Genomic DNA, 246,035 nt, shown 5'->3' with positions numbered 1-246,035 from the left:
AAAAATGGGGAGAAGACCTAAATAGACATTTCTCCAAAGCAGACATACAGATGGCCAAGAAGCACGTGAAAAGATGCTCAACATCACTAATTATTAGAGAAATGCAAATCAAAACTACAATGAGGGATCACCTCACACCAGTTAGAATGGGCATCATCAGAAAATCTACAAACAACAAATGCTGGAGAGGGTGTGGAGAAAAGGGAACCCTCTTGCACTGTTGGTGGGAATGTAAATTGATACAGCCACTATGGAGAATAGTATGGAGGTTCCTTAAAAAACTAAAAATAGAATTACCATAAGACCCAGCAATCCCACTACTGGGCATATACCCAGATAAAACCATAATTCAAAAAGACACATGTACCACAATGTTCATTGCAGCACTATTTACAATAGCCAGGTCATGGAAGCAACCTAAATGCCCATCGACAGACAAATGGATAAAGCAGATGTGGTACATATATACAGTGGAATATTACTCCGTCATAAAAAGCAATGAAATTGGGTCATTTGTAGAGACGTGGCTGGATCTAGAGACTGTCATACAGAGTGAAGTCAGTCAGAAAGAGAAAAACAAATATCGTATATTAACACATATATGTGGAACCTGGAAAAATGGTACAGATGAACCAGTTTGAAGGGCAGAAATAGAGACACAGATGTAGAGAGCAAACGTATGGACACCAAGGGGGGAAAGTGGCAGGGGTGGGGTGGTGGTGGTGGGATGAATTGGGAGATTGGGATTGACATATTTACACTAATATGACATATATACACTAATATGTATAAAATGGATAACTAATAAGAACATGCTGTATAAAAAATAAATAAAATAAATTTCAAAAATTCAAAAAGAGAAAAAATAGATGCAGGGCCTCATGTGGCTTTGGCTTCCCATCTTAGGGAGAAGGGGAGTGACTTAGGTTAGGCAGATAGTCTGTTATTCAGAAATTTAAATCTGAGCAAGTTCAGAGGTTGAGTAGCTACAGTTGTGGACTCCTGCAGATACTGACTCTCCACACCCATTCCAACCACCTGCTGGTCTGGCTGTCTGCACCATATCACCCGAGAAACTACACTCCCAGAACCCTTTGCAGTTAGGCTCCAGATATATTTCAGGCTTCCCTGATTGGATGCACAACTGAAATGTTGACTCGGAATGAAGACTATGGAGAGAGAATCAGGCTCTGAGTCATCTCTTGGCTGTTTTGGGTGATGACAGATGTTGCATCGTCAGACGACAGCTGTGCTTGTGGCTTCCCGAGTGGACAGCTTCCTAGTAGTGGCAGGGGCAGCAGCCATCTTGGCAGACTCGGCAGTTCTTCAGTGAGTATGGTTTTGGTTTGTGAGTCTACGTTTTTGAGTTTTTAAAATTTTTATTTGGTTTTTGTCAACAGTTTTGTGAGTTCTTTGTCCCCCTCAATAAATCTGGTTGTACTTAAAGTAGCCAGAGAGGATTCTATTCTCAACTATTTTGGAAGTTGAGAGTTCACTTTTTGTCTTGCGATATGATAAGCCCTTTACCTACATTATCTAATTTAATCATCACATGAACAAGAGATAAGTACTATTATTTATTTCTATTAGCAGATGAGGAAGCAACTTTTCCAATCTCTTCTGAAGGTAAAGAAGGGATACTACGGGGACTTTTTTTTTTTTTTGCGGTATGCGGGCCTCTCATTGTTGTGGCCTCTCCCGTTGTGGAGCACAGGCTCCGGACTCGCAGGCTCAGCGGCCATGGCTCACGGGTCCAGCCGCTCCGCAGCATGTGGGATCTTCCCGGACCGGGGCACGAACCCGTGTCCCCTGCATCGGCAGGCAGACTCTCAACCACTGTGCCACCAGGGAAGCCCTTACGGGAACTTTTAATTATGGAAAGTTGCAAGAATTGTACAAAGAACTCTTGTTTACTTTTCAGATTCCCCACTTGTTAACATTTTACCACATTTGCTTTATCTTCTCTTTTTCTCTCCATACACACACAAACACACACACACGCACAAACACTATTTTTTTTTCCTTCTGAACCATTTAAGAGTACGTTTCAGACATGATAACCCTCAGTATATATTTTCTAACAAGAACATTCACTTACATAACTACAGTACAATAATCAAAATCTGGAACTTAACATTGATAACATTCTATCCTCTAGTCTACAGACTTTATGCTTTGCCTACTGTTCCAATAATGTTATTTATAGAAAAAATAAAAATAATATCTTTTTTTCTGGTCCAAGATGCAATTCAGACTCAAAAATTGCATTTAGTTCTCAAAGCCAATTTAGTCTCCCTTAACTGGAACAGTTTTTCAGGTTTTGTCTTATCCTTAATAATATATATATATATATAATATATATATATATATTTTTTTTGTGTGTGTGGTACGCGGGCCTCTCACTGTTGTGGCCTCTCCCGTTGCGGAGCACAGGCTCCGGACGCGCAGGCTCAGCGGCCATGGCTCAAGGGCCCAGCCGCCCCGCAGCATGTGGGATCCTCCCGGACTGGGGCACGAACCCGTGTCCCCTGCATCGGCAGGCGGACTCTCAACCACTTCGCCACCAGGGAAGCCCTATCCTTAATATTTTTGACGTATACAAGCCAGTTATTTTTATTTTATTTTAGTTTTTATTATTATTTTTTGCGGTACGCAGGTCTCTCACTGCTGTGGCCTCTCCCGTTGCGGAGCACAGGCTCTGGACGCGCAGGCTCAGCGGCCATGGCTCACGGGCCCAGCCGCTCCGCGGCATGTGGGATCCTCCGGGACCGGGGCACAAACCCGTGTCCCCTGCATCGGCAGGCGGACTCAACCACTGCGGCACCAGGGAAGCCCTATCCTTAATATTTTTGACGTACACAAGCCAGTTATTTTTTAAATGTCTCTCAATTTTGGATTTATCTGTGTGTTTCTTGATGGAATAGTTTTAAATATACATATTACATGTGCATTGCAAAGAATTCAGAGAAGTCTTTCAAGTAGAAATAAAAATTGCCTCTTTTCCAACCCCTTCACCGTAAATAATTGTTGTTAACAATTTGATTCTTCGAACTTTCTAGTTCAAAATGTTGCTTAAAAATAATTGCTTTATTTGAGTATGCATTGCTAAAAGTTTAAAAACATTTACTTTCATAGGTGGCTGAAGTAACATCAGCATGTTAAAATTAATAATAGTTCCTTAATATTATCTAACACCCAGTCCATATTCAGTTTCCCATAATTGTTCCAGAAATGCCCTTGAGGGTTCATTTGTCCATACCAAGATTCAGTCCAGAATCAGACATTTGTAACTGGTTGCTATGTCCTCTAACTCTCTTTCATCCTGAAGATTCCATAAGGTTGAATGGTAAGAAACAGTATGGTAAGAAAGCACTAACCTTTAATGTTGAGCTTGGGGGTCTGTCAAGAAGAAATATTTGGCTGAAGTTCCAAGGGATCAGAGGTCATTCCTATGGCAGCAGTGAGAGAGTCCTCACCGCTGTGGACCAGGACAGGTGACTCAGGACCTGGCTTTTCAGGTACATCACCTCTCTATGCTTTGATTTTCTCTTTTGCAAAGCAAATAAGAGAGTACCTAGTCCCAGGGTTTTGTGAAAAGAAAAAAAAAAACAACTAATCATTGATCAAATAGAAAGTATTAAATACAAATATATTTGCTATAAGAAATTACATCTAAAGCAGACAAGGGGAAAACTCAAGCCACAAGGAATTAGATAATGAATATTCAACTCACACAAAGGAAGAAAAGTCTATAGTCTGAAGATATTTCTTTTGACTTATTTTTCAATTTTTTTCTTCCAGCGTTTTCTTTTTCATATCATAGTGGCAGTAGGTGAGACCAGATAAGTTAATGGAACACAATGGAGCAACATTATATTTATGGACCTGGTGTAGTGGGAGTGAACTGACAGCTATGACACGGGAGAACAAACACTGAACAATGTTTCACAAACCTTCTTTCATGTCAGCAAATGCTGTGGCTATTACTTTTAAAGGAGACTTCAGTTTGCTTTGAGATTTATTCTATGACTTTATTACCTAGAGAAAGGAATCGTTTGTTTACTACTCCTTTGGTTGTAAGCATGTTAAAAAGTCGAAAAATGAGACATAATTAATGATAACTTATGGATATTTGTACTAGGTTGAATAGTGTCCCCCCAAATTTATATTCACCCAGAACATCGGAAGGTGACCTTATTTGGAAGTAAGGTCTTTGCAGATGTAATTAATCAGATTAAAGTGAGGTCTTTCTGGATTAGGGTGGGCCCTAATCCAATGACTGATATCATTACTGGAAGAGGAAATTTGGATGCAGACACACTGAGCAAAAGCCATGTGATGATGGAGGCAGAGATTGTTGTGATGTGTCTTCAAGCCAAGGAGTACCAAGGACGGCTGGCAGATCTCCCAGAAGTTAGGAAGCAGCAAGGAAGGATCCTCCCTTAGAGCCTACAGAAAAAGCATGCCCTGGGGACACCTTGATTTTGGACTTCTGGTCTCCCAGAACTGTGAGAGAATAAATTTCTGTTGTTCTAAGTTTTCCAAGTTTGTCGCCATTTGCCACAATGGCCCCAGAAAACTAAGACAGCCCTGAGGTGTCATGCTGCTGGGCTTTGGAGAGCTGATTCATTATAACCAAAATTCGCCAACTGCTTTATAAACTCAAATTTCAACTTATTAATCTCCAGTGGGAAATAGCTGGCAGGATAACAAGCATTCTCTTGGGGAACACCAACCTGGTATATGGGCCTAAATTATAAATCAGGAAGGAGAAGGAGAAATTAATATTTATCCAGCATCTGATATGGTTCAGGCACCGTATGTGTCACAAATAAAGTTACAACTGTGATACGTGTCATAAATAGTTACAACTGTGCTTTGAAGAGAGGTATACTGTGGACATGAAGGAGATCAAAGAAAGTGAAGCTGAGGAAAGGATCTGGAGGAAGAATAGGAATTAACAAGGGGAAGGGGATACAGGAGGACGGCAGGTACAAAAGGCTTCTGTGTTCAAGGAACTGAAAGAAGGGCCAGGGGTGGGGGGTTGGCTTGTACAGTGTGAGGCGGGGGGGGGAAAGTAAGGCGTGATACGTGCAAGGGCTCCCAGATGGGCTTCAGGCTCATGTCTTTCTCCTAAGGACGATGAGGAGGTGTTAAGGTTTGCTATACAAAGGAGTGACCTGATGAGATTTGCATTCTCAAAAAGATGACTCTGACAGCAGTTGGGGTACAGGTTGGAGGGAAGGGGAGAGCGTGATGCCAGCAAAGGGTCCAGGGATTAGGACTGGATAAACCACACTCAGCAGACGCTCTGTGAGACCCTATGAGAGTGAGCAAGAGGCCAGGCCCCTTTTCCCCCAGTATGGTTTTCCCCCCAAACCATACTCCTCCCCGTAGACCCAGACCTCCTCTTGGACAGAACTAGGCCAGCGCGTTTGCCTAAGTTATCCAAGCAGAGAGGAGGTAACTCAAGTGGTTATTGAGATCATGGGACTGGATTAAGATTGTGGTGCTGGACTAACTTTTTACCCTTGCTACCCCAAATGATGTGAGTTCGTAAGGTCAGATTTGTTATGGGATACGACGGCCTAACACTCTATTCATACATCTGAGTGCTGTGTGAGCGAATTCACAACCCTGACACAGGTGAAGAATAAACATTTATCAATGTACCATAAACATCCTTTCAGGTCAGGATATATACATCCTAGGCATTCTTGTGTGAATGTACTGCCATTTATTTAACTATCTTCTTATTTATCCATAATCAATCTCTCTCTGGTGTTTGTTATTACACCAGCCCCTTGAATGTATATCTAGATACTCTTCTGAGAGATTCTTCTATGGCATAGACCCTCGGGGGGAGGATTTCCAGATATAAGAGGAAGCATATTCAACCACTGACAGATCCTGGCAAACTTCCTAAAAGATTTCCTGATACCATAATTCTATCAATAGTCAGGGCACGCCTTCACAACTATTTCAGCCTGGGTATGATATACACTACAGTTGCACACATGTTATCTAATTTTTGCGTAAAGTTTTTTTCTGATTATAAAAGTTATATGTGTTTCAGAAGATGGACAGAATTTCTTTCACTTGACCTATCAAGGAAAGCACTGTGTATGCTGGGATGAGATGCACGATGCACTGCATGGGGTGAGGGATAATTCTCCCCCTGGGATGTTCAGGTGAGAAACTCCCTCAGGAGGATGGGCTTCTGACTTTGCTGAGCTTGCATTTCAGAGTAAGCCCTGAGCCAGAACGGAACCTTCTATGTTCCAGAGGGGAGAATTTGAAGGTGGCAGGTGGGATGGGGATTCTGAGAGGAAGGCCCCCGAAGCCAGTGACAAGAAAGCCTGCGCAGGGGAAGGACGAAGAGGTAAACCCCGGACGCAGGGTAAGTAGAAAGGATTTTGGAAGTGAATGTACCATTTCCTAGAGTTCATAAATTCCCTTCCTTTTTGTGTTAGTTGTGCCTCAGAATATGTATTTAACCTCTTTATTAGAGATTTTGTGAGTTGATGAGTTCTGGCCTTTGTCCCAGGAAGGCAGCTGCACAGCTTTCATGAGTTGTTTCTACACAGCGAAGAGAAGCCAGGAGAGCCAATCTCTGATGGCAAGAGTGGAAGAAGGTGAGGAAAGGTTGCCACCGATGGATAAGAAACCTATCTGCAGGCTTGCTCTTGGTACTGTTCTAGGGAACACATCTAAATCTGCTTTGCCCTCCCTTCAAAACCCATGTGAGCAAGTGAAGGGGCAGGGGATCACTTAAATGTAAGACTGAGTCCCAAGGTTTTAGTCACACCTCTGGAAAGGGGTCTGGGAATCCTTGTAGACGGTCCCAGAAGGGTTTAGGTGTTGTGCACCTGTGCAGAAGAGATGGCCAGGGACAGCTGGGCATCACCAGAAAATGCAACAAGGAGCAATGGGAGGAACAACCTGGGAAGTGTGAGAGCCACTGGGGAAGTAGGGGCCACCTGAGAGCAGGGAGGGCCTGCCTCTACCTGGGCTGGTCAGGGGAGTCTTTCCAGAGAGCACAGCACCTGAGCTGAGTTTGAAAGATGGACAGCAGATCTCCATAAAGACCAGGGTGTGGAAGGGTGAATCTGATCCCTAGGGCTACAGTCACAGAAATGTATTCTGCCACAATTCTGGAGGCCAGATGACCGAAATCAAGACGTTGGCAGGTTGAACGCTTCCCCGGAGGTTCTGGGGGAGACTCCCTTCCTTGCCTCTTCCACCTTCTGGTGATTACTGGCTTCCTTGGCTTGGGGTCACGTTACACCAGTCTCTGCCTCCATCTTCACGCTGGCCTTCTCTTCTGTCCCTTTTAAGCACGCTTGTCATTGAATTTAGGGCCCACTTGGATGACCCAGCATGACCTCATCTCAAGATACTTAAATCAATTACATCAGCAAATAAGGTAACATTCACAGATTCCAGGGGTTAGGACGTAGACAAGTCTTTTGGGGGTGGGACACCATTCAACCATCAGAGGGCACTCCATTCAGAGCATCTCTGGGAAGAACACAAACTCCTTAACAGAAGGTCCTGACTATAGGTCCCGGCTATCTTTCAAGTCCTAACACCCACTATTTCCCCTGACCTCAAGGTGTGATTAACTGCTTTTATTTCCACCAATGAAAGGTTCTCCCATGTCTCCATGTTTTGTACATGCTGTTCCCTCTTTCCATTTCAATGAATCAAGTTGGATGGTGGAAGGAGAATCAATAGGATGGAATACTCATAGGGAGCAGGTTTAGGGGGTGAGGCAAACAGGCTTTGTGGTTCCAAATGTTCATATCTCCTCAGTAAAATCTTCCTTTGGACAATCTAGCTACGTTCGGGAGGTCCCTTTACCATTTTGTCTGACTTTAAGAAAGTCACAATTAAAAGGTTTATTTGGGTGAAATGTAAAGAGTTCCTCTCTGAAATTTGATTTCATGTTTACTCATGAATAGCAACTGCTCTCAAAAGAGGTTCACTTTTGAGTAAATTAGAAGTCTGTCTCTGAGCACATAAATACCCTAAAGGTTTGTTTTGTTTTGTGTCTCAGGAGAAGTAGGGCAGAATGAGCTGGATATTCATAAGGCTGCAGGTAACTTGTTTTGGACGCTCTCAGCAGACTGGAGAACAGCAGCTGAAGTGCAGAGAGATGCTTGAATTTCACTGGGAATTGTCAACATGAAGCGAATGACGAAGATGCCAGCCACAAGATCAATGTCTTCATATCTTTCTTTTATTGCCTCATTGAAATTAAAGCCTAAAGTGAATTATGAAAATATACAAACAAACGTCTTCTGCCTTGGATTTATGCCTGGCGTGCTGTGAAATTGTGGTGGGATGATTGCTTATGTATTATGCATGTTATACTACAAAGGAGGGACTTTAATATGTAATATGGAGTTTCCATGTGATAAAAATGGGTCTATCAACACAAAGGCAGATGAAGAGTGCATTGCTGATAAAAGATCATAAATAGATGAGGAGAAGTAAAGAGGCAGGGAAGAAAAAGAAGCTAATGTGGGCCAGACACAGAAACGGTATAGAATATCTGGTGCACAATCAAAGGCACATATTTTGGGGGGATGTGGTACACAGAATTCTAAGATGACCACCCAATGGCCTTGTATAATCCCTCCTTTTGAAGGTGGGCAGGATCTGTGAATATGACGTGTGTCACTCCTGTGATGAGGTTGTGTACTTATGGCGAAGGTTAAGGGATTTTGCCCATCAGTTGATTTTGAGTTAATCAAAAGGGAAATTACCTGGGTGGATCTGAATCAGATGAAACTCTTGAGAGTGTAAGGTTCTCCTGCTGGCCTTGAAGCAGCCATCATGAGTTCTATAACTGCAAGGAGAATTTTGCCAGCAACCAGGTAAGGCTGGAAGAGCACTTGGAGCCTCAGGTGAGACTCCATCTCCTGGCACTGACACCTGATCGCAGCTTTGCGAAACCCGGAGCAGAGGACCCAGCTATGCCACATCAGGTCTCCCAAGGTACAGAAACTGTGATCTAATAAGTATGTGTTATTTTAGGGGGCTCCATCCCAGGTGATTTGTTACACAGCACCATGCTAGGTGCTGGGGATACAATGGTCCCCAAGGCAAACACAACCCTGCCCTGCAAGGGACACAGCAAGGAAAGAGATGACCATTGGCTGATGTGTGAGGAAAGGGAGGTACTTTTCAATTAACTCCTCCTATTGCCCCTGTAGTGATTCTTTCACTACAGCCCCTCTGCCATTATGCCCGCAGGGAAGCGGAACAGGGAATTTGGAAAGGAAGGGAATATGACATGGGCGAAATCCCTGCCGGGCAGGCAGGGAAGGAAAAACAAATCCTGTTGGGTTCTGAGAGGTGAGGCAGAGGAGAAAGAAGGCAGGGGAGGCAACCACGTGGGCTGGTCCCCCCTCTCATTCATCCTCCCCAAAGTTGGGGGAGGGGAGAGGTTTTAAATAACCGGAAAAGTTCTGGGGAGATTTCAGAGTAAGGGGTATTGTTCCTCTCTTTTCTGGATAAATATTGGCACATTATTAAGTGCCCTGAGGTAAGTGCTGAATCCATCACGCACCTGCTTAGGTGGTAAGCTGGAAATAGATCTAGGCAGGGGGACGGCCAGAAACAGGGCCCGTTCCCTCCTCTCAGGTCTGCGACCTGATCAACAGTCAGCTCATTCAGTCCCACTTGCTTCTCTTGAGACACAAGATAAAATAAACCTTTAGGACGTTTATGTGCTCAGAGGCAAACTTATAATTTATTTAAAAGTGAACAACTTTTGTGAGTAGCTGCTATTCATGAGTAAACATGAAATCAAATTTCAGAGAAGAACTTTCCACATTTCACACAAGAAAGAGATGGTTTTCAACCAGAAGAGAACAGGGTACCTTTAACTAGCAAGCGGAAGTGTTTTCTCTCATTAGTGTGATGGTGGCTTGAAGGCAAGATCAGACCACTATTAGCAAATAATGGGATCTTTTTCTTCTTCTTTTTTCCCTTAGCATCTGAAAGTATCTGGGGTATAATTGGCCCCAATATAAGCAGTAGCAGGGGTTTTCAGTGGGTGCAATTCTGCTCCCCAGCAGACATTTGGTAGTGTCTGGAGACATTTTTGGTTGTCAGAACGGGGGCGGAGGGATGGTTGTGCTAGTGGCATCTAGTTGATAGAGGTCATCGATGCTGCTAAACACCCTACAGTGCACAGGACAGGCTTCCTCACTAAAAACTATCCAGTCCCAAACGTCAGTGATGCCACTGAGAAACGCTGCCCTGGGGAAAGCACGAGTTGCTAAGGAAGCACTGATGAGGATCCCCCACTCAGATGAGGGTGAAAGGGAGGAGAAGGGAAGGAAGGTTACAGACAGGGACTGGCCTGAGCAAAGGTGGTGGGGTACCTAGAGTTGGAGTGGCTGAGAGACAGGAGACCTCTGCAGAGATGAGCCGTGCACAGACTCTGGACTTCATTCCAAGGACCTGGGGGAGACGTCGGGGGGTTTTAGGCACAGAGCAAGTTTGCCCTTTACAGCTTACAAAGGAATTTCAACTGCTTATCATTGGATCTTCATAATAACTCGGTGAGGAAGGAATTGAAGCTGTTATTATTTCCATTTAAAAAGATACCTGTATTTCTTGACTTTCCTCACACAAACTGCCCTCCTGCCTGTGGCAGGAGGAAATGCCGACGGAAAGAAGAAGGGAGAGATGCTTTCCTGCCTTTACGTGTGGAAGTGGCAAAGCTGGTAACTGCCTGATTCTCCCACGGACCATCAGTGTGTTGATTTTGCTCTGCTCTTCAGCCCTTTGGTGAACCACGACTAGGCAACAGCTACTCAGAACCACACAGTTAAATCAAGTTCAAGTTCTGCTCTGGCAACTGCCTGCACAAGAATTGTGGGATTAGTGGAAATAAAGACGGACCATGAGTTCATATAGACATAAGTAGAATTATCACTATGGCAGCATGATTAGCTTGTCAGAAGTCAATGGGCTGTGCACTACGGAGAACAGCATGGAGGTTCCTTAAACAACTAAAAATAGAGTTACCATATGATCCAGCAATCCCACTCCTGGGCATGTATATGGAAAAGATGAAAACACTAATTCGAAAAGATACATGCACCCCAATGTTCATAGCAGCACTGTTTACAATAGCCAAGACATGGAAGCAAACCAAGTGCCCATCAACAGAGGAATGGATAAAGAAGATGTGGTACATATATACAAGGGACTATTACTCAGCCATAAAAAAGAATGAAATAATGCCATTTGCAGCAACATGGATGGACCTAGAGATGATCATACTAAGTGAAGTAGGCCAAAGACAAATATCGTATGATATCACTTATATGTGGAATCTTAAAAAATGATACAAATGAACTTACTTACAAAATAGAAACAGACCCACAGACATAGAAAACAAACTTATGGTTACCAAAGTGGGAAGGGGAGGATAAATTAGGAGTTTGAGATTAACAGAAACATACTACTATATATAAAATAGATAAGCAGTAAGGTCATACCTTATAGCATGGGGAACTATATTCAATATCTTATAATAAACTATAATGGAAAAGAATATGGAAAAGAATCTGTATATTTATATATATGTAAAACTGAATCACTTTGCTGTACACCTGAAACTAACACAACATTGTAAATCAACTATACTTCAATAAAAAGAAAGTCAATGGGCTGTGAAACCTTATTGAACCAGATGTTAATTAATCAGTGTGGAAAGATAAGCTGCACAGAAGGACAGGTTACCTTATAAGTGGGGTGAAATACTGGTATTCAGGTAGAAGAAGGGCAGCACATTTAGAGCAACGTGCTTAAAGTATGGCTCGTTCATATCACTGACTTTCAGAGCATCTCCTACTCTTTGTCTGCAACTGGACTGCCCTGAATTTGCAATGTGCTGGCTTTTCCTGGGAGGCACAATGCAATGAGCCTTCTCCACAGACTCTATGTATAAAGTCCTCCAACCGCGCAGCAGGTGAAGGTGTAGTGTTTTGCCTTCTGTTCTGCAGGTGGTGAAGAGGAGGATTCTGTGTATTCACTGTCCAGGGCAACGACTGCCTAACAACTTCTCTGATATATCTGAGAGATATTTGCCAATAAATATAAATTAAGTGAAAACCAGAATAAATTCAAGAAATAATTTCCATCAGGAACCATGATTGTTTTTCATCGTTTAAGTTTGGGGACTATGCTAAGTCCTCTGAACTTATTTGCCTTAATTGTAAAGGACACACACAACACCCCTGTGCTCTAGAACCTTCAGGGGCTCCCTCTGTTGTCAAAATTAAATTCAAATGCCAGGCACACAAAATATTTTACAATCTGACTCCACCTACTCTGCCTTCCTTCCTCCCCATTTGGGACCCCAATATGGAAGCAGTGCAGAGGTCACATCAGGGGCCCTGCCACTCCTCCCTTGGGATGCCCATTTAATGCCTCCTTCTTTCTTTTTCTTTCTTTTTTTTTTTTGCGGTACGTGGGCCTCTCACTGCTGTGGCCTCTCCCACTGCGGAGCACAGCTCCGGACGCGCAGGCTCAGTGGCCATGGCTCACAGGCCTAGCCGCTCTGCGGCATGTGGGATCTTCCCGGAGCGGGGCACGAACCCGTGTCCCCTGCATCGGCAGGCGGACTCTCAACCACTGCGCCACCAGGGAAGCCCTAATGCCTCCTTCTTTCTGACAATGTTAGACAATGTTAGAAACTGCCCTTCCAGACATCTATCTGGAAGATGTCTCTGGATCACTTCAAATGATGAATTGGTTGAGGGTGTAGGCAAAATGACTGTGCTTGCAAACCCAGATTTTGGGCACCAGAGCCAAGCTCCTTGTCCTTTGACCTATACATGAATATCAGTTTGATTCTTTTTTTTTTTTTTAACATCTTTATTGGAGTATAATTGCTTTACAATGCTGTGTTAGTTTCTGCTGTATAACAAAGCGAATCAGCTCTACGTATACATATATCCCCATATCCCCTCCCTCTTGAGCTCCCACCCTCCCTATCCCACCGCTCTAGGTGGTCACAAAGCACCGAGCTGATCTCCCTGTGCTATGCAGCTGTTTCCTACTAGCTATCTATTTTACATTTGGTAGTGTATATATGTCAATGCTACTCTCTCACTTCATCTCAGCTTCCCCATCCCGTCAGTTTGATTCTGACATTGGTCATTTGCAAGTACTGTTCAGCTCACAAGGATCCCCTGCTCTGGGGAACTGCCATCCCGATCCACAGGTCTCTGGAGTGGACCTCTGGCAGCTGTATTTGTATCATAGGATCCATAGTTTTTAGAGCTAGCACTTGACCCTGTAAAGGAATCTCTTCTCTGGAAATTTTTAATTGAGATCCAGGAAGAATTAGGTGGTACACATTAGGTGGCTGGAGCTGCAACTTACAAATTTAACAGCCATGAAGCAGCCACCTTCACTGTGAACCTGCAGAGGATGCAGAGGAAATAAGTCCTCAGAGAGAGAAGTGTAACAAATCCATATGGAGAAGCAGAGATGAGAGATGGAGAAAGAGACCTAGAAGCTTTGCAGACCTTAATTTCAGTAGCTTTCTGAAGCCCAGCCCAGCCACATTCCTGTGCTTGTGGACCAGGAAGTAACATCGTTATCTTTACGACAAATCCTTGCCTTTTCATTTCTGTCTTACTCAGTTGCAGATTACAGCACACTAGGCTCATTTAATGGTGCAAATCCCCCCTCCCTTTCCTCTTTCATCTTCAACCTCCATTTTCTTACCTCAATCCCACTGTTTAATACGCAATCCATTGTGACTATAACACAAGTTGTTTATCCATTTTCCAATGGTTGAACACTTAGGTTGCTTCCTTTTTATTTTTTTTATTTTTTAAAATTTTGGCTGCGACATGTGACTTGCAGGATCTCAGGTCCCCGACCAGGGACTGAACCCGGGCCACAGCAGTGAAAGCACCAAATCCTAACCACTAGACCACCAGGGAACTAGGCTGCTTCCTTTTTAAAAAAAATTTAAAATTTCCTTTTTTGCTATTTCAAAGAAAGCTGCTAACAATATTCTTGCATATGTCTACAAGTGCCCATAATTAAGAATCTTTAGGGTATATTTCTAGGAGTGGAATTGCTGAGTTGGAAGTTACATATGTTTAACATTACAAGATAATGTCAGATTGTTTTCTAAAGCATTGTACTAGCTTGTGCTCCCACCATCATTACCAATCAATAAATGACCGATAATATTTACTGAGCATTTATCATACACCATGCAGTCACACACTGGTTGAGGTTTAATGTTGCCCACTCTTGCATTCCTAGGAAAAACACTGCTTGATCATGATGTATCTTATTTGTAATATACTGCTGGATTTAGATGGTTAATATTTTATTTAGATTTTTGCATCCATGCTCAGAAGTACAAAGGGCCCAGATTTCCTTTTCTTGTCCCAATACTGCCTGGGTTTGAAATCAGGGTTATACCAGCCTCAAGAAAAGAGGTTATCCCTCTTTTTCTATTTTCTGGGATGATTTGTATAAATGGTTATTTTCTGTTCCTTGAAAATCATCAAAACTCAACAGTAAAACCATTTAGAGCAGGCCTCTTTATTGAGGGTAAGATTGGGGATGTCCTTGATAACAATGTCAATTTCTTTAACTATTATCAGTCTCTTCAAATTTCTTTTCCCTCTTGTATCAATTTTGACATTTTTGGGTTTTTTTCTGAACAAATCTCTTTTATCTAGGTTGTCAAATAGTTACTCATTTTATTATTACTTTAAACTGCGGTGTTTGCAGTTACTTTTCTATTTTGTGATTTAGTTGCTTCTTGTCTGCTGTTTTCTTGATCAGTTAAAAAAAAACCCAGCTTTTAGTTTTCTAAAAGCTGATGTCCTCTGCTTTTATTTTTATTGATTTCTTTCTTCTGGTTTCTTTGGGTGTGACCTGTTGCTTATTTTCTGACTTCTTAAGCTCATGTGATTTTAGTATTTTGGTTTTTGATTGTCTGTTTTCTTATTTTTCTGCTTAGAACATCACCCCCCCTCCACCCAGAGCTCCACAAAGCTCTCTCCCCTCCTTCCAATTGTCATTTAAATGTCACCTTCTCAGCGGTCTTCCTTGCCCACTCTATTCAAACTTGCAATTCTTCCTCCCTCTCCATTCCCCTTCCCTGCTTTATTTTTCTCTGCAGCACTTATTACCGTCAAACATAGCATATATTTTCCTTCTTTATTACTTATCATCTATTTCCCCACATTAAAATGTGAGTTCTTTTTAATGCCATTTGTAGCAACATGGATGGACCTAGAGATTATCATACTAAGTGAAGTAAGTCAGAGAAAGACAAATATATGATATCGCTTACATGTGGAACCTAAAAATATGATACAAATGAACTTATTTACAAAACAGAAATAGACTCACAGACATAGAAAACAAACTTATGGTTACCGAAAGGAAAAGGGGAGAGGGATAAATTAGGAGTTTGGGATTGAAACATACATACTACTATATATAAAATAGATAAACAACAAGGACCTACTGTATAGCACAGAGAACTATATTCAATACCTTGTAATAACCTATAAGGGAAAAGAGTCTAAAAAAAAGAATACATACGTGTATATATATGTGTGTGTGTGTATAACCGAATCACTTTACTGTACACCTGAAACTAACACAACATTGTAAATCAACTATATTTCAATAAAAATTTTTTTTAAATGTGAGTTCTTTTAATTTGGTAAATTTATGGATCAATCATCATCATATCTAGAACATTTTCTTCACCCCAGAAAGTTTCCTTGTGCCCCTTTACAGTTAATTTCCCCTCCATCCCAGTCCCAGACAACCACTGATCTCCTTCTGTCTTTATAAATTTGGAAGATAGGGTTTTGACTGTTTTGCTCACTGCTACAGCTCTAGTATCTAAAGCATTTGGCACATAACAGGCGCTCAATAAATAATTGTTATATAAGTTTTTCAAATAATCTTACCCCTCCCCCCATACGCTCTGTCAGTTTCTGGAGGTGTTGTGTTTAAAATCTCCAAAAATACTTGTTGATATATTTGTTTCTCTCTGGGATTCTGTCCATTGATGCTGTATAAATTTTGGAGTTATTGTTGATCTACGATCTATTGTTCCTTTTTTCAATATGTGACATTCCCTTTATTGTCTATGACGTTTAAACTTTGAATCCTATTTTTTCTAATATTAAAATTGGTATCTTGGTTATCTTTCAGTTCCCATACCTTAATCTTTTCCCATCTCTTTATGTTTTATCTGTCTAGATCCTTTTTAAGTGTGTCTCTTCGTGTGGTTAAAATGTTACTAGATCTTATTAATTTTTTTAAGACTCTACCTTCTAAATGGTGAGTTCAACATTTTCATTTATTTCTGGCTTTTTTTTTGACATTTTATCTTATATTCTCTACACTTTAATTTTCTGGATTCATCTCTCCTTTCCAGATTTCTACTGGGTAAACTGAATTAAGACCTTTAATTATATTTACTTTTCCCTAGCACTTTCTTGCACACAAAAAAATCTGTCTTTCCCCCACATAAGACAAGTATGATACCACATTCTCGCTTTCCTCTGGTTGGTCTCCAGCCAACGCTGCTTCCTTCTCCAACACACTGGGGATCACCTGGCTTTAGTTCTAGACTGCAATCATCAGAAGAAAGAGACGATCCCTCCTTCTTTCTGAGTGTCCTGCAGCACCAGATCACAAGCACTTTTTCTCTCTCCCGAAGAGGGAGGTGAGAAGAGCTCTCAACTGTCTTTGTAGGTCTCTAGGTCCATACACTTTTTCTCTATAGCATTTATTAGCATCAAAATTCTATATATTTACTTATTTATTATCTGTCTCCTCCTATTAAAATGTTAAGCTCTTTTTGTAAAATGTTATTTTATTTATTTATTTTAAAATTTATTTATTTATTGGCTGTGTTGGGTCTTCATTGCTGCGTGCGGGCTATCTCTAGTTGCGGTGAGATTGTGGCGGCTTCTCTTGTTGCAGAGAACGGGCTCTAGGCACGTGGGCTTCAGTAGCTGTGGCGCACAGGTTTAGTTGCTTCGCGGCACGTGGGATCTTCCCGGACCAGGGATCAAACCCATGTCCCCTGCACTGGCAGGAGGATCTTAACCACTGAGCCACCAGGGAAGTCCCCAAGCTCTTTTAATTTTAATAAATTTACAGAATTGTTCCGTCATTATTGTAATCCAGTTTATCAGGGCAGGGGTGGACTGGGAGAGGGAGCTAGCAGCCTTTGCGAGTTTGCCACCTTCTGAAGTTCCATCTTTTTGCTTAGGCCAGCTTGAATTGGTTCTTGTTATTTGTAGCCACAGAGTCCTAAGAGCAGCATCTATCAATTTGCATGTCATAGCATTCAGCTGTAGACACCAGGTTTTGTGGACAGAAAGTTATCATGGAACTACGTAATGCACTCTTCTTTCTAATTTGCACATATTCACGGATTTAAGAAATTTGTAATGCAAGCATGCAAGGTTACTAGCACACCCCTTCTCTGACATTTTTACTCTAAAATAGCCAAGGGAAGAAATTACTGAATTTTCTAGATCTTGGTCCACAGCTCTGCTCTGAAAGAGTCATCAAGTTTTGAAACTCTCCTCCCCATTTTCTATAGTATTGACATCAAAGTTCTGAGTAATTACTGAAAAGGGTTGAATTTGGATCTTATAACTTAACTTTTCTAGTCATTATTTTGAAAAGCATCACTTATAGCAAAATAAATCAATGAAAACTTAAGGACAAAATATTTACAAGGAGGATCCTGTGCATGATGGTGATAACTAAGCATCAAGAAGTGTCAAGTGAGCACCTTCTCTATGATAAGTGCTGACATTAAAGATACAATGAGAATAAAATATGGTCCCTGCTTTTGGATGGCTTACGATCCAGTGAAGAAAGCATGCATGCATTGTGGTAGGCATAAATCTAAGACAGTCTCCAAGATACCAGTCCCTGGTGTGCAAACACCTTCTCCCGTCTAGTAAATTAAACAATAATCTAGGTACTGCTGTGAAGAGATTTTGATGATGTAATTAACATCCCAAATCAGTTGACTTTAAAATAGGGAGATTTTATCCAGATTGGCCTGACCTCATTATATGATCCCTTCAAGTCAGTGTCTAGAGGTCAGAGACGGGGAAGTCAGAGACTTAAGGTGTGAGGGGAATTCAGAGTGAAGAAGGTTCTTCATTGAAGATGGAAGGGACCATGTAGCAAGGAATGTGGGTGGCCTCTAGGAGATGGGAGCAACCCCTGAGAGGAAAGAGGGACCTCAGTCCTACAACCACAAAGAACTAAATTTGGCCAAGAACCTGAATGAGCTTGGAAGTGAAATTTTTTGCCTCTAGAAAGGAACACAGGTGGGCCAGCACCTTGATATACACCATGTAAGACCCTGATCAGAGAATCCAATCAAGCCTGTCCAGAGTTTTGATCTGCAGAACTGTGAGCTCATAAATGAGGGCTGTTTTAAGCTGCTAAATGTGTGGCAATTTGTTATACAGAAATAGAAAACTACTACATGCACAAAAAAGAGAATAATAATGCAAGAAAGCTTCTGTGCAAGACATGCTGCTCTATTACATGTGGAGCTGTAACCGTCTCCATGTCAGGGGACTATGCGTGCAGATAACGTGGAAGATTCTGGAGGATATTTTGAGAGTCTGTGTTGTTGCATAGTTAAGAGCTTAGGCTTTGCAGTCTACGTGACCAGATTTAAATCCTGACTCCATCTCTTATAAGCTGTTTGATGTTCCATAAATTACATACTATCAAGGAATGTTCTGAAAAGTAAATGAAATATAAACACCTACTTGAATGGCCAAAGTCTGGAAGAGTGACAACACCAAATGCTGGTGAGGAGGTGGGGCAACAGGAATTCTCATTCATTGCTGGAGGGAATGTAAAATGGTACAGCCACTTTGGGAGTAGCTTGACGGTTTCTTACAAAACTAAACATACTTTTACCATATAATCTGGCAATTGCATTCCTTGGTATCTACCCAAAGGAGTTGAAAACTTATGTCCAGACAAAAACCTGCACATGGATATTTATAGAAGCTTTATTCATAATTGCCAAAACTTGGAAACAATCAACATGTCCTTTAATAGGTAAATGGGTAAATAAACTATAGTACTTCCAGACAATGGAATATTATTGAGCACTAAAAAGAAATGAGCTAACAAGTCATGCAAAGAAATGGAGGAACCTTAAATGCACACATGTCATTATACATTTATCCAAACCCATAAAATGTACAACACCAAGAGTGAACAATAAGGTTAGCTAAGGACTTTGGGTGATCATGATGTGTCAATGTAGGTTCATCTTTGGTTAAAAAATACACTATTCTGGTGAGTGATGTTGATAACGGGGAGGGTATACACATGCAGGGTATATGGGAAATCTCTGTATCTTCCTCTCAATTTTGTTGTAAACCTAAAACTGTTCTAAAACAATAAAGTCTCAAAAAAGTAAATGAAATAATGCTTACAGAAGACTTAGTGACCACAGAATGGAGATATTTTATATACAGATATATTTCTAAAAGGAGTATTTATTAAGTTAAATGCTAAATAATTACTGTTTGCTAGAATTTTCCCTAAGAGCTATAGAATGTCTCGAAAGGCACTCTGTGATATAAAGGTTCTACAGTTCATTTCCCCTCTCCTGCACTGTATTCACAGTGCTCCTGGACAAATTATAGGTTCTGAGAAATCCTGCAGTACAGAGACCTGTTTAACTTTGTTTAACTCAGTTATTCTTCAAACTTACTTGACTGCAGAACCCTTCAGTCGGGAAAAATATATCATCATCCGTGAGAGCAATTTCTGTGGAGCTTACAGATATAGACAATTCACTCATTCATCCAAAAACACTGAGCACTGGGCAGCAGGCACTCTGCTGGGGGCTCACAGGAAGAGTCGGGTCTCCTGTTTCTTCACACTTAACACACCAGCAGGGGAGCCAGACACTACCAAATAATCATCAAACACATTATTTAAAACTGCAATAAGTGCGATGAAGAAGTGAAGGAAACTTGAGAGAATAGCATTTAGACTGAGAGAGCATCGAGGAAGATCTTTTTTGACAAAGTGATGTTTAAGCTGAAGTCTGAAAGATGGGGGAGAAGCATTCTGGGCAGGAAGGGAAGATGGTCTGTGTAAATGCCTTCCAGAATCTGGAAATGGCACATGCGGGATATCAACAATATTAATTTGCGGAAAAAGATCAAGGTTTCAGGTTTGGACATGATTATCTTGAGATGCTGTGACATAATAAGAAACATACATTTGTTCTTAGCTCCTGGTTCCTGGCACAGAGCTTCTAAAATCCTTGTAACTTCCTTATTCACTTATTCACAATAAGTCCTTCCGCTACACCTGCGTTTAAGCTAATGCAGTGACTCTTGGAGGTTGGGAGTGGTTGTCAGAAGAACTAACTCTGTGACCAGGGAGTAGGAACTTTCAGCTCCCCACCCTGCCTCTGGGGAGGGGTGTGGGGCTGGAGATTGACTTAATCACCAGTGGCCAATTAATTAATCAATCATGCCTATGTAATGAAGCCTTAATAAAAACCCTAAACAACAGGGTTTAGAGAGCTTCTGAGTTGGTGAATACAAGGAGGTGCTGCTGAGACAGGAGGGAAGGGGGCAGGGCACAACCATTAAAAGAATGACAGAGCTGTTGAGGATACAACATAAACTGGTTAGAACCAACTAGGCCCAAGATGGAGGAAGACTGGACTTCCAGTAGACCTTAAGCCTCATGGTACGCTCATTATAACACATTAGCATCTGCTGAATAACGCACTCACAGGTGCCATGACAGTTCCGAGGCCAACCGTAAAAGGCCAAAAAGTGGGCGATGGCCCAATTCTGGGATAGCCCCGCCCCTTCCCCAAAATATTATAGTAGAATAATCCTCCCACTCCTTAGCCTGTGAAACTAGCCAGCCTGTAAAAACTGACCACCCACGCACTCCGGGGCCTCTTTTGCCTTCGGAGATGGCCCACACTCTGTCTGTGGAGTGTGCATCTATCTCTCAGGGCTGCTCTCACTTTCTGATATGGACCACATTCTGCTTATAGGATGTGTATCTCTCTAAATAAATCCACTTCTTACCTATCGCTTTGTCTCTCACTGAATTCTTTCTGCGCTGAGATATAAAGAACCTGAGCTTCATTAAGTACTGAGATGAATTGTGTGGTTTCAGCTGGAAGACTGGGTTTGCATCTCATCTGAGGTGCGACTGGGTTTGGGTCCCATCTGGGGTGTGGTTCTGTTAAGGAACCGTTGACAGAAACCACCTGCCTTGAAATAGAGACACAGATGTAGAGAACAAACGTATGGACACCAAGGTGGCAAAGTGGCGGGGTTGGTGGTGGTGGGATGAATTGGGAGATTGGGATTGATATATATACACTAATATGTATAAAATACACAACTAATAAGAACCTGCTGTATTAAAAAATAAATTAAATAAAATTCAAATATGCAAAAAAAAAAAAGAAAGAAACCACCTGCCTTGGCCAGGCACGCTATAACAGCTTGCATGAGTTGTCTCACAATAGGAAGGAGAATTCGGGAGGGGCCAAAAGGAGGGAGGAGACGCCAGCCCATAATATGTCCTGCTAACCTCCCAGAAACGCACACACGGGAATCCATCTTGGCTGAGAGATGCACGCACCACCAGGAAGGACCTGAGTCAGACCACATACAGGCAACAAGCAAGATGACTGGCCAGAGATGACCCAGAAAGCCAACTCCATTACCATAAAACCTGAAGCTGCGAGCCATGTGGCAGAGCAGTTCTCCTGGGTTCCCTTACCCTGCTGCCCTCTGCCCAGGCGCCCCTTCCCAGTAAAGTCTTTTGCTTTGTCAGTGTGTGTGTCTCCTCGGACAATTCAGTTCCTAGTGTTAGACAGGAGCCCACTCTCGGGCCCTGGAAGGGGTCCCCCTCTGGTAACAGTTTCACCGGGAGGGTGGCACACCCAGAGAGGGCACACATCCACCCCTCCCCCCTTACTTCGCCTTATGCATCTCTTCCACTTGGTTCTTCCTCAGTTGTATCCTTTATAAAAACCCAGTAATAGTAAGTAAAATGTTTCCCTGAGTTCTGTGAGCCATTCTCCCGAGTTATGCACCTCAGAAGGGGGTCCTGAGAACCCTAACTTCTAGCTGGTTGGTCAGAAGAACAGGTAGCGACCTGGGACTTGTGACTGGTGTGTGAAGTGAGGCCCCTTGTGGAACCGAACCCTTAACTTGTGGCATCTGATGCTAACTCCAGGTAGAGTGTCAGAACTGAAATGAGTTGTAAGACACCTAGTTGGCGTCCACAGAGAACTGGAAAATTGTTTGGTGTGGGGAAAAGAACTTACACATTTGGCATCAGAAGCAATGTGAGTCTAGAAAAATTTCCCTTCAGATACTCATGAGATAGTTAAGGGGAGATGTTTTAGGTAACTGGAAATGAGTTTGAAGCTCAGAAAACAGATTTAGTCTAAATAGTTAAATTATAATTTGCTTATATTTTAATAAAAATTTATTAAAATTATAGTAACTGAAAAAAAAGTCACTGATGGGTATATGAGAAATTAATCACCAAATTTTGTGCCTATTCTAACCAGGAAGAAAATGTCTGAGTGTGCCTTTAATTTAGTCTTATTTTCCTTAAAAAGAACAAAGCTTATTCTAGTGATTAAGGCTCTTAAAGCCCCCGGGAGTCCCAGCTGGCAGCCATAGTAGCTGTTCCAAAGCCAAAGAGGAAAAGTGTTTGTGTCTGCTTAAAAATGGAGTAATTAATGACGTGGGAAAAATATGTTTTCTTTATTTACTTTTCAACATGATGGCTTTGCATGATAAAGGATAGAGTGTTAAGATTGAATATGAATGCCACAAGGGAAAAAATATGTCAGCTGGTATGTCTGTGTTGTATAAAGAATGCTCAGATGTTTAACAGATATGCTGCAAAGACCAAGATGGCATCTTGAAACATCTAGAGAATTCTCAAATTAAAATTCCTAGAAAATGATAACATCCACAAGGAGCTTTGGGCATCTCAACAATACTAACAAAAATTGGGAAACTAGGGCTATTGCAAGGGGATGTGCTGGACAAATTTTCCTGGTAACAAAGCAATGGTGGGGGTTTTTTTTTTTCTTCCAGGAAGAGGACATGGGAATATGCAATCTAGCAGCATTGGAGATACGAAGTGCTTGGCCCACATCCTTTTTATTTTTTTTAATTTATTTTTTCACATCCTCTTTAAGGGCTTCCTATTCATCCTTGAGCTCTCAGCTAAACTGCAAGAAAATCTAACTTGATCTCCAGCCATCCCCTTCCTCTCATCCAGATGAGGCCCCTGTCATAGGCTCTCAAAGAACCCAGTCCTTCTTTCACAGCATGTGATACCATTGTAATAAATCATTCATTATGTATAGGCATAGAGATAATCCACAGCTCAGGTGAGCAAGAAATATAACTTAATTTATACTTCAAGATCCCATTCAACCACAGTGGTAGAAATATAGTTTCAGTCAACTTGGGGGTCCCCAAAGTTTCTCTAGTTCTGCAGGACTAAAGTTCTATAGTTGGAGAGAGGAAGGGGAGGACAAGAAGCGTTGAGGGTGATCATTTTGTCTTTAGTGTCATCTGTCCCTGAAGCTGTCTGCTGAGATTCCCAGAGTCCTCTCTGGTTCTATTTCCTTAGGCACCTCGGCTGTTGAACAACAGCAGTCAGAGAGATGCTTGGAAAACTCTGTGCCCTGCCACACCTCCTCTGGGGCAATGCACACAACCTCACTATTTCAAAGGGAGAAAGCAAGGAGAGGCAAGGAAATCACTAGAGAGAGAAAACATTGGTTAATATTTTAAAAATAGTAGTTCAAACATATGTTTGCTCTCTGGGAATGTGTAGTGAAAGTTGTGTGGGAGATATAATTTGCCAGTCTTTACCTGCTCTGTAAGTCTAGTGTGGGAGCTTAAATCCCTTTAAAAAAATAAAAAATAAAATAACGGGAAAAAAGTTTAAAAATACTATCCAAAAGGTGGAAGCAACCCAAGGGTCCACTGGTGAATAAATAAACAAAGTATCTACACATACAATAAGATCTTGTTTGGCCTTCAAAGGGAAGGAAATTCTGAGACATCTCTGGCGGTCCAGTGGTTGGGACTCTGTGCTTCCACTGCAGGGGGCGTGGGTTCTACCCCTGGTTGGGGAACTAAGATCCCGCATGCCGTGTGGAGCAACCGTTAAAAAAAAAACCTGGGGCTTCCCTGGTGGCGCAGTGGTTGAGAGTCTGCCGATGCAGGGGACACGCGTTTGTGCCCCGGTCCGGGAGGATCCCACATGCCGCGGAGAGGCTAGGCCCGTGAGCCATGGCCGCTGAGCCTGCGTGTCCGGAGCCTGTGCTCCGCAATGGGAGAGGCCACAACAGTGAGAGGCCCGCTTACCGCAAAAACAAAACAAAACAAAAAAAACCTGAATAGTTACTTGACTCTGGATCTCAATGTATAATGATAAATAAAGATGCTTTAAAAAAAAAAAAGGAAGGAAATTCTATCACATGCTACAACATGGATGAACCCTGAGGACATTATGATCAGTGAAATAAGCCAGTCATAAAAAGACATACTGTGTGATTTCACTTACATGAGTGTAGTCAAATTCATAGAAACAGAAAACAGAATGGTGGTTGCCAGGGGCTGGGGGAGAAGGGAGTGGGGAGCTGTTTAATGGGTATAGATTTTCAGTTCTGCAAGGTAAAAGAGTTATGGAAATGGATGTCATTGATGGTTCACAACAATGTGGATGTACTTAATGCCACTGAACTGTATACTCAGAAATGGTTAACTGTGCACTCCTGGATACAGGCTGCTTTACTAAGAGACACGGTATAGTGGCTTAAATAAGTCTCATGTTACATGTATATTAATCACAATAAAAAAATTATCCAAACACATGTGTAATTAGTCGTTTAACATCTTTCCCTGGAGCTAGAGTGGGATCTTGTCCCTCTTATTCAGTGCTATGTGTTCACCATCTAGTACAGTGTTTAGCGGATAGGAGTAACTCTGTAAATATTTGTCAAGTGAATACATGGTCCTGGGAGCAGGACTTGGGGGCAGATTATGACTCAGGAAAGCAGTACTCCATATAATGACCGACCTACGAAACGTTGGCAGGGGATCACAAAATTTGCTACTGCTAATATTCAGTTGCCATACCATAGTGCCTGGATGTTTGTGAACACGTATCTTGATTAAATACAGAAAGAGGGAAAATAGGTATTGTGTTACATATCTCTGGTCACATTATTAATCACTTGGCTCCCTGTAGAAGAGGGCTTCTCTCTTTCTGAGAGAGCCTTTTAAAACAACGATGATTTTTTTTCCAATTTTATAATATTCATTGTATTTTCACAGATTAGCACAAACAAATGACATTTTAGCCTATAAGATTAGACCTAAAATGAACATGTCAGCCTTTTAATTATAGAAAATGAAAGAGAGAAAGGATGTAGCAGAAAGTGGGGAAAGAGGAGAGTTATAGGGAGCAAAGGGAAAAAAAGGTTGGCTCTGGGAATTCCCTGGCAGTCTAGTGGTCAGGACTCTGCACTCTCACTGCCAAGGGCCCAGGTTCGATCCCTGCTCAGGGAACTAAGACCTCACAAGCTGTGAGGTGCTGGCTGTAAGGAAGCTATCAATTGCCACTGAAGATAATATTTATTAAAATTAAAAATTCATATGCCTTTTGACCCAGCAAGCCCACACCTGGGAATCAATCCTACAGAGACAAAACCACCATAAAAACACATGTATGTGGATAGCTATTGTAGCATTATTTGTTGTGACAAAAAGCAAGAAACAAAGCCCAGGGCTGAATAATTTATGGCACACCAACACCATGAATTATTATTCAGCCATTAGAAAGACTGAGTTAAATCTAAACCAATTGACTTAGAGAGATTTTTATGAGATTATTGTTGAATGAGAAGAGAAAGATGCAGAAAAGTGTGTATAATATGATCTCACTTTTGTAAAGCTCCCCCCTCCCCGCTGCCCATGACAAAAACCCTCCAAATCTCTGTATGTGCTTCTGTGAGCATGGAGAAAAATGTGGGAGAATGCATACTTGGTTGGTGACCTGGTTTGTGTGTTTGTTAGTGTGGGAATGGCTGGTGTTGGAGGGGAGGAAGAAAAAGAGGAAAGGAAGGAGGAAACCAAGTAGAAAAGGAAAAGCACTGTACCAAAATAATAATAGCACATGATACATATTTATGTAAAATTATACGTGATATGGAAAGAACTAAGTTAAAAAATTATGCAGGTCTTTCCTTAGGTCAAGGGCTGCTTTTTAGCTTTGATTCCATCATCTCTGAAATATTCATGTTACTAGCAGAGGGAGTGACAGCCTTAAGCAATATTGACCTCTAAGAGAGGTTAAGATTCTTGATCATGGCTGGCTTGCCCTCGCCTGGCTGTGATGGGGGAAGGGCCTGCTGCTTGGCATGTGGGAGCCAAATTACTTATTTATAATAATAGACATTAAGGTGGTCCTTAGGACCTTACAAGGAGCTCCCACAGGTAAAACATGAAAATGGAGTGAGAAGGAAGAAATATGGAAAAAACTCCTGGAGGGTACCATCTTTTATTCACTCTGAGATCTAATGTAGATCCAGGGTGTGAGAACCACCTTCATCAAAGTGTTCTACTATATGATCTGTGATATATGATGTAAAGTATATACAGAGAAGAGGTAGATGGTGTGGAAAAACATCATGTGGTGGTTTGGGGGGCTTGCAACCCCCAAAAGCTTGCTTTGGGGTCAAGTATCCTTGGGTTCAAATCTGCATTTGCTGGCTATAGGCTGCTTTATCTTTTGTTATTTTTTTATTTTTGCGGTACGCGGGCCTCTCACTGCTGTGGCCTCTCCTGCCGCGGAGCACAGGCTCCGGATGCGCAGGCCCAGCGGCCACAGCTCATGGGCCCAGCCGCTCCGCGGGCATGTGGGATCTTCCCGGACCGGGGCATGAACCCGTGTTCCCTGCATCGGCAGGCGGACTCCCAACCACTGTGCCACCAGGGAAGCCCAGGCTGCTTTAATAAGAGACACAATACAGTGGCTTAAACAAGAAAATAGTTTTAAGTGTTTCTCATGTAATAATCCTGACCATTAGTTGAGGGCTGATCTGGTGGTTATGGCGATGCTCACCACTTTCATCCTGCTGTTCTTCCATCCCTTCATCCCTGCATCAGTAAAGACCATTCATCATTACATTTGCCTTCCAGGCTGCTAGCAGGAGGAAAAAGAATAGGGAGGGTGTGCTCCATACCTTCTAAGGGCTACACTCAGAAGCTGAACACAACCCATTCGCCAGACTCTAGTCATATGATCATATCTAGCTGCAAGGGAGGCTGGGAAATGTGGTCTCTGGCTGGCATGCATGCAGTTAAAACTTCCATTGCTAAAGCATACAGGGAGACAGACATTAAGCCAAAAACCACACAGCTATAGATTTATAAATCCTACCAAGTGTGCTCGCTTAGGCAGCACCTATACTAATAAATAAATAAATAAATAAAACCTATGAAGGAATGGTAGGGTGAACTCTGAAAGCATAAAAAGGAAGCTCTGTTCTAGTCTGGGGAGTGAGGGAATTGACTTGTTTCAGCAGAGATCTACAGGACTTGATTAGATGGAGCAAGGAAGAGGGTTCCAGGAGGAGAGAACAGCATGTACAAGGAAGAGGCACAAGGCATATTTGAGGAATTGGAAAAAGGTGTAATTGAAGCAAATACATAAATCTGTTTTCTTCCCAAGGATCTGAGGCTGGTTTGTGAAATATATTCTAATGTGCATACCTAATGGTCTAAAAGAAACCATTTATTTTCTGTGGCTTGGAAATATCTCACTGCGGTTCATCTGGCAGCCCAGAGAAAGCTGACACTGGTTTGGGAAGGTCTAACTATTCCTCATATAAGACCTGGGTAAATGAGTGAAATGTTTGAGTATGTTCCTTAGAAGAATTTGACAAAGTTGTGTGCCTGGTTTGTGTTATTTATGATTTTAAGTAACATTAGGACGTGGTTCTAGAATTTCTGTCTATAATATATTGAAATTCGGTGTTTTGAAAATCATTTGCCTTTTTGCATGAAAGGGGCAAATTGGCATTTGGGTAATGAATCCACCTTGCTATGTGGGAGGTGAGAGCAACAATAATCGTTGACTCACGGAGGCTCATTGCCATACGCTGCACAGGAAAATTGGTTTCATTTACTTTATAATTTCACCTCCTATTAAAACCTTGTTAAGTGTGAGTCATAGTAAACTTGAGGTCCTAGAATTTGAGAGAGCCCAGTATAAAAAATTCATGAAATCTTTCTGCACTGTTTACTCCACTTTTCCTTACTGCAACTGGGTAATCGTTTTTGTTTTCGTTTTTGAGTTTTAATGTGCTTCTCTCCTTTGCTTTCCCAAGGAGATAACTTTCATCTTAGTAAAGGTATGTATCTGATTTGGAGGAGATGAAAATCTTTTATGGGAGGAAAGCTGAGAGAAAGACAGGGTAGTTTCCAATTTTTGGAATTCAAAACCAGGATTTGGCAGCTAAGCTATTGTCTTTTTTTTTTTTAAAGATTTAATTTTTATTTATTTTTGGCTGCGTTGGGTCTTTGTTGCTGCATGTGGGCTTTCTCTAGTTGCGGCGAGCGGGGGCTACTCTTCGTTGCGGTGCGCGGGCTTTTCATTGCGGTGGCTTCTCTTGTTGCGGAGCACGGGCTCTAGGCTTGCGGGCGTCGGTAGCTGTGGCACGTGGGCTCAGTAGTTGTGGCTCACGGGCTCTAGAGCACAGGTTCAGTATTTGTGGCACACGGGTTTAGTTGCTCCAAGGCATGTGGGATCTTCCTGGACTGGGGATCAAACCCATGTACCCTGCATTGGCAGGCAGATTCTTTTCCACTGTGCCATCAGGGAAGTCCCTAAGTTATTGTCTTGAATACGGATTTTGTACGTTAGTAGTTTAGCAAACCCAGGAAGCAGGCCCTGGTATAGTGTAGAAAAGTATAGTGAAATATAAAAAAGATATCCCTAGGGGGGATCACCAGATAAAATACAGGATGCCCCATTAAATTTGAATTTCAGATAAACAAGGAATACTTTTTTTAGTATAAGTCTGTTCCAAATATTGTATGGGACATATTTATACCAAAAAAATTATTCACTGTTAATGTGAAATTCAAATTTAACTGGGCATCTTGTATTTTTATTTGTTAAACTTGACAGTCGTACCCCTAAGATCTAGGACAGCAAGGCAAGTACTACTTATACAGTAATAGGATAATAAGATGTGAGGGAAGTCTAGGGCATGCTAATCATACTGACCATCCAAACTTTGAAGCCCTTTTCTCTATTTGAACAGAGTCTGTACGCAGTGTAGAATCAGAAAGTACCAGATACTTGCTTTCCCAGCCTTCCTGAGATATACATGAGGGCACCACTTGCCAGGCAGATACATCTACCCCAACTTTGATTTGAAAGCTGGTATTTGGAAGAAGCAGGTGAGGTGCAGAGTCAGTTACAGTGATGGCTGATGACAGTGACCTTGGCAGCATCCAGTGTCCAGTGTTGTCAGTGGAGTAAGCTGTGGGGTCCAGGGTCCATAGCAACAGCAGTGTCTCTAAGGCCTTATCCTGAGCATTCCTGGCTGCAGAGCCTCGGTGCCTAGGTTTGGTACTCCCTGGAACCCTGCAAGTTACCAATGTCCTTCTGATGAGTTCCTTTGCCCCTTAACTATGTCAGAGTCAGTTCTGTTCCTTGAATGTAAAAACTGTGCATGCATAGTACTTGAAGTATGAAATATAAGCCTCCTCAGGCTTGAGAAATTGTGGCGAGGAGAATAAGAGGAGTAAGAGGAGAACACAGTGGGCAGAACTGTGCCTGGTGAGGAGATGGAATATAGATCAGCTGGGGAGGACAGAGGCCTTAGAGGACGCTCCCGTGCCGGTCTTCACCCATGGAGCGGTCCTGGGAGTTTGCAGCCAGTTCTGACTGCCTGATGGGGCTTGTTAAGGACCAGTGTCCATTCGGACTGCACAGTGTTTGTGCTCGCTGGGCTTTTAAATATTTTCGTTTTGTTTTTCGTTTTCTAAAATTGTGTTTAAAAAACACATGACATACAATTTACCTTCTTGGGACTTCCCTGGTGGTCCAGTGGATAAGACTCCATGCCCCCAAGGCACAGGGCATGGGTTCGATCCCTGGTCGGGGAACTAATATCCTGCACACCGTACAGTGTGGCCTAAAAAAAAAATTTGCCATCTTAACCATTATTAAGTTGAGTTCAGCAGTACTCAGTATATTCACATTGTTGTAAAGCAGATCTCTAGAACTTATTAGTTTTGGAAATCTGAAACTCTCTCCCCATTAGACAAAACTCCCCTTTCCCTCCCTCCCTCCAGCCCCTTTCTGTTTCTATGAATTCAACTCCTCTAGGTCCCTCATATAAGTGGATTCGTACAGTATTTGTCCTTTTGTGTCTGGCTTATTTCACTCAACATAATCTCCTTAAGGTTCATCCACGATGTTAGCATGTGACAGGATTTCCTTCCTTTGAAGGCTGAATAATATTCCATTGTATGTATAGATCACATTTTCTTCCTTCATTCACCCATCATTGGACACTTGGGTTGCTTCTACCTCTTGGCTATAGTGTATGAACATGACAGTGCAGATACCTCTTCAAGGGCTCTTAAATATTTTGAATTGCTCGTGGGTGCAACCATTTCATCTTGGTGAGACGGAGGGAGTCGCCGAGGTTTAGCTGTCCAAAGCCTCCCTCAACTCCAGTACGGCACGCACGGATAAAATCCGAGTGTGGCTGAGGAGCCTGATTGGCAGAGGAGCGGTAGTTCTACAGCTAAGACCTGTGCAGGGAAGAACACCCAAGCCTGGGTTGATGGCGAGTCACAGACAGACCTCAGAGCAACGGGGGCCCATTGAGGGCTCAGAGTTCAGGGAACGCTGCTGGGCTGGGTCCAGCTGAGTTAGACCAGAGTTGCCATGGATTTTCAGTCTCAGATACCAGCACGGCAGGCAGTACCCCAGGGAAAAGAGATGCCTTCCCAGGTTCTTGAAGTCTCCAGCTCTTTCCGGCCATGATAAGGTTGTAAAAACCATGGAACTCAATACTCCTTCAGGAAGAGAAGCAGGGGGCAAGGTGAGCTATCTGAGAACCACAGGTTACCTACGCAGATTGTCAAATTACTGTATTAGATATAGAGTTACTTCTTTACCTGGCAAAGGTGTGGATAAGGCAGAGAAGGAAGGCTAGATCAGTGGTAGATTAAACAGTTAACTTTCGGTGACCCTGCTCTATTTCCCCACCTCCCCACTGCCCATCACTCCCCCCAGAACTACCCATGCATCATCACTCGGGCTCTGGAACTCCCTATGGAGTTCTGAGCAAGCAGCTCGGCTGTTGCTGTATGTGTCCTGGAGAAAAATCAATGGTTTCCAAGGTGCCTCAGCTTCGAACCCTGTGGGTTTCTGTTCATTCAGTTCCCGCGGTGTAGAACTCTCTCTTCTCCACTTGAGAAACCACATTCGCCCCTCAAAAGCCAGACCAAATGCCACGTCTGGAAAATTCACTGAGACCTGTGCTCCCTTCTGCGTTCCCTCTTCAGGCAGAATCAATCACAGCAGTTTCCCCTGCCTTTTGTATTTGACGGTCATGTGTCTGTCTGCCTGGCTGGGCCATGAGCACGCTGACGACAGAACACATGGTTTTCTTTGTTATACCCCAGCTTCTGACATGAAACTGAACAGGGCACTGTGGGGCTTTCCTGGGAACAGACTCCCTCCATGTCCCCCATCTCTTGTTTGTAGAAAACCTTTAGCTTCCTAGGCCTTCCCCGAGTTCCAAAGAGCAAATTTAATCAGAGAAGTAAGAAAATGAAGAAACAAAGGAAAACAGCCTAGCAAGACAAAATAATAATAGTTTAGCCATAAAACAAAGTCAAGGACCTTTAATTCCTCCTCAAGGGATATAGATAATATCCTGAGCCATACTCGAGTTGTTTTGCAGAGATTAAAACCCGCACCAGGTGGAAGAAGTTAACTGCCTGCTGACCGCAAGCAAGCAGGCCCCAGACCAGCTGGAATCAGAAGGTTGATGATGTTAACCCCCGAAACACCACCGTGTCACCTCACCACCAACCAGTCAGAAGCATGTCCACGAGGTGATCATGTATCCCACAACCCTCTCTCTCATCTATTTTTAATTTATTTATTTTAATTATCTTTTTTTTTTTTTTTTGGCTGCATTGGGTCTTCATTGCTGTGCACGGGCTTCTCATTGCAGTGGCTTCTCTTGTTGTGGAGCATGGGCTCGAGGAGCACGGGCTTAGTTGCTCCGTGGTGTGCGGGATCTTCCCGGACCAGGGATCAAACCGTTTCCCCTGCATTGGCAGGTGGATTTTTAACCACTGCAGCACCAGGGAAGTCCCCCTCTCCCTCATCTTGCCTTTAAAAACCCTTCCCTGAAAGCCATTGGGGAGTTCGGGTCTTTTAAGCATGAGTTGTCCATTTTTCTTGCTTGGCCTTGCAATAAATGCTATACTTCCCTTCATCACAAGCCAGTGTCAGTAGATTGGCTTTGCTTCGTGTCCGGTGAGTGGACCCGAATTTGGTTCAGTAACAGACTGAACAGTGTCCCTAATGTTGAACAAATTGAATGAATGCTTTCCTTTGTCTCCCCCTATTTAACTCTTCCAATCTCACATCTAAATGGTCTTTAATTATATTTATCTTTGATTTAAATGCTGGTGACATTCTATTCTATTCATTACAGCACTTAGGGAAATAGTTTGCACATAATGGCACTGATTGATTGGATGTCTTGGTTTGATACCTGCATTCACAGAATATCAGTTTGAAGAGACCTGAGAAGTCATCTGGTGTAGCCCTTACCTGGTATGTGAATTTATGATGTCTGTATGCCAATGATTTTATGTCATCCACGTGGGTATCTATACTAATACATCCTACACTATTTCATGGTCAATGCTCTTTGTTCAGTTATCAACAGCATTTTAAAAAAAATTAATATTTATTGGAGTATAGTTGCTTTACAATGTTGTGTTAGTTTCTGCTGTACAGCAAAGTGAATCAGCTATACGTATAAATATATCCCCTCTTTTTTTGATTTCCTTCCCATTTAGGTCACCACAGAGCATTGAGTAGAGCTCCCTGTTCTATACAGTAGGTTCTCATCAGTTATCTATTTTATACACAGTAGTGTATATATGTCAGCCCCATTCTCCCAATTCATCCCACCCTCTTTTTCCCCCCTTGGTATCCACATGTTTGCTCTCTACGTCTGTGTCTCTATTTCTGCTTGAAGATAAGTTCATCTGCATCATTTTTCCAGATTCCACATATAAGTGGTATTATACGATATTTGCTTTTCTCTTTCTGACTTTCTTCACTCTGTATGACAGTGTCTAGGTCCATCCACATCTCTGCAAGTGGCATGATTTTGTTCCTCTTTGTGGCTGAGTAATATTCCTACCAACAGCACTCAGTGTGTGTTGATGATTATGATCATCATGAAAAGTGTTAGCTGCCAAGGGAATTTCTCTGTCATCCTCTTGATAACAATATTAATTTCTAATATTTAATAAATGTCGGCTATTTTGAGGACATTTTGCTGGACACTGAAGGGACAAAAATACCAGGAAAAAAAAATAGTACTTGCCTTTAAGGAACTAGTAAGTCTAGAAAAGGAGATAGACCAGTCAAATAATTACAGTACAATAAGATAAACTGTTGGATGGGAGTGCGTGGAAAGCACAAGGGAAGCCAGGCCGGTGAGAGGATGGGGAGGGGATGGGTGGTGGCACAGAGCGGGTAGAGAATAGGGATGAGGGCTTTGCCTGATGGACAAACTGGGGATGCAGTTCTAGAAAGAAGGGATGGAATGTGCCAAGTGAGGAAGTGGGAGTGAAATGCTCGTGGTCATTACGTCCAATCCTGTTTTGCAGCCGTAGCACGAGAGAGGCAGTGGTTACGGAGGCAGTGGTTACGGAGGCAGAGACGCAAGTGATGAGGCGCGAGAGAAAGGCAGGAGTCAGGTCATGAAGGGCCTTTCTTGTTATGCAAAGGCACTGGTTTTCATTATGCTAGCATTAGTGAATTTTGAGGACTGGACTGATATGCATATTAGAGACAGCTTGCTGGTATCATTATTGTTGACAGAGGTTGAGGCTTAAGGTAGAGGGAGACCAGTGAGGAGGTGATCTGAATATTTTGAGAGAGAAGGGATGAGAGCCTGGTGGAGGGGCTGGATGAAGAGCAGAGAGGCATTTTAAGATGTACATGTAAGAGGTCCTGGTGGCGTGGGGGATAGAGCAGGACTGGAGGATGACTTCTGGTTTGGTGACTAGGTGTCCTCGGTGGATGGTGGTAATGAGTTAAGGATGAGGAGTCCACGATCCTCCAGCCAAGATGGTTAATGGCATTTTTATATACTGCTCTGAAACTCAGAAGAAAGTTCTGGTTAGAGTACAGCCTTGGGACTTCCCTGGTGGTCCAGTGGGTAAGACTCGGTGCTCCCAGTGCAAGGGGCCCGGGTTCGATCCCTGGTCCGGGAACTAGATCCCGCATGCATGCCTCAACCAAGAGTTTGCATGCCACAACTAAGAAATCCGCGTGCCACACCTAAGAATTCTGTGTGCCGCAACTAAGAAACCCACATGCCGCGGCGAGGATCCCGTGTGCCGAAACTAAGACCTGGCGCAGCCAAAATAAATAAATATTAAAAAAATAAAGAAATAAAGATACAGGCTCAACACTGACAGTCCCCAGGGAGAGGTGATGCAGGTTAAAGATCTCCAGGGACACACAGACATAAGAGTAGGCAGTGCGGGAGGAGCCAGCAAAAGAGACGGAGGAAGAACCGGAGAAGGTCATGGCCAGGTGAAAGTTTTAAGGGGAAAAAGTGATGGATAAAGTTAAATGCTCCAGAGAGGAGCAGGACCTTTAAAAAAGTCACATATTTTAGCAACTTTGGGGGGCCGCTGGAAGAGCAACCGCAGTGGAGTGGGAGTCAGGAAGCCTAAAGACAAAGGTAGAAAGCTTTTTCTGGGAATTGGGTTGTGAAAAGGAAAGAGAAGATGATGAGAAGAGACAGTCGAAAAAAATTTTTTGTAATAAGAGACAACAGACTGGACCTACTTACGTGTTGAGAGGAAAGTGCCAAATGAGAGATGGACTGAGGATCAGGAAGGAAGGGGATACTCAAGGCATCGAGGGATTTGACGGGACTGCGGGGTTGGAGGAAGGCTGATCCTTTCCTCTGAAACGTCGAGGAAGGGCGTGGGGACAGGTGCTGATGAACATGTCTGCTAGTAGTGGCGAGAGTAGGGGTTGACCAAAAGGTGTTTGAGGGAGACTGTGCCCGTGGACTCTACACTCAGTGAGCTAAGAAACACCACCATTGGAGGGAGGGTGACCATCCCATAGTGGTGCAGACTCCGGGGGCACCGCTGGGGTTCACATTCTTTCTGCCATTCACTAGCTTATGACCTTGAGAAATTGACCCAAACACCGTGTGCCTCAGTTTCCTCATCTGTACAACGGAGGTCATAATAATCCTCAATGGATCATTGTAAGAATTAAATGGGTTAAAATATGTGAAGGGCTTAGAACAGTCTGGGCATATAATCAGCACCGTATAACATTTATTGTTATTATCAGCTTCTGCACCATGATTATCTGCGGAGCCAGAGGGTTTCGGGTGCAAGCTGGAGGTTGTAAAGATTTGGACCAGCTGTTGAGTAAAATAGGAGAAGAACATGAAAGAACATGAAAGAGTGCTGAGTGATGCTGGGGGATACAGACAAGACCAGAAGATAAGACTTGCTAACAGTGTAAATCTTCAGAGGTGTGCAAAGTTATTACTCAATAACCTATAATAATGAGACATGGGTCTTACTTCCCTTTTCTAGATGGGGAAACTTTAGAAAGGTCCAGTCACTTGCCTAGGGTCACACACTGGTGAGTGGCAGACACAAGGGATCTGACTCCAGTGCTCTGCCTTTTAACACCCTGGTGTACAAAACACGCCACAGAGCAGCTCGCAGAGCAAACTGTCATCAGGCCTTTGAAGCTGTGGTTGCAGGGGCGATAATGGAATTGTAACACACACAGGGAAAGAACAAAAGAAACGGATAAACAGAATGCTCGTGAACTTTGTGAAGTACTGCTAAGACACTGGCTAGTGAAAGTTTCCTTCAAAATGAAAATAGGCTAGTTCACATCTCACGTACTGGAAATACAAAGCCAAATTCCGATGGGTTCTGGTAAAGAAGCCTTTTTTTTTTTTCTTTTTTGGCCACACCGCACGGCATGTGGGATCTTAGTCCCCAACCAGGGATTGAACCCAGGCCCCCTGCAGTGGAAGCCCAGAGTTCTAACCACTGGACTGCCAGGGAAGTCCCAAGAAGCCTTTTGATAAGTACATCCTTTATTCAAGGACTTGCCTCAACATTAAAGCTGATGGGACAGAGAATGTATATTATCTGGGATACATAGATGGTGGGATCCAGCAGAGTGCCCCGCACACCAAGGTGATTAACGTGTGTTTGCTGATAAAGCGATGGCTCTGGAGGGTGAGGGAGAAAGACCTGGGAGATCGTTTAGAAATTAGTCTAACAGAGGAAGTCCTATCAAAAGGCTTTCTCTCTAACATTTTACAGTATTGGCAGTACCCAGAAATTACTTAATTGTCTGTAAAACACTCGCCTAAACTGAAATCATTCAACCATATTAACTGGCCTCCTAACAGCCAAAGCCTTACCAGCTTCTAGATGATAATGGCCCAGCTGGTTTAAATGGGTCTCCATGGTTACAGGCATACTCTGGTTTCCATGGTTACATTTCTCAGTCCCTCACAGGAGTTAGAGACATATATTTGAGATTTAAAAGGATTTTTTCTTTTCTTTGCCAGCCTACACAGAAAGCCAGGGTTCCAAGGTCTGGGATGAAAGTTTCAGTGACCTCTTGGGAAGAAAAAGGGGAAATGGTAATAGTATTTGTGACAGTTCTATTTTCCTCATTCTCATTGAATGAGGAAGAGAGGATTCAGTGGGGAAATATCGTGGCCGTAGAATGAAATCGCTGTAGTATGAGCCTGAGTATTTTGCTTCATTAGTGGAGGAGGAAAATGAGAGAGGCAACAACATGACATGGCTTCCCAGGGCGGTGGGATGTTTCCAAAGGTGGAGGGGGTCCTTCTGTGTTAGAGTCCCTTTAAAGTGATCATTCCTCTTTGCCGTAGCTGCGCCGTAATCGCCTTGCATTAATTTTCCCCTCAGTCCCCTTTTCAAATCATCCCTCTTGGCCCATTCGGGCTCAGCCAGGCATCTGTCACAAGGCATCAGCCCAGGTCAAGACACTTGGATCTGCCTTTTCTTGGCAGAGGGAACCCATGTGGAATTCTAGTGCCTCCTTGTGGTACCTCTAACATTTCCAGCTCTGCTGCACTCTGGAAAAACCTGAAGTTTTTACTGCTAGTATTTAGGAAGCGAAAATAGTTTTTCTCCGTGTATTAATGTATCCATCCATCCATCCATCCTTCCACCCAACACTCTCTCTCCCACAAACTTTACTGTGTATCTATTATATTTCAGCTAGGCCCTGGAAATGATACTAATAAGAAATATAGCCTCTTTTCTTCACAGAATTCACAATCTAATGGGGTATAGGGAGGGGACAAAATAAGCGAACAGCTCCTAACAGTACAAAGAGCTATGGGAGAATGGCAGAAGGAGGGACCCACTGGCTGGGGAAGCTGCGTAAGTTATCGAGATAGAAGATGTTGTAAGCTGGATGTTCAAGGATGCTGTCCCTCAAGGTTGCAAGATTTTAAAAAATGACAATATTTCATCAAATAGGGGTTTCTGTTATCAAAATAGAGTATAAAATGTAGCAACATTTGTCTCTATCTGGGTTCATATGTTGCTACCTTCAAAGCAGCTCTGCAGTCAGAAGCAACTACAAAGACCCAAACCTGAGAAGAAGCTGTCAATAACAGACAACACAGCACCATCAGCTGACAGTTACGGGGCATCTGGTGCAGAGGCGACAGGCACCTCCTGGGAAGTCCAGGCTGTTCACTGGGCAGAGGGTGGTGTGTGTGTGTGTGTGTGTGGGCACGCGCGCACGCAGAGTGGCACAAATACAGGTGAGGAGGAAGGCACAGACACCGCTCGCCCTCCCCCTAGTGCCAAGGGCTTTGGGAGCCCATTAGAAGAGATGGCACCTTAATCTGAAGGCTATGGAGTCATTGAAAGATTTAAGTAGGGCAGTGATATAATCAAGCTTGTATGTTACAAAAGTCATTTGTTTTGTTTTGTTTTTTTGTGGTATGCGGGCCTCTCACTGTTGTGGCCTCTCCCGTTGCGGAGCACAGGCTCCGGACGCGCAGGCTCAGCGGCCATGGCTCACGGGCTCAGTCGCTCCACGGCATGTGGGATCCTCCCGGACCGGGGCACGAACCCGTGTCCCCTGCATCGGCAGGCGGACTCTCAACCACTGCGCCACCAGGGAAGCCCTACTATTATTATTTTTAAATTTATTTATTTATTTACTTAATTTTGGCTGCGTTGGGTCTTCGTTGCTGCGCGCGGAGGCTACTCTTCACTGTGGTGCACGGGCTTCTCATTGCGGTGGCTTCTCTTGTTGTGGAGCACAGGCTCTAGAGCGCAGGCTCAGTAGTTGTGGCGCACAGGATTAGTTGCTCCGCGGCACGTGGGATCTTCCTGGACCAGGGCTCGAACCTGTGTCTCCTGCATTGGCAGGTGGATTCTAAACCACTGTGCCACCAGGGAAGCCCCCAACTGATTCTTTTAAACAGCAGTGTTATGTTTCATAGAATGAAGGCAACAATTTATTTACAACCAGTCCCCTATTGATGAGCATTAATTTCGTGCTATTACAAAGAATGCTCAATTAAAAATGACATGTCATTCTACACTTATGTGAGTATATTTGTAGAATAAATTCCTAGCAGTGGAATTAAGGTTCTGTTGTATGTAATTTTTATGAATATCAACAAATTGCCAAAGAGGCCACATCAAATTCCATTCCTCCCAACAATGTATGAGAGAATGAATTTCCCACCAGCTTTGCCGACACAGGGTGTTTTAACATTTTTTGACTTCTGCTAATCTATTAGTTGAAAAGTGATTTCTCATTGTAGCTTGAATTTGCATTTCGTTTTTATGAGTAAGGTTGTTTCTTTTCATATATTTAAGAACTGTTTTGTTTCTGTGACTCATGAGTTCATATCCTTTGCCCAATAGGCTTGCTGATTTTTTTTTTTCTTGTTCGAATTTTTCTTATTGACTTTTATCAGATATTCAAATGCTAAGGAAATCAGGCTTTTGTCTGTGATGTGAGTTGCAAAAATTCATTTGTCTTTTTTTTTTTTTTCAGTACGCGGGCCTCTCACTGTTGTGGCCTCTCCTGTTGCGGACCACAGTCTCCGGGCGTGCAGGCTCAGCGGTCATGGCTCACGGGCCCAGCCGCTCCGCGGCACGTGGGATCCTCCCGGACCGGGGCACGAACTCGCGTCGCCTGCACCGGCAGGCGGACTCTAAACCACTGCGCCACCAGGGAAGCCCCATTTGTCTTTTGACTGTGTTTTCTATGCAGAATTTTTCTTTAATATAGTCCAATTTATCAGTCTTTTATTTTAGGGCTTCTGGATGTTATGTTATCCTTAAGCAGTCCTTGCCCATTCTGAGATTATTAAAATAAATTCTCTTACATTTCCTTCCAGTATTTTTAGGGTTTCATTTTTTACATATACATATTTAATATTTCTGGAATTCGTTTTGATCTACAGTGTGAGAGATCCAACTTATCTCTTCCCCCACGTGTCTACACAAGAGTCTCAACATCATTTATTGAGTAATGTATGCCACCCTCTGCCACAGCTGATTTGAGATTTTTTTAAAAAATATTTATTTATTTAGCTGCGCTGGGTCTTAGGTGAGGCACGTGGGATCTTTGTTGCCGCGTGCAGGATCTTTAGCTGCAGACTCTTAGTTGCAGCATGCGGGCTCTAGTCCTCTGACCAGGGATCGAACCCGGGGTCCGCATTGGGAGAGCGAAGTCTTAACCACTGGACGGCCAGGGAAGTCCCTCAACCAGCTGATTTGAAATGCCTTCTTTATATTTGTGTCTCTTTCAAAACTTTCTATGACATGTGAGCTTTAATCCCATTTGTGACCTTGTCCTTTTTTTTTTTTCATTTTTCAAAGTATTTTATTTAAATAAGTTTTTCTCTTGGTGTGTTTGAATTTTCCAGAAAAAAAAATACTGACAAATACTATACAACTGGGACCATTTATATTCTTCCTGAAGAGGTAACTGCCCTTTTTCTACATCTTCCCCTGCTCCCAAGAAACCCAAAGTGAATCCATTAAGCAGTGGGAGAAAGACCTCTTCTGACCATTCAGAAGTCCTGGCCCTGGGGGCTCCTCCCCAAGCCTGGGCTGGTTTAGGAGGCCTCTTCTTTACCATCCTTTTTGCCCTCTGTTAGCTTAACCTCCCCAAGATGGGCCAAGCAGCCTCCAGTCCTGAGGCACCCCTGGCTGCCAGTGGCAGTTCTGGGACAGAGGCTGGGAAGGAGTAAAATTGGAGAGGGACAGAGGAATGGAGCCGGGGTGGTGCCCAGAGAGGGGAATGAGAGAAGAAAACAGGGGAGAGAAAGATGAGAATGAAGTGGGAATAAAAGGTAGTGGACTCCAATTATTGCTTTGAGCGCCTTTCACGCGCCCACGTATTCAACAAAAATTTGCGGGCGTATCACACACAGGGATTGTTTTGGGCGACCTTGTCCTTGAAGGAAGGTTCATTGTTGCTGTTTTGTTTTTAAGTAGGGGAGAGACTTGAGCAAGTTTGTATGTGGAGGGAGAAGCAGGTGGTGCAGATGTGCAGAGGAGGCATAAATGGGCCATGAGGGGAAAACAGGGCAATTTACGGCAGCTCCAAAGCACTGATCGCGTGCCCACCTCCGGCAGGGGAGTGCGTGCTGGGAATTTCCCCAGTAAGTTTTTTGCATGACGTGAGGCATCTTCCCTTCCAGCTCACAGAGCCCCCTCCCAGTTTGTCCGTCTCCTCGAGGCCTCTTTTCCTCCCCATTCAGTCTGGAATGTGTGTTAATCGCTTGCGTTCCCACCTGGGATTCCACTTCTCTTAACATCCCAACATGGATCAACGCCATGACTCATCTTTCACTGGTCTCTGTGTAGGAGCATATCCTTTGCCCTCAGGGTTTATACCAAACCTGCCAGCCCCTGACCCCTTCCTCTGAGCAAATGACCTGTCTCTTCTGGGTGGAATGCAGGTTTTCTATCCAGAGTCCATGGTTGGGACTCAAAGGTTGGGAAACTGAAATTATATGTAAGAATCTGTGTAATGTGCATTTTTAAGAGGTGAAACATCCAGAGTGTTCATCATATTCTCAACACACCCAAAGGTTAGAAAAACCTTGATTTCAGCAAATTGAGGATGCCAGGAATAATCTCCCTTATTCTTCTGAACTTTACCTAAAACCTATTGATACCCGTAACTGCCCTCATTTCCTTCTCTCTACTTTCAGAGGATGTGGACCTCTCTTCCTGTTTCTCTAAGGCCAATCACTATTCATCATCCTTTAACTCCCCCCTTTCAGCGAGATTATTTTCTCTTAGCTCCCCATTTCTCCCTTCCACCGTCTTTCCTTTCAAACTGGTCGCTCTCAATCCCAAACACACATAACAGCACCACCACCCAAGCCCCTGTGTTGCTGTCTGTTTTGCTCTCAGCTCAACCTTGGTAGATCCTGCTGTCTCCTTTGTGATCTCCTGGTGTCCTGTGTGCATGTCTGTCCTGAACTTGCTGAGCTGCATTATCACAGCTATTTCTCTGTATCTGTCTCTCCCTTTAGGCTGTGAAGTTGAGGACCACATCTTAATCATTTCTGCATCCCTAGACCAGGGGCTCAAACATTGTGGGAGCTCAATAAATATTTGTACACAGGACTTAATTTAGTTCTCCTTCTGTAGACTTCCTTCTTCTCTATTGAGTTCTTTCCTTGAGGTATAGAAACTAGAACAGGAAGCAGTACAACTTTTTCTTGTATTTCTTTTCTCTCTTATATTATCCAACACTCTACTAGCTTTTGGGGGCTACAGCTACACATTGAGTTGGTCTGAATGACTCCTGAACCCTTTTCTGCCTTGTAACTAAGAACTCAAAGCTCATTAGTAAGTATAATTTGTATTATCATCGCCTAAATTAATGGCATTACTACCCACACTGAACCTTAACTGCTTGTGAGGCAGTACAAACAAAGCTCATTTAGAAATAGTTACCTATGTGAGGAAAAATATTCTACCTTTTTTCTCTTTAGAAAGATACATTTACACATGATCTAATTGCCATGTATAGGAGGCCAGCAGTACTATGGCAACATATCTGATTGCTAATTTTAAACAACAATTTATTAATGAACTACCTTCACTTGACAACACTTCTCTTTTAAAAAATCCATTTCTAAGTACTCCATATCAGGCCTTTTACTGATTGTAGTGTTTTTTTGTTTTTTCAAATTTTTGCCTGCCCAGAATATATTTTCTTTTGGTAACGATCCCTCCAGTTTCTCCTAGGGAACCATTATGCATGGAGGCCAGAACCCTCAGAGCATCTGACAAATCTACTGGCCACCATGTCCTCAACCAATGACGAGTGCTGATGAGAAGTTGCTAACACTAGGCCTCATCTTTGGCTTGATGAAGCGAAGGCGAATTTGCTTCCTGTCTTGTTACATTAGTTTCCTAGGGTTGCCGCAAAAAAAAACTACCACAAACTTGGTAACTTAGAATTTATCTCTCACAGTTGTGGAGGCTGGAAGTATGAAATCGAAGTGTCAGAAGGCTCTAGGGGAGAATCCTTCTTTGTCTCTTCCAGCTTCTACTAGCTTGTAGAGTGCCTTGGCTTGTGGCAACAAAACTTCAATCTCTGTCTCCATCTTCCCGTGGCCTTCTTCTCGGTGTGTCTTTGTGTCTTAAATCTCCCTTTCCTTTCTCTTGTAGGGATACCAGTCACTGGATGTAGGGTCCAACTCAAATCCAGGATGGTCTCATCCTGAGATCCTTCATTTAGTTATATCTGCAAAGATCCTTCTTCCAAATAAGGTCACATTCTGAGGTTCCGGGTGGACATGCCTTTTGGGGCCACTATCCAGCCCATGACACTTGCCTCTGGCACTCCTCCAGATCCAGCTCTGCAGATGCTCAAGAGGTAAATCTGAGAATCTCCTACTCCCCTTCCTGTTTCCTCCTACTTTCGTGATTTGGGAATGTGTGGCCCCAACTTTGGCTAACACCTCTCGAGGGCTGCCTCAGATATTGGACGCCTTCTATCAAGATACATGATAAACTGGCAATGGCAGGTAGGCTTCCTCGCTATTGCTTGGGTTGAAGCTGGCAATCCTTTATGTATTTTTTCATTTCCTTCTCTTCTTTTTTCTTGTCTTGTTTGTAAATGGAAAGGCTAAGTAAACCATCTTGAGTTGTGTTGTGATTTATACATGGCAGCAGAACGTGGTGAATAAACTATGACAGCCTCATTTCTTTTTTTTTTTTTTTTTGCAGTACGCGGGCCTCTCACCGCCGTGGCCTCTCCCGCCATGGAGCACAGGCTCCGGACGCGCAGGCTCAGCGGCCATGGCTCACGGGCCTAGCCGCTCCGCAGCATGTGGGATCCTCCCGACCAGGGCACGAACCCGCGTCCCCTGCATCGGCTGGCGGACGCCCAACCACTGTGCCACCAGGGAAGCCCCTCATTTCTTACCTACTTTGTGCTAAATGTACTTCTTGATGTCAGAGGATTTCACGGAACCAAATAAGCAGGGGACAAGCAGTGCTGTCTTACTGGGCAGAACCTACCGACACTAAGTCATCTCTAAAGCAGGTCAATGTGTGCTTGTTCCCTCCCCAAACCTCCCACACAAAGATTCATAACCAGGAGAACTGGTAGAAGCTACCTAATGAAAAGGAGATTCACAAAAAAGAAAAAAAAAACAAGCCAAAAAGGGAATTTCCTGGTGGTCCAGTGGTTAGGACTTTGCACCCTCACTGCCGAGGGCCTGGGTTTGATCCCTGGTTGGGGAACAAAGATTCCACAAGCCGTGCAGCATGGCCAAAAACAAAGGGGGCGGGGTGTTCACAAAGGTGAACCTGGGGTGAATAGACAGGTAGATGGGTTATATCCCATTTTTGTAAACAAAACACTGGTATTCTCATTAACAAATTGGTGGGAATAAAACATGAGATGGGGGCTATTGCAAGCATCAGATGTTTTGTCCTTTGTAGCACGTTACCTTGTTTCCAGTTACAGCACTTTCACTTTCTTTTAGGGAGCTACCCTCCCAAGTTCTCAGCCTGTGTGGTTTAGATCAGGTTTAACCCACGCTTTGGCTTCAAAGGTAGAGATGTGAACCAGCCTGGGCTATTGGGTGACCTCCTGACCATATGATTGATTCAGGGGCAAACAAGTGACCAAAGCTGGTCCCTAGAGCCAGTTAGCCTTAGTCCTTGGGCATTATTGGCTGGAACTAGTGGGAAAGAGAGGCCTTCTTTTCAGTGGTTGCTAAGCTGGTAGGATGTCAGTTTAGAGGGGCTGCTATCTTTGCCTGTCGCCACCTGGGAAGCCCACCTAAAGATGAAGTCCACACAAAGGAAGCAGGCTGGGGGACAGGGACAGAATCCTGGTGACATGAACTGGGCATCCACATCCATTTGTACCTCAAGCCAGGGTTATCTTTTTTTGCTTAAGCCAGTTTGAGTTAGGTTTCTACCACTTGCTGCCAAGAGTCCTGATAAATAGAGGAATTTTCTGAGGTCGTAAGAAATGAGTGGGTCTGTTATCCACGGGTCTACAATAATGATAACCAGCATTTATTGCTGGATTTTGTGCTAATTGCTTAAGTGTGTCATCTCATGTAAACCTCATAACACCCTATGAGGTATCAGTGCCCCCATTTTAAGACAAATTACAGCAGAGATAGGTTAAGAAACTTTCTCAAGTTTACACAGCTAGTGGCAGTGCCAGGATTTGATCCCAAGATGCTGTCTCCAAAATTTCCGCTCTTAACTAGCAGAGTATAACTCCCTGATGTTACTCAGAGCTCTTAGTTGTAAACAAAATAATATACCTGGCCAGTTTAAGCAGGTCTGGAAGCTATATAACCAGGGATATGTCCAACCTCACTGCAATGCTCCAGTGTTACCACCGTTCCATACCACATCACAGGCCTCCAACATGGTGGATCACAACAGTGATGCTTGGGACTGGGTACCAGAAATGCCACCTCTGCTGCTGTTGAAAATCTAGCCACCTCCACCACAAGATGATTCTGGGAATGTCTGCTTCTTTACTTTTCTCTCCTTGGAATCCCAGTCCTATGTGGGTACATCTGATTGGCTGAGCCCATGTCACATACTTGTGCTCTATCAGCAAGGGAAGCTGGGAAATGAGTTTTCCCTTCTGTTCTTTGAATCAAGAGGCTCAGTGGCCACAGCATAACAGCAATCTGACTTTTTTGATTCTAGAAATCTTAATATGCCACGTTTGGACCAAACCAAGTTTGGTTCTTACACTTCGGAGTGCATCAGAATTACCTGGGGAGCTCGCCAAAAACAGATGCCTGAGCCCACACCAAAACCTACAGACAGAATCAAAATCTCTGATAATGAGGCGAGGGCATCTATATTTTTAATAAGCTCTCAGGGGATTCTGATGAACACTGAAGTTTCAAAAACATTGACCTAGAGGGTTTTGTTGTCTAAATTGGTCCATACCATGTCTGTTCAACTATCACCCTCATCCCTCTAAACCTAGGGATTACTCAGTTCTGATAAATGCTGAACTAAAGATGCAGTCCTTCTGCGTATTGATATGCACTAATTAGAAAGAATATAAGGACTTCCCTCGTGGCGCAGTGGTTAAGAATCTGCCTGCCAATGCAGGGGACACGGGTTAGATCCCTAGTCCAGGAAGATCCCACATGCCACAGAGCAACTAAGCCCATGTGCCACAACTACTGAGCCTGCACTCTAGAGCCCGCGAGCTACAACTACTGAGCCTGTGTGCCACAACTACTGAAGCCCACATGCCTAGAGCTCACGCACCGCAACGAAGAGTAGCCCCTGCTCGCCACAACTAGAGAAAGCCTGCACGCAGCCATAAAGGCCCAACGCAGCCAAAAATTTAAAAATAAATAAATTTATTTTAGAAAAAGAATATAAATGTGATTTTTTTAAAAGCTCTTTATGATTAGATGGTAAACGGAAATGCTCTGAATCCATCTTTTCATGTTTTCTTAGAAGGACCACAGTATTATGAATGGGTCAACTGACATCTTATACGTTGATAGGGTGAGTCCTAATCTTGTCTTTATTGACAAACCAGTTTGACTGGCAAACATTTTTAACTCTAAGAGTCTCAGTTTCCAAGTATGACAATTTTATTAACCAGTGCACAAGGCTGTTGGGAAAAAAAGACATTTAAAAGACCATAACGTGTCCAGTTAAAATGAAGACTGAAAATTGGGTACAATTTCTAGATTGATTTTTCTGGCCAGTGTCAAATTAATTATGTCTGTACCTGTTGTAAAAAGTAGCAACCTCAGGTTAATAAACTGCTTTCTTTAAATGTATAGTGCGGATGAGGTATTACAGTATTATGTATTCTTAGGGGAGCAAGATGTGTTGCTTTCAGCATTACTCAAAAAGATAAAAATCATCCTAAGTTATATTCATAGGCAACTCCATTTCTTCCTTTCTGTCCAGTGATAAAAGGAGCAAGTTTATTTTTACCTCAGAGCACTGATTATGTAAAGAGAAAACTTTAGGACAAAATACCTGATCATAGGTCTGTTCAGCCAACATTAACCCATCCTAAGGAAACCAAATGGAAGTTCTATAAAGGGCTGCACAGTGGAAAGGAGGTGATCAGAGAGACTTGAAAATGAGCTTCGAAATGCTTTTCAATATTCTAGCGTAGGTTCTGGACATTTTTCAGTCTTAATACAATCACGTACCTTTGCTGTTTGCCATTATCTATAGTCATCTTTTATTAGCAAATGCAGAAACTGATATCTAAAAGTGTATTTGCTAGCTTAGTTCAAATAATACCTTAGCTGCCAAAGCAGTTACCTAAGACTTTAAAATACTTCAGTAACATTCACTGATTAATTCCCCCAAGGAAAACAGTCACAAGGCACCCACTATGAAGTTCATCTTTAGCATCCCATTGAGCCCCCTAACCCTTACAATGTTCTGTATTTCCAGGGCATTCAGTGATATCACAGGGACCCAGGCAGCCAGGGACAAGGATCTTATAACCTAACTATTGCTCCCAGGGACTCTCCCATTTTAAAAGGCGCCCAAGAGAAGGCAAAGTCTAATGAAATTAGACTGAATTACCACTGACAGTATAATCTTAAACCCTGTAGCACCTGGCTGGTAAAAAATGTTTCAAGAATGAAAACTTTTAAGCATCAATTCACTCAAGAGAAATGATAATCCACTCCTCATAATGCAAGTATTATCAGTACTGGTGATTATAGCCATGTAACATAAAATGACTATGTATTTAAGAATATTTAATATAGGAAAGTGGAACACATCAACAAGGGAGAGGGGAGTGTTTAGAGGAACATATATGATAGGTGCGGTGATTCTCAAACTTGAGCTGACAAACAATAACAGGGGATAATTGTTAAAAATGGAGATTTCCTGACTGTAACCTCAAAGATCCCCATTCAACAGGGGTGGGTTTGGGAATCTGCATCTAAACAAGCTCCCCAGGTGATTCTGATGGAGGTGGTTCAAGGCTCTCAAATTAAGAAACAGGTCTACTGTATTCTCCAGTTCCCAAATGAAAAGGTTCTGCCATGTCCTGGAATTCTAAAGATTAATTGCTATCAATTAATTAATTAACTGATTGATATCAATCGATATCTATTGAATTCATCTGGTGTTATTTAGCTCTTAAAAAGGCTGTATATAATCCTCAATAATTAGGCCTAAGAGGAGGAAATGAACAATCATTTATAACAAATTCTGAAAAAAAAAAAAACGCTAACAGCTCTACTTAAATAATTGCAGGTTTGGTGATAAAGTATAGGCAGGAGTTCAATGTACTAATATTCTGATAACTGATGACCGTTATTAGTGAGGATTCATACAGGTTTTCAGAGCAAGGCCCTAAGGTATGAATTCAGATATGTTTAGGAAATTCTGGCAGGCCAGTAAGGTAGATCTTTGATGTTAGGATGCATCAGGCCAACTCCTGTGTGATGTTTATGATTGACCAAGAGCCAGTCTCCTCTGGGAGGCTCCTTTTACCTTATAAAGCTGGGTTAATTGCAGTTACATGGGCTTCCTCGTATCTGCTGGCACAGGGACCAACCCTACGCGTATTTCTCACTGTACACCGCCCACACTGGTGCGATTCTTCAACCACCAAAGAACGAATGCTTCAGGGTTTTTGCATACGTGGTCTGCAAGCACCTTTTGGCAGGAAAGGGCTGGTTGCAGGAAAGGGGTCTCTGCAGGAGGCCCCTTTTGTCTTATCACTTACCTTAAACCCAGCAGCCCCATGCTCTACTCAACTCGGGTCCCAGCACACCTTTCAATTTTTTGATCACACAATACCTTGCCTAACCTGTTCTTTCCATGGATCAAAGTAGAAATGAAGAAAACATAATTAACAGATGATCAGATCTCTTCCCTAGCTTCCCCTTTAGTAATCTCACGAACAAACCGTGTGAAGCCAACTGTGCGAACAAGACAGCATCTATAAGCCTGCACGATGAGCCTGCACAGAGCGGGATAGGGACGACTCTGATCCCCCCATCTCAATGATTGAGGTTACTTCCCTTTCTCCGTTTAAAAACTTTCCTGAGCAGAATCTTTGGAGGTGGTTTTAGGGGGACACTGAGTCCACAATCTCCCCAGATCGCCAGCGTTCTGATTAAAAAAGCAGCTTTCCTTTCTCGCGACATTTGCCTCTCTCTCGAGTTATTGACTGAGCAGCGAGCAGCCAGACCTGACTTGGTAACAAGTCATTTTTCAAACTGCTAGTTTGTCATTTTTTTAGGTTTCAGCTTAAATAACATCTCTTCAGATAGATTTTCCTTATCACCTTACTCAGGTAGGATTTCCATCCTCAATTACCTGTTGGATTGTCCCATTACCCTGTTTTCTTTATAACACTAACCACAGTTTGTGGCGTCCCCCCCAGTTTTACGGAGAATTGACATACATCACTGTATGAGTTTACGGTGGACAGCACAATGGTTTGATTTGAGCTAACATCCATCTTCTCATATAGACACAAAAAGAAAAAAAAATTTCTCCTTGTGATGCGCATTCTTAGGATTTACTCTCTTAACTTCCCTATACACCATACAGCAGTATTAGCTATAGTCATCATGATATACACTTACTTGATCTTTTTTACTGAGATCTTCTGCTCTCCCACGTCTCACGAGGCAGGGAATCTGCGTTACTTACCTGTGAACACTCTGTAGTGACTAGCACAGAACCTCCTCTCATGGACGAGGGCTACGAATGTCTGGTTCACCACTGTGTTCTTAGCACCTAGGACACACCCGGGTATTTAACAAATGTTTACTGAATGAACAAACATATTATCTCCTTAAGAAATACTTATTATAGGGAACTGATCTGAAAACTCAAGGGCTTTCTTTCCTTGGATCCTGTATGTCCAGATTCCTATCATTTAATGCTTAGCTTTTGTATTGCAAAGTATCTCTTTGGTCACTTCCCCAGTTAAGGAAGAGAGAAATATTCTGTAATAACCTAAATGGGAAAAGAATTTGAAAAAGAACAGATATATGTATATGTATAACTGAATCACTTTGCTGTACACCTGAAACTAACACAACATTGTTACTCAACTATACTCTAATATAAAATAAAAATTTTTAAAAAATAAAGAGAGAAATCCCAAGTCCTGTCTCCTTAGTAATTCGGTTTCTAACTCTGATCCTATATAACACAAAATTGGGACTTAAAAAAAAAAAGAGGTTCATTTCCCCTGGAATTATAAAAGAATACATGCTTCCTGAAAGAATTCGAGAAGTAGAAAAACGGAAAAAAAACAAACAAACCCAAAACAAAAAAACGTAAAATCTCACAATCAACCAATCCAGAAAAAACCCACCAACTGTCAAATAAAAATGGAATATTGGTTACAAATCCAGTGCCAGCCCCTCTTGTGCCACGGTGCTCTTAAGAGCATTTCCAATTTGTCTGTCTTGTGTTTCTAAATAGTTTATATTTGTAGTTATACTGGGGTAATGAAAATCTGGCAAGTGAGTTGGAGTGAAAGGCTTTTTTTTAACCCACAACAGCCCACAATGATCTGGTTGGTTAGAATAAATCTTTACAGGATATTCTCTTTATGCACATTGCCTGCTTCAGATAAGCTAATAATATTAAAAGAAACAAAACAAAAATAAAAGACGACAACTTCTCAGATACAGATGCAACTTTATTCATACATAAAAAAAAATCACACCTCAGGAATTCTTTTCTAAAAACAGTCTTTTAATTATAAAGTTCAAAATGAAAAGATTGAAAGGGGCAGTGTATAACTTTTAAATTTTGTACATACTCTAGTCACGGTTAAATATTTAAGCTGCAAAAAAATATACCTCTCCTATAATAGGAAATGCACGACCTTTTGTAACTGCAGACTAAAATGACATGATGGTGTCAAAAGCCAAAGTAAAAAAATTTAACAGTCTGAAGTAGAAGACTTGGTACTGATGTTACACGGGTACTATCCTAGCTACTTCCCCCATGTTGGCTATTCCTCTTAGGTACACAACTCAACAGAGACTTTTTTGTGAACAATACTTGTCATTGCCATGGAAAAAGTGAAGAGAAGTGATAAGGGCTCCTGTAAATAGTCTAAAAACTATCTCCCACGATCATACGTTTCTAAGTAATATATAATGTTAACATTATCCACCCTATATAAGAAACAAAAAGTGCCAAGATGTTTCAGGATCAAATAATTTATATGATAACTGTTAATCTATTCTGGAGCATGTAGGCCTCAGTACCATCTAAAGCCCAACCTTACTTCTAAAAAAAATCATTAATTCAAAGAACCATAAAATGTTCAAGTGATAAATGTCAAGTAGCTGCTACATCTGAACAAGATAAAAAATTCTTAGAAAACTGTAGCTTTTCTTTTCTTTCTCTTTTTTGGCATAGGGCTTAATTTATGATATTTTTCCCAATACAAAAAAATTTATTGGATGAGACAAGCCTTATTATGGGGGTAGCTACCACCTCTCACCTTTTGTCTCCCCTCCCAATTCCCCCACTCGCTAAAGCCATTTATTTACCAGTAATGATGTTATTGTTTGAAGCATCAAAATCTACCTGAGATGACAATTTAGACAGCTGAACACAATCATATAATTTCAGGGACAATGAACTTAAATGTCACCTTCACCAAACAGTAAAGAATGTTAAAATGTCTGCTCCCTTCTTTGAACTTAGTGTTGTTCTTTTTTCTTCTTCATTTTTAAGTTTCAAAAGAGGTCACAGCTCTACAAAATTTGGCCAAGAAGTACAGAAAATTAAAAAGTTCTTAGCAGAAAATGTCAACAATCCCAATTTTCTGCCAAATGGAGAGGAGAATTGATTTACCAGGCCTTTTGCGGCTTTGGAAGAGGGAAGGGAATAAAATGAAGACCACCTGTCCATCCTGTTCAGATAGCTGCTTTCTGCTTTTATTGTCAATGTTGTTATATTGGGTTTGGTCTCTCCATGGGGCAAAAACCTCTGGCTTGGCCTCACATTTCGTTAAAACTGTCCTCAGGGTGGCATGAGAGAGCATTAGACCTGAGGTACCATGTGAGGTGGCCACTCATGGAAAGTATTAATATTTTCTCCCTTTTGTTAAGGTCACAGACATTCCAAGGGTGATGGAAGAAATAGTAAATACATACTAGAGAAATATCCCTATCTACCTTCAGGTAAGGAAAGCAAAGCAAAAGTAAGTATCCAAATATGATACTTTTACATTAAAGATACCAAAACTTCTCAAAAATATATATTAGGAATTTACATAAGGATGAGGAATTAGAAAACATTTATTCCTTTCGTCAGGGAAAAAAATCATAACAAAATTAATGAAAGTAATAGATGCTCCTGTACAAAGTTTTGTGTTCAGAAAATACCATCCACTAAAAATGACATCTTTGATCAAAAGGTAGCTCTGTTCAATCTGCTTAGACTAGACTTTTCCAATTTGCTGAGGAGAAAAATTCATCTTACAAATAGTAACACTCTGAGTAGGTTACGGTTATGGAAGATCGTTGTACTTCTATGATCAGGAGAAAAATCTGTCACATAATTTGATTGAACAGTTTATTCAGTTTTCATGGAGCCTAGATGAGCTAGGACTCAGAATCTTTTTTCATTAAAACCGTGTGCTTCATCAAAACTAGAGCACAGAACTAGCAGAACGATTGGGACTAATCTGTAAGAAAATATAACTTCCAGAATTTGAATTTAAGCTTTAACTATTAAGAGTTTTGTTTAATATCTTAAGAGGCAGTGCTTAAAGCATCACAAACTTACAATACTACAATACTCCATCGGTGTTTTTTTTTTTTTAACATCTTTATTGGAGTATAATTGCTTTACAATGGTGTGTCAGTTTCTGCTGTATAACAAAGTGAATCAGCTATACATATACATATATCCCCATATCTCCTCCCTCTTGCGTCTCCCTCCCACCCTCCCTATCCCACCCCTCTGGGTGGTCACAGAGCACCGAGCTGATCTCCCTGTGCTATGCAGCTGCTTCCCACTAGCTATCTATTTTACATTTGGTAGTGTATATATGTCAATGCTACTCTCTCACTTCGTCCCAGCTTACATCAGGGTGGTTTTGATTAGTTTCCATTTCCATTTTTGTATTCAGGGATTATGAGTTTGATTTTTTTTTAAAGTTACTTATGAGTGATATAAAAGATCTGTCCCCAGTAAATTAGCTAAAGCATGTTAAATATAAATGAATCAAGTCAGATCATCCCAAAGCAGGTTAAAGACTTAGAAAGCTTTGGTGGAGATCACAGAGACCAGGTCTCAGACTTCACACTGGGAACGGTTAATGGTGTTCTCTTGTCCCTCAGATTGCCTTCCCTAGAAATACTTACTGAAGTTGGAAAAATCAAAATAGTTTTTCCTTAGCACATGAAATAATGCAGACGTCCCTCTTTCTGACTTAGAAACAAACAAACCAAAAAATCCAAACCACAAATAAAAAGCCCTGATTGCCGCAACAAGCAAACTGATAACAAAATGGACAAAACCTCCATACCCTCTATTTTCAAGTAAGTGTTTTGTATTCACTGGCTGCAGTTTAGAGGGAAACCCAAACAATTTCAAATTCATGGATTCACCGTGAGGACCTGACACACTCACTCAGGGCAAGTTCATAATATCTGATGAGGGGGTCTTGAGCTGTGGGAGAGACTCAGTGGATGGTCCTAACCAGATCTTAACTGGGCACTTGTGAGACAGCACAAAAATTAGGGAGTGGCGGGGAGGGGGGGAATCCTCAAAAAAGTTATTTGAAGAAAAGCCCACATTTCCTCAGAAGCCAAAGACACATAAAATTCTACTCTACGTAAGACACACTGATTTCATGTTTCCACGTGACTTTAAAGGACGTGTGGTTTGTAAGACTAAAGCAATCCTCTAATCTTAAGAAACTCAAAATAAAGGAAGAAAGATGGACAGACAGAAAAAAAGAGTATTCTTCAACTCTTCTTCATTGCACAGGGAAATCCCCCTGAAGTAAGAATAAGAAAATTCAGTAAGTTGGAAAATATTTCTCACTTTAACCGTATCTTCCCTGAAAGTCACATTTTAATATTGATGTAGGTTTCATACAATTAAAAATCACAAAGATTTTAAGAAGCAACCTTAGCTTTTATGTAATCACCATTACGAACCCTTGTCAGTTCGGGCTATGTATGAGTGATGTAACGGTTTTGAACCTTAACTTACAGAGAACATTTCAAAAGCAATGAACATCTTTTGTGATCTTGTTTAACATAAAAAGACTGCTAGCAAAACTCATTCTTTTTTTTTTTTTTTTTAAACTCATTCTTTAATAAAGCATGCATATTTACCCAAGCGTCACACCACACTTTCCTTTGCCATGTCTCACAAATGAAAAGCTTTTATTTTAGCATTTTGAATAGTAATGCCCTGTTAGGTTATTATGAGGACAAGTCTACTTTCCCAGTATACAACATTTTTTATTCCACAAGGCTGAATTTTCAAACCTCACAGTTTACTTAGAAAATAAAGATCTGCAGGTTTATAATCTACTTTATTATAAAAGGAAATACATTTTTACACAGTTATATATAACAGTATTTAGAAAAGTTCAAATTTATCAGTATGAAAATATACCTCACTGAAATATACTTACTTATAAAAACATATTGCCTTTGCCATGTGAAAACCTGGTGTTTAGTTCCCTAGATTTCTTTATCAGGGCTTTTTTCTGAGCTTCATCAAACCGATGAACTTTGAGATCCGTATCACGGTTAAATGGTATTCTTTCTTGGGGCTTATTTTTATCTTCAGCAGCCTTATTCTTTAGTTTTTTCTGATGAATGTCCATAAGAGATTCTGGCCTTTTTGATTCCTGGGGAGAGCAAGAGAGTAGAAAGAAAAATCTTATATAGATCATTGACAGAATATAATCATGAAACAAAAGAATGAAGTAGTAATGGTAAACATGAAGGAGGGCTATTTACAAACCCAATAGGTTTTTCCAAATCTAAGACAGCATCTCTGAAGAAAATGTGTTATCAGAGGCAAATTCAATTAGACCAAAATGACGGTATCTACCAACTATATGCCACACGATAAAAAAAGAGCAAGACGGAGAGTAAACTAATGTTTAAATAACCATCATGAAAATCATTGTGTGATTAGTCAACATGAGTCTGAACCAAGAACACAGGTGAGAAAGAAGAGCAATTACTTTCTCATGTGGGAGCCCGGTTAAAGCTTCATGGATGGGCTGGTCCGTGAACCCTGAACGGGTGGAACTGAAGAGACGGGCACTGCCAGGCTGAAGCTAAAGCAAGTGCAAAGCAGAACAACCACGGCGCAGAGATGACAAGATCCAAGGCCGGTGCAGGAAAAGCTGGCATAGTCTGTGTGCCAAGAGAATTTTTGTCCTTTCAGCTTTATCTCCTTCATTTTCTTTCTTTTCAGCTGGGGTATGTGCTCACATTTTCTTTTTCTTTTCCTTTTTCTTAAATTGAAGTATAGCTGATTTACAACATATTAGTTTCACATTTTCAAATATATCTAGTAGGATGAGGTCTGAACAAAGTCAGCTGGTTTCGTAAATTGGAGATTCTTTACAGACCTTTCGGTTTTGGTTAAACTAAAAGACAGAACAGCCCTGGATTGAAGAAGCAGGGAGTGGGATGCAGGAGTAGATGCAGGTAGTACAGACCAGCAGCCATCAAACTGTGATATATGTATCCCTGGGGGCCACACGGAGTGGATTCCATGGGGTATGAAGGCATAGAGAATTTCAACGTTACCTACTCATGATTCTCAACTTCTTAGCCTCACTTAAAGCTGACTTGCCTGGTAATGCATCTCGTGAGGATGTCTCCCCTTTCATTATAGCCCTTTCCCATTTAACAAAGGAGAGGCCTTTCAGAATCTTATTACGGAATGTTGTCTTGGACAGCAAGTCTCCAGAGCAACAAATAAAAAACCTGAAATACTGTATGAATGATCTTCTAATCAAGGAACTGTAAACCCAGGAGGCTTTGTGTCCTTTTGTGTCTCAAACATATTTCTCTTAAGAGCGTAATGTCCTTTCGGAATGGGTAGTTTGGCTCTTGTTGGAATGTTCTGAATTCAGATATACTGCAGAATGGGGCAATGAAAGAAAAGACAACTTTTGCTTAACAACCACATCTCTTCCAGGCCCTGCCTCCTGTCAGAGAATATATTTGAGAGCAAAGACATGAGGAGAGCTCAGTAAAAGCAAAATAACTGGTAAGAAACGATGAAGGTGGCAGCTTCTTATTTTATCAGAAGACAAACTCATGGCACCTACCCACCTACGTTACAATTCAGAAGTGTCATAGGAATGATCATAATCACATCTATTTGAACAGAGAAATGGAGTCAGACTTTCTCACAGAAAGTCAGTCTCAATCACCTGTCTGATTTGACAATGAGATCTGACTTTATCAGTTAAGTTATGTGGTTGCTATTTCCTATACGTTGAGCTCTATCTGGATGCTGAATTAGTAAATATTTATTTGAATTAGCACTATTTCCATGTTCTCAATCCCTCTCATTTCATAAATTGGTCATTTCATAAATCTTGGTGAAGTCTTTAGGAAACAAATTGATTTGCAAGTTAAGTGCTTTCGAATTCTTTATTTTTAATGAAAACTGGAGGTGAAAAAAAATCAAATGTTGCTAAGAAAAAATAACCTATCAATACACATAGCAGGGAGAAACAGTTTAGAACTAAATTTCTGCATTTGGAAGAATCTGGTTAGCAATGATGGTGCTGACATTTTCAACACTGGTGACCTTAGGCAAGTTATTTAAGCCTCAATTTCTCAGCTGTAAGATAATAAATCATAATAGTAATAATGTCTAAATAGTTGGATGAGGTAGGAGTTAAGTAATCTAATGAATACAAAGGATTTAGTAGTGTGGTGGGGTTCATAAGAATCAGTCAAGGGACTTCCCTGGTGGAGCAGTGGTTAAGAATCCGCCTGCCAATGCAGGGGACATGGGTTTGAGCCCTGGTCCGGGAAGATCCCACATGCCGTGGAGCAACTAAACACGTGAGCCACAACTATTGAGCCTGCGCTCCAGAGCCCGCAAGCTACAACTACTAAGCCTGTGCACCTAAAGCCCGTGCTCCGCAACAAGAGAAGCCACCTCAATGAGGAGCCTGCGCACTGCTTTGAAGAGTAGCCCCCACTCACTGCAACTAGAGAAAGCCTGCGCGCAGCAACAAAGACCCAACGCAGCCAAAAAAAAAAAAGAATCAGTCAAGACATGTTAAGTATTCAATTTACTTAGCACATACTATATTGTAATCTTCACAGTATCTCTATAAATTAAATGTTATTATTCCCATTATACAGATTTGGAAAGTGAGAATGAGAAAATAAGCCCTGTTCAGGAGGGCTGGAGAGTCAGGGCACTATAGCCCTTCCTCACTCTCTTTACTCTGTCCCTCAGTATCCAGTAGGGTGGCAATGCTGCCAGCTTGTGACCTTTGGAGAAAAGATGGAAAACGGTCCTCAGCTGAGGAGTTATTAAATGTCTAGCCGTTCTGAATGCAAAAAAAAAAAAGACCAATGTGAAAAAAAATCAAAGTTGAGAGAGAGTTGACAGTTGAGAGATCATTAATAATAATTTTTTGTTAATAGATCATTATAAGGTTTAAGTAAGTAACAAAAATCACACCAAAAGCCAATTCATGTAGAGATCAATTTGCTAAATGACTGGTTTGCTGATTCACCAAATTTAATCATTTAACAAAAATGTGTAGGTTTTATATTAATTTGCAAAAAGCCAGGGCAATTTATTTTGAATGGGCGAGTTTTTCAGCAGTTTTTGAAAATTCATGCTAAGATTCTAGTTGTTTGGTTTTTATTTTGCCTTCATGGTAATATTTTAAAGAGTGTTCAATTTATCAATACTAAGAGTTATAAGGTGGTTTAGTCTTAAGACTATATTAATATTTTGAAAACTATATCTCATAAGTAACCAAAATTTCAGCATAAGATTAGAACGCTAATTTTTTGGATGTGTTTTAAAATAAATTGCAGACACTGTTACATGTATCCCTAGTATTTCAGCATGATTTCACTAACCAGAGTTCAATATTTGTTTACAATTTTTTCTTTTAAAGTAAACTTACGTACAATGAAATGCACAAATCTTAATACTACATTCACTGAGTTTTACAATTCAAACTCCTAGCAATTTCTGGAACATATTTCTATCACCTCAGAAAGCTCTGTATGCCCCTCCCTAGTCCGTCTCCACAACCCCACTCCAACAACAAGTATTCTGGTTTTTTTCCAACCATAGATTCATTTTGCTTATTGTAGAGCTTCATATAAATGGAATCATACAGTAGTACTTGGGTAGGAAGTCTTGTGTAAGACTCCCTTCGCTCAGCATAATGTCTTTGAGATTAATCCACGTTGTTGCATTTATTTGTAATTTGTTCCTTTTTACTGCCGAGTAGTATTTTACTATGAACACAGTTTGGCTTTTTCTTTCTCTTACTGATGGACAGCTGGGTTGCTTGAAGTATTTAGCTATTATGAATAAAGCTTCTGTGAACATTCCTGTATAAGTCTTTTTGAACTATTATGAGTGAAGCACGCTCGAGTCTGCGAAAACATGTTTTCATCTGTCTTACATAAACACCCAGGGGTGGAGTTGCAGGGTCATAGGGTAGGTGTTCGTTTAGTTTTATAAGAAATGCCTGTTTGGAAAAAGGCCCAGCTTGTTAATTTTCAGCTATTCTTCCTTTCTAACATAACTCATTACAGCTATAAATTTTGCCTCTAAGTGCCACTTTATATTACATCTCACACATTTTGATATGTTGTACTGAATATTTTTTTATCATTCAGGTTTAGGTATTCCATCATCATGTCTTCTTTGATGTAAAGTTTAAATTTTGAATTTTCTAATTTCCAGTTGTGTAGGGCTTTTAAGTTATTCTGAAGTTTAATTTAAATTCTTTGTGGTGCCTGAATGATGGTGATTCTTTCAATTTTGTTGAGACTTGACTTTGGGCTGGTCAGTTTTCAAAGATGTTCCATTTGGGTTGGGTTTCTGGTCAGTTTCCAACTATGCTTCATGTATGCTTCACTGTTTGTGGTACTGGTCTATATATGCCCAATGAATCATGCTAACTATATTTTTAATGCTCATGGAAATTTTCATGAACTAATACACTAGGAACAGAAGGTAATTTTCCTGAATACCTTTCAGGGACCAAAGGGTTCAATGGTTTACATTTATTCTTTGAGCTGGAACACTAGTGGTTTTTTTGTTTTTGTTTTTTTTATGAGTAAGAGACTATTACAAAATAATAATATGCCCAATGAATACTGACTGTTTAGTTTACAAATTTAAATTGAACCATATTTAAATTTTTATATTTATATAGATTTATATTTTTCTCCCATATTTAAATCATTACATCAAACATTCCAAATCAGCTTACAATTTAAAATGTATGAATTGGGCTCTCTAGGAGTTAGTAGGGCTCTTACTTTATAATCATGTGCTACCCATCTTTAGGAATTGAATTTCTGACATATGACTTAAGTAAAAAGTGAACTGAAAATGTTATGAGATGCATTAAAAAAGCCTATACTAAAGGACTACACACACACACACATATACACATACACACAAGAGTATTTTTCAGAACAGATGTATAGAAAAAGACTGAGATGAAAAGGAAGACTAAGAAAGAGAAACAAGAAAAAGAGAAAAAATGAGAAGAGCATTAAAAGATGGGAAAAAATGAAAGGCCATATATTTTATCCCCTAACTTACATTGTATGCGGATACCTGCTCGGCCAATCTCTTTTCCATTCCTGTCAATATATGTTCTTCATCCTTCTTATTGAATGACTTTCTTGCTTCTGGTGTCTCCTGAGGAACGAACACAGAAAACACATTACTAAACCATATAATTAAGAGAAAATAAAAAAGAAATACTATTATTTTAACTCAGATTGAATAATAGGAGACTAAACGAAGCCAGGCCCATTGAATCCCTTCCCACTAGAAATGTCAATATACTTGATAAGGGATCTGTTAGTGTCCTACTCTAACATTTACCTGAAAACAAGAAAAAACCCCCAAAAACCTCTAACCAATCAACTAAATGGATTTTATCAAACTCAGAGATGAGAATGACAAACAATAATGAAATGTAGAAGAGAAAATAAGGCTTAAAAAGAAATCTTATATTATCTGTTTTCAAAGCTAGGAAAAGCACTCTTGAGGGAAAAAAAATAAAAAGAAATAAATGGGGTACAGAAAAAATAAAAATAAAACTATCTTTATTCACAGAGGACATGACTGGCAATGTAGAAAATGCCAAAGAATCTATTAAAAAACTCTTGGCATTAGTAAGCATAAGTGTAGCAAAGCTGCAGGATGCTAGGTCAACATACAAAATATACCAGCAATGAACAATTGCAATTTGAAATTTAAAAAGAAATACCATTTACCATAGCACACACACACACAAGTGAAATACTTAGGTAAATTTCTAATAAATTTTAGTTAGGAAAAAAAAAGTATTCTGGAGAATATAGTCCCAGCCAGGAAAGAAGAAGGCCCATATAAAATCAACTGAAAACCACTTTCCACAAAGCATGTTTTTATACTGTTGCTGTTTGCTTAAGAAAGCCAAGGAGGTCCCCACACCATTTTTACCTTAATGATGGACTAAAACAACATTGTACTTAATAAATAAAGTATGTTAAAAAACATACGAGTAGCTCATTTCTTCTTTTTTCATAAAAATTTCCCCAGAAAGATTCTTTTACTTGTAAATATTAGGAGAAAAAAATGATGTTCTGGTAAGACGGAGGTGAAAACCTGACCAGTTAAGAGTTAGTAAATCTAGTCAAGACTGGGAAAAGAGAACATAACAGATCTTATTCAATTAATTTATGCATAACACTGCCATTTCTTTCTAAAAAGCAATCTTACTTCATTTGGGCATGTTGGTTAAGTGAATGTGCAAACATTAGTGGTATGAGAGATGAATGCTGGGGAATCAAATATAAAAAAGTAAGATGAAGTGGTGGAGAAAATCTACAGAAAGGTAATTTGGAGAGAGATAAAAAAGGAAGCTTGACTAAGATCTGTTACAGAAATCAAAAATTAGTCATGACCTGTATATAGGACAGCTCTGTGACACTATATAATTTGTGCCACAAATATAAGTCTGTGGTATTATATGCTGTAATACAGTGTCACATAAAATTTAAGGGGTATTAGTCATCCCTTTGGGAGCCTGTTGTAAACACAGAACAAAACACTTTCAGCCCTGAAAAGAATGACTAGATCTAAAGAACTCAGTCATAGGGCCTAAAATCACCTGAGTTCAAACTGGCTAGTTTCTGTTTGTTCCGTTTTTCTGTGGTATTTTTCTTTGAGGAAGACTCCCTGCATATCTGGCTGTAGGCTAGACATCTACTCACATACAATGAGGAACACAAGGACTGAAAAAAGCACAAATAAAAAGTCCACGTAAGCAAGGGGATTAAATGTCTTTTTGGAGACAATCTTAAAGGCTAAATTATAAAAAACGTCAGTATGTTATTTTTATAGAAGACCAGTTAAGAAAGAGCAGACAGGCGTTCCAACACTAGTCATTCACGGTGTGTGGCTCGCTTCTATACCGTATCTTCTGTTGTCTCTTCTGCCCTCAGGTGTGTTGGTTCACCTCACCTTTCTGTTACAACTCTCAGATTTCCTTGAATCCTCCGGGCAAAGGAGAACTTATGATTTTGCCGCATATTCTGCTAAAATGTGGAGATTGCCACATATCATCCACATGTTAAGAATGACACTATTTCACAACCAATTCTCCACTAAAATGAAAGCGCCATAAGGAGCTTTTTCTATTACCTGTGACCAAACAGAATACCTGGCAGAGGAGATATTCAATTTACAGTTATAGAATGAAGATGGAAATCCTCATAATTCTAGGTACTGATGAACAAGATAAACAGAGTTAGGGGCGTGAATTTAAGTCAGAACTGATAAAGCTGTAATCATAAGGTGCCAATTAGTCAAGCATTTAAGATTGGAATGGGACATCTCAAGGAAACTGAAACTTTGGGATGGAGTGAATTTAAGGAGTTAGTGCTGAGGACACTGGTTGGACCCCTAACTTACAATGGAATATTTCATAATAAATGGAGAGGTCCAAGAAAAGAAAATCCGACAATAATATTTTATGCATACTTTTGCGGGTATTTTTAAATTAAATTATTCAATATATTAATGAAAGGGCTCTTTGCCTATCTTTACAGTAATATGAAGTTTACTGCACTTGAGCTACTGTTATTTTCAGAGGTAGTCCCTGTGTATCACTTAACTTGCTAGGTTAATCTGTGCCTTGGCTTGTTCAAGACATTTTAAAAGAAATTTTCATGGATAGTATGATGTATAAAGACCAGGGGATCTGGAGTCAGAAAGGTCTAGAAGGGAATTACTGTTCATGACTTACCAGCATTTAATTCCAGAAAAGGTGACCTCATAGAGGATAGTGTCTCCCTTCATAGAATGAGGTCAGTAAACCTATGTCTCCAGGTTCTCTTGAGATTTAGATGAGACAATTTATTGGGAAATAGTAAGTAAATACACAGGAAGCAACTGGCCTCACTTTCTTTTAACTTTCCTTCAGGGGAAATCTTTTCCCTTTGGAATCATAATTTTAAAAACAGTACTCTTAAATAATTCTGCCTCCTATTTTTTCAAAATAGAGTCAACAAGGACAAAAATACAGGAACAAACAAACCCTCTTACCTTAGCTTTCCTTTCCCTGTCAGCTGGCATATCTGTCCAGACTGATCGATCTCCAGATTTGTCATCAGCTCTTCTCTTGAAAGTTCTAGGCCCAAGACCAAAGTTTTTCAGCTCCGGAGGAAGCTCAGTCATCCAAGAGTCTCTTATAACTGTTTTAGATGAATCCTTTAAGAGAAATAAAAAGTAAAATAAAAAAAAGTAGCCTTGGAAAATGTGTATATGTGTGCGTGTGTGCACACGTATGTGTGTATATGTGTAGAATACTGTATAAGTGACTATGTGTCTCAACTGAGGCTTGAAAGTTATTTAACAGACTTTAAGAGAAAGGATTTAATAGACTATTTTTTTTGGTCATATATGTTATGAATACTTTTATCTAATTTATTGTTCCTTTGACTTAATGTTATCTTTTGTCATACAGAAATTTTTAAGTAGGCAAAATTTCTACTCTTTTCCTTTTATAGCTTCTGAATTACCTAGAGCCTAAATTTTTATACACTTACATATGTACATATACATTTTTTTAATGTTCATTTTTAAAATTGAGATTTTTTAATATATTTGGTCAATTTCTCAGAGAAAAGTGTACTATGTATTTAAAACTTACATCGTCTCCTTTAGTCAGTTTTTCTTTCATTCTCTGGGCCCTTTTTTCAAACTCTGTCGTAACACTAGAGTTAACTGGTCCTTTGGCAGGCATTGGCCCAATAATGTCCTCCTCTTCACTGCTACCTGTCTTCTTCTGAAATAAGAAAATGATCCTAAATTACTTAAAATTTAACTGTGACTGATAACCTAGAAACAGAACAAAAAGCAAACACTGTGTTGCTGGCTAATCACTGAGCACCTTTCCTGTGCCTTCCTCAAGTGCACCATACAAAAATGACAAATCCAGGGGCTGTGGACTGTCTCACCTCTTCCCTATGTCCACGGCAGAGCTCATTAACTCATCTCAGTCCTCTTCCTGATGGACATAGATGTGGCCTCACAATTTCTCTGTAATATTCCAGAGAATTATTAATGATTCATCAGAGATGACACAAGTTGAAACCATTTTCTTTCCTGGTACAGAAAGAGCTCTTTGGAATAAGATGCACACAAATAAGACATTCTTGGAAGCTGTATCAGCCTTCATGATTTAGTACAGTCCACTGAAACAGAAATGCTGTGCAAAGCCTTACAAAATACTGGCCCGAACGAGTTAATTTGGTTCCCAAAGTATTTCTCTCATTACCCCAAAGACACAATAGTAATCCAATAATTGAATTCAAGTAGTTCTTAGTAAATCATTTTTTTAAGTTAACTTTCTTAAAGAACAGTGATTTTAATTTTTTTTTTTGGCTGTGTTGGGTCTTCAATGCTGTGTGTGGGCTTTCTCTAGTTGTAGCTAGTGGGGGCTACTCCTCGTTGCGGTGTGTGGGCTTCTCATGGAGGTGGATTCTCCTGTTGCGAAACACGGGCTCTAGGCGTGTGGGCTTCAGTAGTTGCAGCACATGGGCTCAGTAGTTGCGGTGCACACGGGTTCTAGAATGCAGGCGCAGTAGTTGTGGCATATGGGCTTAGCTGCTCTGTGGCATGTGGGATCTTCCTGGACCAGGGCTCGAACCCACGTCCCCTGCATTGGCAGGCGGATTCTTAACCACTGAGCCACCAGGGAAGTCCCATTAGTAAATCATTTTATTAAAGGGTTTTCATGTAAGACTGTGTTAGATGCTATATGCACTTGGGTTTAAAACAGTCCTTGTCAGACACAAAAGGCCCCTAATAGCCAAAGCAGTCTTGAGGGAAAAAAACGGAGCTGGAGGAATCAGACTCCCTGACTTCAGACTATACAAAAAAGCTACAGTAATCAAGACAATATGGTACTGGCACAGAAACAGAAACATAGAACAAGATAGAAAGCCCAGAGATAAACCCACACACCTATGGTCAACTAATCTATGACAAAGGAGGCAAGGATATACAATGGAGAAAAGACAGCCTCTTCAATAAGTGGTGCTGGGAAAACTGGACAGCTACATGTAAAAGAATGAAATTAGAACACTCTCTAACACCATACACAAAAATAAACTCAAAATGGATTAGAGACCTAAATGAAAGACTGGACACTATAAAACTCATAGAGGAAAACACAGGAAGAACACTCTTTGATACAAATCACAGCAAGATCTTTTTTGAGCCACCTCCTAGAGTCATGGAAATAAAAACAAAAATAAACAAATGGGACCTAATGAAACTTCAAAGCTTTTGCGCAGCAAAGGAAACCATAAACAAGACGAAAAGACAACCCTCAGAATGGGGGAAAATATTTGCAAATGAATCAACGGACAAAGGATTAATCTCCAAAATATATAAACAGCTCATGCAGCTCATATTTAAAAAACAAACGACCCAATCCAAAAATGGGGAGAAGACCTAAATAGAAGAAGACCTAAATAGCCCCTTCTTTCTCCAAAGAAGACATACAGATGGCCAAGAAGCACACGAAAAGCTGCTCAGCATCACTAATTATTAGAGAAATGCAAATCAAAACTACAATGAGGGATCACCTCATACCAGTTAGAATGGGCATCATCAGAAAATCTACAAACAACAAATGCTGGAGAGGGTGTGGAGAAAAGGGAACCCTCTTGCACTGTTGGTGGGAATGTAAATTGATACAGCCACTATGGAGAACAGTATGGAGGTTCCTTAAAAAACTAAAAATAGAATTACCATATGACCCAGCAATCCCACTACCGGGCATATACCCAGAGACAACCATAATTCAAAAAGACACATGCATCCCAATGTCCATTGCAGCACTATTTACAATAGCCAGGTCATGGAAGCAACCTAAATGCCCATCGACAGACGAATGGATAAAGAAGATGTGGTACATATATACAATGGAATATTACTCAGCCATAAAAAGGAACGAAATTGGGTCATTTGTAGAGACGTGGCTGGATCTAAAGACTGTCATACAGAGTGAAGTAAGTCAGAAAGAGAAAAACAAATACCATATGCTAACACATATATATGGAATCTTAAAAAAAAAAAAAGGTTCTGAAGAACCTAGGGGCAGGACAGGAATAAAGATGGAGACGTAAAGAATGGACTTGAGGACACAGGGACGGGGAAGGGTAAGCTGGGACGAAGTGAGAGAGTGGCATGGACATATATATACTACCAACTGTAAAACAGATGGTGGGAAGCAGCCGCATAGCACAGGGAGACGAGCTCGGTGCTTTGTGACCACCTAGAGGGGTGGGATAGGGAGGGTGGGAGGGAGACGCAAGAGGGAGGAGATATGGGGATATATGTATATGTATAGCTGATTCACTTTGTTATAAAGCAGAAACTAACACACCACTGTAAAGCAATTATACTCCAATAAAGGTGTTAAAAATACAAATAACTCAATTTCATTTCCTCACTACAAATAACTCAATTTCATTTCTTTTTATGGCTGAGTAATATTCCATTGTATATATGTGCCACACTCACTACAAATAACTCACTACACCTCACTACAAATAACTCAAATTCATTTCTTTTTATGGCTGAGTAATATTCCATTGTATATATGTGCCACATCTTCTTTATCCATTCATCTGTCGATGGACACGTAGGTTGCTTCCATGTCCTGGCTATTGTAAATAGAGCTGCAATGAACATTGTGGTACGCGACTCTTTCTGAATTATGGTTTTCTCAGGGTATATGCCCAGTAGTGGGATTGCTGGGTCATATGGTAGTTCTATTTTTAGTTTTTTAAGGAACCTCCATACTGTTCTCCATAATGGCTGTATCAATTTACATTCCCACCAGCAGTGCAAGAAGTTTCCCTTTTCTCCACACCCTCTCCAGCATTTATTGTTTGTAGATTTTTTGATGATGGCCATTCTGACTGTTGTGAGGTAATACCTCTTTGCAGTTTTGATTTGCATTTCTCAAATGATTAGTGATGTTGAACATTCTTTCATGTGTTTGCTGGCAATCTGTATATCTTCTTTGGAGAAATGTCTATTTAGGTCTCCTGCTCATTTTTGGATTGGGTTGTTTGTTTTTTTGATACTGAGCTGCATGCATGAACTGCTTGTAAATTTTGGAGATTAATCCTTTGTCAGTTGCTTCGTTTGCAAATATTTTCTCCCATTCTGAGGGTTGTCTTTTTGTCTTCTTTATGGTTTCCTTTGCTGTGCAAAAGCTTTGAAGTTTCATTAGGTCCCATTTGTTTATTTTTGTCTTCATTTCCATTCCTCTAAGAGGTGGGTCAAAAAGGATCTTGCTGTGATTTATATCACAGAGTGTTCTGCCTATGTTTTCCTCTAAGAATTTTATACTGTCTGGCCTTACATTTAGGTCTTTAACCCATTTTGAGTTTGTTTTTGCATATGGTGTTAGGGAGTGTTCTAATTTCATTCTTTTACATGTAGCTGTCCAGTTTTCCCAACAGCACTTATTGAAGAGGGTGTCTTTTCTCCACTGTATATCCTTGCCTCCTGTATCAGAAATAAGGTGACCATATGTGTGTGGGTTTATCTCTGGGTTTTCTCTCCTGTTCCATTGATCTATATGTCTGTTTTTGTGCCAGTACCATACTGTCTTGATTACTGTAGCTTTGTAGTATAGTCTGAAGTCTAGAGCCTGATTCCTCCAGCTCTGTTTTTCTTTCTCAAGATTGTCAAGCATATTATTTAATCTTTCCAGGCCTTGGTCTGTCTTTCAGACAGGGATTGTAACAGCTCCAACCAATAACTACTCTATTGCTAAGAGAAGCCTGTGTTTTGTTTTGTTCATTTTCTTTGGAACCATGTGCTTCTCAGGAAACTGGAACCTTCTCTAATTCCTGGGTAAAAATGCTGATAATTCTAAGCCAATCACTTTGGTCTCATTCCTCTTGGCCAACTGATTGGCTTGAGCATGGCATATGATTCAATTTTGGCCAAAGAAATGTGAGGAGAGGTCTACAGGACACCTGGAAAGGTTTTCCTCTCTCTAAAAAGGGGGCACAGGATAGGGACCGTATATCTGGACACTGCCATCTGCATGTTAATCTCAGCACTTGGTCAGCCTAAGAGGAATTAACATACTGTAAATGATAGAGAAGACATAAAAAACTGGGCCCTGGATGATCTCATTAGTCTGTTGAATTTACCAACCCTGGAATGACCCTTCCTCTAGACCTCTTCTTAGGTATGAAACACATTTTTCTTATTCGGGGAATACAGATTACAGACCACCCAGGAAATTATATAAACAACCAATTTGTTAACTAACAAGGTTAAGACTACATTTCATTGCGAGTTGGATTTTTTGTTATTAGCAGCTAAAAGCACTCTAGCTGATGGTAAGCAAGCCAACTTAAGTATCTAGGGGAAAACCATTTTGGAGAGACTTGGATAGCAAGTATCAAGGCTCAGGAGTAGGAGCCTGTCTGTCATATTTAAGGAGCAAGGAGCTCAGTGTGGTCAGATCAAAATTAGAGAGAAAATCAGGGAGCTAATGGAGGCCAGATTATAGAGGGCCCTGTAAGGACTTTGGCTTGAATGCAGACAGAGGAGGAGCAAATTGATGGTTTTGAGCGTCAATGACATGATCTGACTTTGTTTTATCTGGGCCACTCCAGCTGCTGTGTTGAGAAGAGGTAGTGGAGGAACAAAGGCTAAGACACGAAGACCAATGAAAGAGGTGAAATATGATATTGACTGGGATCAGGGTAGCAGCAGAAGTGGCTGGATTCTGGACGTTTTTGAAGGTGGGAACAACAGAATTTGTTGTCAGACTGATTTCTCTAAGGGCCTGACACACTGTAGGTGTTTTATAAACATCTGCTGAAAGAATGAGTAAATGACTCTGGAGTTCATGAGCTTAACCACTGCATTATATATTTCCTTTAGTAACAACTTCAGTGGAATTGCTGGATTCTCAGTGGAGATGCACAGGAGTATTTGAATTTATTACCACCTGTTCGGTCTGCTAATCTTCAGCATGAATTAATCACTGCAGATTAGCAGACTGAACAGGTGATATAAAACCCTAAGAACTGGGTTTGAGCTTTGACTTTTGATAAGTAGAAATTGTGATTTGGAGTTAAGTTACCCAATTTCTCTGGCTTTTATCATCTCTAAGATACAGATCATGATTATTTTCATAAGGCTTTGGAGAAGCTGCAAATACATATATGGGAAAAATGCATTACAAGTTATAAAGTATTCTGCAAATCTCAGCTTTTGTTAAGGACTGGCCCTCTGTAAGAATATAGGCTTCCTCCTTGACTCCAAAATTACTTGTTCTTTCTTTTCAAAACATCATGTATCCACTAGTGCCCTTGTTATACAATGGTATGAGAGCTGGGTAGGAGAAAGTTAATTTCAATATTTTATAATAATTATTTCACTATTAAAAATTTTCTTAGCTTGTTCTCTTCTGGATCAAATCACAGTGATTCTTTAAACTTTGCATCATGTTCTAGTTTCTAGTACTTTAAAGCTTCCCTTCAAGGATGAGAAGCATGAATAGGTAACACCCTGTCACATGTAATTTGCCTTGTTATTTTTCTAACAGAATCTCAGGTCTATGACAGCTTTTGATTTCATCTACCTAGCTACAATCCTAAATTAGTTTGAATATGATTGAGTCAAATGATTGTAGTTATTCCCATGTAAAGTCTTGAGTTTCTTACATCTTATTCTTTAATAGAAAAAGTTCCAAACCTCAGAGTTGAAATACGATGATACTTGTCTTGGATCATCTCTGCCTTTGTCACTTTTCTGTGCAGATTTAAGAAAACCAGGTGGTAATGCAGGACCTATTATAGGCCTGAAAAATAAAATGTACCTTTATCATTCTCCCTGACTTTAAAAAGTCAGCTTTCAGAATAAAAGCTCACACAAATAATAAAAGGCCAGATAATAACAAATGTTGAAAATGAGAATCTTATTCAACATATTATTTTTACTCTATAACCTAGTATTTTTTCACCGAGTATCATAAAAATAAACATCTAATTTTTGGTATTTTAACTTTCTATTTGTTAGTCAACGATTAGATGCTAAACCAGTAATTCTCAATCTTTGTGGCAATGGTGTATACCCACTTCCTAAAAGAACTATGTTAAATAAAAATAATAACTTAAAAAAAAAAAGTCCTTATTATGTGGACTTTTATGTGGACTAAAGCCTGTGAAGATCTTTTTCATTTTGTGCCTTGGCTTTCAGTTTTGATATTCACCATCCACTGAAAAATACCTTAGTGGCATTATATTTATAGTCAGAACTACTTAAGTATAAATTGGGTTCTAAGGACATACGTAGCAAGTGCATACAACAGATGTTAGTGATTTATGGTTATGTGTGCCGAGGCAGTATAAAAACCTAAACACCATTCTAACAATCCAATAATGATGTGGAAGCATATAAGAAGGAAAAAAGTTCATTTAAGACCTGTATATAAAGGAAAAGGTAGTATGCTAACCACATTTCAACCAGTGTACTTTTCTGTTTCCTTCAAAAAACCCTGGTTGGTATAAGTCACTCCATTTTCTATCTGAGCAAAATAACACCCAAGGACAACATGAACTAGTAGGTGGCAGAGCTGGAGGTTGAACCCTGGTCTATCGGATGCCAAAGTTCATTTTCTTTCTAGCTGCCCTACTGCCACATTCTGAGGGAACAGACATCCATTCAAAAGAGAAAACTGCCTAAATTCTAGGCCTTAAAAAGAAAAAGTCCTACTTTATGTATGGAAAAAACAAAAGAAGAACGATATTTTCTACTCTCTTTCATACTGTTAATTTTCTCCATTCTTTGTTTTTTTCCAGAGATGTCCCTGTGCAAGTGTTACCAACCAAGATGGCACTGATGCCCTAAGCTGAATTTTCCAGATTGCACTATGTTCAATTAGAGTCTTACAGACAGGTTTCCCGGTAGGACAAAAATAGTACTAGAGTCACAAGGTCTGGGGTCTGATCCTGGCCACTTATTTACCTCTTGCCTTGGTTCATAAAACTGCTATGAACCAAAACAATTTTGCAAATGAAAAATGCGGAAGTGTGGCATTGTTAGATCAAATTAGTTATCATTTATAAAGTATAAGGAAGTGCTGTATGGGTTTTTTTCTGAGTACAGTTTTTAGCAGATCTCCAAATGCAATTACAGCTCAATTCTCTGGCTTCAGGGAATTTGTGAGGATAAAACCACTAACACATAAAATCTTAAAATATAGTAAAGGAACATAACCACGGCACATGCTGTGGACGTGTATGAGGTTTTGCCTCCAATATATGCTTCCACCTGTTTATTTCAAACATATATTTTACTATTGTCAAAATAGAAAGAAATCGCTATGTATCTAATAATCTATTTTCTTGAAAGGAATGTTATTTCCCAGCAGTCAGCAAATTTCCCATAAAAACCCAGACAGGAAATTTTAGGCTCTAAGGGCCACATTTGGTCTTTGTTGCATATTCATCTTTGTATTTTAATGACCCCCTAAAGATCATTCTTAGCTCGGGGCCATACAAAAACAGGCAGTGGACTGCCTATTCCTCTTATTTCTTCTTTCTTTTCTTCAATAAGCATCCCTTTACTTGCTGACGCCATTACAGAAACTGACTACATTCGCAACAAAAAGTGTTTTTTGAGTTGAAGTCAGAGGCAGTTACTCCCCAAAAGTTATATAAAAATTAGAAGCTGACAAGTGTGATTATAACTTCTGAATATAAAATGTACAACAGCCTTTTCTACTTGTTCTTGCATACTGGGATACAATGTTATGAATTATAAACAATATGGTGTGCAATTTCATATTCAGCAGTTAAATATTTTATAATTCCGGGAAGATAGGAATCAGTATTTACTATCTGTTTATTCTGTGCCAGGCACTATATAAGAATCACACATGTATATATATGCATATAAATATGAAATCTCAATCACCACGACAATTCTGTAAGGTACGTGTTGCTATCTTATTCCACAGATGACAAATTTGAGGTTCAGTGAAGTTAACTGTGTAACTTGGTACTTAGGGATTTGTCTATTCTTTCAATAAATAATTAAGAAGACGTCTGAATTAGAAGTCAAACACCAGGATTCCAGCCCCAGGTGTACCACTGACTATGTGTGCAACCTTACTTGTTTAAAAAAAAAATAGGGAAGAAGGGTCATGTTTCACCCAGCCTGCCACAGAACGCTCTTGTGAGTATCAAATAAGAGATGTGGAAGTTTTTTATGAATTATAAAAGTGTCATAAACGTGTAAATAATTATTTTCCTTATATAAATTTTAAAATTAGTTATTTTTACTTCAAATTTATTTCAAATGTTATATAAACACATATGTTAAAAAACAATTTCAGACAACTCTTTAATGAATTAATGGACACTAGAAAAGACTGGCAGGAAGTAGTACACATTACCACCTTGGAGGAGAATCATCCTGCTTTTTAAATCCAGGAGGAAGGGCTGGTCCAAAAAACCCTTCATCACCATCATCATCATCGTCATCCTGATTTCTCCTCTGTTTTCTGAAAACACAGTAGTGTAATTTTATGCATGTATGTCAAAATTTTCTTCATAGAGAAATTTCCATTTTTAAAAGAACATTAACTTCAACTAGTTGTACAAACACTGAAACAATAAAATAATCTTGCCAAATAAGAAAAAAAATCTACCACAGATCTTATACTAATCTTTTCTTGAAATTCACTTATGGTCTAAAAATAGAGATTGGTTACTTCTTTACAGCAGTAATATATCAATTTTCTATATTTTCTGTGTTGTTTAAGAGTCCATTCAATGAAGTTTCAAATACTCTACTTGCTAGATATTTTTGAGCAAAAAGTTTATGGCACTGGTTTTCAAATTCACCTAAGTAAAGGCTTTAAGTTGCTACTTCTGTCTCTTACTCATTAAAATGCTTTAAAAAAGACCTTGCTATCCAATAATAAACAAAGATTTGACTTCTTATTTACATCGACCTGTGGTGAGTAAGGCTAGGTCAGAGGGAATCATTCATTTACTTAAACAAAAAGCACATACTGCATACATAATTTTTTTTTAAAGCATATTCTTTTTTTTGGTTGTGCGGCTTGTGGGATCTTAGTTGCCCAACCAGGGATCGAACCTGTGCCCCCTGCATTGGAAGCACGGAGTCCTAAGCACTGGACCACCAGGGAGTTCCCTGCATACATAATTTTAAAAAGAAGATGTATGGTTTATTTAGAATATTTAATCACTTCAATAATACCTTAGGAAAATTCCTTTATATAAGACTTTTATTGAAATTCTAGATATCTCCAGAGCTATATACTACTAAAATAAATTTCTTTCTGAAAGGCAGTTCATGAGGAAATGCCATATGAAGTAATTTCTTCCTGTGCTATATAAATGCAGGTTATGATATCCCCTTACCAGCTCTCTGTTCTAGCCAGCGTACACCAGATTGGAAGATTGGTTTACCATTTAATGTAATAAGTGACTCACCTTGCAGTTGGACCAGTGTCATCTTCTTCAGATTCCTGATTTCCTTCTTCAGACAAAGAACTACTGTCCTCGTCGCTGTCTGATGACTTTGAACTACTGCTTTTATAATTAGGGGGCAGAGCTGGTCCTGCAACTAAAGAAGATGTCTTGTGTATGTCATAAGTAGCCACAACTGTTTCAATGAACTCCCTAGCTGACATTTCACACTTTCTTTTCTGAAATTCTTAGCACTGGCTGGCTATCATTTATTATGGACTTTAATCTCATTTGTTCCTGTTGTGTACAGTGGGCTTGTCTTTCCAACTCCAGGAAGGCAGAAATCATGTCTTACACAGTGTTAACTACCAGATTCACAAAAGCTTTAACACCCAAACTTATAAATATAGCAATAGAACATAATTTGCCTGACATCTTGCAATTTTTGCATTGGTTGCAATTTTGGTTGGTGCAACTGCCAAAATGGTTTCATAATTTTGTTTTTTCCTTATGGACAGCGTATGGTAGACAATATTTATATCACGGAGCTAACCAAACAACAAATTTGCCATTCCACAGTCTAACATGGTAAAAATCAAAATTATCCATTCTGGTTTCTGACTAAGAATCACCACTTAAAAATACCTTTATTGGTATTACCATACTTCTCAGTTAGCTTTCTGTTTGAGATGATTTTCCAAGCAGAAACAAAAGTAGAGGCACTCTAAATTCTCCTGCTTACTAGTAGAGATTCAGAGAAGAGAATGAGGTCACATTGGGATGCAGATGCCAAGGAAGAGGTACGGTGTTCTGTGTCCACTCACCATAGTGAACTGCTTTCACTTCATGACTTAGCGAAATTATAAATTATTGCATGATGTCATTGTATGATGTCACACAGACACAACTGTCTATGTCGATCCTCAGCAGTGATGCTAAAACTCTACTGACATAGTTCCCAAGCCTGGGTGTTTATCAGACTTGCCAAAATATTTTTAAAAAAGAGATTCCTGGGCCCTTGCCCCAGAGATTCTGACTTAGTTGGCCTGGAGTAGGGCCTGGAAATATGATTTTCCAAAGAGCTTCCCAGGTATGCTATTCCTTCAGTATTAATAACAACAAAAACTTAAAAGAGATTTACACACATTTCCCTATTTAATTCTGACTACAACCTTATTAGGAAAGCAGTATTACTTCTAGCTTACAGATGAGGAAACTGAGGCAGAGAGACAGTAACTTGCCCAATTTTACACAACTAAATAGTGGAGCTAGGATATGAACCTCTTAACCGTTATATTAAACAACATTCAACAAAGTCAACATCCATCCATTCAACAAATATTTATTGAGTAAGTACTTCTAGAGAAACAACTTAAAAAAGAAACAAATAAAAAAAGGTGACTGTGAATACGTGGGAGGGTAATTTTAAAGACAGAGGTCAGGGAAGGTTCCCCTGAGAAGACATTTGTAGGGAGACTTAAATGATGACAGTGGTCATGCAACAATCTGAGGGAAGAACATTCTAGATAGAGGAATCACTAGTGTGAAAGTCCTATGGAGAGAACAAGCTTGATGTGCTTGAGGGACAAAAAGGCCTGTGTGGCTAGAGCAAAGTAAGCAAATTGACAAGACAAAACTGGATGGTTCAAAGGGGCCACACTATATGCTTTGGGGCCAGGCTCCAGCTGTGAATTCCAGCTCAGCCACTTCCTAGCTGTGTGATCTGGATATTATTTAACCTTCCTGTGTTAATCTCTTAATCTGTAAAGTGAGGTTAACAGTAGTTCCAATCTCATAGGGCTGTTGTGAAGAATACATATTATACCTGAAAAGCATATAACACTATATCTGGCACACAGCAGGCACTCCATAAATGTGAGCATAGGCTGTGGTAATTGAGTTTGGATTTTAGTTATAACAGGCAGTCACTGCAAGGTTTTGAGTCTGGAGAGATATAATCTGAATTAGCTTTTTTATTAAAACAAAAACGAAAACAAAAAACTCAGCTTGTGGTCAATAGGGAATCAGGAGTAGGGGAGATGAGTTAGAAAGCTGATATGAAATGGTTTGATTTGCAACTGCTTTGAAGAAGCAGGATTTGCTAATGGTGTGGATGTGAGAAGTGAGAGCCAAAAAGGAATTGAGGATGTCTTGGTTTCTGGCCTGATTAGCTAGCCAGGAGGATGGTAATGCTATTCTCTAATATGGAGAAGACAAGGAGGGAAGCATGTCTGGGGGAAGAGCTAAGAGCTTGTTTTTCACACCTTCAGTTTAACATGCCCATTAGAAATTTCAGTGGTATGATCAGTGGTACTTGGGTATATTAATATAAAACTCAGGGGAGAAAGCAGGCTCAGTGTTGGAACCACTGGTCTATTTCTGAAATTTTTTCCCTATTGCTCCTTGTTGTATTACCATAGAACAAGTACTCAATACACAACAAATTGACTTCAAAAATCCGAACTTTGACCTTAAAAAACTGGATGCATTTTTCTACATTCTCCCATGTATCATTAAATAAAGGAAGGAATTATAGAAAATAAATGCTAAACTGGGGCTTCCCTGGTGGCGCAGTGGTTAAGAATCTGCCTGCCAATGTAGGGGACACGGGTTCGAGTCCTGGTCCGGGAAGATCCCACATGCCGCGGAGCAACTAAGCCCATGTGCCACAACTACTGAACCTGCGCTCTAGAGCCCGTGCGTCACAACTGCTGAGCCTGTGCTCTGGAGCCCACATGCCTAGAGCCCATGCTCCTCAACAAGAGAGGCCACAGCAATGAGAGGCCTGCGCACCGCAGCGAAGAGCAGCCCCCGCTCGCCGCACTAGAGAAAGCCCACGCCCAGCGACGAAGACCCGAAGCAGACAAAAATAAATAAATTTATATATTTTTTAAAAAGCTAAACTGGTAGGCATGCCTAGAAAAGAACAATCAATGAGCAAAAAGAGGAAAACAATAAGAATTAAAAGATAAAATTCATATCTCCAACTGCTGTTTAAGACTGAAGAACAGTTATGTCTTCGTTTGTAAATGTTCCCCAACTATAAGTGGAGATTATACCTGACTTCTGACCGTAATGAATAACGCCTTTACTGATTTCTGGTTTATCTTTGTATGTACTACTAATTCCTAGAGAAAGCACCTTTTAGAATATAGCAAGGGAGCATACAACCTTCCATAAATATCCCTTTCTTCAAAATTCTAGGTGGTTATAGTTTAACATGAAAGAGCCTAGGGGATTACATTTCACTCTTGGCTCTCTCCATCTTCCTCTTGCTCCTAAGTATTAAAGAGAGAAGTATTTTTTCCTTTTTAGCTCCTTTCTTTTCTTTTTTTTTTCTTTTTTTTTTTGCTGCGTTGGTGTCTTTGTTGCTGCGCGCGGGCTTTTCTCTAGTTGTGGCGAGCGGGGGCTACTCCTCGTTGCAGTGGCTTCTCTTGTTGCGGAGTACGGGCTCTAGGCATGCAGGCTTAAGCAGTTGTGGCACGTGGGCTCAGCAGTTGTGGCTCACGGGCTCTAGAGCGCAGGCTCAGTCATTGTGGCACACGGGCTTAGTTGCTCCGCGGCACGTGGGATCTTCCCGGACCAGGGCTTGAACCCGTGTCCCCTGCATTGGCAGGCGGACCCTCAACCACTGCACCAACAGGGAAGCCCCCTAGCTTCACTTTTTTTTTTATAGGTATCACTCTTCAGAACTATATAAAATGTCTCAAAAAATTGTTTTAGGCATTTATAATGAACTATTCCATCTCTCTCCTAAAGCAGTGATGCGCATCATTAAGGTAGCTCTTCTACTGCAATGGTAATTTTACAAGTAGATTACAACTTCCATGAAAATAGAGATTATGTCATATATTCCATTATATTTCCCTTGTAATATCTATCACACAGAATTATGCATACAAAAAGAAGTACTAAGTATAAAGCACATTAAATCTCATTATAGATCAGCAATTGATTATAATAGGAAACACTGACTCTGAACCCCAATTAAACAAAACGTTATTCCCTCCAAAGCAGCTCCATTCTTCTCATTAGTAGACTTAAACTGCAAAAAAATTATACTGTTATGTTATATTTTGAATTTCAACAATAAAGATTTGCGGAAATTTGTTTTGCTCTCTTGTTATATACATATTTTTATAATAATCTTGATTTTGCCTGTTGACTGGCAAAGTCTAAAATATTTACTATCTGGTTCAGGAAAAGCTTGCTGATCCTGTGACAGGATTAAGTCATGGAAATGTCAATAAGGAGCATCCAACTGTCTTTTTTTGTGCGTGTGTGTGTGGTATATGGGCCTCTCACTGTTGTGGCCTCTCCTGTTGCAGAGCACAGGCTCCAGACGCGCAGGCTCAGCGGCCATGGCTCACGGGCCCAGCTGCTCCGTGGCATGTGGGATCTTCCCGGACGGGGGCACGAACCCGTGTTCGCTGCATCGGCAGGCGGACTATCAACCACTGCGCCACCAGTGAAGCCCCAACTGTCTTTTGATGGGAGTAGGTAGTGACGTCAGTGGCGCAGTGGTTAAGAATCTGCCTGCCGATGCAGGGGACAAGGGTTCGAGTCTTGGTCCTGGAAGATCCCACATGCCGTGGAGCAACTAAGCCCGTGCGCCACAACTAGTGAGCCTGTGCTCTAGAGCCTGTGCACCACAACTACTGAGCCTGTGCTCTAGAGCCCGTGTGCCGCAAATACAAAACCCGTGTGCCACAACTACTGAAACCCGTGGGCCTAGAGACCATGCTCCGCAACAAGAGAAGTCACTGCAATGAGAAGCCCGCGCACCGCAACGAAGAGTAGCCCCCCCGGCTCAGCAACGAGGACCCAACACAGCCAAAAATAAATAAATAAATAAATTAAAAACAAACAAACAAACGTGATGGTTGGGCTGAGGCTAAAAGATGAGATTGAGTTAGCTGGGCAAAGGGAGTGTGGATTGGAGGAAGAGTGGTCCAGGCAGAGGTAAAAGCATCTGCAAAGAATTGAAAGCCTAAGGGCCTGGCACATCTAGAAATGTGTTCAGAGTGGCTGGAACCAAGAGAAGAGAGAAGGAGGGATCACCAGGGGGAAATGTGGCTGTGAGGTCAAACGAGGTCAGGACTGAAAAGGGTGCCTTGAATTTAGCAAAAAGGTGCTGAGACGATTGGTGGGTGGTCTTCATTTATTTCCAGTGAAATTGGTGAGTGGTCTCCGTGGATTGGCAAGAACAGAAGCCAGAATGCAGTGGGTTAAGGAGAAAATGGGGAGGATCCAGAGTTGGTCAGAGAGAAAGAAGAGTAGCTACTGGGGGATGTGGAGTAGTCTTCATGAAGATGGGAACGATTTGAATGTTCTGGTTAAATGCTAAGGGCAAGGAGCGCCCAGGACTAGTGAGGGAAGGGGTTCTGAGTAAAAATGGAAGGATTAGCCTTGGAAGGAGGTAGTTCCCCTCTTGCATTATAATCAAAGGGAAGACAAAAGAGTTGGGCAGAGGTTTGGGAAAGTTTTTAGGTACTGTGCCAGAAAAGTGAGGAAGTTCTCTTAAGATGGCATCTACTTTTTCTGTGAAGTAGATGGAGAGAGAGTGTAAAGAAGAAAGAGAAGGTTTTAAAAAGCCATGGTTGATCATGGGGGAGGAGACCTGCGTGGGGAAACGTCTGAGGATGGCTGGGCGGAACTGTGGACCCAGCCAGGGAGGAGACTATAGTTTTTAGCAGCATTAGCCTGTGGAGGGGTGAGGTCTCTTCTAGCAGCACTTGGAAGCCTGGGTGTGGGCTCATCAGGGGTGAACGACTGGACTGATCCAGGGCTGAGTTTTTGCTAGATGGGTTTAACAGAATACTAAATGGGATAAGGCAGCTGAAAACACTGGCAAGAGAAGGCATGAATGGACGGACCATGGAGGCTAAGTTGAGCAGGGACAGAAGTAATTAAAGGAAATTTAAGGCCAAAACAGACTGAGGCAGAGATCACATGGCTCAATGAGACTAAAAACAAAAATAAAAAATAAAAAAAATGTAATGAGAGTAACTGAGTAAGAATGATGGATGAATAAGGGGTTCTGGCTGAGAATAAGATCTGAATTTAAATTTTCAGAGATGGGGGAATTCTCTGGCGGTCCAGTGGTTAGGACTCCATGAGCTCACTGCCAAGGGCCCGGGTTCAATCCCTGGTCAGGGGACTAAGATCCTATAAGCTGCACAGTACGCCCCCCCCCAAAAAAAAAAAAAAAGTTTTCAGAGGTGGAATAGGATCCAGTGTGTGACTGCAAATGTGGCTGGGATGAGTGGTGTGAAGGTTGCCGCAGATGAGGAGAATAAAGTCAGAGTCAAAAGAGCCCAGGCTCCACTCAGCTTACACAAAGCAGTGTCTGGAGTATGCAGACTGGTCTTGAGAAAACATCTGCACCCCCGAGTTTTTAACAGGATCTCAGGGGACATTTCCTAGCACTCAATTTTCCAGAGTATTCAAATAAAATTAAATTGGTCCATCTCAGGCCTGTGTGCTAAATAAAAAGTTTGGTTAACCCCACTTTTCTTCAACCTTAGTTGAATGGAACCTTCCTTGCTAAAATAAAAGCCTAACTTTTTAACAGCTATAGCAGAAACAAGACCTGGAAAGAAACCTCTAGGTGGAAACACGGCCTCTGGGTAGTCAAAGAATGCAAATTAGATTCGGAAATGGAAGAGTTATTCTTCCAGCTTTGCTCTTTGCCAACTTCAGTCAGTCCCAGGCTACAAATTAGTACAAACGTGAAAGGAGATGGATACTCATCACGGAGGAGTCTGAGAAGCATTTATTTGGCAAATACGAGGTGCCTGCTATGTGTTAAGGCTAGAAGACTATAGTGCAGTGGTGGAGACAGATATGTCAGCAAGTTATTTGAAAACAGTGTATTAAATATGTGACGTAAATAAGTAGGCAAAAAACCCGTGGGTAAAGAGGAGGGCGTGACAATGCTTGGGAGAGTGTGGAAAGCCTTCCACACTGAGGTGACACTGAAGTTAGGGCTTGAAGGATGAGGTGAGAGTTTGTCAGGTACGTCAAGAAGAGCAGGGCGAGGGCCAAAGAAGCCTAGAGAATTGAAGAACTGCGCAGAAACTCAGATTTGTTTGAGCTCTGAGCCGTGTGTGTCAGGACAGGACGAGAGGCTAGGAAGGCAGGTCGGGGGCTAGGGCGCAGAGCATCTTCTGCAAGAGCCAAGGGCATTCGTTGCACGTTAGAAGGCAAGAAGGCACAGAGGTTCGGAGTACGGGTTTCGCTCTAAGTCGGGCTCCAGCACTTAACTAACTGTATGGTATGCGCAACAGCCTGGGCCTCAGTGTCCCCATTTGCAACACGAAATAATAATCTTTACCTTATACAGTGGCCTAGAGTATTAAATCACTGAATGTGCATTGATCGTTTAGCACAGCGTCCAGCCCATCGAGAACTAAATGCGAATACTTCTTGGTGATAATGATTACCAGGCCAAAGCTCGTTTCTACAGCCCCCACGGCCACGCTTAGGAAGGAAAGTTAGCTCGGGTGGGGCCGCGCCCACTCGCCACTCCTCCGCCCTCCCGGGCCTCGGGACCAGTACTCTGAGAACTGGGCCGGGCCAGAGACGGGGTGGGAGGGCCTGGCGGGCAGGGGACATGCCGCCGCTTACCGGGGCTGGGGTCCCGCTCCTCGTCCTCCGCTGACCCGCTGGCCTTGAAGCCGGGCGGCAGTGCCGGCCCGATAAGATCCCTCGCCATCCGCGGTGGCAGACACTGGTCCCGCACACAGGTGTATCCACGCAGAGTCAAATCCCCGTGAGGTAGCCCGCCATACGCAGAAAATGAGGGAAGCTTTTCCGGCCCCTACCAATGACGTGGCAGCCTGTGATTGGCTGACCTGTCTCATTAGCGATAACGGAAGTGACGCCTAAGGCTTGCTCCACATTCGCACGCTGGCTTCCCTACTAGGTGGATGGCATGGGTGAGCAGGCAAGTGGTTGCGTGACTCGCACGGGGTGGTTTTCAGCTCCCGAGGTGAGCCCCTCTTTGGAGCCTCTGAGGGACGGTGCCTCGCTGCCGGACAACTGGATGTTCTGGGCGATGCTGCCGGCGCCGCCACCACCGCCTTCGTCGCTTCCCGCAGGAGGGTCCGAACCTTCCTCAGACGCGCAGCCCCCCGCGGAGGCCCAGAGCCTCCCCGAGGCGCCTCCCCCCTTTGACGCCCAGATTCTTCCCGGGGCACAGCCCCCTTTCGACGCCCAGTCCCCCCTTGATTCTCAGCGTCAACTCAATGGCCAGCCTTCCTGGAATTTCCAGGCTTCAACATCATGGTACTGGACACAGTCTCCTGGTGTTTTTCCTTGGCATCGGCAGCCCCACAACACTCCGGGTAGGTTGTTACTCCTCTCTGTACCACCCCTTACCTTTCCTTTTCCCTTCTTCCCTCTCCTTTTCCACCCTTGTTGCTCTCTCCCCTTCTGATACTGCCTTGCACTCTTGGAGTCTGGTCATTAATGTCTCACAGTTCGTTCCAGTTATGTTTTTCCTGCCTGTTCATTCAGTTTAACAATTATTTATTGAATTCCAACTATGAACCAGGAAGGGGAGATATAGCAGTGAACAAAACATACAAATATCCTTATTTTGAGCTTAAATCTCCTGGTGTAGGAAGACAGACAATAAACAAAAGAAAGCAGTGTGTATTAGAAGGCAGTGAGTGCTATGGAGAGAGAGCAGAGTGACAGGCAGTGCAGTTTTAAATGTCAGTGTCAGTCGTACGTAAGGTGACATGGGAGCAAAGACTTCAGGGAGGTGAGGGATCAGAGCAGAGCATGTATCTGGGGGATAGCGGTACAGGCAGAGGGACCTGCAAGTGCAAAGACCTGGAGGCAGAAGCTATAGATCAGAATGGAACCCCGTGAGGCAAGAAAGGACTGAGCCTGGGGTGGAGTCATAGGCAATAGAGGAAGAGGGCCTTGTAGATCGTGGGACTTCTACTGTTATGATATGTTTAGTTCAGGGGAGTGGCATGCTTTGATTTATGTTTTCAAAGGGTTAATATGGCTACTGATTGGAAATGACGGAAAGGGAGATGAGTTAAGAAGGTATTGCAGTTAACCTGGTGAGAGATACTGGGGACTTGGACCAAGGTGGAGCTCAGGAGGTGATGAGAAGTAGTTGGATTCTAGATATATCTTGAAGGTAGGGTAGGGTCAGCATAATTTGTTGAGGAATTGGATGTGGGATGGGATGTAAAGAGGAGACGAGAATAACTTAAAGTTTTTTGCCAAGCAAGTGGAAGGATGAGGGAGTAGATTTAGAAAGGAGACCAGGAGTTGAGTTTGGAATATGATTTGTGTCAAGTAGAGATACTGAACTGGCTGTTAGCTATTAGTTTGTACTTTCAGGGGAGGTTTGTGGCTAGAGCTGTAAATCGGGGTGTCATTAGCATAGAGATCATATTTAAAGCCATGCAATTGTTCGCTTAGAACAATTCAATTTACATTAAGTTGAATCCAAATCAGTGTTTACTGTATGCCTAATGCTGGGGATATGAATGTGCCTAAGACAGTCCCAAGCGAGGTGAGATGCGTTCATAAATATAAATCACAATGCAGTGTGACTGGTGATAGAGGCATATAAAAGGAGATTTCAGAGTATGGAGAAAGTTGGGGAAAACTTTTGGAAGAAGTGTATTGGGAGATGTTTAATATTCTGGAAGAGATACTTTTTAGGTGGAAGCAAAGAGGTGTCAGTGCAAGGTGAGTTCTGAAGGTTGCAGTGTTCTCGTGTGACTGAAGCATAGTATGTGGAAGGTACAGGGAAGAGCAGGGTGAAAAAATAAAGTGGGATCTCATCGAAGGACTCTTCGATGAGTCCTGAGTAGCTACTTGCTTCCAGGGTCTTGAGCAGGGTTGTGATGACTGGAGGATTATTTTTGTGGTGTCAGTGTGCAGGGTCTGTTGGAAGAGAGGACTTAGGAACTGGAAGCCAGTCTGGAAGGCTGTCACAGTGATCTGGGTGAAAGATCGAGGTTTCAGAGTTGGGTCATGGCAATAAGAAAGGAAAAATATTTGAGAAGAAATGTATTTCACAAGGGTCTGTTTTCCTGATGTAAAATTGATGCTGAAAGAGCTCCATTCGGCTCCAGCACCGTTTACATTTCTTTTTTCTTTTTGAAAATATTTTTATTTATTTATTTATTTGGCTGCGCTGGGCCTTAGTTGCGGCACATGGGATCTTCATTGCGGCCTGTGGGATCTTTAGTTGCAGCATGTGGGCTCTTAGTTGCAGCACGTGGGATCTAGTTCCCTGACCAGGGATTGAACCCAGGCCCCCTGCATTGGGAGCACAGAGTCAACTACTAGACCACCAGGGAGGTCCCCGGTTTACATTTCTAATGTTTGAAATAACTACAAGGAATTTTACCAGGTTAGCTTGTCCATTCCTTTACTCAGAGGAAAAAGCATCTATGGACATGTAATCTTACCAATATGTATTAATTTGAAAAATGTTTATTTGGTAAACTAGTCTTAATCTTTGTTAATTTGTTTGAATTACTGTTCTGCCTAGAAGTAGTTTACCACTGTTTTTCTCAAGTATTTATGACATTCTGTAGCAAAATTTTAAATAATTGTATAGTTGCAAACATTTCTGGATCTCATTTTGTTTTTCAGTTAAACATTCTTATCTTCCACGAAAACATGATGCAAAGGTCAATGACTTCAACATGTCTCCCAGGAGAAAACAGAAAAAAAGGGTATTTTTTAAGATGTTCTTGGATGTGACACTTTGGTCCCTATGTCACTGTTTCATATCTTGTGTTTCAATCATAACTGTCTCAGTGTTTTGCATTCATTATTGACACAGCAGAGCCTTGCATAAAAGGATCTTTAAGGGTCTTGGCTGTAAGTAAAAACTTCAAGCAAAATCTTTTTGAGAAATAAATGGAGAAATTGTAGAAAAAGAAAACATTTAATCCATTTCAGTATAGTATCAGGAGTAAATATAATGGGGAATTATGATTACAGATAAATGTAAATGTTATTAAACTTCAATGAAGTAAACAAAAGTATAATATATATGTTATACATAATATATATTATATATTTAATTTATTTATTTTACTAGCATATTGGGAGGAGAAGGATGAAAGTAAAAGTTTTTGTTTTTTTTAATGAGGAACAGCCCTTCATTATGTTCAGAAACTGAGTCTTAAAATAGGCTTTTTTTATTCTGACGTAGCTTATAATCTGGTCTTTCAACTTTTAAGATGTGTAAATAATTTTATTAGTTTAGAATAAATTGAGTAAATCTACAGCATGAGATTAGTACCCTTCATTTTGGCATCAAAACTATGTAACTAATATTAACAAAATATTGTGAAAGTATGTTTATTAACATAATCTCAACATTGAACAATTGGGGCCCTATATAGCCTATCATTGTAATAATCATTTTTATTTTATGTTTAAACATAAAAATAGTAAATTGGGAATTTAAAAAAACTAATATTTACCTAAATAGTTCTTTTTTTTTCATTCTGTAGTTAAAATATACACACACGCACGCACGCACTTGTTTTTCCTAAAAGAAGAAATACTGTTTTTACCCTGAATATTTATTTTTAGGTCATTTTGACATATGCTCTATTAAGTTTTAATTAGATTACCAATTTTAAATCTACTCACAATTTATATTAGCTTTACTCAGATTTAAAATTTTTTAACAAGCCTGGCTTTTCCTAATGTATTTGTTAAAAATAAGAACAGAATCATCCCTTCATTAAAAATGTATTCAGAAGTTTTTGCCACCTGCAAGGGTTGTGTGAAAAATCAAAATATGTACTGTACTTTTACTGATAATTAGAATTCTAACCAATAGCCTAATGCCTCTTCATTTTTGTTTGCAGAAAAGAAAGGAACCAGTTTTTCACTATTTTTGTGATACCTGTGATCGTGGTTTTAAAAATCAAGAGAAGTATGATAAACACATGTCCGAACATATGAAAGTAGGTTTTCTTAGTTGTCCTGATATTTATTTAGCAAAATGGGTGTATTTGGTAGAAATTCTGAGCTTCCTTCCCTTAAAAGTTTATAGTTTCCATAGAAATGTTGTTAGATGACTTGCCAAATTGGGACAGTGACTCTGGGATTTGCAGTTTGAGGGTGGGAAGCCCACTGCTTCAGGAAGTGTGAGATGACAGTAAAAGAGAAGGGAGGTCTGGCAGCTGTTTGTATGTATGCTCCTCGTCTGCTCTGTGAGAGGCTGGGCCTCTCCTCCGGTTGCTCCGTGCGCCTTTGTGAGTTCTTTCTCCTTTAAGGCTGCCCTTGACTAACCACACAGTGTAATTTGCCTTGGCCCAGCACCGTCTACGGATGGTTTACACCTTATTAAGTACTTTTAACCAGGATATTTGAGAAGTAAAAAAGTTAAAAGGAAAGTTCTTAGTTTGGAAAAGTTCTCTTTCAGTTTGTAGGCGTGCCCCTTAACTTTAGGAATTAAGAACATTTTACAACCTTGCTGATGTCGTGCATTCACTCAAGTGGAGAAGTAAATGATATGCATTACTGTACTATATACTTAGAGAGTGCAACTCTGTTTGGAGTGATTTTTGTTTTAGGTATTCAGTGATAACACCACATAGATGGGATACTATGTAATATGACCAGAATATGTCTGTATATATAGTAGTAAGGTAAATTTTTTATGGAAAACATTGAGTAGCCTTTCTTAAAAATTCTTACAGTGCCCTGAGGCAGATTGCTCTTTTAGTGCACATGAGAAGATTGTCCAATTCCATTGGAGAAATGTAAGTTCTTTTTTTGTTTGTTTGTTACATGCTCTTTTTATTTCATTGATTTATTATCTTCATAGCTCTCTATGTACATAGCCTACTAATGAGTAACATTCACAGAACACTGTACACAGAACACTGTAAGGCATTTTTACATCTACTATTCAATTTTATCCTTGTAAGCCACTGTGTAAAGTAAATAAATCTTGGCCCTATTTAACAGATTGGTAAAATGATTTGCCCAGGGTCTCAGAACTGACCCCTGCACTTGAATTTCATGATGGCAAATTCTGTTTTACTATACCATGCTGTTTCAAATGGTTTTGTATATTCATTATTTCTCTAGCTAACTTTCTTAACTTTGGTTGGCAGGTAATTCATTTGGGTATTTAATATCAATCAAGTATTCGGTGACATTTACTTTGTAACCAAAATGATATTATGACTTTTTTCTTATCAGTAGTACTAATCTAAAGACAAGAGAAAATTTCTTTCTCCTTTAAAGGAAAAGTCATAATAAGGATAGATAAAGCTTGCTTACTTAGTTTTAAAATTGTCTCTGCTAGTAAATTTACTTTTGGGTACACAGTCTCCATTATCCCCCATAATACTTGAGATTTAGTCAAAAGCATACAATACGCTTCTTGATATTCAGCAGACATTTTCCCCTTAGACGCATGCTCCTGGTATGAAGAAAATCAAGTTAGACACTCCAGAGGAGATTGCAAGATGGAGGGAAGAAAGAAGAAAGTGAGTAAAGAGTTAAGAACTAGTGAAACAATTTTCTTTTACTGTGGCAAGGCTGAGGACTTGAAAATAATGACCGTTCTGGCCCTACGGAACAATTTGAAAAAGGAAATTTCGTCTTTTGTTATTTAAATTTTTGAATTTTATTTTATTTTATTTATTTATTTTTAAAAATATTTAATTTATTTTTTTATACAGCAGGTTCTTATTAGTCATCAATTTTATGCACATCAGTGTATACATGTCAATCCCAGTCACCCAATTCATCACACCACCACCACCACCCCCCCCGTGGCTTTCCCCCCTGGTGTCTATATGTTTGTTCTCTACATCTGTGTCTCAACTTCTGCCCTGCAAACCAGTTCATCTGTACCACTTTTCTAGGTTCCACATACATGCGTTAACATACGGTATTTGTTTTTCTCTTTCTGACTGACTTCACTCTGTATGACAGTCTCTAGATCCATCCACGTCTCAACAAATGACCCGGTTTCGTTCCTTTTTATGGCTGAGTAATATTCCATTGTATATATGTACCACATCTTCTTTATCCATTCCTCTGTCGATGGGCATTTAGGTTGCTTCCATGACCTGGCTATTGTAAATAGTGCTGCAGTAAACATTGGGGTACATGTGTCTTTTTGAATTATGGTTTTCTCTGGGTATATGCCCAGTAGTGGGATTGCTGGATCATATGGTAATTCTATTTTTAGTTTTTTAAGGAGCCTCCATACTGTTCTCCATAGTGGCTGTATCAATTTACATTCCCACCAACAATGCAGGAGGGTTCCCTTTTCTCCACACCCTCTCCAGCATTTGTTGTTTGTGGATTTTCTGATGATGCCCATTCTAACTGGTGTGAGGTGATCCCTCATTGTGGTTTTGATTTGCATTTCTCTAATAATTAGTGATGTTGAGCAACTTTTCATGTGCTTCTTGGCCATCTGTATGTCTTCTTTGGAGAAATGTCTATTTAGGTCTACTCCCCATTTTTGAATTGGGTTGTTTGTTTTTTTAATATTGAGCTGCATGAGCTGTTTATATATTTTGGAGATTAATCCATTGTCCATTGATTCATTTGCAGATATTTTCTCCCATTCTGAGGGTTGTCTTTTTGTCTTGTTTATGGTTTCCTTTGCTGTGCAAAAGCTTTTAAGTTTCATTAGGTCCCATTTGTTTATTTTTGTTTTTATTTCCATGACTCTAGGAGGTGGCTCAAAAAAGATCTTGCTGTGATTTATGTCAAAGAGTGTTCTTCCTATGTTTTCCTCTAAGAGTTTTATAGTGTCTGGTCTTGCATTTAGGTCTCTAATCCATTTTGAGTTTATTTTTGTGTGTGGTGTTAGGGAGTGTTCTAATTTCATTCTTTTACATGTAGCTGTCCAGTTTTCCCAGCACCACTTATTGAAGAGGCTGTCTTTTCTCCATTGTATATCCTTGCCTCCTTTGTCATAGATTAGTTGACCATAGGTGCGTGGGTTTATCTCTGGGCTTTCTGTCTTGTTCTATGTTTCTGTTTTTGTGCCAGTACCATATTGTCTTGATTACTGTAGCTTTATAGTATAGTCTGAAGTCAGGGAGTCTGATTCCTCCAGCTCCATTTTTTCCCCTCAACACTTTGGCTATTTGGGGTCTTTTGTGTCTCCATACAAATTTTAAGATTTTTTGTTCTAGTTTTGTAAAAAATACCATTGGTAATTTGATACGGATTGCATTGAATCTGTAGATTGCTTTGGGTAGTACAGTCATTTTCACAATATTGATTCTTCCAATCCAAGAACATGGTATATCTCTCCATCTGTTGGTATAATCTTTAATTTCTTTCATCAGTGTCTTATAGTTTTCTGCATACACGTCTTTTGTCTCCCTAGGTAGGTTTATTCCTAGGTATTTTATCCATTTTGTTGCAGTGGTAAATGGGAGTGTTTCCTTAATTTCTCTTTCAGATTTTTCATCATTAGTGTATAGGAATGGAAGACATTTCTGTGCATTAATTTTGTATCCTGCAACTTTACCAAATTCATTGATTAGCTCTAGTAGTTTTCTGGTGGCATATTTACGATTCTCTATGTATAGTATCATGTCATCTGCAAACAGTGAGTTTTACTTCTTCTTTTCCAATTTGTATTCCTTTTATTTCTTTTTCTTCTCTGATTGCCATGGCTAGGACTTCCAAAACTATGTTGAATAATAGTGGTGAGAGTGGACATCCTTGTCTTGTTCCTGATCTTGTTCCTGAGGAAATGCTTTCAGTTTTTCACCATTGAGAATGATGTTTGCTGTGGGTTTGTCACATATGGCCTTTATTATGTTGAGGTAGGTTCCCTCTATGCCCACTTTCTGGAGAGTTTTTATCATAAATGGGTGTTGAATTTTTTCAAAAGCTTTTTCTGCATCTATTGAGATGATCATATGGTTTTTCTTCTTCAATTTTGTTAATATGGTGTAACACATGGATTGATTTGCGTATACTGAAGAATCCTTGCATCCCTGGGGTAAATCCCACTTGATGATGGTGTATGATCCCTTTAATGTGTTGTTGGATTCTGTCTGCTAGTATTTTGTTGAGTATTTTTGCATCTATATTCATCAGTGATATTGGTCTGTAATTTTCTTTTTTTGGAGTATCTTTGTCTGGTTTTTGTATCAGGGTGATGGTGGCCTAATCGAGTGAGTTTGGGAGTGTTCCTCCCTCTGCTATATTTTGGAAGAGTTTGAGAAGGGTGGGGGATAGCTCTTCTCTAAATGTCTGATAGAATTTGCCTGTGAAGCCATCTGGTCCTGGACTTTTGTTTGTTGGAAGATTTTTAATCACAGTTTCAATTTCATTACTTGTGATTGTTCTGTTCATATTTTCTATTTCTTCCTGGTTCAGTCTTGGAAGGTTATACCTTTCTAAGAATTTGTCCATTTCTTCCAGGTTGTCCGTTTATTGGCATAGAGTTGCTTGTAGTGGTCTCTTAGGATGCTTTGTATTTCTGCAGTGTCTGTTGTAACTTCTCCTTTTTCATTTCTAATTTTAATGAGTCCTCTCCCTCTTTTTCTTGATGAGTCTGGCTAATGGTTTATCAATTTCGTTTATCTTCTCAAAGAACCAACTTTTAGTTTTATTGATCTTTGCTACTGTTTTCTTTGTTTCTATTTCATTTGTTTCTGCTCTGATCTTTATGACTTCTTTCCTTCTGCTAACTTTGGGTTTTGTTTGTTCTTCTTTCTCTAGTTCCTTTAGGTGTAAGGTTAGATTGTTTATTTGAGATTTTTCTTGTTTCTGGAGGTAGGCTTGTATTGCTATAAACTTTCCTCTTAGAACTGCTTTTGCTGCATCCCATAGGTTTTGGATTGTCGTGTTTTCATTGTCATTTGTCTCTAGGTATTTTTTGATTTCCTCTTTGATTTCTTCAGTGATCTCTTGGTTATTAAGTAGTGTATTGTTTAGCCTCCATGTGTTTGTAATTTTTACATTTTTTTCCCTGTAATTGATTTCTAATCTCATAGCGTTGTGGTCTGAAAAGATGCTTGATATGATTTCAATTTTCTTAAATTTACTGAGGCTTGATTTGTGACCCAAGATGTGATCTATCCTGGAGAATGTTCTGTGTGCACTTGAGAAGAAAGTGTAATCTGCTGTTTTTGGAAGGCATGTCCTATAAATATCAATTAAATCTCTCTGGTCTGTTGTGTCATCTAACGCTTGTGTTTCCTTATTAATTTTCTGACTGGATTATCTGTCCATTCGTGTAAGTGAGGTGTTAAAGTCCCCCACTATTACTGTGTTACTCTCGATTTTCTCTTTTATAGCTGTTAGCAGTTGCCTTACGTATTGAGATGCTCCTATGTTGGGTGCATGTATATTTATAATTGTTATATCTTCTTCTTGGAATGATCCCTTGATCATTATGTAGTGTCCTTCCTTGTTTCTTATAACATTCTTTATTTTAAAATCTATTTTATGTGGTATGAGTATTGCTACTCCAGCTTTCTTTTGATTTCCATTTGCATGGAATATCTTTTTCCATCCCCTCACTTTCAGTCTGTGTGTCCCTAGGTCTGAAGTGGGTCTCTTGTAGACAGCATATATATGGGTCTTATTTTTGTATCCAGCCTGTGTCTTTTGGTTGGAGCCTGTGTCTTTTTGTTGGAGCATTTAGTCCATTCACGCTTAAGGTAATTATCGATATGTATGTTCCTATGACCATTTTCTTAATTGTTTTGGGTTTGTTTTTGTAGGTCCCTTTTCTTCTCTTGTGTTTCCTGCCTAGAGAAGTTCTTTAGCATTTGTTTTAAAGCTGGTTTGGTGGTCCTGAATTCTCTGAGCTTTTGCTTGTCTGTAAAGGTTTTAATATCTCTGCTGAATCTGAATGAGATCCTTGCTGGGTAGAGTAATCTTGGTTGTAGGTTCTTCCCTTTCATCACTTTAAATGTATCACACCACTCCTTTCTGGCTTGTAGAGTTTCTGCTAAGTCAGCTGTTAACGTTATGCGAGTTCCCTTGTATGTTATTTGTTGTTTTTCCCTTGCCGCTTTCAATAATTTTTCTTTGTCTTTAATTTTTGCCAATTTGATTACTTTGTGTCTTGGCGTGTTTCTTCTTTGATTTATCCTGTATGGGACTCACTGTGCTTCCTGGTCTTGGGTGGCTATTTCCTTTCCCATGTTAGGGAGGTTTTCGACTCTAATTTCTTCAAATATTTCCTCTGGTCCTTTCTCTCTCTCTTCTCCTTCTGGGACCCCTATAATTCGAATGTTGTTGAGTTTAATGTTGTCCCAGTAGTCTCTTAGGCTGTCTTCATTTCTTTTCATTCTTTATTCTGTTCCACAACAGTGAATTACACCATTCTGTCTTCCAGGTCATTTATCCGTTCTTCTGCCTCAGTTATTCTGCTATTGATTCCTTCTAGTGTAGTTTTCATTTCAGTTATTGTAATGTTCATCTCTGTTTGTTTCTTCTTTAATTCTTGGTCTTTGTGAAACATTTCTTGCATCTTCTCAATCTTTGCCTCCATTCTTTTTCCGAGGTCCTGGATCATCTTCACTATCATTATTCTGAATTCCTTTTCTGGAAGGTTGCCTATCTCCACTTCACTTAGTTGTTTTTCTGGGGTTTTATCTTGTTCCTTCATCTGGTCCATAGCCCTCTGCCCTTTCATCTTGTCTGTCTTTCTGTGAATGTGGTTTTTGTTCCACAGGCTGCAGGATTGTAGTTCTTCTTGCTTCTGCTATCTGCCCTCTGGTGGATGAGGCTGTCTGAGAGGCTTGTGCAGGTTCCCCGATTGGAGGGACTGGTGGTGGGTTGGGCTGGTTGTTGCTCTGGTGGGCAGAGCTCAGTAAAACTTTAATCTGCTTGACTGCTGATGGGTGGGGCTGGGTTCCCTCCCTGTTGGTTGTTTGGCCTGAGGCAACCCAACACTGGAGCCTACCTGGGCTCTTTGGTGGGGCTAATGGCAGACTCTGGGAGGGCTCATGCCAAGGAGTACTTCCCGGAACTTCTGCTGCCAGTGTCCTTGTCCCCACGGTGAGCCACAGCCACCCCCCGCCTCTGCAGGAGACTCTCCAACACTAGCAGGTAGGTCTAGTTCAGTCTCCTATGGGGTCACTGCTCCTTCCCCTGGGTCCCGATGCTCACACTACCGTGTGTGTTCCCTCCAAGAGTAGAGTCTCTGTTTCCCCCAGTCCTGTCGAAGTCCTGCTATCATATCCCACTAGCCTTCGAAGTCTGATTCTCTAGGAATTCCTCCTCCTGTTGCTGGACCCCGAGGTTGGGAAGCCTCACGTGGGGCTCAGAACCTTCACTGCAGTGGGTGGACTTCTGTGGTATAAGTGTTCTACAGTTTGTGAGTCACCCACCCAGCAGTTATGAGAATTGATTTTATTGTGATTGCACCCCTCCTGCCGTCTCATTGAGGCTTCTCCTTTGTCTTTGGATGTGGGGTATTTTTTTGGTGAGTTCCAGTGTCCTCCTGTCAGTGATTGTCCAGCAGCTAGTTGTGATTCTGGTGTTCTCGCAAGAGGGAGTGAGAGCACGTCCTTCTACTGCACCATCTTGGTTCAGGCCCACCCATGGAAATTTGGTCTTTTATAATGTTGCAAATATTCAATGGAAAATGACCAGTCCTAATTTTGTCATTCTTCAGAATTGGTATATAGTGACTTAGGGAGTATCATTACTTGACGTATAATAAACACACAGCATTTATTATTGCAGTTTTGATTCATTGCATTCCCTTATAACGTTGGTAGTAGGGAATAGGACTGTAAACTATATTATATGAGGCTATTTGAATGTAGCTTTTGGTAGACCTAACAGGAACCCTTCATAAATAACTGATGTCATAATGGGACCTTGCTCTTTGAGGGGAGCCACTACATGCCCCCTCTGTTAAATATTCAATACTGAGGCGTGATGGGTGAGTGCTATTTTTTTAAAAAATGTATAATACTTTGTTATGTTTATTGTTTTGATTACTTTTAAAAAGTTGTTGAATGATTGGAGTGTGCTAGGCAGAGGGAGTACAGCAGTGACAAGATACACACGTGCCTGTCCTTACCCATAAAAAGATGAGAAATGTTTTCCTGTAATTAAAGTCTAAGAAATTTGAGTCTTACCATGTGACTTGTAGCTTTATACTTATAAGGGAAGAAAGCTTAAAAGATGTCTAGCTAGAATCTACCAATGAAAAATCCCATGAGGATGCTGTTGTCTCAGGCTAGGACCAGGATACCTCATCCTGAAACAGAAGACCAAGTCAGAGCTATTACGATGGTCAGCAGCAGTTTTAAGTCAATAGCTGTTTTTCTGGAATTGAAAAATGAGGAGAGCCTCAGATAGGAAGAGTTACCTTCAAAGGTCAAGAAGGATACTTAAAAACTTTTAACCAGCAGGGTAAAGTTGTACTTTGTTCAACTTAAAGTTTTCAGCTTAAAGCCCCTGTATGTGTGTATATGAAGAGCTGTGTGAAATGATGCAGTGTTACGTGAGAGAGTTAGCTACTGCCCTTTAAAGCTTGAAAGGTAATTCTGAGGAAAACCAGCATAAACGTAAAGATTTAGAACCAACCGAGAACAAATAGAATTCAGCAAATGTGTATGCAGCTATCCATTATTAATACTGTGTAAAGAGTTAGATGAGGGTGAAGGACAATCAGAGGAAATTAATTCTTAAGAAAGTAAACCTGGGTCCAGCCAGTCAGCAGCCAACATGGACTCAATGGATTTAATAGAATTTTAAGAGCATCCTTGGCTAACAAATGTAATAATCTAGGGTAAGAATCTAGGCCACCAGGAGGAGTAGGGTATACTAGAATGCCGTTTCCTCTTTATCTCCCGGCAGAATCTTATTTATCTTGTAAGACCTGTTGGGTTTTGTTTGTTTTGCGGTACGCGGGCCTCTCACTGTTGTGGCCTCTCCCATTGCGGAGCACAGGCTCCGGACGCGCAGGCTCAGCGGCCATGGCTCACAGGCCCAGCTGCTCCGCGGCATGTGGGATCTTCCCGGAACAGGGCACGAACCCGCGTCCCCTGCATCGGCAGGCGGACTCTGTACCACTGCGCCACCAGGGAAGCCCCCTGTTTTGTTTTGTTTTGTTTTGTTTTGTTTAACATGTTATTTATTTATTTTGGCTGCGCTGGATCTTAGTCACGGCATGCGGACTTCTTCTTACTTGCTGCATGCATGCGGGATCTAGTTCCCCGACCAGGGATTGAACCCAGGTCCCCAGCATTGGGAATGCAGAGTCTTACCCACTGGACCACCAGGGAAGTCCTAAGACCTGTCTTAAGTGTCACCTGATTTGTCATTTTCTTCTTCATTTCCTCTATCTCAATGCTGTCAGAATGCTAGTCTGTAACAAGATAAGGAACTTGTACCAGAATATAAATCTATACCTTACTTTCTTCATTGAGAAAGTCTTGGTAAGAAGAAAATGTCAGCTGAACTAAATATATTTTGTTTAGGGACATAGCTGATTTATACCCTGACATAAGTGTGTGGATTGGCTGCCAGTCCATGGACCAACCTCCCCTAAAGCATTATTCACTACTTCCTGTGTGAATACATAGCTTATTAATACAAACACAATAGCGTTTGTTGCATTATATTATAGGTGGCCCTAGTCTTAGACATCTTTGATTCTGCTGCACTTTGCATAGTACCTGGGATTTAGTATGTGGAGAATAAATATTTGTGGACTGAATTACCATTAAATGGTGCAGTATGGGAAGAACCAGTCTTGGCATTGATAAGAAGCCTTAGCCAATTGCATGGTCAAACTTAGAAGTCAAAGGAGTTGGGACCATGACGTGATTTGGCTTAGTGAAGAATTCGAAGAAGTTCATATAAAGCTCCTTGCCTCCTCTAGGTGGCTTCTTTACAGGTACAATTTTTTTCTTCTCATGATTCCACTTCACTCTAGTTTTTTGTTTTCTGTTTGTTTTGCTTATTTGTTTTTTATCTGTTGGGTGTATCTTTTTCTTACTATTTTGCACAGAGGAATAATCAAACAAGAAGAGTTAGCTCCCCTTCCTGATACTTAGTTTTTAAAGAGCTGGTGATGACAGTATTGAAGATTATATCCTGCTAGATGGACTGGAAATTGCCTACCTGCAAAGGTTTTTCCCTGGTACTTTGCCCTGACTTTGGTCAGTTGGAAGTTGTTGCAGCTCAGTGGTGCCAGCCCCTGTTGTATATGTTTAATTCTTTTGAGGAGAATGATGATGGCTATTAGTCAGCAATGATTATAAAGCAACTGAGAAGTTAACTAAGTAAGGTGTTTAATCTCTCAAGTTTTGAGTTCACTTAAGGCAATAGGGAAGTTCTGAAATGAGTTCCTGATTAACCAACTTTGGTTCTTTTATATCTAACGAGTGTTTAAATTAAGTCATTATATAAACTGGGAAAATTGGACCCACTATTAAATTAATGGTAGCCAGCTTCAGTGATTCTGTTCTACTATGTCTCTAGCTGTTTTACTCTCCCACAGTCCTCCACTCTACCCTCCTTCTCAGCATATAAGAGGAAGGACCTCATCTAGTCTGGAGGAGTGGGGTGTTCCTTGACAAAGGGCAGTTGAGCTGAACTTAGACCTAATTAGGAAGAAATAAGGGGAGGTAGGGGCTAGTGCACAGACAGATTGGCATGAGTATAGGAACTTGAATATAGGTAAGAGATGATAGAAGCTTTTGAAAGATGGCAGTTGTGGGGACAGAACTAGGTGGATATAGAACATAAAAATGGGCACTGTTTGGTAGTTGGACAGTTGTGAGGTTGAGGAGGAAAGAGGTTTTGAGGAGATGTCCAAGTTCCTCTGTGAAAGCACCTTTGTGAAAGCACCTTTGTGAAAGGTGGTGCCTGTTCCTCAGACAGGGAATCCCGGAAGAGAATCACATTTGGAGGTGTTGATTTAGGACATCGTTGAGTATGAGGAGATTCTGAGATGTCTATTTGAAGATGTTGTGTAAGCATTGGGACTCAGACCAGACTGGCTGGAGATAGATATTTTAAAATCATGAAACCATGAATGCAGAAGATATACCCCACAGAGAGAGGGTAGAGTGGAAAGGGAAGATAGCCTAAAAGGGAGTTAAAACCAACAAGCCTGCTGAGCAAGAGCCCGAGAAGTAGAAGAAAACTCAGAATATGACCTGTCGTGGAAGCCAGTAGAAGGGAGGATTTCAAGAAGGAAGATGTGATTATCAGTGCAGATTGCTGTGGAAAGGTCAAATAAAACAAGAACAAAAAGTGACTGGTTTTGTGACTTGTAGGGCCCCCTTGACGTGAATTCCAGATGATTGCTCCTTGGCCCTTCTTCTTGGAGTTTCCTGCCATCTGTCTCCACAGCCCTCTGCAGCTCTGACAGCCTCCCCCATGGTGCTTTTTTTTTTTTAAAAAAATATTTATTTGGCTGTGTTGGGTCTTAGTTGCGGCAGTGGGATCTTCGTTGCGGCACATGGGATCTTTTGTTGTGGAGTGCAGGCTCTTTGTTGCTGCATGCGGGCTTCTCTCTAGTTGTGGTGCACGGGCTTTAGAGCGCACAGCCTCAGTAGTTGCGGCGTGTGGGCTCTCTAGTTGTGGCTTGTGGGCTCTAAAGTGCTCAGGCTCAGTAGTTGCGGTGTGCAGGCTTAGTTGCCCCGCGGCATGCGGAATCTTAGTTCCCCAACCAGGAATCGAACCCACATCCCCTGCATTGGAAGGCGGACTCTTAACCCCTGGACCACCAGGGAAGTCCCTCCCCCGTGATTCTTAACAAGGCGGATTGCAGTTGCCTTTACCACCCTGCCCTTGGCATATATATAGATGGTCCAACAGAAGTGTGTATCCTTTGAATTCCGCTGACTTTTTGAGACTCAAAGCTTACAGTAAAGAGTTTCATCTGGCACCTTTTTACCTTCCAATTTCCAGTGCCCTTTACCTCCATGCAGTTTCTGCCACTTACTTTCACGGCCACCCTGTGGATCTTCTGGACTTTCTGCCCCAGAAATCTTGAAGTTGGGCTTACTCCTCTTTGGTCATGACTTGCATTTCATCCAACTGTCTCACTGTCACCTGTACCTGGTCCCGGACTAGTTGAAGCCTCCCACCTCTTACCCCCTTTACCTTCTTTTTCTCTCATCCCCCTTCTGTCTTTGCTTCTCTGCCAAGTTTAAGTCACTTCCACCACTCTCAGAAGCTCAGCTCCCTCATTCCGTTGCCCTTCATTACACCCACCTGGCAAAATCTCAGCCCTGGCTCAGTTGCTAAGTCAAGAAAACCACACAGCTGAAGTACCCTCTGCAGAGGAGCGCTCAGCAGTGTTGATCACACTGAAGGAATTGACTTTGACCAACGAGGTTAGGCTATTCTCTTTGTGTTTGTTCTTTTTTCATGCAAATTGAGATGCTAGTATGCATGTATTTCTTAGTTACATAGATGACTATGTAGAATAAAATTTAAAAATAAATTTGTTAAACTGATTTTATTTTAGCCAGGTAAAATGCCAGTGAAAACAACACCTTAGAACTGACAGTCAGGGTACTGTAATGTGGGCTTAACATACCTTTCCTGATTAATCCCACGTTACTTATAGGAGTTCTTTGTCCCAGCCAGACTTGGTTTTTTTCTTTTTCATATCCCAAACAAGTTTTTTGAACTTTTAACCTCTGTTTTCATCATGCTGCTTCCAGAAAATCCTCCCTTCTCTATCCTTGAAGTTCTGCTCACTGCTTTTAGTCCAGCTGAAATCCTGCCAGACGAAAATTTTGGGAGTATTTTTCCTTATCTGCCTAGAGGGGTATCTTGTTCCTCTTTGAATGTGGTATCCCCTCTACCTCCTTAGTGTATGTGCCCCTCATTATGGTACTATTGATGAACTTTTTTGCTTATGTGTCTTTTTTAAAAAAATAAATTACAAGCTTTAGAAATGTAAGAACCATGGTTTGTGTGAATGTTTATATCCCACGGTGCCATAGGTAGAAGGGATGTTTATAAATGTTGATATATGTAAATGGGGCTTGAAAATATTTTTATTATGGGTGTTATTCTATTTTGGTATATACAAGTAAGTGGCTGGAGAAATCTTGCTGAGATTCATATTTTTAATTTATGTTTTAAACTATACTTTTGTCATTGTTAAAGAAATTGGGCAGTGTTGATCAGATTAATAACTGTAGTTGGAATTCAGTAATATAACTAATGGTACTTAAACTGCTGTGGTTTTGAACAATAAATTCTCACCACGTAGGACAGATCATCACCAAGACAAACCAAATTGATCTGTATGTGAATGCATTACTTTCTACAGTAGCTTTCCCCATTTGAACGTGAACTCTGCCACCTTGTGGTTTTGTGCAACAAGTGCTTTAAAGGAAAAAAATTCCACTGGCTAGAGAAACTTAAGGAATACTAACATTTGAAGATGCAAACTAGCTTAGGTAGCACGTGTTTCTATAAAGTCCCTGGTAGAAGACTAGTTTGGTTTTGTAATGTAATCGAGAACTCTCAGCCACCTTTGAATTTATGTTGATGTACATTATAGCTTTAAATAACTTCCTGACAAGAGTTTAGCTTGAAATTAGAGGTAAACTTTACATTCAGTATTTGAAAAGGCAAAGATTGTTTTATATATGGCCAAGGTTACTGAAAAGAGATAGGAGTAGACTCTTGCCTTTAAGACCCTCACTCTAATGGGAGATGTGGGAAGAATATCCGTAGGTGGCCGTGAGAGCACAGGCAACTGAAGCATTAAATTTTGCTGTGTGGGGATAACAGTGTCTGGTCAAGGGATAGCTGGCGTCTTTGGAAGGCAGGGCAATCAGTTCGTTTTGCAGGACTTCTTGTGAGAGGGGTCGTGCCACCCCTTCCCTCCCCCTCCAATTTATTTGAAGGTGAAGTTTATTCTTTTTTAATGCATAGTTCTGACAAACATCCATAGTTGTGTTTAATTAAAAACTTTAAGGCTTTCCACTAATAACCTGCAAAAAAAGAAATCCTAGCCAAAAAAAACCGGTAGTTATTTTTTCTTAATTCCTGTCGGGTACAAATGCTGTATGATTTGGCATTAGGAAAAATGAGTGGTAGAGGTTCGTTTCCCAAACCTCTTATTTTAGAGATGTTGAAACATACTTCACGGCAGATTTGGAGTCCACTAGGTGGAGTAGTTGTGTTATTTATTTTAATACTGCAGTTACTGTGGCTCTGAGGAGACGCTTTACAGCTGTGTCCCCAGTTCTTTCAGAATTCCAGCAGAGGGGCTGTGCTCCTAAAGAATGCTACATCTTTTTGAAGTTTGGAAAGACTTTGAAATAAAAATGCAGTAATGTTGAAGTAGCCGTGATTCAGGGAGAATAAAGAGGGATTGTGTTTTTCTACAGAAGAGGCTTAAGGGAAAAGCCAAGGAGTGGGTGGTGATTTGAGTATAAGGAAAGAGAAGGGTAACCAGAATGAGATGTGCTAAGATAATGGTTGGTTCCATGTTGCTAATTTATTGACTCTGGGGCTTAAGGATTGTCACTGGAGGCTTAAAGGCTTAGGCAAGGGGAAGACAAAGAGGGGGTAAGAAATGAAAGAGGGAGAAGAGAGCAAGATAGAGAGCATACGGTTTCAGGGCCACGTCCTTTTGGGGTGTTGGGAAAAGATGGAAGTAGGGAGAAAAGTGATTTTAGCAGATAAAAATAGAGAAACCAACTGTGAAAATACCACTTGTCACAGTCTTTATAGCTTTATAACATCCATTCTCTACCAGGAGATATTGGACTAAATTTTATTGGTATGTAATTGTACAGTGTAACACAATTTGTGATTTTTCTCAACAGTTTTCTTTGGATTTGTGTAATTTAGAAACCTGAGCTGTGTCCTTTATCAAAGACCCAGACTTTCCCTTATTCCTGTATCTCCCTAGTATGTTGCTGGAAGGGACTTCTGATTACTGTTGTATGTATAACTAGGTCTTGTGTTTCTGGTTTCCCATTTGGGGGGATAATTTGCTCTCTGGTACCCTTGTTTTCCCTAGTTTTTAGTCTCTAGGTTCTATGTAAATAAGAATGGTATAACTTTTGCAAGAAAATTTTATTCATTTAAGCACTGAAAAATAGAATCTTATAACTTTGGAAGGGATATAAAAATCCCCTACCTTTAGGAAAGTGACACTTTAGTCAGCCAGAAAGAAGAAGTGAGCTGTTTTAAAAGACTTCCACCAAAGGAGTTTCCACAACATTCTTGATGTCTCATTCAAGGAATTCTTTATTATATCTCACCTAAAATCCACTTCCTGTAACAAACTGTTTGTATTCCTTACCACTGAGAAGCATTTACATAGCTCCTCGCTTATACATGAAACACTGTAGGACCAAGTCTTTATGTTTAGCATATGACCCAACATGTTAAGGGTTGCTCTGTAACACTCGGAAGAAAAACGTTAAAGAAACACATTTTGTGTTTCTTTAACATTTTTAAGAATAAGTGAATTTCAGAGGTGTGAAGAGTGTTGATTAGCTGTGAGCTACACGTCTAGACACTGTGGTGCCTGTGAAAGTCATCACCTTTTCCTCCTCATTTCTGCTTCGGTGTAGTTTGTCTTCAGGTTGAGAACAGCTGGCTGCCATCTTCTCTGTAAGATCATTTTTTGTCACTTCTCTCCCGCTTTTAAAGGCTGCAAGTAGTTCTAGTTCCTTTCATCTTTCTTCAGAGGTTTTATTTTTTCATCCTGTTAATCATCTTTGAGCCTCTTTTGAATCCCCTCCAAGTTTTATTTTTCCTTAACATTCCTTTTCAGTTTAGAAGTACAAAGCTGGATGCAGTGCCCTGAGAGTTTCTGATCACCTTTGAGTGTCATGAGAGGATGATTTCACACTTGTACCTGTGCCAGAGTCCATTTCATATCGCCTTAGATTATGTTTGCTTTCCAAAACTGTACTCATGTGGTGCTGACTGCCTGTCAGATTTTTATCTCCTGTGACCTTGATCTTTTCCTCTTATGTTTATTTATAACTTGTACATTAATCATCTTTTACTTGTGGAGTTTATTTTTCTTGGCTGGATAGATTGCTTTGCACTGTCCTCACTGAAATTCATTGCCTTTCCTTTTCTGATTACTTCACCACTTACTCAATGTCATTTCTATTCTTATCTTCCAGTGCGCCCAGCCCATGGGCTTCTATTGTCTGTGCTATCCCAGTCAGTGATGCAGATGTTAAAAAAAGAAGGGGGTAGAGACAGTGTCCTCGAAATGATGGCAGAACATGATGTGTTGATGTTTCTCAAAATTTACTCTAATGAGCAGCCAGGCTGAGTGGTAGAGGGCTGTCTGTGTTCCCCTCCTTTCGTGCTTTTTATGCTCCTAGTATCTGTTCCTCTCACCACCAAAGTTTGGTGCCTCCATCACCACACAACTGTGCTAAGGAACAAAGAAAGCTTTGTCAGAGCAATTCATCTTGCACGCTGCTGTCAGATTTAATTTTTTTCACTGCCTTGTTCATATCTTTCCCTGTTCATAACTTTCAGTGGCCCCCCAACACCACTGAATTAAAAATAGCTTTCTCGTCTGGCATTCGAGGCACATTTTGGCCCCAGCCTCCCTTTCTGGTCTGATTGCCTGTAACTGTTTCTTTAACAATGAACCACTTGCCATTCTCTCACACTTTCTCTGAGGCCTTGGTTTGTCTGCATTGTTTGCTTAGAACACTCTGACCAAAAAAGAGAAAAAAAAGGTCCCTGGCAGTCCAGTGGTTAAGACTCTGTGCTTCCACTGCATGGGGCATGGGTTCGATCCCTGGTTGATCCCACAGGCCATGTGGCACGGCCAAAAAAAAAAAGGCACATGCTGACGCTTTTCCATCAGATTTTTGTCTCTTAACACCATTTAAGACCAGTGTCTTTCATGTTCCTTTGTGGATTTCTCCATCTAGATAGGATCTTTCCTTCCCAACCTCCCTTATACTCCTTAGGATGCTTAATATTTTGTCTTTTGTTATAACTAGTCTTTAGAAATAACCATGCTTTTCTTAACCTTCCTGGTAGACTGTAGCTTTTTTTTTTAAGAACTGTCTCTTCCTCATCTTGGTAACTTTGGATATACCTCCTAGTATGTATTTGCATAAGTAGATGCATAAGAAAATACATTTTTGTTTATAGTATTTATGGGTATGTGCCAAATAAGTGAACTCTGTATATGAGTTTCAGCACATTATATGATATATTTGATCTAAATTCTATTGTAAGCTTCTTACTTGGTAACAGACTGGTAGCAGAGTTTGGACTGGCAGCTGGTATACACTTTGAGTAGCATTGTTACAGTCTACTTTTTCACCCTTAAAAAAATTCCAGAAGGAATTAAAAGTTTATATCAATTTACTGCATTAGTCATTAAACAAAAGTTGTTAAATGCAACAATTGCTTGATTGCATAATTAAAATTTACTCTAAAAGCCCTTTTATAATGGACTTTTATTGTTCTCTAGAAATTACCCAACTCTGGCTAATATCGAAAGGAAGAAAAAGTTAAAAATTGAAAAGGAAAAGAGAGGAGCAGTGTTGACAACGACACAGTATGGGTAAGTTCCTTAAAATTGCTTGCACCCTCAATGCTTATTTTAAATGAATGTATGTACTTATAAATAATAAAAAAGCATACACCCAAATCCTAAAACCTCTATACTTTCAATTCTGAAATATTTGCTTTTGTAACTTTTTTATTTAAAAATTTTAAAATTATATTTAAAAATACGTAGTACCCTACATTTATGTGGTTTTCAAAACGATGTACAGTAACAAGTCTCTTCTGTCTTTGTATCCTAGCTAAACAGTTCTCCTTCCCAGAGGCAACCCATTTTATCTTTCTAGAGATATTTCATCTTTATATAGCACATAGATAATAGTCTTTTTTTTCCTTTTTTTTTTTTTTTGCGGTACGCGGGCCTCTCACTGCTGTGGCCTCTCCCGTTGCGGAGCACAGGCTCCAGACACGCAGGCTCAGCAACCATGGCTCACGGGCCCAGCCGCTCCGCGGCACGTGGGATCCTCCCGGACCGGGGCATGAACCCACGTCCCCTGCATTGGCAGGTGGACTCTCAACCACTGCGCCACCAGGGAAGCCCTTCCTTTTTTGATACTATTGTACATCTTGCTTTTTTTAGCCAAATAATATACTTGGAGATTGTCCTATATTGACATATAAACAAGACTCCTCGTTCTCTGAGGGTGTGTAAGAAGCATAAGAATATCCCAAAGGGTCTTTTTTTTTTCTTAAAAAAAAAAATTCTCTATTGACAAGACATTTAAGTTTTCACCAATCTTTTACTAATTAAAAGTTGCCATTATTGCCCTGTACATATATTTCACACATGTGCAGATATTTCTGAGCATGGATTCCTAGAAGTGGTTTTGCTGAGTCAAAAGACATGTGTTTTTATAATATTGATAGGTGACTGCCAAATAGCTGTCATAGAAGCTGTTGTAGTTTACTCTCCCACCAGCAGTATATGAGACATCCCATTTTCCCCAATGCCTCACATTCATAGCATTTTTTCCATTTCGTTTTGTATTGAGTGTACAACTGAATGCATTTATATATGTTCACATACCCATGTAACTTCCACACATTAATAATACATAGAACGTCTTACCTCACAAAGGTTTCTCTCTTAGGCCCTCCTTAGTTCCATGCCTCCCCACAAAGGTAACCTCTTTTCTGATTTCTATCATCATAAATTTATTTTACCTGTTCTTAGAACCTTGTATAAGTGGAATTATATAGTATTGATGTGTCTTCTTTAGCATATAGTTTCTGTGGCTCAAAATTATCTTGTGAGATTCATCCATATTGTTGTGTATAGCTGTAAATCCATTCTTGTTGCTATATAGAACTTAGTTTTGAGAATATATATTCATTCTACTCTTGGTCATTTGGGTTGTTTCCAATTTGGGCTATTATGAATAAAGCTACTATGAACATTCTTTTAAGTGTCTTTTGTGGACATAAGTACTTGTTTCTTGTTTACATTGGCCATATACACACACACACACACACACACACACACACACACTAGGTCATACTAGATATTTAGTTATAATAGATGTAGTCAAACAGTTTTCCAAAACACTTGTACTAATTTATACTCCTACTGACTCTGCATCTAATTGCTGTGTGTCCTGGTCAATGCATAGTATTATTATACGTTTTCTTCATGTTATACCATTTCCCTCGTGACTAACGATGTTGGACATCTTTTTATATGCTTATCCGTCATGTCGATGTTCTCTTGTGAAGTGCCAGTTCAAGTCTTTGACCATTTTTTTTAAAGCGTTTTTTTAAATTATGTGTAACATAGACAAAATTATTTGTCAATAAATTTTTAAGGAATTTCACGTGTTCTGATTCTTTCCACTGCCAATCGCCTTAGTTCCTCCAAACTCATAATCTTCAAGATAAAATAGCCCTTTCAAAAAGAAGTTGTTATGTTAGCCCACAATTCTTTTAGTTGGGCTTCTTTGATCTCCAGGGGAGTATGGACACACTTCAAAATTCCACACCTGTAATCTTTGGGATCCAATTTCCTCAAGCGATTTACTTTAGGACCATGTTTAGGGTCAGGAGATGGATCTGCTTGTTTCTGAATTTGACATCCTCTAAAAATGTGTTAGGTTCAAATCGTATTCACTCCTAAGCCATCACACCCTAGAACAGTACAGATCATTGGGATATGCCAATACCTTTTTAAACTCCAGACACTGTGTTCAAGATACAAGCTTAAAAAAAGAAGCCATCTTTGTTTCACGTCAACATTAAAATTAGAGTACTAAATCAATACAGCTGATAATTTAAAAGCTTAAGATATGAGGGAAATTATCAGCTCTATAGTCCTGGAAGCAATCTTTATGTTTATCAGTACACCCCTATCACTTGATTCTCTTTTAGGTATCATGTTCCTTCTTACCTGTATCAAAACTCATACTGAACAGTGAGTTCTGGGTTGCAAAAGAGGATTTATTTTTGCCCCTGTCTAGAAGTCTTTGTCGAGAAATCAAACAAACACAAGTGCTATTGACCACCTTTTAATTGGGTTGCTTTTTTTGATTAGTAGCGGTTATTTATTTAGATACAAATCCTTTTTTGCGTAGAGTATAGGTAGTGCAGATATATATAGTCTTGCAATTTGTGGCTTGTCTTTTTACCCTTAATAGGTGTCTTTTTTTTTTTTTTTTTCTCCATATGATAGTCTTAACTGCTCAGATATCTGGGGTCAGCTGGGGGTTATCTGGTGATCTTGACAAGCCTTAGTCACAGCTGGTGGTTTGTTAGCTGATGGTTGGGGTGCCTATATAGTTACTATTTGTGGTACTCCTCATTCTTTTTTTTTTTTTTTTGCGGTACGCGGGCCTCTCACTGCTGTGGCCTCTCCCGTTGCGGAGCACAGGCTCCGGACGTGCGGGCTCAGCGGCCATGGCTCACAGGCCCAGCCGCTCTGCGGCACGTGGGATCTTCCCGGACTGGGGCACGAACCCGTGTCCCCTGCATCGGCAGGCAGACTCTCAACCACTGCGCCACCAGGGAAGCCCGGTACTCCTCATTCTTTAGCGTAGATCCATCTTTCCATCTGATACCATTTTCCTTTTGCCTGAAAGACTTACTATAACATTTCTCGTAGTGAGGGTCTGCTGGAGATGACTTCTTTCAGCTCTGTGTGTCTGAAAAGATCTTTATTTTACCTTCCTATTGGAAAGATATTTTTGCTAGATAAGTAATTCTAGGTTAACAGTTTTCTAAAAATTTTATAGTATTTTAAAGATGTTGCCCCATTGTTTTCTTATTTGCATTGTTTCCAAGAGAAATCTGCAGTCATTTTGTTCCTCTATATAAAATACCTTTTATCTCTGACTGCTTTTAAGATTTTCTCTTTTTCACTAGCTTTGAGCAATTTGATCATTATGTGCCTTGGTATTATTTTCTTACTTTGTTTTATTGTCCATTGAGAGTATATGTAATGAACCTTTTTTTTAAAATGGTCTTTGTTTTCCTGTGCATCGTTTACATAAGTAGGTGCTCACATAAGTATTTGTTTTCCTCCTAAGAGTAGTAATTGCTATGGTTTGAGAGGGCGCTTGATTTGAGCTAGCCGTGAAATTGTGCTTGGTCTATGATCTTTAAGTTTATCCTCCTGTAATGTGAAGAGAATAATACCTGTCTAATCTATTTTAAGGAGTTACCATGAAGTTTAAACAAGAACCATGAAGTTTAAACAAGAAACAAGGTAGCATATTTGTAAAAGTGTCAGAAACTTTAAGGCTACTTACAATTAAGGAGATAAGAGTTAATGCACTTTGTAAAGTCTAAGGAGCATTTTATCTTAATGTATAATAGGAATGAAAGAATGCTGCCAATTAAATTCACATGCTCTTGATTGTACAACATAGCCCAATTTCAGAGGGATTACATTATGGGAGGAAATGTGCAACTTGGAATTGATAAAGTATGGTATATTGTGGTATGTTATCCTTTTAAAGTTCTACTTTGGAAGCCATTGAATTTATTTTATTCTGGTCTCTTTAATGTACTAGGTGACAGGTGATTGACAGCTAAATTTCTTTTGCATTCAGTAATCTTTTTCAAATTTTTCTTGGAAGGTCAGTGCCTTTTATATTAAGAATTGCATTTTTCTTACTCCAGCAAGATGAAGGGGATGGCCGGACATTCACAGATGGCAAAAATCAGAAGTCCTGGCAAACGTCACAAATGGAAAAATGGTCGTGCTGGGTCAGGCAATCCCTTGTGTGGTTCGAAGCCTGAAAGTACACCCGAGGCAAATTCAGACCCTCTGGGTGTTTTGGTAAACACCGATTCCGGTAAGCTAAATAAGAAAACCCCATGTTTTTAAGAGTATAGCCAGTGATGCAGAAATTGATTCTTCACATCCTTGTTTGGGGAGAGTTTAATGGCAAAAAATGTAAAAAGGTAGAATGATGCTTTTGTTCTTAATAGGAGTGTTTTGTCAAAAATCTTGTTAAAGACATTTTTTCTGAATCTTGGGAATGAATGCATGAGGCAGGTAGAATGTGGGAGAAAGATTATATTTATTGGATAATTTCCTTAGTATCATATAATCTTGGAAATTTTCTTAAGATTATTTTGAATGTATAGATGTTGTGGATTCAGATTTGCATCATTATGTGAATTTTCCCACCTAGAAAGCAGGAATTCCAATGGAAGCCAGTATTTATGCTGCTCAGCATGAACATGGTCTCTTTGGGTAAATAATATGAATTCCATATATTTAAATAATACTGTTCTTCCTCAGAGCATAGAATATATTTATGTGTGTTTATTGTTTTTTCTTAAATTCCTTCTAGAATTTAGGAGATAAGTTTACTCTTGCTTATAAGTTGAGAAATTAAAGGACCAAAATGTTGCTGTCACAGAAAGATACCGCTAAGGCTTCATTTCTCTCCTGAAAAATAAAAATGTTTATGTAAATATTTTACCACCTTTCCTTCTAGTAACGATGTGAGGCTTTATCCAGTTGCTAGTGCTTCTTCTTTTGCAAAGGGGTGTTGCTGATGTTACATTGCAGGTTTGCTAGCAGGCTTGGGGGAAAGCGGCTTCTACGACAATCACAGATTATGTTATAAATTTATTTATTTTTGGCTGTGTTGAGTCTTCGTTGCTGCCTGCAGGCTTTCTCTAGTTGCAGCGAGTGGGGGCTACTCTTCATTGCGGTGTGCGGGCTTCTCATTACAGTGGCTTCTCTTTGTTGCAGAGCACGGGCTCTAGGTGTGCGGGCTTCAGTAGTTGTGGCTTGTGGGCTCTAGAGCGCAGGCTCAGTAGTTGTGGCGCACGGGCTTAGTTGCTCCGCGGCATGTGGAATCTTCCCAGACCAGGGATCAAACCCATGTCCCCTGCACTGGCAGGCGATTCTTAACCACTGCCACCAGGGAAGTCCGGTGGCAGATTACTGAATTTATGGATGGGAAGAAACAGCGGTATAACTACTTCATCGACTAAATCAGGATGGAAAAAGATCTTGGCATAAGGGAATGTTGGGCTAAGAGTGACAAGATAAAATTTAGTAGGAATAATAATAATAAATTATTTTAGCACCAACTAACACTTACTGAGTAAGGTATTGGGTTGGCCAAAAAGTTCGTTTGGGTTTTTCCGTAACATCTTACAGAAAAACCCAAACAAACTTTTTGGCCAACCCAATACTTACTGTGCTCTAAATGCTTTGTGTATATTAGCTCTTTTCCTCCTGACAGCGTTTTACGTATGTACAGATGCTACTTCCATTTTCGAACCAAGGAACTTAGAGTGAGTAATTTACCTTCGTCATGCTGCTAATTAATGGCAGAGCCAGAATTAGAATTAGGTGTCTGACTCCTAGCATACTATACTACCTCTACACGTGAAGTCTGAATTTGGCCAAAAAAAATATTGTAGGAGTCTAGGATAGTTGAGATGTGGGAGAGAGGTTTAAAAAGGCATCTTATCCTTGCTGCTAGCAAGGCAAAGACAGAAGACATTGGGCCAGGGCTGAATTTACTCTTGGGCACTGATATTTTTTTCCTTCAAAAAATGTTGGAGAGAGCCCACATGCTTCTTCAGACTTACAGTTTGTGACCTTGATGATGAAATACAATCTATACCTAAATATAAACTTCCATGTCATTAAAATACTTGAAACACAAATGTGAAGACTACTGTTACAAGCAGTGTTACTGATTTGAAAATTACATAATTCTTCCCTTTATGCAATTTTCTAAATGAACATTTGAAGGATTCTGTAGCACTGAATACTCTGTTTTTGCATTGTTAGCTTTGGTTGGGTGATTCTGTTTTCTCATTTTTAAAGAAGTGTTTCAGTGTATCAATCTGGTGAAACACTAACAAAAAGATGAGTATATCTTGCCTCTATTTGTATGTAGGTCTTCAAGAGACACCTTAGACCTGAGAAACAATAGTTAAATGCCTTTCATCCTCATGGTAGAAAGCATTCGGGCAGATCTATGAGCAGTTGAATGAGAGATAGCAAGTAATTTTGTTTTGGCTTAATGTTGAAACTCTTAGCTATTCTGAGGGTCAGAGATGAAAATGTAAGTCTTGAACATAAAAATCCTAAAAGTAAGCTGTAAATTTATAATATTGTTCTTTGAGGAAATCAGAATACCAACAATCAAATTATGGTAGCTTAATTTTGTAGGAAAGATTCCATTTCAATTTATGTTATTCTTTACCTGGGATTTCTTCTGGACTTTCACATTTTCCAAATCAATGTTTCAGAGTGTTGGTTTTTCAACTTTCCACTCCAGGTATAGCTACAGAAAACCGTATGTACCATTTTTTCACATGCCCTAGGTATATATCTCAGATTCTCGACTTTCCAATTTATCAGTTTTACCTTGTTTGGAAGCAGCTTCCTTCACATGGGCCAGAGCCAGTCAACCTTCATTAAGATCTAGTTGTGCTTGTTATTCAGGTTGTCGGTGGCAGGGCAGCATTGTGACAGCGTGGCCCTATTCATGCTCAAATGTCGCAGTTGACACTTTTCAGCACTAAGCTCACTTTAAAAATGAAGATCCCAATTTCTTTTATTTTTTGCCTTTTTTGGGCTTAGAACCTTATCTAGACAGCAGCATTCACATTTAGACGAGATAGTAGCTCTTGAGAATCTCTATAAACCTCATGTCACGTTTAGAAAATCACTGCCTGAGCCCACCTTTTTTTGATGGTAGTTGGTAGTATGTGAACCCTCATTAATTGTGCAGATGCTTTGTTTATTTATTTTTAAAGATGGAGAATTTTTAAATTAAATTAATTAATTTATTTTTGGCTGCATTGGGTCCCCGCTGCTGCGCGTGGGCTTTCTCTAGTTGTGGTGAGCAGAGGCTACTCTTCGTTGCGGTGCGCAGGCTTCTTTCTCATTGCGGTGGCTTCTCTTGTTGCGGAGCACAGGCTCCAGGTGCACGGGCTCAGTAGTTGTGGCTAGCGGGCTCTAGAGCACAGGCTCAGTAGTTGTGGCACACGGGCCCAGCTGCTCCACGGCATGTGGGATCCTCCCGGACCAGGGATTGAACCCATGTCCCTTGCATTGGCAGGTGGCCTCTTAACCACTGTGCCACCAGGGAAGTCCCTGTGCAGATGCTTTAAATTGGGAATTGACATTGTTTCAGAAGGAAAGCCTGTCATTTGGAGTCTCTCAGCTTATGAGTTTTGAGTATGGCCTGTTGTCACTAGATTTCCTTGGTGGTGCTCTGCTCTTGTTTAAATACAGCATGTTCTGTGGCTTTCCTGGCCCGTGGTTTTAACAAGTATTGTCTGGGCTAGAAGGAAAGGAGCTGGTCAGTAATGTGTCCTGAGCATCACTGACTAAAGTGCCTCAGTGTCCACAAAACAGGAAGGATCCAGTTTGTTAGTCATTCATTATAACAAATATAGCTATTGTCATAGAACACTGGGACATCAGTCTAATAACTATGCATCGAGGTAAGCTAGATGGCTTCTGTTGTTAAAAAGGTAGACATTCAAGTAAGAAAGTAAGCTGGCCTAGCACATCAGAAATCATGAATGCCCATTGTTAAATACCTGGTTTTGAGGTTTGGAAACTATAAACCAAAGTTCCCATTTTTTTAGAGTGACTTTTTCAATATATAGCTTTTTCTTTGTGAGAATTTATAAATCTTCTTGGGGTTACAGCATATAATTGTGCTTTGTTCCATAAAGGCAATAGGAAATAGTGGGGGGAGAGGAGGGTGGCACAAATAGAGAAATAAGTTGTAGAAAGAAGCCAGATGAGAAGCTTTTTCTAATGTTTAGAGTTGGGTAAGACATTCAAAGGGCAGTTTGTTTTTTGTTATTTTCATTTCAATAGGGATTTACTGAGGTCCTACATTTTGCTTGCCCAGCCCTATAATTCAGTGAAGTCTTTCCCTGCCTTCAAGAAACTCATAGTCTAGTGATAATTTTTAGATTAAAAAATTTTTTTTTGGTCATTGGGAACATGATGTGTATGTATGAGAGAGAGAGGAGATTTCCCCTAAGAAAAGTGTCACTATTTTCTTTTTTTAACAGTAAAAGAAACTATTGGAGTTGGTATTTATAATGCTTTTAAAGTTTGATTTTATAATCTTCATTGCTATTATTTTTGTACTGGTGTTTTTATTATTTTAAGTTTTAAAATTTTTTCTTAATTTTTATTCAATTATAGAAACATTATCCTAAATTAGGCCCATCAAAATTTTTAACACACGTTAATATTAAATTGTATAAGACCTTAAAATATTACTCAGGGATCTTTTTCGTTATTTTATTTTTTATGGTTTCTGTTTTTTTTTTAATTTTTATTGGAATATAGTTGACTTACAGTGTTGTGTTAGTTTCAAGTAGACAGCAAAGTGAATCAGTTATACATATACATACATCCACTCTTTTTTAGATTCTTTTCCCATATGGATCATTACAGAGTATTGAGTAGGCTTCCCTGTGCTATACAGTAGGTCCTTATTAGTTATCTATTTTATATATAGTAGTGTGCATATGTCAATCCCAATCTCCCAATTTATCCCTCCCCCCTTTACCCCCCTGTAACCATAAGTTTGTTTTCTACATCTGAAACTCTATTTCTGTTTTGTAAATAAGCTCATTTGTACTCTTTAAAAATTCCACATATAAGCGATACCATATGATATTTGTCTTTCTCTGTCTGACTTACTTCACTCAGTATGACAATCTCTAGGTCCATCCATGTTGCTGTACATATACTGGTATTTTTAGTTTAGACAGATGTTTTGGCTGCTTTTATTAAAATGTGGGTGAAGTTTCTTGAGTATTATTTTATCAGCTCTGCCTATGGTATAGTCATTCCAAGATGGCTGCTAGAAATGCCTACATTAGAACTGCCAAGTAGATCTGAGCGTCTGTGTGAACAGCCTTCTGTTTTTGAGATGAAGAGTCGCCATAGAGGATGTTTTGATAGTGCCAAAAGGGTCATTACATGTGGTGGGTCCCCAAAACATAGCTGAGGGGGACGAAATAGGAAAAGAGGTGTTCATTTGTATGAACTCCTAGCTCTTACACTTGGGAAGGCAGTTAAGTGTAGTGAGCTTTGTGACGCTCCTCGTAATGAGTACACCAAGTACTCATGCTGTGGTTTTAATGTATGTCTAAAATTCTTTGCTTCAAGAGGTGGAGATTAATTTCCCTCCCCTTGAATGTGGGCTGGACCTAGTGACTTGTTTCTAGGAATAGAATAATTAAAGAGCAGAATAGTAACGTGGTGGAGACTACCGAGTGATCATGGTTAATATCACCAGTAATAGGTTGAGATGTACCCCCTGATATATGATGAGAAGGTCACTGCCTAAAATCCACAACCTCAGTCTAATCATTAGAAAACATCGGACAGACCCAGCTGAGGGGTATTCTACAATAACTGACCTGTAGTCTTTAAAACAGTCAAGTTCATGAAAGGCAAGGAAATACTGAGAAATTGTCACAGGTTTGGAGAAGACACAGATCAAGGTGTCATGGTGATTGAACGTGATGTGATATGGTGGATTGAATCCTAGAACAGAAGAAGGACATTAGTGGAAAAACTGATGAAATTACATTACAGTCTGTAGTTTAGGTAGTAGTACTATTCCAATGTTAATTTGTTAGCTATGGTAAATGTACTGTGGTTTGTAAGATGTTAATATTAGGGGAAGCTAGGTGAAGGGTATATGGAAATTCTTGGTACTATCTTTGCAACATTTGTGTAAATCTAAAATTGTTTCAAAATATAAAGTTTAGAAAAAAAGGGAGGCAGGAAAGGGGTGATATGTAGGCCAGTTAAAGCTGTGTGGTCCACTTCTTGAATTGAATTGTGAGGAAACACTTTCTTCCAGGTTTTATTTTCCTATGTTTTCTTCTTCTATTCATTTCTGATTACAAAAATAATGCAGAAAATGTGAGGAAAAAACTGAAAAGCATAAAATAAAAAACAACCTACTTTCTTAACTTACAGACAGCCACTGCTCACGTTTTGTTTTATATCCATCAGTATTTTTCTTATACACATGTATGTGATTTTTTAAGAAAAATGGAATCATTTTATTGAAAAGAAAAAAGAATAAGCTCTGAATCCAGACAAAATCAGGTTTCTTTTGTGGTACCACCTCGGCATAGCTCTGTCATTCTGTATCAGTTAGCCTTTTTGAACTTGTCCTTAACTCATTCATGCAAGTTTGTTCTTCAAATATTTCTTGAGCACTTATGTACTGTTCTAGGCTCTGAGGATACAGTACTGAACAAAGCCAAACCCCTTCTCTCCTGTACCTTATGTTCTGCTTGGGGCAGCTGCAGTAAGTAGGGGTTGATATCCTTCATAACGATGAGTAAAGCTAAGGAAAAGGATGGAGAATGGCAATTGGAGAAAGGGGTGTGCTATTTTATATAATCAGCAATGGCACCTGTATGATAAGGCGACATTAAGAAATCTGAGTAAAATTAGGGGCTGAGACCTGAGGGGAGAGTTTTCCAAGCAGAGAAAGCAACAAGTGCGAACACCCCATGGTGAGAGCATGCTTTGTGTATTCAGGGAACAGCAAGATTGGAGTGGAGTAAGCCAGGAAGAAAGTGGTGAAGGATCAGATCAAGTAGGGTCTTGTAGGCAGCAAAGGACTTGGGACTTTACTCCGAGGCTGAGCAGAGAGGTGATGTGATGTGTTAAGGTGGAGAATGGACTGCAGAGGTGGGCGGGTCATATCAGGGTGTCCTTTTAGGAGGCTGCTAGAACTGTCCAGGTAAGAAATGTTGACTGGGACTGGGGTTATAGAAGTGAAGTAATGAGGAGGAGTATGATTCTGGATATATCTTCAAAATAGAGCTGACCGTATTTGTGGCTAGATTGGATATGGTATGTGAAAAAGAGAAGAGTCAAGGGTGATTGCTAGGTTTTGGCGTAACCATGAAGAAGAGCTGGCGTTTGCCGAGACGGAGACTACTGGCAGGCATGTTTGGAGGAGAAATCAAGTGCTTGTTTTTGGACATGTTAACCTTTGAGGTGCCTGTTTGATACCCAAGTAGAGATGTTGAATAGCAGTTAGGTTATTCTGGAGTTTAGGGGATAATTGAAGGCTGGAGGTATACATTTGTGATTTACCAGGATCTAGATAGTACTTTGAGATAAAATGAGATCATAAGAGGAGGAGGAGGCATAAAGAGAAAGGTTGCTGAGGATCGGACCCAGGGACGTTCAAGAATTTTGAAGTTGGTCAATGAAGAGAATTTAGTAGGGAGACTGGGAAAGGAGAGCCAAGTGAAAGGGTTCTGGAAGCCAAGTGAAGGAAATGTTTTTAAAAGTAAAACATGACTACAGTTGGCCCTTGAACAATTTGGGAGGTTAGGGGCACCAGCCCTCCACGTGGTCGAAAATTCAAGTGTAACCTGTAGTCTGCCTTCCATGTAATGCAGTTCTTCTGTATCCACAGTTGCGAATCCACGGATTCAACCAACTGCAGATCAGTTTCAATAATATTTACTATCGAAAGATATCTGTGCATAAGTGGACCCATGAACTTCAAGCCCGTGTTGTTCAAGGGTCACTTGGACTGTCAGATGTCATCACTAAGTTAAATAAGATGAGCACCAACAAGTATTCCTCTTTGGCAACACAGAGGAATCCAGTGAACTTGGAAGCAAAAGGTTCACTGGTGTGGTGAGCCTGAAAGGCAGATTGGAGTAGATTCTGGAGCGTGTCAGATAGCTGTAGGAAATTTCAGGCCCAGGTGTTCCCTGGTGAATTATATAAATAGTTATTTGGGGTTTTGCTCTGAAAGGGAACAGAGAAATGGGCTATAGCTGGAAGACATTTATTAACATTCTAGACCAGAGAGACATTTTGGTAGGATGACTTAATTTTAAGAAGAGGACTTTATATATCTATAGGAGATACTCTAGCCCACTAGTTAAGAAGTGGGATTTGGAATCAGATAGCTAGAATTTAAATTTGACCCATGTGTTCTATAGATTTGTTACCTAAAGGATCATCCAGTTCAGATTCTCTGAATTTTGGTTTCATCACCTGTAATTAATAATGAAGGCAGGGCTTCCCTGGTGGCGTACTGGTTAAAAATATGCCTGCCAAGGCAGGGGACACGGGTTCGAGCCCTGGTCCGGGAAGATCCCACATGCCGCGGAGCGACTAAGCCCGTGCGCCACAACTACTGAGCCTACGCTCTGGAGCCTACAAGCCACAACTACTGAAGCTCACGCTCCGAGAGCCCATGCTCTGCAACAAGAGAAGCCACCGTGATGAGAAGCCCACGCACTGCAACAAAGAGTAGCCCCAGCTCGCCACAACTAAAGAAAGCTCACGTGCAGCAACAAAGACCCAATGCAACCAAAAAAAAAAAAAAAAATAGTGAAGGTGATACTTCATAGGGATTAAATGAGCTCATGCTTTTAAAGAGCATTATATAGTCAACTGTATTGTACTTTTTGGTGCCTCTCTTTGGGTCTTAGAAGGAAACACTACACTTTGGTACGTCATCATTCAAACAATGAGATGACCAGTGTCTGTACTAATATTGTTGCAGATTCTGTTTTATCCACTAGTAACTTATTTTTATATATATATATATATATATATATATATAACTGCATATTTTCCTTTCCCTTTATTAATTCAGGAGAAAAGGTAATAAGTTAGCTAAAAATCGACAAGGAGCAGTGTTTGGAGGGGCTGCTGCTGGGCAGTGTGGATTGGGGGAGGAGAGAGGATTTAACTTCATCCACCAGAAGGTGGTAATTCCATACTCACATAAAAGTTTCCTCCTGTTTCCTACTGGCATGTTTTGGTTTCCCTTAGACTAACTTGGTAAACGTTAAGTACTGTCTTGAAACATTTCATATTGGTTGTGGGTTGAGTTGGTTCACTACACAGACAGGTTACTTACTGTCTTCATTCTTCAGTCAGGCATTACTGACTTGTTTAGAATAGATGTAATACATTTTGAGAGCTGCCAAAAATAAATGTAATAGGTTGTGTCCGGGGGCTATAGCTAGGCTTACTGGGCTCTGATCAAACACTTTACCTTTGGCAGGCTCTTAGTACTTGGTAATTCTCATAGTTGGCTTGTTTACTTAAGTTCTTAGAAGTTCTAAATAATAAAAATTTTGGGCAGATTCAGTTCAGCGGAACTCTTTGTGCCTTCAGCTATAGAATGGTTGAAATGTTATATGTGCCCTCTGACCCAGTCTTAAAAACAACAAAGAGTGGATATTTTATATTTTATTTATTATAAATCTAATTTTCAGAGTCTGTGATCCTAATCCAGTGAAGTCAAATAAGTTTATGGCCTTCCTGCTACCTTAATAAAATTAATTAATAGCCTAAATAAAATAAAATAATAACAAAGACTGTCTGGTTAATTTAGAGAAGGCCCAAGTTCCATAACCTGTGAAGCATGGTAAGAAACTGAGTCGTGTATAGCTTCCATTTGCCCCTCTGTTTTCTCTTTGGGGTAGATAGCTTATCTGACCATAAAGATTTAAACCAAGGGGAAATTTTTCGAGTCTCCTGGATTTCATTTTTGGGAAGATTGAGGAAATGATCAGAAATTACTTTCTTTTCACTAACACATGAGGGAGTGGGGGGCTGTCAGCTTTCCTTCTTATGGTTGTAGATATTTTTGGTATACAGTTTTACTCTTAGGTCTTTCTATTCCAGAGTCCGATAAAGAGGAGAAACCACAAAGTGCTGTCATACCTAAGGAAGTGACACCAGCCCTGTGCTCCCTAATGAGCAGCTATGGCAGCCTCTCGGGGTCGGAGAGTGAGCCGGAAGGTAAGTTATGGCCTCAGTTGTTACAGTTAGGTTTGTTTCGTTGCTTTTTGCCTTTGATGTACACTACGCATCAGTAGCATCCTTTCGTGTGTATGTATCTGAGGACAAGATGTGTCATGCACATTCTTTGATCCTCAAGTTCCTTCTTCATTTGATTCAGAAGTTAACATGGGATGAAATGAAGTGGGAGAAATGTGGAAATGTATTGCTCCCCTAGGAGAAAAGGGCAAACAATAATAAAAGAATAGGAAGGGGAAGAGATAATATCCATAGTGAAATCAAAGAATATTCTAAAAGATATAGTGAAGAAGGTTAATTACTTCTCTCTACTCTCAAGAACCCTTGTCTTAACATGTTTTGCACCTTTAGCAGGTGGAGCGAGGTCCTTTGTGACAAAGAGGATAATAACATTCCTTACATGTATATGGGGCATTGCTCTTTATAGAGCTCATTTACCTAAATTATCTCATTTGGAGAACACAGTAACCCTGTACTTGCGTTGCATTCGCCTGTGTATGTACTTTAAAGGTTGAGAGACAGGGAACCCTTTAGATAGTCTTTCTGAGAAGTTAACGTTGTTCAGGATACATGTCTTAACCTTTAAAGATGATAATAAACCAGCTCAATCACTAGCGTCTCTTTTAGGGCCACCTAAAAGAGCTGCAAGTAGGCTTGGCAGTATGGCAGTTCTTAACCCAAGGTTCATATCAGTAATCCAGCATTTGTTTAGTGAATAAGCATGTGTCCTATTGTGCCTGTGTACCTGGCTCTGCATGGTTATTTTATCTAGGCTTCACCAACCAACCATGAGAGAATTCATGAGTGTGTGTCTCAGATATGTAATCACAGTAGGGGCTGTACTCAAGAATAGAGGGTCTTAAAAGTGAATATGTAGGATGAAGGGAAGGTTTGAATGTAATTGGATGTAATTGGATGAAGATGGCAGGACTTTTAATGTTGGCTAGGCTAGAGAAAATCAATGTTTGTGTAGTTGAGATGTTGAAGGAAGAGTTGGGCTTTAATACGAAAGTTAAGGTTTAGATCTATCTATAACAGGAATTTTTTTTCCTTTTTTCCTTTTACTATGGTAGCTAGTTGAATTTTGAAACATAAACTACTTTGGCTTTATCAGAGTATTCCTTAGCAGATGGTTGCCTCTTCTTATTTTTTTTTTTAATCTTAAGAAAAACAGTATTTATTTCTTTACTCTTGTTTCCATTATACTGATACGAAGATGAAGTTATTCTTTAAACACGTATTACATTTCCTGCTTATCATCTGTATTTATGACAGGTGATAGCAAAGAAAGCTATTACCAGATTACTGAACCCCATAAAAACAAGCTGTACTAATGCTTTCTTCTCTCATTCCTAAGATAAAACATTTTATACTCATGTCTTCATTTTGAGGCTGCCACTATTTTTTAAATTAGAAGGAAGAAAGGAAACTGGAAGGGATCTTTGAGGTTTCAACCCTCCATTTTATAGACCCTTAAGCTTCGAGAGGGTAGGTTTGCAAAGCTAGTATATGGCAAAGCTGATGTAAAGCTTAGGTTTAGGGACTTAAATGTCTAAAGAAGCCAACTGTATTGCCTTCCATTACAGTCTTTCTTTGTGTGGCATTTGCTATCTTCCTGCACAGTAATGCATAGCTTTTCTTTTCTAGTACATAACAGAAGATGTTCTCTGTTAAAAGATATATTTGATTTTGTATGAATTCATTTTGACTAATTATTTAAAATGTCCTGCCTTAAGGAAAAAGTCCTTGCTTCACATTCCTAAGCCTTAAGAATTATTTTATGTAATTTGAATTCAGCTTTATTAAGCCATCCAGGTCACTAGCAAATTTCTAGCTTTCAGTGTTAATTCTGGGCTATAGGATAGGATAGGATATTGACACAGAGGGACTTCAGAGTAAATAAACCAAGGAAATAAAGTGAGCCTTCTCTGAACCATGAAATAACGTCTAGAAGGCTTCTTATTTAAGTGGGTTCTAAATGGAGAGAAGCAGTCTGATTCTCACAGATTTTAATGACCGTATTTTCATATTTAAGACCTGTCTTAACTTAGGAATTAACATAGAAGTGTGTAGAGGATCTTAAACATGAATAGTGCTTTTCCAGAATGAATTTTAAACAAGGAAAGGGTCCTTCCAGAAAGACTGAGCAAAAGAAGAGGCTATATACTTGGTTCTGGGGCTTTCAGAATCATTAAGATATAGATAGGAAAGAAAATTTCAGTGAGCAGTATTTCCAAACGTTTTATCTGTCCTGGGTCTTGCATGTTAGATTTTGTTTTTGTTTGTGCCATATGAGAAGTTAAGCACAGTTTTGCAACTCCCCAAAATTGCTATGTTTCTTCAAACAGGTTTGGCTATGATTGAGGGACATAAGAGAAAATAGTGCCCTAGTTTTTCTTTTTTGCCTTTAATTATTATTCCCATAGTTTTGAACTCTGCAAACCACTTGTGAATTCTTAGCTCCGTTGTTTTATGGTTATATTTCTCTTCTTTTCCTCTTTTCCCCATTAGTTTGAAGGCACATTAAAATCACTATCAGGGCAAATTCTTATATAGTGCTTACTCTGTTTCGGGCACTGTTTAATGTGCTTTACTCATTTAATTATTGCAGTAACCTCATGAAGTAGGTGCCATTACTTATGAGGAAATTTAGGCAGAGATAAGTAGCTGCTCCAAGGTCACACAGCTAGGAAGTCTTGGATCTAGAATTTGAACCTAACAGTTTGTAACAGAGTCTGTGCTTCTGACACTTACCCTGTACTTCCTTTCAAATGTAATTTCCACATTCAGTCCTATGTAATGCTTGAATATTGAGGGTTTTGAGGCATATGATTAGCCTGTTACACTCTTGTCCAGGCAATTGAACTCAGTTCCCGACGTCTAGGATAGAACTATTTATATCACATTAGCCTATAATTCATGGTAATCAAAAATATAGAAAAACCATTTGGGGCTGAGAGGAGGGAATTCCTATCTTAATACTTGTGAATTTTCAACTGATTATATGGTGGTGGTTGTTTTTTTTCTCAGTATGGTGAAATACACCGATTGATTTTCAAATGTCAAACCAACCCTGTATTCCTGGGATAAAGTCTACTCGGAATTGGTGTATTACCTGTTTAATACATTACTGGATTTGATTTGCCAATATTTTATTAAGGATTTTTGCATCTGTGTTCTTGAGGAATATTAGTCTGTGTTTTTCTTCTCTTATAGGCTTTGTCTGGATTTGGGATGAGTTGGGATCTGTTTCCTCCTCCTCTTTTAAGGGTTTGTGTAGAATTGCAGCAATTTTTTCTTGTTTGTAGGATTCAGTAGTGAAGCCATCTGTACCTGGCATTTTCTCTGGGGGAAGATTCTAAATTAATCAAATTTCCTTAATAGGTATAGCACTATTCAGATTTTCTACTTTTTCCTTGAGCCAATTTTGGTAATTTATATTTTTCAAAAGAATTTGTTTCAATTTGACCAATTGTCAAGTTTATTGGCATAAAGTTGTTTGTGATATTTTCTTGTGCTATATGTAGGATTTATAGTGATGTTCCTTCTTTGATTCCTTATACTATTAATTGGGGTTTTTTTTCCCCCTTTTTTCTTGATCAGATCATCTTGCTAGGTGTTTATTAATTTTATAAATCTTTTCAAGGAACTGCCTTCTGGCTTTGTTGATTTTTTTCTGTTGTCTATTTCTAATTGATTTTCACACTTTCACTCTTTCTTTCCTCCTCACTTTCTACCTCGTTACAGTAGAAACTTAGATAAGTGATTTTAAATTTTTTTCATTTCTAATGTAAGCATTCAGAGCTATACATTTGCCTCCATGCATTGCTTTAGCTGCATCCTGCAAATTTGACACATTTTGTTTTCATTTTTATTTATATCAAAATATTTTTTAATTTCTCTCGTGATATGTCCTTTAACTCTGGTTATTTAGAAGTCTCTTGTTCAGCTCCAATTTTTTGGAGGGTTTTTAAAGATAGTTTTCTGTTACTGATTTTATTTACTTCTGTTATGGTCAGAGAACATATTCTGTATGCTTTCAGTTTTTCAATTTATTGAGATTCGTTTTATACCCCAACACATATATACCCCAAAACATGTTTATGTGAACTTGACAAGACTGTGTGTTGTGTTAGCAGGCATGAAAACAACATGAATCTCCTGGTACGTCTCCATCAGAGCTCCTAGGTGACCAGGAGTGAGCAGTCATATTTTGAAAGGAATCCCTTTCTGAGCAGTAGGTCTCATCAATAGGCTTGATATAGTCGGTAAACCATGTCATAAACATGTGCTGTGTCATCCAGGCTTCGTTGTTGCATTTATAGAGCACAGGCAGAGTAGATTTAGCGTAATTCTTAAGGACCCTAGGATATTCAGAATGGTAAAGGAGCATTGGCTTCAACTTTAAGTCACCAGCTGCATTAGCCCCTTACAAGAGAGTCAGTTTGTCCTTTGAAGCTTTAAAGGCAAGCATTGTCTTCTCCTCTCTAGCTATGAAAATTCCAGATGGCATCTTCTTCCAATACAAGGCTGTTTCGTCTACATAGAAACTCTGTTGTTTAGTGTAGTCACCTTTGTTAATTGTCTTAGCTAGGTCTTCTGGATAATTTGCTGCAGCTTTACATCAGCACTTGCTGCTTCACCTCGCACTTTTATGTCATGATGACGGCTTCTTTTAAATCTTGTTAGTTTCAGACCTTTCTTCTGCAGCTTCCGCACTTCTCTCAGCCTTCATAGAATTGAAGAGAGTTAGGGCCTTGCTCTGGATTATAGGCCTTTGCCTTAAGGGAATGTTGTGGCTGGTTTGATCTTCTGTCCAGACCACTACAGCTTTCTGCATATCAGCAGTAAGGCTGTTTCCCTTCCTTATCATTTGTGTGTTCACTGGAGTAACACTTTTAATTTCCTTCAAAAACTTTTCCTTTGCTTTCACAACTTGGCTAACTGGTACAAGAGGCCTAGCTTCTGGCCTGTCTCAGCTTTTGACTTAAAGTGAAAAACGCGAGACACTTCCTTTCACTTGAACACTCAGAGGCCATTGTAGCACGGTTATTAACTGGCATAATTTCAGTATCGTGTCTCAGGGAATAGGGAGGCCTGCGGAGAAGGAGAGAGATGAGAGAATGGCAGGTAGGTAAAGCAGTCAGAACATACATATTTATGAATTAAGTTTATTGTCTTTTATGGGCATGGTTTGTGGTGACCCAAAACAATTACAATAGTAACATCAAAGATCACTGATTACAGATGACTATAACAAATTTAATAACAGTGAAAGTTTGAAGTATTGAATCACCACAATGTGACAGAGAGACATGAAGTTTGAAATATTGAATCACCAAAATGTGACAGAGACATGAAGTGAGCAATTGATGTTGAAAAAATGGTGCTGATAGACTTGCTCAATGTTGCCACAAACCTGAAATTTGTACAGAACGCTCTATCTGTGAAGAGCATTAAATCGAAGCACAGTAAAGTGAAGTATTCCTGTAATTCAAGAATCTTACAGCAATATACTTAGATTTTCCTCTTCCCTTCCTTTGTGCTATTGTTATCTTAGATTTTAATTCTATAGATGTTATAAACCCTACATACATTGTTATTATTATTTTTGCTTTAAATAGTCAATTCTCTTTAAAATTTTTTTCAAATGAGAAAAAAGGTCTTTTGTATTTATCCACATATTGACTTTCTGGCACTCTTCATTCCTTTGTGTAGATCCAAGTTTCCATCTGGTATTATTTCTTTCATAGGGATCATTTTCTGTAGTTCTTTGTGGTAATCTCAATTATTGGCAGTCATAGCTCACAATTTGAAAAATTTTGTATAATACATTGTACATGCTCAGTTTTAACTAATAAGTAGCCAGTATTATGGCTGGGGAAGGGGAATATTATGGGGTGTTTTTTTTTGTTATCTTTGTAAGTTTTCCCTGTTTTTTAATTTGTTTTTTATTTTTGTGTTTATTTTTCATCACATTAGAAGCTCCCATCAAGACTGAAGCAGACGTTCTGGCAGAAGACCAGGTTCTTCATAGCAGTACTCCTAAGAAACCAAGTCAAGATGTTAAAGCAACTGTTAGAAATTTCTCAGAAGCCAAGTATGAGAGCCAAAAGAAAAGTTTCAAAAACACAAATCCTAAGAGGAAAAAAAATTATCGCAATTATCAGACATTATTTGAACCAAGAACACACCATCCATATCTCCTGGAAATGGTAAGTGATTTTTCTTTATGTTCTGATCTTTGTGTTCTTCTTGTGTCTTGAAGATAGAGCTCCTGGGCTTGTGTGTGTGTATTTTAAGGTTTCCAGAGACATATGCTCCTTGAAGAGTTATCTATGTATCTTAATTCTGAAGCTGCATTTGAAATATAGCTGATATTTGGTAAATGTAGAATAATTACAATTTTCAAAACTGCTTAAAATAGAGGAATCTAGGTTTAAGTGGTTGGTAAAGAAATAGGTATTGAAGTGTACTGACCTTTATAAAGTTTTCCTATTGAGAGCACAGCTAAATACAGTGCAGGCTGAAGGGAGAGAAAGGGTTTTATGTTTATTCTGTGCATTATTGGCTTTATTCTCAGCATGATGTGCTCAAAAATTTATGATCTTTCTTCAAATTGTAAAGAAGCAATGCCTCTTTTGATTCTAAGTGATGGACACGAAGCTGTTCAAAGATCCAAAACTTTCATTTCTAAGAGTGATAGAAATACTCTGAAATTTTCAGTGGAGTTGTAAAACTATCTATTGGCATTCTGTGCGAAGTCTGATTTTGCCTGGTCAGATGTATGCTTCTGCTGGAGCTGAAGTGTTCTGTGACTACACTCTATGACATGTTGTAATACATGTAGACACAGTTGCTTCTTAATAAAAATTGATCTGAAATGTCCTCTGTTTTGTAAATTTTGATGCTATATAAAGTAAATTGCATTTTTTTAATGTTTACCTCATAAGTGGTATATTAAATCATCTTTCTACTGAAAGGTCCTGTGTGGGTGTTTCTGAACTAATTAATGACATCAGAAGTAAAATGAGTAGTTACATTAAATCTTTTTGGCGAATCACATATAATTCCTTGGTTATGTATTCTAGATACCAGGGATTTTCAGCTCTCTTTCAATTACAGTAAACACAAAAATGGGAAGTTCTGAAAGACCAGCAGTGTTAGGATTTTTTACTGCTAGTTTCATTATTACTATATTTACCATATCTCCTTACCACTTTCTGTACTGTTTATAGATTTGGGTTTAGGAGGATCCTGTTTGACATGATTTTTAGATTTAAAGAATTGTAGACTTTTAAACCTATTTTTCCTGTCCTTTGCTTGATAGTCCTAGAGAGGATCTCAAATGTGAACATTTGTGCTTAAGCTAGATAGTTTTGGTTAAAAGGAAATATTCTTGCATTGTGTTTTAGGAAAATAATTAGTAAATATAATACACATCTTTATTGTTCTGTGTTCTTTATATAGAGAAGGCACACATGCTATTTTAGATGGTGTTTCTTGGATATATTTTATTTACCAGCTAATCTTTTTATTTATCATTTTTTAGCTTTTAGCTCCAGACATTCGACATGAAAGAAATGTGATTTTGCAGTGTGTTCGGTACATCATTAAAAAAGACTTTTTTGGACTTAATACTACTTCTGCAAAAACTAAAGATGAATAGGTGTCCGGTGTTTTAGTACACATATCTGAAGCATGTAAAATAGTAACATCTTCAAGTTTGTGGAGGAAAACCTTTTCTTTTTTTTAAACTGGATTAGTAATTAAATTGTAAGCCTCATGGGCTATTATGTAGGATTTTCAAGTCTTTCCTTTGACTCTATACAAATAAATACATAACTGATTTTTAAGACTGTGTCTGTATTGTTGGGATCATGCATAATATTTGCTGGCAGAATTCTACTTTTTATTTGTGTTTATTGCTGTCATGTAAGGAAGTCTGCCCTTGGGCCAGTTAAGAATTGAAGGTACTGGTTTAGGGGTAAAGAAAAAAATTAAAAAAAATTTTAATTCAGCTGAGCAGAGCTATAGGTTGGGGAGAGAAATACAGTCATTTTGTTTTTAATACGGGAGAGGAAGAGTCATTCTTTAACTTCAGCAAAGGGGGATGTTTTAGAAATAAACAAAAAGAGCAAATTAATACAATGAGAAGGTCTTGCAATTTTAATTTTCACTGTTTATTTCAAAGGACATGTTGAAATTCACCTATTGGCATTTAAGTAGCACAAATATTGATCATTTGAAACATTACAGATCTGGCCTCTGTGTGTGTTTCAATTCAGTTGAAGTGCTTCTTTTTGGTATGGTTCAGAATTGGACCTTTTAAAAAACTTTTCCTTTGAAAAAGTATGTAAAGTATAGTACTTGATGAGGTTCAATTAGTTTCTTATAGCATAAACAGTAGTTTGTGAAATCATGGTACCTGAGTTTTAAATAATTAAAATTTGTCCTGTAAAGATAGTAATTGAACCTTCTAAAAATGTTTTTTTTATTTTTTTTATTTTTTTGTGGTACGCGGGCCTCTCTCACTGTCGTGGCCTCTCCTGTTGCGGAGCACAGGCTCCGGACGTGCAGGCACAGCGGCCATGGCTCACGGGCCCAGCCGCTCCGCAGCATGTGGGATCCTCCCGGACCGGGGCACGAACCCGTGTCCCCTGCATCGGCAGGCGGACTCTCAATCACTGTGCCACCAGGGAAGCCCTAAAAATGTTTTAAATAAATAGCTGCTAAGATCTTTTTATCTTTGGTTCTGCTCTTATGTTCTAGTCATTTGTGCTAGCTAGTGCTAGAGCTCTACTCTTTTGACGTACAGCGAAAGGAACTGGATTTTTATAAATTAGTCTCTTGTTGTAGTTGGCAAATTAACTTTATCTGACATTGTTATTATTGAAATCCATGAATCTTGCCTTCAAGAAATAAGGCAAGAAAGCTGGTAAGCAGGTCTCTGCCCTCTTGTTCCTCTGCATCTGTAAGATGCCATCCCAAATCCTGGAACACCAGGCACGAAACACCGTGACATCACAGACCTGAGATTAAGATTCATACTGAAGTCAGTGTTTCCCAACCTGGTAACCACCATACAGACCTTTTTATTCTGCTTTACTCTGTTCCTCCAGTGAGCCCCATATTTTGGAAAATTATCTGTCCAGTTCATTAATTAATTCAGTTCTTATACTACTTCAATGGATTAAAGATAGAAAAATGAATAAGGCCTTGCATTATTCAAAGATGTTACTCTTAACCCAGTTCGTCTCATCAGGATGGATGAAGTAACCAATGTTACAAACTGACTTAATATTCAAATTTTGACTGGTCTGCAGTTTTATCACAGGTTAGCATGCAAATTCCATAGGCTTTAAAATATATAAAGGAATTCACAGACTCCTAGGCTACTTTCAGAGAACCACTCTATCTCCAGGGGTGCTGACAATCACTGCTTTAAGGTATATTGTGCAATGTTTTATTTTCAATCTTTCTTGTTTCCTAATAGATGTACTTAAAACTGAAAATGCTCCTCTGAGTACTGCGTTGGCTGTGTCTGACAGTCTTAAGCTGTGGTGACTGTTGTTTATTTCTAGTGGGTAATTTCAGATTCAGTGGCCTTTATATTTAAACCAGGAATTATTTAATGTGTTTAAAATTTCCAAGCAGATAGAGTGTAACTTGTATGGTTTCTACTTTATGGAATGCATAGTCAATATCTGTAAATATTCTATGAGTTATGGGGGGGAGGGGTGACTTGCCTGTTCTTTTTTGGATTTAACTGGTTAATTGTCAGACCTTCTACATTCTTATTGTCCATTTAATGAATTGATTTCTGAGATGTGAAAGCATTATGTGACTGTTGGTGAGCTGTGCCTTTTATAACTGAGATATTCTCTTTTGTCCTTAATACTTTCTGCATTGGCTCCTATTTTCCCCAATTAATGTAGTCAAAACAGCTTTAGGAAGTTCAATCTAAGAGTCTCTGGGAAGTTTAATCCATTCATGTTAATTGAAATTGTTGAAATGTTTGGACTATTCCTACCATCGTAGTTTGTATTTTCTGAATATCGTGCTTGTTTTTATTTTACCATTTTATTGGCTTGATTGATTGTTGTTTCTTTTCTCCTTGTTTTTCCTCTTAGTGCTTTGGAAATAATTTAACCTGTTGTTGTTCCTTTAAGGGTTACCTCTTTTCTCTATATTTACAGTTAATCGGTAGCCATAGTTTTCACCCATCTCGCAATTAAGTCAGTTACCTTAGCATTCTGTCACTTCCCCACCTGGACCTCTTCTCCTGGTGTAATCGTGTGAGATTTGTTTTAGATTAATCTCTGTTATCTTGGTCTGTGTGTGTGTTTGTGTCTTGATATTATGCATCATTATTTAGACAGCTATAAGTTTCACTGTTTCCTTCTCACTGCTTTTTCTTTCATCCCAGGGTTAGTTTTTTGGTTTACTGCAGCATATCATCAAGTAATTAAATGTTGAATCCTCATTTCAATTTAAAAAAAAGTTTAGGGTGTTAGTTTCAAAATCATTTCCCTTCAGAATTTTGAAGCTATACCATGATTGCTAGCATCCAGTATTGCTTCTTAAAAGTCAGACACCAATCTGATTCTCTCTCTTTATTTATTGGTAAAAACTTATTTTTCCCCCTCATGAAAAACTTTCAGGGTTTTCTTTTTATGCTTGGAGTCCTAAAATTTCACCAGTAATGCACCCAGGTATGTGGGATATAATATATGTCATTCGTTCTGCTTATCTAATGGTCCTTTCACTCTGAAGAATTGTACCATTCTTAGACTAAGGGCAATTTCTAAAATGATTTCTTTATTTTCTTTCCATTTTGTCTTTTTTTTTTCTAGACTTCTTATCAAGTGAATATGGGACCTCCTGACTTGATCCTGTCACTGGATTTATATAATTTGTCTTGGTCTTTTTGCTCTATTCTGAAAGATTTCTTCAAATATTATCCTCCAGATCACTAATTCCCTCTTCAAGCATGTCCATTACATCATTTAGCTTTTCTGTTTAGTTTTTAAGTTTAGTAATTTGTTTTTAAATAGTCAAGATTGCTTTCGTGTTCTAATTGCTTTTTTCAAAGGTGTAGTACCCTTACATTTCTAAAGATATCAATTAGAATTTTCATGTTATTTTCTATGCCTTGAATTATTTGTTTTCCCCATTGATTGTCAGTTGTTCTGTTTGTTCAGTTTACTAATTATCTTTATCACTATTTGTTGTCCTTAAAAGATCACTCTTACATATGAAAGAGATTCACTTGATTAATGGGTTGGTAGTGGGTATGGATTTTTCCCACATTTGTAGAAGCCTTCTTTGCTCCCATAGATGTTTACCTTGACTGAGAAAAGGGAGCTTGTTCCCGCAGAATTTTTAGAATACACGGATGGGGAGTGGGCAAAAGATCTAGGCTGTTGTCTGAGCCTCGCTCCCATCTCTTTGCCAAAATACAAAGGGTTTTAATCTGAGGTTTAATCCCGGGCAGAACTGTCTCCCACTCCCACCAACCACTTGGTTTTGGGGGTGGGCAAGGTTAGCACTTGACTATTGCAGCTAGAGGCCTCCAGCTTTCTGTCACTTGAGGACTCAGCTTAGAGTATCCCTGTAATTGCTTTTACCTTTCCTATTGCTGTCTCTAGGGCTGGTTTGGGCTGAGGCCTTCCTCTCTTGTTTCTTGTCAGCCTGATCAGTTTTACAGTGGTTCTCAAACTTTGGTTCATCAGAATCACTTGGAGGGCTTGTTAAAACCAGATTGCAGGGCTCTGCCCCCAAAGGTTATGAGTAAGGGGAGTTGGGATGTGTCCTGAGAATTTGCATTTCTAACAAGCTTGAGGCGTTGCTGATGAGGTTTGTCTGGGGGGACCACATTTTGAAAACCATTTTATAGGAGTTTCTCAAAACCACTGGTTTCCTGATATCCTCCTTTATCTTGTATTTCTTCCCTGTTGTAAATCTTCAGTTGTTTTTACAAATATCATTTCAAGGAATTTGGAGCATATGGAGAGAGTAGTCAATTGTTTTTTTTGTTTTTAATTAATTAATTTATTTTTGGCTGTGTTGGGTCTTTGTTGCTGTGTGCGGGCGTTCTCTAGTTGCAACGAGGGGGAGTTACTCTTCACTGTGGTGCGCGGACTTCTCATTGTGGTGGCTTCTCTTGTTGCGGAGCACGGGCTCTAGGTGCACAGGCTTCAGTAGTTGTAGCATGCAGGCTCAGTAGTTGTGGTGCACGGGCTTAGATGTGGGATCTTCCCAGACCAGGGCTCGAACCCACGTCCCCTGCATTGGCAGGCGGATTCTTAACCACTGTGCCACCAGGGAAGCCCCGATTGTTTTAATCCAGACTTTTAATTGAATCTCTTTATTCATTATAGTCCTCAGTTTTTTGGGTAAACATCTTTGTTTAATTTTTTTTTCTCCTTTTTGTGGCTTTTTTAAAAAGCATTTTATTTTGGAGAATTTCAAGCACATGTAAGAGCATATGAAGTGTAAAAAGAGAATAATGTAATGATACCCTTCTTCCCAACCATCGTGCAGCTTCAACACTTTATCAGTTTGTTGCCAATCATGTTTTCATTTACACCTCACCCATTCCAACCCACCCTACCCCACCCCACTCCACCTGAGATTATTTTGAAGCAAATGCTAAGGCATCTTATTATTTTATCCCTATATATTTTAGCATACATCTCTAGAAGATAGGAACTTAAAAAAAGATACCTATCATTACAAATTAATTCCTTGAGATCATCAACTGTCCAATCAGAAAAATTAAGTTTTTATAACTTTTTATGATAACATAGTTAAGATCATTCTGTATATTTCATGTTGTGCCTTGTTCTGTATATCAAAAGTGCCATGTTGGAAAACTATATTTTGGACATATTTAAAAGCTCAACCTATTTTTGTATTTACTATCACTAACACCTCCCTCTTTTCCATTAAAAAACAGACATTTAAATTCTCAAGTGGACAATGTATCAATATTTTAATTTAAATGTGGAAATGGTGGTGCTCTGTGCAGTAGAGCTCTCCAGTGCTGCTGGGTGCTAGGTGGTCAGTGAGTCCTGAGGGAGAGGGGAGGAGAGAGCCCCACTGATGGAACAGCCCAGGGAGGTTTTTCTTCTGATGGTTTTCTAACCTCCACAGCCCACACCCTGAATTAGCATTTGAATGTTGCCTTATTCACTTCCTTTGTCCAGTGACTGTTTGCCTCTTTTACAAGGCTGGGAATAAGCCACTTCATCTGTGGTGGAAGCGGAGCTTTGGAGGGCAGGCTTGCTCCAGAGCAGTCTCCTGTTAGCATACCTGGAGGCAGCTTGGGAGTGGCTTAGGGAACAAATTATTATTTCTTCCTCAAAACTGGAAGATCAGCTAGGTGGTTTGTGACCGCCTGGAGGGGAGGCATAGGGAGGGTGGGAGGGAGGGAGACGCAAGAGGGAGGAGATATGGGAACATATATATATGTGTAACTGATTCACTTTGTTATAAAGCAGAAACTAACACACCATTGTAAAGCAACTATACTCCAATAAAGATGTTAAAAAAAAAAAACTGGAAGAGGAGAACATCAGTAAGTGTGAATAAACGGAGTAATAAAGAAGACAGATACTCAGAATGTACAGAGAAAAGACCCCAAATTGAAATTCTGTTCTTAAACAGCTGTTGCCATAGACTGTGCCCTGCAGTGCAGTGCCTCCTGTGAAACACCAGTTGTGGCTCATGCTTGGAACACTTTCTGGGTCTTATAAAGAGAGCAAGTGTCTTCTATCGATCTTCCGTACCCAGCCGACTTAAACAAGTCTTTGTACACACCCTGGAGAAACTATGATGTCTTCGCTTCAGGACCTTCCGCCCATTGTGTGAAGGTTTCCACATTCCAGTTTCCGGCAGCGTCATCTCTGGTTATTAGCAGCGAATGCCATCGTTTCCTGGGTCACGTATTTGCAGTTTAGTGTCTGTATGTTGTTCTGATTATTTTTATGTTTTTATTTAATTTGTGAAGCTGAACTATAGGCTTTATTTGGATTCTGCTCGTTTTCCAAGAATGTCCTTTTTGATGTTCAGTCCAGGATACCACGTTGCATTTAGTCGCTGAGTCTCTTAGTTATCTTGTTTTTAGTTGTTGTTGTTTATCAATGTCAAAAGTAATATGCTCATTGTAAAAATTCAAATAATCCAGTAGTATATAACTATTCCCTTCTCATATTCCCCAGAGAACCACTGTTAACTGTTTGGTGTGTATTTCCAGACATTTAAAACACATATAAGTATCTAAATATGCTTGTATAAACTTTGTGTTTAAATGGAAAAATCATAGATAATGCTTTGCAAATTTTTTCACTTGACAATATGTCACAAACATTTGTGCATGTGTATATAAATATATGCATATATATGCATGCATGTATACATATGCTTTCACTTTTTAAATCATTCCCCAATGGGGAAATATGTTTCCAGTTTTTCTCTGAGGTTAATGATACTACCGTGAACACTACTGAGTTTACAGTGATACACACTCTGTGTGTATGGGTGTGTGTACGCACCTCTGGATACTTCTGTGGAAAAGAACGTTAGGATCAAAAATCAAATGACCTTTAAAAGGCTGTATCGAATTACATTCTTATTAAAAATATGTTTTAAAAAGGATTGAAACTTGAAATAAGAGAAGTGGATTACTTTATGCCCTTTCAGTGTCATACTAGAGCAGTGGTTCTCAAAGTGTTGTCCAGGGACCTCTGGGGGTGTCTAAGACACTTTCGTGGAGGCTATGAAATTGAAACTATTTTCCTAATTCTAAGACATTATTTGCCTTTTTCACTCTCATTTCTTTTATGAAAGTACAGTGGAGATCTCCTAAAGGCTACACAGTGTGTGATGCTGTCATCACCATGTGCTTGGCTATTCTTGTGTTTCCTAGAATTTTCTAAGGTGGTGGGTTGAGGCTATGTATATGAGTTTTTAGAGATTAACTCAGGTGGTTCTCAGGACCTTTACTGTATTTTTACTAGCTATCTGGTTATCCCTGCTATATAGTCTCTGTAACCGCTGTAATTATTGTCATCAATAAGTTGTTATTTTAAATCCCAGAGATTTGCAAAGCTTTAAAATGATGCCACTCAGCTCACTAATATATTTTGTATTGGAAAAATGTTATTTATGTTAATATGTAAATGGTTTATTGTTTTTAAGTGAATTAATATGTTTAAATTTTGTTTTAATTTCGAATGCTATGAATATCAGTAGATACAGCTCACATAAATAAAAGCTCTTGGATAATTTTTAAGAGTGTGACAGAGTCCTGAGACATGTTTGGGAAACCACTGTACTAGAGTATTGTCTAACAAACAATGCTAGATGCTGACGTTTAACTGCCACTTTTTTTTGGCTGCGTTGGGTTTTTGTTGCTGCACGTGGGATTTCTCTAGTTGTGGTGAGCGGGGGCTACTCTTCGTTTTGGTGGCTTCTCTTGTTGCAGAGCATGGGCTCTAGGTGCGCGGGCTTCAGTAGTTGCAGCACACGGGCTCAGTAGTTGTGGTACATGGGCTTAGTTGCTCCGCGGCATGTGGGATCTTCCTGGACCAGGGCTCGAACCCGTGTCCCCTGCATTGGCAGGTGGATTCCTAACCACTGCGCCACCAGGGAAGTCCTAACTGCCACTTTTTGTTTGTGATTGATTATGGCCCAGACTCCGTACAGCCAGATGTTAACTTGCACATTATTGATAAGCTGCAAGTGATCTCTATTTGGTGGAGTGACATGCTATTTTTCTCTAGCAGAAAGGATGTTACAGTTGTTTAGCCTTGTAGGACATTAACCACTTTAGCATCTAACTTTGTGACCTTATTCCCACATTCTTTTCTGGTATCCTCTTTTGTCACCCTTCAGGGCCCTTTGGTAATAAGTTAAACCTTTGTTTTTACCCGTGCTTTACTGTGTTATGTTTCCAACTTTTTGAAATTTTATTCTTTGACACGTACATGGGAATTTACCAGTGTATTACAAACCTTTTTACTAGTTCTGCTGATACGTGAAATGTGCCAGTATGTAAGACTTAAAGACTTCAAAGTTTAAAAAAAAAAGTAAACATTTCGTCCTAGTTCAGTTGGGGCTTACCATTCAGGTGCGTGAGAAGGATGTGAGACTGTAAGAAGGACTGGGTGGTGTGCAGGCTTCTGTCTCCATACCCCTCATGGCACTGGTTGGGGAGGTACGTGTGCCTTTCCTTGGAACCCTCCTACCCCTAGAGGCGGTCCTCTCACTGCGGTAGTGGAGTGGTCCCCAGTGTTGGGCCTTTCAAAGATAACATAGGTTATACTTAGATGACCTTTTTGAGGGACAAGAATATTCAACAAACAGCAGATACAGTAATTTTGTTAGTCTGTCAGGTGAGAGAATGGCTTTCTTTCCCCTGACATTAGTGAAGCTAAGCCTTTTTTTTGGCCATTGTAGTCTGTGAATTACCTGTTCTAGTACTTTATTTTCCTGTTGGTTGCTTGTACATTTTCTTTTTGATTTGTACAGACACTTTGTTATGGATCCTAATCTTTTGTTAATATTTCAATCTCTTGCTAGTATTTTAATTTGGGGAAGTTTGATCTATTGCTTTTTCTTTGATGGCTTTGGGGCTTCGTGTCATACAAAAATATATTTTTTTCTTGTAATATATGTTTGTGATATTATATTTTGGTCTTTATTTTGTGTGTAGTATGAGATAGGAATTTGAAATGGTTTACCTTCTTGATACTGCCTTCTACATTTGGGGCTCTACAGAAGGGTTTCTGTTTTTCTTTTCTTTGAAGATGATACTGTATAATAGGAAACAATCTATTAATATTAACTTTACAGTTAGATATTTCTTTTTAATATCTTCAAAGGCAGAGTTATTTAATCAAGGCTACCTTTTTTCCTTCCTGTGCTCTTTTCTCCATTTTCTTAAAACTACTGAAATTTCTTCCTTTTTGTTTTTTGGCTGCATGGCATGTGGGATCTTAGTTCCCTGACCAGAGGTCAAACCCACGTCCCCTGCAGTGGAAGTGCAGAGTCTTAACCACTGGACTGCCAGGGAAGTCCCACTTCTTTGTTTTATTGGAATGGTAGCAGCAGCCAGTTCACAAATTATGGTTTTACACAATCAAAGATTGCTGACCCTAACCACTAAACTATCTGAAGATAACCAGTACTTGGGGCCTTTTTTTATGTTACAGTAACCACTCATTTTTTTGTCCCTTCTCATGGGACTGTGACCTTCTTATATCTTGAGGGAAGTAAGTCATATATCATTGTCTTGCTTGAGTGTTTCTGAGACATATAAAATTACCTACAGTACACCAGTCAATATTATTTGCAGATGAACTGCATAAATCCCAGGATATGGAAGAATTTTAAGATTCTTGAAAATTCTGTTGCTTGAAAATAAATCCAGGATGACATTTATGGTTTCAGCTCTGGAAATACTTTCTGGTTTTTGTTTTTAGACAATATTGTCTCAATTCTTTCCATATTTATTTTTATGTTTATTTAAAACACTGCCAAATCACTATGATAGAAATCTATTTCCTTGCAGAAGCAGGAAAAAAAAAAAAGCTCTGAATTAGAGGCATATTTGTGTTACAAGGCTGGGCACTCTTCTTTTGAATATTTTGGAACTTGGGGACATATTCAAGAACAGGTATTTTGGCCAAAACTAAAATAACAAGGTTTGAATTTGGTAAGCACTTATTAGATCTCATATGGTTTTTGGTGGATATGATATATGAGACTGTGACAAGGAGACATTCATCAAAATAAGAAATCTCTGAAAGGTACTGTTTTAAAATCAAAGAGCTGAGAAGATAGAAGATTATCAGTCAGATTATGTACTGAGGGACTTCCCTCGTGGCACAGTGGTTAAGAATCCGCCTGCCAGTGGACACGGGTTCAAGCCCTGGTCTGGGAAGATCCCACATGCTGCAGAGCAACTAAGCCCGTGCGCCACAACTACTGAGCCTGCGCTCAAGAGCCTGCGAGCCACAACTACTGAGCCCATGGCCGCAACTACTGAAGCCCGCGTGCCTAGAGCCCGTGCTCCTCAACAAGAGAAGCCACCGCAATGAGAAGCCCCGCACTGCAACGAAGAGTAGCCCCTACTCGCCGCAACTAGAGAAAGCCTGCGCACAGCAACGAAGACCCAGAGCAGCCAAAAATAAATAAATAAAATAAATTTATTAAAGAAAAATATTATGTACTGAGTCTGGCTTGTAGAGCTTGTGGTGCTTATTGTCTTTAATTACCTAGCAAGGAAAAATGGCATTTGAAAATTGATTGCTCACCGTGTCAGATACTGTATTACTTTGATGTAGACCAGTGGCTCCCACACCAGGCTGATCATCTGAATACAGGTTCCCACCCTGAGATTCTGATTTTTGTAGATATGGTGGTATAGCCCAGGAATGTTTTAACAAGTTCCTCAGGTGATTGGTATGGTCTGACAGGTTTGGAAACCTCTGATGTAGACCATTGTGTGTGCATTAGAAGCCCCTGCAGGATGTCTTGCTTGTTCAAATACAGATTGCTGGGTCTACCTCCCAAGTTTCTGACTCATAGGTCTTCGGTGGGTCCTGAGGATTTGCAATTCTATTAAGTTCCCAGGAGCTGCTGCTGTTGCTGCTACTGGCCCAGGGACCACACTTTGAGTATTACTGACATGGACAATCCCCAAGGCTCCCCAGTCCCCGACTGGTCAAGCTCAACAAGGAAATAACAAACTGTATTCTATGGCAAGGTTCTCGGTTTCTGTGGCTCAAGTTTTGCATTTCTTTTTCATGTTCTACTTGGTCATTTTTACCCTTTGTAGTGAGCATTAACCGATGAGCCTCTGTCCCTAAGGAAAGTTTTGAGTGGGAAGAATGTTTGCTGGCTAGGGTGGCTTGGTATTGGAATGGAAATAGCCCAGGCATTGTGTAAAGCTGGGCTAAAGTCCCCATTCTTTGACCCTGGTTTTATTGTGACCTTGGGCAGGTCACCTGATCTCTCTGCTCTCCAGCCATAGAGCTCCAGCCATACTTCCTCCTGCCAGGAGGCCTTTACTCCTCTCCCTGCGTGGAAAGCTCTTCCCTTTCTTCTAACATTTTGTTATTGCTTGTTTCAGCTTGGACCTCTGCTCAGTCCTCACTTCCTCAGGAAAGCCTTCCCTGACCTCCCCAAGTAGGTGAGGTCCTCCTTTTTTACACACTCACACCATGTACCTGCCTTCCTCAGCATTGCCAAAGTTGCAGTTTTATATTTACTTGTGTGATCATTTGATTTGTCTCTCTTCACTAGACTGTAAGCTCTGGGACTTAAACTATAAAAAAAAAATTATCAGTTTGTGTTTCCTATTGTGTTTGAGCTGCAAATACTGTGCCTGGCACATAAGGAGTTGAATGAATGGCAATGAATGGGGTCACGTTATACAGAAAGGCAAAGGCAGGGTAGGCATTCCAAAACTGGCTGCTTTCCTGCCTGTGGATTTCTAGAAGACACCCTGTTATTCTTATAATAAGTTCTTTATTTTGCACAAATGTACTCAGTTTTGGTTATTTGCCAGAGCCCTGACAGTACGACTACTATTTATTGTTTGCTTCCTATATAAGTCAGGCATCAGCTATGATCTCACATTTGACATTGATCTAGGAGGTCAAGAATCTTAGTCTACTAATACCTAGGGCATTACTTTCTCCTAAGATTCTAAGAACCAATGTGTACTGTAAAGATATTTATAGATAGAAGATAGATTTCCTTAGCACTATATTAAGGAAAAACAGCAGAAAGCAATTTTATGCTCAAACTAGATCTCTAAGGTGGTCTTTGAGATTGAGGATGGGTGGTACCAAGGGAGAGTAAGGTAATTTCCAGCTACAGTAGTCCCCTCTTTTCCACTGTTTCACTTTCTGCAGTTTCAGTTACCTGTGGTCAACCACAGTCCAAACATATTAAATGAAAAATTCCAGAAATAAATAATTCATAAGTTTTAAATTGTGCACTGCTCTGAGTAGCACGAAGAAATCTCATGCTGTCTCGCTTTGTCCTGCCCAGGACAAGAATCTCACATCATCACAAGAAGAAGGGTAAGTACGGTACAGTAAGATACTTTGAGAGAAAGACCAAATTCACATAAGTTTTATTACAGTTATTGTTATAATTGTTATGTTTTATTATTCGTTATTGTTGTTAATCTCTTACTGTGCCTAATTCATGAATTAAACTTTATCATAGGTATATGCACATAGAGGAGAAAACATAGTATTTATGGGGTTTTGTACTATCCACGGTTTCAGGTGTCCACTGGGGATCTTGGAACGCATCCCCCGTGCATAAGCGGGGACTACTTTACTTGCAAATATGACTGTCCTCTCTATATAGTTAAATCTCATAATGGGTAACATCCAGACAAGGCATTCACTTTACAGGGACAGGATGGTTTAGTTACTGGCCAGAAGAAGACTTGACTAACAATATTTATATATCCAACTTACTTCTGTGTCAATGAGAAAAGGGATCAGTATCCTGTAATTTAGAGAAATCTAGATTCAGAGAGACGTAATGTCACTAAATAAGAAAGGGGGACACTGGCCCAAAGACTCAACTATTCTAGGTCCTGTAGATAGATCTCTGGTGTGGAAATGTAAGCAATTCAATTATCCAACTAACTGTCTTTGCTCTATGTTTATATGCAAGCTTCAGATAAATGTTGGGAGACAGTTCTCCTAGGGTCTCTTGTGTTTCCTTTTTTCTGGACTGTCTTTTCAAGAATCTTTCTATAGCAATCAGCCTTGAAAATAGATGTTGTCTCTAGAGCATAGGGCCGACATGCTCACTGCACATTATAAAAGATTCAGAGACTGATTTGATTTTATTTGCTGACATAGTCAATTCTGAATCTTTCAAACTGAGGACTAGTCCCTGCCCTTGGAGCATGAATTAATAGAGATAAATAAAGACCTCTTGGAAAATAGCAACCAGCACCTGTGTTCTTTTTTTATAAATTTATTTATTTATTTTTGGCTGCGTTGGGTCTTCGTTGCTGCACGCGGGCTTTCTCTAGCTGCGGCGAGCGGGGGCTACTCTTTGTTACGGTGTGCGGGCTTCTCATTGTGGTGGCCTCTCGTTGCGGGGCACGGGATCTAGGCACATGGGCTTCACTAGTTGTGGTTCATTGGCTCAGTGGTTGTGGCTCAGGAACTTAGTTGCTCCCCGGCATGTGGGATCTTCCCAGGCCAGGGCTCGAACCCGTGTCCCCTGCATCGGCAGGTGGATTCTTAACCACTGAGCCACCAGGGAAGTCCAGCACCTGTGCTCTTAAAGAAGTGTTGATATGAAATCAGGCTGAATGAGTTCCTTTATTGGACTTGTATCAGAGTCCAATCAGGAGACAGAAACCACAGCAGGTGTTTTAATAGGGAACTTAATATAAAGAGTTGTTTATATTAGGGAAGAAAAACAGGTATTAGGGAAGAAAAAAGGCAAAGACGGGACACAGCTGTTGCAGAGGTGAGAATTATAGGAAATAGTGATCACCCCGAGGCTTGGGATAACACAAGTAAGAGGCTGGGATTTTCTGAAACTTAGAACCTTGGAGCAGGGCCCTGACTCAGACCTCTGGGCTGGAGGACATCCTACTTTGTTGGTCCCGGTTCCTCAAAAGCTTAAAGGGGGTGCTTCCCTTCTGTGCTCCGCAGCGGGAGAGGCCACAGCAGTGAGAGGCCCGCGTACCGCAAAAAAAAAAAAAAGCTTAAAGGGGAGACTGTGGAGCTGGCACTCACACCTCTGGTGAGGGGGTGCTGGTGTCCATGCTAGTGTCTCTGAGCAGGGAGCGGAGGAGCTGCTCATGCTGGTTCGGAAGGAACTGCTGCCCCTGGAACCAACAGCTAGGATGAGTTTTGGTGCGGTCATGGTCAGGCTCAGGAACTGGAAGCAAACAGCTTCATGGTCTCCCTCGAGTGCCCCCTATTGACAGAACCAAACGGGGAGCCAGCTGGTGAAGGGAGCGCAGCTACAGAGTGATGGCCCAGCATCATAGAGCACAGGAGAGAAATAACCAGCACAGGATTTTTTGAGGTACGCGGTCCCCTCGGACGCGCAGGCTCAGCGGCCATGGCTCACGGGCCCAGCCGCTCCGCGGCATGTGGGATCTTCCCAGACGGGACACGAACCCGTGTGCCTTGCATCGGCAGGCTGACTCTCAACCACTGCGCCAGCAGGGAAGCCCCAGCGCAGGATTTTTAAAAGCCTGTTTGACTAGAGTTTAGGAGGCAGGAGGAGGGAATTCGTTTCCTGGGGGCAACTGGGCAATTGCCCGAGGAGTCTCCAGCATTATCTTGAACTTAATATCTTTCTTTAGGTCAGGGAAGGGAGTAGCCAAGGACAGCTGACTTGGAAATCCTGTATTATTACTTGGTAGCATGGGCAATTACCTGGCCTATTTTGTGGGCTACATTAGGTGGAGGCAGGAAGAAACATATTCATATGATCCAGGGAGACAGGCTCATTGGCAACTTTATTAGATTACATATGATTTTATGGGCTTGTCATAGAGCTTGTGCAAATTCCCATGTCTGACCCACACCCTGATAATGACTGATATCTTTTAAGAGATAGAACACCGCAGAGGTTCGATTATATCTCACCCATAACTTGTGGTCCACATGACTTCATTTTATATGAGCTGATTTATAAAAGGGGGAAGCGGGACTTCCCTGGTAGCCCAGTGGGTAAGACTCCATGCTTCCAGTGCAGGGGGCCCAGGTTCGATCCCTGGTTGGGGAACTAGATCCCACACACATGCTGCAACTAAGAGTCTGCATGCCGCACCTAAAGATCCCAGGGGCCACAACTAAGACTGGGTGCAACCTAAATAAATAAATATTAAAAAAAAAAAAAACCCAACAACTGTGAAGCATGATGCAAATGAGAAGTGCTATTTATTATTTGTATCCTTTCTGGTCCTTAACTGAGTTCCAGGGAAGTGATGGGTTTCTGTATCCAAGGGAGGATTTCAGAGAAGATAAAGAGAACAGGGAACAAAAGGTCAGAACTTACAAAATTAACAGAGTAGTTTTATACTTTTAAGATTTGGTGTTTACAAATAATGGCTCTCCTGACTGTTCTTTTAGAAGCCAGAATTTAAGTGAGAATTTAATCAGTATCTGGGTAAATATGTATATGTAATAACTTTACTACTCAAACAGTGGGGAAACTTTTTTTTCCAAAAATAGAGGATGCACATGTTTCTGAAATGCCTTTACTATGTTTCTAAATTTAAAAAGAAGGAGGGCCGGGGAGAGAAAGACACCACCTGGGGTCAAGCAGGTTACCTGGAACTCTTCTGACCAGTTGACTGGAATTGCTCTCTGCTTTCCTAAAGCATAGCTTGGGTCACCAAGCATCAGAACCATTTACTAAGCACCTCTCTGCTGTGGCACTATTCTGGGCCCTGGACGGTCTTGGGAGACGAACAAGGTCACTGCTATTTATGTCAATACCGTACAATAAGTATGCGTGCCTGTCAATAAATAAATGACATGTGAACACGGCAGAGAGAGAAGGGGACCTGGTGCATTCTGGGGAGGCCCTTCATCAGAGACTGCCCTGGGGGTGATGGCAAAGTGGTTTGGAGTGCAAAGGAGAGCCTTGGTCAAACAGGCAAGGTAGGAGGGATGTTTCAGAAAGGACGAAGGGAAGAGCCCCTGTTGCTGGGCCACGTGTGGGGAGCCCAGTCCGGCGAGAGGAAGGAAGGAGTGAGGAGAAGCTGGATTATGTGCCTCGGCCTGAAGAGAAGCTTCACAACTATGGGACACGGCTAATCCTCTTGGGAATGAGAGACTCAGTGTGCAAATGGACGGTGGCCAGGCCACAGATAAACACAGAACTCTGACCCGCAGCCTGAAGCAGCCTGCCTGGGAAACCCACCTGTGGTCTACACTTAAACTACCCAGGAAGCCAGCCAGGTTTGTAGGGAGTCAGTCTGCTATCTCTAGTAACAACCCAGGAGGCTAAATAGCTTCTGAAGCAATCAGCCCACATGACCGGGACTTGATTAATAACTGACAGCTGCCCTATTTCGTCTCCACGCCCAACAAAGAACCAATCAGAGAAAGCCAAATATTCACCCCCCCCTCCACAATCACATAGGATCCTCTGCCTCTAGTCAGCCTGACTCCAGCTTCCCCAGGCCAACAGCTTCAATCAGGGCAGACCTCCTGCAGCCGTCCGGTGCCTATGAAACTTTCCCACTTCCCTGCCTGCCTTTGAGTCTCTGCCCAAGTGCTCGTGACAGTGGCTGACTTCTTTGCTATAGCAAGCTCTGAACAAAGAGCTTTTGTTTTTCTCATTTGCTTGGTCTTCATTTATTCCACAGGAGAATTGCTGCTGCTGGTTCTGATTTGTCTGCTGTATAGCTTCCCCCTTGCATTTCTGTTTCTACTTTAACGAGCACTGTTTGGCCTTTGCTCAGAATTTTGCCCAGAGAAATATCAGAAAAAGATAGATTCACAGCAATGCCGATGGGTATCTGCTTTTTGAGGGTCACTAGGAAATGGTGTTGAGTGTTTCCTTTTAGGTAGAGTGGAAAGAACAGGGGCTTCAGTGGAACAGGCAGTGGGTGGGAGAGAGTGCTGTCCTGATGTAGTCTGAATAGCTTTTTAATTTTAAGGGGACATTGCTAAGGGGATATTCAGCTCTTCTTGGATCAGTCATTAGTAGTTGACTTACCCTGCACTCAGGAAGTATTACCGCCTAGTCCTCTTTATAAAAGTTTTATTATCCTGAGAAGGGCTCGGGAAGAAAGATATTATTATTGTTCAACAGTATCTAATTGTTGGGAACTGTCTATCAGCTGCTTGGAAGTTAATGTTCTACCGAATGCCCCCTCCAAAAATCACGTTTTCTTAAAGGTTTGGGACAATACTTAGTTCAGCTGCTTTCTAATTTGCTGAGTCTTGGCCATTACATCTAATGGGAAATCATCATATACTGACTGTAAGATAAATTCCCCAGTTTGTTTTTGATTTTTTTTTTTTACAACTCTAACATGTGCATTGCTAAAAGCTATGGTCCCAGCCTTCAGATGTTTGAGTCAAAGCTGCCTCTCTTCTTGGCAACAGTAAGTTAACTGGCAACACAGGTTCTGTGAACAGCGAGTGGTATTACTCTGAGGCTGATAAGAAATCTTTTTGCCTTCCTTATGCCCTATCATCACAGAAGTATTTTATATGCCGTGGTTGTGGAGCCAGCTATGATTACGGCCTGGACAAATGAAGTGGGAAATTAAAATTCGATGTGGAATCCTGATTTGCAACATCCAAGTTCCCCGGGTTGCATGCGAAGGCTTCTCTGTTGCCCCAGCCTAACCCTCCAGCATTACCTTCCTCTAGGAACCCCCATTCCAGGCACGCTGGTCTGTGCAGTACCCCTACCACATGTCTTGTATGTACTGCTTCCGGAGTTTTGCTCCTGTTACCTCACAACTGGGCTCTCCCCACCACCTACACTTACCAAAGGTTCCTCATTTTTTTTTTTTTTTTTGCAGTACACGGGCTTCTCACTGTTGTGGCCTCTCCCGTCGCGGAGCACAGGCTTCGGATGCGCAGGCTCAGCGGCCATGGCTCACAGGCCCTGACGCTCCGCGGCATGTGGGATCCTCCGGGTCACGAACCCGTGTCCCCTGCATCAGCAGGCAGACTCTCAACCACTGCGCCACCAGGGAATCCCCCGCCTCATTTTTAAAAGCCCAGCTCACACCCTACCTCCTCCTTGACATTTCTGTGATTGCCCTTATCAGAAGTGACCTTTTTCCTCTTAATTCTTACAGCGGTTGCTGTCCATATCACTCAGAGTGCCCTTCAGTGCAGTCCTCTGTCTTCATTCGTTCATTTGGCCGACAGATACTTACTGAATGCCCACACTAAATTCCAAGTTTTGTTCAAGGCAGGGGAGACAGCCGTGAACAAAACAGCAGAAATGTTTTCTGGTAGGAAAGACAGATAACGAGCAAGGCAAATACGTAAAGTACATAGTAGATCAAGTGTCACTAAGTGCTGAGGAGAAAACGTAAATCCGGAAAAGGCAGGTTACTGAAATTTCAGCTGGGTGGACAGAGAAGGTGCCGTTGAGATGATAATTTCTAAAGGACCTGAAGGAGGGGAGGGAGCAAGCCATGAACATGTTCCCTCCATCTGGAAAGCTCTTCCCTCCCCACTCAGTGCAGAGGCCCTGAGGTGGGAGCATATCTAGAGGATTTGAAGAATGGCAGGAAAGTAGTGTGGCTGGAGCCCAGTGCACGGGGGTAGGGGTACAATTAGTGGGATGGGGTAGGGCCTTGTAGATCATCGCTGGGACTTGTGATTCTATTCTGTGTGGTGAGACAGGTGGTGTTGAGGGTTTTGAAGAGTTAAGGGACGTGATCTGATTTGTTTTTAAAGAATCTCTCTAGCTGTAGTGTTGAGAACAAGCTCTGCGGGATGGGAGAGCTTGTCGGCATTTCAGTCATCCAGGTGAGAGATGATAGTGACCAGGGCCAGAGCAATGGGGAGAAGTGATCAAGTTCTTTATGTAGTTTCATGATAGAGCCAGTTGGGTTTCCTGAGGGATTGGGTGTAGAATGAGAGAGAAAATGGAATCAAGGGTGATTCCAGGATTTTTGGTGGGAGCAACCGGAGAATGTTTCGGCCATTAATGGAAATGGGAAGACTGTAGAAGTTGCTGGTTTGGGGGAACGGAAGTGGTGGACTCTCTGGGGCTCAGTTTTAAACACGTTAAGTTTGAGATGCTCAGTAGACATCCGTGTGTAGATGTCAAGTAGGCGGTAGCTTCAGAAGGGCAGAATGTCTTAAGCCTCATGAATCTTCGTGCCTTGTTTGTTGATTCCGTGAACCAGGTAATCAACAGTGAGCAATAATTCTGAATAGAGGTTGGGGGGAAAGTTAGGAGATTTCTAACCCTAGACTGTGACAGAGGGAAAACATTACTTTTGGATAACAATGAAGAAAGCGGTATTTCTGAAAATGGCTAGATGATGAGGAAGAAGGGACCAGGGGTGCATCTCTGTCAGCATCTATGAAGTCTTAAATCGCGAAATGTTTATTTTCATTGGTTTAGGAAGAGCCCCAAACATCTTCACTCTCTGTTGAATATTCCATCTGGCCTCAGAATGCATTGTTGCTGATGGCATTATCATTATTATTATTATCAGTGACCGTCCCCTATTTTATGCAATATGTGTAATAGTAGAGGCAGTTTGATATTAAGAGTTCAGATTCTGGGACAAAATGCCTGCATTTGAATCCTGCTTCTACTATTTATATGTTGTAAGATTTTTAGCAAAAAACTGAAACCTTCCTGTGTTTCAGTTTTCTAATCAGTAAAATGGTAATAATATTAGTACCTATCTCATCGGGTCATTGTGAGAATTGTTAATATATTAAAGTGTTTAGAATTGTATGGCATATAAGGGAATCCTATATGCGATATTATTTTTTTATACCAAGCACTGTCTTATATACTGGGTGCCATGATGAGCACTGAATTTGACATAATCCCTGGCCATAGAGCTATTGATGAAAATTGAGACAGATTATCTCCCAGGTATAGAAGAAAATGAGTTTTGAAAGCTCACTCATCTCAGAACTGCTGGTAGGAAATCCAGAAATGAATCACAAATAGTTTTAACCTTCCATACAAGGTCCAACTTGATTTGCACCTAGCACTTAAGTAGCAAAGCAAGCTAACTGAAAGTCTCAGAGGGCCATACTTTCAATATTTGGGCAACTGCCATGTGGAACAGGAAACTACAATGCTGGGCAAGTTTTCTAGGTGCCAGGCCACGGGGTACCTGGCCTTGCACAAGTCTAGAGTCTGGTCCTCCAGAAAAATGAGGAAAGCTCGTCTCTGCCCCAGGGCTGAGCAGACAGATAGGGGTGAGTATGACTACAGTCTGACAAAGTTCTCCCTGTCTTGTGCCATCAGAGCAGAAGGGAAGGTGTGGGGAGAAAGCAGTGTGTCTGTGAGGGGCGGGGGAGGACACTGGGAGACAGTGATGTGGTTCCATGTTCTATGTTGTAGTTGCTCAGAGACTGAAATTGTGGCCCACTGAGACTCTTAGTCAGTTGCTTTGCCACTTAGGTGCTGGCTGGAAACCAGGACTATTCCCCTGGGATCGACTGATTGATTGATTACTAAATGAATGAATGAATCAAGTAAGCAACCACTTAAACATTTACTGAGCGTGGCTCATGTGTCAGGAAAGATACCACGCTGTGACTATATTTTTACCTGGCTGAGGAAGAGTTTCTTCTTGCCAAGAGCTGTGCCAGAAGCTGGGGAGACAACAGAATGAGACCCAGACTGTACCATCAGGGGCTTACAGTCAACCGTGGAGAGGGAAGCAGGGAAATTCATCCAGCCTGATGACTGATGGGATGGGCCCACAGAACAAGCACCTAACCCAGTTTCAGGAGTTCAAGGGTACTTGTCCTGAGTCATGGGACGAGAAGGTGACACTAGGTTTGGGATAGAGGTGAAGGGCAGAGTTATATAACCTAAAAAGGCCCCGAGGAAGCTCTGTTATCCCAGTGGCCTCCTGAGCTCAGATCCAATTTTAGAAATTGAACCTAGCGTTAGGCCATGAAGATTAACACACCCCAACTGGTCAGCAGGGGCAGATGCTGTTACCCAAAAGAGCTTTGAGGTTAACTTTATGCCGTAGGCTGGGTCTGTGTTGGCCGGAGCTCTCCTTGGGAGAGTGGAATTTAATTGGCACTTATTTTCGATGCCCTTATAAAGGGTGACTCCTGGGCCCACTGAAATGGAAACCATTCGTGCTCCTAAATGACTGACAAGCAGGAGACCTGAATTGCACCCACCGCTTTGGCTAATGTAGATGCCCGGCAAGTAAAATGTATTTGGGGCTTTTTTCCAGGATCAAATGTATCAAATGGTGGATGAAATGGGAGAGCTGCCCAGTGAGAGTCAGCCTTAGATGCATGGGAACAGGAATAGCGGTTCCTTGTGTCAACAAGGAGGCTTTGTGTGTGTGTGTGTGTGTGTGTGTGTGTGTGTAACTAAAGAAATGCAGCTCACTTACTGGTCTGGCTAAACCTCAAAAATTTGTGTTTTTTCCCTCCTCCCAGGAACATTTTGTTCATGCTGCTGGTTAAAAAGGGGGCAGCTTTCACACAGAAGTACAGCAGGAAGTATTTAAGTTAGATAAAAGGAAGGACTACTTGGCAGAATGAGTGAGTGCAGGACTGGGTTCCCAGGGGGATTATGGAATCTGATTTTTATTCATGCACTTTCCTATTAAATAACTTAAATAATAAGGGTGGCAAGGCATAAGCCTACCTCACCATTTTTTTAAAGGCCTGTGCTTTGGTACTCAGAGGAAATGAACCCATAGGGCTTTATGGGGCTGAGCTGGCCTTGGAGTCAGGGTCAGATGTGGGAAGAAGGGTGGGGAGGGTACAGAGAGAGGTGGAACAAAGGGATCAGGGCAGGAAAGCATGAGGGGCCAGTGGGACAGAGACAGTAGAGTGATTGGAATGTAGTCTCTGAAGAGGGAGCACGGGAGGATAATATTAACAGGCTCTCTGCAGGCTCAGGTTATGTGAGGGCTGGATTATGGAAAGCTGGGAGGCCTTGGCCAGGGAATTTAGATTTTACTCAACAGGCAATTAGGAGCCTTTTTTTTTTTTTCAGGTTTTTGAGCAGGAAAGGGAAATGATGGAAATTTTGCTTCAGGGATCATGGTCTTTTAGAGGTTGAAGGGAACTTAGAGTCACGTAGTTCAGTGTTTCTCAGACTCTAGTGGCATCAGAATCATTTGGTGGTGGTGGGTGTGCTTGTTAAAATTCAGACCCTGCTCCTAGAAGTCCTCCTTCAGAAGCTCCAGGTGGAGCTGGGAATCTGCAGTTAAACAAAGGCACTGGTGATCTTGGTGTCACTGGTGTAAGACCTACACTGGGAGGTCACTGCTGGCCTCCTGGGAGACGCTGTCCAAGGGGTCCAAGCAGGGAGGCCTCGGGGGAACTCACAGAGAGCCACGGAGAAAACGAGTCAGCCCTAAAACACATTCAGGCCCAGAAAGCAGGACGCTGACTTTTTTTGTTGTCTTTTTGGCTGCTTTGGGTCTTCGTTGCTGCGTGTGGGTTTTCTCTAGTTGCGGCGAGTGGGGACTACTCTTCGTTGTGGTGCGCGGGCTTCTCATTGCAGTGGCTTTCCTTGTTGTGGAGCACGGGCTCTCGGAGCACGGGGTCTAGGCGCGCAGGCTTCAGTAGTTGCATCACGCAGGCTCAGTAGTCGCGGCACACCGGCCTAGAGCGCACAGGATTCGGTAGTTGTGGCACGTGGGCTCCGTAGTTCAGGTGTGTGGGCTCTAGGGTGCGCGGGCTTCAGTAACTGTGGCACACGGGCTTATCTGCTCTACGGCATGTGGGATCTTCCCGGACCAGGGCTTGAACCCGTGTCCCCTGCATTGGCAGGCAGATTCTCAACCACTGCGCCGCCACCGGGGAAGCCCCAGAAAGCTGACTTTGGACAGTACCGATCCAGCAGCAAGATTTGGTCCCCCTTTCCCTTGCCCTCCCTGCGCTCCAATCTTGGAGGGCCTTGGAGCCTGGAAGGGAGGAAGGCCAAAGAAAGAAGTGAGAAGTGGGTCACACCCTCATTCCTGGACAGCAGACCCTGGCCCCGGGTCTGTTGGTAAATACTGAACCAGCACACCGCTATTCTTTAAGCAGCACACCAGCTCTCTAAGGTAAAAAGCCCTGCCTTGGAGTATCTGCCTATTTCCGTGGTGTAAATACTCTCCAGCACGGCCATCTCAGGCTACCCATGTGATGCCACGGAATGCAGAGTTAGAAAGAGAAGCTAAAATTCGACCTGGTGAGCTGCTAGGAGCCTGACCCAGCTCCCCACCGTTCCTAGCCTGAAGTCATGCCCAAGATGGGTGGTGGGGGAGAACTATCTATCCAGAATGAAGATTGAGTTGCTGAACGGTATATTGTCCTGGACTGTGCTTTGTTATTTAAAGTGACCATAGAGCTCTGTGTTACCGCTCAAGTTCTCATCCAGTGGCAGGGGAAAAACGGAACCAATTTCAGTTCGGGGATAGTAAGAGACCAAGGAAAGCTGCATTCTGGTTATATCCTAAGGATGGTGCCTGTCCAATGTATGGGTTACATGGGGAACTTTTATCTTTAAAACTGGGAAGGTACTTTTAAAAGAGAATTATCACGTGGACATACAAAACTGAAAGGTATACGTGAAATCTCTGCCCTCAGATTGAGAAGCACAGATGTAGGACAGTCTGTAGTTGTTTTGGAGAGTTTTCTTTACTGTTCCAAAACAGATGCCCCCCGAAGGAAGGCAGCAGCTGTCTCACTGACTGAAAAACAAGTGAAACTGTTCGAGGATGCAAAGATCGTACAGGAAGGACCCCCCACCCCCAAAGACGCGCATAAGACCTACCTCACACGTATACTACTAAGATTAACTGTGCAAACATACTGGCACGTGTCTGACACACAGAGCAGGTTTTCAGTCGGTAGGTTGTGGTTTTCCTTCAGCGACTTCATGAAGTTCCAGTGGTGCTGGATGATGTCGACTCCCTCTTCGGGAGCTTCATCCGTGTTCATATGTAAGAACCGTTTCTGTTTCCACTCTTGCTGATGAATGTCACAATGGAAGCCTTAGAGAGCCTCGGTTAGGGGAAGAGCGGGAACCTTCTAAGACCCTTTGGCCGGTGGGGAGAGAGGAGGGAGTAAACGGGAACCAGAACCAGCTTTTAAGCGGGCTCCCACGCGTTCGGCGCTCGCGAAAACAACTTCTGTGTAGTTTAAGCCGCCACGAGGCAACCGGGACCGCAGCTCTCCCACCCCGGCTGCCCGAATAACTGGCCCTTTGTGCTTCCTCATCCACGGGGCCGACTGTAAGGCAGAAACTGTGCCCGGAAAGATGCTGCTTCCAGCCGAGACCGGGCTGGGAAACCGCGGGGACCTTCCCTCTATCACGCCTGCTGGCAATGAGGGACTTTCTCCGGTTTTTTAAAGTATGTTCACAGACCACCATCGCCTACTTTCAGTGACACGAATCCTGCCTTTTACCGTTCGGTCAACAGAACCTGGACTGTTCCAGGCTTCCAGGCAGCCCTGCCTCCTGTTTCTTGAGAGGAAAGGGAAAGTTTCTGGGGACTGGACGGGGCCTGCGTACGGCCCCGCACAGTGCGGAGGGGAGAGGGACACACCCCGGGCGCTGGGGACACCCGGGCTTGGCGGCCCAGGGGACGCGGCCCGTACGTTTCCTCAGGCGTGCGGGTCTGCCCGGCTGCACCGAGACGGGTCTGCTGCGCTGCGAGCGGCTACCCCGCGGCTGGTCAGTGGCCGCCAGGGACCCGGCGCCCAGCCCACTCCGGCCTCTGTGGAGGCGCTTTTACGTCCTTCCAAAGGAATGTCAGTCCTTTGGTGGTCTGCCCATTTCTTGTGAGAAATTATGAATAATGACTCATCAATCTAGAATCTACACCGGTGTATACGTGGTGTCTAAAAATCAGGAGACTAGATGAGGTCATAAAAGACGCGAACGTGGAAGAAAAAGATATTCGAGCGCCCTCCTCATAGCGCGGAAGAATAGAGGGCGGGCCGGAAGGCATCTCCGCATGCGCAGAAGCAGGTCTAACGAAGGTTGACGGAAGAGGCGGGGCGGGAGGAAGCTGAGGCTAAAGACATAATTTGTCTAGATTTGGCCTGGTTATCGTCGTTTCCCACATGGTCTAGCGGTTAGGATTCCTGGTTTTCACCCAGGCGGCCCGGGTTCGACTCCCGGTGTGGGAACCTCTGACCTTTTAGGACAAAAGAAAAGCAATTCAAACCCCCCTTAACTAGGGGGTGGGGGGACTAGATTAGTGCTTTTAGAAAACGCTGTAACCCCATTTCAGAGCAGCCAGGAGAGAATGAAGCTGGAGGGAATCAAGGTCTGCCCTAGAGCGGGCGTCGGCACACAGCCGACGCAAACCTGGTCCGCTGGCAGAAGCAGGAGGAAAGGAAGTAACTCGGAACAGTGGCAAGTTAGCTTTTGAAATAAGACTTTAAATCTGAGGAGCAGGGAGCCAGTCGGTCCCGTGCTAAGATATATGTTTCAGCTGGTTTTTCTGCGTAATTTCTCCTTGTACTGTGAATATGGAACTAATGACCAAAAAGTGCTCTTCTGTGAAAGAAAAAGAAAAGCCATAGTGTAGGACATTATAGGGCTTTTAATTTGCCTAAAGCCATTCCTTTGAGAAGGACAGCAAGATTTCCGGAAAAGACATACTATTAAGGGCAGAGTAGTTCAGGGTACAATAGATTGTGTTTGTGATTCAAAGAGCTCACTAAACCAGTTATTGCGGGAGGAAGGGGGGGGGCTGTGAGGGAGGAAAAAAGAAAATTAGGTTATTACACATATTGAGGAGTGAGGCAATGGCAAAAACAGCACTTTCTTCTCATGCCCTAACATATTTATTTGACACATTCTGTTGAAAAAACTTCAAGAATTCATGATAGGCTCAATAAGCTCTCTAGAGTTAGAAATCTTAGTACTGATGTGTGACGAGACAGTTTCCAACTGTTACCCAAATAAGTGCATCCTCTGCTGTAATCGTTTAGCTTGCTTACCTCGCCAACCATTTGCCATTAGGAAAAGTCTCCAGGCATTTAGAAGCCACACTTCTTTCCCACTGGTGTTGAACGCTTTGAAGCTTCCCCAATTTGTTCCCAGACTGCCTTTAACCCTGAGAAACGGCTGTGAAAAAGACTTGGCATCCACATGACTTCGTTTGAAATTTGCTCTCTTTTTAAAGTCCTTTGGGATTTTAAGGGACACAAAAATGCCATCCTTCATGAGAAAAATACTAGGCTAAATATATGCTTATTCAAAATTCCTAAATAAAGAGCTTGGAGGAGAAATTGATCATCAGCAGGTGATCTGCATTTATTGAATCGAGTAGGACAGAATTGATAGGAAAATAAAAAACATAATAAGAAGTAATATTTATTGAGCATGTACTATGAACTAGGATAAATATTTTACACGCCTTTTTCAATTTAATCCTTATTTTGTTATCAGATATTATTATTATGTCTGTATCAGCCAGGGGCCCAGTAGGAAACTGATGACATTCTTAACAGAGTTTAATAAAGGGACTATTTAGAGTTTATTTAGGGTCTAGGAAAACAACAAGGAACAATGCAGTCCTCAGGGCTCCTGGGCCTAAAATGAGTAAGGGGGGGGGAAGTTGGCTGATGGAGAGGGCTGCCACTGAGGGGCTGTGGTTTTGGTTTTGGTTTGTCTTAAAACTTGCTTTCATATGGCAGGTGAGTTCCATTCACATGAAGGCTGTTACATCTACTCATCCTATGAATCGTTCATTTCCATAAAATAGACTTGTGGCCTCACGGATCTGACAAAAGCTTCCTTTGGATGCATAGCATAATCAAGAGATGCAGAGCATAGTAGATACTTCTATAGACATGTACTTAACTAAATGAAAAGAGCTTAAGTTTGTGGGGAGATGGTTGCTCGAGTTATAGTTGGCATTTTACAGCCTTGTATTTTTGCAGAACGTTTCGCAGTAATTTTCATTAATCAGCTTCCTAATCAGTCTTTAGATTCACAGACTATTTGAGCTGCAAATGCCCTCTGCAGTCATTTAATGGAGCTCCTCATTTTACCCAGGAACCATTGGGTCCCGGATTTTATGCCTCTGATTCCCTAGGACTGGATTTTTAGATTGTGTTCTAGATTGTTAGATTGTGTTTTAGATTGTTCCCCCAAATTGAATCTTTCATGGTGTCCTGGCTGAAACCACTCCCTCCTGCACCACCGGGTGCTGAGAAGAGGAATTTTAAAAATTCTGCCATATCTTGATTTTGGTCAGTGTTCACAGTCGTAACAGTTTTCCTGTTTGAAGTTTTGAGTTAAAAAAAAATTTTTTTTAATTCCCCATACAGACATTTCTAGAAAGTGATGATCTTTATTTGGGATATTTGAACTAGTCATAGGCTCTCAGTATGCTTTTATTTTTATATATGGTCATAAACTTTGGGGGAGTCTGCATAGATATCGCTTTATGCCCACCCACATGGGTATATAGAGTCACATAGACTTGTATGTATGCTCCCTGAGAGATACATGTTGCATGCAAAAAATTTCCTAAATAATTGCAACATTAACACTTCATATTAATACAGGAAAGGGAAGGCAAACATGAATTTTTTAACTGACCCACATTGTAGAGCTGAACAACTTGGGAAAACAATACTTGGAAAATCACTGGAACAAATAATCAAAAACTCAATCTGCAAACACGTAGAAGACCACAGAGTACTGGGTAATCATCCCACATAGCTTTGTGAAAAACAAAGCTGATCAGATGAATTTAATTTCCTTTTGTCACAGAGTGACAGGCATGGTGGATGGGGTAGCAGTCAAGACTTAAGAAACCTTGGGATTTTGTACTTTGTTGGGTACTCATGAAAAAAATGTAGGTAAGACTATTGCTGTCTGGCAGGGATGCATTCAAACCGAAGTTTGGGCTCAGCTTCACGCAGATAGGCAGCTTACCCTCATTCTACGCAGCAATGACTTTGTCCTCCTTCTTGAGTCTCTTCTGCCTGGATTCCTTTTTTTAAAAACGTGTTATTCAGAATCTCTGTGCAAATTACATCATCTCTCTGTTCCTCAGTTTCCTAGGCTATAAAATAGGGGTAATAATTGGACCTACCTTATAAGGTTGTGAAGATTAGATAAGGTAATGCATATAAAGTGCTTGGCCCAGTTTGGGGCCAATGACAATTTGTTGCCATCACCACCATTATCATCATTGTCATCATTACCATGTTTAGTTCCTCTTTCTCTACTTCTAATCACAGTGTTAAATCTGATCATTTCTACCTCTTCAGTGATGCGAGCTACGTTCTTATCTATTTCCCCTGCCACTGTGCTGGGCAGATCATCTGTTCCCTGGACTATTGCAGTAGATACCAAACTGGTTTCTCTGACCCCCATCTCACCCATCTTTTCTATCTCACATCCTACTGCCCGTCACAGCGTGGAGCTGAGTGTGCCGCTCCCCTGCACCTTCAGGGCTTTGGCCTGCCATGTGCTCCCAACTTACCTTTACAACCTGATTCTACCGCTTCCCTCTGTGCACCCCAGGTTTCAGTTAATTTCTCACTTTGCCCTGTACCTGGCCTTTGCTCAATTTTTCCTCTACTGAAATGCTCCTGTGTCCTTTCTCTAAATATCTACATCTTATCCATCCTTTAAGGCTTAATTCAAATGTCCAGTCCTTCACAGAGCGTCCCTTACCTCTCCTGCTGGGAGACTCCTGTTACCTCTCCTGCTGGGAGACTCCTGATGGGAATATCTTCTGATTCCCCTTAGCATCTTGTATACCTCTCTTCTGATACTAATTCCTCTCTAACTTCACGTCTTAACTTGGATGTCATTTCCTCCAGAAGGCTCTCCTGCTTCTCTGACAGTGGGGGAGATGCTTTGGTCTGCGTGTTTCTTGCTCACTGCATTTACCACACTTGCGATGGCCCCCCGCTAGAGCGCATGCTCCCAGGCCAGTGCCCTGCATGAAGTAAATACTTAATAAACCTGTGCTGAGGGAATGTGTGAGCCGGACAAGGACTGTATTGTCTCAAGGAACATCTTAGGTTCCAAGTTACAGAAAGCCACTGGAACTAGTTCAAGCCTGAGGGAGAATGATTGGCTTATATAACCAAACTGTGGAAAGTGGAGTGATGTGGCTGGCCTCAGGGACAACCAGAACCAGTGTCCGTCTCTCTGTCTCTCCGGGTGTCAGATTTATTCTCATCTATTATGGACCAGCTGTTTCCACATGGCAGGGATCTGAGCACAACCGGCTCCATACTTATTTCCCACAGCTCCCTCAACTAAGAGGGAAGGTCTTTCTTTTCTTAGTTTTTGTTGGAAAGTGCTGGGGAGGAATGTGGCCTTGCCTGGGCCCTGTACCCTCTTGATGGTCAGTGCACGTGGGGTATTGTGATTGGCAGCCCTCATTAGAACCGCATGGTGGGGAGGAAGGAGGAACAGGCATTAAAATTAAGCCAGAGAAATTAAATAGTGGTGATGGTTGCATAACTTTGTGAGTATACTAAGACCCCCGAATGTAAAAGCCTGGATTTTATGGTATATGAATTATATCTCAATTAAAAAAAAAAAGAAAAAAACTAAGCCAGAGATAAAATCTTGCTGGCAAAATAAGCATTTTTATATTCCTTTTATTTGAGCTACTCATTCAGCAAACATTTATAGGCACCGATTATGGGCCAGCACCCATCTAGATTTACATTTTAGTTGGGGAATCTTCTGCACACACAAAAACACATGAATAAGGTAAGAAGTCTGGATTTCATTCTAAATGTTATGGGAAAGCTCTGGAGGTTTAAGCATAGAGACGGTTCCACCGCCAGGATGAGACTCCCTGGATTCGAGGGGCTTTGAGTATCTTCCGGCCAGTTTCTCTGTTTGTGGTCAGCGCGAACCACACTTTTATGGGAAGATGAGAATGTTTAACAGGTCTTTGAAATGGCTTCCATAACCTCATTTTCAGAATTTGGCAACTTTGTCATAAAAAAGTTTCCTTGTGGACCAACCTAGATCACATTACACTTTGTTTTCAGCCTATTTGCCTGGAGTTAGCCAAACTGCAAAGTTTGGAGGCACAGCCCTCAAGACTGCCCTCACTTTGGACACCGTCCTCAAGTTTGGGGCATTGCCAAAACCACCCCCAGGTTTGATGATGTGCTGGAAGGACCCACAAAGCTCAGTGAAAGCTGTAGCGCTCACAGTTACGGTTTATTATGGGGAAAGGATACAGGCTGAAATCAGCCAAAGGGAGAGACACACCGGGCAGAGTCTGGGACAACTTTCTGTCATCCTCTCCTCTCTCCCCATGGAGTCAGGATGCATTATCCCACCCCCATCCTGTATTGATGTGTGACAATAGGCATGGAGTATTGCCAACTAGGGACGCTCACCTGAGTTTTTATTGGGGCTTCATTATGTAGGCATGATTGATTGCTTGATCACCCACGTGGCTGAGCTCATCCTCTAGGCTGCCTGATAACACGTGACCCAAAGCTCCCATCCTAAGTCACATAGTTGGTCTTTCTGGATACCCTAAAGCTATCCGGTAGGGCCAGACACCGCCCTAAACAAAGACACTCCTTTCAGGTAGGAGTGTCTTTGATAGATTACTTCCCAGAAGCCAAGGGCAAATGCCAGACCTCTCTTTGGCCAAGGCCAAATTCTTTACTATGAACCGTTTTTTTCCCCCAGTTTTCTTCTCAATGGAAATGAAGGAGAAAGGATTGGTTATGGCCGCAAACTGTTTGACAAAACATAGGAAAGTGTTCAGGGCCGTAGCTTATGATGGCTCTGACTTCTCTCCCACCTTTTTTCCAGACTTCCTAAGGAGAAGTTTAAAAAAAGAGGGGCGAGGAGGGGCTATGGGGATTAGCAGTTTTCTCTGAGACCTACATATTTTTGGCTGGCCGTCCCACGGCATGCTCTCATCTTAAAATGGAAACAGCGGACCCTAGAGGAGTGTTTGATGCTAGAGATCTCTGTCTCATCAGAACCATAGTGAATCTGAGGCGTGTCACCTGCATTAGGATTTCCACAGGGAGCTCAAAAGCAAAATTGCCGAATCGCATGCAGAAAATGGAGGCCTGTCAGGATTTTGTCTGGATCTTGCAGCATCTGACAGTGGACCTGGGGAGTTCGCCTTGTTATTATCGGGGAACCTCACGCCCCACCCTCAGTGAGTTTTAGCTCTGTTGATCCAACACCTGCAGCAGTCCGATTGCATCGCCTTTGACCCTGACTCCCTCGTGTATAAACCTAGCAAGTCTGTTTGCCAAAGGCAGAGAACCCCATCATCTATTTCTTGCCTCTGGGTACCTCTGTTGAGTGCCGTTTTCCGTTCTAAGCTCTAATACAGGAGATTGGGGAGGGAGGGGGAGGGTACAGAGGAAGACAGGACATTTTGTAAGCATCAAATATGTTCACTGAGTCTGCGGGAGCAGTGAACCTGCCAGTTACAGAAGCTGGAGTAATTTTCCATAACCTGTGCTCGTTAATGTCCTGATCGGGGTTAATGGATTCAAGGGAGGCAGAGAGAGTGCTGCACTAAGGGAAGTAAAGGAGGAATAATCAGAATTTGGCAACAGCTCAGCAGTGGGGTGTGAAGGGAAGGGATGATTTGTTGACAACCCCAAGATGATAAGCATCCCCAGAGAGACAGGGAAGTGGGGCAGAGAGAATGAGATTTGTCTCCTCTGACAACTTTGAGGCACTGCCGGGACATCTAAATGGAGCAAATGAAGAGCGCAGGCAATCCAGGCTGGAATACCTGTGAAAGCACACGTCTCTGGGGCAATTGTCATTTTCAGGCAGATAAGAGGGTTTCTAACTGAACGGTGCCTGGCTCTTGCAATCAGTGGTGTGGTTGAGAGAGAGTGTGTGCTTGGGAAGATGTGAGAGATTCTGTCGCGTATTGAGCCTGTAGTGACAGACACACGCTTTTGTACATATACCTCTAGCCCTGCAGTGACACATCTCAAGAGCACCGAATGTGCACTGCGCAGCTCCGAGGGCCTCCAGTTCCATTGCAGTCATCGTAGATTTTGATAATTTTCTGGCAGATGGCAGAAAATTATCTGCCATCTTGTAAAGGGTCTTGAGAAAGGCGTGACTTTTTCCAGTTTGAGCAAAGATACTATATAAGCTTTCAGGGGCCCTGGGGTGCTTGTTAGTCTTTTTAAATTATTATTATTAATAAGTCTTGGTTAATAAAGCCTGCAAAATTTCTAGTCCCTGCTGATCTTGTTACATTATGTGAAGAATCAGTCGAAGACCCTGAGCTACTAATTATTTTATTTTATAAATTGGGCACTTTAATGTTGGCACATTGTTTCTTGCATATGTTTTGTGTGTGATTGTGGGACACACTGGAAATCTGGGTTGGTACGAATTTCACGGAAAACGGTTTCGCATGTAATACACATCAAGAACCGTAAGCATGTTTCTTCCTTTTATCTAGTTATTATCCTTTCAGAAATCTACAACAAGGGAAGAATCAGAGAAGAGCAAAGATATAGATTGATGAACAAGGATGCTTTTATCCTTACAGCATCATCTATCATTAAAAAATACTTGAAATGATAAAAAGGTCCTGTAATAGGAGAATGAATGAACAAACGGTACATCCATATGGTGGAATATTGTAGAGTCGATTATTTACAGCCAAGATTATCTAATGGCACAGAAAAAAGCAGAATCCCAAACTCTATGTATAGTTTGAGTCCAACTTTGTATAGAAGACAATACACACATACCTAAAAACCAGGAAGGAAATAAACCAAAAAGTTAACAGTGGCTATTTCTGGGTGGTGCAGTTACATTTAATCTTTTTCCTTGTACTTATTTCAAGTTTCCAAATTATTTTTGACATGAGCATAGTCAGGTACTTCCCCCCCGCCCCCAAGTAAATCCATGTAGCTTGGGAGTTTGGGTTGAGTGCTATGAGATGCCCTATAGTGTGCTCTCAGCTACCCCCAGCACAAGGGCATTTCAGAGCCATCCAACCTTTTGTGGGCCTCTATGTGGTGCTCTCACCCTTTAGACATGGGCTCTGGGCTGACCCCTGCAGTGGGCAGGGTTGACACTGAAGGGACAAGGCTCCAGGCCCACTAACCTCCCATTCATGCCCTCATCCAGGGTGATGTGGCTGGTCCATCTTCTCATCGGAAAACAAAACCTGGATGCCCTGGGTCTTGCACGGGAAATGCCATTTTAGCCGTAAGTGACATTTCTTTTAGTGAACCAAAACTGTCTGTGAACCGTTCACTGAAAGCTCTTCTCTAGCATTTAAAGACTTTTTAAGCGCACAACCTAGGTCCTATTAGTCTTCTCCATCTGGTAACTTCCCTCTTGTCAGAGTGCTTCCTTTCCTTATTGCTGTTTTGCAAATGAAAATCAGAGTGGCTTTAAAAAAATTTTTCTTTAGTTGGAGTTTTGATCTGCTGGGTGTGGAAATCCCTGATAGATTTCTCACAGTGAGATTCTATATCAAGAATCACAATAATTTGAATTCTTATTTGCGGGTTAGCAGAAACAACAGGTACTTTAACAAGCTGGGAAGAGGCCAGTGTCAGATATGACAAATAAAATAGTAAAAAGAGAAAATAGAATTCATTTCTATTAGGCTCAGCAATAATAAAAGCATAGTAACTTGGATATTTAGAGAGAGCTCTCTATCTTTTAAACATGATCTTCTGAAGATGTGGTATAAATATACATAGACATATGTATGTAGAAAGTCATTCTGCTTCCAAGAAAGTTAGACCCCCCCGCAAGACTTCATAAATCTCCAGTCTCCAATGACTTTTTTTTTAATAAATTTATTTTATTTATTTTTATTTTTGGCTGCATTGGGTCTTCGTTGCTGCATGCGGGCTTTCTCCATTTGCGGCGAGCGGAGGTTCCTCTTCGTTGCGGTGCACAGACTTCTCATCGCAGTGGCTTCTCTTGTTGCGGAGCACGGGCTCTAGGTGCGCCGGCTTCAGTAGTTGTGGCACACGGGCTTATTTGCTCCGTGGCATGTGGGATCTTCCCGGACCAGGGCTCGAACCCGTGTCCCCTGCATTGGCCGGCAGATTCTTAACCACTGCACCACCAGGGAAGCCCTCCAATGACTCTTGTCCTCAGGTTGAGTTCCCCAAAGGGCAGAGACCTGTAGGAAGGGGGACATAGCAAGTGTGACTACAGCTCTTGGATAAACGACCATTAAAATTTAAATGTTTTGCAGCTTTTTGTGAGTGTACAATTATTTCAAAATAGAAAGTTAAAAGAAATTAAGTGAGAATGAGAAACATTAGGAGCCTAAGCACTGTAGCTTCATTATAATAACTTTTGCCACCATCCCTAGGAACACGACGTAAAGGTGAAGTTAGATGCTGGTGAGTGGAGGGTAACTGGCTTGGGAGTAGCGGGTACAGGGGATACAGAGAGACTAGAAGAGACAATCTAGGGTTCCCCTGTTCCACCACCGCTACTGGACAGAGGAAGAAGCAGTTGTATTTCTGTGAATATTTTGGGAGGTGGTGTGATGGGGGAGAGAGGCAAGGCTAAAGTTGGTTGTGCGCGGGTTTTTTGTTTTGCTTTGTTTTGGTTGGGTTGTTTAATTTTAGATGGCTAGGTGTAGATATGCACCCCTGGCATTGCTGTTGAATTCCAGTGTAGACACCCGAGGTCCTCTGTCCTTTCCTTCACCACCAACTGCTTGCTTGGTCTGCCCAGGGCTGAGTTAGGTCAAACAAGTTCAACAATTTCTGGAGATGTTCTGAGGGATGAAGTGTGCAGCCAATGTAAGATTCTTTTTTAAGGTGGTATCATGGATTCATTCTCCAACTTCTGCTTAGGGCACAAGCCACTGGTGAATAAAATGATCTCAGTGATCAGATGCAGTGCACATGGGGCAATATTCCTTCACTGGTTCTGTTTGCCCTGGACACTGAAGCTAGAGCCAACCTTTTCTGGCGAGAGTCCCAACTGGCCCCCTCCCCCAGTTTTTTTGCCCCAAATTTTAAAAAGCCAGTAGGTCTGGTCAAAGAACCTTGGCTGCTTCCATGAGCCTTTTTGAGCACAAAAACTGATTCCATGCAGTTAGCGGTTGCCCAGCGCACAGCTCTGAATGGAGTCCTTCCCAAATCCTTCCCACTTCGCCTCATAGCCCGAGCTCATGCTCCCTTTCTGGCAAGGACACTGTGCACAATTCCCTGTATATAGAGAGCTGGCTCCATTTCCTAGCAATTCTATGAGTTTCTCTCTTCTTTGATGGTAAAAATGGAGCAGTCTAAACATCTCCAAAGTACTGGGATCTAAAACAAAAAGCACCAGGGGCACTGGTGACAAGAAACAGAGTCCCCCTTTTCAGCAGAGAGCTTTTAGAATAAATCTGGCACCGAAGGTTTGGTCACAGTGATTGCTTCAATTTGGGGCCTGCGAGGACACAAATATTTCAAATTTCTTGTCAAAACTTGGCTGACAGCGTAGGCTTTCTTTATTTTGTTATCTGTAATCATATGTAAACAGCTACTAGTTTTATAGAGGAATAAAGCTGGGGGTGAATCAAACAGCCCTGGGGCGAAGCTTCAACTTGACATAGACTTGGAATCGATTTTACTGCCAACGTGTGACGTGGGGCGGGGGGGGAATTCTGTATTTTCTTCAAATCCCAGTTCTTCATCTAAAAACCAATAGCAAATGCAATGCCTATGTGATAAGGTCAATGAAAGAATGACCAAATAAACTAACATAAAGGTGTTCAATAAGCACTACAAAACCCTTCCCCTACCCTCTCTCATCCTACTGCTCTCCATCCCCTTTTCTTGTCTCTAGAGCTGTGACTTTCAAACTGTTTTAACATCTGGAACTTTTAAAACATTCAAATAAACATGTATGTAGAAGTCAGGCATAGAAAACAGATAAAACCCCCAGGCTGCTACGAAGGAAGTGCCAGGCTCCTCCTGTCTTTCTCTCCTCGGAAGGAGTTTTCTGCAATTTAAGTGCGTGGGGATGGCCTTTCTCCTTTACTGGGAGACCCTGCGGGGGGGAGTACAGGAAGAGGATTGGATCACTGGGCCCTGCGATGCTTCTCCCCTTCCACTGCCCCTCCCCCCCCAGGTCCGGGCACCTGAAATCTTCCCGGGGAGGGCTCCGGTGTGATTGGGGTTGAAATGAATGCATTCGGGGCTGGAGTTCTTTTCCCTTTGGTGGTTTCTCTGATGAACTCACTTTCTGGAAGGAAGGCATGGCTAGCTGCCTGAGGGTTCTTAGCAAGCCAGAGACTTGATTGATTCAACCGCGGGATGGGAGCTGTGTGAGCTCCTGTTTGGTGTCCGTGTGTCAGAAAGCAGGGGAGGTGCTTGGTGTGCACAATCCTTTACTTGGCTTTGTGTGTTTACCAGATGTGTGTTGGCGCCTGGAAAAGACTGATGGAATTAGCCCTGCTGGTGCAAGAAGCGGGGTTAAAGGGTAAATCACGAAACACTTGGCTGTGACCTGGGAATCCGGGCTCCAGTAGGGCCTGCTACTGCTGGTTGTGCCTCTGCCTCCGGAGGTGAGGTGGCCTCGGCATGAGGCTGGCCTTAGAGGGCCTGCAGCTAGGCAGGTCCCCTACCCCCCAAGGGTCATGAAGTTCCAGCGGGTGCATCTGCACCCCACCCCACATGACTGGCCCTGGCCCCGCCTCCTTCTCCTGCTGGCTCGCGATTTCCTTTCCTACGGGAACATTCCGGGCCTTGAGAGAAGTGGCACATTCCTCCCTTCTAGGGAGGAGGAACACCCAAGGGCTGAGAAAAGGGCTTCTCTCCCTTTCTGTGGCTCTGATTATAGATTGCTGAGTCTGAAGGGTGAGGACAGCCTGGAGTCCTGCCCTGAGCCGGGAGTCGGAATGTACAGTAGTGCTTTCAAGATCTTAGTCATCAGTAAACAGAGCTATTATGCTCTGGGTCTGATGTGTTGTTCTCCCTTCTGCTGGGCGGCCTGTGGTTGCCATGGATATGGCTTTGTCTTTGGAGGCCTATAACCAAGGAGGATTTAAGTAAATCCTCATGGGTCAATATTTCCATAAAACCAAAAAAAAAAGAAAAAGAAAAAAGGCGGGAGGGGGAAGAAAAAAGGGAAACTTTCTTAAAAGACTCTAAGATACCCTTAAACAGTTCTGAAATCATCACCAAAGCAACGATAATACCCTCAGGCTTGCCAGAACCCATGGGGGCACACATTTTTTAAAAAAGTACTCAGAATTACAAAGATGAAGTTCACTTAATGGCTCTAATTGCAGCATGTGAAAACGATGGTATTTCCCAGTTGAGTGTTTTGAACAATATAAAGTTACTTTTTTTTTTTTTTTTGCTAGTGCTTATTTTTCAGAATGCCTCTTGATTTGCCGTTTCTAAGATGTGTCATATTCCAGCATATAAACGAACCTGTGTTTAAAGCAAACAGTAGTTATTTCCATCTGACACGGGAGATTCGGTGACATTTGGTGATGACTATGGAAGATGGGTAGATTGAATTAAGAAGGGTTTAAAAAAAAAAAAGAAAGAAAGAAGAAAGACTGAGTCCTGCACAGTATCCAAAGAGCTCTGGCGTCTTTGTTTGAAAACACATGCACACTCCCGGGATTCCTCATAAGTCACTCGGAAGAAAGCTACTGTCACCTGGTAAAGCAGAGGTCCGGGAGCTGGGGAGTAGCCACAGCCCCGCCATGCTTTGGTTCTTTGCTCCAAGAGCCTCATCCTTTTTAATGGGCTGCCCTTTGTGTGTGTTTCTTTGTGTTTCCAGAAACCACACTGCCTCAGTCAGGGAAGCAAGCTGTGGACTTTGGGCTGAGGACCCCGGCCAAGGTGCCCACAGCTTGGAAAGGGCTGCTGCCATAGCAGCGTCCTTGCTGGCACCACCGGTGGCTCCTCCCCTCATGGCAACAGCCCAGGGGCTTGTCATCCCTCCTACCTGCTTCCCTGTTTATTGTCATTGGCAGCAAGACACTTCCAATAAAGAAGCTGCATCTGAACTGCAATTACCCAGCTTCCTTTTCCACTGAAGTGGGGCAAAAAGTGATGTTAATTTCCTTTCTGTGTGCTTGAGTTTTCACGTGTTTGTACTTAGACACTGGATCAATCCACAGTCTCCTTGTTTGCCTGCCTCAGGAGTTCTCCCCAATCCTCACCTGTGATGTCACCTGGCAACCGCTGGAACTTCCTGAGTGGAAGATTAGGACCCTCTTGTTCTGACTCCAAGTGCCAGAATGCATAGTCCTTGGTGATGGTTAGGAACAGAGAGGACAGTGACGCTGCTGGTGGGTTGCCACCAGGGTCAGTGGTGGCTTGTCTGGACGAGGAAGGGAAGCTCGTGCCTGAGCTGCCTCTGGCGGGTCCTGGGAGGAACGACATGCTCCCAGGCCAGCTTGCCCCCATCCTGCCAAGAACCGCCTGGGAGGCTGTGGTGGTGACCAGCGAACAGAGACCCAGCTCTTCGGTTTGATGAGGCCAGTTGTGGGGTGAGTCTGGGAGCCCTAATAAAACTCTGGGGTATGAGGAGGAGTCCCTAGATAAACAGCTGCTAAGTTCTCTGAACCACCATATTAGACCCTCAAGGGAATTTTTTTTTTTTTTTTGCGGTATGCGGGCCTCTCACTGTTGTGGCCTCTCCCATCGCGGAGCACAGGCTCCGGACACGCAGGCTCAGCGGCCATGGCTCACGGACCCAGCCGCTCCGCGGCATGTGGGATCTTCCCGGACCGGGGCACGAACCCGTGTCCCCTGCATCGGCAGGCAGACTCTCAACAACTGCGCCACCAGGGAAGCCCCCTCAAGGGAATTTTGACCCCTATGCTTCCATACAGTTCCTCCAGGGCCACCACCAAATGGGAGAGATTTCATGGAAAAGCTGAGGCTACACTTGACATCAGGCTGAGAACGATCATTTTGATCTGGACTAAAAGGTTTCTGATTTTCCAAGTTGGTAAGCGAAATAGAGTGATGTCTGAGATTTGGATTTGAGGGTGACTCTGAAAGGACCCAGGGAGGTTATGAAGCTTTAAATGACACCAGTTCCAAAATATCACGCGGAAAAAAAGGAAGAGGCAGCTAAAAGAACCAACATGGTGGTGAGGGAAGGCTGTTAGAGCTTTAGTTTTAAATGAACACAAACAAAAGATGGAAGGAGGGGCATGTAATGAAGGGTGTCACAAAAGAATAGCAGGAATCTGTATATTAGTGTCAGGAAAGCTGAAGTCCAGAATATGCTAAGACTTGTGAAATAGCAGCTGACATGAGAATAATGCTCCATAGTATGCAAAGCATTTTCATGTAAATGATCACATGGATCCTCACAATAATCCTTGGGGGGCGGGGTGGGTAGGAGTTATTATCCTCAGAGTGTGTGGGGACTTCTCAGAGGCAAAGCTGGGATTTGAGCCCAGATCATTTGAGGCCAAATGCTGCGTCTTTCCACTATCCCACATCACTTTCTGTTACCCTGTTCAAAAGTGTATATAGAGGAAGATGGGGTAGTGTACCTCAGGCAGGTGATAGAAAGCAAAACCAGCTGGTCCTATATTTTCTTCAGTGCATCACAAAGCAAAACAGTCTTCAAAGGCTAGAAAAAATTTCTCAAGATGGATGCGACCCTCAAGGAGAGTTGAGTTCTCCAAGCCTTGGGCCTAGACATTGTAGATGGCTGTTTCCACAGGGACCTGAATTTCCCCTGCATGGCCCTTACTCCAGAAACTACTTGCTCAGTATCTGTGTTCCCCACTAGACTTAGGTTCTTGAAGGCAGGGACCATGGTCATCTTGTCTATCATGGTATGGCCATTGACTGCCCAGACAATGAGGGAGTGACCGTAGACCTGTGAGCAGTCATTTCTGGGAAATTATGGGAGGTATGCTACAGAGAGAGGCAGAAGTCATCATGGTTTACAAAAATGAGAAAGGTAGATTCTAGAGTCTACTTACCAATTAGCTGACATTAGTCTCGAGGTATTTATATTCATTTCAAAGATAAAACTGAGGCCCAAAGGCATCAAGCAAGTCACGTGAACCCATCTCATTCATCCCAGAGACCTGATCAGAACCTTTGTTTTGGGTCACTCACTCAAGGCTGAGGTGTGGCTATCCGGTCCACAGTGTGTCATAAATGCAGAAAAACAGGATTTCAAGGCAAGAATCTTCTTCTTTTAGGCTTTAGATCTTACTTTCATGGTGGGTTGTTCCATTAAGTATTTAGTCTCAGAAGAGGAAGTTTTACTTTCTGCTTGTGCTGGAAGGTACTATTTTGGAGAAGTTGGAAGCAGACACATTTAACACCAGGCTTTAGCAAAGCTCTCAATTGTCAATCCCCTCATCAGCAGCATAGCTACCACACGTCCAAGTGTAAACGCAGGCAGAGTCCTCTCTAAAGGACATTGAGATAGTGAGGGACTGGGTACAATTGCAATAGATGTTCAGAGATTTCTTCAGCTCCTCTCTCCACGGGAAGGACATTGATTAAGGGTGGGCCTCCCATTTCCTCTTTTCCTGACCTCCAGGCCCACTTTCCAACTCCACGTGTGGACTTTGAGAGCTGGAAGGACCCTGAGCTAAACCCACGTCATGCTCTCCTCCTCACTCATGTCATTGTAGTCAAGAAGAGTCTTCTGTCTGCCCCTCAACAAACTTGGCATGTTCCCACCCCCAGGCATTGGCATCTGCTGTTCCCTCTTCCAGAATTCCTCCCCACATCGTTATCCCCACGACTGGCTTGGTGTCATTCAAGCCTCAGCTCAATCAGTCTCCTCTGGGAGAGGCCTGCCTGACCCACTCCCCATTGTATTTTCTTTTTTTTCATTTTTTTTTTTTTTTTTTGCGGTACGCGGGCTTCTCACTGTTGTGGCCTCTCCTGTTGCGGAGCACAGGCTCCAGACGCACAGGCTCAGCGGCCATGGCTCACGGGCCCAGCCGCTCCGCAGTATGTGGGATCTTCCCGGACCGTGTCCCCTGCACTGGCAGGCGGAGTCTCAACCACTGCACCACCAGGGAAGCCCCCGCATTGTAGTTTCTTAATAGCACTTTCATCACAATATGAACCTACTTTTCCTTCTCCTTGTCCTAGCTCCCCCTTTCCCCTCTCTCCTTCTCGGTTCCTCCTGGTTTCCTTCCTCATCTGTCTCCCCTACTAAAATGGGAGCTCTCTGATGGATCCTCAGTGTCTAGGATGGCAGCTGAGCAGGTGCTCTACACACGTATGTTGCGTGAACAAATTGATTCACTTACCTTCTTTCTTGGCTACTTCCGTTGAGAACACTTTAGGACACTAGGATCATCTATTTTCAACAAATGGTGAAAGGGGGAAGGTCAGTGGAGACCACTGGAAAGCACTTTGATATTGGCAAAGGGTATTCATGTTTCGGGGCTCTCTGATAACCTGAAAGCAATCCACAGTGGCAGGCTTAGATCACAAGTTCTGGAGGCAACCTTAAGTCGAAGGGACTGTGCTCTGTCTTTGTGCAGTAAATGAAACCTCCGGGAAAGCTGAGAAAAAGGAATGGGGTGAGTTCCCTCTGGGAATGTAAAAAGCACCGCTGACTGGAGATAAGCCTGCTCAGGGTCTCTCAAAATATCCTTTATTTAGATTGTGTTGTACCACCTGATTGGTGCCCATGGGCGACATCAAGGTTGGAACGAGCTAAGACAAGGCCAGGGATAGGCAGCAGTGAGGAGCTTGAGTGGCAGAGAAAAACATGTCCCAGGAGGTACTGGCTCAAATCTAGCATTTCTGCCGATTTTATTGAATGGCGTGGGCGCACCGCCTCTTTATCTCGGTTTGGCAAAATGGGGATGGTATTGCTGACTTTCTTAGTGGGGAAGGTAGGAAAGGTTGAGGCTATCAGGTCATCTTTTGGAGCAAGGCCCCAAATAACAGTAAATTAAACAAGATAGAAAGTGTTCTCTCTCATGGAAACTTCTGAGCCTAAGCATGAATGGCCGGCGTGGCAGTGATGGAGTCATTGACCCAATTGCCTTCCATTTTCTTGTTCTGCCATCTTTGGAATACTGCCTTCATCTGCATGGTGGACACTACCTAATCCATATTTAAGCAAGAAAAGAGAGAGAAGGGGAAGGCACTCACCTTTCAAGCTCACACATACCTTCCATTCACATCCCGTTGGACAGGGCTTTGTCTCATGGCTAAACCTCAGTGCAAAGGAGTCTGGGACAGGTGGGCTTTAACAAGGGTGGCAACACCCCAACTAACATTCTACAAACATGAGGAAAAGCAGTATCAGGAGATAGCATCTCTGCCATAGGTGACTGGAGGAAATGTGGCAAAATGCCTTGTAAGTGCAATGTTCGTTCTCCTTTGCAACTGCCCCAGGGGAGGAGAATCAAATGGGGATTGAGAGGTTCTCTGCCAGGTCTTTGCAGAGCAAGGAACCATTTGGATTTTGATAAACAAATCAATGGAAATTTATTCCTAGAAAGAGCATGAAGCCCAGTGATAATAAGCAAGGCGTGTTAGTGCCATAGAACAGAACTGGAGCAATTTTGAAATGTTCATGAGAATGTAGTGGCTATCACGTAATTTGGCTAATCAGTCAGAATACTGCTTCCTGCATCCTCCATCAGCCACTTAGAATTAACTATAAAGCAGGTCCACTGTGGAGTCTACCTCTAGAACTACTGGGATGTAAGCTCTATAAGTATTAAATTTGTGGCAGGCACTTATTCATCCAGTGCGCAATTACTAGAAACTTCCCCAAAGCGTCATGCTGTACTATGGGGGTGGGGCAACTCTGCTCTTGAGAATAAGAGAGATTCTCAAGAGTTCAATAACAAAACACCGGTCCAGGAGTTCATCCATTAAGTCAACAAATATTTACTGAACACGTATTATGAGTCAGACTCATTGTGAAAGGGCTGGGACATATTGCTGAAAAGCTAGTCCAGGTTCCTGCCCTCAAAGTGCACATCCTAGTGTGAAAAAAAAAAAGACAGGAAAGAAGTAAGCAAGGCTGTGAATAGGCAGGATACTACGTAGTGATAAATATCATGAAGGAGCCAAACAGAGTGATGACAGAGAAATTGGGCAGTGAATAGGAAGCTCAGCGAGGGCCATTCTGAGGTGACGACATTTAAGCTAAAACCTAAAGAATAAGAAGCCAGTCGTACAACCAGCCAGGTGAAGAGAGGGGGGAAAAAGAGCTTGGGGTATGAGTGGGCCAGCAAGGAGACCAGTGTGGCTGGAGTGTACTGAGTGAGGGCAGAGGGACGAAAGATGAGACGGAGAGGAGAGGGCTGGTCCCAGCGAGTTTCTGGAAAGCGGGGGTCATGAGCTGGTCCTTGAATGACAGATGAGGTTTGAGTCTGAGCGAGGGGGAAACATTTTCAAAGTAGGGTGAGCTATGAAGGGCTTGAGCAGTGTAAGTGCAGACTCAAGGTAGTAGATAAGAAGGGTTCATATTGGGAGTAGTGAGAGAAGGCTGGAAAGGGAAGCTGGGGTAAGTTCTAGAAGGTCTTAAAGGTCAAGGAGGTTGAATTCTCAAAGATAAGGTTCAGCCATTTGAGCAGGAACAAAACATGATCAAAATAAGGTTTCGGAAAGATTTTCTTGGTGCTACACCAAGGCTTCTCGATCTTGGTACTGTTGATGTTTGGGGCTGGATCGTGCTTTGTGGTGAAGGGCCTTCCTGGGCATTGCAGGATGTTTAGCGGCATCCCTGGTCTCTAGAGACCAGTAGAACCCCTCCAGGCATGACAACCAAAAAACCTCTCCAGATATTACCGAATGTCCCCTGGGGGGCAAAATTGCTCCTGGTTGAGAACCAATGCTTTAAAAAAATTGGTTTAGGTTATTTTTATGTTTTTTTTTAAATCAGATTTTTGGTCTTGAAGTACCTTGGTTATTGACTTTGTTTCTTTCAAATTGTGTGGACATAGGAACTGGAAATTTAAGTAGTAGGAAGGCCACCTTAGTTCTAGTTCCTGAATTCTATTTGAAAATTTAAGAAAAGCTCACACGATGTTTATACAAATAAGTTTTAATTCTAAAATGAGGCTTTGAAAGTCCTAAGGGGTATTTCTTCCACACCTCACATTGATATTTTTGCGGTTCTTACAACATGTACCTCTCTTTTCTGATAAGGAGGCACCCTAAAGCAGCCCCTGAATTTGGGACGCGAGAGAGGAAAAGGCCCTCTTCCAAAGAGGAGATGTGTATATTCATCTGAAAAATAAACATTAAGGAGGATTATTGTGAAATTTGCTCTTCTTGAGGCCCCTAAGTTTAAATTAGCTTTGTGAGAACTCTTTGGGATTAAAAAACTCCCCGAATTAAAATACTATATTCTTTCATTGCTTCCCTTCTCCCCTAGATGATATTTGAAAGATATGCAAGAGAATATGAAGAAATCCAGAAATGTTTTGAAAAATATATCTTCCTATGTCTTTAAAATCATGTACTGGGTTGAATAGTGTCCTCCCCAGATTCATGTCCACTTGGAATCTCAGATTTGGAAATAGTCTTCGCAGGTGCGATTAGTTCAGATGAGAGCATGCTGGATTAAAGTGGATCCTAACCCCAGTGAATGGTGTCCTTTTAAAAAAAAATTAATTAGTTTATTTATTTTTGGCTGTGTTGGGTCCTCGTTGCTGCACGCGGGCTTTCTTTTAGTCGCAGTGAGCGAGGGCTGCTCTTCGTTACGGTGTGCGGGTTTCTCATTGCGGCGGCTCCTCTTGTTGCGGAGCACGGGCTCTAGGTGCGTGGGCTTCAGTAGTTGTGGCGCATGGACTCAGTAGTTGTGTCTCGTGGGATCCAGAGCGCAGGCTCAGTGGTTGTGGTGCATGGGCTTAGTTGCTCCGCGGCGTGTGGGATCTTCCCGGACCAGGGCTTGAATCCGCGTCATCTGCATTGGCAGGCAGATTCTTAACCACTGCGCCCCAAGGGAAGAACCTGGACGGTGTCCTTAAAGGAGAGGAGAGAACACAGAGACACACTGAGAAGAAGGCCACGTGGAGATGGAGGCAGGGATTGGAGTGATGCATCTACAAGACAACACGAAGGATGGCTGGTGTCTCCAGAAGCTATGCGGAGGCAGGGAAGTATCCTCCCCAAAAGCTTTGGAAGAGAGTACATTGATTTTGGACTTCTAGCCTCCAGAACTGTGAGAAAATAAATTTCTGTTGTTTTAAATTATCCAGTTTGTGGCAATTGGTAGTCATCGCAGCCCTAGGAAACTGCTTCAAGTGGTAATTTTATTATTGCTTTTAGTTTTTTAGTAACACTGGAGCTTGCTAGTTCCTGCCTGGAACTCCTTGTTCTTCAGAACGGGCATCAATTTGCAGCAAAAAGTTGGTCTCTGCCCCGTGCTTTGCCACCACCAGAGTGGCTTCAAACATGACCACTTAAACTTTAGTTCCCACTGCACCCAAAAACCACCGCCAAGAATTCTGTGCACCAAACAGTTTTCCTACTGGAAGCCCACACGTGGAAGCGATGCTTCCTTTGGACCAAATTCCAAAACTAGAGGGCTGGGCGGCGCTCTGCAGCGGTGGGTAATGGCTCCCAGTCTCCTAAATAAAGGTTAGCGACCTCACCAGAGATGTCACAACCTAAATTAAAAGGGAAAGGGGGAGGCTTCTGGTCAGATCCCAGAGGAAAACAGGGGGAGGTGAGTCAATGGATAATGGGTGTGGGAATAGGAGGGAGGACAAAAGAGTGAGGGATGAGGGGAGCAGCAGGGGGAGGGGAGAGAAAGAGAAGCAGGACAGCTGAATCCTTTCAGAGGACAGGGAAATGATCTTAATTTACCATAGGCCAAAACAAAAAAGGAAGATTACACAACATTGTTAATGACAGTGTTTCTGTCACTCACCCTGATGGTAGTAATTACGTCTATTATGCAGATTTGGTGGTTAAGGTGCCATCCTGCCAGCCTACTCCTGAGGGGATTAATGCGGGAGGTTCAGCATCATCAAAGAGAGACCATGAGGTCTGGAAGCTCTCATTTGTAATCTGACAAATACACAAAGTTTCTTATAAAATCATCTCCTCAAATTAACTAAAACAGGTAGCCATTTTCTCTTCCTCTAAGCCATGTCCTTACTATGTCCTGTGTTTATTTTTCTGCTGTTAGAGGAGGCTAGACATTTGCTGGGCTTGTTTTTAGCCAAAACAAAACAAAACAAAACAACAACAACAAAGAAAAAGAAAAAAGGTTTGCACACACATTTTTAGAGAAGAAGTGACTGTATTGCTTGTCTAGAGAACAACTCAGAAATTCATCTAAATTTTAGGTGAGGGATGGGTGGTGGTGGTGTGGAGGTGTTGTGTAAATGATTCCCAGGGCAGCCAGGGAGCAAACATTGCCTGCTGTTGGCATTGGAAACTTTCACTTTATTCAAAAACATTTATTTAGCACCTACTGTGTGTCAAGCACTGGTATAGGGGCTTTGGATATAGAAGTGATTTTTTTAAAGGGGGTCTACTCTTTACTAGAAAGACTGCTGAGTAAATCATTCATTCATTCATTCATTCATTCATTTATCAAACAGTTACTGAGTGTCATCCATGTGCTAGAGACTGTTCTAGCACTTAGGGTACAAGGGTAAACCGAGCCGATGAAGGTCCTGCCCTCTCTGGGTGAGATAGCTGAGGCACGCTTCCAGTGGGTGGAGGAGGCATGCATTCAGCCTGGAGTTGCCGAGGAAGCTTTCTCAGCACAGCTATCTGTAAAAGCTTGGGTGGTGCCGAGGAGGACTGCTGACTGTTCTTTTATTATTTTTTAAAATTTTATTTATTTTGGCTGCACTGGGTCTTAGTTGTGGCATGAGGGATCTTTAGTTGTGGCATGCAGACTCTTAGTTGTGGCATGCACATGGGATCTAGTTCCCTAACCAGGGTTCGAACCCAGGTCCCCCGTGTTGGGAGCTTGGCGTCTTACCCACTGAGAAGTCCTGTGACTGTTCTTTTAATTGTGACTTTAAAGTTATGTGAAGTTTATGTGTGGTGATCATCACCACTGCACTTTCTATTAATTAATTAATTATTTTTGGCTGTGTTGGGTCTTCGTTTCTGTGCGAGGGCTTTCTCTAGTTGTGGCAAGCGGGGGCCACTCTTCATCGCGGCGTGTGGGCCTCTCACTATGGCGGCTTCTCTTGTTGCGGAACACAGGCTCCAGACGCGCAGGCTCAGTAGTTGTGGTTCACGGGCCCAGTTGCTCTGCGGCATGTGGGATCCTCCCAGATCAGGGCTCGAACCTGTGTCCCCTGCATTGGCAGGCAGATTCTCAACCACTGCGCCACCAGGGAAACCCACCACTGTACTTTCTAATAACTCAGAAGTGACCTGGCTCAGGAAACCCAGCCTCTCCACAAAGGACATTTTAAAATGGTGTTTTCTGCTCAGTCTACGCATTTCTGCTCTGCATACTCATCCACCCTCCAAGTGTCAGCTCCTTCCTGCTCTCTGATGACCCCAAATGCATGACCCCTGAGCTCCAAGTCTTCTATCGACCTCTGGCTGGATGTGTCCACTTCCCAACCTCGGTGACCAGGGTCTCCCAGACACACTGCCCAGCCTGCAGCCCAAGGACAAACTTCTCCCTCCCCTTATGCTAAATCCTTCTCTGAGCTGTGTCCTCATCTCCGCTGCTGTCCACAGGACCAGGGCAGAAGCCTGTCCTTACCTATTTGGCCTCTGTATCTGCCCAGGACTTGAGGGGCCAGGGGAGGCACTGGGTGTTTCCCCAGCATCCTCTGGGTCGTCCCCCCAACAGTAGTACACCTGGTACCTGGCACATGGCACCTGGCATGGGCAGAGAGAGAAAGGGGCTCCTTTCCCTGGCCACTCCCTGGAGGTTTTCTTCTCAAGCTCTCAGACCACCTTTACTACGAAGCTCGGGTGGGTTCCCCCAGCTCAGTGGGTTTCTAATTCTTCAGCTGTGGGAATCCATTGGAGACTCCCTCTGAGGACTCAACAGAAAATAGTTTGCCGGCAGCTGAGCTCAGCATCTGAGTTCAGGATGGGAGAGCGGGGGGAAGGGAGGAAGGGGGCATCCACTGTACAAACTCCCTCCTGGCCTGAAAGGTCTGTGGCTCCTGGCAGGGGTTCAGGCCACTCTGTCATCTCTGCAGGGTCCCCCTTCCTGCTCTGGGGCTCCCCGTTTTGACCACAGTGCCACTGTTTTCTGGGCAGCCAGCAGCCTGGGAGACGGAAGGCTGGAGGCTTGGCCAGTGCACGCTCTGGTGGTGTGAGAGGCACCGTGCTTGCCCTGCTTCTCCTGCCAAATGAATCGTGTTCACCTAAAACTCGGAGGTGGCGCCTTCTGTGCCGTGGCTACACCCAGAACCAGGCTGGAGGGCTTCTGAGCTGGGCGCTCTGTTTACACCCATCCTCCGCTGGGCCTCACTCTGGGCCCCGCCTCCTGTCTCACCATCACCATGCAACGCAGACATCTGAGGGCCATCACTAATTCACTAGGTGTCCTCCTGCAGCCTGGGCATGCATTTTTAATGACCTTTTCTCTCGAGACTCAGGTGACACAGGCCTGCTGCCTTCTCTGTCCTCACGGAACACAGCTGAAGTGAGCTGCGAGCTGTTATTCCGCACGGTGGGACTCTCTCCGGCCACCTCCCAGAGAAACAGTACTTGCTACCTATCTGAAACCTATTCTAACTATTTCAGACTTTTTAAATGGCCGTGGAATTAATTTTAGATTTAGTGCCTTTATCAAATTGCTAGAAGAGTCCTTGTAGATGAATAAATCTAGGCACCCAATTTGAGATTCAGAGACACTGAATCAGTTTCCCAAGGTCACACAGCAAGTTTGTAGGAGGGTCAAAAGGAAAACCCAGGTCTTCTGAGTCTCAAACATAGGCCCCTTCATCATACTATGAGGTCTTTAAAATGATAAACTTAAATTCAGACAGAATTAAGTCATGAAACCAATCTCTAAAATGACCAAATATTCAAGAGAATAGTTAAGTACAGTCATTCACCTAAGGGTGAGCAATAGTTACTGTTATTCAGTTCCTTTGTTCCGTTAGACCTGTAGAGATGAAGCGATTAAACTCTCAGAGTGGAAACCCAGAGCGCAGGAAGAAGAATGGGACAAAATATAAAATAATGTCTCAAAGAAAAGAGAAACTGGAAAAGAAATGGTAAGTCACGGGAGCTTGGCTGCAGAAAGCCATCAGGAGTGTGAAACAGAGCAGGACCCTGTGGTCCTTGCCCCCCATGTCCTCAGCCTGCCTTTTGTCTGAGAAAAAGTTTAGCCAAAGAATAAGTTTAATCAGACAAGTGAGGAAGTGCAGAAACAAAGGAAAACAGTCAAATGAGACCAAATAATACTAGTTTAGTCGTGAAGCAAAGTCAAGGACCCTTAGTTCCTCCTCAAGGGCTGTAGATAATATTCTGAGCCGTATCCTGTGAGCTGTTGTAGATACTGAAATCCCCATCAGGTGGAAGAAGTTAACTACTTGATGACCAGACTGTAGCCATGACATAAGCTGCCACGATTCCGAAAACTGTCCTCAAGGAAATGGGAAAAAACTGGCCCTGGAACTGAAGGTTAACTGTACTTAAAACGATCAAGATGATGCTGGTCAGACCACCGATGACCAACATCAAGGTGACTGTCAGAGCTGGCTGTGCTGTTTCTGCATGGAGCCCCCTCGCTCTGTCTACGAAAGCTCTTGCCCCCTGAGTGTCAGCTGGGGGGAGTCGGCCTTTGGACAGGCGTCTGCTCCGCCCCCCATCCCCCCGTTTGTCAGCATCCGAAATAAAGCAAACTTTCCTTTATACCAACCTTGCCTCTTTATTGGCTTTTGAGTGGAGAGCAACCGGACCCCGCTTTCGGTAACAAGTGGACATGCAGGGAGGCCGCAAAGCGTATTAGAAAAGGTGGGGACTCTGGACTCTGCCAGACAGTTTTGCATCCCAGCTTTAGCGTTCACTAAGTGTGATTTGGGGGCAGCTAATTTCTCAGAGCTTCACTTTCCTCCTCTGTGATGTGAAGCTAACATCTGTATTGGAATGTTGATGTGGTGATAAAGTGAGAAAATGTATACATATAAGCACCCAGTGGTGCCTTGTATGCAGTAGGTGCTCAGTAAGGGGTAAGATTTATGACTACATGAAACGAACTAGAGGGGAGACCCTGGCCCCTCTGAGGCCAGCTCTGAGCAAAGTTTTGAAAGAGGACTGGAAAATCTCTGTCTCTGGCACCTAGTGTCCAGTAACCCAATTCTCCTGCCCAGAATTCCAACCGGGCAGGCCCCAGGGCTGCAGAGGGACCCAGCTGGACCAGATGACTTGGGTTTGTCCTTCCTGGTGAGTGTTGAAAACCCTTCTTTTCTGTCCTCATGCCTTCTAACATGGTGGCTTTTAACTGGGAGCCGATTTTGCCTCTCAGGAAACATTTGGCAATGTCTGGAGACATTTTTAATTTCACAGCTGGGGGTGGGTTGGGGATAGGGTCTAGTGAGTAGAGACCAGGGATGCTGCTAAACATCCTACAATGCCCATAACAGACCTCTCACAGCAAAGAATTATCCAGTCCCAGGTCAATAGTGAGGAAGTTGAGAAACCCTGTTCTACTACATCAAACTGTGTCTTAATTTTTTTAGATGAATGTTCAGGTCTGTATTGTGGATGAAACGCCAAGCTTCACAGAAGATGGGAGACAAGCAATATTGTAACAAATTCAATAAAGACTTTAAAAAATGGCCCACATCAAAAAAATCTTTAAAAAAGAAAAAGCGGGGGGACTTCCCTGGCGGTCCAGTGGTTGACTTTGCCTTCTAGTGCGGGAGGTGTGGGTTCGATCCCTGGTCGGGGAGCTAAGATCCCACATGCCTCACAGCCAAAAAACCAAAACATAAAACAGAAGCAACATTGTAAAAAATGCAATAAAGAGTTTAAAAAATAGTCCACATCAAAAAAAATCTTAAAAAAAAAAAAAAGAAGATGGGAGACAGGGCTCTGAATCTGGGGGCTTCTTTACTTAGTCTGTATCATATGATGACTTATTTTCAACCTCTGTTGCAACTGATGGGGGCCTAGGCTAGGCTGCGGATTTCACCCTTCAATAGACATCTCTTGTTTCCTTTCCACCTCCCTCTGGTAGGAAGTAGCATCCTGATTTTCCTTGAGAAACTCGCTATCCTGCACTCACTGTCTTTGTGGTTTGGGTGGAGCTGACGGGGAATGTGACTGCTGTACTGTCCTCCGTGGTTGGTTCAGCAATGGACACAGGCCAGTCAGAGGCAGGGGAGACAACATTCCAGAACTTCTGGGAACTTTGGGGAAAGAGACTTTTTTTTCCGGGTGCCTGAGAGCAGAGGATACAAGCCTCAAGATGCAGAAAGGCATCTTTCTACCAGGATCACATATGAGAAGAAGTACTCAGTGAAGTACTCACCAAGAAACTCAAGAGATGTGAGACATTCTTGTTATCATCAAATGTGAGAATAAAGTGGACAGTCTAGGGCTTCCCTGGTGGCGCAGTGGTTGAGAGTCCACCTGCCGATGCAGGGGACACGGGTTCGTGCCCTGGTCCCGGAAGATCCCACATGCCGCGGAGCGGCTGGGCCCGTGAGCCATGGCCGCTGAGCCTGTGCATCCGGAGCCTGTGCTCCGCAACGAGAGAGGCCACAGTAGTGGGAGGCCCGTGTACCGCAAAAGTGGACGGTCTATTTTGCGCCTTTGAAAACAAATTTGCCAGAAACCCTGACATGAAAACAGAATCTTTCCTCTCCTTCTACTGCTTATTCCTCAACTAGAGTTAGAATCCTTTGTGACGCCACAATTGGTCACCACTGGAGAGAATTATAATGTTGCAAACAGAAGACTAGGATTTCAGGTGAGGTGTAAATGGGAGCAAGTGACCATTTTAAAGTTTTTTTTGTTTCTTTGTTTTTTGCATTTGTTAATGATATTTCCCCTTGATCTGGTCAGTTAGCTGTCCTAGGCATATTTTTCTTTGTATTCCTAGCTCCTGACCCAGTGTCTGACACCAGTTGATGTTTAAGAGGTCTTTGGTGTGAATTATTTTATCTGAGCCCTAGATGGCCATCAGGTGCCAGGGCAAGTGTGACGGTATGGCACGTGGGAAAGTAGATGACAAATCTCAGATGCGGCCCTTGGAGTGGGCACAGAAGGCGGAGCAGAGATGGAGTTTGAGCTGATTTTGAAGGGAAGAGCTTGTTTGTGGAGATAGCAGCTTGTCCCAGTGTCCCAGTGAAATGGCTTTTCTGCTGCCCCCATCTCCTGGTGAAGCTCCCCGTCCTTGGCCACATGCTGGACAGAAGCATCCTTCTTTCAGAGCCCTCCGGGGGAAAGTGGAATTTAATGGCAGGTCTTTGAGACGTTTGAGATGGGGAAAAGAGCATTTCAGTGCTCTGAGCTGCTTTTATTCGTGCACGAGGTAGGGTCTTGACTGTGCCTTTGATGGAAACCATTGCTTTTTTAGGGAGATCCACCTGACTGGGCTGTTAAATTGAGAAGCCAGAGCAGTTAGTTGCTGCTCTGTATAACGATATATAAAGGCTGTCTTTGTGGTGGGCAGAGGTGTATCTCTGCAGCCCATGTTTCCTTTGGGACAGGGCTTCCTTTCCACCTGTGGACCCACCCTGTGCTGTGCATGCACAGGGTGCTGTGTGTGTTAGGTCTGGCTCAGTTGCCTGCAGGACACAAGGAGCTGAGACCCCAAGGCCACAGGAAGGGCATGCTGACATCACCTTGGCCTTATGCTGGAGAAGGGGCCATAACAAAGACTTGGACTGGGTTTGGCAAACATGCACTGGTCCTCCGAATCTAGAATAATCTAGACTTTAAAACATATTAAAATGGAAAACACAGCTGTTGACGTATGTAGTTGTCATGGGAGGGGGGGTATTCCTTTGAGATAATTCATCCAGATATGCCTTATGATTTGTGCAATTTTCTCTAGGTATATTGTTTATCAACAAAAAGTTTATAAAATTAGGAAAAGAGCTGCCCGTTCCTTTTGTAATGTTTTGCTAATTTAGGGAGATAGAGACACACCCTTCGTTTCCACCACTGCATGAGTATTACTTAGACTGATATAGCCTTAGCGTGGAGTGGAGGTGTCCACTGAAGGGAGTGGGCTTTCCCACTGTCATCACCAGGGAAGAGGTAGTTTTGGGGCCGGAAATAGGAAATTTACTAGGCACGCCTTCTGTGAGGTGGAAGAAACTCACCCGCTTTTCTAGACCTTACGGTACTGGGCGCTGAGACATTTTGGTAATCCAGGTTGGTGGCTTTTAAGCTAGACAGGAAAGAATCTTGTAGAGGAATGCTTTTCAACCCTTAAAAAACTTATGCCCTATCTGATAAACATAAAAATGTCATTGAAGTGAGAGGAGTGGTTTGAAGGATACCCAGAGACAGGAAGATTGAGGGGTGTCTTGTAGTTGAGCATAGGGCGGCTTCAATTGCAGTGCAGCTTGGTGCAGACCCCTGGAGTAATCTAGAAAGGGCACGTTGGTGTGTTCTCCCATTCACACTGTCAGTCTCCTTGTATGGTAACCGTCTGCTTTTTGTCAGTCTCCTTTTCCAGATGGCAAGCTTCTGGAGGTCAGGCATCAAGTCTATAGCTTTTAGCACATCACTTGGGCTTGATAAGTGCTCAGTAGTATCTGATGAACAAATGCTTGAACCTCTGTGCTCACCTGTCCTGTGATGTGTTTCCCCGTCTAAGCAGTTTTCCCCTAGAGACTCACCTTTTTATCCCCAAGGCCAGCGCAGGGTCTGGCACAAATTTGGGGCTCCATAGACATTTGGGGGACTAATAAAGTGCTAAAGTCTGATCAGCAATAGACCTGCAAGAAAAAAGCTGTAAGAAGAGTCTCAAGCAAAGTGAAGTGGGAACATTTAGTGTAGAGTACATCTGCTTATGGAAACTTAAGCACACAGGACCTTTTTTATAAGCCTAAGTAGTCATTCACAAGCATCCACCTCAAGGCTGAAACACTGAGTCTGAAAGAGAAGGATTAGTGGGGAAAGAATAACAAATTCTTTTAGGATGAATTCATTTCTCTTCTGCCAGAACTGACTCACTCTTGGGGGGCTAGGGAGAACTTGTGCCCTGGAGTGAAGATGGAATGGGATGCTAATTTTACTACTTGATTTTATTTCTCTTTTAGGCCATTTTGCTGTTGCCAAGTTTTCTCTTTGCTCCCAGGGGTGTTAAAATAGCAGCAGTTGTTGATATATTTAAGGCTTTAGGACCCTTTCAGAGTGTCGTACCATCCTAATTTCCCCCAGAGAAACAGGATATTCCTGGAGGCACGCAGAGTTTGGTGGCCTTGTAACCACAGTAGCTTCTATTTATGCAGAATTTATCGTGTGCCAGGAACCAGCTAAACATGACATTGAATTGCTCTCATTTGATATCTCCATTTCCCCCTTGACAGGTGGAGAAACTGAGGCTGGGGGAGTTTAGGAATCTTGCAGAAGGTCCTAAAGCCAGTAGGTGGCAGACCTGGGACTTGAACATAGACCGCAAACTTGTAAGGCTTCCTTGCTGATTGCCTCCCCGAGAAGAGAGGGGGCTGTGATTTTGCTGAGTTCCCAAACGGGGGAGGATGTGGATTATGAATCAGAGCATAGAATGTTTTTAGAAGATCCTGGCGGCCTGTGAAATCCCATTCATTTCCCTGACTTGGTATGTGCTTGCCGTCACTTCCGTGTCTTTAGGACAGTCCGGCCCTTTGACATTGCGCTGGCTGCCACTGAGACACAGAGCTCTAGAGGTCCCAATGTGGAGTTGCAGACAGTTGCTACAATGCCGTCCTTCTAACTCTTCCCGTGGCTGGAGTTTCAGATCCTTTTGACCTTTCCTGTCTCTTGTCCCAGTGCCATGGCACATGGGCTCCAGTGGACTTCTGGTGGGTCCGGCAGTGCTTCGCCTATATGCACACCAGTCACCTCTCACCTCCCCACGCAGGGCACCCCTGCTGATGCTTCCATGAGACCTGCCTGGTGCCCACACACGAGGGCAAGCTGGAAGCGTGGGAGAGTCAGTGCCCTTTGCGGCTCACCTTCGACCAGTGGGAGGCAAGAGCTGATAAATAAACTCTCCCCCCTCCCCACACTGACATGCGCGGACTTTAGATGCTGTTTGCATGATTTCTCTTTGAGGACAGGGACAAACTCTATAGCTTTTTGCATAATACCTGGGGTTTAATGAGTATTAAATAAATATATTTGAATGAATGCCACATATATAGCCATCTTGCACTTAGTGACTGGTAGGCAACTCAGTGACTGATATCCTTAAATTGACCCTCCCCTCTTCTCCCTCGATCTTGCTTCCTATAATCCTTAGAAGATTATACTCCCTAACAGAGTTTTGAAGCATCTGAGCCCTCTGCCTCAGAATCTACTTTCTGGGGAATCCTAGCTGAGACAGGTGGCGAGGTCTGAATAATCTCATATTCATTCAGAGTCTTTTGGGACAGCCAGCACACCTGGTGTGCACATGTGCTTTGTGGTTTCGAGTTAAGGACAAGACACACGGAGATGGAGTGGAAAGCTGTGGGTCTGTGACCTGAGGCTGGGAGGTAAGTTGTAGAGTGTTACCTACATCTTACTTCAAATAGCTTTCCATTTCCTCTTCCCCACAACAAACTCACCTGTAAGTGGCCTCCCCACATGACTAAGAAGTATAGGAGTACCAACGTTTAGCCCCGCCCACTTGGCCTCTTCTTAGGGAGCTTTGTGCCACTTTAGGGAAGAAAGGTATGTGCCATTTGTCTTCATGCCTATCTGACTGAAACCTGACTCCTGGTCCCCGGGTGAACCAGGAGTGGCTTCCCTCTGCACGGGGAGCACAGAGACACGACATACAAGTAAGACATGAGAAAGCTGCAGTGATGTCTGCAGTCCTCCTGAGACCCAGTGGAGAGAAAGATGAGAACTTCCAGCCAAAGAGCAGATTTAGGGTTACAGTTTCCTACCACCCAAGGCCAAGCAGGTGGTCATCGGGCTGCAGAGAAGGGATCTGATATTATTCTAGCAGCCAGTGGGTTCCGTGAACACTGGGTCCTTGGCCATCCAGCCAGGGGAGAAATGGTACTTTTCCAGCAGTGTGTGTCCTGTTGCTGCTGGCTGCCCCAGAGAGACTGCCGGGAGACCCTCTCTAAAAATGGCGCCGTTTGAGGGTAACCCTGATTCTTACGGAGAGGCGAGAAACTCCGTACCAGTAACACCTAAATCAGTACAGCTAAAAGCCATTCACGTGCTTACACACATAGCAATTGCGAAAGACATGGAAGTGGATGTAACCGGTGTGAGCTGCTGCACAAGCCTGGGGCACAGGATCCAAGACCCCAGGGCCTTATTTATTTGTTTGTTTTTAGTGGTTTATAACATGTTTTACATGTACAATGTTATCTTTCAACTTCTGCATACATTAGAGTGTGTCATCATCAAAAGTTTAGTTTCCATCTGTCATCATACAATTGACCCCCTTTACCAATTCCCCCCCCCCACTCCCCTTCCTCTATGTGTTTGTTTTTGTTTGGTATGATTTGGACATTTATTTTGTTTTTTTGCTTGTTTGTTTGTTTTGTTTTGTTTTCAATTCCACATATGAGTGAAGTCATACAGTATTTGTCTTTCTCTGTCTGACTTATTTCACTCAGCGTAATATTCTCAAGGTCCATCATGTTGTTGCAAATGGCAAGATTTAATTTTTTTTAGGGCTGAGTAGTATTCCAGTTTGAGGTAGTTTATTTTTGTGTCTGGTGTGAGATAGTGGTCTAGTTTCATTCTTTTGCATGTGGCTGTACAGTTTTCTCAACACCATTTATTGAAGAGACTATCCTTTCTCCATTATATTTTCTTTGCTCCTTTGTCATAAATCAGTTGTTCATGTATGTATGGGTTTATTTCTGGGCTCCCAATTCTGTTACATTGATTGTATGTCTGTTTTTCTGACAATGCCATGCTGCTTTGATTACTATAGCGTTGTAATATAATTTGGATCAAGGAATGTGATACCTCCAGCTTTATTCTTTTTCCTCAGGTTTGTTTTGGTTATTTGGGGTCTTCGGTGGTTCCATATATATTTTAGGATTTTGCTGTTGTTGTTGTTGTTCTATTTCTGTGAAAAATGTCATTGGTATTTTGATAGGAATTGTATTAAATCTGTAGATAGCTTTAGGTAATACAGACATTTTAACAATGTTAATTCTTCCAATACATGAGCAGAGAATATCTTTTCATTTCTTTGTGTCTTCAATTTATTTCAACAATGTTTTATAGTTTTCAGTGTATAGCTATTTCACCTCCTTGGTTAAATTTATTCCTAGGTATTTTATTCTTTGTGTTGCATTTGCAAATGGGATTATTTTCTTAATTTCTTTCTCTGCTATTTCATTGTTAGTATACAAAAGTGCAAAAGAATTTTGTATATTGATTTTGTACCCTGCAACCTACTATATTTGTTTACTATTTCTAATAGTTGTTTTGGTGAGGTCTTTAGGGTTTTCTACATATAAAATCATGTCATCAGCAAATAGTGATAGTTTGACTTCTTCCTTTCCAATTTGGTGCCTTATTTATTTTTCTTGCCTCATTGCTCTGGCCAGGACTTCCCAGGTCCTTATTAAAAAAGGCCAGAGGGATCCAGTCCTGCTTCTGCAGGCTGAGCAAGCAGGAAGCAAGCCTGATCAGACCACTCCCACAGTTGCTCATCGCTGCCACACAGTGTCACTGTTGGAGGCAGTTCTTGCTTAGTTTCACCCTCTGCTCAGATGGTCCCCCAGCTGGTCCTGACCCAGGCTTCAGTGGTTACTTGAAAGATGACAGTCCCACTCCTCGTGCAGAACTGTGCTCAGCCAAGGGTGTGCCACAGGGGCTGTCTACCTTCTTCAGTGCTCACCCGTGGTCCCCAAGCAAGGTGGCTGTGCCGGAGTGGCTGGGTCCTGGGGGGTTTAGCTCTAGAGTCCTGCGATGCCAGCACCAGCCTGACTGCCACCTTTCCACCCTTAGGCTGAGTGAGCCTACGCCCTTTCTGAGGCTTCCTTGGCTTTCCTGCTGAGTGCCATCTTGAAGCATGCTGCTATACTTGCCATTTTGCATGCTGTTTTGAAACGTGAATTTTGGCCTGTTGTGTCCTTGGAGAACTGCTGGCTATACACTCTGATATTTGTTGTTTAGAGCCCTGTGTCTGACTGGCCACAGATGGTTCCGCTGTCCCCTTCCCTCTGGGCAGCACATGCTTTCTGGCTCTATATTATTTATGTGTAACTAAGAAGACACCCCAGATATGATTCTCTGGGGGGGAATGATGATTCCCCTTAAGGTGACTCGGAGCTCTCCCCGGGGATGGGATGGCTGCCATAATTTATAAATATCCCTCTCAACAGGTACCTATGTAACCTCTGCCTCAAAAAGTACCATGTTGCATTAAAAAGAACCATATTCAGCTGAAAAGTAGACAGAACACTTCTACAGAAATGACTTAAGTTGGAAAACAAAGTCCCTGTTTCTTATCACTTGTATCAAACATCTAAAACCATTGTGACAAAGATCATTGAAGTGTCTGTGCACAACATTTCTCTGGTGTTTGTGTTTGCAAAGAGCCCTTTGCTAGCCTACTTATAAGGAGCAAGGTCACTGTCCTGGGATTCTTGAAAATGTGCAGAGAAGAAGAAACTGCTCTTTCCATGCGGCAGGGAAAGTCTCAGGTCTCGTTTCTTCTTCTCCAGTTTATCTTACTGAGATTTTCTACCTTGAAACCCTTTTTTCCTTAGCACTAGCAGTGTGACAGGGTGAGTTTAGTTTTCGTTGGCAACATTCTTGTGGACTGAGGCTTTTTAGCGGTTATTTTCAAGACTCTGCTCAAGACCAACAAAGCTGAAGATATCTGAGGATGCCAGTCCTGGTCTTCATTAGAGATTCTAGAGATTCCTGGCTAGCACATATTTATTCTTGAGGCCACAACTATCCAACTGGAACTGGAGAGAATCTCTCTTGTCTTATTTTCAGGCTGGATGGAATGAGACTTTGTACTGAGCCCCCAGTAGAAAGGGCATTGACCCTTCTCAAAGCCCCCTCTGCTCCTCTGTGTCCAAGAAATCCCCCTAAGGAAGTGGGAGAAAAGCCAGGGTCAGTCTTAACTTGATTATGTGTTATATGGATATTTCAAGGCTGGCTTCTCTAACAAAATACCTCCACCCAGCTGGGCTCCACATGTAGAAAAGAAGGCCGCTTTTATAAAATACCCAATACAAGATGTTGACCTCTTGGAATCCTATGGCCAGACTATTTCAAAGAGTGGGTCTTGTCAAAGGTCATTTAAAAATAGAAAAAGGTAAATAGAAGTTAATCAAAAAGGGCTGAAAGGACATCTTCTAGCCAACTCCAGGTGATAGACAAGGCCAGGATTGTGGGAGGTGAAATGTCCTGCCTACACCTCTGACTCACCCCACCCTGAAAGGCAACTGTTCATTTGAATCCTGAATCTGGGGGGTGGGGGTACCTTACGCTCACCCACTCTGCTCAAGCTCTGACATTTTGAGCACCAGCCCAGGCTCTTGTCAGCTGTTCCCCCCTAACCATGAACCACACACCATTGGTTTTGGGGATTTTCGCTGAAGTCAAGTTGCCCATAGGCTGCCCTTCAACACTTATCCCTGAGGCTGTTTTGCCAGCCCTCCTCCAGCACCCAGTCAACTTCAGAAGCAGGCATCCGGCTATGAGTTACAGGGTGCTTTGCAAATTACTTTAAATTCAATGCAACAATCGTTTGTCAAGCACCTATTACGTGTCAGAGACTAGAGTCTAAAAATACAGATATTCTGTAGACTGCGGAGCCTCAGAGCGGTGTTGGAAACAAACAAAACAAAACAAACCACAGCAACAAAAGCCACAGTCCAGCCAACAAAAATGTAATTTCAAGCAAATATGTGTATGTGACTCATGAACATCCCTAAGTGGGATTCTGGCCCTTATCTTAAAACACCTGTGTTCTCTTCTTCTCCACGTTCTTCATAGCCCACAGGTGTCCCATGCCTCTCCCAAACTCCCTGAAAGCCTCTTCCCCTGACCAGCCTTCAGGCTGCTCCGCTCAACCCTGTTCCTGCTCTCAGCTCTTTGTCACAAAACCCCAAAGGGCCAGCTGAGCAGAGGCAAAGCTTGAGCATGAGAACCCAGAGCTCTCTTTAGCAGAGATGGGACAGGCTTGAGCTGAAACAGGATGTTCTGAGTTTTGGTCCTGCCCCACAAAAATGAAAGCCACCTAGCTCTTGTCTTAAAGATCACTGTAACTGGGGACATTAGCACCAAAACAAGAAATTCCGTTCGAGAAGTGAGTTGCTTCGGGATCCTGGAGAGATGGAAGATGGCCGAGGGAGGAGAGCTCTAGCTAAGGCTTAAAGGAGGAACCTCTGCGAATTTGGGGCAAGTTGCTTAATTTCTCTATGCCTCCGTTTCCTCCTCGGCAACCTGGGGGTCACGCGTGAGACGGCTGCTGTGGGGCTTAGTGAAGTGAAGCCCTGGCTAGGGCTCGCTGTGGCGTGCAGCAGTGCCCAGCAAACATCTAATTAGTACACCCATATGTTGGATAAGCACATTCCCGGGGTGTCATCACAAAGCAGCTTTGTTTTCTCTCCCACTGCCCGGGGCATCTGGATGAAAAGTCTCAAGACTCTTCTGGTCACTCCGAGGAAATGCAAAGCTGTAGAGTCGTTTCACACTCAGACATCAGAATGCACGCTCAGATATCGGCTAACATTTTAACCTTCCATCTCTGTGCAGAGGGGCGTGAGGGGCAGTGCTGAGGTCAGCTTTCTCTCTCTTTCTAGCTCACCTCCTTCCATACTCACCAGGTTGTTCCTGACCTTGCTGGGACTGGGGTGCAGGAAGTGGGGAGGGGGACAGCGCCGACGTGTCTGGCACTCAGCAGCCTAGAGCTGACTTGTTCTCCCCCGGTGACCCCTCCCCACATCCACTCATCACGAGGGACTTTTGCCTGCAGTGGCCTCGACTGGGGCAGAAGCAGCTCTAGTCTGTTCTTCCCGGGCCCTGGGATTCCAGCGGTTCACCTCTGGCAGCTCCAACCCGCCCACAGCTGCTTCTTGCCCAACCCAGAGCCGGTCCCTGGGAAGCTTTCAGGCGCCTTTGCTGCAACGAAGTCTGGGAGGGCAGGCCTTTCCCAATGCGGGCACCTCGCCCCGGCTGTCGGCCCCTCCCCAGCTTCCTGCACCCTGGAGAGACGGTGTGTGGCCACTTGACGCTCGCTCACGGGGAGTCAGCCTACTCCACTTCTGGCCTCAGACTGTAAGGGGTTCTCATCCTTCTCCGAGTGGGCTCCTGCCCTCTTGAACCGAGGCAAAGGTGGACCCGACCTCCATTCATCCTCCAGGCAGGGTGGGACTTGCCAACAAGCGGATTCTTCCGTGCCCTTTTCACAAGCCCTCTCTTCCCACAGCGCTCTCCTGCCCTCCTTTGTGTGTGTGTGTGTGTGTGGTGAGCAGTCTGGGTCTCCTGGTGGTTCTCTGCCACTCACCCTTGCCAAGGGCTCCAGAATGATTCGCCTCACAACTCAGTTTGGTGTGTTTATCTGTTCTCTCCGTATTTCAGCTGGGGCTTTGATGGTAACTTCCTCCGCAGCGGTTGGTGACCATGATGATCAAGGGGGTGGGGGGTTAGGAGTGGGCAGTCTGCCGGATGGTGGCATGTGTTGGGAAGGATGGAGATGAGATGGCAAAGGTGGGCAGGGGCTGCTTTGTCTGGATGGCTTATGACTGTGACTCTCGTCTGCTCAGGTCCTGCGTTGGGTGCAGGAAAAAGGGTGCAGAAGGCGAGGCCCCCATCTCCTTCTGAGAATAACAAACCTGTGTTTACTGCTATACAATACAAAGCGTCCTTAATATGCGTCTTTTCTTTTAAAACTCACAACAACTCAGTGAGATCCTCATATAGTCTTTCCATTTTCACAGATAGGACACACGTGCAGGAAGCTGAGTGCCCAGGGTCACACACCAGGAGGTTAACAGATTCAAGCTTAACGATTGGCCTTCTGTTGTGCTTTTTTCATTACACCACAACACCTGGAGTCAGCGAAGGGGTGGAGGGAAAGGGCATCGTTCTGAAAGTGGGTGCTGGACAGGTAGCCACCTGTGCCCTGCCCGGCTGGCTGTACTCACAGCTGCAGTGGACATTCTGTCCTCCACACCCACCTGCCAAACAGAACTGGCCGACTTGGGCAAACACGGGCTATGACTTCTCTCTCCCTGCTTCACACTTGACACCTGAAAGATCCAGCTAGTCCTGGCCAGGCTCTCGGCCTCTCCACCCTGTGGTCAAATCTCCTGGGTCACCCAGACCCTGGTTAAGAACCTCTTCATCCGCCAAAGGGTCCTGGATGAGCGCCCTCTATCTTCCAAAGAGAGAAGAGCAGGTTCTCAGCAAAGTGGTGACCCACTCTGAGACCCTCCGGGTCCCCCAGCAACAGCAGCTGCGCTAACCCTTTGGTTACCAGTGTCCCTGGAAGTTCACCCAAGAATGATCATCCCCTTTCATCTCTTCTGCACAGTTTTGTTTTAATTCATTGGAGCAGCGGTCCCCAACCTTTATGGCAGCAGGGACTGGTATCGTGGAAGACAATTTTTCCACAGACGGGGGTGGGAGGGGGCAGGATGGTTCAGGTGATAATGTGAGCGATGGGGAGCCATGCGGAGCGGCCGATGCAGCTTCGCTTGCCTGACCGCCGCTCACCTCCTGCTGTGCGGCCCGGTACGGTCCGCGGCCCTGGGGTTGGGGAACCCCTGCACTAGACGATAGGATCATATGCCAAAGGAATGGGTGATAGAGGGAATTTCGACGGTTCTCTCTAGGAGGCTTATATGACTTAAAAAATATATATTTATTTATTTTGCCTGCACCGGGTCTTAGTTGCATCACGCGGGATCCTCGTCGCAGCATGCGGACTTCCCTTAGTTGCCGCATGTGAACTCTTAGTTGCGGCGTGCATGCGGGATCTAGCTCCCTGACCGGGATCAAACCTGGGCCCCCGGCGCTGGTCCCACTGGACCACCAGGGAAGTCCTGAGATTTTGTTTTAATTAATTTTTGAAAATTAATTAATTTATTTGGTTGCGCCAGGTCATAGTTGCAGCTCACTGGCTCCTTAGTTGCGGCTCCAGGGCTCCTTGGTTGTGATATGCGAACTCTTAGTTGCGGCATGCATGTCGGATCTAGTTCCCTGACCAGGGATCAAACCCGGGCCCCCTGCATTGGGAGCGCAGAGCCTTATCCACTGTGCCACCAGGGAAGTCCCTGTTTTAATTAATTTTTATTTTTAGGATAATAAAGGCAATATATGTTGATTGTAGAAAAATTGGAAAATATAAAAAAGTAGATGAAAACAAAAGATGACTCATGAGCCTAGCACACTGAGATTTTTGTATATATCCTCCTAACATCATACTCTCAAATATAGAGTCTATCTACAGACAGGCATGTCACAAGATTATAGTATAGACTGTATTATAAGCTGTTTTTTTTCACTTATCAGTATGTCATGGGCTTATCCCCATAGCATTAAGCTCAGTGAACATTTAAACAATCCTGTGTGACAGGTTCCACATTGCACTAGAAAGACACCAGATGAACCAAAATAGTGAGGGGATAAATCGTGAGTATCCTCCGGGGACCTCCCCTTGGCGAGACACAAGTCACATCCTAGCAACCCAGCCTGAAGAAGCTGACCCCACAAAGCTGTTAAGGCTTAGAAATCTCCTTTCTTTTCTTCCTTAAAAATAAAATTGAACTGAGGGTTCCCAAGTTCTCCCACACTCAATGGCTTGGGGTGTGCGACCCACCACGAATGGGTCCTCCAAAGGAAACCTTACATTCTTTCCCTTCCGTGTGCAACTTCAAGACTCCTCCTTTATTGTGTCTTTTCAGTAGAGACCGTAGGCCCAAGCTCCATCCCATATCTCCCATAATTAAAACATGCACAACATTGTTGAAAGCCCTTTTACATAAGAAGATCACTTGGCCCACTGAATGATGGGACTTTGAATGGATTTTTAATAATAGACGAAACCGTGTTACCTCACAATGTCTCAAAGGAAAGCTCTCTTGCTTTTAAATTCAAGTACATAGTACATTCAGCCAAAGGAATTCAGAAACTTAATGATTTGGCAATGGGTTGTGTTGGGCGGGTTTTAGACAATTTCTAAGCGTCAGCAAGAGGCCTAATAGTTTCCAACCCTCTCTCAGGAACTGTTCTCACAGCGGTAACTAAAAGTGCCCCGTGCTTCACCGGCCCCACGTCTGTGGCCTATTGTGAGAGCCACATGATGGACCACTCATAGAAAAGTTTCTCTTTTCAATTCAGGACTTTGCTAGAAACTGCTTTAACCACTTTTCAGACTGGGCTCTAGCTTAATCCTCCTTTTCCTACCTCGTCGGTTCACACGTATTTCTATATGAGGAAAATCGGAGTACTCTTTAGCAATAGTTTCAGCTGTTGCTTCCATAGCCTGTAAATCTGGTTACCCTGGAGGCGTGGCACCCAACGAAGTAGTGGGTTTGGTGGTTTCGGCTGGAGCGTGGATAGCCATTCGAACAACAAGACACAAGGCACAGGGAACTATATTTAATATCCTGTGATAAACCATAATGGAAAAGAAGATGAAAAAGAATGTATATATATGTATACTGAATCACTTTGCCGTACAATAGAAATTAACACGACATTGTAAATCAACTATAGTTCAATAAAATAAACTTAAAAAATATACACGCTCAAATAGTTAATAACCTTATGGGGAGAAGAGATCACTTAGCTGTTTAATCTTTCTTCATTTATCCATAAAGTATTTCTGCAGAGCCTAGTCTGTGTCAGGGTCAATGCTAGGTACTGGGGTTGGAGCAGAGAGGGAGAAAGACGCAGTTCTGCCCCCTGGGGTTTTGTGATCCAGCTGAGGTTACGCACAGAGGAAATCTTCCCAAAGACAAATGGGACGGATGCCTCTGGCGAGGCCCACCGGTCCATGGCTGCCCTGTCCACACAGTCCTGCTAGTGGCCACTGAACACATGTGTCCACTGAACAATGGAAATGTATGACCGAGAAGTATGTATGTATGACCGAAAATCCAATGTTATTTCCTTTCTTCTTTTAATAAATTTATTTATTTATTTTTGGCTGCATTGGGTCTTTGTGGCTGCGCGTGGGCTTTCTTTAGTTGTGGTGAGCGGTAGCTTCTCTTCGTTGCGGAGCAGGGTCTCTAGGCATGCAGGCTTTAGTAGCTGTGGCCCGCGGGCTCTAGAGCGCAGGCTCAGTAGTTGTGGTGCTCTGGCTTAGTTGCTCCGTGGCATGTGGGAACATCCTGGACCAGGGCTCGAACCTGTGTCCCCTGCATTGGCAGGAGGATTCTTAACCACTGTGCCACCAGGGAAGTCCCATGTTATTTCCTTTTAATTAATTTAAATTTAATTTAAAAAACCAATACTGGGTTCAGTCCTGGCAGAATTTTTAGTATGTTTGGAACAACTTGGGTGCATGAATCTACTTTTCCAGTGTTAAACTTTATGAGATCTAAATACAGATCAAGGTTTCCTATGAAAATTTAGGATCCTAAGTGAGAGGTGCTGTATGTACAAAATTCACCCTGGGTTTAGAAGATTTGGTACCAAAAAAAAAAAAAAAAACCACTAAAGGGAATGAATGTAAAATAACTCATTGATTTTTTTTAATATTTGTAACATGTTAAAAGTAATAATATTTTGATTATATTGGGTTAAATAAGTTATATTATTAAATTGATTTTTCTTTTTTAATATGACTACTAGAACAATCTAGATTACATATGTGACTTGCATTTGCTTCTTTCAGACAGCACCGGTCTGTGGGATTTTGAAGGAGAGATAAAGCTTATCATGAAAGAGGTTGGTTTTTGACATTAATTCTACAGAACAGGTGGGATGGGTCAGGCGGAGAGGGTAGAGGGCATTCCTGGGGGAGAAGAGACTGGACATCAATACGACGTGGGATTATGCCTGGGATGCCAGGTGTGTGGGAGAGCCCTGGGCATTGTGTTTAGGGAGTAGCAGCGGGAAAAGCTAGTTGGGATGATGGAAGTCATGACGTGGGAGCCTTGACCGGCCAGGCAGAGCTTTTTATGCTTAATCCAACTGGCCAAGGGAGAGCTGGGAGGCTTTTGAGCGGGGGCAGGATGGTAAAAGCAGCTTTAATTGGTGTTTATCTGGCTGCAGTGTGTAAACTGGGATGAAAAGAAGAGAACCAGAAACGGAGACATGTTTTGAAGAGCCCAGCAGTAATTCTAGAAGTACCCTGTGGGGAAGAAAGGTTGCTTCCTTTCAGCCAAGAATTCAAAACCAAACAAACAAAGAAACAAATAAGTAAATGATAAAAACCTCACATGGTTCTTCTACAAAATAAGTGTATACCTTCTTCACACTCCATTTCCTACAAATTACCCTTTTGCGAGTTAATTTCTTCCCCTTTAAGTTTAAAAAAAATTGAAAAAAAAACCTTCTATGTAGCTACAACGTAATTTGGGCATCGTCCTGGAGTCTAGGACAATCACTGTGGAAGGAGAGCTGTCATTTTGCTTATCACGGGGCAACCACAAACCTCCAAGGAGGGTGAATCTCTTGGAGTCAAGATTTGCAGGAAATAAAGATTTTAAGAAATGGATACTAATGACTAGAGATGATTTATAACGTTCAAGATTCACAGAATTGTAGAACAGAGGGGCTTCTAAGTATCATCCAGTTCCACCTTTCACTTCATTGACGAATAGGACAAAGCCACACAGCCAGTGAGCAGCAGAGCAGTGGCTGGAATCTGAGTTTCCAGATTTGTACACCTCCCGCCATGCCATGTGGAATACTGTCCATTAGGAACATCAAACACATAATGAGTCAAGAAAGGTAAGGTTAAAGGATGAAGAAATGTGAAAGGTAATAGTCAGGTCTATCTATATATAGAGTGGTTATATAAGCACACACAGACCTATGAATAAAATGTGCAGGGCCTCTGTTCTCCCCACTGCAGCCCTCTGAAGTGTCACTGGTTGATCCTGGGACAGCTGCCCACTGTGGGGACACATGGGAGGAACACTTAATCCCCACTAAGGAGGGACAGCAGGGTAGAGGACAAGTCCTACCACCTCCCCTTGAAGCCTTTCAGTGTCACAGCCTCTTCCTTTACATGCTTGCAGGGAAGAAAGCAGAACTGGAGGACTAAAGAGGGACAGAGATGCTGAGAAAAAGTAGGACTGGGAGGGTGTTGAAAGGTCAAGCTGAGGGCTTGGCGCAGATGTCAATGTTCAGAACACTGTACAGGCTCTTTAAATAGAGCCCTCACAGGTGAAGGCAGTGACAGAAAAGCCGCCCTGTGCTCCAGGGAACTAAGTAAATAAGCACAGACGTCAGAGGTCCAGAGCTGGGTGGGGCTGGGCTGAACCAGGAGCTCAGGAGAAAGTACAGGAACGTCTTGGTTTTTTATTGCCAAGCCCTGGTCCATTAGATGGCACCTGTGGAGTTGCCCACATTTCAGGAAATATTTTCTGTGTAGAGACCTTTCAGAGGAAAATATGAAAATTCAACCTCAGCTCTGAACCAGTCCAGCACCTGAACCATGATTAGAGCTTATGAATAGCGCAGGCTTTCTTAAGGGGCCCTAATGACATTCAGTGAATTGGATTATGAGCATGTGTTTTATACCTTTTTCTTCAAAATGGAAACTCAAGGATTATGATTAAATAGTTGAAGTACTGATCGTATAAAAACCATGACCCCCAGTAAAAAGCCACACAAACTGGCATGCTCCCCCACCTTGCTGTATTCTTCTTTCCACGCATAGCACAAGCGTACATAAAGCAAGAGCACAAAAACAAGCAAAGGCCGTGTTTGGCTTTTGATTAGACGTTAAACCTCAGACGACCATTAAACTTCTTGAACTCTGTGGCTTCAATCCAGGTGGGAAAGCAGGTCAAGCAAGTAAAGCTGAAGGTAGAGTATGCAATCTTTTGTTCTCAGCAGGCTTTGAAGATTGTTTCAGGGTTAATGTTTGACTTTGGGTCTTAACTATTTTATGTCTTGGTTTCCTCACCGACAAACAGAACATCCATCTTGCAGTGAGAGAAGATCACACTTTCCCATTAATGTGAATGGTATAAACTCGTTCCTTTGGAGGGTAAAGCAAAATGGTGAAGAGTTCAGGCTCTAGAGCAGTGTGGTCCAATAGAGGTATAATGTGGGGCCCAAGTGCGGGCACGTGGAGTGTTAACTTGTCTAGTAGCCACATTATCTGGAAGTAAAAACAAATAGGTGAAAAGCATTTTGACAACATTTTATTTTATTCAGTGTATCCAAAATATTATTTCAATATATCAATATTTAAAAAATTATTAATGAGATATTTTATGTTATTTTCTTCATACTAAGTCATTAAACTATAGTGTGTATTTTACACTAACTGCACATCTCAATTTAAACAAGCCACATTTAAAATACTCAATACCTCTATGTGGCAGGAGGCTCCCCCACTGGGCAGGACAGCTCTAAAGTCAAATTATATTGACTTTGCAGCCTCCTGATCTTCAGCAAGTTACTTAAGCATCATGTCCCTCAGTATCTACATCTGTAAAATGGGAATGATAATAAGATCCACGTTACTGCGTTTGTCATGAAGATGATGTATGTAAATATACTTAAAGCCCTCAGTGCAATGACTGGTATATATTTAATCAATCAGTGTAAACTATCATTATTAGTTTCAGTAAAAGTACACAGGGTGAACTTGTTTTCCTCCACAATACGGTCATTCCAAACCAAATGAAATTGAGTTGAATTTACAGCTTAGATTTTGGGGGGCTGGGGGGTGGGAAGGCAATTATTTAAGCAGCCCACATCAGGAAAACATACTTGAAATACTTCATTTTGTGATGACATTGAACCAGTAATTTTTAAAATATAAAATGGCCTTTCCCCTATGCCCATGACAAGGGAAAGCAAGAACAGTTTTAACTAGTTACCTGTCAATTGTTACCTTACCTTATCAGAAAGATTTAAGGCAGCTGAATGGTATGTTTACACTGTTCATAAAAGCGCATGCATTTAGATTTCGAGGGGCAGAATTTAGATTTTGGAGCTTTTAAGATAATGAAACATTGAGTGTTAAACCGGAGCTCCTTGCCTTGTTTCCTAATGTAGTTTTGCCTTTGGGTGACAGCCGCGTCTGGGGACTTCTGCGCTGCCCTCAATCTCAGGGTGTTGTTTTGGTGCTCCGGATGTACACCGAAGGTGTAGAGCATTTGCTTTGCGGACACAGGGCCCAACTAGTTCTATGAACTTTTTCTTAGTCTCTTCTTTAGCACCTGTGAATGAGCATAAAAGAGGTGAAAGATTTGATGGGGCCAAGTTATCAGGGCTTATCCACACGAGGCCAAGACCAAGAAGTATTAATGTCACTTGCTGCATGGTATTAAGAAGACCCACAGGAAGTCAGGAAACTGGCATTTCCCCCTCCTTAGTCTTATTTATTATTATTATTTTTTGCGGTACGCGGGCCTCTCACCGCCGCGGCCCCTCCCGTTGCGGAGCACAGGCTCCGGATGCGCAGGCTCAGCGGCCATGGCTCACGGGCCCAGCCGCTCCGCGGCATGTGGGATGCTTTGCTCAAAGTATATTTTCATCTTTTGTAGGAGGTTTGAGGGATTTGGGGCTGATCAAGAGAAAAGATATGACCATGAGAGGCAGCAACACAACAAGCATTGCTGGGCCCTGCTTGGACAGGGTTGCATGAGAGGGGCGCTCTCACTGAGACTGAGACTGTCCAGAGGATCCAGGAGGCCAACATCCAGAAGGGGAGGCAGGTAAGGGAGCTTTCGGGAGACGGGACTAGAGGAATCTCAGTGGCATGGTAGGGTGGTCTCTGGGTCAGAGAGCTCCGAAGGGTGATGGCAGCTGGGGTCTTGTAACTACAAGGCTCTACTTTATCAATGGCCAACAGGTGCTGGGTGAAATTTCGAGGGGTATGCAAAACAGGTGGGCTCTAAATGGCTAAAAATCCGGTTGTTTGAGGTAATTTTTAAATAACTGAATGTGTAAACATTTGAGTTCAGTGCCAGCAGGCTTTTGAGGGGATGAGTCTCAGCCTGCAGGGGAAAAATAAACAACCTGGGGGCCAATCCACAGAAGTCATCTTTACCATTTACTTAACGATCGTTCATTCCATGTGGGAAGAGTACGGCACGGTGGGGAGAGCACAGGAGAAAATCTCGGGTTCTGGTTGTGGCTGTACCACTCCCTCGCTGTACCTTGGACAGTCACTCAATCCGTCACACCTCACTGTCCTCATCCATAAAGTGAGGGGTGGCACAGATGACCCTAAGCTTCCAGCTGCAAATATTTATGACTCTCAGATTCTAAGAACATCCCCATGATGGTAGGCAGGATACACTGTATTATTTCCATTTGTTGGATGGGGGACCTGAAACACAAAGTGGATAAGTGCTAAGCTTTATATCAAAACTTACCCAGTTCCTGGCAGAGAACTGGATTAGAACTCACATTTGTGGATGTCTAGATCCTTTGTGTTTTCTATTATCCAGATAGGCAAATACAGGGCATCTTTTTTTTTTTTTTACATCTTTATTGGAGTATAATTGCTTTACAATGGTGTGTTAGTTTCTGCTTTATAACAAAGTGAATCAGTTATACATATACACATGTTCCCATATCTCTTCCCTCTTACGTCTCCCTCCCTCCCACCCTCCCTATCCCACCCCTCCAGGCGGTCACAAAGCACCAAGCTGATCTAATACAGGGAATCTTTATAAAATGTTCTGGAAATTAAATTATTTTCTGCTACTGCACGTAGCTGTGGCCCAATCAAGAGACACCCAGACTTAAGGCTTAGAGGAACGCCATATTAATAATTATTGTATTAGTTAATAATGCCATTATTAATATTATTGTCCTGTTTTTTCCATGTTTACACTTACAAACATTTGGTGTAAAAGAACTACAGCGCCACTATTTTATACATATAGTTATTATATAATAACGATAGTTATTACATAATTGCCTTTTGTTATCACCTTACATGTGTACATACTTGAAGGTTTAGTAAGCATATTCCTACCTGTTATATCTTTTATTCTTTCAGTGGCAGTGTGCAGTGGCGTGCTGGGTTTCCTCAACAGCCCGCTCTCCGGAGGAGGAGACGTGCTGATTTTCGTGGTGTAAATACTCTCACCAGGGCCAGTTTTGAGGTACCAACACAAAGTCACTGCAAAGCTGGGAAGAGATGCGCCTGTTTGGCCCTTTCCAGCTTTGCTACCTGCTCTGGCGATGCTGAGTGAGGTTGAACCAGTGTTCTAGCTCTTGCTTTATCTGCCCATAGATTCTAAACTTCTTTCCAATCATTGATCACACTTGTAAAAACGTGCTCAATGCTTGTTCCCACTGGATCGTTACTCTCTGGGGGCTAGAAATTGTGTTCTCTTGCTCCCCACTGTTCCCAGGACTTATTCTCACCCATCTGCTGCTTTCATAAAATTGCAAAGCGGATGAGATGTTATTCCCAAAGACCTCCTGCCCGGTGATGTTGGGCCCAGGTACCAGAATTTCCCCTACATCATGGGGCTCATCTTATCATCCTGCATGGATTTCTCATGTGTGTGCTCTGAACTCTCACTTCTGACAAAGATCTCTGTTGTGGTAACTACTATAAAGATTTGTTGCTATTTTTAATAAAGCCTATCAATTGCATACCTGAATCAATCATGGAGATTGAGAAATACAAACTCTTGTTTTCCTCACCATTGTTGGGACTGTACAGAGAGTTTGACGTCCTCTTATGGTCACCAGCTAGAGAGCATTTCCTTCTGAAAGGAGGGAGGTTTACCTAAAAATAAATGAGTTTTAAAATTCTTTATCCTAAAACTTGTCTAAATTGTAAAATAAATCACTCAGGAGATTTGGTGAATTTTTTGGCTCTGAGAGCTTCTGTATTCGACTGTCCTGGAACACTGTGTCCTCTAACTGTTAAGCCATGTTCATTTGTTTCTGGCTCCGACATGTCGGAGGACTTTGTGGTCCTGTTTTCCAGACCTGAATTTAATTGGAGAGTTAATTATTTGATCAAGGACATGTAAGCCAAGTTGAATTTGGGGGTGAAGCCTGCGATCTCTGTTCCTCTTCAACAGACAAGAAAGTCTCTGTGATGCTCTGTTGATGATATTTTTACATAAGCAGATGTTCCATATAGCAGAGGGAAGAAGCTGGGTAGAGGAGACTGTAACCAGATCGTGTGAAGCCGAGGACAGAAGCTCCTTTATCTCTTTGCAATCACTTAGCCTAGGAAGACCCGAGGCCTGAGCTCCGAGGTCCTCACTGCTGTTCTAGCGGGCATTTGAGCTAAACAGGAAGGAATGAGGGTTCATCAGCTCAGCCTCAGCCTTCGGTTATGATCTCTGATGAGCGTGTGCTTCTCAGATGGAATTCATAAGCACCTTGAATAATTTATCCTTCTTCTTATTCCAGAAATTCTTTAGTTAGGTATTTTCAAAAGTTTTTTTCTTTTAAAGTCACGTGACCCAGGCTACTAGCCGGCCTTCACTAGTTCACGGTTTCCACGGCAACCAGGTGAAGGAGCCATTCAAGTCCATCTACAATAACCTTAATTAAAATGATGTAACATCACTTAAAATAGGTGTCCCTTCTCTATGCCAGAGTTAGGTTCCCTATGCTTCCGATGACTGTCTCTAAAAAAATTCTTTCCTCTACGTGGCAAATGCTGTACATTTCATTGGCCCCTGGTTTCCTATATCTCATTAAATTATTGTCTTACTATGGGGGAACCGCATATACTATCCACCTGGGGCCCAGGCCCACCTGAAAGCAGTAGCTGCTACCTAATTTCAGCCAATTGTTGCTTTTTGAGGCCAGTGTTACCAATTCTTCTGATTTTATTTTTAAGGAAGAATCAGAAATCCAGATCTGTAAAAAAAAATTTCCTAATTTAAAAATTCTGGCAGTGAATTCATATGAAACATACACACACATATGCGTGTGTGTACACACAGACCAGCGGAACAAAGCATACAAATTTGTCAGGTTGTCTGGATACAACCTGTAGGCTACTGGGTTGAGTCCTGTGCTATAGGACATTCTCAGAACCATATGTAAGTCTGGAATGAGCTAGGTACTGACCTCTGTTTTTTCAATTTTGTCACAAAAAACAGACCTCAGATTTGCAGATATGATGTTAGGGATTTATTGAGAACCACTGGAGAATCCAAGAGATGAAAGGTACAAGGAGGCTCTGTTGGATCAATGTTGGGAGGAATTTATTGAGAATCAGAAGCGTTGGAGATAGGATGGAGATATACCAATGAAATGCAATACTAGAACCTTGATAAGATTCTAGATTTGCTGGGCGGGTGGGAAGAAATAAGAAAAATTATTTTCAGGGCAACTGCAGAAATTTAAATAGAGGCTGTATATTAGATGGTAATTAATATGAATTTCTTAGATATGTGTGATAAATAGTGCTGTGGTTATATAGGAGAATATCTTTTTCATTGTACTCTTCTTTCAACTTTTCTGTAAATTAAAACTTTTTTTTTTTTAAGGAAGAGAAAAATAGACTTTCAGATGGGCTGTTAGCTTACTGCCTTGAGAAACATTCAAGTTAATTCATTCAAGTGGCATTGGTTTGGGATGTTGATGTAATGACTGGCTACCTGGACCCTGATAGATGACTTTCAAGTCCTTTATTAAGGATCTGCTAAGGGCAGGACCCAAAGATGCAAATCTAGGATGCTTTTAATTGCTTAATTCCTCAAGCCATCCATTTTTGTCTCCTTGCTTAAATGAGATAGTTTATACAGCCAACTAGTAGAGTTCTAGATACATGATAGGCATACATCAAATGTTATTTTTCTTTTCATTAAAAACAAATAACTTACCTATGGTCATGCTTTGGACTAAGTATTGCATCTCAAAGTGTTGCATCTCACTAAAAAACAGTAGGAATACATTTCAGGAATTCCTAACTAATTAACACCTATCCAGGTGAGTTTTCACAGTTAAACCCAGGAAATAATTTCACACTGACACTTGAAGAAATGATTTGAGGTTCTCACTTCAGGGGTACCCTTGTCCTCAGATCCTGCTTAAGAAAAACTAAAAAATGTCCATCTTGTCTGGTTGCCTCTGGGTCTGATTCGGGATACCCTCTCCCTGGACTTACCTTTCCCAGGGAATATTTGTTTTAGCTTCTTTTACCCTTTCAGACTTTGTATCAGTTTTTTTTTTTTTTTTTTTTCGGTACGCGGGCCTCTCACTGTTGTGGCCTCTCCCGTTGCAGAGCACAGGCTCCGGACACGGAGGCTCAGCGGCCATGGCTCACGGGCCTAGCCGCTCCGCGGCATGTGGGATCTTCCCAGACCAGGGCTCGAACCCGTGGCCCCTGCATCGGCAGGCGGACTCTCAACCACTGCGCCACCAGGGGAGCCCTGTCTGTTGTTTTTTAGGTTTAGTTTCTTCCCATTTTATTAAGTGTTAGATTTCCACCCCCGCTGTTTTCCTGTTGTCTTTAGTGCCTTCAACTGATGGGCACACTTGTTTCGTCAGTTCATCTCATTCCTTCTGTCTTAACAGCAACATTGACTTTAAAATTTGTTTAATCTTTAAAATGATCTTTGAAATCTAGTCTTTTCTTTCACACCCTTGCCACATGGTGCTTTTATTAGGATTTAGCCCATTTTTAAGGTGCTCTTGGCCATGACGTCAAAATTGATGCTGCAATAAAAATGTCGTAAGCTTTTGAATAACATGCTTTGCTGAAGCCTAAATAATTTCTACTGGCTATTTCAATGGAGTCCAAGATACTTGGACATGTAAAGTCAGCAATCAGAATTTGCACAGAGGTCTTCGTGACTGGCTCCAAACTGAATATGTTAGCTATCTTGGAAAACCATCAAGATAAAACCATTTAACCATTTAAAACCATTAAACCATTTTAATCCTGCTTTTGATATCCCTGCCCACCACACATCCCAATGATAATAACAGAAGTTAATAGATTTTACACACTTGTTGTGTGCTGAGTGAATAAGAGCATTGTCTCATTTGGTCCTTATAAAAAACCTACAAAGTGAATAACTATTATTGTCCTTTTTTTACCGATTAGTCTTAGAGCAATTTAGCCCTCTGCCCACTGTCCCACTATAGCTGGGATGAGACCCTTTCCAAAAGCCTCAAGCAGTGTGCTGTATGGTCGGGTGGCTTTGAAGTCATAAAGAGGCAAAGGAAGGAGAAATTGGAGATGTTGATTAGCAGTCAGCCTGGCCAGTGTGAATTCTAAGGGTGCGGGATTTGTCTCCCTACTTGAATTTTTTATTCAGGTGCCCTGTAACTCTAGTTAGCTAGAACGAAATGCCCCTCATTCTTTTCTGCTGACTTTCAGTAGCTCCAGGTCAATTGTTATTTTTTTTTAAAGTATGATATTGGTATTGTGTTCATGATTTTTAAAAAGTGTCCTCCTGCCTTTTTAAGACAGTAACATTGAAATGATGTGATGTTTGGGATTGGCTTCAAAATATTCGTTTGGTGTCGGGGGTGGTGGGGAGATGGGTGGCACGATAAAGGAAATAATATTGGCCATGACTGCTGTAATTGGGCGATGGGTAGATGGAGTTCATTAAACTATTCTATTTTTGTGTACATTTGACACTTAGCATAATAAAATGTTTAAAATATTTCTGGGTTACTTCACTTGCCTTCTGTAAGGATGTCATTACCCTCCAGCTTCCCTGGTTACAGTCGTCCCTCTGTATCTGCAAGGAATTGGTTCCAGGACCCCCCACAGATACCAAAACCCTGGGTGCTCAAGTCCCTTATTAAGGTGGCATAGTATTTGCATATAGCCTACGCACATCCTTCTGTATACGTTAAATCATCTCTAGATTATATATACCTAATAAAATGTAAATGTTATGTAAGTAAATAGTTACCAGTGCTCAGCAAATCCAAGTTTTACTTTTTGGAACTTTCTGGAATTTTACAAAATGTTTTCCCTCTGAGGTTGGTTGAATCAGCGGGTGGAGAGCCTGTGGTTACAGAGGGCCAACTGTATTTCATTTTCTTTACTAGAGGTTCACATTAAGATTGCCAGTCATTTCAGAGCAGCATTCATTCAGGCATCTTCCTTGCGGAGCTTCTTTTCACTCTTCTGTGATAAGACTTTTAAAAAGCTTGGTTATTATAATGCATATTTTCCTTAATCCTCCTCCCACTGTACACGGGCCTCCCACTGCTGTGGCATCTCCCGTTGCGGAGCACAGGCTCCAGACGCGCAGGCTCAGCGGCCATGGCTCACGGGCCCAGCCGCTCCATGGCATGTGGGATCTTCCCAGACCCGGGCACGAACCCGTGTCCCCTGCATTGGCAGGCGGACTCTCAACCACTGCGCCACCAGGGAAGCCCCCACTTACCTTTTTATTAAACAATTTGACAGACTGCTACCACAAGCTTCCCCCACCACCCCGGTGTCTTCAATTCTCTAACACATTACTTTCTTTACAAATAGATTTTGTACAGTTAATTATCACATGACTTTGGTACTGTTTTTTCTACAGGAATCCTTTTCCAGAAGGATTGTAATGTTCCAAGTTTTAGGAGAATGTTGATTCTTTTTCATTATTATGAAACTCCAGTGACTATGATGTGTCTTGCCTCTGAGACAGACTTATGTTAAGTCAGTCTTATTTAAACAGAGCTCAGGTTTGAATGATGGTCTTGCCTATTTGTTTGTGCATTCATTCACTCATTTGTCAATAAAAAATTATTAAATACCTACACATATTGAGTACCATGAAGAACAATTTGCTGTCTTAAATGCTGACATTTTAGAGGGATTTTATAAAATAATACTTTAAAAACTGTGTTTATACTGAAACTGGACTTGGAGCCAACATTGGCTGAATTACATTCTTTAGGGATCATAAAGTTAACACTTCTCCTTTTTTTTTTTTTTGGCTGCTCCATGCGGCATGTGGGATCTTAGTTCCCCAACCAGGGATTGAACCTGTGCCCCCTGCATTAGGAGCGTGGAGTCTTAACCACTGGACCACCAGGGAAGTCCCCAGTTTACACTTCTTTTTACATAGTACGCACCTAAAATCATGACTGGGAGGAGGGAATTTATTCACTCAACCGGTGTTTATGGAGGGCCAGTGCATGCCCGATATTCTTGCAAGATCTGGGGATACTTTGCTGAACAGGTGAAATTCCCTGCCCTCTGGGAGTTTATATTCTAGTGGAGGAAACAACTAATAAATAAAATAAACAGGTTCATACGTGGTGTATCAGACAGGACTACGTGAGCAGAAACAAAGTCGGGAAGGATGGAGGAAGCCTGCAGTGTTGAGAGCTCCTTGCGGTGGCTTTGAGAGAAGAGCTGAGGGCGTAAGGGGCTTGCCTGGGGGCTACCTCGACCAGAGCAGTCCAGGTAAAGGCCTGATGCAGGAGCTGCCTGGTTGGTGTCAGAACAGCAATCCACCCTTTTTTTTTTTTAATACAACAAAAACCATTTAATCAAGTGAAAAGTGATAAACTGAACAATAAACAAATATACACCACAAAATATTTTCCATTGCAAACATGTTAAGATGAATACGGGGTTTCATTACCATCTCACTGCCATTTTCTTATGTGTTACTGGCCTACATACGCCATGTTGTCTGTAATCATGTAGATATGAATGGAAGTTCACAGCAGTATGGCCGGAGCAGACTGATGGAAGGAGAAAGGCAGGTAGTGGGCTGGAGGGGCCAGAGCACAGGGTCTTGGAGGCGCAGTAAGGTGAGGTAAGGTGGGAAACAAAACTGAACTTGAACAAAATCACTCTGGCTGCTGTGTTAAGACTGTAGGAAAGCAAACAAGGCTGACCAGTTAGGATTCCAAGGTAACAATTCAGGTGAAACGAGGATGGTGACAGTAGGGGTGGTGAGAAGTGGTTGGAGTCCAGATGCATTTTGGAAGCAGAGCTGACATGGTTTGCTGATAGGTGGGATGTACGGACTGAGCGAGACAGGAATCAGGGAGGCCAGCAGAATGTATGGCCCGAGCAGCTGGAAGCTGGGGTTGCCATTCACTGAGCCAAGAAGCCCGTGGGAATAGTGGTTTTGAGGATGATCAGGAGACAGGTTTGTGCATGTTCAATCTGCACAGTCTATCAGACATCCAAGTGGAAATGTCAAATCAGATCTATGGTTTGAAGTTCAGGGGAGAAAACTGGATTGCATAAAAATTTGAGAGTCTGTTTTCCCACCAGTGGCTTCCTAGAATGTTTGTAAAATTAAACAAGGCCTCCCCGCCGCAGGTAAAAATCTCAGAAACACCCTTCATAGTCTCTGTTAATTGCCCCCCCAACCCCATTGCTGTTTAGAATTGGAAAAGGCTGGTACAGTGGAAAGAAAAAAAAGCATTTGACATCAGGCAGACGTGTTGGAATCCTGCTCTACCACATAACAGCTGGGTGACCTTAGCAAGTTACTCAACTTTTCTGAGCCTCTCCTTTAGAAAAATGGCAGTTAGGTTGTACATCTCCAGTATTATGGGAGGCTTAAATCTGATAATGGATAAACACTTGTGCAGAGGGTCCACTTGTATGGAGCCGGGAAGAGCTGAATGGTGTTAGCTCTTTTCCCCCTGATAGGAACTGCTTAAATGGTATTTATAGCAAAGTGACTCACCAGTAATTAGGAGGTAATCTCCAGGGAGTCGGGCAATGGCTGGTGTGAGGAGGGAACACCAAGAAATTGGGGGCAGGGAGCAGAACGCATCTCCCACCTCCCTCCCTCTTCCAAGTGTGAGTCCAGGCTCCACCACGTAGGTGTTAAGTTGGATTCTTTCCCATTTTGGGTACTTGGCCATTTAAATCTAGAGACTGCTTTTGGCATTTAAATATTTAAAATTATACATGATTTCTGAGGAAATCCCAAAGGCATTAAAGATTTTGCCTGCCGAGATGAGTCCTGAATACTGATGAGCATCTTTCTTCAGAAACTGTGATAATTGCAGAGTCCAGCCAGCATTGTTAAAGGATTAGAGTCAGGACCCTAGATTCAGAGTATTCCATTACAATAACTTAATGAGGAGATCTCTCGACTGGTCACAGTAAAATCTCACATTAATGTAAAAACACCGCATTTTGTTTCTCTTACATGAGCTTGAGTTTTAGCAGTCCTGAGTCTCTTTCTAACTGGTTTGATTCCTGACTAAGGGGTCCACACAGCTGGGGCAGAGAAAGAGGGGGAGGGGTGTGTTCCCCCCAATCCCCAGAGTGGGTCTCTTTTAGTGAAGACATCCCTCTTGTGGTAAAATCACGTGTCCTGTCACTCTGCCTCCTTCTCAGCATCTTTCCAGAGATCTAAGAACACCCTGTACCCCCAACCTGGAAGAGCATCCCCTCCATCTTGCCCTTCTGAATGGATTCTCCAGTTGGCGGTATTCTGATTTAGCTTAAAAACATCCTAGGGGGGCTTCCCTGGTGGCGCAGTGGTTGAGAGTCCACCTGCCGATGCAGGAGACACGGGCTCGTGCCCCGGTCCGGGAAGATCCCACATGCCGCCGAGCGGCTGGGCCCGTGAGCCATGGCCGCTGAGCCTGCGCGTCCGGAGCCTGTGCTCCGCAAAGGGAGAGGCCACAACAGTGAGAGGCCCGCGTACCGCAAAAAAAAAAAAAAAAAAAATCCTAGGGACTTCCCTGGCGGTCCAGTGGTTAAGACTTCGCTCTCCAGTGCAGGGGGTGCGGGTTCGATCCCTGGTCGGGGAGCTAAGATCCCACATGCCTCGCGGCCAAAAGACCAAAACATAAAACAGAAGCAATATTGTAACAAATTCAATAAAGACTTTAAAAATGGTCCACATCAAAGAAAATCTTAAAAACAAAACCAAAAACCAAAAAAAAAAAAAAATTCCTGTACCCAGACCCACACCAGTCCCGAAGTAAAGGATGGGTTTACTGTGGATCTTTTCTCCCCAAATGCTTCTTGTTTGGCTCTGAACTTAGGACTTTGTTAGTAGAAGGTTCAACGGTCTCACTCCCAGGAACCTGAGGCCCAAGGATTCCTGGAAATGTGAAGGGAGGAGGCGCTGGATTACCCACCTCATGTGTACTAGGGGCTTGGAACCATTTTTTTGTTTGTCTTGTTTTTTTTGCGCTACGCAGGCCTCTCACTGCTGTGGCCTCTCCCGTTGCGGAGCACAGGCTCCGGACGCGCAGGCTCATTGGCCATGGCTTAGCCCAGCCGCTCCGCGGCATGTGGGATCTTCCCGGACAGGGTCACGAACCTGTGTCCCCTGCATCGGCAGGCGGACTCTCAACCACTGCACCACCAGGGAAGCCTTGGAACCATTTTTTTTCTTAACTATTAAAGAAAAGGGTGACTATAACCAATTAGAGTCAAGACACATATTAAAAAAAATAAATACATGAATTGTTAAAAAAAACACAAAAACCTCAAGATGTTCCTGAACAGTTTTCTCTTGGAATTTGTCCTGGAGGGCCAGTGTCCTAAAGCCACAGTCAGCATGGACAGGGCTGTGCACCCAGAGGAACCGATGACTTACTCCACCTGAGACTGTGATCAAATTTCCCGTGAAGCCACATGATGATTTCACATAGGTTACTGTGGGATCTCCAGAGATTCAATGGCTGTTTTCCTTCGGGCTTCAGCACTGTAGAAAGGGAGACACATTAATGATTAAAAAAAATCTATTTTTATAAATTTACTTACGGAGGGCATTATGCTAAGTGAAATAAGTCAGACAGAGAAAGACAAATACCGTATGATATCACTTATATGTGGAATCTAAAAAGTGCAACAAACTAGTGAATATAACAAGAGAAAAGCAGACTCACAGGTATAGAGAACAAACTAGTTACCAGTGGGCAGAGGGAAGGGGCAGGGGAGGGGAGGGGCAATATAGCAGCAATATGTTTCTATGAAATCATGTGTGTGAAATTTTTGAAAATTGTAAAGCACCCTATAAAGACTCTTTCATTTGATTAAAAAATACATATTTAACTATATATATTTTAAAAAATCATGGTTACTTCTTTTTTGATTATAAAAGTACTGTATGTTCATTAGGCAGATCCAGGTTTTGTGAGTCACAAAGCTTATACAATTTGGGGCTACTTCTTTAAGGAAAAGAATAATAAATCCGGAATATAAAATGAGCTAGGATTTGGTTATTGATTTTGAAGGGGCCCATGACAGTGAGGGGCCTGAAATTCATGCTTCATTAGCTTTCTATGCAATCTGCCCCTGAGGTTAGATAATGGAAAATTAAGAAGCCAAACTGCCTTTAACCCCATTTTCCCGGAGGGTTATGTAACTCTTGTTTTGTTTTATTTTAAAATAAAATTTTTATTAAGATAAAACTCACATACCATTCAGTTCACCTATTTAAAGTACAAATTTAGTGGGGTTTTTGTATATTAACAGAGTTGTGCAGTCATCACCATAATCCATTTCAGAACATTTTCATTCCCCCAAAAAGAAACCCTGTGCCCATTAGCTGTCACTTGCCACTTCCTCCAGCTCACCTAGCCCTAGGCAACAATTAATCCTGTCTCTATAGATTTGCCTATTTTGGACATTTGCTATAAATGGAATCATGCAAAATATGGTCTTTTGTGGCTGGCTTCTTTCACTTAGCATAACGTTTTTGAGGTTCATCCGTGTCATAGCGTGTGTCAGTACTTCATTTTTTACTGTCTAATAATTTCCATTATATGGATATACCACATTAAAAAAAGCCCTTCATCAGTTGATGTGTCACTTCTTTCAATCCCCTGGAGACACAACTGACGGAGTCCTTAAAGAAGGGAAAAATCTAGCCTCCTTGTGTCATCCTTAGTTTTCCCTCTCCCGTTTCTTCACTTCCTTCACTTCCCCCCAGTTCTGGTGTATTGGAAATTAAGAAAGAGGCATTGCTGTTGAACAGGAAGACATGATTATCATTGTGACAAATGTTACTGAGAGTTCATAGCTCATGGACTCAAGACAGGCCCTGCCTGCAGGTAGGGTTTGGCCCAAGGGCATGGGCCAGCCCCAGGCATTGCTGATGGCCACAGTCCTTTCCCGGGAGTGATGTATGACAAGTTCCGGGGAAGATGGAGATCTCAAGCCTGAGGCACCCTGGACAGGCAGGTGGTTTGCAGTTGGGCTGCCTCTTCGACTGGGCCTCTGCACCTGGAGTTTGCCCATGGCCTGGGGGATGGACAGGGTACCAAGCCTAGCTGGAGCTCAGGACTAGCTGGAGGATGCTGGCATTATTACAGGGCCTGAGGGCCAGAGAATGCTGACCTTTGGACTATTTGCCTCCCTGGTCTGGAAGACACTGGAGTGCTTCTGAGCAGCCGACTTCTTACTGTAACAGAGGAAAGATTTTTCCTCTGCCTTCTACCCTCTTAGGTCTGGGCTGGGCCTGAGAATTAAACTGACAAAGGACAGATGAACAGGAGACAAGTATACAGATATTTGGTGTTAATATTTTTATGTGGCGTGGGAGCCTTCAGAGAAATGAAATGAAGACCCAAAGAAGGGGACAGTCCTGAGAGCTTGTATAGCATTTCCACAAAGATTGGTAAATTTTGGAACTGTGACAAGACAAAGGAAAAAGGATTTGGGTTGGGGCAATAAATTGTGGGAAAGTGACTAGGAACTATAATGGGGGAAACTAATGGAAGATTAAAGTTATTTTAGTAGGTTTGTTTGTACAGATCTATTTCAGCATTGACTCAAAGTCTCCGGTGATAAGAATGTTCTTGTCCTGGTACAGAGAGGGCATACAATGTCATGGGAAATTTTATGTCCTGATTTTAGGTAGAATGGGGGAGTTCAGAGAGCCTTTCTTGCATCTGCTGTTTCCCAAGTGTCTTCAGATTAACATAATCAATCTGCCAAAGCAACCTATTTTGGGGTGGCATGCTCTGATCCCCTACATCACCAAGGAAGGATGTGGGCACTGCAGAGAATCAGGCTGAGAACCCATTCATTCAGCAAATAATTATTGAGCACCTAATATGTACCAGGCACAATCCCAGGCTCTGGGGATAGAATAGTGTGATGGTTAATTTTATGTGTCGACTTGACTGGACTGAAGGATGCCCAGATATCTGGTAAAACATTATGTCTGGGTGTGTCTGGGACCGTGTTTCCAGAAGAACCGGTATACTAGATAAAGAAGATGTCCTCACCAGTTGGGTGGGCATGATCTAATCTGTTGAGGGTCTGAATAGAACAAAAAGGTAGAGGACGGATGAACTTGTTTTCTTGTTTGAGCTGGAACTTCCATCTTCCCCTGCTCTCAGACATTGGCTCCCCTGGTTCTCAGGCCTTGGAATGGGGACTCGAATTATACTACTGGCTCTCCAGGGTCGCCAGCTTGCAAGTGGCAGATCATGGGACTGCTAGGCCTCCATAATCGTCTGAACCAACCCCTCATAACAAATCTCTTTCTACATACCTATATGTATCCTATTGGTTCTGTTTCTATGAAGATCCCTGACTAATACAAGCAATAAACAAACCAGTCGAAAATCCTTGCCCTCAAGAAGCTTTACCTTCCTCCCCAAAATAAAAAATACGGTATACTGAAGATGATAAGTGCTATGGAGAAAAATAGAACCCCCCAAAAGAGAGTTTGGAAATGTGAGGTATTATAATTCCAAATTGGATTCTCAGGAAAGATCTCACTGAGGAAGTAATATCAAGCAAATACCTGAAGGAGCGAGCTATGTCATATCTGTAGGAGGTCTTCCCAAGCAGAGAGACAGTTAGTGCAAAGGCCCTGAGGTGGAAACATACCTGATGTGTTCAAGGAACAGAAGAGGGCCAGTGTGGCAGAAAGAGCAAGGGGGGGAATGGTGGGAAATAAGGACCAAAGGGTAACAGAGGCCAAAGCACACAGGCATCCCAGGTCATTAAAAGGACTGTGACTTTCACTATTCTAGCCATTGGAGGATCTCCAGCAGAGGAGTGCCGTCTACTTGACTTGAGTTTTTCAAGGTTCACTCTGGCTGCTATATTGGAATAGGCTGCCAGGAGCACAGGCAGAAGCAGGGTGACGAGCCCGAAGGCCAACAATCTGGGGGAAGGATGATGATGGCTCCAAGTAGGATGGTAGCATGGGGATGATTGGATTCCGGATATATTTTAAAGGGAAAGAAGGCAGGATTTGTTGATGCATTGGATGTGGGGTTTGAGAAACAACTACAAGTCTTGTGTGACAGCAAGTTTGGAGGCTGAACACTGGATGAGGAATGGCCAGTAACAGAGATGGAGAAGCCTCGTGTGCAGCAGGTTCGGCAGGGAGTGGGGATTCACACGGGTGTGGTTCAGGTTTGGGCGTATTACCTTGAGATGTCTGTTAAACATGAACGTGAAGATGCGGAGTAAGCAGATAAATCTGTCACTCTGGAGTTCAGGGGAGAAACATCTGGGCTGACGGACTGTCAGGGCAGAGATGTAAACTTGGAAACCCGCAGCATTTGGATGTCTTTCAAGCTACTAGCCTGACTTGGCTCACAAGGGAATGATAGTCTATTAAGGAGAGGAGGCAAAGGATGTCTCTGAGGGACTTCAGCATTGGGAGGTCGGGGAGCTAGGGAGGGACCAGAAAAGGAGACTGAGGTAGAGCAGCCTGTGAGCTCCAGGAAAACCTGGAGAGGGTGACGTTCTGAAATCCAAGAGAAGGAGGTGTTTTCAAGGGAAGGACGTTGCAGAAGAGAGAGAAGGAAGAATGGCTGGAGCCAGGGACATGGGCGGGGTGGGGGTGGGGGTGGGGGGGAGAGCTTTGCTGTGTTCTGAATGTGTCCCCCTCCCCCAAACTCTTATGTCGAAATCCTAATGCTCAACATGATGGTACTGGGAGGTGAAACTTTTGGGAGGTGATGAGGTCATGAGGGTAGAGCCCTCCTGAATGGGATTAATGCTCTTTTATTTATTTTTTTTATTTTTTGCTGTACGTGGGCCTCTCACTGTTGTGGCCTCTCCCGTTGCGGAGCACAGGCTCCGGACGCGCAGGCTCAGCGGCCATGGCTCACGGGCCCAGCCGCTCCGCGGTATGTGGGATCTTCCCAGACCGGGGCACGAACCCGCGTCCCCTGCATAGGCAGGCAGACTCTCAACCACTGCGCCACCAGGGAAGCCCCTAATGCTCTTTTAAAAGAGACCCCACGGAGCTTCTTAGCCCCTTCCACCATGTGACAACCATGAGAAGCTGACAACCCGGAAGAGGGCTCTCCCGGAACCTGACCATGCGGACCTTGCAGACCTCTGACCTCATTTCTGCTGTTTATAGCCACCCAGTCGCGCTATTTGTTATAGCCGCGCAAACAGACACAGGCATAGGCTGAGAGCCGGTTCTTCTGCCATGACAGAAGGGAGATGGGTGTGGCTGGCGAGACCAGGCAGCTCTCTTTGGAGGGCTTTAGGCTCTCCTTGAAACAGGGAAGCACAGGCACCAACCAGAGGGAAGGGTTAGGGAGGGTGTGAGGTTGGAGGGGAGGGCGCACAGTGGGAGGGGAGGGCCAGGGGAGCATGTAGAACGGCTGGGTCACATTGAGGCTGGCCCACTGGACTGTGTGCTCATCCCATTGTGTTCTTTTTTTTTTTTTTTTTTTTTTGCCGTACGCAGGGGACGCACAGGCTCAGTGGCCATGGCTCACGGGCCCAGCCGCTCCGTGGCATGTGGGAGCTTCCCGGACCGGGGCACAAACCCGTGTCCCCTGCATCGGCAGGCGGACTGTCAACCACTGCTGCACCACCAGGGAAGCCCCCATTGTGTTCTTTTCTCCAGCCACAGTCAGCTGCCTGATGGCAGTTTTCAGGTAGGTGGAGAGTGGGTTTTACCAGGACTGGAGACTTGCCAAGTGAGAGTAACTCGTTAAGAGAGAGGAAAGGTAGTTTATAGTATATGTGAGGGAGTGATCTCGACTGACCGTAGATTTTCATGACTGGACGTGGGATTTAATGAAGGTAAGGAAGGATAAGAGGATGTGAGGGGGTGATAGACAGTGAAAAAGTGGTAAAATCAATGGATTTGAAACTTCAATGTAGATGCAGCATTCTTTTGTTTGTTCTGGGTACTTAGGGCTATCAGCACAGTCAGAAAAAAGCACGGACTTTGGAGCCGCACAGATAAAGAGTTTTATTTTTCAGCTCAGTCACTTAAGAGAGGCTTAACCAAGTCTCATTTCTTCATCTGTAAAACAAGGCCCTCATTCTTCCCCTGCAGGGTTATGTGAGGTGTAATTCAGAAGACACACATGCAAGGCTGCAGTGGGTGACACTTACCAGGGGGTTCCTAGTATCCCTTCCTGGCTGGACGATTCCCGTTCCTTCCGAAGCCACAGCTCCCTATTCTCATCAACCTACAGTGAAAATCTTCAAATGAGTAAGTCAGACAGAGAAAGACAAATATCATAAGATATCGTTTGTATGCAGAATCTAAAAAAAAAAAAAATGATCCAAATGAACTTATCTACAAAACAGAAACAGACTCACAGATTTAGAGAATGAATTTATGGTTACCCGGGGGGAAGGGTCATGGGGAGGGATAGACTGGGAACTTGGGATTGCCATGTACACACTGCTATATTTAAAGTGAATAACCAACAAGGACCTACTGTAAAAGAAATCTTCAGATGCTTATTGAAATTATTTAATAATTTGTGGTATTATTCCTATACATAATGATTCATTACTGATTGATTAATCATTTAAATCACGCTTTGAAGGGAGTTACTGATGAGAAGCTGGTTTTCAAAAATAAAAAGAAGTATAAGGAGAAGGAATGGATAAAAGAAAAAAAAACAGAAAAAAATAGAAGATCAAAGGAATGAAAATTAATGAAGAGAAGAGGGAACAGGTGTTGAGAAAATCAGATGTGGCTTTGTCCAAAGAAGCACACTTGTAGAGTACTGCCATTAATTTCTGTGACTCAATTTCCCTCCCCTTTTACCTCTGGGGCCTCCTTCCTTTTAGTCTGAATGGATAAGAGGTGGAGATTAGGCAACAGGGTTATTCATCACGTGTTGGACTTCATTCCAATGTCCAGGATAATGGATTTAACCTCAAGATAAGGTCTTTCTTAAATAAAGGGGGAAAGAAAAATGCTGTCACAGTAGGGATTTGTTTGCTCTGGAGGCTCTTGTGGTTTGAATGTTATCAGTGGGCAGGTGTAGGTTCGATTAGTGCCCAGTGGAGAGGTGGGGATGATCTGGCTAGGGCATCAGGTGGCTGCTTTGGGGCCATAATTGGCAGGAGGAGGGGGAATTGCTTGTCACCTGATGTGTTTGTGGTGTTGGTTCCGCCATTCTCTTCCTTCTTGCTTTTTTTTTTCACCTTTATTCCTGGTTTTCTTCAGGGCCTGGGCAGAGCGTCCCTCTGAAAGCATGGCCCACCTGGAAAGTGCCTGAGACTATTCATGGAAGACTAAGCATACGAAGGCACATGGTAGGTAGGAATATTGGTGATCCTACAAGGATCATCGTATAGGGAAGAGGAGGCAGCAGTGTTCCATAACAGTGGGAAGATTTGCATGTCACCCCCTCCTCATGCCACCTCCCAGGTCATCCCCATCACCTCTCCCCGCCCAGCTGCAATTAGACGCTCAGGTGGCTGCACCTTGACGCTTCTCCGTCTAGCACAGTATGTGTGGTCCTGTTCTGCAGCCTTAGGTTTACCTCCCTCCATCTCCTGCCCCTGCAGACAGTAGCCTCCCTGAGGATTTAACTCTGTGTCTCTGGAATTTAGCTCAGTGCCTGTCACATGGTTCAAGTCAGTTTCGGATTTGTCAGTCTGCACCAAGTACATGAAACGTCCCCATTTATAGAAATACTTACCTTTTAAATGGGATTAACAGATACAAACTACTATATCTAAGACAGATAAGCAACAAGGATACACTGTATAGTACAGGGAATTATACCCATTGTCTTGTAATAACCTATAATGGAGTATAATCTACAAAGATACTGAATCACTATGCTGTACACCTGAAACTAACATAATATTGTAAATCAACTCTACTTCAATTAAAAAATAAGTTGTGTTCCAGAGCCTCTCAGTTTGAAGACAACTAGAATGTTTCCCGTTAACCAGGGAGAATGTAACAACATGAAGTTATATCCATAGGGTGGATGCAAGTGCCCCGGTCACATTCCTTTGTCTCAGCCCAGAGGTCACAGACAGCTTTGGTGGGCAATTCTCATCCACTCCTGAGATGGCTCCCTGTAGGGGTCTCCTAGTTACATGCCTAGTTATAACCTCCACTCCTTGAGCATGGGATGGACTGAGCAACTCACTTCTAATGACTGGAATCCAACAGAAGTGGTGGATGTTACTTCTGAGGTTATAGGTTATGAAGCTTTGACCTTGGTCATGCTTGCCTTCTCTTGCTCTGTTTGAGGAAAGCCAGCTGCCATGTTTTGAGCTACCCAATGGAGGGACCATGTGACAAGTAGGCCTTTTGATCAAGAGCCAGCAAGGAACTGAGCCCCTTAGCCCATCATATCCCCATATCGCTTCCCTCTTGCGTCTCCCTCCCAGCCTCCTTATCCCACCCTTCTAGGTGGTTGCAAAGTACGGAGCTGATCTCCCTGTGCTATGCGGCTGCTTCCCACTAGCTATCTATTTTACGTTTGGTAGTGTATATATGTCCATGCCTCTCTCTCACTTGGTCCCAGCTTACCCTTCCCCCTCCCCGTGTCCTCAAGTCCATTCTCTACGTCTGTGTCTTTATTCCTGTCCTGTCCCTACGTTCTTCAGAACCCTTTTTCCCCCCTTAGATTCCATATATATGTGTTAGCATACGGTATTTGTTTTTCTCTTTCTGACTTACTTCACTCGGTATGACAGTCTCTAGGTCCATCCACCTCACTATAAATAACTCAATTTCATTTCTTTTTATGGCGAGTAATATTTCATTGTATATATGTGCCACATCTTCTTTATCCATTCATCTGTGAATGGACACTTAGGTTGCTTCCATGTCCTGGGTATTGTAAATAGAGCTGCAATGAACATTGTGGTACATGTCTCTTTGAATTATGGTTTTCTCAGGGTATGTGCCCAGTAGTGCGATCCAGCTGTAACTTTGGTTGCACCCTTATGAGGGACCCTAAGCAGAACCCCCAGCTCAACTGCACCTGGATTCCCAGCCCACAGAGACTTTACAAATATGTGTTGTTTTAAGCCAGTCAGTTTTGGGGTAATTTGTTACTCAGCCATTGGTAACTGATGCAACTCAACTGCCTGCTTCTCTCTGACTGAGGGCATTTTCTCCCCCCAGGAGTTTGGCATGTCCACAAGTGCCCTGGAGTTCATGTCCCCAGGAGATGTAAACCAATGAGGGATGACAGTTGGTAGATGGGTACTCCAGCTTTCTAATCCTTGGGGCACAATCCTAAGGTGTGTTATACACAGTCTCTCAGAGGACCCCAGGGGGATGGAGCCTCAGTTGCCCGTTCAGGTAACCCATTTGTTAAAGCACCTTTTCTTGGCTTTCTTCCCCTCGCTGCCTTGCTTTTCCTATTTACCATGCTTCCTGGGATCACCTCCCCAACAAACCACTGGCATCCAACTCCTTTTTCAGGGTCTATTTTTTTTGAGGAACCTACACTCAGATAAAGCCTCTATATGCTCTTTTCCAAAAGTTTCCCTGAGGAATAGGGGAATACAACTCCTATTCAGACACCCTCCAAAAGTTGTATTAATGCTGTTATTTAGGGCGATGACAGGTCTCTAGATTAGGGTGTATAGCAGCAGCATTAGCATGAGCGCTTTCGTAATACTTTCTATCTCTTCTGTCATTTCGTAAATCTAAACATCTGTGCCACAATCCTAAGGGTCCTGGGACTTGTGACAATGACAACCACAAACAACACATGTTTTAGAGTCTAGAATTTAGAGACTCCCAAGCAATCAAATAGTGAAGCTGTGTGATGGGTCTCAAAAGATGCAGTGGATGTTGATGCCAAAGAGAACGGCTGGTGGTCTGTTTCTCACTGCCAGGTCCTCTGCCAGCTGCTCCACTGGCCGTCTTGGCGCTGGTCACAGACCTGTTTCCCAGCTGTCCTGCCTACCAAAGTCATAGAATTTTTCCTCCTCAAATAGTCTTTGGGCTCCTTTCTTTCTTTTTTCTTTTTGGCTGCACCGCATGGTATGCGGGATCTTAGTTCCCCAACCAGACATCGAACCAGTGCCCTCTGCAGTGGAAGTGCAGAGTCTTAACCACTGGACTGCCAGGGAAGACCCTGGGCTCCTTTCTTGAGGGTTAGTTGAATGTGACCTTACTGCCTAGATACTCTATCACAAGGGAAGGTTGAAAATACTTTCTGGAGTAAGCCGATGGGAACTGTGAGAAAGGAACTTGAAATCCATTGCCCCTTTTAAACAGCTGCTGGGTATAACGCTAGGCCAGTGGTTGTCAACTGGGGGGTGATTTTGCCCCCTCTCTGGAACATGTGGCGCTATCTGGAGACATTTTTGATTGTCACAACTTGGCAGGATGGGTGCTAGCTACTGGCATGTAATAAGTAGAGGCCAGGGATGCCGCTAAACATCCTGCAATATACCATACAGCCCCCCAGCTAAAGATTATCAATAGCGCCGAGGTTGAAAAACCCTGAATACTATAGCGATCTCTTTAAAAATAAAAGTGGAAGGATATGCGGGTTTATACATCATGCTGTTTCCAAATGCAATCAATTTAGAAGTAAAAGAGCAACTTAAAAAAAGAAAATAAAGAAGAAGCCAGGAAGCAGTGGTCTCATGGGGAGGCAGTGAAGCTCAGTGGTTAATGGCATGGCTGTGAACTCAGATGGACGTGAGCTGGACTCCAGGGTCTGTATTCACTTGCTCTATGACCTTGAGCAAATGACTTGACCTCTCTCAGTATCAGTTTCCTTGTTTGTAAAATAGGCATAGTCATGGTGCCTGCCTCATTGGATTGTGATAATTAAATGAGGGGAGCAGGTAAAGCATCTGGTACAAAGAATACCATCTAGGAAGCATCCAATAACTGGAAGCAAGATAGAGCCTCAGCAGGAAAGAACGGGGGCCTGGAATCCAAGGGCTGAGGAAAACATGGCATTGAGAAAAGGGAGTGTCCGTTCTCAAAGATATTCAGTATTAGGATGGAATCCTCTCTGCAATCCTGCTTGTGAAATCATCACAGATTCTGCCTTACCACCCAGAACTTCACTGTCTAAATTCCTGCTGGTTTTGGTTTTCATTTTTCAATATTTGTTCCTTGAATGTAAATAAACAATCCATGGTTGGGGCCTGTGGAGGCCTTCAGACAAATGAGGGCCTTCTCCACAGGAGCCAGGGTTCAGACAAGGAGGCCCAGAGCTTGACCCCATCCCACCTGCCCCCTGCGCTTCTTAAGAGCTGCTTGGCGTTACCTCAGGGAAACAGCCTGCACAAATGAAGCAGCCCAAGACAAATAAACGCTGACCCTTCTTGGTCTGATACTCAGGGCATGAGGCCTCAGGAGAAGAATGAGTCCTCACAGGCTGGGAGGTCTCCTGAATATGTCTGGTAGCTGGCTTCTGAGAGACAGGGGGAGAGAGAGGGAAAGAGACAGGGAGAGAGAGAGAGAGAGAGAGAGAGAGAGAGAGAGAGAGAGAGATTTGTTAGTTCATCAGGCCCTACAATTTTAGAGTCTGCACAGTATACACTATAGGACCTCATCAAATGTTATTTAATCGAAAGAATGTTGGAATTCTAATGATGGACATGACTCTTCCTACCATTCTCTGTTAGGTAAGAGCATGGAATCAGATTTTTATTTTACCTTCACTAGTTGTTTTTACTCAAGGCTGGAAACACGAACCTTATGTTTTAAGATTACAAAACCTCTCTCCACTCTCTCCTGCTAGTGAATGTAAATGAGCCGAGTCTCAATTTCCCCAGCAAACAATATCTCTATCTCACAGCACATCATTTGAAAAGCAGGATGAACATATGGGTTACTTGTGTCACTATCATGACGAGTGAAGATGTTGGCTATTTTCCTTGTCCATCAGTAGTTAAGCCAATAAATTCGCAGCCTGACAAAGCCACGTGCCCATCACCTTGTGTGACAAGGGGCAGAGATGACCAAACAGGCAGGCGTCTGATCAATTATTTCCGTTTATGTGAGCAGGGGAAATGACTCGTAACAAAGAAACTTGACCAGTCCCAGATGTAAGACAGTCCAGATTGACCAGGCTGTTTAAACCAGACCAGGACAGTGCCAATGGGGAACATAATGATGGGGTAGTATCCTTACCTATCAAGTGTCCGAGGGAAGGTCAAGCCCCTCGACAGAGCCTGGGGTCCATTCTTCTCGTCATGCTTGGTCGCCCGGGTGCAATTCAAGGTCCCCTCGGCGACAGTTACTCACATTCATTGAGGCAAACAGACTCAGACCTGTCCTTCTCCCTCCCCTGCTGGCACCATTGGCCAAAGTGTTCTTCACGATTTCCGAAGGTACGGTCAGCGCCCTCAGCGCTAACAGCAGGGCTGCCAGGCGCAAGGGGCTTCAGGGAAACATCTGAAAATCCGTGGTGTTTTTCCAACCAGCCTCATTCAAACAAAAGTTGGCCATTCCATCCTGGAAAACCCGGGGGGCCTCTGCGAGCAGCCTTCCTACAACCTTCTTCAAGACCAGAACTTTCTAAATGGGTGACTGCTTTGTAGCTCACCCCAAACCTGCCCTCCAGAGAAACACCACATCCCGAGATGCAGAGCCTTTGAATTGCGAAATAGGCCTTCCTTCTAATTTGTTTGCAGATCTGCTTTTAAGAAGCAGCTCCTCCAAGCCAGGAATTTGATTTTATGGTTACCAACAACGGTCCGGGAGTGGACGTGGAGCGGGAAGGAGGGTGGTGGGTGACTGCAAGCATGCTTGAACTCCCCCTCTGAATGGCGGCTGCCTGTCCAGTCCCTGTTCCATCTTCCTGTGGCCACAGGATGGCGATGTTTGGGAATGTAGCTGTTAACTCTCAATGGCTGTTAACATCCTAAATTGGAGCCCCAGCAAGGCACATGCAAGTGACCAGTGATATGTGTAGGACTAAGAGCTTCTAAACCAGAAGCAAGAGGAAAAGAGGAGGGTCATTTATAGCGAGATTTTTAAAAATCCAGGGCTTCCCTGGTGGCACAGTGGTTAAGAATCTGCCTGCCAATGCAGGGGACATGGGTTTGAGCCCTGGTCTGGGAAGATCCCACATGCCGCAGAACACATAAACCCATGCGCCAGTTACTGAGCCTGAGCTCTAGAGCTTGCAAGCCACAACTACTGAGCCCACGTGCCACAACCACTGAAGCCTGTGTGCCTAGAGCCCATGCTCCTCAACAAAGAGAAGCCACTGCAATGAGAAGGCCATGCACCGGAACAAAGAGTAGCCCCTGCTCACTGCAACTAGAGAAAGCCTGTGTGCAGCAACGAAGACCCAACGCAGCCAAAAGTAAATAAATAAAAATAAATAAATTTATACTAAAAAAATCCAAATAAAATATTGTGAACTGTTTGCTGAAGTGTATGTAAGTAAAAGCAGAATGTGGCTGAATCCACCAGGAAGCTATGCCCTGGGTAACCATTGTCATCCCCGATGATGGATTTCATGCTGAATGCTGACGGTTGCTGGGGATCTTCCTCCCTCCCCCGGGAAGCTCTCCAACAATTTTGTTCACATGACTAGTTCAGCACCTCCATGCTGTGATACCACCAGGTCAAAGTCAGTAAGTTTCCCCACTAGATTGGAAGCCCACTGAGGGCAAGAACCATGCTTTCTTTATCTGTTTCCTTAGCTCTGAGGTCAGAGTATAAAGAGCCTCACTGCAAGTTAAATAAATGACTCACTGAAGTAGCATCAGAATTTAGGAACAAAAATTCCTACAGGTCAGGTCGTCTGAGAATGAGCCCCAAAGGTGAGATTTGGCCTGACTTTTGTAGAAGGACCAAAGGAGAGGGGGCTGGGGAAAGAGTGGTACACACAGCCCCCTCCCTGCTTACTCCACCCAGTCCTGAGGGTAAGGAGAGGACATTTTGGGTCTGGCAGAAGCAGAAACAGAGGCGCAATGGACACATGAAAAGTGAGCTCAGGGCTGATTGCAACATGAAAGGAAAAACAAGGGATTATGGTAAATACAACTGGAAAAGTGGATCAGAGTCTTGGATTTGGGGAGTCTTGAAATAATGTTAATGGGGCCTTTTTACTTGATTCTTACCTTTTTTTTTTTTTTTTTTTTGCGGTATGTGGGCCTCTCACTGTTGTGGCCTCTCCTGCTGTGGAGCACAGGCTCCAGACGTGCAGGCTCAGCGGCCATGGCTCACGGGCCCAGCCGCTCCACGGCATGTGGGATCTTCCCGGACCGGGGCACGAACCCATGTCCCCTGCATCGGCAGGCGGACTCTCAACCACTGCGCCACCAGGGAAGCCCGATTCTTACCATTTTTTCCACCAGCGATTGCCTAAACTTGGGGTTGAGAAGACTGAAGCTGCCATGTGCTTGAATCCCCCAGGAGACGGTGGAGATGAACCGTGCATGAGGTGATCCTCAGGCCCCAAGCTCTGGAGGCAGGAACAGGTGTCCTGACCTGCTCTGGCTGCAGGAAGGCCTCAGGGGGCGACCCCTGCTTCTCTGTCCCTGTGGCTTCAGCAAAGGCTGCTTCCAGCTCCACTGCCCACCCCCTATCATGGCTTCAGGGGGCCCAGAGGAGATCACACAGTTCTGTGACTTCAGAATGGGGAGGGCAGAGGAACGGGGGCTATCCTGACAGCAGGAGTTGGCTGGACCAGACAGGGCCCCTGGTGAGGCTACTGCTGAGTATGGATGAATGCAGAAGCCAAAGCCCCCTGAGAACGGTGTTGGGCCTGGATCAGACACACATTCAAAAGTACTTTCATTTGGGTTTGCAGCATAGATATCCCCTGGTGTCGGGCAAGTTCAGAGAATTACTGGGGATCTAGATGCCTCTTTTATTCTAGTTAATCTGATTATATTGACTGATTAAATCGGATTTGTTAATAACATTCACATATGAGCAGTGGAGAGCTTTATTAATAAGTCATTATGTTGGGGACTTTAAATACCTGGCCTTCAAAAGCAATTCCAAAGTCTTGCAAACTTCTGGACTCTCTAAGAAAATGGCTTATGCCTGGTGTGTTACATTCCTGAAACGCCCAAAGACCTCCTTGAAAAAAACCCAGGAGCATGTCCTAGGCCTTTACAAAGTAAGCTACTGCTTTGCTCTGAAAGGTATGTTCTTCAATTTTGCTTAGTGTTTTTTTCCTGACCTTTCTTTAGAAGAGTTGCAATCCTGACTGGTTCTTGGTGAAGAAATGCATAAAAAAACAAAAGAGGCTCCCCTGGGTGATAAATGGACACACGTGGTCTGTTCATCCCATTTTAGAGACAGAACCCCATAAATTGTTTGCCTGATATGCTCCCTCATTCAGGGAGGAAATGAGTTAAGGAACTGAGAGAATAGAGTTTGGAATCCAGAGGCCTAGACTTTCCCAGTTTAATAAGCTCTGTAGAGGTCCATGGCTGATGGCAGCAAGTGACCTTGGCTGTGATGATTGAGCACAGAGGCTTCAAGTCAGAAGGGGTTGGAGTCCTGGGTTTTGCATGTGGTGAATCTGGCCGAACTGACGATTCTGTGCCTCGGTTTCCTCATCTATCCCCACCTAATGTGTTTTAGGATTAAATGAGTTATCACATGTAAAGTGTTTAGGGCAGGGCCTGGCACATATCAGGATCTCAATAAATGGCAGCTAATATAATACACATCTAGTTCCTGTTACCGCTCTGATGAACAGAGCTGCAGGGAGACACCTTTGCCAAGAGCTCCTTTCTCTTCAACCGTTTCACTATTTGGTGGTGGATGAAAAACATGGACACAGGAAACGGCACTTAGGAGGGCACACAGGGTATCAGGCAGGTGTCACACGCTCACAGGCATTCAAAAGCCAAGCAGGCCACTTAAGCTCTAAGAGAAGTGGAGGCTGTAACAAGGTGGGGGAGCCCCAGGCATTGAAAAGGGCAGATCTGTCTAAAGGCATCCAAATGCAATGTTAAAAACACTCTGTGGGCTGTACCAGTCACATTGAAGGGCTATATCCTACCCAGACTCGGATGTAATTACAGTTGCCCCTCTGTATCCTTGACTGTGGAACCTCGGATATGGAGGGCTGGCTGTATTCATTGTGCGATGCCTTTTGATGCTACAAGGGACTTGAGCATCTGTGGATTTTCATATCTGAGGGGGTCCTGGAACCAATCCCCCATGGATATCGAGGGACAACTGTACTGAGTTTTTTTTTTTTTTCGGTACGCGGGCCTCTCACTGTTGTGGCCTCTCCCGTTGCGGAGCACAGGCTCCGGACGCGCAGGCTCAGCGGCCATGGCTCACGGGTCCAGCCGCTCCGTGGCATGTGGGATCCTCCCGGACCGGGGCACGAACCCGCGTCCGCTGCATCGGCAGGCAGACTCTCAACCACTGGGCCACCAGGGAAGCCCTGTACTGAGTTTTGAAGTGAAAAGGCAGGTAGAATGGGTTAAAATCAATGAGAGAAGAACTGAGGAAACCATATTATGGCCAAAATGAAAGGTGAAGACTCCTGTCCTTTGGACCTGGGATGGTCTGCCCAGTCCCCAGGGCAGAGTCAGTTGTGGAGCCCCAGATGACCCTGGGAGCTTCTCCCCATCACCAGGTTAGTCATGCTTAGCCAGGGGCACCCTTGTTTCATTCAGTTCCTCTTCCTTCCTCCACTTCTTCTTGCTTTCCCTTCTTCTGTCTCTCTTTATCTTTTCTTCCCATATTTGTGTCCTTCCTTCTCCCCGCTCTAGGTCTGGCATGGTGCCCAAGGGTGCCTAGGGCCATTGCGAAGAGTTAGTGGTGACATTCTGAATGGGGGGGCGGGCAACACTGGTTCATTGATCTTATACTAGACCACACCCACTGTAGAATATCACTATCTTAAAATGTTAATTCTGGGAAGAGGCATTTGCATAGCAAGAAGGCCTGAGTAGCAAAATAAAACCTCAAAGAAGAGTTGAAGAAAAAGTATAAGACCAGAGTGCCAATGACCTTAATTTCTGGTTCATCCCAGCAGGGACCAGAAACTACTCAGAGACAAAAACACATTTTCTGTGTTATAAATTATACACGAAAGAAATCATTTCTTGTCCTTGGCTATTAATCCATTATATTTGGTAAAATCCCTTTTTCACCCCTTATAAACTGCTAAATTTCTCCAGATAAACCATAAAATAGTATTTGGATTGAGTTACATTATCTACAGACATCAGTAAGAACCACACCCTGATCATCCTGTGTGAGAAATGGATCTCGACTAATTGAAGAATGAGAGTTTAAAGGAATTAAACCAGCCTCCCAACAAAGGAAAGAAAGCAAATAGTCCAACAAGGAAAATAAGAAATATGAAACACACGAGTCTAAGTGTTAGTGGGAGTGAGGTGGTGAGGAACCGTGGGGATAATATGGATGGCTGGTCCATTTTAAGTATAATATTAGAAAGATAGCCTATGAGTGTCACATTATGAATATGGCCCCAGGATGTAAGTTTAGTGTCAGAATGACTGGAGCTCAAATCCTTATTTTCTCTTTATCTCTATAATCTTAGATGTGCTAATATACCTTCTTGTGCATTATTTTCCTCATTTGTGAAATGAGGATAATAACATCGTGAAGATCACATGAGTTAATGTAGGTGAGTTATCTAGACCAATACTAGATAGAATTCAAATCTGAAAATTGTAGCTGTTTTTATTGGTTGGGGCAGATAAAATCACCTAATGTAATAAAGTTTCCTCCAAATCTAATTACTTATCATGAGGTGTTCCCTCTTCCTCTGTGATTCAGTTGCATTCTACTTCACTCTTTAGGAGAAAGAGCTAAGCTTGGAGCATCTTTGTTCATAACCTTACCCTCCCCTCAGTTTATTGCCCTTTGAATTTTCGTGATAATGGTTTTTCCTAATGTGATTTCTCTTCCTTAAAAGTATTCTCCACTTCTAGGAGTACATGCATCTCTGTTTTTCCCTTTGAAATCCAAATACAATGACAGTATTTTTTACATGACACAACCCCAACAGAAATGAAAAGATAACAGCAACAAATTTTGGAAGCTTGTAAGCACTTGAATGAGTGTTGACCAACTTGGCTGATCCAAGGCGGCAGAATCCTAGGCCAATGGTGGGGAGAGCAGAAAAGCAGCTCAATGTTTTAGAGGATGGTCAAAGGCTCAGGAATCCATGATACACATATTTATGGAATTGGGTTTGAAGGTGAGGCTAGAAACATGAATATTGATTAAAAGCCCTTTAAAGAGGTAATTTGATTTCTAAACATCTTCTCTTGCCTGTGTAGCCCAGGGACTATTCGCTTTTTTAAAACATCTTTATTGGAGTATAATTGCTTTACAATGGTGTGTTAGTTTCTGCTTTATAACAAAGTGAATCAGCTATACATATACATATATTTCCATTTCTCTTCCCTCTTGCGTCTCCCTCCCACCCTCCCTATCCCACCCCGCTAGGTGGTCACAAAGCACCGAACTGATCTCCCTGTGCCATGTGGCTGCTTCCCACTAGCTATCTATTTTACATTTGGTAGTGTATATATGTCCATGCCACTCTCACTTCCAGGGACTATTCTTTACCCATTCTGGAAGAAGATGAGTGTTATTTTCTAGAGAGGATAAAAGGGGGGGAAATACCAGGCACAGTTGACAGTGGAGATCCTGTAGAAAAAGGGGACTGACTCCCAGCTCTCTTCCCTCGCTAAGCTTCTGGGATATTAACAGTCAGGAGAGCAGACAATCCTTTTCTGGGAAATTTCATCAACTCAAGAGAAAACACATAAAGATATTAATACTAGAGTTTCCCTAAGATAATGGCCCGGCCAGACCTTCTTACACTGAAGCCCATGTCCAATGAGCCCCATCCATGAGCTCAGAGCTTATAAGCAGAGCTTAAAACTTTGCTCTTAAATATGAGCAGACAACCAAGGATTACTAGACAATTGAGGTAAGCTTTTAAAAATAAAGATGGAGACCAAAACAAACAAATAGCAAAAAAATAACTTGGAGAGAGACCAGATGAGAAAACACTTAAAACTATAATTAATATTTTCAAATAATATTTTCAAAAAAAAAATCAAGGAAATAAAAGAGAGCTTTTGAAAATTAAAAACACTATTGCTGAAATGGAAAAGTCACTAGAGGGGTTGGAAGATAAAGTTGCAAAATACTCAGAAAGTAGAACAAAAAGGTAGGAGTGAGGGAAAAGAGAGAAAAGATAAGACTAGAAAAATAGGGGAAATGAAATCATCATCGATTCAAGAAAATTTCACAGAATGAAATGCCTAGAATGCTGGGTGAAAATAATCCCACATTAAGGTACATCATCATTAGTTTTCAGACTACTTCAAGGGAAGAGACCATAGGCTTCCAGAGAGGAAAACCAAGCTACAAAGAAATGGAAATCTAAATGGCTTCGTTTCTCAATAAGAATTCTGAAATCTGCTGATGGATTGAAGCCATCAAAATTCTGAGGGAAAGTTATTTCTAGAGTAGGACTCTATATCTAGTCAAATCTCAAACCAGAGGGTAGCATAACAACATTCTCGGGCTCACAGAATGATTAATTTCCAAGCACTCTTTGTTGAAAATCTCCTGGCAGAATAAATCAAGAAAAAGGATGACATGATTTTAGGGAACAGGAGATCTAACATGAAGATCCTCCTTCTGGACGAGGGTGAGGCACCTGCGTGAGGCATGAGGAAAACCACATGGGTTGGAGCAGCTGGGGTTTCCAGGAGAGAGAACTTCCAGACAAAACTGACATAAGAGTCGATGTATCTGAATGTCTTGATTCAGACAGCTGAATGTCTGTAGACAATTCTTGACTAAATTGGTGGACAGGTTGAGGTTGACTCAGTAGTAAGTACATACAAAACTAAGCAAAGAAAATAATGATTAACTCTTTGGAAAACAAAATTGTGCAGAAAATAATCATGGAATAATAATATTATTATAATAATGCAGTCACTTATTATTGATCTAACCAAAGTTACACACACACACACATAAATAGACTGATAGATAATATACTGAGAAGATGTATGAGTGTTATTTTTTTACATCTTTTTTTGATTGAAGTATAGTTAATATGCAATGTTGTGTTAATTTCTGCTATACAGCAAATCGATTCAGTTTTACATACATGTATGTGTGTGTGTATATATATATATATATGTATACATTCTTTTTTAAAATATTCTTTTCCATTATGGTTTATCATAGGATATTTTTTTTAAATTATTTATTTATTTATTTATTTTTGGCTGCATTGGGTCTTTTGTTGCTGCATGCAGGCTTTCTCTAGTTGCAGCGAGCAGGGGCTACACTTCACTGAGGTGCACGGGCTCTAGGCACGCAGGCTTCAGTAGTTGTGGCTTGCGGGCTCAGTAGTTGTGGCACGCAGGCTCTCTAGCACGGGCTCAAAAGTTGTGCAAGGGCTTAGTTGCTCTGCAGCATGTGGGATCTTCCCAGACCAGGGCTCGAACTTGTGTCCCCTGCATTGGCAGGCGGATTCTTAACCACTGTGCCACCAGGGAAGTCCCTATCATAGGATATTGATATAGTTCCCTGTGCTCTACAGTAGGACCTTGTTTTTTAGCCATTCTGTATATAATAGCTTCCATCTGCTGACCCCAGCCTCCCACTCCATCCCTCCCCTGAGCCCCTCCCCCTTGGCAACCACAAGTCTGTTTGATGTGTGAGTGTCCTGATGGAGTGAAAGAGAGCTAAATTCTCATCTTCCAGAGTGGAAAGACAAAGTATAATGATTTTTATCTAAAAAAAGTAAAAGAGGAAGTAATCTCAATAATCTCATTTAATAAAAATATTTATTAAATATTAATATTTTAATTAAAATATTTTACCTAAATATTAGGTTAAAAAACTATATAAATAAGCTATTAGGGATATGGAGGTTAATGACAAGAGAAAGCTAAAAAATAAGAAAGTGGTTGCCTCTGACCAGGAAAAAAATGAGAGAAGATGGGTGTGACTACTGCTGTTTTCTGTAATAAGCCTTTTAAAACAATTTCACTCTTTAAATGGATGCATGCTTAACTTGGGCATAAAGAAACAAACAAAAACACAGATGTGACTCTCATATCGCCAGCCATTTTACCTTTGACAATTTAATCAACACATATTGCTGCAATTTTATATATTATCCAGTGGAAATAATGCACTGCTCTTGTACCGTGTACCTGTGACTTTCCTAACTGTGTTACCTTCCTCCATGGCATTTGCTTTATGGATGTGTTGGAAATTCAATTTGAAATTGTGTTTTGGTTACTCCTCTTGAATCTCCCCATTAGCGTAAGCAGATAGATCATTTTCTCTATTTAGCTTTTCAGGAAATAGCTCACCTGTAGTCTGGCCTTTACAGGTTTCCTTAACAAACAGCTTTAATTTTTTTTTTTTTTTCGGTACGTGGGCCTCTCACTGTTGTGACCTCTCCCGTTGTGGAGCACAGGCTCCAGACGCGCAGGCTCAGCGGCCATGGCTCACGGGCCCAGCCGCTCCGCGGCATGTGGGATCTTTCCAGACCAGGGCACGAACCCGTGCCCCCTGCATCGGCAGGCGGACTCTCAACCACTGCGCCACCAGGGAAGCCCGACAGGTTTAATTTTTGATCTGTTTCTGGGTCTGCGGCAGGCATATTTGTTTCTTTTGTTTTGCATCCACATTTGTGTTACCGTTTGGTGGTGAAATTACTCCTGAATACATACAACCAAAGAAGAACTTGAAGATTGCCTAAGACTAGAAGTATGTGTATATGTTAATGATAGGAAGTAAACTTCTAAGAGGTTGTCCTAAGAACAATCAGAGATAAAGTTAAAGATATTCATATAAAGATGTCCATCAAAGCCTTACTTACAACAGAAAAACATTGTAACGCCCTTAACGTCTAACTAGAGGGGATTATAGTACATTCAAATGCTGGAGCTGGATGTAGCCATTAGGCAATATATTAAAGAGAATATCTATTGTTATGGGAATATATTTATAATTTGTTGCTAAATGAAATAAATAGATGAGTAGACCAAAAGACCTTGTGTATGTATCACTGCACAATTTTTGAAAAATTTATCTATGTAAATGTAAAAGAAAGGAAAGACATATTTTAAAATACTTGAAGTGGCCATTGCTGCATGCAGCAATGTGAGATCTTAAGTAACATTTACTTTGCTGTGTTGTTCCCCAAGCTTTCTTCATGAAGCATGAATACATCTTATAATTAGGGGGAAGGTGCTGGTTTAAAAACAAAATCAAGCAAAACACGGAGCCAGACATTTTTGTTGCCACTGAGAAGAATTGGCTTTGCGGGAATTAAGATTATTGGAAGCAAGAGAGTAGGAATCCTTTTGATTGATGCTATCTTTTCCATGGTTTTGGATTTGGAAGGTTAACATATTTTGAGCCAGTTGTGTTATTTGTTCTGGCCGTGTGAGTAGGCTTGTTTCTTATCTTATCCTGGATTCTTTCGATTACTGCCATTTTAAAGTAGTTTATAACAGTATGGCTACTCAGACCATTCTAAGGTATCAGATTTAATAGATTTGCTACTTGACTTAAATCAAAGGCTCTCTAATTGGAGAGCTAAGTAACCTGCCAGTTCCTAGGCAATTAGAAGATTAGACCCCCTATATGTTTTTCCCCTACCTGCTTAGACAAGAGACTTTTTGTTACCATATAAATCTTTAATGCTACACTTGAAGCAGCAATTATTACAAGGATACTGAAATTTAGTAAAACATTCACACTAGGCCATAGAGGGGAGGGTGCAGAAATGGTATCTATAACAGCAGTTGAAACGGTGCCAATGGAAGCGGGCTTGAAATGACAGCTAACACTTGTATAACTGCTTGCAAGATGCCCATGCCCTGAGAATGGTCCAGGGTGGCAGGCAGGCAGAAGACATGGTTTCTTGCATTGTTACCCTGGTCCCGAATTTTAGACAGATAACTCTGTGAGGCAGACGATGGTAGCTGGATTTTAGAGCTAAGCCATCTGAGCCCTTAAAAACAAATCCCCTTGAAACACAAGGCCATGTCTGTCCACCAAGCAACCATGGAAACACATATGGAGTGACCTTAAATCAGTTGAGAACCTCACGGGACAGTGGTGTATCTGAAAGTCTAAAATAATCGCAAGAGTGATTTTTCACTCACAATCTCATCAAAAGAGTTGTGTTTGTGGGGCCTTGGGAGAGGCCCTCAGTCCCAGACCGGCTCTCCAAAGCATGCAACAGGACGAAGTAGGCATAAAGGTAGCTCTGGCAAGTGAATCCACCAAGCCCCAGGACGAACACCAAGAAGTATTTACATTGTGTAGATACCAAGAGGATAAGTGCTTTCAAAGGGTGGTGAGTGAAAGACCACTTTTAAGGCTGGCTAACGATTCACTGTAGAATGAAAAGGAAGTTCTGAGTTTCTGGGAAATCTCTGAATATCTGTGAAGTAGTGCTCCTGAGTGGATCCACCTGACTCTTTAACCTTCGCTATTAGTATCTCTTTAGCACTAAACAGCGCTAAACCGCTTTTTATTTCTTCACACTGTGCAAAACATGGTCTGCATTGCCTATGAATGTTTTCTCTTCTGCTATCTAGACCCCAGATCCCTGATCTTGTGCCCAAAATCCATGGGTGGGCATCGCAAGATTCAAGAATTCCCTGAAAATTCACTGTTAAATTGTGTATTCATGGATATGACCCTTAAAGTGGTCCCTAACTCAAAAAAGTTCAAGAGCCACTGGTCTCTCTGTGTTCCCTGCTTGGTGACGGGAGAAATCTCATCTTTAATTTGCTTTGTATTACTATTTAATGTCCATTTGTTGAAAACTGGCCCAGTACCATGCCTGGTGCTTTCATATATATTCTTTCATCTAATCCCCATCCAACCTAAGGAGAGTTCAGTAATGTCATCTTCATTTGATCCTGGAGATACCAAGTTCACAGTGGTGAAGGGACTCGTCTAGGATCTCACCACTAATAAATGTCAGAACTGTGTTGTGGTTGGGCCACCCTCTCCCCTGGAAAGCGGGGCCTGGTCTCCCCAAGAACTCAGTACAGAGGGCCTGGCATGACCCAAGGCTCTCTACACCTTCAGCAATCGAGATGCATTGACTCCATATATATGTGTTAGCATACGGCATTTGTTTTTCTCTTTCTGACTTACGTCGTTCTGTATGACAGTCTCTAGGTCCATCCACCTCACTACAAATAACTCAGTTTCGTTCCTTTTTATGGCTGAGTAATACTCCATTGTATATATGGGCCACATCTTCTTTATCCATTCATGTGTTGATGGACACTTAGGTTGCTTCCATGTCCTGGCTAGGGGCAAGATGGGAAGAAAGATGCAGACGTACTAGAGAATGGACTTGAGGACACGGGGAGGGGGAAGGGTAAGCTGTGACAAAGTGAGAGAGTGGCATGGACATATATACACTACCAAACATAAAATAGATAGCTAGTGGGAAGCAGCCGCATAGCACAGGGAGATCAGCTCGGTGCTTTGTGACCACCTAGAGGGGTGGGATAGGGAGGGTGGGAGGGAGGGAGACCCAAGAGGGAGGAGATATGGGAACAAACGTATATGTATAACTGATTCACTTTGTTATAAAGCAGAAACTAACACACCATTGGAAAGCAATTATACTCCAATAAAGATGTTAAAAAAAAAAAAAAAAGATGCATTGACTGCCTGACTGGTAGCCCTCGACGGTGCTTATTGAATATGGGTGATGGCAATATAGCCGTACAAGATTCAATCTCTGTAAGCCTGATGAAGCTTCAAACCCTGGAGGATCTTCCCCACCCAACCTTGCTCTCCTTCATATTGAAAGGATCCCTAATAGAACTGCAATTAAAAAAAGACAACTTGTCATATCATTCATCCTTAGAAAGGAAGGAAATTCAGACACAGCCTACAACCTGGATGAACCTTGAACACATTAGGCTGAGAGAAGTAAACCCGCCACAAAAAGACAAATACTGTATGATTCCACTTACATGAGATGTCTAGAATAGTCAGATCCATAGAGACAGAGAGTAGAATGTCGGTCGTCAGGGGCTGGGGGAAGCAGGGAAGAAAATTATTTTATGGCTATAGAGTTTCAGTTTTGCAAGATGAAAAGAGTTCTGGAGATTGCACAACAATGGGAATGTGCTAAACACGACTGAACTCTACACTTAAAATGGTTAAGAGGGTAAATTGTACAGTATATGTATTTTACCACAATTAAAAAAGAAAAGAGGGCTTCCCTGGTGGCGCAGTGGTTGAGAGTCTGCCTGCCGATGCAGGGGACGCGGGTTCGTGCCCCGCTCCGGGAAGATCCCACATGCTGCGGAGCGGCTGGGCCCGTGAGCCATGGCCGCTGAGCCTGCGCGTCCGGAGCCTGTGCTCCGCAACGGGAGAGGCCGCAACAGTGAGAGGCCCGTGTACCGCAAAAAAAAAAAAAAAAAAGACAGCTCATGAGCTCACTTGGAGTGAAGGTCTGTAGATTCATGGCTCTGATCGTGCTGATCATTCACGCCTCTCCAAGGAGCAGAGTTGAAATGGTAATTCCCCTGGAGACATGGGCGCAATTGTGAGGCCCACGTGGACGCCCCATCCACACACCAGTTCCTGGGTCTGTGTTGACAGGCTCCACCTGAGAAGTGAGCTTCCAGTATCCTTGTCTTCAGGTCTGCAGTTCATCTGAGCAGAATGAGGAACTGTTCATAGTGAATTCCTCTAACAAATTTTGTTAAAAGTGCCCCTTTTTTTCTCTTTAACAACGTACAAAGCAAAAGCAGTGGCTTTTCCCCAGCCGCCGTGTACTACACACAGGCGCCAAGAGCAGCCACCAACAAGGAATCCTGCCAGGTCCCGTCACTTCCAACACCAAGAATACTTGCTCCTGGAACCCAGGAAGTCTCTCCACAAGTCATCTGACCCACTGGCAGGCCAGAGCCCCTGTGCCACATCGACCCAGAGAGGAGCGAGGTCATCAAAATGAATTGCTGATTCTCAGAATTTAAAGCCTGCAGCGACCAGAGCCCCGTGGGCAGGGCCACTCTGAATGAATTCACAGCTGTGCCTGGCCAGCCTGGGAGCTTGGACGCATCACAGCAGTGAACTGGGGGTACTCCAACCCAAACAGATTTGTAACAGTGGCACAGGCAGCCGGGACTGCCAGAGCAGCATTTGTGTCCGACAAATGAGGCCTCTGTTGGGACAAAGGGGGCTCTTAGGGCTCTTTCTGTTTTGGCTGCTTTATACCCAGCAAGAGCCAGGGGACTTCTTTTGTCAGGACAGGGAAAACAAAAGTGATTTATTTCATCCTGCACCCTCGCCATGGTCTTTGTGGTCAACCAATGCAGGGATGCTTGGCGGCCAGCGACCCTAACAGGCACTGCTTACTGAGAGCCTACTAAGGACCAGGGACTATTCTAGGTACTGGCACGTGCTGCCTAATTTAATCCTCCCAACAATGCTGTGATGTAGGGATTATCTCCACTAGAGTCATGTGGGGACCGAGACAGGGAGAGGTGAAGGTCACACAGCGAGTTAACCGTGGCAGAGCCAGATCTCAGACTCAGGCTCAGCTCCTTCCCAGCTGACTGCTGTCCCCAGCGTGGACCTGCTCCAGGTGTCTGATAAGCCAAAGGTAGTCCTCTCCTCTGACCTGTCATCTCCAGGGATGCTGATCTATCTGGGAGGCCTAGAATGTTCTTGATGTTCAACAAAGACAGCTAATGAAACAAAACCAATAAATAAATAAATAAATAAATACGAGGGGGTTGAAAGTCACAGATTTTCTTCTGAAAGCCACAGAAAATGTTCCTGCTTTAATACAAGGAGGTTGATATAAGCTTTTGTAAAAAACGTTAGGATAAAGAGAAATGAAGGTCAAAATTTCTATCTATCTATCTATCTATATATATATATTTTATTTGCGGTACGCGGGCCTCTCACTGTTGTGGCCTCTCGCGTTGCAGAGCACAGTCTCCGGACGCGCAGGCTCAGCGGCCACGGCTCACGGGCCCAGCCGCTCCGCGGCATGTGGGATCTTCCCGGAGCGGGGCACGAACCCGCGTCCCCTGCATCGGCAGGCAGACTCTCAAGCACTGCGCCACCGGGGAAGCCCTCTATTTATATTTGAGCCAGCATCCCTCTGTCTCTCACATATAAGGACCAGAAGCTTCAACTGAATATGGTCTTTTTGGTTTCTTACTGCCAATTATTTCCAATCCCCGGTAACAAACTTGATATGTCCTAATGTTTGGTCACCTTTCCCCATCCAGATGTACCAATTCAGCATTTGTGGCTTTTCCTAAAGAAGGGCCCAGGGCAGCTGACCTCTCCTTTATCATTTCATTATGGGCCCAGAAAATGAGACGGCCTTTCAGCACAGCTTGTCAGCATGTTAAAATGCCAAATGAGAAACTCTCTAGCACAGTGTGTATGAATCCAGAATTTCCTTGCACAAGCCCAGTTTATCCTCTGTTGTGGCCCGTTGTGCCAGATGGAATGTACTGCTAACTTATCAGTTTGCTGACTTTCATACACAGACTTCTCCCATCTCACCAACCACTTGTGTCACATTTTTCCACTAACATTTTAGGCAGAATCCAAACACTGGCTTAGGGAACTAGGTATGTGGATGTCCCAAGTTTCCAGTTCTAGTTCTTTTTGGGTTGGTGTTGGGTAACTGTGGCTAAGCCATTGTCCCCTCAGTTCTCTGTTCCTGGGGACTCTTGGGGACAAGAGCATAAACCAAAGGCTGAAGAGTCAAAAATTTAAAAAAGGAGTGGAGGGTAAGAGTTGCTGGGGAGATAGTGAAGGGAAGTAGAATTATTCTCCCTTTGAAGCTGAAGCAAAACCTCTTCCCCATCTGTCCTCTTTTTATTCCCCCCAACAAATGTTTGTTGAGTATCTAGTCTTTTCCAAAATGTTAGATACTGCACATACAGTAGCATTTCCATCAGGGTCCTTGCAGAAAAGCAATGGTACCCTTGAGAGCTCATGAAGGGACTATTTGCAAAGGGGTAGGCAGAGCTAAAGGAACTAGTAGAGGATGAGGAAGACCCTAGTTTAAAAATAACAGGAAGCTATCACCACTGCTAAGCCAGAGAGGCAACAGGAGGCCACAACTAAAGGAACCAGGCCAGGAACATAAATGTAGGAGTGGGGCTTCCAGAAAGCATGTCTGGCCTTCGATGGAGGCCATTTACTTTCAAGTCTTGGCCCAGGGTTGAGGAATCTGGAGTAATAAGTACCCCAGATGTTGGTGGGCCCAAATGTAAGCCAGAAGGTAAGCCAAAGATGCCGTTCTTAGAGTTCTTAGAACTGGGGTATAGAGCAGGGTGGATAATGGGTCTAGTTGGGGGTGGGGATGGGGGAGGGCAAGCAGAGAACATCCTGCATGAAGCGGTGAGCCAGACTGAGATGTTCAGGGTCCAGAGCTACGTATAGGAACCTGGGGTCAAGCCTACCAATACATCAAGTCAAGGGCTCTTGGGTTTTAACAACAAAGTCTCCATAAGTCAGGAGCTGTTCTCTGAGGAGGCAACAATGCCTGCAATGAGGAGGGCCCACAGATGAGCCTCTCTGGATCCAAGGATGCCAGGTCATCTGACTCTCTGGGTCTAGGGCCCTCCCTGGGCTGGACCTGATAGCTTTGACCTCTCCCCTTTGACCGTGGCTCTGACTGGTGGATTTTGCACCAGCAGCCTTCCCTGAACTGAAGTTCTTTATAAGCACCATCCTCCTAACAGGGTAAGCAAAACAATAGAGGGAAAATCTTTTCATGAATTAGAAAGCAACCGCTTCCAAGCTCACATGGGGGATTTACTATAGACAATGGAAAGCTAATTTCAAAACATACCTGTATATTCATTACAGCAGATCCCCCAAGGGTTCTCTCCCAAGCAGCGTTTTGTTGGCATACTTTGTATTTCATTTACACTCGAAAATCATACAATTGCAACTTTAAAGATATCCTGTAAATCCTAGTTTTTTTTTCAATTTCTTCCTGACCTTCTCTACTTTCAGTCTAATTAGCTGAGATTTCCTTGAATATTTCTACAAGATAGGAAAGTGTATGGGGCCTAGGTACCAGAAGGTAGGGGTTGAGCTAAAGTGAATACCCTGCTTCTCAGTTTCTTCTTGCAAGTCTGACGATCTCTTTTGGGAAACATGGACCAGGTGAGAAACTTGAGAGGACAGGAAGGTTTGGAAGGTTGAATTATCTGCTCTTTAATGGAAAGCAAGGAAGGATGAAACTGTGGAAAGAGCTTTGGCTTTGGAGTTAGACACGGGTTTGAATTTCACCTCCGTCACTTACCCTGGGCAAGTATTTAACGTTTCCATGTCTCTATGTGCTCATTTCTAAAATGAGGATAGTTAACAAACACCTCCTACGGGCTGTCTGAGGATTGACTGGGATGAGGAATGCAAAGCATCTAGAAGTTCAAAATCAAGGTGTCTGCGGGGTTGGTTCCTTCTGAGAGCTGTGAGGGAGGCTCTGTTCCTTGCCTCTCTCCTAGTTTCTGGTGACCTCAGGTAATTGTGGAAGCTGGTGGACAGATCTAGGCAAGGCTGTTGCCTATCATGAAATTGGGCCTGAATTTCCCCATAGATCAGAGGCTGGCAGTCAGGAGGAAAAGATCAATAGGATATAGGGAAGGGCAAGAGCAAATGGGAACCCACAAGTGAAAATGAAACCCTCAAGAACAAACTGGACCCTCGTTTGTCTCTTACCACCTCATGCTCAATGACACTGGTGGCCTGCAGAACTGAAGCCCTGTGCTTCAGAGCTGCAGGTACACCTGGCCTTGTACTTGGGAGAAGCTGAAAGATGAGGTTTGGCAGCGGCTGGGGCAGCAGACCAATAGCCAGGAGATCCAATGTGAGCTACCACAGCGGGGCCTATTTCAACCTTCAGACCGTAAAAAATGGCTGCCTTCACTCATCCTTCCAAATATCGTGCAAACTTCTCTTGTGGGCAACCCTAACCTGGGACCCTTCGGGGAAGGGAATTGGGGACATGTAGTTCCAGATTAGCTGAACTGACTCAGTAAAAACCCATCACAGGGTTGGACTGCAGAGTTATAACTTTATCTGTAGGCAGTGGAAACATAGAAGGTTTTAATGGAGGCATCTATTGGACGAAATTGATATTTCAAGAAAGATTAATCTTATATTGTATATTAAGGAGGGTTAGAGGAAGACGAAAATGGAGACACTATAGTTAAAAGTTTATTGTAATAGTCTGGGACTTTCCTGGTGGTGCAGTGGTTAAGAATCCGCCTGCCAGTGCAGGGGACATGGGTTCGAGCCCTGGTCCGGGAAGATCACACATGCCACAGAGCAACTAAGCCCGTATGCCACAATTACTGAGCCTGCGCTCTAGAGCCCACGAGCCACAACTACTGAGCCCATGTGCCACAACTACTGAAGCCCATGCGCCTAGAGCCTGTGCTCCACAACAAGAGAAGCCACCGCAAAGAGAAAACCTGCGCACTGCAAGGAAGAGTTGCCCCCACTTGCCACAACTAGGGAAAGTCCGCATCCAGCAATGAAGACCCAACGCAGCCAAAAATAAATAAATAAATAAATAAAATTGAAAAAAAAGTTTATTGTAATAGTCTGGGTATGAGATTATAGAGGCCTGAACAAGAGCCCTAGGGGGAAAGATGGAAATTAAAGGCTAGACTCTAGAAACATTGTACAGAAAAAATTAATAGAGCCTGCTAAGTAGCTGAATTGGAGAGTGGAGGCCTGGAGATAGAATCCAGAATGCTTCTGAGGTACTGAGCCTGGGCAATGAGGAAGATTGTGGTCTTTGAAAGGAAATTATTTGTTTAAAAGCTATTCTATTCTAATAAACTAGACAGTCTACTCTATTGAAATGCATTACTGCATTCAGAGAATTTTCAATGTTTGGAACCATTAAACAGTTTAAAATTGTAGGACAGCAAAGAAGTGAATGACTGTCTTGGACTGATAAAGGGGGAGAAGGAAATTCCACAGAGTTGTTAGTGAATCTGGTTGCTAAGGGCTCCTGTCTGGTAGAAGGTAATTGAGTCAGAGGTGCCCTGCAGAAAGATGCCCTTTCCTCCACGTTTTCTGCTCTACCCAAAAGGTAAAGGAAGGAAGAAATATTCATGAAGCCTTTTTTTTTTCTCTTAACTTTATAAGTTCTTGATCTGGGTTTCTTAAATTCCTTTGAGTTTCAGGAAGCTTGTAAAGTTTCTAAAGCCTTTAATAAAATGTTTGGTGTTTAGTGAAGACATGAATTTTTCTGGAGGAAAGACTGTAGCTTTCATCAGACTTCCAGAAAGGATCTGGTTTCTAAACCCGCGAAGAGTCTTTCCTTTAGAGAGAGACCTCTTAGTGTAGTGACTGTCTCCATCCGAACTCAGCTTACTCTGTGTTGATCCCTGGCATGGGACCTGTGGGCACAGGGAGAGCGAAAGCCCAGACGGTATAAGAGATGATGGGAAACAGACTCCAGACAGAGCAAGGAGCCAGCTTCTGACAGGTTCTTCCCTTTTCTCTCCTGCTAAGTGAAAATTGTATGTAAGTATATTCTCCACTTGAAGGGGTGGAGACTAAGACCTCCTTATTTTGCAAGGGTTGATCTTCTGTACACACCACAGCAGGTGCATAACCAATGTGCACTTGGTACTTTTCAGGACACTAATTGATTAAGGGACTCTTTCCAAAATTTCTGCTTGGGACTCAAACACTAAGGCCATCTACAAGCTAGCAAACTGCCTTTTCTTAGATGTTGCTTCCTGCTTCTGATTTTAATTCCCCGGGCCAAGCTTACTAATTGGCTTGTTTGCCTTGAGTCTAGCTACTTATAACAGGGCTGCAGTGCACAGTTGCTACTTTTTGGATTCCCAGCATCTGAATTCACATCCATGTTGTGGGGAATCCCCCATGGTGGTAGTAGAGATGGAAGGTAGACCCCCAACTCCCACTAAGAAAGCCAGAACGGAAAGCTGTTTCTTCTCCCATCTCTCTGGCATCAGGATGAGGGCATATGACCTGCCTGGGCTAATCAGATACTCCCACCAAGGACTTCAGCCTTGAATGAGTGACGGAGAGACAGATAAATGATAAGATGGAATTTTGGCAGCTGTGTGGCTTCAGTGTCCAATGGTTGGGGTGCGTGTGTAATTTGGCTCGCAGAACCCTGGCAAGCTTGGTTCCTCCTGCTGGATGTCTGCTATTTTAAAATCATGTTTCATCAGCCCGCCTACCCATGTTGTCAGTGACTTGATATCCTTTCAACAGATGCATTTTTGCATGAGTTAACCATATTTGATTTCTGTTCCTTGCAATTAGGAACCTTGAGCAATATAGGGAAAGAAGAAAGATAGTCTCTCAAGCCTTTTGAAACACCTTTACTGAGCATCATGGGTCAAAATGGAGGCCTCAGCCCTTGAGATGACTCTTATGATGGTTAGTTTTACGTGTCAACTTGACCAGGCCACAGGGTGCTCACATATTAGGTGAAAAATTATTCTGTGTGTCTGTGAGTGTGTTTGTGGATGAGATTAACTTTTAAATTGGTAGACAGAGTAAAGTAGATTGCCCTCCATAATGTGGGTGGGCCTCACCAAATCAGTCGAAGGCCCTAACAGAACAAAAAGGCTAACCCTCCCAAGATTACAAGGGAATCGTTCCTGCCTGACTACCTTCAGACTGGGGCACTGGCTTTTTTTCCTGCCTTCGGACTCAAACTACACCATTAGCTCTCCTGGTTCTTAGGCCTTTGGACTCAGACTGGAACGAAACCATTGGCTCTTCTGGGTCTCCGGCTTGTTAACTCACTGTGCAGACCTTGAGACTTGCCAGCCTCCATGATCGTGGGACCCAATTACTTATAATAAATCTCTTTTATACACACATCTTCCTGGTTCTATTCCTCCGGAGAACCTGACTAGTGTAAATTCCCATTGGGCTTGCAGGAGGACCTAACAGTTCAACCTAGGAGGACCTCCTAGTGATAGGTTATAAAGTTCCAGATTGGAGTCTCCCCTCCAATAAGGGATGGGCCACTTGATATAAAGGTCGGGTTGTTGTCTTGACCTTCTGGGCAAGTGGTCTCTCTCTTTGTCTCTCTCTCTCTCTCTCTTTTTCCTTCGGAGATACTATGTGTAGAAGACCTTTGTGCAAATGGCTCCCTGAGAGTTTGGGCTATCTGACAAGAAGTGTTTTCTCCTTTGGGCCTAAAGTATCATATACATTTGTATCTCTTCTTTTTGAAATAAATCTTTTAATTAATGCTTTGAGAAAATGACAAATATTTATTATAAAAAGAAAAATTCAGAGACTATCACAGAGAAAATAAAAATTACCTGGGTGATTTAATTATGTATATCTTTCTAGACACATTTATCATTCATTCATTCAATTCATTGATTCAACAGTGGGGGTTTACTGTGTATGAGGGGATTGATGCCCAACAACATACAGGTTGTCCTTGGCCCTGCTCCATGGAGCTTATAGCCTGTTGGAGAAGACAGACATTGATCAAGATGTGTCTGTCTCTTACACATGTGGACACATCCACAGGGCTAATTTCTTAGTAGCTTCTAAAATGGGTTTCTTCTTTATAACACAGCAAAATCTTCCTTCTTGAATGTTTGTTGGGTCTCACGACACCGGGCAGCAGACCAAAATTAGTATTTTCTCCTAATTTTTTTTAGCATTCCAAATCTGTGCAAGACAGTGCGAAAAATAATAAAAACTCTCCAAACCATCCCTATTACCTTTATGACTTGGATGATCAGACTCAGCAAGGTGATTCCCCCTGCTATATTCTGATTCACCCCATTCCCTCTGTAGGTTCTATACTTGTGTTCAGCTTTATTTTCTCTTGTTTGCTCCTTTGTTGTGATGGTGCAATCTAGCGATCTGGCCCCCCGGGGCACTGTTCCCAGCCACTGCTCTGAGAAGGTGTTCTGTACATGTCCTGAACTTCACCTTTAGCGAATGCCTACCAACCACTGTGGTGTGTTGCATACAGGTCTCCGTCTCCAGCCCAAAGCCCCACACCCAGAGGTGTCTGTTGGAAGAAACTATATAAAGTAAACAGGGACATAAAAATTAGGAAGGAGATCACCGGAGCAAATGAAAGCACGTATAAATAAGACAGCGGAGTTCCAGTACAGACAATCCCAATCCTAAAAATTTTGAACTTTAGCAATGCCATTCTAGCGCAAGATTGTAAATAATTATTTTTTTTGATCCAATGATTAAACCTTACAGTAAGTTACATTCACAAAACACGAAGTCCCTATATTATAATTTGTGCTCAAAAAATAATCTAGAAAGAGACTACACTGTCAAAAAGAAAGTGTAAAGGGCCAGGAATTGGGAAATTCGATTCCAGTGCCAGTCTGCTTTTCAATCAGTGGTTTTGTGCCTGTAGCCGACTCACAGTTTTGGTAACTCAGTTTTTCCCCCTACATTTCTAGAATAAGAGTACCTATTCTAGATATCACCAGGTTACTTTCAGCTGAGGTGATGATAATATATAGAAATTTGGAAATGATATCACTGATGATAGTGCTTGAGAAGGAAAAAAATTTTAAACCAAAAAATACTATTTGCTATCCACATTTCTAGACAGTTATCAAAACCTAGTCCTTATCCAGCATGTGACAGAGAATTCAAAATTGTTTTCTGCAAGGGCTCCAGTCTGTTTCTGGATTCTCTATGAAAAGAGCCAACTCCTCAGAGAGCTCATATATTTACTTGAACTTTAGACATAAGAGGTCCATTGTGTCTACATGTTCCCTTCTCTGGGAGAATGTGGAAGTGAGGAATTTGGCTTACCAAATAAATTTTTAAAAAATCAGCACAGACTTTGGAGTTAGAGAATGCTGGGGTCAAAATCTAATTCCTACCATCTTATTGGTTGTATTATCTTGGGCAAGGTATTATGTAATTTCTCTGAGCCCCAATCTCTTTATCTATAATAAGGGTAAAATTAGCTTCCTTATAGATGGTAGGAGGATTCACTGAAGTCATGTTTGTAAATGTCTAGTGGAGTACTTGGTACAGGTTTGTTCATGTTGTCTATTGGTTCTGTTTTCTTTTCCTGTATGAAGAGTTTTAAAACAACACCCAAGACTTAAACAAGGATAACAGAACTATTGGTCTTGGGGTAGAATTAGATACAATGTATAAATCTGTATCTGGAAAAAATGTGACCTCAAGTAAAGGACTAATCATAGAAACTTAACTAATATTGACCAAGACAGAGTAAAATTTGGATCACAATCCGCATTTCCAAAAATTCCAGAAGTTTATAAAAATGTTTAAAAAGCTAACTTTTCATTACCGAGAGCCAAAAGTTGGGAACTACATTTTTTTTTTTTTCAGTTCATCCATGCTACGTCTCACTGAACTGGCTGAGTAACCAGAGAAATTTCTTCACTTTTCTTAACCTAGCTTCTCAAATGGGGGAATGAGAGATTTATTTTATTTTGCTGGGCAGTCAATGCCATGTGCTTGGGGATTCTTGGATGGAAGACTGAGTACATCTGAAGTACTGTTGTTGACAGAAGTAAATCAAACTTCAAAACCTCCAATGCTCTGCTAATCCCTCCCCGCCCCCCCCCCAAAAAATGCTGTGTAGGACATTTCTGGTGAAATATAACACGTAACCTAATGCAAATTTCTTGCAAATTATTTTCATAGGGTAAAATATTATTTCATTGTGACTGTCACTCTTATTGTAACATTTTACTTGGAAGACAGCCCTCAAACCTACCAACCAAAATATAAATCAATTGCTCTCTTTGGGTAGTTAAAAAATAGAAGAAGCAGAAATAAAGACAAACAATGACCCAGGGAGAAAAACCACCGGCTACCTTCCCAAATCTCACTTGAACTCCCCAAGCTATTGATACAAACAGCAGAGAGTCTCAGAAATGCTTGGTTTTGATGGCATTTGTGGGGTGTCTTTTCTGGAACTGGTTATTTCAAACATATAACTTCAGATTCTTTTTTACCAAAAAGCAGAGAAAATGAAAAAAGGAAGGTGCAGCTTCTCTTTCTCTATACCAGCCTCCACCTCCCACCCCACCCCAGCAGAGTGAAGGCCTTGAAAGCCAAGAAGGCCATCCTGAAAGTGTCCACACCCAGAGGAAGATTATATAGAGGCTGCCCCACAGCCCAAGACCCCACACCTTTCAGGGCCAAGGTACAACTCAGAGAAATGTGTTGCATCGCCAGGTCAGCATCATGCTTCTCCAACCGTGAAGTCCACCATGAAGAAGATGGAAGACAAAACCACGTGTTGATCAAGGATGCCCAGGCCAGCAAGCAGGGTATGAAGAAGCCGATGTTCAGCAATGAAAAAAAAGACATTAGACCAGCCCTGACTACATCACACTGGGTGTCATCAGCAAAGGTACTATCGACACACGTGACTGGTCCCAAATGTAATGCATTTTTCCCACTAGGGAAGTGGGAGAGATAACACCAATATAGACTGCCACAGTAAGATAAAGCTTAACAGGCTAACAGACTGGAAATTTCCCATTGCTGGTCAAAGCGAGTGGCCAGAAATTTCAGGAGAAAACGAGAGGAAACTGGCTCTCGGCTTGCTTTCATAGATTCACTGCTGTTTAGTTAACTGTACACAGACTGTAACTTTCAAAGCCAATGTCATTTGTCCAGAGCTGATTGAATGATAAGGTAGCTAAAAAGTCAGTGGAAAAAGCAGTCAATGTGATTTGGCGGCCGAAGTGGGGAAGGCAAGAGTGCCTGGAACTTTCTGGTCAAGAACTGCTAGTGACAAAGTTACCCGGAGTCACCAGATCTGCTTTTCCGTGGTGGATTTCATTCCCTGTGTAGACAGGGAATACTGTGGAGTCCAGACACTCATCACTTCTTGCTACCGTCCTGTTTTCTTTCAGGGCTAACATTTCAAAGCTACCTTATTAAGTTTCAGGCCCTGAGAGGTACGCTTTATACGCATTTTCTGATTTAATTGTCAAAGCCACCCTGTGAAGTGGGTATTATAATTAATTTTATTTTAAAGACAAGGAAACAGAGGCTTAGAGGAACTAAGGCTCTCACTTAAAGTGGCCCAGGTCAAAGGGATGGAGCAGGGACCCCAACCCAGATCTGTTTTTTCCCCAATGCCCGGACTTTCAACCTTAACATTGTACTGCTGCACACTCACTGCTTCTTAATTCTGAATTGAAATGTGATCCAAAGTCAATGAAAATAGAACAAAACAGCTATGAATGTGCATGTGAAGTTTAGGGTTGTTAGTGGGCTGAGGGGAGTGAGGGAAGAGCCAGAGGTCTGTGCAGGATGATACCAGAGCGATTTTCCATGCCGGTCCAGGAGAATCAAGGTCACGGTCATTATAGAAGCCACCATCAGAGAGCTGCTAGCTATGAACTATGAAAACCAGGGTTGGGGGACTTCCCTGGTGGCACAGTGGTTAAGAATCCACCTGCCAATGCAGGGGACACGGGTCCGAGCCCTGGTCCGGGAAGATCCCACATACCGCTAAGCCCGTGCGCCACAACTACTGAGCCTGGGCTCTAGAGCCCGTGAGCCACAACTACTGAGCCTACATGCCACAACTACTGAAGCCCGTGCACCTAGAGCCCGTGCTCCACAACAAGAGAAGCCACCACAGTGAGAAGCCCGCGCACCGCAAACAAGAGCAGCCCCCGCTCACCGCACCTAGAGAAAGCCCACGCGCTGCAACAAAGACCCAAAACAGCCAGAAGTAAATACATAAATAAAATTTAAAAAAGAAAAAAAAGAAAGAAAACCAGGGTCAGGACCTCAGACGCCCAGTACCCTGAGAAGTGGTCCTTTTCTCTCACTGGGGGAACTCTCTCTCCCTTGGCTGGTTTCTTCTCCAGTTTCAGCTTGGCAATTTGGGCAGGCACCCAGCTGAGGCTGACGGCATCCAAACTCTCTGTGATCATATGCATGGCACAGAAGTGGCCCAGGACTTGCAGGCAGATGGCCCAAGTTAGCTGCCTGTGAGACCCGTCTCTGCCACTTAACTAGCTGTGTGTCCTGGGGTTGGTGTCCGAATCTCTCTGAATTAATCTCGTTATCTATAAATGGCAACGATTATACCTACCTGCTGGGCTGTTGTGAGGTCAAGTAATATAATGAATGTAGTGCCTGGAAAATAATTTGTTCTGAAATGGTAGCCATTCTTAGTGTGTAGTGCTTTTTTTTGTTTTTTTAATTGCTGTTTGTAATATGTTCTTCTCTCCGCTACAGAATTCCGTACTCAAGAATGGATTACGTGCCTTTTGATGAAAGAGCACACTACCATCTGTGTATTAGTTTTCTAGGGTTGCACACAGTGCCACAGACTGGGTAGCTTAAAAAAAAAACAGAAATTTATTTTCTCACAGTCCTGCAGACTACAAGTCCACGATCAAGGTGTTGGTCGAGTTGGCTTCTTCTGAGACCTCTTTCCTTGGTTTACAATGGCCCTTTTCTGCTATATCTTCACATGGTCTTCCCTGTATGCTGAGTCTGAGTCTAAATTTCTTCTTCTTTTACAACAGTCATATTGGATTAGGGCCCATCCTTACGACCTCATTTTAACTTAATTACCTTTTTGAAGACCCCATTTCCAAATACAGTCACATTCTGAGGCACGAGGGGTTAGGACTTCAACATGTGAGTTTGGGGGGAGGACACAATTGAGCCTGTAACAATTTATAAAGTGTTTTTGCCAAAAATCAAACATCGAGTCAAGGAAGTACAGGACACAGAGAAACATGTTTAAAAGACCACAGGGAAGTTATTAGCAGAAGCTAGGAAGGGAGAAACTCTACACAACACTCTGGTTTCTTTTCTTAAATTATGTTTTATTGAAGTATAGTTGATTTACAATGTTTCAGGTATACAGCAAAGTGATTCAGTTATACATACATATATATGTATGTGTATGTGTGCCTATATCTATTCTTTTGCAGATTCTTTTCCATTATAGGTTATTACAAGATATTGAATATAGTTCCCTGTGCTGTACAGTAGGACCTAACAATTATTTGTTGGTTTCTTCAACAAATAATTGAAACAGCAAGAAAAAAGAAAGGGAGGTAGAACCTAAAGACTAAAAGAAACTTGAGACCTACCACTGAATGTAAGTTATGGACTGTGTTTGGATCTTAATTGTTAAACTGGATGGTAGGTTTGTTATAATAGTCTCGCTATCTTGTACATGCTTGAAACATTTTATTATAAAAAGATTAAAATATATGGAAAACTTTTTTTATGTCATTAAATATTTTTCTACAACATGAGGTTCTTAGTGAAGCATTCCATTGTATGGCTGTATCGTAATTCACTGACACAATTTCCATTGTCAAACTGTTAAGTGTGTTTGCTTTTTCACTATTAACGATGTGTAAATCACTATATATAACTTTGTTTCTTTAGAATAGATTCCTCAAAATGAACCTACTGGGCCCAGAGGTAGGCTTCTCTTTAAGGCACTGGTTTCACGTTGCCAAAATGTCCTCCCTCAGTAACAACCCTTTTCTTTCTCTTTTGGTGACAGGGTCCTGGGCCCCCTTTGGCATTCCCCCAGTTAGATGTGGCAGGCGTACACGCCAGGCTCCAGAACGTATCCTGCTGGAGAGCAGTCCCAAGGCATCTCCTGAGGGTCCACTGAAAATGTTCCACATTTGCTTGATTTTTTCCTTGGCCTAAAATATGTTATAAATGTTATTCATAGTGCTTTGGCTGAAACCTTCATCGTGAGAATGGCAACTCAAACAACTAACTGTAAAGACTCTCTTTTTGATGTGATAAGAGGGTAGGGAAAAAAATACAGAAACTGAAAGGACCATGTTTACATTCAATGTAAAGAGATAGGGGGACTAGACAAGAAACTACTCTAAAAGGTCAGCAAAGCACAAAACCTGGTGTCAGCCTAAAGAACAATAGGGATCACAAACCCCAGCTGAGAAAAAAAAAAAGGGAGAAGCAAAATATCGAAATAATCTATTCTCCAAGTCAGACAATGACTCAGCCCCATGACCCGGCTGGTTCGCTCAGCTTGCTGAAGTGCCTTAAAGAGACAGATCTGAAACCTCCTTCATACACGTATACCTCCTTTATATTTATATGCTTTCCTTGGTGTTTCCTGATAGTGCAAAGAACCAGAAGAAAACCTAGTTAACGACAGCACGGGAAGCTGGGATAAACCATGGACCTGGGTGTCTTGCAGACCTGAACTTGAATCCCTGCTCCATCACTTATTAGCTGTGTGACCTTGGCCAAGCCACTTACCAACTTCAGGCTTTAGTTTACTTCTTTGCAAACACGGATAATGAAACCTACTTCTTGGGGGTAGTTGTGAGAGTTAAACAAATAAATATTTATAAATTGCTTAGCACGGTGCTGGGCGAATAGAAGGAATCCTAAAAATGCTGATTTTATATGGTGATCTATTTTAAAGTAAGTTTGTCTCCTATGTTTCCATTAGCATTTTCCAAAACGGTCATTAAAGCCCTATTGCATTGTTTTATAATTACTTGTTTCGGTGACATTGTCTCATTCATCTGTCCTCTGGGGCACATGCCTAGCAAAATTTTCTGCTGACTGAATAAATCTCAGATCCCAACATCCACAATAGTAAACATCTAGTTATTGCCAAGTGACCTAGATATTACAAGTGAGCTTAAAGAGTTCATTCATGTCCAGCTATTCAGCATCTAATTAATCAAGAAATGTTTGTTGTTTTTTTAATTTGGGAAGCAATATCCAAAAGTGGTGAAAAGCAGGGTCTCTGGGATCAGACAGACTAGGGTTTCAGTCTGGGTTTTGCCTTTCACTAGCTATGTGATTTGGGGCAAGTTTCATAACCTTTGTAACATTGTTTCCACATCTAACAAACAGGTCTAATAATAGTGCCTGCCTCATTTGGTTAATGTAAAGATTAAATGGGATAAGTGCCCTCAAAGCATTTAGCATGTATCATCTTGGCATATCATAAGTGCTCAATGAATGTAATATAGTGCTATTTTGAAAATGTGTTTACTGAAATATTACTATGAGAAGGAACTGAGCTAGATGTTCTGAGAGGTTTTTTAAAAAATGTATGTGACATGATTTTTGTCCTCAAGGAGATGGCAAGTTTCTTTGGAAGATGA

At 42.3% G+C, this 246,035-nt stretch overlaps 2 protein-coding genes and 2 non-coding genes across 5 annotated transcripts; 2 read left to right on the top strand and 2 right to left on the bottom strand.

Annotated features, from left to right (window-relative positions):
- Positions 1 to 5,360: 5,360 nt before the first annotated feature.
- GPALPP1 (GPALPP motifs containing 1) lies at positions 5,361 to 81,078 on the bottom strand. Of its 2 annotated transcripts, none has more exons than XM_022574880.2 (9): positions 80,870 to 81,078; positions 73,265 to 73,397; positions 72,202 to 72,306; positions 69,495 to 69,600; positions 63,403 to 63,537; positions 62,796 to 62,960; positions 59,799 to 59,897; positions 54,637 to 54,855; positions 5,361 to 49,745 (listed from the first exon to the last, which is right to left on the bottom strand). In XM_022574880.2, exons 1-8 carry the CDS (start codon positions 80,955 to 80,957, stop codon positions 54,637 to 54,639), a joined length of 1,050 nt encoding a protein of 349 aa, XP_022430588.1. In that variant the 5' UTR covers positions 80,958 to 81,078; the 3' UTR covers positions 5,361 to 49,745. The 2 variants fall into 2 exon arrangements, with proteins under 2 accessions (XP_022430588.1, XP_022430587.1); XM_022574879.2 differs by lacking the exon at positions 5,361 to 49,745 and adding an exon at positions 52,793 to 53,988.
- A 77-nt stretch (positions 81,079 to 81,155) lies between these two features.
- Positions 81,156 to 130,015, top strand: NUFIP1 (nuclear FMR1 interacting protein 1). The gene is made up of 10 exons (XM_022574882.2): positions 81,156 to 81,588; positions 83,876 to 83,958; positions 85,111 to 85,209; positions 85,948 to 86,010; positions 86,669 to 86,745; positions 102,666 to 102,758; positions 106,871 to 107,046; positions 116,904 to 117,020; positions 123,021 to 123,253; positions 124,591 to 130,015. The coding sequence occupies exons 1-10, from the start codon at positions 81,177 to 81,179 to the stop codon at positions 124,705 to 124,707; spliced, it is 1,470 nt and encodes a 489-aa protein (XP_022430590.1). The 5' UTR covers positions 81,156 to 81,176; the 3' UTR covers positions 124,708 to 130,015.
- On the bottom strand, positions 105,126 to 105,246 carry LOC115803206 (small nucleolar RNA SNORA40). The gene has a single exon (XR_004023873.1). It is a non-coding gene; the product is annotated as a small nucleolar RNA SNORA40 (small nucleolar RNA).
- A 19,803-nt stretch (positions 130,016 to 149,818) lies between the features above and the next one.
- On the top strand, positions 149,819 to 149,890 carry TRNAE-UUC (transfer RNA glutamic acid (anticodon UUC)). The gene has a single exon. It is a non-coding gene; the product is annotated as a tRNA-Glu (tRNA).
- The last annotated feature ends 96,145 nt before the right edge of the window (positions 149,891 to 246,035 follow it).

The sequence above is a fragment of the Delphinapterus leucas genome, chromosome 18 (assembly GCF_059928025.1).
Source record: "Delphinapterus leucas isolate spDelLeu-1000000601 "Yukka" chromosome 18, BTC_Dleu_Yukka2, whole genome shotgun sequence".
Taxonomy (NCBI): domain Eukaryota; kingdom Metazoa; phylum Chordata; class Mammalia; order Artiodactyla; family Monodontidae; genus Delphinapterus; species Delphinapterus leucas.
Note: the sequence above shows the minus strand (reverse complement) of the source record. Positions and strands in the feature narration are given on the sequence as shown.

What these genes read in the sequence shown, in the direction of transcription:
- GPALPP1 (XM_022574880.2), bottom strand. Translation starts at nt 80,957, where the DNA reads ATGGCGAGGGATCTTATCGGGCCGGCACTGCCGCCCGGCTTCAAGGCC. An exon ending in GACACTGGTCCAACTGCAAG is followed by an intron (nt 72,307 to 73,264) that starts GTGAGTCACTTA and finishes CTGTGTTTTCAG; the next exon opens with AAAACAGAGGAGAAATCAGG. An exon ending in CATCGTATTTCAACTCTGAG is followed by an intron (nt 63,538 to 69,494) that starts GTTTGGAACTTT and finishes TTCTTATTTCAG; the next exon opens with AAGAAGACAGGTAGCAGTGA.
- NUFIP1 (XM_022574882.2), top strand. Translation starts at nt 81,177, where the DNA reads ATGGGTGAGCAGGCAAGTGGTTGCGTGACTCGCACGGGGTGGTTTTCA. An exon ending in TCCAATTCCATTGGAGAAAT is followed by an intron (nt 86,011 to 86,668) that starts GTAAGTTCTTTT and finishes TTTTCCCCTTAG; the next exon opens with ACGCATGCTCCTGGTATGAA. An exon ending in GTCGGAGAGTGAGCCGGAAG is followed by an intron (nt 117,021 to 123,020) that starts GTAAGTTATGGC and finishes TCATCACATTAG; the next exon opens with AAGCTCCCATCAAGACTGAA.